General features: G+C 42.0%; 4 protein-coding genes across 11 annotated transcripts in view; 1 reads left to right on the top strand and 3 right to left on the bottom strand.

Moving 5' to 3' along the window:
* Positions 1-4,941, bottom strand: part of LOC137340239 (uncharacterized) — a 37,328-nt gene extending 32,387 nt beyond the window's left edge. The window contains exon 1 of the mRNA XM_068002661.1: positions 4,798-4,941. Within this exon, the coding sequence (XP_067858762.1) occupies positions 4,798-4,941 (144 nt within the window). The remainder of the gene's footprint in view (positions 1-4,797) is intronic.
* Positions 4,942-18,092: 13,151 nt separating this feature from the next.
* Positions 18,093-32,508, bottom strand: ccnj (cyclin J). Its single transcript, XM_068002752.1, has 5 exons — positions 32,429-32,508; positions 28,421-28,631; positions 24,590-24,889; positions 20,142-20,301; positions 18,093-20,052 (listed from the first exon to the last, which is right to left on the bottom strand). Exons 1-5 carry the CDS (start codon positions 32,495-32,497, stop codon positions 19,665-19,667), a joined length of 1,128 nt encoding a protein of 375 aa, XP_067858853.1. The 5' UTR covers positions 32,498-32,508; the 3' UTR covers positions 18,093-19,664.
* A 34,605-nt stretch (positions 32,509-67,113) lies between these two features.
* Positions 67,114-83,620, top strand: LOC137340115 (zinc finger protein 518A). 3 transcript variants are annotated; one of them, XM_068002434.1, is made up of 3 exons: positions 67,434-67,632; positions 70,251-70,306; positions 72,961-83,620. In XM_068002434.1, the coding sequence occupies exon 3, from the start codon at positions 73,124-73,126 to the stop codon at positions 78,641-78,643; it is 5,520 nt and encodes a 1,839-aa protein (XP_067858535.1). In that variant the 5' UTR covers positions 67,434-67,632; positions 70,251-70,306; positions 72,961-73,123; the 3' UTR covers positions 78,644-83,620. The 3 variants fall into 3 exon arrangements, with proteins under 3 accessions (XP_067858537.1, XP_067858535.1, XP_067858536.1); XM_068002436.1 differs by lacking the exons at positions 67,434-67,632; positions 70,251-70,306 and adding an exon at positions 67,114-67,164; XM_068002435.1 differs by lacking the exon at positions 70,251-70,306.
* A 10,291-nt stretch (positions 83,621-93,911) lies between these two features.
* On the bottom strand, positions 93,912-255,776 carry blnk (B cell linker). 6 transcript variants are annotated; one of them, XM_068002428.1, is made up of 26 exons: positions 255,557-255,776; positions 254,976-255,038; positions 214,024-214,070; positions 156,252-156,317; positions 153,410-153,466; positions 150,642-150,688; positions 149,017-149,063; positions 141,083-141,251; positions 139,246-139,391; positions 137,530-137,620; positions 133,147-133,233; positions 132,030-132,080; positions 130,429-130,454; positions 129,709-129,731; positions 127,366-127,467; positions 125,872-125,914; positions 123,901-123,943; positions 113,622-113,697; positions 104,138-104,168; positions 102,263-102,302; positions 99,208-99,295; positions 99,034-99,071; positions 97,725-97,816; positions 95,097-95,180; positions 94,853-95,008; positions 93,912-94,448 (listed from the first exon to the last, which is right to left on the bottom strand). In XM_068002428.1, exons 1-26 carry the CDS (start codon positions 255,629-255,631, stop codon positions 94,329-94,331), a joined length of 1,908 nt encoding a protein of 635 aa, XP_067858529.1. In that variant the 5' UTR covers positions 255,632-255,776; the 3' UTR covers positions 93,912-94,328. The 6 variants fall into 6 exon arrangements, with proteins under 6 accessions (XP_067858529.1, XP_067858530.1, XP_067858532.1 ...); XM_068002429.1 differs by lacking the exon at positions 153,410-153,466; XM_068002431.1 differs by lacking the exons at positions 214,024-214,070; positions 254,976-255,038; positions 255,557-255,776 and adding an exon at positions 196,012-196,245.
* Positions 255,777-255,997: the final 221 nt, after the last annotated feature.

The raw sequence follows: 255,997 nt of genomic DNA, 5'->3' as shown, positions 1-255,997 counted from the left end.
AAGGCTTTCTGAAAGTCCACGTACACCACCCCCCACTGCATTTCCCCCCTATTTATCAGTTGCTCAAAGAAATTCTCCAGTGTAAACACTCCCAGCTTCAGCAACCTCTCTTAATAACTCAAATGCCTAATTCTAGATATCAACTGAGTTGCATTGCACCTCTCTTCAATTCCTAAATGCCTTGCTCATAATACAGTGATAACAACTGTAAACTGTATTCCATAGTGGGGGGAATGGACCAGTGCGTTGTACAAACTCAATCACTTGCTGAGATTTCTGCTTTTTCTCTGGCCATGTAGTCAAGATCCTATTTGCTCCCTTTACTGCTGCTGCACATTGAGTTTGTGACTTCAGTGATCTATCCAACAGTACCCAAAAATAGTAAAATCCAGAGCTTAGAATCATAACTGAGATAGGTGGGAACAGAGCCTCAGACCACAAAGCAAAATGGCAGCCATTGTCAAACTAACTTAGGTTCACATTTGGCTAATTGGTCATAGATACCCTCTTCTAACCAGCACCAGTCAGAACTTAGACATAGTCACCTCTCCTGAAAGAAACATATGAACATACGAATTAAGAGCAGGAGTAGGCCATTCTGCTATTTGATAAGATCATGGCTGATCTGATTGTGACCTCAACCCTACTTTCCCCTCTACCTACTATAACTTTTGATACCCTTGTTAATCAGGACTCTATCTAACTCAGCCTTAAAAATATTCAATGACCCTGCCTCCACCGCTCTCTGGGGAAGGGAGTCCACAAACTCACGACCCTCAGAGAAAAATGTTTTCCTCATCTCTGTCTTAAATGGGAGACCCCTTATTTTTAAACTGTGGCCCCTAGTTCTAGTCTCTCCCACAAGGGGAAACATCCCCTCAGCATCTACCCCTTCTAGTCCCCTCAGGATCTTATATGTTTCAATAAGATCACCTCTTATTCTTCTAAACTCCAGTGTACACAGGCCCAACTTGTCCAACCTTCCCTCATAAGATAATCCCCTCATCCCAGGGATCAGTCGAGTGAACCTTCTCTGAACCGTCTCCAAAGCAATTATGTCCTTTCTTAAATAAGGAGACCAAAACTGCACACAGTATTCGAGATGTGGTCTCACCAATGCCCTGTACATCTGTAGCAAAACATCTTTACTTTTATATTCCATTCCCCTTGCAACTAACTTTTTGTGATTCATGTACTAGGACACTCAGATCCCTCTGTACCTCAGAGTTCTGCAATCTCTCTCCATTTAAAAAACATACTGCTTTTCTATTCCTCCTGCCAAAGTGGACAAGTTCACATTTTCCCACATTATACTCCATCTGCCAAATTTTTGCCCAATCACTTAACCTATCCACATCCCTTTGCAGACTCCTTGGGCATCATTTCAGCACCCGCTATCGGGTGCGTTCCTGGCGGGGGAGCTCCGAAAATCGGGGAATCCCGGAGCGGGACCGGAGCCCGGCTCCAACCCGCCCACTTCCGGGTTCCCCATTGATGCGCCGGCGTGCGCGCGCAGCCCCCGCAGGTGGGAATCCCGCATGCAATTAAAGCCAGCGGGATGCCACTTGAAAGTATTTATGTTGCTCGTTCAGGTCGTTTACAGACCTGATTGTGCTGTTTTATTAGGAGGGGTGGGATTTTACACTGAACTGAGACTGTTTCCCATAATGGGGGGAAACACTCCCAGTTCAAACGGAGGTGTTGCAGCCAGCAGCCTGTGGCAGCTGCAAAGGTGCATTCGACAGGTGGCCACTCCGTCACATTGGACAAAGTTTGACATCCATCACCCTCCTCCTAACAAGAAAATTCACCGACCTGGAACCGCAACTCCGGTGTGAGGACACACTTACCAACCTTGCGGACCCCCTCAGATGTACATCTTCTGGATGGGGGCCGCCGTAGTTGCAGTCATGACCTCCTCAGAGGGCGAACAGCATCACCAGCCACCTCTGACACGTGGAGCTCCACAACACAGTGCTGTGACACATCCACCTGTACAGTAGGAGGGAGGGCAACCGCAGAGAGAGATGCGTCACAGAGGGCACTACCCTCGCCACAGGGTCCACAGACCGAGGCTCAGCTTCCTGGACCTCTCTGAGCAGCAGTGCACACGGAGGCTCAGAGTCACTCGACATGTAGTCGTGGACATCTGCAGCCTCCTTCATGCCGAGCTGCTCCCGGTTGGCCCAAGCACCATCTTCTTACCTGTTGCTGTCAAAGTCACCACTGCCCTCAACAATTTCTCCTCCGGATCCTTCCAGGGTACCACAGGGGACATTGCCGGCGTCTCTCAGTCGTCTGCACAAAAGAGCCCTTCAAATACACCTACACCCACTCTGCAGTGACACAATGGGTGGCATCAGTTGTGGGTCTTCATAGTGATCCTCAGGAAAGGGCATTAATGCACAAACCAGACAAGATTCACAAAGACGTGGCAGTCGTGGTGCCAATATAATATGTAAAGTGAGTTGGTCGGAAATTCAATATAAGTAAAAACGATGACAAATCCTCAAACACCCTTGTGCATTCCCTTCATGCTCACGACACGTTTGCCTTCTGCTGCCTACTATGCGATGCATGCCCTGTGGCTGCAGCACAGGTAGTGGCAGGTTGAGTGAGGCTGACTGTGAAAGAGATGCACGAGAGGGTGAGTATGAGATAGAGCCATAAGATTGTATGAGGGTTGGGTTGAGTGGTAGTGGCGGGATGAGTATTGGCGAGGTGAGTAAGTGCAGGTAAGATGAGGATGAGGTTTGAGTGGGTATGAGGGGTGATGAGACAGAGTAGTGTTGGCAGTGCAGAAGGAGGTGTGGGGTGGGGGCGGTGATGTGGCAGATGGAGTGTAGGGGAATGAGTAAGTTTATTCACTTTGGCTGACCTACTGAGGTCATTGGAGCGCCTCCTGCACTGTATGCAGGTGGGCGATATGTTGGTGGTGCTGGTGACCTCCTCTGCCACCTCGAGCCAGGCCATCCTGGTGGCAGAGGCAGGCCGCTTCCTCCCGCCCGCCCGGGGGGAGATCTCTGTCCTTCCCCTCCTCCTCACCCCATCTAATGATACCTGGAGTGAGGCATCATTAAACTGGGAGCAGCCTTCCCCCTGGGCTGCTCCATGCTGTAATTTTTTCTGTTTGTTGCAGCATCTGTCAGTGGAGGACTGCCCCTTTAAATAGAGATCCTCCAGCTGATAGAGCTTACTGCGCATGCGCAGCCCGCCCGACGCGCAGATCAGCAGCGGGGAACCCGGAAGACAAGGTAAGTGGATCCAATTGGGCTGCGATAGCGTGCGGGGCTAATTTCACCGGGCGCGTTACCCACGCTCCGAATAGCCCCCCCGCAGCGAACCCGCAGCCCTGCTAACATCGAGCCCTTATGTCCTTTTCACAACTTACTTTCCCACTTACCTTTGTGTCATCCGTAAATTTCGCAACCATACATTCGGTCCCTTCATCCAAGTCATTGATATAGATTGTAAAAATCTGAGGCCCAAGCACTGATCCCTATGGCACTCCACTTGTTACATCCTTCCAACCTGAAAATGACCCATTTATGCCTCCTCTCTGTTTCCGGTTAGCTAACCAATCCTTTATCCATGCTAATACGTTACCCCCTACACCACGAGCTCTTATTTTGTGTAGTAGCCTTTGATGTGGCACCTTGTCAAAAGCCTTCTGGAAAACCAAGTACACCACATCCACAGGATCCCCTTTATCCACGTTGCTTGTTACTTCCTCAAAGATCTCTAATAAATTAGTCAAAGCCGTGTTGACTCTCCCTGATTGCATTGAGATGATCTAAGTGCCCTGCTATAACCTCCTTAATAATAGATTCTAGCATTTTCCCTATGACAGATGTTAAGCTAACTGGCCTGTAGTTTCCTGCTTTCTGTCTCCCTTCTTTCTTGAACAGAGGAGTTATTCACTATTTTCCAATCTGATGGGGCCCTTCCAGAACCTAGGGAATTTTGGAAAATTAATACCAATGCTTCTACTATCTCTGCAGCCACTTCTTTTAAGACCCTAGGATGAAGTCCGTCAGGACCTGGGGGCTTGTCAGCTTTTAGTTCTAATAATTTTTTCAAAATCCTTTCTCTGGTGATTGTAAATGTTTTAAGTTCCTCTCTCCCTTTCACCTCTTGATTCACATTTATTTCTGGCATGTTATTTGTATCCTCTACAGTGAAGACGGATGCAAAATATATGTTCAATTCATCCGCCATTTCCTTATTCTCCATTATTAATTCCCCAGACTCACTCTCTAGAGGACCAACGCTCACTTTACTTACTCTTTTCCTTTTTAAATACCTGTAGAAACTCTTACTATCTGTTTTTATATTTCTAGCTAACTTTCTCTCGTACTCTAATATCTCCCTCCTTATTATTCTTTTAGTCATTCTTCGCTGTTTTTTATATTCTGACCAATCTTCTGACCTGCCACTAATCTTCGCAGAATTGTAAGCTTTTTCTTTCAATTTGATACTATCTTTAACTTCCTTAGTTAGCCACGGATGGTACGTCCTTCCCCTAGAGTCTTTCTTTCTCACTGGAATGTACTTTTGCTGAGTGTTATGAAGTATCTCATTAAATGTCTGCCACTTCATCTCTACTGACATATCCCTTAACCTAAGTTCCCAGTTCACTTTAGCCAGCTCTGTCTTCATGCCCTCATAATTGCCCTTATTTAAGTTTAAAACACTAGTCTTTGACTTACTCTTCTCTCCCTCAAACTGAATACGAAATTACCTAGAGGCTCCTTTACAATTGAGGTCATTAATTAATCCTGTCTCATTACACATTACCAGATCTGGAATAGTCTGCTCTCTGGTTGGCTCTAGAACGTGCTGCTCTAAGAAACTGTCCCGAAAGCACTCAATGAACTTATCTTCCAGGCTACCTTTGCCAATCAGATTCTTCCAATCTGTATGTAGATTAAAATCACCCATGATTATCGCTGTTCCTTTCTCACAAGCCCCCATTATTTCTTCCTGTATACCCTGTCCTACAGTGTGGTTACTGTTAGGGGGCCTATAAACTACTCCCACAAGTGACTTCTTGCCTTTACTATTTCTTATCTCTACCCAAATTGATTCTACATCTTGGTCTTTAGAACTAAGGTCATTTCTCTGTATTATACTCATGTCATCCTTAATTAACAGAGCTATCCCTTCACCTTTTCCTAGCTTCCTAAATTCCGAAATGTCAAGTACCCTTGAATATTCAGGTTCCACCCTTTGTCATCTTGCAGCAATGTCTCTGTAATGGCTATCAGATCGTACATATTTATTTCTATTTGAGCTGTCAATTCATCTATTTTGTTACGGATGCTACTTGCATTCAGATACAAAGCCTTTACTATTTTTGCAACCTCTAGTCTTATCTGCTGGCGCACTCTTCAGTTTGCATGCTCTGTCCCTTCCTGCCACTCTTTGATTATCATTTCCCTTATTGCTACCTTGCTCTCTTGACTTGTTTTCTTTCTTTAATTGATCACATTGTCCTTTACTTGATCCCTCGCCCCCATTATTTAGTTTAAAGCCTTCTCTACCGCCCTAGTTATATGATTCACCAGAACATTGGCCCCAGCACTGTTGAGATGAAGACGGACATGAAGATGGGGCAGGCCGCAAACACAAGTTTTTTAATTGAAAATAGACTGATTTGATATTTCTGGTGACCCCTCAAATGTTTTCTTATTTACTGGCCAAAAGAAATTAAATAAATTAAATACTGATACTGAGCACATAAAGTAGAAAAGTCACCCGGTCCGGATGGGATGCATCCTAGGTTGTTGAGGAACGGAAGAGTGGAGATAGCGGAGGCTCTGGTCACAATCTTCCAATCCTCCTTAGATATGGGAGAGGTGCCAGAGGACTGGAGGATTGCAAATGTTACACCCCTTTTCAAAAACAGGGAGAGGGATAAACCCGGCAACTACAAGCCAGTCAGACTAATGTCAGTGGTGAGGAAATTCTTAGAGACAATAATCCGAAACAAAATTAATCGTCACTTGGAAAAATATGGGTTAATAAATGACAGCCAACACAGATGTGTTAAAGGCAAATCATCTTTGACTAACTTGATTGAGTTCTTTGAAGAAGTAACGGAGGGGGTTGATGAAGGTAGTGTGGTAGATGTTGTGTATGTGGACTTTCAAAAGGCATTTGATAAAATACAGCATAATAGATTTGTTAGCAAAATTGAAGCCCATTGGATTAAAAGGGCAGTGGCAGCGTGGGTACAAAATTGGATAAGAGACAGAAAGCAGACAGTAGTGGTGAATGGTTGTTTTTCAGACTGGAGGGAATGACGTATGCAGTGGTGTCCCCCAGGGGTCTGTATGGGACTGGTCTTTTTGATATATATTAATAACCTGGACTTGGGTATACAGGGCATAGTTTCAAAGCTTGCAGATGACACAAAACTCGGAAGTATAGTAAATAGTGAAGATTTTAGTAGCAGACTTCAGAAGGACATAGACAGACTGGTGAAATGGGCACACACGGAAGATACAATTTAACGCAGAGAATTGTGAAGTGATGCATTTTGGTAGGAAGAATGAGGAGAGGCAACATAAACTAAATGGTACAATTTTAAAGGGGATGCAGGAACAGAGACACTTGGGGCTGTATGTACACAAATCTTTGAAAGTGGCAGAACAAGTTGAGAAGGCTGTTAAAAAAAGCATACGAGATCCTTGGCTTCATAAACAGAGGCATAGAGTACAAAAGCAAGGAAGTTATGCTGAACATTCATAAATCACTGGTTAGGCCCCAGCTGGAGTATTGTGTCAAATTCTGGGCACCACACTTTAGGAAGGATGTCAAGGCCTTAGAGAGGGTGCAGAGAAGATTTACTAAAATGGTACCAGGGATGAGGGATGAGTTACGTGGAGAAACTAGAGAAGCTGGGTTTGTTCTCCTTACAGCAGTGAAGGTTAAGGGGAATTTTAATAGAGGTGTTCAAAATCATGAAGGGTTTTGATAAGGGTAACTGTATCCAGTGGCAGAAAGGTCGGTAACCAGAGGACACAGATTTACGGTAACTGGCAAAAGAACCAGAAGTGGCATGAGGAGAATTTGTTTTGCACAGTGAGTTGTTATGATCTGGAATGCACTGCCTGAAAGGGTGATGGAAGCAGATTCAATAATAACTTTCAAAAGGGAATTGGACTAATACTTGAAAGGGAAAAATCTGCAGGGGAATGGGACTAATTGGATAGTTCTTTCAAAGAGTCGGCACAGACATGATGGGCCAAATGGCCCCCATCTGTGCTGTATCTTTCTATGATTCTGAGAGTTCAAAAAATAAAAATACATGCAGCATGCAAACTACTGAACTTCATGCTAGCATAACTGAAAATGTGCTTTGTATTATTTCAACGAACATAATTAATTTGTCCTCAGAACTTCAATCAGAAGAAAATGGAATAAAATACATCTTTAGTATTGATAAGAAGCTAGTTAATAGAATAGGGAAGATAAACCAAGGTATGGGAAGCAGCATTATTTTAACAAGAGATTTGTAATGAAGATGCAAAATATTAGGTGATGCAGCTTTAAAACATCATCCATATAAAGCATATGTAAATACCAAGTATTCATTTGCAAGTCTCAGTAAAAATGTGTTCAGATTAAGATTAATTATTTTTTTCATACTCCTCCCTGAGAAGTGCTGTACATCATTTTTTTAAAAATGAATTGTAAATTCAACTTTTGAGTCCCTCCCCAAAACTCATGTGCATCACATACACAGCTTCCTACATATACGTACTCTTGTCGAAATATCAATTGCCTTTAATCAGCAAGTACAAATATAGCAACTAAGGTTGCCAACTTTTGCCAAGTCAAAAATGGAACAGTAGCAAAGCAAGATAAAGTTAAGGCCCAAGTTATGAGACTTGCTTTTTGTGATGAACATTTATCAAGATCCTTAATATTCTCAATAATTGTCTCACAATGCAAAGCATCAACAAAGTAAATTATGGGGGGGGGGAGCCTATTTAAAATTAAAATATTTTTGATGTCTCGTCTATCACTTCACAATTTCCAAACAAAAGCCTATCAGGTGACAATCTTAATACCATTTTGATGCTACTGCAATTCACATATTGCCATCCAATGCTTGTTCCTATAAATCTACTCATCAAACTGGGGGTCGGGGGTGACTCTTCCCCCCCCCCCAGAGTGCACAAAGGGATTTATAGATTAATATCTTGTATGGATGTTTTAAAAGATAGCTAAAACACCAAAATACAAACTGTTACACAGAAACCAGGAAATAAATAAATCAAAAATATAATGTATACATTTTGATTCGTCTCTGAACCATGTGATGACTGTGAAGGGATTGATTACTTCACCAATAATTTACACCGCTTAACATGGCGGCGGGCGATCTCTCGCCCAGAGTCACCCAACATTTAACTAATATCAGTTTGATCATACTTACACGTCGGGGATCTCTCTCTTCTTCTTCACCATGGCTTAAAGGTGTCGATGAAAGTCACTGCAACAAATTAACAAACCCTAGCTGCTAAACGTTTTAACTTTGATGCTGTTCCGTCAACAGACCAGGCCTCGATCCCTTCATACACAAAAAAATCAGTCGCAGTGATTCAGCCAACAAAATTCATCCTAGAAGTTTTTTTTTTCTCCTGCTTAATGACATGGATTCTTTTCCAGTTAAGACATCTGATACCGTGAACTCGCGTCGCCTCCCAGGTATGTGATCAAAGTTGAAGCAATATTCCCCCTCTTCCACCACACAGAAACTTCCAGAAGAAAGCTCAACAGCGCATGCGCGAGGGGAGGAGGGGGGAGATGAGTGAGTGCGCAACCTCAGTCTCCTGTTAGGGGTCGGCGAAACAAGAACAGAAACCGTCGTTGCTGCTTTTTGCTCCTAATGTGAGACTGCTCGCATTCCGGAGTGCGGTGAAATATTTTTGCGAATTGATAGCTGTTCAAATAAATAGGAAAACACTGCAGAAATCGGCAACAAAAACAGCAGTTGTTGGAAACACATAGCAGGCCAGTCAGCATCTGTGGAGAGAACAGACAAGTTGGCCTTTCGAGTCGAGACCTTCAGAACTGGAATATAAGTGGACAGGCATATTAATACAATAAGAAAAAGGGGAGGGAAAAATTATATGTACTGTTGACATGCTGCTATGGACACTCGTAAACCACAGACAACCGTAGAATATGGACACTTCATGACAATCCCAAATATTTTACATTACAAAAGATTATTTTAAAAACAGACAAACCTCGGGAGAAATCGTGAGTGGAATTATGTAGCACATCATCTCAGTGAAGTAATGGACAGAAACATTAAGATATTAAGGAAATAAAGAGTAAATAACTAAGGAATGAGGCAGCTGCTGGAAAAGTGAGAAGACTGGAGAGGGAAAGCCTCGAGGTCAAGAATGAAATTGAAACAGGTGTGAAAATTAGTATATAGCTAAGGTCTGAAGTCGAGTGTCATGAAATAAATAGCTAACCAATTTCAAGATATATTCAGTCCTTCTTGGGTGTACTTTTTCATTTAGCAATTATTTAATTTCAAATACTTTCATGACAGCAGGACAGAATTTTGGTTCTTGAATTCAAATTTAACATCTTTGTATAAACAATTAGGTTTTGACATAAATGAATTGTATAGGATCCAGCACAAACAATTTTTTAAAAATTAGTAAAGAATTACATGTTGATGCTTTATATAAATTTGTGCTCGTCAGTGCTGCTGTAAACAATGTTAATCTAAAGGGGGGAATATTTACTATTTCAACATATCTCATTTGCAGCAAATGTCCTAATAAAGGGAATATTGTGCAAAGGTGCTGGAAACCTTGGATTGTGTAAAATATTCTTTATTCAAACTAATCTTAATTAAATGGGAAATGTTGACATTCTAATTGTGAATGGGAAATGTTGACACAGGAGTATCACCAAAAATTGTGACAACCGGAAGTAAGGTTTGTGGACAGGAAATGTGCCCCTATGCAAGATTTTAATATAATGTAGATATGTCCAAATTTATGGATGGTAGAATTCCAACTCTCTCCCAGCACTCTTCTCTCCAATTCACAGCAAGAAGGTAATTTCCATAAACTCACCCCCTGTATCCTATGATAGGCTAGTGTATCACAGGACTAACAATTACCCATTTACCACAGTGCTAAACACTGCAGACCCACATGGGTTGCCCACTGCACATTCATGTCCACTCAAAGTTAAAGAACACTGTCAAACCATATAATTCAGGCTAAAAGTAGTATTTACAACACCTTATAATTACATGGAAGCAAAGGAATACATAAAATAATGAGTGTAAACAATTTTACAACACCAAGTTATAGTCCAACGATTTTATTTTTAATCCCACAAGCTTTCGGGGGCTTTCCTCTTCCTCAGGCGGTATGGAAATGACAATTTCGAATCCTTCGCATTTTAAGATCACATAACAAAGCCTGGTGATTACTGCCCGTTGCCAAGGCAATCACAGTGAGCAGACAGAAAGGTGTCATCTAAAAGGCCACTGAATATACAACCCCCCCAAAAAAAAGAGAGACAGAACGAAGACAGTCAATGACCCGTTATATTAAAAACAGATAACATTTGTTCGCTGGTGGGGTTACGTTTTTTTTGGGGGGTTGTATATTCAGTGGCCTTTTAGATGACACCTTTCTGTCTGCTCACTGTGATTGCCTTGGCAACGGGCAGTAATCACCAGGCTTTGTTATGTGATCTTAAAATGCGAAGGATTCGAAATTGTCATTTCCACACCGCCTGAGGAAGGGGAAAGCCCCCGAAAGCTTGTGGGATTAAAAATAAAATCGTTGGACTATAACTTGGTGTTGTAAAATTGTTTACAATTGTTAACCCCAGTCCATCACCGGCATCTCCACATCATAAAATAATGAGAAACACATTGCTTGACTTATTCAATACTTAATGTCCTGAAAATGATGAATACAGTGTCTTACTAGAGCTCTTTTAACAATGTTTGATGAACATAACGTGAGCACTTCAGCTCAACAGAGTCCCTCCCACTGCTGCAACATGGAACCAGCTAGGCAAGCAAGTGACTGAAGATACAGGAAAATCAGCAGTACTTATATCATTCCTAAGGCAGGCTAATACCCCAGGTCAAAGTTGTTTCCCACTGGGCATGCAATCATGTTATTGAATTATTTAAACATTGCTGGATCAAAGGACACAGGCCACAAGATTCAGGGCTATTTTATTTATTTTTGCCTTGCAGCAGACTCCCATTGCAGGGTCTGGAAACCATGGGGGAAATTAAGTTTTATCATGTTTAATAAATTATAAGTGAAGAGAATATATTTTAAAGTTTGAATTTGTTGTTCTGAGCAAACAGCTTGAAACGGTTTGAAGGCTTACAATGAAGACAGGTGTGCCACTGCCTCTGATAAAGGGAGTATTGCAGGTTTAATTTGTGACTGTGTAACCATACCATAGAATCATAGAAATTTACAGCACAAAAGGAAGTCATTCGGCTCATCGTGTCTGTGCCAGCCGAAAAAGAGCTATCCAGCCTAATCCCACTTTCCAGCTTTTGGTCCGTAGCCTTGTAGGTCATGGCACTTCAAGTGCATATCCAAGTACTTTTTAAATGCGATGAGGGTTTCTGCCTCTGCCACTCTTTCAGGCAGTGAGTTCCAGACCCCCAACAGCCTCTGGGTGAAAACATTTCTCCTCAACTCCCCTTTAATCCTTCTACCAATTACTTTAAATCTATGCCCCCTGGTTATTGACCTCTCTGCTAAGGGAAATATATCCTTCCTATCCACTCTATCTAGGCCCCTCATAATTTTATACACCTCAATTAAATCTCTCGTCAGCCTCCTCTGTTCCAAACAATCCCAGCCTATCCAATCTTTCCGCATAGCTAAAATTCTCCAGTATTGGCAACATCTTCGTAAATCTCCTCTGTGCCCTCTCTAGTGCAATCACATCTTTCCTGTAATGTGGTGACCAGAACTGTATGCAGTACTCTAGCTATGGCATAACTAGTGTTTAATACAGTTCTAGCATAACCTCCCTGCTCTTATATTCTGTGCCTTTGCTAATGAAGGAAAGTATACTGTATGCCTTCTTAACCACCGTATCTACTTGTCCTGCTACCTTCAGGGATCTGTGGATATGCACTCCAAGGTCCCTCTGTTCCTCTACGCTTCTCAGTATCCTATCATTTATTGTGTATTCCCTTGCTTTGTTTGCCCTCCCCAAATGCATTACCTCACACTTCTCCGGATTGAATTCCATTACCACTTTTCTGCCCACCTGACCAGTCCATTGATATCTTCCTGCAGTCTACAGTTTTCTTCCTCACTATCAACCACATGGCCAATTTTTGTATCATCTGCACACTTCTTAATCGTGCCCCCTACATTTAAGTCTAAATCATTGATACATCAAAAAAAGCAAGGGACCTAGTACTGAGCCTTGCGGAACCCCACAGGAAACATAAGAACATAAGAAATAGGAGCAGGAGTAGGCCAATCGGCCCCTCGAGCCTGCTCCGCCATTCAATAAGATCATGGCTGATCTGATCCTAACCTCAAATTTAAATTCATGTCCAATTTCCTGCCCGCTCCCCGTAACCCCTAATTCCCTTTACTTCTAGGAAACTGTCTATTTCTGTTTTAAATTTATTTAATGATGTAGCTTCCACAGCTTCCTGGGGCAGCAAATTCCACAGACCCACCATCCTCTGAGTGAAGAAGTTTCTCCTCATCTCAGTTTTGAAAGAGAAGCCCCTTATTCTAAGATTATGACCCCTAGTTCGAGTTTCACCCATCCTTGGGAACATCCTTACCGCATCCACCCAATCAAGCCCCTTCACAATCTTATATGTTTCAATAAGATCGCCTCTCGTTCTTCTGAACTCCAATGAGTAGAGTCCCAATCTACTCAACCTCTCCTCATATGTCCGCCCCCTCATCCCCGGGATTAACCGAGTGAACCTTCTTTGTACTGCCTCGAGGGCAAGTATGTCTTTTCTTAAGTATGGACACCAAAACTGTATGCAGTATTCCAGGTGCGGTCTCACCAATACCTTATATAACAGCAGCAATACCTCCCTGTTTTTATATTCTATCCCCCTAGCAATAAAAGCCAACATTCCGTTGGCCTTCTTGATCACCTGCTGCACCTGCATACTAACTTTTTGATTTTCTTGCACAAGGACCCCCAGATCCCTTTGTACTGCAGTACTTTCCAGTTTCTTGCCATTAAGATAATAACTTGCTCTCTGATTTTTCCTGCCAAAGTGCATAACCTCACATTTTCCATTATTGTATTGCATCTGCCAAATCTCCGCCCACTCACCCAGCCTGCCTATATCCCCTCGTAGGTTTTTTTATGTCCTTCTCACTCTCTACTTTCCCTCCCATCTTTGTATCATCTGCAAACTTTGATATGTTACACTTGGTCCCCTCCTCCAAATCGTTAATATAGATTGTAAAGAGTTGGGGACCCAGCACCGACCCCTGCGGAACACCACTGGCTACTGGTTGCCAGTCCGAGAATGAACCATTTATCCCAATTCTCTGCTTCCTGTTAGATAACCAATCCTCCACCCATGCCAGAATATTACCCCCAATCCAGTGATTCTTTATCTTGAGCAATAATCTTTTATGTGGCACCTTGTCGAATGCCTTCTGGAAGTCCAAATACACTACGTCCACTGGTTCCCCTTTATCTACCCTGTACGTTTTGTCCTCAAAGAACTCAAGCAAATTTGTCAGACATGACTTTCCCTTCGTAAAGCCATGCTGACTTTGTCCTGTTAAATTATGTTTATCCAAATGTTCCGCTACTGTCTCCTTAATAATAGACTCCAAAATTTTACCCACCACAGATGTTAGGCTAACTGGTCTATAATTTCCAGCCTTCTGCCTACTACCCTTTTTAAATAAGGGTGTTACATTAGCAGTTTTCCAATCTGCCGGGACGTTTGCCGAGTCCAGAGAATTTTGGAAAATTATTACCAAAGCATCCACAATCCCTACTGCCACTTCCCTCAAGACCCTAGGATGGAAGCCATCAGGTCCAGGGGATTTATCCGCCTTGAGTCCCATTAATTTACTGAGTACCAATTCCTTAGTGATTTTAATTGTATTTAGCTCCTCCCCCCCTAGAACCCCCTGTTTGTCCAGTGTTGGGATATTCTTAGTGTCCTCTACCGTAAAGACTGAAACAAAATATTTGTTCAGCATTTTTGCCATCTCCATGTTTCCCACCATTAATTTCCCGGTCTCATCCTCTAAGGGACCTACGTTTGCCTTAGCTACCCTTTTTCTTTTTATATAACTGTAGAAACTCTTGCTATCTGTTTTTATATTTTTTGCTAATTTATTTTCATAATCTATCTTCCCTTTCTTAATCAATCCTTTAGTTACTTTTTGCTGTCTTTTGAAGACTTCCCAATCTTCTATCCTCCCACTAAGTTTGGCTACCTTATATGTCCTTGTTTTTAGTCGGATACTATCCTTAATTTCTTTATTTAGCCACGGATGGCTGTCATTTCATTTACACCCTTTTTTCCTCAGTGGAATATATATTTTTTGAAAGTTGTAAAATAACTCCTTGAATGATCACCACTGTTCATGTACCGTCTTACCCTTGAATCTATTTTCCCAGTCCACTTTAATCAATTCCGCTCTCATACCATCATAGTCTCCTTTATTCAAGCTCAGTACGCTTGTTTGAGAACCAACCTTCTCACCCTCTAATTGGATATGGAATGTAACCATGTTATGGTCACTCATTCCAAGGGGATCCTTAACTAGGACATTATTAATTAATCCTTGCTCATTACACAGGACCAGGTCCAAAGTTGCTTGCCCCCTTGTAGGATCAGTTACATACTGCTCAAGAAATCCATCCCTAATACACTCAATAAACTCTTCCTCCAGGCTGCCCTGCCCAATTTGATTTGTCCAGTTAATATGATAGTTAAAATCCCCCATAATTATAGCTGTTCCCTTATTACATGCCCCGACTATTTCCTGATTAATACTACTTCCAGCAGAGTTGCAACTATCAGGAGGCCTATATACTACGCCCACTAGTGTTTTTTTCCCCTTATTATTCCTTATCTCTACCCAAACTGTTTCATTGTCCTGATCCTTTGTCCCAATATCAGTGATTCCTTCCTTTATTAACATAGCCACCCCACCTCCCCATCCTTCCTGCCTGTCCTTCCTGATTGTTAAATACCCTGGCATATTTAATTCCCAGTCATTGTCACCCTGCAGCCATGTTTCTGTAATGGCCACAAGATCATACCCATACGTAGTTATTTGTGCCGTTAACTCGTCCATTTTGTTACGAATGCTACGTGCATTCAGATAAATAACTTTCAAATATCTTTTGTGACACTTAGTTCCTGCTTTTTCCTTTTTTAACACTTTACCTTTTACTCCATACCTTCTGTCCCTTCCTGACACGCTTTCCTCTGTCTCCCTGCTCAGGTTCCCAACCCCCTGCCACAGTTTTGATGCTGGGTTAATCGCCTTACGCCCTCTAGTTTTTCTTTTATCTGTCGTGCCTAAAGTACACTTTCTTTCCGCTGCTCTATGCTTTTCCCTTTCACTTGTTCGTGAACAACTGTTTGTACTATTTGTATTGTAGATTTCCCCTGGGTCTTCCCCTCTCTTGCTGCTCTCAACTTTATTCCCTTCTGACTCCCCGCTCAGGTTCCCATCCCCCTGCCACTCTAGTTTAAACCTTCCCCAACAGCACTAGCAAACACCCCCGCGAGGACATTGGTCCCGTTCCTGCTCAGGTGTAACCCGTCACGCTTGTACAGGTCCCACCTTCCCCAGAACCGGTCCCAATGTCCCAGGAATCTAAATCCCTCCCTCCTACACCATCCCTGCAGCCACGCATTCATCCTGTCTATTCTCCTGTTCCTATACTCACCAGTACGTGGCACCGGTAGTAATCCTGAGATCACTACCTTTGAAGTCCTGCTTTTTAATTTATCTCCTAACTCCTTAAATTCACCTTGCAGGACCCCATCCCTTTTTTTTACCTATGTCGTTGGTACCAATATGGACCACGACTACTGGCTGTTCACTCTCCCCCTCCAGAATGCCCTGCAGCCGCTCCGTGACATCCTTGACCCTAGCACCAGGGAGGCAACATACCATCCTGGAGTCACGTTTGCGGCCGCAGAAACGACTATCTGTTCCCCTTACAATTGAATCCCCTATCACTATAGCCCTGCCACTCTTCTTCCTCCCCTCCTGTGCAGCAGAGCCACCCGTGGTGCCCCGAACCTGGCTCTTGCTGCTTTCCCCTGATAAGCCATCTCCCCCAACAGTATCTAAAGCAGAATATCTGTTTGAGAGGGAGATGGCCCCAGGAGACTCCTGCTCTACCTGCCTAGTCCTTTTACTCTGCCTGGCGGTCACCCATTTCCTTTCTGCCTGCGTAATCTTTACCTGCGGTGTGACCACCTCACTGAAGGGGCTATCCACGATAGTCTAAGCATCACGGCTGCTCCACAGTGAATCCACCCGCAGCTCCAGCTCTGAAAGACGGTTAGCCAGTAGCTGCAGCTGGACACACTTCCTGCACACATGGTCGCCAGGGACACTGGTAGCGTCCATGACTTCCCACATAGTGCAGGAGGAGGATATCACGGGTGCGAGCTGTGCTGCCATGACTTGCCTTAGACTCTTAGACTCTCCTCCCGCTCTAGGTCTCTCCTTTTATCCTGCCTCACCTGTGACGTCGCACAGTAGTTGTCTCTTGTTGCAGGTCTGCTGCTGCTTTTATCGTCTTGTCACAAAAACACCTGTCAATCATTACCCTTTGCTTCCTGCCACTGAGCCAATTTTGGATCCAACTTGCCAGTTTCCCTTGGATCCCTTAGCTTTTACTTTTCTGACCATTCTGCTACCTGAGGGACCTTGTCAAAAGCCTTGCTAAAATCCATGTAGACTACATCAAATGTGCTACCCTCATTGACCCTCTTTGTTATCACCTCAAAAAATTCAACCAAGTTAGTCAGACACGACCTTCCCTTAACAAATCTATGCTGACTGTCCTTGATTAATCTGTGCCTTTCTAAATGACAATTAATACTGTCCCTCAGAATTTTTTCCAATAATTTGCCCACCACCAAGGTTAGGCTGACTGGCTCGTAATTACTCAGTCTATCCCTTTCTCCCTTTTTAAACAACAGTACAGCATTAGCAGTCTTCCAGTATCACGCATGTAGCCAGAGAGGATTGGAAAATGATGGTCAGAGCCTCCACTATTTCCTCCCTTACTTCTCAACAGCCTGGATACATTTCATCCAGGCCTGGCAATTTATCTACTTTCAAAGATGCTAATCCCTTTAATATTTCCTCTCTTACTATGTTTATCCAATTCAATATTTCACACTCCTTCTCAACTACAGTGTCTGCATCGTCCCCCTCTTTTGTGAAGAAAGATGCAAGGTATTCATTAAGAACCATACCCACATTTTCTGCTTCCACACATGGGTTACCTTTTTAGTCTCTAATAGGCCCTACTCTTTTCTTATTTAGCCTCTTGCTCTTTATGTATTTATAAAACATCTTTGTGTTTTCCTTGCCAATATTTTATCATGCCCTCTCTTTGCTTTCCTAATTTCCTTTTTAATTCCACCCCTGCACTTTCTATACTCCTGCAGGCTTTCTGCAGTATTGAGCTCTCAGTATCTGACATAGGCTTCTCTTTTTTGCCTTATCCTACCCTGTATGCTCCTTGAGATCCAGGGGGCTCTAGATTTGGGAGTCTCACCCTTTTTCTTTGTGGGACCATATTTGCTCTGAACCCTCTATTTTCTCCTTGACTGCCACCTATATACCCTTGACATTGATTTACCTTCAAGTAGCTGTTTCCAGTCCACTTTTGTCAAATCACATCTCAACTTAGTAAAATTGGCCTTTCCCCAATTGAGAACTTTTACTCCTGGTCTACCCTATTATAATTAATGTTGGATTAACACACAGGCGTGATTGATGTGTGACCAATTGTTACAAAAGCTCAAGAATTTTAATGTATTGTAGATAGACCAGTTTGCAGCTCCACTAAAATGCACACTACATGGTTCTGCCTGACTCTTTCTAAATACCATTATAGATGCTATTATAGACTGGAAAAAACACAAAAGAAACCCATGCAATATGAAGATTCACATGGTATTTATTCATGTGTTTGTTATTTTGTTTTGGAATCAACAAATTGTACCTAGTTTTATCCCCAAATTATACAATATCTTCATTAGACTCAGACCCAAGACCTAATTTTTTAAAAAATCAGACATTTTCAACATCTTGACCACAGAAATACCAAACAAATCTAGTGGAAATAATTTTATTTTAAAACCACTGACTACTTCAGAAGTGCAGAGCACTTGGTAAAGTTCTCCACTTTGGGATTTGTTTTATGTACCTTATAAAATAGATTTATTCTGTTGACATATTAGCAGATTCTGGAAAACAACACAATGTTACACTTTCAATAAAGGATCACATTTGTGCCTCTAACTTTTGTATAAGTGCAAGGTAAGTATTGTTTACTCTTAGAGTCTTCTGCATGGAACAATATTTTTATATAAATATTGGATTAAAATAAGCAACTTTTATTAAACAGAAAAAGCATTTTTAATGCTCAAACATTTAAGTAATGTGAACTTTCAGAATTGTACAGAAAATAGGAGTTGTGAAGGTTAAATGGATGTTGATGCATTAAAAGCAAAATCAGAGCACAGTTTTTAACACAAATGTCATTTGTTTGATGACAAACTTCCAATAATCCAAAAGCAGGTCTATTTTCTTTTATATACACACAAAAAAAAAAGCAGCAACAAAAAAAAATTGGTGATTTATAAGTACCTGGAAAAGAGAAGGAGACTGCTACCGTAATCCTGGTATGCAAACAAGTATGTTTTATACATCAAATATAAATCATCCATCACATTTGAAATGGGAGGGAAAAAAAAATGGTCAATTACTTTGGAAATAAATTGAACATTGAAACTGTTCTTGCACTGCAGTAGTACATTTATCAGTCTTGACAGTTGTGCAGATACAATTAAAATGTAACTAAATGAGGTAGTTACCAATTGTTGAAAGTGGTTCCCCTCAAAGTGATAAAAAACCCACATTTATTAAAGTTAGTATTGCACAATGAGCTGCCAATTAACATTTATACCCATGGGTCAGAAATAATACCAGAAAATGCTGCAATTAAAATTGTAGTCATTGTATGGTATATAAAAGGTGTACAAGAGGGCAGCATTAATAAACTGACTGAAGTCATTGCCAATTCCTGAGGTAAAGCACCAAGCCTCCCAAGATAGCATTTTGTCCTGTTAATCTGTCAGCCTTTCATAATCTGAATTCAACCTGCTGTCAACTGAAATGTATCTGTAAGCATTTATGAGGTGTTGTTATTGCTGTAAATATTAATGCCCAATAATCCCCAACACCTACAAAATAAATTGTGTTATTGCTTCTCTTATTCTTGACATGTAGAAAAAAAATCTTAATATTTCAAAATATAAAGTTACTTTTAAGCTAGTCCTGAACTTAGTGTAGTGTTTCAACAATGGGTTCAGATTCATGCAATTACCTTTCAAAGCATGGTGCTGTTGAGGTTCAATGACCATTGACTTGGTAGCCCCGGTTATAAGGAACATTAATACAAGATTTAACTTCTATCGTTGTAGCTAATGGCATGGCAGCATTAGCTTGTATGGGTCCATGAGTTGCAAGATTAGCTTGAAGATTGGAAGGGCACGGTGGCATTGTGTATCTTGTTGCCTGACTTGTTGAAAAGGCGGATTGACAACTCTGCTGCAAGGGCTGTTGGTTAGAATACTGCACCAGAAGTGAATGTTTTGGGTGCAAATATGGTGGAGTGTGCTGCTCAATCCGGGTTTGGGAGGGAGTTACAGGATGAGTCGAGAAAGCTGTCTGTCCAATCTGCTGAACTGAATGTTCGCCTTTCTGCTTGTTGGCTTCTTTTACATCATTATCATGAGCACTACAATCAACAATGAAAAAATGGTTAGTAGAAAGCCAAGTGCAGCAACCACTATTAAAAAAGAATGATATTTCACAAATTGAACTTACATCAATAGACGTTCAATACAGGGTAACAGAGCATCCCATGCATAAGCAGTAAGACGATGCAGTCGAACGGGCCATAAAGGAGAGAGTCTAAGAACAGCTCTAGATGCTGCTATGCAAGCAGCAGCAACTATTGAAGGAGAATAATTTAGAAAGCCATAATCTGTAAAGATGAAAGCATTGACTAAGTTGAAAGCCCATACATTTAATTTATTGGTACATTAAGAATTATATAATTGACCATCACTTCAACTAATTAGATTTAGTCAGCATTTATCCAGTGCAGCAAAGCAATACCTTGAAATGTAGTACAATGTAGCAAATCTGCCTACGTGGATCTTGTAAACAATCTTACAACACCAAGTTATAGTCCAACAATTTTATTTGAAAATCACAAGCTTTCGGAGGCCAAAGCTTGTGATTTTCAAATAAAATTGTTGGACTATAACTTGGTGTTGTAAAATTGTTTACATTTGTCAACCCCAGTCCATCACCGGCATCTCCACATACGTGGATCTTTGCACTGATAGACTAGACATTTTTTTTAAAATCCTGCCTGGCAAAGGGGATCCTAGATATCACAAAAATCCATCTGTTAAAAGACTACAATGCTTTGAGTTTGGATATAGACACTTGCACTAATAAGAGTATTAGAAGATGAACTTTCCTTGTGTATGTGAGATCATCCCACAGAAGTTTCCAACTGTATATGCCTTTAGACAGCTGGAAGAGTAAAAAATACATTTTATATTTTAATTAATATATTTTGTTTCATTTTACTGGTCTGCACCTATACTGAATGTTTCATTAGGTCAATGTTCAACCACACAATTAACAATCCAACTACATTAATGAATAATATTGAATAGGAATGCTCTCCATTTTGAAGGTACAAAGACAGTAGTAATATCCAAGTAGAGCTTTAATTTTTAGATTATACTGCAGGGGTAAAAATCTTTTAAAAAATAAATTAAGCCTAGAAATGTAGTTTGAAAAGTACTGTAGAATACATAACTATTATGAAGGAACGGTGGTGCAAGGGAAGGGATAACCAAACTTACCTATAATTCTTCCCACCTTCTGTGTTTTTCTAGGTAAAACTCTGCACAAGGTAGGAATAGGTGAAACTGAAAAAAGTACCCAGATTGGTTTCATACACACTGGAGCTGATTTTCACCTGATGATCATTTTAGAAATAACTTGTACCAAAAACTGGTGCTAATCTCCCCCAAATGACATGTTAACATCACTCAAATTTTGTGGGTCAGCCATTTCCATAATTATTCAAAGATCTAGGTGCAGAAGTGACTGGGTGTGGGCAGCATACTAGTGGTGGAAGTGGAAAATAGCTTACAAGTGAGGTCAATTAAAGGAGTGTTAAAAGAGGGTGACCCAAAAAATTATGAAAGGCTTCAGAAGTCTCAAAAGACGTTTCAAACAGCAGGTTTTGCCAAGGCAGAAGGGACAGGAGATGGAGATTGGCAGAAATGAAGGGTAAGGCAGGAATCTGCAGAAAGTGATGGAGCAGCCCTGCATCTGACCCCTTATTTGATGGCTATTGAAGGGGAGGGTGTGCTGCTAGAGGTGGTCAAGACAAGGGTGGTCCTCTGCCATCCAATGGTACCGTCCCCATAGGTCAGCATCAGAGCTACCAGCTGTATATTGCACGGTGGCTGCAGATAGAGCTTTGCATCTGGCTGTCTGATAAACCCACACCCTACGAATGCAATCTCCCTAGTCGCTGCTAAGTAGACGTGTCTGGGCCTGCAGATATGGTTGGTGGCATCTTGACAGGGGCAACCAATCAGGCTTTTCTTGCCGATAATCAACCTCACACGGCTTCATTCACTCAGTACCATTGGAAACATTATGAAGTGCGATTGAGGCACTTCTGAAAAACTATCCAGCATAACAGTAAGTCACGGCTTCACGTACCTATGCCATTAGACCCAGCTTGAGAGTTGGAACCTCCACATGCACTAACCATCCACCAAGGTGAGATATGTTCACTGCTTGTCTGCAAATGCAGTGCATGAGTACTGACAAATGGGCACAGAGCACCGCTTATGCGCCCTGAGTTCCTTTCATTGGTGCTTCTCCGCTTTTTTTTTTGAGCACCTCAGATAGCAGGGATTCCTATTGGAAACCCTCTGATGCCACTAATGGTGTTGGGGCAAAAAGTTATCAGCTTTTTGTGCCAATTATGATCAGAACCTAAGTTCCAGCAGAAAAAAAATTAAGAAAACAAGCTAGAAATGGCCTAAACATGTTTATTCAATCTTTGCCCTTTAAAAACTTCTTTCTGTATACAGCTGAGCACCTGACAATCCTGAATGTCCATTTATAGCTGAGTGATTTGGAAGTAGTGTGGACCCAGCATAAAGGCTGGAAGCATTATTGCAATCACTCCCATGTCGTTTAACTATTATAATGAAGCTTCCAGGAAGACTTCCTTTGCCCACCCCTTCCGAGCACTCCAGAAGTGCAAGTTATATGCAAAAAAAGCAAGACCTGATGTTACAGATCTCCATTCCTTACAGTGCCGCGACACTTCATGAACTGGTACATACAGGGCATTCACAAGACAAAAATTGGTCCCACTGTACGCTGAAATAACATGGAAGGCTTCTTTAGCTTGTAGCCGTAGATTTTTTTTTACTGGCAAAATACAGAAATTTTAAAGTTCAAGAAATCTCCATCACTTAGCGGCTTAATTGCCTTAATCACCAGGACAATGGGTTATAAATAGGTGATCTATCCCCTTCTGGGATGTTAGTATTGTGCACCTGGACCAGAATTGGGTACTGTTGGTTTGCTTGAAAACATTTGGTTAATTTTAAACTGGGGGTCAGTTGCAACTCCAAGGATTTGCAAAGTTCTGCAATGGAGGCCATAAACATAGGTGTGGAATTAAGTGAAATTTCATATTTAAATACACACACCTAACTTCAGATTATCACATATTTTAATTGGAACATTTTCTTGCAAAGTACCCAGAATCATTAGTCTAAGAAGTTACCATAGTATCTCCAAAGCAATTCACTCCATCTTTAGTAGCAGGATAAAAAGTGACACACTGCTTCAAGCCACCATCATGGATGAGTCATAAGTGTCTAATTCAGACATTAAACTATTAAAAATAAAAACTACTGATTGAGGAATTTCATTTGATTTGCATTAACATTTTCTCCATTTTCTCCAAAATGAACAGTTGCAAATGAAATGGATGTTATTTTATTGCACAAATCCACATTCTTGAGCACATAATTGCCTCAGTCCTGGTGCTATAACAGTAATTTTACATTTTTCATAAACTAAGTTTAAATAAAATATTAGTCACAAGAATAGAAAATTGTATAAGCAAGGCTATCTAGCAGAACATGGATTTCTACAAGAAGGGACATTAATAGAATCTCTTGGAATAGTTAAATTAATACATTTTTAAATTTAAAGTCACCAGATTACAAAAAACCTTTAATCTATGCATATTCTGTGATCTTTTGAGTAAATAGTTACAGTTTTTGGTTTTGAGAAATAAATAAAATCACATCACTACACTCAAGTATAATGCTGTTGCGGAGTTGCACTGAAAACGTCCCCCCCCCCCCAAAAGAAAAACTTTATTTATAAATAGGCAGTGAAAGTGGGAATTATTGCTGCGATTGTAGTGTATGTGAAGTCTGTTTGAGCACACCTTTTAGTCCCGAACATCTTCCCTCAGACAGATCCCAGTGTACAAGTTTTATGGAATTCCATTTAGTTTTAGAACTAAATGTCACCAGTTCACTGGTACTTCAAAAACTTAAGGGCTAAAATGAATTAGTTGCAGAAATTCTAACAGTTGGACAGAGTTCATGTTGGACACAATTGCCCTCCCACTTTTACCTACTGCAGACCAGTCAGCTTTGGGACTGTTTGGATAAACTTCTTTCCTGGAAATGAGTTTCAATAGTATTTTTATTTCTCCAGCAGCTTATTTAGAGACACTGGAAAAAGGGAAAGGTGAAGACAAGCAGATTGTAATGTGGGTAAATACACTCGACTCAATATCCACCCCTCCATCACTGGCACACTTTAGCTGCGGTATGTACTGTATACAGGATGCACTGGACAACTCAGCATGCATACTTCAAATGAGAAGGACAAGAGCAGCAACATCATGGAAATACCATCACCTCCAGTTTCCCTCCAAGCCACGTACCATCCTTACTTGGACAGATATTGCCATTCTTGATCATTGCTTGGTCAAAATCTCAGAATTTCCTACCCAATAGCATTTTTAGAGACATGGAGCCCCAAGTACTACCCCCCCCCACCCCCACCGATGGTGTTGGGACTCCCCAGCAGCAGACCCCCAAGAATTCTGTAGTAATGGAGGACATGGGGAAAGAGGATGGAAGAAGTAGGTTTGTTTTAATGAAGTGGTAGATGTTTGTGTTAAATATAAATACCTTGTAAAGACACTTCTAGAAAGTAGGCTGAATATTTTTCTGTGTATAACTTGGTCTTCTCCAAGCAAACCATAGGCCATCCATCATGAAGGTCAGTTTCATGTACAGCAACGGAGAGGTAGTAATCAATAAAGTGAGCAGCAGTCGGCAGGCAGAGGTTCCACTGAAAAGATTCTAGTAACAAGAGCTCCATGTGCAACAGGTTCTGTTTGTTTAACACCAAGTTCATACTGGTCATACAACTGAGGCTGTTGAGTTGTTCAAGTTTGGGTACGCGGTCTTCTTTTTCTTCAAACTTGCCTGATTTAATAATGAAACAAAAGATGTTTATGTTAAATCATATTTACAGTAACAAAAGTTTTACCACAGTAAGCAAACAGCAGATCAGAGTTAGAATTTTAATTTGTATGATTCTTTAGTATTCAAAAGAGGTGTATTCACTTTTGAACATTATTGCTTTCAAAAGAAACAGACCACTTCTCATTCTTCAATACCGGGCGTGGTTTAGTTGCACAGAAAAGAAGTTTTATAATTTGTTGTTATTTCTATAGTAATTAAAGGCTAATGCAACAGCTTTAGGTTGCAGTTATATTTCTACTTTTGAGTCAATGCAAGTGATTTCAACTGGGCATCAACACAAAAGTAGTATTTGAAGTTGTACGAGAGGTTGATGTGTTCAATACCTTGCATTGACTCAAAAGTAGAAAGTAGGCAGAATATTTTTCTATGTATAACTTGGTCTTCTTCAAGCAATCATAGGCCATCCACCATGAAGGTCAGTTTCAAAAGTGTCAGGTCCAATCTGAATGCACTAAAGCCAATCAATGTGAAACCCCCTCCAAGAAAACACCTCACACTTTTAGGCTTGGTAGACTGCAAAGTTGAGTTTAAAACCTGCTTCAGTTTGTTAGATTCTCTGGGCACTTTATAGTAAAAAAACACACCTGACTACCACTCTTTTTAACGCTACGAGGAAATTGAAAACTCATACCCCTGCCCCAACTTGTAACAACTGCCACTGAAGTGGAGTTTTGCACGCAAGCCCTCGACTTAAATTTTTTTTTCCCCCCCCCCCCCCCCCCGAGTAAACATCCAGGTTAAAAATTGCACACGCTGAAATGAGGGAGAACAATGTTATCTCCTCAGAGGTTCTCCAGACCAGCCGTCGTAACTTTGGCAGAAACTCTGGATAAACCATGTAAATGAGGTTTTCACTGATTTTACGCCAGTTATGGCAGCCAATCAGGAGAACTCACGAGGAAATTCCTGGCTTAAGAGTTTCACTACAAATTGTAGATAATGTTCAAGTCTGTACAGTCTTCCAAGTAGCACAAATTCCTCATAAAGCAACGGTTCAGTAACCTCGCTGGATACACGTCAAACTCAAATTAGGACATCTCATCGGAATCTGAAATCAACAAACTGAAGAGCAAAGAGCTTCTTCAGTACCTTAAATCATGTTTGAGCAGTTATCCATAATGACAAGGAGAACTTTTTCCATATCTTCAACCTGCTTTATTGAGTGGGCAGATACTCCTCACAAGCCATGCTGGTTTCTTCATGTTGTAGAAAGCTGTACTTGCACCCATAAATGAAACATTCAATCCTTTTTTTTTTGGAACAGATACCAATTCCAATTTAGATATTTACAGAATCCACTTTTGTTATCAATAGTGGTTTTCACCCTAGTTCTTCCTGGTGGGATAAATTTCAAGTCAAGCATCAAAAACATTTGCCAGAATGCTTCTTGTTCTAAAAGTTCCAGAGGAATTTCAATAATTGCAAAGCACTTGCCTCTGACCTGAAGACATGATTTTTTAATGTCATTCAAACCAAAGTTGTTTATTTTTTATTAAAAATAGGTCACATGTTTTGGTTTTATGTCTGCAGCAGTAGCAACCAGTCCCATTGCTAGACTGGCCTTTAATGGTTTTGGTATTTTGAGTTGTCTTCCCTTCCCTCCCCCCCCCCCCCACCCCCTTCCAGGTAATAAATGGGCCTTCTATTGATGTGATTTCAAATGATTCAAGTTAATTGTATTACATAGCTGGTTGCCATAAATACCACTACCAACTCTTCCAACAAAGCTTGTTCCCCTCTAAATACCAGCAAAATACTCACATCATTGACTTTAGTCTACCTATGGAGCTGCTTATTTTAAAAGGGTTGTGAAAATCAGGCTGTTGATGTACACTTTCAACTTACTTTTAAATTATATATTTAGCTTTTGCATCTTGTAAAGACATAAAATTAGGTTGAAAAATAGGATCTAAGGAAGGTTTTTTTTTTCCTGTCAGCATATCTTTCAACATCCTGATTTTGCTACATAGGACACACTCCTAAAATGAGAAATTATTATTGCCAAAACGTGCAACACAATAAGCAACATCACCTTTTCAGTATGCATATTTAAAACAAATGATCCAGCATTAAAAAAGCATAGCCTTCAAAAAGGTTAATAAAGTTTATTAAACCCAAACATAAAGCAAGATGCAAATAGTCACTTACTATAGTGAAAAAACAGGAACTCCAATCAGAAATAGAGGTTCAAATGCAGAAAAAAAATTACATTAAGTCTGTCATTATAGCACACATTTTCTCTAGCATCACACTTGCTGCCTGTTGCACCCTGACTTCCATGAGCAATGCCATAGGAGGTCTGTTACTATTATGTATAATCAATTTAATATATGAAATTATGTTTTACTCAATTTTGAGATATCAACTATGAACACATCTCAAGTAACACTGCTCAAGGGGAGTCAGAGGTTACGCTGTTTTGTAACAAGGGTGTTCACACCATAAAATACACAATGTATTATCACGGACACTAATTTATGGTGACTAAGTTGTGCAGGTCCTGAATTTTGATAGGCCTAGGGGACAAAAAAAAGGACCTGGGGTTTACCTGCATGGGTAAGGTGCATCTTATGGTTTACAACATTGGAGGGGGCTCCTGGGGTTTGCTGTTTAATAGAATAACCTAATAAGAGCAAGTTGGATTGGTGTACAGATTTCAACAACTACTATTAATTTTATAACATTAGATTCCAAATAATGCAAGATAACTAAACCAACTATGCAACAGGTAATTTTTCCATGTAGCTTTTAAAATGTTACCATGCTTTATTAATAACTCCACAAAGTTATAGAAGCAGTTTATCCTGGTGTATCGCGTTTCTGAAGGTCACTCTTCCGGGGACGGTTCTGCAGCTGCTGACAGTGTCTACTACCACCCCCAAGTAATCAATCTTCAAGCACAAATTTCCAGAGTGATTGTCTGTAGAATGGTTGACTGTGGGGCTATCATAGCTGATCTATCCACACAGCTGCATTTACAAACACTCTTCCAGTAGGATCACTATCTTGTGATCAGGAGCAGGAAACCTGGCCTCTGGACAGGATAGTCCATGGCTAGCATTGAACCCATTGCTATCCTGGCAAAGATCACCTTACATACCACAGATGAGGGATTGGCCCTGAAACCTTCCTGATGCATTTATCCACATTGAAGGCAAATCTTGGGCTATAATCAGGAATTATTCATACACTTGAGTTTTGCAGGTACATTCCTGATTTAGGTAAATTTTTCCTTCAAAAAAGTTAATTGGTTCTTAATACAAATTAATTATTGTATCTACACAGCCATGAACACAGTTGTTACTGGTCAGATTTGTTTTTGGAGTTTGTAATAACAATACTGGATCTTGACAAAATTGTGCATCAGAAATGAAAACCTGTCCTGGAAAAACATATTTCACATTCAAGAAGCTAAATTATGTACAACTGTGGAAATTTATTTTTCATACTTTCACAATTCACCACACTTACTTGCCAAAAGTAAACAGGAGAGTGCCACCAGATGTAACTGCTGAACAGAAATATCATAACGGTCCATAAATAAATCTAGAAGGTAAACGGCAAGGTGACGAGCAGTGGGGCAAAGATGGAAATGATTGCTGATGATTGCAAGAAGATCTGCAAAATAACGTCTGATGTTCAGCTGAGGAGAGTGGCTTTTGTAGGGCGGTAGTCTCAGTTCCTGAGTAAAATGAAAATAGTAAATGAGAACATACCTATAAAGAATAATGGTGAAATTATAAAATGTAAAGATCTTATCAAAAAAGATAAACAGAAGCCCAGCATTTTTAAATTAGTTAATAATAACAACAACTTGCATTTATATAGTGCCTTTAATGTAGTCTAACGTCCCAAGGCACTTCACAGGAGCGTTATCAAACAAAATTTGACACTGAGCCACATAAGGAAATAGTAGGACAGGTGACCAAAAGCTTGGTCAAAGAGGTAGGTTTTAAGGAGCATCTTAGAGGAAGAGAGAGATGTAGAGAGGCTTAGAGAGGGAATTCCAGAGCTTAGGGCCTAGGTAGCTGAAGGCATGGTCACCAATGGTGGAGTGATGAAAATCAGGGATGTGCAAGAGGCCAGAATTGGAGGAGTGCAGAGATCTCAGTGGGTTGTAGGGCGGGAGGAGTTTGCAGAGATAGGAGGGGCAAGGCCATGGAGGGATTTGTAAACAAGGATGAGAATTTTAAAAAGCGAGGCATTGACGGTCCTGGAGCCACTGTAAGACAGTGAGCACGGAGGTGATGGTCAACAGGACTTGGTGCGACTTAGAATATGGGCAGCAGAGTTTTGGATGAGCTAATTGCAAGGTGGACCAGCTTTGTCATATCAACTAGGAAATTAGTATTTGAATCTTGTGTTCTAATTTTTCCTAGGGTTGATGATTTTCTAGTCTCAACCAACTGGGAATAGTTAAGGGGGAAAAAAAATCATTGTGGGAGCTGGGGAGGAAAAGAAGAAGAATGTCATGCTCTACCACTCAATCCTACTCTTTCTAAGCAGATTAAACAACAGCACCAATGACCTGTGCAGCTTCACTAAATGGATGAAGACAGTATGAGTGCAGATGACAAACCTGGAACAAAGAAAAAAATATAGACGTTCTGGTGTCACTTCCACAAGTAAAAATAATCTGCACGATGTTTATTTTTTTTTACTAAAATGCCTGGTCAGTCAAGCTGCACCAATGCTTCAAGAGGTTCTGAGCCATGACAGACCAGGAAGGCTCCATATTTGATCCATGAATTGTGCCAAGTAAACCAATGGCAGTGGTGAGGGCACTACAATTTTCCTCAGCATCTCCATAATAAATGGGGAGAAAAATGGAAGGGAAAAAAGTCAAATGGCAGCTAGGGTTCCCGCTATCCCCTGACTACTGCTGGACTGAGCGTGTGGACACTGGACAAGGATACAATCAAGTGTGACTATGATGCCCTCCATGATTGAATAGTCTGCATATACTCATTGTTTAACCATGAGTCTAGACAAAGACCACTTAAGCGAGTTACCAGGGGCTGGCAACACCTGTAGAAATATGGCTCAGCATAAGTTTCTGTCTTCAGGAGAGATGGGGAAGAGAATGAGAAAAATGCAAGGCATGGATCTTTCCTTTCAAAAGGGAGGCAGAAATTATCTGATGTTTGAGCACTTGAGAGAACAGGGAAAAAACTGAATGCACATTGCAGGATTTATATCTTGTATGCCCAGATGTGTATTATGTGCAAAGTTACTGATTATTATAGCAACCAGCACCAAATTTCTTTTAATACAAAATAAAGTCCATTAAGCCACATTAGAACAACCTGACGTGAATTCCATTAATTTGCATCAAAGGTTAAATCGAACATTCAGAGTTGGGAGGTCCAACTCTAAATTAAATAGCTTAATTATCACCATTCACTTTGCAACAGGACCTATATGGGACATCAGCTGCAAGCACTCATTAAAAGCAAATTTGCAGATAAAATGTAGACAGAGCTAGAGAATAAACCAATTAACAATACAATTCTGTATTTATTCCCAATTCTGAAGGATCCAGGCCAAAATTTAGTTTGGAAATAGGAAGAAAGTCCCAAAAACTGGTCACAACTTAAGTACAAATAATTCTTAATCAGGTTAGTATAAATAGCATATCTGTATTCCTGCTCCATCCCAAATCTGTACTATTCAGTATAACTATGGCATAAGATTTATTGTTTTTTAAAAAAATAATCTAAGGCATTAATACACAATGGGGGAAGATTTTTTGTGTGGTGGGTCTTACAAAATTGTAAACCTGCTTTTTAAAGTTAGAGTATAGTTTCACTTAGCATAGTGTGCAGAAGAAATGTTTCTCTTGATTATTAGCTTTAACCCTTAAACCACACACAGTTTTGTACACCTAAAAGACAAGTTTGTAATTTGATACTGTCCAAACATGATCCAGTTAAGTGCAGAGATGCAACATGAATACTGGGGGGAGGGGACATATTTAGTTGGATCATGTTGTGAGAACGAAACACATCTCCAGTCTAAAATAAATCAAACTCAAGATAACCACTCAACTTTGAAACAGTCTTTACATCACTTGTTGAATTTCCTTCACCACAAAATTAGACAGAAATAACCTACATCCCAACTTATTCAATATTTTATTAGATAATACATACAGTGGGATATTATTTTTGCCTCAGTAAAAACTAGGCTTGAGCCATTCATGTCAGAATGTGTCAATAGGTAGGGACTGAATTTGATCTTCTGTCTTAAAAGGAACAGGCTATGAAAACAACTGCAGGGAACAGCAGCACCAGTGCATTTTCAGATGAATCAGTACAGTAAATATTGACTTTGCTCTAGTGTAAAAAAGTAATTTTGTCTCTCAAGGGGATCAATATTACACAATAGTAGTCATACTACTCAATTATTGTGGAATGTATGGTGCTGGGTACATAATTATCATTTTCCTCAGCCCCCAAAAGGCTATCAAGTATCAAATATCTAGTTGCAATACCAATCTTATACAACAATTCAGAAACCATTTTTTAAAAAAAACTGTCCTGGCCTTATTTGTCATAAGCACAGATGCCAGAATGACATATAAAGTAAATGTAATAATTTTTGCACTTATCAAATTGTATGTACTAAAGCCCTCTCGCACATTTTTAAAACTAGATTCAGTTCTGCCATTTTTTAAAAATAAGCACAAGTTTGTTAATTGCCAAACGTATGCCAATTACATTAATTTACAAAAATTGATTGAACGTCTTAATGAATCCTTACAACTTTTTACAAATTAAATGTGAAGAATTCTGAACGTTATATAAACATCATTTACATTTATTATTCTTGAATATGTACAGGTCTGTCGTAGTTTACGTGGCCAAGTAAATCTACAGCTCAAAAGGGTCCTACACCAAAGATAGTTAATTGGTGAGCTTTTCAATTGTGTGAAATATAAAATTTACGAACAGTGTAAACAAGCCCCGAATGCAATCCAGCTGTTTTTAAACACAACTTCATCTTAATCAGCGGGGTGGTTATAGATTTACCTTTAAAGTCAGACAGTTATCTTTCTTTGGTTGACAATTCTAAAACTAGTGTTAATGAAACACAAGTTAATGAAAATACACAACACTAAAGTCTTCAAATACTAGTACGATGACAACTATTTACATCATTGTATACTGTACTGGGCTGGTTTTATTTAAAGCAAATGTACAGCATATTCTCTCGTCCAGTCATCTTAAGAACACCTCTCAACTTAAAAATGAAGCGAACCGTCTGGATCACGTAAACAGATACATCAGTTGAGAGAAGAAATCGAGTAAACATAATAAAAACGCTTTCAATTAAGGATCGTAAGAAGTCAGCCTCCTCTACACAGCTCTGGCTTGAAGGTTAAACGCAAAAACTTTGCCCCTCAGAGGTAAAACGAGCCAGCAGAGATTTTGCCTGTAGTCTAACAGCCCTGCACTTTTGTTTACATAAGGGATGTACCTTGATGCGTAGAGCCTGATGGATATCGGCAGCCACTTGTCCTTTCCACCACTGTGCCTCCAGCTCCATCGGACGCAACAACAATAAGTTAAGTTATTTGCTTCTGGAAAAGAAAAGGCACATACCTAACCAAAAACACACAATACCTCCCCTTCAGTATTTAGACTGAACAGGTCATAAACCTCTTCCGTTCTTATCAACCTGACAAATTAACGCTAACCAATTGTTTGTACTCACCAGACAAAGCTGACATCGACTGATGAGAAATGCTCGATCTCGCTAATGATCAGTTTCAATTGCGATTGCAAAAACATTCTGCACAGCGCAGCTGAAAGTTATTTTTTTGTGTGTGTGTGGCCCTGTTGGGTTGACAGCAAAGCAGATCTACGATCTCAAAACACACTTAGCGGCACTTTGGAGCCTGAAGGTAAATTACAAAGATACAACTGTAGCAGGAAGTGTTGAGTCCAGAGCAACGCGTGCCTATTCATTGGCGACACAAACACTTCCGGGACCATGTGTACCACCAACAGCCTGATTTGTAGTTTTGCATCTCCTTTGTTGTTTTTTAAAAAAACACATACACTACGGAGAACTAAATGGTTATAAAATGTATAGTCTCTATGTAAACAATTGTTTCTTAAGCCCACGTATTCTTAAAAAGTTGCCTTTCAGGTTGCACGTTGCTCAGCGTTCACTTGCCTTTCCCGTTCATTTCGAGGGCTGCCTGTGTTACTTACAAAGTTACATTTCTCAGATTCGTTTTGATTCCGAAAACCTCAATCTTTCAGAGCCAATGCAGGGAAACAAAACAGCCCGCTGCACCTCGCCATCTCACCGTCTCAAGAGTCAATGCAATACTTCTGGTCCTTCTTGGGACATTGTTGATTTATTCTTGTGTTCAAATTTCATTCCAGTAATGTAATCTGGTAATCACCGTGACACTTATAACTTCTTCAGTACAGTTTGTTGGTTCAGTAAATTTGGATGTCAGACACGAAAAAAAAGACAAAGACGGAAATATAAAAAGTTGGATCGGAGGGCAAGACGTTTGTAAATACAGAACAAAAATAAGAGCAATTACGCAGAGGAATGAAAATAAAATAAGGAGAATCAAATTGATAAGAAAACGATAAAGAAAATTTGACAATAGAACGAGAGAACGCAGAATGTATGAATGGAGTAAAAAAGCAAGAAAAAGCAATAAATAAATGAAACAAAAAATGAAGGAATTGGAGTTGAACATAACGATAGTAAATATAAAGCACTTAAGTAAATGGCAGAATTTAAAAACAAATTTGAAAATAAAAGTAAGGTGGTTACAAGGCAGTAATAAGCAGCAAGTCCAGTTTATAACTCTAATGTGAAATCGCAAGTGTGATTATTGTTTTAAAGTCACTGACCTGTATCTTTTATTTTGTTTGATGTATACGAGTTGATCTCCGTGGCATTACGAAGGATTTAAAAAATATGTCTTTCTGCGTGATGTCTCTTTATTTCCCGCTAATTCTTACTATATCACTGCGTTTCACTCTTCCTGTTTCCATCTTTTTCTGTGCATGGCATTGATATTTTCCTGGTTGTCTCTGCCTCTGTTTTTCTCACTCTCCCTTTTTTGTAAGTCGGGTTGTCCAGGTCTCTTCTTACGAGCCCTCTGTGACTATATGCTTTTCACAAATTGTTTCTCTTGTTCTCTATCTGTCTCTCTTTTTTTCTGTGTGTCTATCTTTCACTTCCAAACGTCTCATTCACTTTGTGTGGCTTTCATGCCGTTTTTCTCCCCTTCTCTCTCTATGCAAGAGGTGGGTTTTAAGGGAGACCTTATAGCTGGAGAGGCAGAGGAGTTTAGCAAGGGAATTCCAGGGTGTGGAGCCTGGACAGCTGAAAGGATGACCATCACTGGTGGGGTGAAGCTGGGAGAGACACAAAAGAGGCCGGAGTCAGATGAATCAAGAGCTACGGAAAGGGTTGTAGTGCTGGTGGAGGTTACCAAGATAGGGAGGAGTGAGGCCATGAAGGGATTTAGCTCGAGGATGAGAATTTTAAATTTGAGGTTGGGGGAGCCAGTGTAGGTCAGCAAGGACAGGGGTGATGGGGGACCAGAACTTAGTGTAGGATAGGATAACAGCAGCAGAGTTTTAGATGAGCTGAAGTTTAGAGAATGGGAGGCCTGCCAGGAGACCATTGTAATAGTCATATCTGGAGGTGACAAAGGTATGCTGAACCTTCAGAGCTTCCATTCATTGAATGTGCAGCTGCTTTGTGACAACACAACACCAAATACTACATGTGAATGTAGTATTTTCTGGTAGCTACAATTTATGTCAGTTAACCATGCCAGTGCTCTCTCCCCCAGACAGTTAAGTGTCTCGCTGGCTACTGGGGTGACAAGGTCCACCTGTTGCTGACATAGCTCATGACATATGTGTAAATGCCAACCACACCTGGTGAGGAAAGTTACAAAAAGGCATGTTACCACCTGCATTCTCTAGCGCACAAGCTTGGAGGGTAGATTGAGGTGTCTGGCCCAGACCTGGAGGGGCTTTCCAATATACATCCAGCAGAGTCCTGGTTGAACGCTGCATCCTACAGAATTTCGCTCTGCAGAAAGGCCTTTTCATTGTTGTCCCTCAGGAGGAAAGAGATTCAGCTGTGGTTTAATGCCTTGTAGAGGAGCAGCAGCATGAAGAAGAGGCAAAAAATGGACGGCTTCTCTGGTTACTAAAGTAAGCCAAATCCATACCTGCAGCAAATGAATGCATTTATATCTTTGCCCTCACACACAGATCCGAACTTCACACTGTCTTGCATACTACTGCAGTCTGCTAGCTAAAATAAATTCCCTCAAAGCTCAAATGTCTGTGTCAACAAGCAAGGGATATTGCTCAGAAACAATACACCTTCACTATCAGCAGTAGGTTTATTTTCAGCACCTCCTAGCATTACCGTGCCTGCTCTTTATGAATACCATGCTTCCATTTGGAACCCTGCATGCTGTCCTCAGGCCTAAACTGGTGCTTCTTCTAGGTATTACCTGAGGGCCAGGGGCTCAAGAGGTGGCTTAATGCAAAGTATGACCATAAATCTCTTAGGACTGAGGCAGCCCTCTTCTTGGGCAGCTGAGTCTTTGGATAGACCCGCTGCAGGCTATGTTGCTACTGAGTAGTCTGGCACATGTGTAAGATATCTGAGGGGGCTGGAGGTGGTGCATGTGCCACTAACCTGAGGGACAGCTGATCCACAACATTCATCAATTTTGATTTGTTGAACTCCTGTATCAATATCTTCTTTAAAATAAACAGCCAACCCCTCCTAATGTATTCTTTCTATCCCTGTAGAGCAATCTATAGTCCTGTATATTTACCCCCCATTCTATCATTATTTAGCTTAATCTCTGTACCCATAATGTCATAACTGCCCATGGTAGCATAGACTTTGAGATGTCCAGTTTCATTCCTAAGGCCCTGGCATTTGTGTGTCGAATTTTGAGAGTTCCCTTATCTAATACCTTGACATCAAGGCAGCATTTGACCGAGTGTGGCACCAAGGAGCCCTAGTAAAATTGAAGTCAATGGGAATCAGGGGGAAAACTCTCCAGTGGCTGGAGTCATACCTAGCACAAAGGAAGATGGTAGTGGTTGTTGGAGGCCAATCATCTCAGCCCCAGGGCATTGCTGCAGGAGTTCCTCAGGGCAGTGTCCTCGGCCCAACCATCTTCAGCTGCTTCATCAATGACCTTCCCTCCATCATAAGGTCAGAAATGGGGATGTTCGCTGATGACTGCACAGTGTTCAGTTCCATTCGCAACCCCTCAGATAATGAAGCAGTCCGAGCCTGCATGCAGCAAGACCTGGACAACATCCAGGCTTGGGCTCATAAGTGGCAAGTAACATTCGCGCCAGATAAGTGCCAGGCAATGACCATCTCCAACAAGAGAGAGTCTAACCACCTCCCCTTGACGTTCAACGGCATTACCATCGCCGAATCCCCCACCATCAACATCCTGGGGGTCACCATTGACCAGAAACTTAACTGGACCAGCCATATAAATACTGTGGCTACGAGAGCAGTTCAGAGGCTGGGTATTCTGCGGCGAGTGACTCACCTCCTGACTCCCCAAAGCCTTTCCACCATCTACAAGGCACAAGTCAGGAGTGTGATGGAATACTCTCCACTTGCCTGGATGAGTGCAGCTCCAACAACACTCAAGAAGCTCGACACCATCCAAGATAAAGCAGCCCGCTTGATTGGCACCCCATCCACCACCCTAAACATTCACTCCCTTCACCACCGGCGCACTGTGGCTGCAGTGTGTACCATCCACAGGATGCACTGCAGCAACTCGCCAAGGCTTCTTCGACAGCACCTCCCAAACCCGCGACCTCTACCACCTAGAAGGACAAGGGCAGCAGGCGCATGGGAACAACACCACCTGCACGTTCCCCTCCAAGTCACACACCATCCCGACTTGGAAATATATCGCCGTTCCTTCATTGTCGCTGAGTCAAAATCCTGGAACTCCCTTCCTAACAGCACTGTGGGAGAACCGTCACCACACGGACTGCAGCGGTTCAAGAAGGCGGCTCACCACCACCTTCTCGAGGGCAACTAGGGATGGGCAATAAATGCCGGCCTTGCCAGCGACGCCCACATCCCGTGAACGAATAAAAAAAAAGCTCGACAAGCATGTTGCTTGCCATCGTACCCAATGTTTACACCAATGCAAGATGCTCAAAAAGCATCCTTTTTTTGAAAGCAAGGCTTGTTGTGTCTAGATCTCCAGGATCAGTAGCTGAGGAGTAATGTGAGCTGGTCCTCTGGATAGCACACTACTGCTCCTCTTCTACTTTGCCACCAGCAGCTGCTCCTGCTCACTCATACGCTGTCTCTCACCCAGTGGGCTCCTTTCTGCACTAACTAAATCACCCTTGGAGTTGATGATTAGGATTTAGAGTGAGTGATGGTGTGAAGTGCTAGTGGGCCTGGTGTCACTGAGGCCTGGCTCATCTTCGTCAGGCACACCCAGAGAAAGAGAATTGGAAGAGGTGTTACAGTGATGTCCTTATGGGGAACCTTCACATATAGCTTCTAATATGAGTTATTTTGTATATAGTTTGTCACCAGTAAGTGAACAGGGGAATAAAATGAGAAGAAATAGCAGTGGAGTGTTTATTATGATCCCCAAGCTGGGGCCGGTTGTCCTACTTCTCCTATCTTCAGCCCCTTGTGTGGGATCTTTCCCAAGGATTGCAGGACTTCCTCCCCATGCACAAAGGTTCATCTTCCTGTTCAAATTCTCTCCCTCTCTTGTTATGAGCTGTCTTCACCTACAAACAGAGAAGAAGTAAGAGGTTGCAATTGTCTTGATGATGAACACTGATACTTCATGTCAGCATGCAGCCTAGACGACTTCTTCCTGTATTGCCTCAAGATACTCAATATTTTGCTCATGACATTGATGCTGGCTGGCACCTCTTGCCATTTTTGTTGAGTAACTTGCCTGGGGACCCTGTGATGATCTGTGCTGAAGAGAGCCTACCTCCTCCCTTGTTTCTTCCATCAAAATGTATTTTTAAAAAACTTTTGTGTTCATCAAAGTGAGGGATGCCCATGCCAGGAAATGAAACTTTTCCTATTTCAAGCCGTCGACATTAGCATCAAGCATTCCCAGGTCAGGTCTAGCACAGCTAGGTACAAAGTAAAGCAACTCTGCTCAATCAATGTGCATCAGCCCCACCCTCAGAAGAGCTTTCTCTGTGATATTTTCTCCATTTTCCACACCAGTCATCCAGTGGCTCTGTGTGTGATGATGCCAATTATTGCCAAATTAAGAATGATTTTGTGCTGTAGGCCCGTGCGCATAAAAATCTGAATTAAGAATGCCCACATAATTTCATGATGTGGAGATGCCGGTGATGGACTGGGGTTGACAATTGTAAACAATTTTACAACACCAAGTTATAGTCCAGCAATTTTATTTTAAATTCACAGGCTTTTGGAGGCTACCTCCTTCCTCAGGTGAACGATGTGAACATTTTTCCACATCGTTCACCTGAGGAAGGAGGTAGCCTCCGAAAGCTTGTGAATTTAAAATAAAATTGCTGGACTATAACTTGGTGTTGTAAAATTGTTTACACATAATTTCACAAAAGGACTTCACAGTTAATAGACAGGAGACTTTTATCTCATCAGTCTGGTCTGGATTTGAACTCCAAGCTGCAGCGGTGGATGGCCAATGTCCGACTCACTGCACCACCCATTTTCCCTCCTAGAAGAATATAATTTCTATTGCCTCGTCAGAGAAGTAGAGCATTCTGTGTCCTGCTGAACTGTTCACATACATGTTTCTAAACACAAAAGCCCCAAAATTCCAGGGTGGTGGTATGAGACTTCCAGCTGCCAACATTCAAATGGAGCAGCACCCTGCCACTCTGATAGTGGAACCAGAGGCCTTTAATGGGCTAAAGCAAAAAGCAAAAAAAAACCTCCCTGATGGAATGGTCAGACATCCCAAGAAGGGATCAATTACCCCTGTCGGGAACCATCTAGGTGACTTTGGAAGGCCCAGTACAGGATCTATGTCATCTCTCAGCTGGTGTAGGTCCCACTGTGCCTAAGGTGAGCGTAATGGGTGTTATTCCCAGTGTAGTATAGAAACTCCCACAGAAAGGACCTCAATGCAGTTTTTGGATGTAGGAGTGCATAGACGGAAGACTCTCCCTCTGACCAGGATTTAGGCTGGACCTTACACAAGGTGGATCTGTGTTCCATCCCAAATTCTGCCCCTCCCCCTTGTCTCGCTTCTGTCCTCACACTTCACTGGAAGTCCAGGCCCAATATTGCTCCCTTATAAACCAGTATGACTGCCCCTTTAAGCTACTGCGAACTTTAAATCGTGCAGCAGCATTTACTTTTCCATTCAGCAATGGGTGGGCTCCCAATCACAGGTGATTCCCATGCCAGGAGCTGCCTGAGATTATGTTAATGATGCTGACCCAGAAATACACAAGGCCAGTGTGCTACAGAAGAGATGGGTGCTCTTCCTGTTTACACCTGAACAGAAAAGCTAGGCAATTATGTCATGATAACATCATTGCATCACTTGTGCCTGATCATACTTATAGAATCATAGAAAGGTTACAGCAGGGAAGGAGGCCGTTTGGCCCATCGAGTCCGTGCCAGCTCTATGCAAGAGCAATCCATCTAGTCCCTCTCCCCCACCCTATCCCCGTAGCCCCGCAAATTTTTTCCTTTCAAGTACTTAACAAGTTCCCTTTTGAAGGCCACGATTGAATCCATCTCCACCACCCCACCTGGCAGTGCATTCCAGATCCTAACCACTCGCTGCGTAAAAAAGGTTTTCCTCATGTCACCTTTGGTTCTTTTGCCAATCACCTTAAATCTATGTCCTCTGGTTCTTGACCCTTCTACCAATGGGAACAGTTTCTCCCTATCTATTCTGTCTAGACCCTTCATGATTTTAAATACCTCTATCAAATCTCCTCTCAACCTTCTCTGTTCCATGGAGAACAACCCCAGCTTCTCCAGTCTATCCACGTAACTAAAGTCCCTCATCCTTGGAATCATTCTAGTAAATCTTTCTGCACCCTCTCTAAGGCCTTCACATCTTTCCTAAAGTGCAGTGCCCAAAACTGGACACAATACTCCAGTTGTGCCCGAACCAGTGTTTTATAAAGGTTCATCATGACTTCCTCGCTTTTGTACTCTATGCCTCTATTTATAAAGCCCAGGATCCTGTATGCTTTTTTAACCATTTTCTCAACCTGCCCTGCCATTTTCAACGACTTGTACACATAAACCCTCAGATCTCTCTGTTCCTGTACCCCTTTTAGAATTGTACCCTCTAGTTTATATTGCCTTTCCTCGTTCTTCCTACCGAAATGTATCACTTAGCATTTTTCTGCTTTAAATTTATGCCATTCCACCCATTCCACCAGCCTGTCTATATCCTCTTGCAGTCTATCACTATTCTCCTCACTGTTCACTACACTTCCAAGTTTTGTGTCATCTGCAAATTTGGAAATTGTGCCCTGTACACCCAAGTCCAAGTCATTAATATATATCAAGAAAAGCAGTGGTCCTAGTACCGACCCCTGGGGAACACCACTGTACACCTCCCTCCAGTCTGAAAAACAACCATTCACCAGTACTCTTTTCATCCTGTTACTTAGCCAATTTTGTATTTATGCTTCTACTGCCACCTTTATTCTATGGGCTTCAATCTTGATGACAAGCCTATTATGTGGCACTTTATCAAACACCTTTTGAAAGTCTACATACACCACATCAACTGCATTGCCCTCATCAACTCTCTGTGCTATCTCATCAAAAAACTCTATCAAGTTAGTTAAACATGATTTGCCTTTAACAAATCCGTGCTGGCTTTCCCTAATCAATCCACTCTTGTCCAAGTGACTGCTAATTCTGTCCCGGATTATACTTCCTAAAAGTTTCCCTACCACGATGTTAAACTGACTGACCTGTAGTTGCTGGGTTTATCCTTACACCCTTTTTTGAACAAGGGTGTAACATTTGCAATTCTCCAGTCCTCTGACACCACCCCTGTATCTAAGGATGTTTGGAAGATTATGGCCAGTACCGCTGCAATTTCCACCTCAGCAACCTAGGATGCATCCCATCCGGACCAGGTGACTTATCTACTTTAACTACAGCTAGCCTTTCTAGTACCTCCTGTTTATCAATTATTAGCCCATCCAGTATCTCAACTACATCTTCCTTTACTGAGGTTCTAGCAGCATCTTCTTCCTTGGTAAAGACAGATGCAAAGTACTTATTTAGTACCTCAGCCATGCCCTCTGCCTCCATGAGTAGATCTCCTTTTTGTTCCCTGATCGGCCCTACCCCTCCTCATACTACCCGTTTACTGTTTACATGCCAATAGAAGACCTTTGGATTCCCTTTCATATTTGCTGCCAGTCTATTCTCATACTCTTTCTTTGCCCCTCTTATCTCCTTTTTCACCTCCCCTCTGAATTTTCTATATTCACTTGTTCTCACTTGTGTTATCAATCTATCATCTGTCATACGCCCCTTTTTTCTACTTCATCTTAATCTCTATCTCTTTTATCATCCAGGGAACTCTGGCTTTAATTGCCATACCTTTCTCCCTCGTGGGAATGTACCTAAACCATCTCCTCTTTAAAGGCCGCCCATTGTTTAATTATAGTTTTGCCCGCCAATCTTTGATTCCAATTTACCTGGGCCAGATCAGTTCTTATCCTATTGAAATTGGTCCTTCTCCAATTGAGTATTTTTTATTTTAGAGTGGTCCATGTCCTTGTCCATAGCTATTGTAAACCTTATGATACTATGATTGCTGTTCCCTAAATGCTCCCCATTTGTAGAAAATGAAGTGCAACTATTTGGCTGTTCTCTTTCTCTTGAAAGTGCTTCTTTAAATACCATCATTTAATAAATGTTCTGTTTTTCTTTCATATAAACCCTGTATGTCATGGAATTGGCAAAGAAAACACCAAGTATTAATGCACTACCTAACTTTGTGTTTTTTTGCTAAGGTCAAATATTTAAATGTATTATTCTGCTTCACAGGGGTCTTTGAAATCAACCGGTTTCCAGGAGGAAATAGAGAATACAAAATAAAACATAAATGTTGCTGCTCCTTTAAAGCAATTGGCAATCCTAAAAATAAAACTTGTGCTGTTCCTTTTACTGTATGTGTCATGTGTGCTTTGGAATTGGCAGTAGAGTGAGATTTTTTTTCTTGACCTAGATTTGGTTTATGCAGTTGCTGATGCAGAGCTTGTAATTTGGGCACTTTACAGTGAAGATGAGAAAATGGATAATGGTTCAAATCTCAGCTCCTTTTGCCACAGCTAATCAGGATATTAGAAAACATTTGATACAAGAAGAGCAAACTAGTGTCAAATGTTAGCCAATTCTTATTGTACATATAATAGAATCATAGAATTTTATAGGATAGAAGGAGATTTTTATTCCATTGAGCCTGTGCCAGTTCCCTGAAAGAACTAACCACCATGCCCTCTTCCCCTGCCCCTTTCTCATACCCTTTACATTTTTTTCCCCAAATATTTATCCACTTTTCTTGTTAAAACTATTATGGTTTCTGCTTGCGCCACTGTTTCTGGTAGGGCATTCCATGTCCAAATGACATTTATTGGTGATGATCTTAAATTTATAAAAAAAAGACTTTACATGTATCCTTTCATGACCTCAGGACGTCCCAAAGCACTGTACAGGCAATGAAATACTTCTGAAGTGTAGTCATGTTGTAATGTAGGAAACGTGGCAGCTAATTTGCACACAAGGTCCCACAATGTGATATTGACCAGATAATCTGTTTTAGCGATGTTGGGTGAGGAATAAATATTGGCCAGGACACCAGTGAGAACTCCCCTGCTCTTCTTTTAAATTTTTACCATGGGATCTTTTATATCCATCAGAGAAGATGGACGGAGCCTTGGTTTAACATCTCATCTGAAAGATGGCACCTCTGACAATGCAGCACCCCCTCAGCACTGCACTGGGAGTATCAGCCTAGATTTTGTGCTCAAGTCTCTGCAGTGGGACTTGAACCCACAATCTTCTGACTCAGAGGTAAGAATGCTACCCACTGAGCCATGGCTGACACCTTGCCCTCTAGGTACTGACTCACCAACCAATGGAAATAGTTACCTGATCAAAACTACACATAATTTTGAACACCTCTATCAGTTCTCCTTTTAATTGGTGAAAAACTCATCCCAAACAGCCTGGCCCTGAAATTCCACAGGGTCCACCAGAATCCTGCCATAACTCTGGCAGGAGACCAGCAGAACTTCCAGGGAAACATTGGAGATCTGGTTATGTTGGGTCTCTACCATTTCTGGGAGTTTCCTCAGTCGGTTGTAAGGGTGAAACTTCTGTCCATCTTTAAAAGGAAAATGATGGGCAAGGGGTGAAGCCAGGGGACAGGGATTCCATCTCGTGCTCCTCATTCAGAGCCTGACTTTGTGTGGCAACCACGAGTGAGTGGAGACAAACTGACCGTCACATGGGTATATGAGAACTCCATTGGTGAAGTTTAGGCTGGTCAAGAGGACTGGACTCTGAAGACCTCTTAATTCTTTTTTAGAAAAGTGCAGACTAGCTCCCTTGGTCAATGGGTCAATAAGAACATTGCAGACAGTTGGGGGGGGGGAATTGTACCTCAGAACCCCCCTCCCCCCTGCCAGGGCATAATAAAGTTGGTGTTTCTGTGGAAATGAGGTATGTGGGTGCCAGAGATGCTCCTGTAATGGTCCTTCTGTCCATCTGCCCCATCCTAATGAAATTCCTTCATAATCTTTAGCGGGGCTCAATGTTAGAGGGCACTTATCTAAAAAACAAATATAACCTGTACATTAACTTTACATGGATCAGATATAGGCTCATGCTTTGCCTAGCCAGAATAGAAGATTAAGATACTTCAGATCCTTTTCTCACATTTGTGTACTCTACCTAGGCCACTATCCTTAAAAGAGTGAAGGAATAAGTGTCTTAGATGAAAGGTTACTTATTTTGTTCCAAGAAGACTTCCTGCCAATACCTTCCTGATTTATCTTTTTGTTTTTCTTTTGGATTTCACAAGTCAAATTTATACAAATTTTCAGAACTCCATGTAAGTAATCCATAAAACTTTAAAAGAAAGCATACCACCCTCTGAAAATAGCCTGGCCTTCTGAAAATCACCTTCCCACTTGTTTAAATTTTAGGGTGTGTCATGTAATGCATCACATTAAATCAGATGTTGTAATCTCTGTATTTGGTGTGTTTAGCTACAGGAGGCCACCATCATAGAATTTTACTCTCTATGGCAGTTTTTATTGGCAATGAACAAAATACATATCAGGATAATTTCCCTCTGAGATTCTTTTTCTTTCAGTTTGAGCCACAAATGGGAGCCTTTCATTTAGCCTTTCATTTGCTGCCCACGCAACAACATGCTAGAGCTTGAAAGCCAAATTATTACTATACAATTGTAACCTATAAAAGTCTCCCCTCCATCTTTGCAATTATAGTAAACTAATCCATAGGTTTCTGTTTCCTCCTGCCACAAAAAAATTAAGTGACATCCATTCAGCCATCCACTAGACTGGGAATCCCAAACTAGAGCTCATAGACATAGTATTAACAAGCCACAAACAAGGTGAAATTAGTAATTTTTTCTACAGAGATATGCAGAATGCACCACCAGCTAAAGCAGTTATAACGGTATCAATTAACATCCTTTAAAAAATAACCAGTTGAATTTTGGTTTAGGAATGGAGTTGAAGGTTTTAAGGTAAGAACATGAGGATTGAATGCTGTGTGGAATATCTTGAACTGCTGGGATCATGGAAATGACAAGCAGAAGAAAGCAACAGTTCAAGGATAAATTTAAATCTGAGATAGATAGCTTTTTGGCAATCAAAGGTATTAAGGGATATGGGCCAAAGGCAGGTATATGGAGTTAGATCACAGATCAGCCATGATCTTATCAAATGGCGGAGCAGGCACGAGGGGCTGAATGGCCTATTCCTGTTCCGATGTTCCTATATAGGATGTAAATTTGGGGAGTCGTTCAAAAGTTTTTTTTGATTTGCCTTTCGCACAGTTTCCCAAAGCACTATGGTTCTAAAATTATGCCACAGGATACGAGGGTACAAACACTTAACATATTCATCTGAAATTCCTCTCTCTGCTAGAATTTCAGACAACTGTGCTGAACATTCATATGCTAGTATTTCAACACATTATTTCAGACCTTATTATTTTTGTGAGACTTGGTTCTGGACTTCTCTTTCAGCTCCACAGGGAGATAATTTCTCATGTGGTCTGCAGCATTTTCTCTCATCTCCTCTCAACAGCACTATTTCCTTGGGATGCTAATATTCACAAATAAGTAGACAGATAAACAGGTGAGAAGGTTCTGATGAAAGGTCATCGACCTGAAATGTTAGCTCTGTTTCTCTCTCCACAGATGCTGCCTGACCTGCTGAGTGTTTCCAGCACTTTTTGTTTTTATTTCAGATTTCCAGCATCCGCAGTATTTTGCTTTTGTGAACAGGTGAGAAGGACTGGCAGAAAGCGATAATGGACTTTTCAGGTGTTATTACTGCATTTTGCTCAAGGTATTAATGGATGTAAGAACATTACCATAAAAATGTGTTCGTCATGTGCTTGGTAAGGCTTCTGAAAGCCTTGTTAATGGTAAATTTGGATAAAATCTTGCAGCTTTGCAGAGAATGGGGATAGAAACAAAAATTGAGTTCTGAACTCCAATTCAGAACAGGAGTGAGTCGTATGAAGGAAGAGTAAGATTTGAAAGTATTATCACAATTAATGTATAAAGTAGAAAAATAATTAGTGACGGATTTGAGGGGGGGGGCGCGGTTGCGGTGTTCTGATCCCCTAATTTAACAAAACCTTGCTTCCAGCCCGACCCAACTCCTGCTGTCAACTCTGATTTAAGCTGACTCCTAGTAAATGTGAAGTGCATTCAGTATGTAATTATCTATCTACTCCACATGTGCAACTGCCTCTTTTACATCTATTGCAGTTATTGCACAAGTAAAGGTGATCTTTGCAAATATTCCAACTTCCAGTTTGAATGTGTATGTTGGGAACAAAATTTCCTAGAAAGTATATAAAATTCATATTTTTTTGAAACTACTGTTGAATGTAAAAAAATTGAAACTGATGTAACTGTGGCAACAGTCATTGCCTTTTGGTTACCACTCGTTTATATGGGTAGGCTGTAAAGGTTTTCTTATGAGTGATTTTGCAATATAGCAATTTTTGCACAATTTCTGTGATAATTTTAATTTTCTTTCAAAATACACAACTGAATGTTTCCACTTCAAAGAATTGATTATCTCCAGTTCATCTATTAGTTCAAAAACAGAAGTGGACAAATATAGCAAAAGAGAGAATATGAACAAGGTCTGATACAGTTTAAACTGCCCTCTGTGTGGATTAGGTACACAAATGTACACTGTCTACATTTGGGTAAGCAAATCCTTTCCCTCAAAAATGTTTAACAATTGTTCATTGTCCAGCTTATTGCACATCCCAAGATGCCCTGAGAAGGTGGTGGTGGGCCTTCTTGAACTGCTGCAGTCCTTATGGTGATGGTACTCTCACGATGATGTTAGACAGGGAATTCTAGTACCAGTCTAGATATCCCCACTCGGGAGGAAGTAGTTAGCAAATGAGCTGTAAGGAGTGGTAACAGATGCTGCTCTCTCATGAGATTGACAATGAGCCTATTTCCTTAAGGACCCTTTCAATGCCAACACATGCGGGAGCTTCAGACCTGAACCTGGTACCTCTTGCCAATGCAAGAGAATGGCAACCGGAAGCTTCTCCCTCAGGAATAGCAGCTTCACAGAGATGACTCAGCAACAATGAAGGAATTGTGGGTGATATATATCCAAGTCAGGATGGTGTTTGACAGAGAGGAACTGGGAGGTGATGGCGTACCCATGAGATTGCCACTCTTATCCTTCCCAGTGGTAGAGGTCGTGTGGTGGACGGTGATATTGAAGTAAGCTTGGTGTGCTGCTGCAGTGCATCCTGTAGATAATACATATTGCAGCCACAGTGTTTTTTATTCGTTCATGGGATAGGCAATAAATGCTGGCGAGGCCAGCATTTATTGCCCATCCCTAATTGCCCTTGAGAAGGTGGTGGTGAGCCACCTTCTTGAACCGCTGAAGTCCGCGTGGTGAAGGTTCTCCCACAGAGATGTTAGGAAGGGAGTTCCAGGATTTTGACCCAGCGACGATGAAGGAACGGCAATATATTTCCAAGTCGGGATGGTGTGTGACTTGGAGGGGAACGTGTAGGTGGTGCTGTTCCCATGTGCCTGCTGCTCGTCCTTCTAGGTGGTAGAGGTTGCCGGTTTGGGAGGTGCTGTCGAAAAAGCCTTGGCGAGTTGCTGCAGTGCATCCTGTGGCTGGTACACACTGCAGCCACTGTGCGCCGGTGGTGAAGGGAGTGAATGTTTAGGGTGGTGAATGGGGTACCAATCAAGCGGGCTGCTTTGTCCTGGATGGTGTCGAGCTTCTTGAGTGTTGTTGGAGCTGCACTCATCCAGGCAAGTGGAGAATATTCCATCACACTCCTGATTTGTGCATTGTAGATAGTGGAAAGGCTTTGGGGAGTCAGGAGGTGAGTCACCTGCTGCAGAATACTCAGCCTCTGACCTGCTCTTGTAGCCACAGATTTATGTGGCTGGTCCAGTTAAGTTTCTGGTCAATGGTGACCCCCAGGATGTTGATGATGGGGGATTCGGCGATGGTAATGCCATTGAATGTCATGGGGAGATGGTTAAACTCTCTCTTGTTGGAGATGGTCATTGCCTGGCACTTGTCTGGTGCGAATGTTATTTGCCACTTATCTGCCCAAGCCTGGATGTTGTCCAGGTCTTGCTGCATGCGGACACGGACTGCTTCATTATCTGAGAGGTTGTGAATGGAACTGAACACTGTGCAATCATCAGCGAACATCCCTATTTCTGACCTTATGATGGAGGGAAGGTCATTGATGAAGCAGCTGAAGATGGTTGGGCCTAGGACACTGCCCTGAGGAACTCCTGCAGCAATGCCCTGGGGTTGAGATGAATGGCCTCCAACAACCACTACCATCTTCCTTTGTGCTAGGTATGACCTGAGCCACTGGAGAGTTTCCCCCCTGATTCCCATTGACTTCAATTTTACTAGGGCTCCTTGGTGCCACACTCGGTCAAATGTGTGCCACTGATGGAGAAGTTGGACACTGAGTCCAGTGGCAAACTGCTGTGTCCTGGATGTGTTGAGCTTATGATTCTAATTGTGGCTGCACTGATCCAGGTAAGTGATAATTATTCCATCATACACCTGACATTATTGTTTATACAGTTAAAGAAGCCTTTGTGTTTTTAATATCCTAGAAGATGGCTTTGAGGACAAGGAAAACCAGTCAGAGGAGCAGCCAAGCACTTCAAGCTCCACAACTCTGTCCCATCCTCATCAGTTCTGTCATAGTATCTTACATGCTCTAGTAAGAGTCCAGATATCCCCACTAGGGAGGAAGTAGTTAGCAAATGGGCTGCAAGAAGTGGTCACAGATGCTGCTCTTTCATGAGATTGACAATGAGCCTATTTCTTTAAGGACCCCTCTAATGCCAGCACATGCAGGAGCTTCAGACCTGAACCTGATCACCTTGCCAATGCAAGAGAATGGCAACCAGAAGCTGCTGCCTCAGGAACAGCAGCTTCACAGAGATGAGAGTCACCTCCATTCTCAAAGGTTCCAGAAGAATCATCCACTTTTCAATCTTGTATCACTCAGGGAGATGCTAATGGGGACTGGCAGTTTTCTGAGAAGTCATTTTTTGTGGTGGAATTGTGGCCTTATTATTGCCACAAAACCATACAAAAATAGGCAGTTTTGCAAAGGAAAATATAAGCTAATTTCTGCAGAAATGCCACTTAATTCAAAATTTATAACATTTAAAAAGGTCTTCTAGCATTATTTATTATCTTGAAACAATGTTTATAATTTTAACAAACTGGTATTTATCTTTCCCATTCTTTTGTAGCCTAGCACTTAAAGTAGTACTCTTAAATCTAATTACTGATCTGCATTCTTATGGTGCTTTTCCTCAGCATCACTTCTGACACTGCACAATAAACAGAGAGTAGATAGGTGAATATCAGGATTTTACAAACATTATTAATCATGTGACATCTAGCCAATAAAAAATTCTTGAAATGTTTATTATTGCTTATTTTGTTGCCTTAATTATTTCTCCACATTTTGTTTTTTGAAAACATTGCTAGTCAGGTGGCATTTGCAGGCATCAGTATTCCTGCCTATGTACATAGAAAACTCCTTAATCTAACACACGAGGTAAAGGGTTTTGAGAGACAGGGAAAGGGCGAACTTGAATTTATATAGTGCTTTTCATGTCTCAGGGCATCTAATAGCACTTAATTAGTTAATTTTGAAGTGTAATCATTGCTGTTTTGTCGGCAAACATGGCAGCCAATTTGTGCACAACAAGGTTCCACAATCCACATGATTGTTTTCTATCAGATTAATAGGTCTAAGTATTCTAATGGTGTCTCTTAAACCACGAACTTAGATGTTCCTGCTTGTACTTTTATTAGCTCCATATTAATATTCTTTTTTAATTTGTTACTTATTTACTCTGTACCTAACTATTTTGGTGTTAGCCCCCAAAAAGAAGTTCCAAGAGTTTTCAGGATCCCCCTCCCAAAATGTATTACTAGGTACAACTGCCACACTGACATATCCATCAAGATATACTCATTGACATTATTCTCAATTTTGTGATCTTTATAAAATTTGAATAAAATTGAAGGATACATTTTGGTATGGGGAATTCAAAAATGTTGGGACTTTTTTGGGGGGTGGGGGCTGGGGTCAAAATGATTTGGGAAAACTTATGTAGAGGGTAAATAGGTAGGGCACTTAAATATAACAATCCAATTTCAAAGTGTAGAGTAATAATTAAGACCACAAAGCAGGAAATGATAAACATTCCAGGAATGTTTCATAGGCTAGATGCCACAAGACTGTCAGCATTTTGCAAACATTGCTAATCAGTGCACTTTGCTATGAAAGAGGAGGTGTAGGCGATCAAAGCCTATTTGGTTACACAGAACTTTAAACAGCCACATTTTCAGTGCATTGTGGACAGCTTTCAATGGATCATTCCAGGCTCCATGTCACTTCTCTCCAAGGTTTTCTGATGCCATGTATTCTCAGTGGATCACACAGTGGGTAAATACCACTATTGGAGCAACTTCTTTGGCTTTATCACCCCTGTGCTGGCTGACCTACATTGGATCCCGGTCCAGCAACACCTCGATTTTAAAATTCTCATCCTTGTTTTCAAATCCATCCATGGCCTTGCCCCTCCGTATCTCTGTGTCCTCCTCCAGCCCTGCAACCCTCCGAGATTTCTGCGCTCCTCCAGTTCTGGCCTCTTGCTCATCCCCGATTTTAATCGCTCCACCATTGGCAGCCATGCCTTCTGCTGCCTCGGCCTTAAGCTCTGGAATTCCCTCCCTAAACCTCTCTGCCTCGCTACCTCTTTCTCCAACCTTGAAGACTCTCAATAAAACCTACTTTTGACCAAGGAGGTGTGCGTGATCAGAGCCCATTTCGTCACACAGAACTTTAAACAGCCAAATTTTCATTGCATTGTGGACAACTCTCAATTTTGGTCACCTGTCCTAATACCTTATGTAGCTCGGTGTCAAATTTTGTTTGATAACGCACCTGTGAAGTGCCTTGGGATGTTTTACTACAGTAAAGGTGCTATATGAATGCAAGTTGTTGTTGTTTATCCAAAAAGCCCATTTTGTGTTCAACTTTGTGGCATCAGTACATGCACCAAGGTAGTTCTCCCATTTGAGACAAAAAGTGTTCACCTCATCTATAATGTTGAAGAAATCAACTCTTGTGTCATTGTTGCTGGATTTTTAGAGGAAAGGTTTTCATAAATGTTTTGAGCTTGGGGTGTTTGTGGTGAAAATTCACAAGTTTCCAATGTCGGTCAGTTCATCTAGTTACACACTGAATTTTGGGATCTTTAGAAGTTTGTCAATCAACTGATTTTGACAGTGATCCAACACAGCACAAATTCAATGGCACACTGTGTTGTTAGATAGTGATATAGTTTTCATCTACAGTGCCTGGGTCTTTCCTAATATGATTTGAACCATTTTCATGACAGTCAATAGGATGTGTTTTTTTTTAACTTTAGCAATCTGCAATAAGATAGCATGTGAAGCTTCTAAGCTTTTTTTGGAAACTTCTGTAAATTTTGAAATGCATTTGCATTGGTCAACCATTTCTGTTGCTTTCCTTTGAAAAAATATCAATGCTCTTGTTATTGTATATTGTACTCTGCATTCCTCCAACTCTGACCTCTTACACTTCATCCATTCCCTTCGCCCCATCGTTGGCAGCTGTGCCATCAGCTGTCTCGGCTCTAAGTTTTGGAATTCCCTCTTTAAACCTCTCTGCCTCTCCACCTCTTTCCCTCCTTTAAGGTCCTCCTTAAAACCTACCTCTTTGACCAAGCTTTTGGTAATCCCTCCCACTATTTCCTTCATTGATTTGGTGTCAATTTTTGTCTGATTATATTTTTGTGAAGTGCATAGAGACAAAGGCACTATATAAATGCAAGTAGTAATTGTTGTTGTTATATATTGTACTCATGGATTCTAGGTATTACCTGAGCTTGGATAGTCTCATGTTGTTGTTGCTGAGTTCAGTGAGACATGGGACATATTTTGGTTCATCCAGGGTTTTCCCATTGATTAAACCACATGTCAGGAGGTTAGCAGAATAATGATGCTGGGAACACTTTGTGACTGTTTAGGCTGTTTCTTGATAGGGGGCTGCAGGTAATGAGTGTCTTCTGCTGCTTGATTTTCAGACATGTAATCTTTTTTAAGTGTTGGATAAAGGGAAAGCAGTAGATGTAGTGTATATGGATTTTCAGAAGGTGTTCAATAAGATGTCTCACAAGAAGCTGGTTACAAAGATTTAGATATATGGCATTTTAACAGCATGGATAGAAGGTTGGTTGATGAACAGGAAACAAAAGTTAGGATAAATGGGTATTACTTGTATTGGAGAAGGGTTGGAAGTGCTGGGTCCACTTTTGTTCTTGGTAAATATAGATGCTTTGGATTCAGGTATGGAGAACATAGTTTCAACATTTGCTAAAAACTCAAACGTAGAGGGTTTGGCAAACTGTGAAGTGGGCTGCAAAAGACTTCAGGAAGACAGACAGATGGAAGATGCAATTTAATGGTTCATGATTCCAAGCCAATAATTTTCTGAATGCATTACAGGGCGGGCAGATGTGATTAGGACGACTGTTCATGTGGAGGATAAACACCAAGATGGACTGGTATGTATGTATATATATATATATATATATATATATAGAGAGAGAGATGTTTCAAAGTGGTAGGGCAGCTTATATAGCCAGCTTGCTATGCTCCCATGGTTAGCCAATCTTTCCCCCCCTCCCCCACATAATTTGTTTGGCATTTGCAATAAACAGAGAGCAGGTCTCCTGTCTGCTTTTTGACCAAGGGACTGTTGCATATCACGAAGGGATCTTAAATGGGGAACCAATAATACAATTTTAAAAACTGTTGTGGTAACCTAATCACTTTTCCTGGGATAGGAATTCATCTTGTACAGTAGTGCAAAGTGGGTGAAAGCGAATGGGCAGCCTGTTTTACACTCTGCCCAATTTTTTTTCCCATTGATTTGATGGAAAAGAAAATCAACGGGGTGTAAAGCGGCCGACTGATTCTCTAATGTGTTAAACAACATTGCATAGTCATATTACCTGAATGCTTCTTGTGAGAGATACACAGCTGTAGTGTTCCAGCTATTTCTTGCAGCCTGCTATGTCAAAGAAGATGACTAAGAATGTACTCTTCACTCTTTGTTCCATTATTATAGAGCCCTGTCATAATTTCTCTCAACTGACTGACCAGTTGTCACCGGCAGCTCAGTTTCTATCTGTACATCCTTTCAACTGTTGCATTTCCCTTTCCTCTTTTAGCCAGCTATCATTTCTAAGATTCATTAGCTACTAATAGAATACAAATAAGCTTGATGGCTATTTACTAACTTTAAAAAAAAAGTACAGACTAATCAATAATTATGCATTGAATAAGTGCAATACTGCAATTTGGCTATGAAACTACAAAAGTGAATCATAGAATCATAGAATGGTTACAGCATAGCAGACGGCCATTCGGCCCATCGAGCCTGTGCCAGATCTTTGTAAGAGCAATCCAGTTAGTGCCATTCCCCTGCTCTTTCCCCATAGCCCTGCAAATTTTTTCCCTTCAAGTATTTATCCAATTCCTTTTTGAAAGCCATGATTGAATCTGCTTCCACCACCCTTTCAGGCAGCGCATTCCAGATAATGACTTCTTGCTGCGTAAAAAAAGTTTTTACTCATGTTGCCTTTGGTTCTTTTGCCAATCACCTTAAATTTGTGTCCTCTGATTCTCGACCCATCCGCCAATGAGAACACATTCTCTTTATTTACTTTATCTAAACCCTTCATGATCTTGAACACCTCTATCAAATCGCCTCTCAACTTTCTCTGCTTTAAGGAGAACAACCCCAGCTTCTCCAGTCTTTCCACGTAACTGAAGTCAGTCATCCCTGGAACCATTCTAGTAAATCTTGTCTGCACCCTCTCTAAGGCCTTCACATCCTTCCGAAAGTGCAGTGCCCAGAATTAGACACAATACTCCGGTTGTAGCCGAACCAGTGTTTTATAGAGGTTCAACATAATTTCCTTACTTTTGTACTCTATGCCTCTATTTATAAAGCCCAGGATCCCGTATGCTTTTTTAACCACTTTCTCGACCTGTGCTGCCACCTTCAAAGATTTGTGCACATATACCCCCAGATCTCTCTGTTCCTGCACCCCCTTTAGAATTGTACTATTTAGTTTATATTGTCTCTCCTCGTTCTTCTTGCCAAAATGTATCACTTCGCACTTATCAGCGTTAAATTTAATCTGCCACATGTTTGCCCCTTCCACCAGCCTGTCTATGTCCTCTTGAAGTCTATTACTATCCTCTTCACTGTTTACTACATTTCCAAGTTTTGTGTCATCTGCAAATTTTGAAATTGTGCCCTGTACACCCAAGTCTAAGTCATTAATATATATCAAGAAAAGCAGTGGTCCTAGTACCGACCCCTGGGGAACAACACTGTATACCTCCCTCCAGTCCAAGACAAAAACGTTCACCACTACTTTCTGCTTCCTGTCACTTAGCCAATTTGATATCCATGCTGCCACTGCCCCTTTTATTTCATGGACTTCAATTTTGCTGACAAGCCTATTATGTAGCACTTTATCAAACGCCTTTTGAAAGTCCATATACACCACATCAGCCGCATTGCCCTCATCGACCCTCTCTGTTACCTCATCAAAAAACTCAATCAAGTTAGTTAAACACAATTTGCCTAAAACAAATCCATGCTGGCTTTCTTTTATTAATCCATACTTATCAAAGTGACTATTAATTTTGTCCCGGATTATCATTTTTAAAAATTCGTTCGTGGGATGTGGCCATCGCCGGCAAGGCCAGCATTTATTGCCCATCCCTAATTGCCCTTGAGAAGGTGGTGATGAGCCGCCTTCTTGAACTGCTGCAGTCCGTGTGGTGAACCGTGTGGTGAAGGTTCTCCCACAGTGCTGTTAGGTAGGGAGTTCCAGGATTTTGACCCAGCGACTATGAAGGAACAGCGATATATTTCCAAGTCGGGATGGTGTGTGACTTGGAGGGGAATGTACAGGTGGTGTTGTTTGCATGTGCCTTCTGCCCTTGTCCTTCTAGGTGGTAGAGGTCGCAGGTTTGGGAGGTGCTGTCGAAGAAGTCTTGGCGAGTTGCTGCAGTGCATCCTGTAGACAGTACACACTGCAGTCACGGTGCGCCGGTGGTGAAGGGAGTGAACGTTTAGGGTGGCGGATGAGGTGCCAATCAAGCAGGCTGCTTTGTCCTGGATGGTGTCAAGTTTCTTGAGTGTTGTTGGAGCTGCACCCATCCAGGCAAGTGGAGAATATTCCGTCACACTCCTGACTTGTGCCTTGTAGATGGTGGAAAGGCTTGGGGAATCAAGAGGTAAGTCACTCGCCGCAGAATACCCAGCCTCTGACCTACTCTGGTAGCCACAGTATTTATGTGGCTGGTTCAGTTCAGTTTCTGGTCAATGGTGAACCCCAGGATGTTGATGGTGGGGGATTCGGCGATGGTAATGCCGTTGAATGTCAAGGGGAGGTGGTTGGACTCTCTCTTGTTGGAGATGATCATTGCCTGGCACTTATCTGGTGCGAATGTTACTTGCCACTTAACAGCCCAAACCTAAATGTTGTCCAGGTCTTGCTGCATGCAGGCACGGACTGCTTCATTAGCTGAGGGGTTGTGAATGGAACTGAGCACTGTGCAATCATCAGTAAACATCCCCATTTCTGACCTTATGATGGAGTGAAGGTCATTGATGAAGCCACTGAAAATGGTTGGGCCTAGGACACTGCCCTGAGAAACTCCTGCAGCAATGTCCTGGGGCTGAGATGATTGGCCTCCAACAACCACTACCATCGTCCTTTGTGCTAGGTATGACTCCAGCCACTGGAGAGTTTTCCCCCTGATTCCCATTGACTTCAATTTTACTTGGGCTCCTTGGTGCCACACTCGATCAAATACTGCCTCAAGGGCAGTCACTCTCACCTCACCTCTGGAATTCAGCTCTTTTGTCCATGTTTGGACCAAGGCTGTAATGAGGTCTGGAGCCGAGTGGTCCTGGCGGAACCCAAACTGAGCATCAGTGAGCAGGTTATTGTTGAGTAAGTGCCGCTTGATAGCACTGTCGACGACACCTTCTGTCACTTTGCTGATGATTGAGAGTAGACTGATGGGGCGGTAATTGGCCGGATTGGATTTGTCCTGCTTTTTGTGGACAGGACATACATGGGCAATTTTCCACATTGTGGGGTAGATGCCTGTGTTTTAGCTGTATTGGAACAACTTGGCTAGAGGCGCAGCTAGTTCTGGAGCACAAGCCTTCAGCACTACAGCCGGGATGTTGTCGGGGCCCAGAGCCTTTGCTGTATCCAGTGCACTCAGCCATTTCTTGATATCACGTGGAGTGAATCGAATTTGCTGAAGACTGGCTTCTGTGATGGTGGGGATATTGGGAGGAGGCCGAGATGGATCATCCACTCGGCACTTCTGGCTGAAGATGGTGGCAAATGCTTCAGCCTTGTCTTTTGCACTCTGCCATCATTGAGGATGGGAATGTTCACGGAGCCTCCGCCTCCCGTTAGTTGTTTAATTGTCCATCACCATTCACGACTGGATGTGGCAGGACTGTAGAGCTTTGATCTGATCTGTTGGTTGTGGAATCGCTTAGCTTTGTCTACAGCATATTGCTTCTGTTGTCTAGCATGCATGTAGTCCTGTGTAGTAGCTTCACCAGATTGGCACCTCATTTTTAGGTACGCCTGGTGCTGCTCCTGGCATGCTCTTCTACACTCTTCATTGAACCAGGGTTGATCCCCTGGCTTGTTGGTAATGGTAGAGTGAGGAATATGCCGGGCCATGAGATTACAGATTGTGCTGGAATACAATTCTGCTGCTGCTGATGGCCCACAGCGCCTCATGGATGCCCAGTTTTGAGCTGCTAGATCTGTTCTGAATCTATCCCATTTAGCACGGTGGTAATGCCACACAACACGTTGGATGGTGTCCTTAGCGTGAAGACGGGACTTCATCTCCACAAGGACTGTGTGGTGGTCACTCCTACCAATACTGTCGTGGACAGACGCATCTGTGACAGGTAGATTGGTGAGGATGAGGTCAAGTAGGTTTTTCCCTCGCGTTGGTTCACTCACTACCTGCTGCAGGCCCAGTCTGGCAGCTACGTCCTTCAGGAATCGGCCAGCTCGGTCAGTCGTGGTGCTACCGAGCCACTCTTGGTGATGGACGTTGAAGTCCCCCACCCAGAGTACATTCTGTGCCCTTGCTACCCTCATTGCTTCCTCCAAGTGGTGCTCAACATGGAGAAGGACTGATTCATCAGCTGAGGGAGGGTGGTAGGTGTTAATCAGCAGGAGGTTTCCTTGCCCATGTTTGACCTGATGGCATGAGATTTCATAGGGTCCGGAGTCAATGTTGAGGACTCCCAGGGCCACTCCCTCCTGACTGTATATCACTGTACCGCCATCTCTGGTGGGTCTGTCCTGCAGGTGGGACAGGACATTCCCAGGGATGGTTGTGGAAGATTCTGGGACATTGGCTGAAAGGTATGATTCCGTGAGTATGGCTATGTCAGGCTGTTGCTTGACTAAGCTGTGGGACAGCTCTCTCAATTTTGGCACAAGTCCCCAGATGTTAGTGAGGATGATTTTGCAGGGTCGACTGGGCTTGGTTTGCCTTTGTCGTGTCCGGTGCCTAGTGGTACAATGCCGGGTGGTCTGTCCGGTTTTATTCTTATTGTGACTTTCTGTAGCGAGATTGTACAACTGAGTGGCTTGCTAGGCCATTTCAGAGGGCGATTAAGAATCAACCACATTGCTGTAGTTTTGGAGTCGCACATTGGCAAGACCGGGTAAGGACGGCAGGTTTCCTTCCCTAAAGGACATTAGTGAATCAGATGAGTTTTTACGACAATCCGGTAGTTTCATGGCCATTTCTAAAAGCTTCTCCACCACCGAGGTTAAACTGACTGGCCTGTCGTTGCCGGTCATCAGACCATCATCAGAGCCTTCAGATTGGATTTAATATTTTGTTCACTACTTAGCATTACTACTGGAGTTTCTGCAGTCTGTCGAGACAGATAAGATAAAAATCTCCTCTGACTTGTGACTGTAAGAGTCCTTTGTGACTTGATCTTGGCCAGTCTGAACCCAGACTCTCATGGGTGTGGGGCCACAGCACAAAATTGCACAGAATTCAGCACTTAATTGACAATATCAATCAGAAAGACCATAATATGGCTGGTGTGGGAAATGTAAAAAATCATACTCATAATAGTGGTGCTCTTCTGGGTGGGAGTAAAGCCATATTATTGCACAGTGCATTTGGATTTGCAATACCTGTTGTGGGAGTGGTTGATGATGGTAATTTTGCCCAAATTGGCCATGTGTTCAGTTCTCTTAGATTTATGAGCACAATTAGGTGGGTAGCCAATACAAGTGGGAATAACATTTATTTTTGCTACCTTTATTGTCTTATTTATTTTTCTTTTTGAAACAATGGAACTACTATGTTTCCTAGTCATATTTGCTCATTCTTGCAGCAATCTATGTCAAATGTACCATCTTTTGAAAAAAACAATATTTAGATGACTAGCTGTTAACATGCTGACTTTGAGCCTTCTGGACCAGTAGAGATATGTGTTTTTTTGACATACATATTATTTCATTTCTTACAACACTTATTTCATAACACATTACCAACACATTTCATTTAGTTTGCATGTAACCTTTGCTTAATCTTGGTGGCTAACTTTATATCATTTGCAGAGGCTAAATCTTTGACTATTGTAATGCCTGTTTGAATTTTATATTCTTATTTTCTGGATTTGAGACACCTAGCAACAGATATATGATCCAAAATAATATACCTCCTTGTATGAAGATTCATATATATCCACTTACTGTTACTTTGACCAAGTCTTTATTTTTAGTACAGTTGGAAAGAAGCCTCAAGTCTATCACAAAAGGATTATCTATGCCAATACAAAAATATCACAAATTTTAAATATTTTTTTAAATTGAAATATGAAATTCTTTGTTTTTAACATCTGTAAATTATTATTTGGCATTTCTGCCTAGGTAGTTTTGACAGTATATTAAAGCTTCAGCAACCATTTTGATGTAACAATTAGTTCTGCAATGTTAACTTGTTCAGGGGATTTTGGTGTTCAACTACACATACATTTATATCCTAGAAACTGTCCTTAGCTGCTATTATATTAGTACCTGGAGGTGGGCCACAGGAAACTTCAAACAGTGAAATAATCGATGTTTTAATTTCATTTTTGATTATTGTTCCCTTAATATAGATTATTATATTTCCATAAGAAGTTTTTCTGTGATGAGCACTTCAACACATATTTCCTTTCATGTCAGCTGCCTAAATCAGAATAGTTTCTGCTACTTTGAAGAAGTCTGTGGAGAACATATTTTCCAAGACACCATCTTAAAATAAGGAACAAATAGGAACTCTGAACAGGAATCCCTTAAGTGAAAATAAAAATGAATGCCACAAGAGCACTTTTCAAAACAAAGCAATATAGCACATGTACATAGAGCATGTAGTACACTGATGGATTTAGATTTCTAGGGGGTAGGACAGCTGAAGGATGGTGAGGAAAATCTTGTTGTGGAGGCAAAAGTATAGCAGAGATAATAAATAAATATTTTACATCAGTTTTTCCAAATGATAGTGAAAGTGAGAATCTAGGTGTATTAGAGGAGGGGTTGGAATGATTGTTAGATAACTGTAGAAAATTAATTGGTTCTGAAAAAACTAGCAGAACTCAAGGTGGCTAAGTCACTGGGCTCTGATGGCATTCACCTTAAGCTATTGAACAGAGGAGATAGCAGAGACGTCAATCCTTCTTAGATATGCAAATTGTGCCAGGAATTGCAGGGCAGCTAATGTAAAATCTCTGTTAAGAAACAAGAGAATGATAAATCGTGTAACTAAAGATCAATTAGTGGAACTCCAGTTGTGGACAAACACTTAGAATTCAAAATCTGAAATAAAATTAGTGTGTATTTAGAAATGGATGCATTAATCAAGGAAAAACAGCATAGATTTTTTACAAGTGAGTTGTGCTTGACAAATTTAATAGACTTTTTTTAAAGTGATTGATTGGATAGATAAGAGGAATTCAGTAGAGGTACCTTATATGGATTTTCAGAAAGTGTTTAATAAGCGTCTCACAGGAATTACAAAAATTCAGGCGTATGGTATAATAGGAAATATAGCAGCACAGATAGAAATGTAGTTGACGGCATGAAAACAAAGGATTAGGGTTAATGGATGTTACTCACATTAGAGAAGGGTCAGAAGTGGTATACCCCAAGGGTCAATGCTAGGTTCTCTTTTGTTCTTGGTATATTCAGATGATTTAGGCATAGGGAGCACATTTTCAAAATTTGCTGATGATGCAAAAGGGGTTTGGCAAATAGTGAGGAAGACCATAAACGTCTTCATGAGGATATAAATAGTTTAGTGTAATGAGAAGATAGATAGTAGATACAATTTAATCTGGTCAAGTGTCGTAATACATTTTAGGAGGAAAAATAAGGAATGGGAGTATATATTCAATAGAAATAAGCTGACGAGTGTAGATGAACAGAGGGACCTAAGGTTCAAATTATTAATTTCTTCAAAGTGTGAGTCCTAGTAGATAAAACTATAAAACAAAAGCCAACACCATTTTAGGTTTTATAAATAGGGGCATTGAGTACAAGAGTAAACAGGTAATAAATTTGTACATGTTAGTGATTAGGCCACAGTTGGAATACTGGGCCCCATTGTAGAAAGGGCATTAAAGGCATATAGCATAAATCCACTAAGATAATGCCAGGGATAGGAAACTGTAGTTATGAGGAGAGACCTGAGGCACTGGGACTATTTCAATTGGAGCAGAGAAGGCTAAGGAGATTTAATAGAGGTTTTTTAAAATTATGAAGGGTTTTGATAGGGTAAATAGGGAAAGACTGTTGAGTCAGTGATGAGGGATCATCAATTTGAAACCATCACTGAGAGTGAATAAAGATGCTGGGAGAAATTGAGGCAGAGATCTTTATATATTTTAGGAGAAGAGGATAAACATTTGAAGCAGAAGATACAGGGCTATGGGATTAGCTTTGGATTGCCCTAGCAAAGATTTGGCACAGATGAACTGAATGGCCTCCTTCTGTGTTGTATACCTCTATGGTTTGATGGTTCTTATTGGTGATAAGACTCTTGACTCAGATCATCCTTTCTGTTGTGGGTTACAGATTCCTCAATTTATAGTACAGTTTCCCAGAGTCAGACACAACTAGAGGACCCTAGCAGTGCTCAAGGGATTCCACGCTGGTAAGAAATTTGATGTTTTGACTAGAATGTCAGAAAACACTGAGTTCAGGCTGTCGCTTTCTTCGCTAGGCAGGCATATAACCAATGCATAGATTAATTTTGCGAAGGAGCTGGAGCAAGATTCTGATTCTGAATATTTACAGATTTCCATCCAAAAGTGAGCTCTATGAACTGCACATTCATAAGTGCAATTGGTGATGCCCCTGATCATCAGTTAGGGATATAATATATGGGCTATAGATGTTAGTGACATCTTGAAAATTAATCAAGGCCCTATGTGCAGTTGTGCATGCACGTCATTTCCTTCAAGTCCACATAACAAAAGCCTGTGCAGTCAGAAAATTAGAACAGGTAAAAATTTGATGATTGGAGAATTGTTGTTGAGAATCCTTACAGTAAAACATAAATATAGAAGCTATAATTTTCAAATATTTTATTAGTTGATCTTTCTGAATGATTTGAAAGATTTTTTTAATATATCTTGAAAAATAAGGTATTTCATCTGAAATAGGCACAAATAGGTCTTGTGGAACTGTCCGACTCCCTGAATGTGTTTGGCTGTCTGGAATCTTGTTACAGATTGGAATTTTGTTACAGATTGGAATTGTATAGATGATCATTGTCTGGATGTTTTATAATGCTGAATACTTTAATAGCTGAACATTCATGGCAGGGATGACTAACCAATAACTCCCGAGCAGCATGCAGCTCATTTGTGGTTAAAATGTCTCTATGAGAGCTGCTGAATAATATAAAGGACACAATTAGCCACAATAGTAATTAGGAACTGAGAAAGAAAGAGAAGAGGAGATGAGAGAGAGAGAGAGAGAGATTCTTGGTTTGTTTTAGACTTTTAGTACTTTAAGTATTTGTTGTTTTTAATTGCTTTACAATTTATTGGGTTTTTTGGAATATACAATAAACTCTGTCTTTTATTTGAGATTAGTTATTTGTGACTATGTAATGTGTTATAACCCTGCTCGTTTCAGCTTATTGGCAAAAATGCCTTTTGCCCTAATAACCCCGAATGTCTGCTTCAAGATATTGTAGTGATCAAAATCGTATAAATTATTTTTTGATTAAAAATGTATCAACTTTGAAGTAAAAAAGACTTTTAAAATTAACCAGAATTCACCATTTTAATACAAAATTTAACATCTTCTGGGTGTGGATTCATTGTTTTCAGTCAAAAAGCCTTGACCAGGAATTATTAACTAAAAGCCAGCCAATCAAAAAATTTGTTATTCCTCGCCTATGTATCAATAAGCAGTAATGAACAGCAAGGTGAATTGGAGGGCTAAATCAGTCATTAGTGTTGCAGCTTAGTAATATACGCAGACTTTGGAGAAATCAATAGATTGAAAATAATACAATGATATGAAAATAACATAGGTATTGTAGATTAATGTCTGAAAATTACATTTAGTTACAGCAGGAACAAGAGGGAAAAATTAAAAGACCAAATAAATATTCTGGGTGATTATACAATAATATAGACAATCATATTACTGGTATTGTTTCAACAATATTGTAGCTGATATACTGTGTTAGCCTTGGCTCAGTAGTAACACTCTTGCCTCGAAGTCAGAAGGTAGAGGGTTCAAACCCCACTCTGGAGACTTGACCACATAATCTAGGCTGACACTTCAGTGCAGTAGTGAGAGTGCTGCTTTGTTGGAGATGCTGTCTTTCCGATAAGCCATTAAGCTGAGTCTGCCCTTTCAATTGGGTGTAAACGATCCCATGGCATTATTTGAAGAAGAGTAGGGGAGTTTTCCTGGTGTCCTTGCTAACATTTATTCCTCAACCAATACTTTTTTTTAAAAATCCAGTCATTTATCTCATTGTTGTTAGTGGGATATTGTGTTGTTAATGCTGTGTGCATGTAGACACCTGTGTTTGCCTACATTACAACAGTGACTACAATTCAAAGTGTATTTCATTGGTTGCAAAGCACTTCGGAATGTCTTGCAGACATGAAAGGTACTATAACTAGAAAGTTCTTTCCTTTCTTTCCTTTAATAGATACAGAAACCAAATACTATTATATTTTTGCAGTTGGTCAGGAAGATGAAGCCTCTTTGAATTACTAAATCAATTTGAAACATGTCATAATTTTATTCTCATAATTTTTTGAAAAATCAATGAGAAGGGCCAAGGCCCATAGTGCAGGAAACAACTAAGGCTGAAAAGCAAAAGAAGAAAGGGAAAGTTAATCAACAGATGGTGATGAGGTGGCATCAAACTTGGGTTTTAAAAGCCTGCAGATGCAGGGAAAAGGGAAAACTGAAGAGTTAAGAAGTTTCACTGTTATGAAGTCCTGCGAAAGAATAAATTAGAGTTGGAGACTGTATGATGAGTCTTAATTATTCAGGGAGGAAGAAGCGTATGGGAAAGTGTATTTGGAGATTAACATGATTAACAGCAATGACAGTAGTACTAATGGGAGAGACAAGAATAGTTGCATTAGAGAGAAAGAGAGATGTTGGAAACTGGAGGTGAACAAATGGTTCCCTGGTTACTGAGCATCTGGTCTGCAAAGCTCAGATGACTTATTTTCTTATATTTTGGTGCTGCTGGGTTTGCGTTTGAATTTCAGGGCCTGATGATTTTGAAAGATCAGTTCTCACCACTGCGCCTTAATATTAGCTAAATTTTAAATCTACCCAAGAGGAACAAATGCTAGGAACAGACTTTCCAAACTATCAGGCCGCCATTATTCAAACAGGCAAACCTTTTTTTTATTTGTTCATGGGATGTGGGCGTCACTGGCAAGGCCAGCATTTATCGCCTATCCCTAATTGCCCTTGAGAAGGTGGTGGTGAGCCGCCTTCTTGAACCACTGCAGTTCGTGTGCTGTTAGGTAGGGAGTTCCAGGATTTTGACCCAGCAACGATGAAGGAACGGCGATATATTTCCAAGTCGGGATGGTGTGTGACTTGGAGGGGAACGTGCAGGTGGTGTTGTTCCCATGTGCCTGTTGCCCTTGTCCTTCTAGGTGATAGAGGTCGCAGGTTTGGGAGGTGCTGCCGAAGAAGCCTTGGTGAGTTGCTGCAGTGCATCCTGTAGATGGTACTCTGCAGCCACAGTGCACCGTTGGTGAAGAGAGTGAATGTTTAGGGTGGCAGATGGGGTACCAATCAAGCGGGCTGCTTTGTCCTGGATGGTGTCGAGCTTCTTGAGTGTTGTTGGAGCTGCACTCATCCAGGCAAGTGGAGAATATTCCATCACACTCCTGACTTGTGCATTGTAGATGGTGGAAAGGCTTTGGGGAGTCAGGAGGCGAGTCATTTGCCGCAGAATACCCAGCCTCTGACCTGCTCTTGTAGCCACAGATTTATGTGGCTGGTCTAGTTAAGTTTCTGGTCAATGGTGACCCCCAGGATGTTGATGGTGGGGGATTCGGCGATGGTAATGCCGTTGAATGTCATGGGGAGATGGTTAAACTCTCTCTTGTTGGAGATGGTCATTGCCTGGCACTTGTCTGGTGCGAATGTTACTTGCCACTTATCAGCCCAAGCCTGGATGTTGTCCAGGTCTTGCTGCATGCGGGCACGGGCTACTTCATTATCTGAGAGGTTGTGAATGGAACTGAACACTGTGCAATCATCAGCGAACATCCCCATTTCTGACCTTATGATGGAGGGAAGGTCATTGATGAAGCAGCTGAAGATGGTTGGGCCTAGGACACTGCCCTGAGGAACTCTTGTAGCAATGTCCTGGGGCTGAGATGAATGGCCTCCAACAACCACTACGATCTTCCTTTGTGCTAGGTATGACTCCAGCCACTGGAGAGTTTCCCTCCTGATTCCCATTGACTTCAATTTTACTAGGGCTCCTTGGTGCCACACTCGGTCAAATGCTGCCTTGATGACAAGGGCAGTCACTTTCACCTCACCTCTGGGCTTAGATCTTTTGTCCATGTTTGGACCACGGCTGTAATGAGGTCTGGAGCCGAGTGGTCCTGGCGGAACCCAAACTGAGCATCGGCGCGCAGGTTATTGTTGAGTAAGTGCCGCTTGATAGCACTGTCGATGGCACCTTCCATCACTTTGCTGATGATTGAGAGTAGACTGATGGGACAGTAATTGGCCAGATTGGATTTGTCCCTACTGGTATCCAAAATTTAAACTGGTAAAATTTGGGAAATCAAGAGCAGCTAGGCAGGACGTCAGTTTTAGGGTACGGAAAGCTTAATGGATATTGAAAAGATTGGTGAATAACAGTATAAAAATGTAGATCAGAATGTTAACTGTATGAGACAAGATGGAATACTATTTTGAATTAAGGAAATGAAAAATTTCCTGTAGCTATTTTGGTCCGAAGTTAACAAGCAAATAGAATGGTTTTGCGTTACAATAGATTTTGTAAGATTCTTTTTTAAAGACCTTGAAATTCACATCCTAGTTAACTGCTAGAACTATCATTGCAGCGGATTTAACTGCAGCATTCTTTACTTTCGAATAAAGTTGAAAATTGATGAAGTATTTATTGTTTTATTCAAATATGCTGGTACATAGAAGAAACCTAAAATTTTGCATCAGTATAAAAAATAGCTGTATTCTTACCTCCAATTTGTTCTGATAGAAGACAAGGAATACCAGCAATGACTAGTAATATTAATAGAAGATAAATTTTATACTAAATATGAATACTGTATACTAAATATAGCACCAAAACATATTTAAAGTATGTTGATCTATGTAGAGAAGTATATATTTTTGAATAAAACATTTAAAACATTATTTTAAATAGGAAAGCAACTCAGATTAGAAAGGAAAATCACAAAAGGGATATCTTATTGATATGTAAATATATTCAGAAAGCCAATTTACTATCATAAATTACTGAGCAACTGTTCGAGACACATGCACTAAGTAATATAAAATGCTCATGTGGTTTATTTAAAGCAAATTTTGAATAATTGAAAAAAAACATGTTCTGAAGTATTCAATTAATTTTGTATTGTAATTGTTTATATGTAACCCATGGAACTCCAATGGTACACATCTTAAGGGCCCACTAAGACAAAAGATTTGATTGTCCCTGCCCTATTAGATACCTCTTTTTTCTTTTATCCATGGGTGTGAGAGAGGTGTCAGAAGAGCTTCCCCAGATACAGAAGCAGTATTCAAATCTTGGACAGATTTGGGCTTTATAGGGAGCACAAAGTTGTTAATGAAAAAAATGCGTTTGGCATGAAAAACATCTTCCATGGAAACAGCTTTGGCAATGGAGAGACCTGGCAGTTCCATTTGGGATCAGAGCAGACAGTGTTGTCAAGGTTAGGGAAGACCAAGTGTAAAGCAAATAAATAATCATTAAGAAAATCAAGATTTATTTGTCAGATATGATCGCCGATGCTACCAATGATACCAGATTCCTGCAACCTGAAAGAGCTTACTCTTGACACACATGTAAGACTTCCAAAATACGTAGTGCATCATGATTAATGGTGCAATCTCATATCTTGCAGCTCGATGCTAACGGCAGATCTGCCAACATTGGGAATATATTTGGATTTAACATTTATGATCTGCTGGAGTAAAACAGATTGCAAACCTAATTAATCGCTTAATAGGTCCTCAAATATAAGAGGCCATGCTTATTTTTAAGAATGACGTACATCAAATGGGCTACATTTTAAACCATGAAACACTTTGCTCGGAGTTTGTTGTCGAAGAATTAGAAACGGGCTCCATTTTAAAAAAAAATTATGTTTACATGAAAATCAGAGACGAGCGGGCCTTGTAACCAGTGATCCTTCACTGTGATCACATTTTAATTGCTTTCCTTATGCTGCTGTTTCAGGTTTTGCAGTGTAAGTGCGGACGGTGTACAATATTCAAACAGGAAGAGTCTTTGATAACGATTTCAACGGAAGTTGCCTGTAAGGTATCACCACCCTCCCCCACCCGGAGCTCACGCCGACCCACTCACTCACCCCGGCCGGCAGGAACCCCGTATCTCTCCACACAGCAGCAGCACAATGCCCGGATGTGACTGTCATGGCGGCTTATAGTGACCTGCACACTATTTTCAAAAATGGTAAGAGTTTTGCAAAGATAACAAAAAGCAAGTAGTCAACAGAATGGTTAAAAAGGTGACTTCATTGTCAGCGCCCGCTTCGCAACCGGTCACGGCTTGTTCCTCTAGGAAATACATGACACTGCTAAAGAGTGAAGAAAATGTCGTCTCACTTGCATTAGTCGTGGGCGGAGGACATTTTCGGACTGGAAGTAAATAGTGCTACCGATAACCGTCGGAAAGTGTAGCTACGTGAGGCTTGTAGTCGGACGGACGATGGAAGTGCTTTAGCGGTACCGCTGTATGTTAAGACGATTAATTATGAGTTTGAAGCGTTTGACTAAAAGAAAATACAAAAACCACTTTTTATTCCGTGTTAGTGTATACGTCCGCCATTTTGACGGAGGGGGATAAATAGATTTCTATTAGTGATTTTCGGCCTCGGATCAAGTCCAGTGAAATAAGTCAGGAGACTTTAATTGCAAGAAGGTACTGTTCATAGTGCTTTATTTTCCGTTGTAGACCTGTAGAGAACTTTCAAAGCAGTTACCGATGAATAGTCTCGTAGTCATGTTAGTAGATGGATCTGAAATGTACTTGTTCACCTTGAAATTGTTTGTTTAAAATTTCGCTTTTCCTCGTTGGTCGTTTGTATACGACACGTGTAAACTGTAGCTAGGGCTGATTATATACATATGTCCTAGATTAAGGTATTTTAAGATTTATGTGGCTTTAGTTTTTATGATGAATAAATGCTTTTTCACGAAATTCATTGTTAAAAGATATGTTAACATTTTTGTAACGAGGTCAATTTATTCCAGAAAATTTCATTTTGACATTATGACTTAATGAAGCATTTATGTAGTGTTAATGAATGTTTTGTCAACTATCTAGATAATAGTGATATATAAACCTGAGGATTTGGTACTTTATCACCATTGTTGGCTTATGTTAACATCTTAAAATAGTTAAATGCTGTATGTTAGAGCTTATGCCATTTTCAGTACTGTTAAATAATGAAATTGTTTTAATGGCATAAGAATTTACATATTTACTGAAATGAATGGAGAATAGAGTGGGAATTCTTTCGGAAGAGCCAATGAGGTTACAACCCCACCCCCCTTTCCAAAAAGAGGGCAGTTGTCATTGGAAATTAGACTTGATAGACTTGGATTTTTTTAAAGCAATAAAGTTTTTCTTGCAGTCGAAAACTGCTATGCAATGGCCCTGATTCAACAGCACTTCGGTTACTCTGGGTGTGAGAATTTTCATCTCTCTGTCTTGCATCCACCTTGTATAGAGGTTCCTGGAATTCCCATAGCAGCATAGCTGAGATCAAGAACTCAACAGAATAAGAGAATCAAATTTTCATTCCAAACTCCTTTATCCCAGATGTTGGTGTTTGTGTGCTGTGCCACAAAGTAGTATGTGAAGTAAGTGAAAGTAAAGTTCAGTTAGCAGCAGATATAGAAAGTACTCTGCAATGTTAACATTTTCAGGTAGTTGAAGTGACAGTTTTGAGTGCTTCAAGTTGCTTGTTGAAAAAATTGGGACTGCATGAAAATGCAGCAGTATATGACTGTGCCTCTTTAACTGAAAACTCTTGTAAATTTTTTTGAAAATAGCATTCAAATACTTTGTTCAAAGTGTCTCAATTCAGCAACATTTTTTCTAAAATGGATACCAGAAAAAAATAAGCCACAGTGACTCTACAATGCATGTAAAGAGGTACCTCATTTGTGAAGCATTTAATATTTGAGAAATACTCTAAAAACACTTGCTTAGCACGACCCTTTGGGCAGGATTTTCCACCCATTGGGTGAAATATCCAGCCTGCATATTTTATAATCTTGGAATCTGTGCTGCCTAGAAATATAAGAATTACTTGTTAAGTACATTATTCAAACCCCCTTTACACTTTCAGCGACTAAGTGACTATTAACTGCGCTGCTGTCAGTGATTGCAGCACAGTCACCTGAAGAATGTGCCACTTTTTAAAAAAAAAATGTATTTTAGTTTTAGCTGAAAAAATTCTCACTTCAGTCAGAAGCAGGATCATACCCAAAACAAGATCTGGTATGTTAGTTATCTACTCCGTTAAAGTAATATCAGTGTAAAACTGCATGTCTCGGAGTTTGAAACCATGGTTTTCTTTCCGGGGGCAAGTAGTAGGATAAGAAGAAATATCTTAAATCATAGTTATGCTTGAGGATTGTGTGAAGAAATGCTTCAGTCACATATAAAATTAATTGTATCATGTAATTGTTTTAAAACTAGTTTTGGTGTGTTACAAAAATGTAAAATATAACTATCTGTTCATTTCTAAAACTGATTTGGGTGATAGATGATTTAGATGTATTAAGGACATGTATATCACAAACTTAAGCTTGTGGAATACACTTGGCTGCTTTAGATAATTTAAAGACATGTAAAATTACTCAAGTTTCCAAAATGGGTTTCTGATTGTCTTGCAGTTTGGAAAAATGTATCTTTAGGTCCACCCGAATTTAGCTGAAGCCAAAGCTCATTTCTGGCTTTGAGTTCACTTTGCTGTGGGATTGCCCTTAATGGCTGTCTAACATCACCTTGCCAAATCCTTCCATTACTGTAGCAATAAGAGGAATCATTGCTAAGTGATGGCATGTCCCAATCTTGATGGCAATCTTTATTTGGCAAGGAGCATCCAGTAGTGCAATATTCTGTTTGTCATTTTTAGACATTGAAACTTTTTTATTATGTATGAACGATGTTAACAATTTCACCTTCCTTATTCGCCTATTTGCCTGAATATATGTAGTAATCCACAGGAAGCATGCTATTTCAGTTGAAAATGACCATAAAAATCCTTCACATGAAACAAGATTTTTCACATTTGTTTGCTCCTCAATTGGTCAAGAATTATGTGGTTAATAAAACCAGAAATTGATCAGGACCAGCATTTGAAGTTCAATATCTGTAAAGGAATGGTATTGAATTCTGAAAAACAGTGGCATTTTCAGTATTCCTGAAAATACTATTGTTGACTAAGTACTGTGCATACTCTTTTAAAACTTGGATTTCCCAGCTGACTTTGGGAGTGACCTCAGCATATGCTTCTCCTCAATCAGATGCTAGGAGGTGTGCAAGAGTTGCTGAGTTGCTTCTGGGTGAGGAGCTGGACAAGGTAGGAGTTGTTTCTGATTTCAGCTGATCGAGGTTATTGTGCCATGTTTTTATTGCTCAATCTTGATAAAAGGAGCCTTGATCTCAGCTGAGTATGAGGGTGTGGGGGAGATGTCAAGGATTACCCATTCATTTCAACTGCCCGAGGACTTAGTTCGTGGAGAAGGCTAGACAGGTACTGCTCCAGTTTGCATGCTTCCTTCGTTATCACCAGTTTCGCTCTTCAATCCACCCATGGGCATCTGAAGTTCTCAACATGGTTGTTGGGGAGATGAGGTTGCTGAAGTCTCTGTTTAGTTGGGGGAGAAAGTTCTCAGTTGGAGGGGCCAGTCTTTGTTCACGGTATGTCCTTTACCTATGTAATAATGCGTAATTAATTTTAATTCCTAACCAGTTTTAAAGCTGAGAATACACAGCAGAAGGTATGTGGGATGTATCAGTTGGAGCTAGATATCAAGAGTTTAGCAGTACTGGCTAAGGGGAGTAGGTTTAGCTATACTGGGGCTTTGGTAGTACTGTAGAGTGTTGGCAGCACTGTAGTTGAGCTGCAGTGGTCTAACTCCATGGGTGGGATCCTTTTGTCTGGCATCGCTGTGGAGAAGGGCCCTGTAGACATCTGAGAAAAAGAAGAGCCAAATGGGGAAAGAGAGGTATGAGGGGAGAGGTTCCTAGCCTTTTTGCCTGCATTTGTGAGTGAGAGAAATGGGGGACACTGGTCGTTCGGTGACACAGGAACACACAGACTGGAGGACATGGGAAATATCAGGTTAATATATTGTTGGGGAGAGAGATGTGTGGGTTGGGGGATAAGAAGTGAAGCAGACAGAGATTTACTGCTGCCACCTTCTCCATTAATTTGGTATCTTGTCCACTCCCCTCAGTTTATATATTTAGTAGTAGCTAGTACTCTCTTAATTTATTAATTCACTATTAACCTCCTTTGCTGTTCAGCATTGTTCATCAGTAAACTTTATGTCTAAGCAAGTTGCTGTTTCTGTGGTTCCTGTTTTTCTGTGCAGCTTAATTTTTCCTGCTACAATAGCATACTGTCTAACAAAACCAATAACATGCTTTATGATTTAATTTCTCCAGTTCTTTGTTTTTAATCGTCGTGCGATAATAGTGGTAGCTTCCGTTGTATGGTATAGTGCCATTGGTTTGTTCAGGAACACTGAGATAAAACTTTTCCAGATTGTACAGGTCTTGAATCCTTGTGCAGCACTATGGGAGATCATCTATTTTTTAAAAAATCCTCCCTCCCCCTTATTATATGGTTGTCATGTTTTGGTATTTTTGATCCTTTTTGGTCTTAATGGAAAGAATTTATCTTCAATGGAAGAATTTGGGAATGAGATGTTTTAAAACTGATTTTTCATAGCTTTAAAAAGCCACAAGTTGAAGCTACTGAGACATTATTATTTGTTAATGGAACAGGCATTGAAGATGTATATTAAGGCAAGACCAGCAAATTTTGTGGACTGTATGGATCACAGTCTATTAATAAGTCTATTGTCTCATCCAAGGCCCATTAATCCTGGATGGCCTCTATTCATTTTGAAAATTGCGGAAAATGTTTTCTTTAAACCTGCCCTTCCAAGGTGGGAGGAGTTAGTTTTATTAACAGTTCTAGTGAATCATTGGGGAAGAATTCAGAGGAATGGCCCTCCTATCTGCTAGGAACACAGAAAAAAGACACATACACATACACATGGGCAGGCAGTCAGATGAAAGGTCAAAGACCGGAAACATTAACTCTGTTTCTCTGTCGACAGATGCTACCTGACCTGCTGAGTATTTCCAGCATTTTCTGTTTTTATTTCAGATTTCTAGCATCTGCAGTATTTTGCTTTTGTTTGAGTCAGTCAGCTAGGTCTGGCTTAGTGAGGGTAAACTTGCTCACCTCCAGCCCAGTGCTGGTCAGAATCCAAAGGCTGGCCAGGAAAAGTTAAACAAACCTGCTGATAGGAATAGTGTGTATTTTTATTATTTTTCTTGAAGAGTTCTGTAGTTAGTTGAATCAAGGTGAGATTTGATTATGATACTCTATGTTCAATGGCTGCCTATAAAATAAAGCAGCTTAACGATTTATATCTGGCCTCATCTCACTAAAATATTTCTGCATCCTTTGGAAGGATGCGAGAAGCCCATGGGAGAACACATGCAAAAGGTACAATAGCGAGTTCAGATCACAAAGTCCTATTGTTACAGCCCCAGTTTACACTATCATATAAATTAGATGTTGAGTACTACAGGTGCATCCTTGAACTTAAGATGCATGAACCTTTTACAGGAGTGGTCAACACTACTGTACCCAAGAGAATATTCAAGGTAGACCCAAAACTTGTAACGGTGGTTTTTTAATTTGTTAGCTGTATGTCCCAGTAATGTTTAAATATGTATGTGCAGGTTATTTTTGATAGTCCAGAGCTTCTAAAATTCTGGTTCAATTATAACATTTTGTGCCATGTTTTTTGGCTACTTTGGTATATTGCAAAGAAACTGTTTGACTTACTAGGCCAGACCTAGCTGACTGAAAAACAAAAGCACTAATGTCACTATAGCACTTGTTCATGAGAATTATTTTGTGTTGCCATATACCAGAGTCTTGCTTCTGTGCAATACCTGAATTTAAAACCATTTTTTTGTACTTTACAGGATTAACATCACACTGAGGAGTAGTAATCTACTATCCAGTTTTGTCTCTGAGCTAAAATTTGAAGCTATGGCCATACTGAGCCTTGTGGCATGCACCAATCGGAGAGAAGGCATCTAACAAGTCTCTACAGCATCAGTGATTGACATTCCACAAAACTGAAATATGCAATCTAACAAGAGAAATTTTGCACAAGTTAATGAAGCAAACGCTTTTGCAGATGCAAATAGCAAGAGGTATTGCAGAAAGAAACTAAATGTGCCCACGGGGAACTTTTCACAAAAGGACAAAGGACCTGTGGCACAAAGGTTTGCACAAGTTTCATTGACCCCTTCAGTAACTGTGAATAAACAGCCTTGGCAAGAGTTGAAATTCAAACTTAAAAATGCAAAAATTATTCTTTCAAGAGTAGATGTGGAAGGGAAGATCTCTCCATACTTACTTGTAAATCAAAGTAAAACATCACTACCCAGATGCCAGACTGCAAGAAAATCCTTCAGGAAAAATAACCTAGCTCAGGTGGACCGTCGGGTTATTTCTTTTAAAGACAGTTCTGTGCAGCAGTCATTGGGTGGGACATCTAAAACTTCAGAGGGGGCAGCAAAACCTGTATTAGTAAAGATTTTGCGTTTTAGCTGTGGAAAATGTAAAGACAGAGTTGAATACAACCCAAAGCAGTTATTGAAACATTATCAGGAATTGCATGCTGCAGACTTGCCTGTATATCCCTGTGAGTTGTGCAATTTTACTGCAAATGATTTTCAGACACTGAGCCAACACCGACTGAAACATCGTACCCCTCTTCTTAAATGTGAAGTTTGCAATGATGGTAAAATGTATACCCTGCAAGAGCTGAGAAAACATTTAAATTGGAAACATGGTGTAAATGGTAATTTTCGCTGTGAAAAGTGCCGATTTTCTACTAAGGATCAGGGCACGTTTATTCAGCACATTCACCGACATGATGTGATTCAGTACAAATGTGGTAAATGTGAGCATGTGAGTTACACGAAAGGTGAGTTTCAAAGACATCTTGTTGTACACACAGGAGCTTTTCCTTTTAGCTGTCTATATTGCAACTATGGTGCAACACGTAAAGACTATATCATAAAGCACATTAATGCTGTCCATAAGGGTCTGGCAGAGGGTAACAGTTCAAAAACAGAAGTGGAGCCATGTCAAAAAGGAAAATTAAAGAATTCAATGGGTCTGAAACTTGTCCTAAAAAGATACAAAAATGGGGTGTCTCGGAAAGAGCAGTGGAGGAAAAAAAGGCAAATCCTGCATTTGGTAACTACAAAGGATAATGCTAAGAGATCTGATGATGCAACAAAAAAACTCAGCCATCTGGGACCACAATCTCTACCAGCTGTAGATACATGTTTGAACGAAGAAATAGTTAGTCCTAAAGATATCAATGTTGAGAAAGATGAAATTCAGGGACTAAAGCCAGTAGCTTCTACCAGCTCTCTGCAGAAGAGAACAGAACTAAGTGGTTCTAATCAAATATCCAGAAAGATATTCCCTCCTGGGGCCCCTGTAGTAATGTTAAAGAACAATAAGTTATCAGTGCCACCTAACTATAGTGCTCAATTTATGGGCTTCAAAGTCGTAAATGGCAAACAACATCTAGTAATAAAGCTAATACCTGCATGCAAACAAAACTTAAGTGCTTCAAATTCTCAAACCCAAGCCAGTAATGACAACTCTCTGCGTTTGCATCAGAATGCAGGAAACTCAAATACTGGGTTACCCGGTACAAACACATCGTGTGTGGATGTGCAATCTATTAGATTATCAAATATTGTTACATGTCAGCCTCGCCCAATCATGGTAACGGAACGTTCTGTGGAATCGAAGACGCAGAGTTCTGTATCGCAGAAGGTATCTCGTATAGTATCTACTGTAATAAATGGTAAATTTACTCAGGTTAAGACACTAGAGCCATTGCTTGTAGGCACGAGCTCAGCTCGAACAGGTAAACTGTTACTACCAACATCTTCATTGAATCTGGTTGAGACTGTAATAAAGAAGACTCCAACTACAGAAAAATCTTCAGTTTCAAACAGTTACCCATCTCAGACATTTGCATCTTCAGCCAACAACCGGATTGATTCAAAGGGATTGCAATGCTTAAGTGATGAGCAGACATCCAGTGAAAAAAAGATGTTTCAGTCAGATTGTAATACCTCATTACAGTCCATAAAAGGCACCCATTTGCCTTTTATTCACAATTATGCTAAGGTGAGCATTTCTACTCCAAAACAATCTGGTGTTTTCGTAGTGCAAGGAGACAATCCAAAGACAGCAATGATTTCACAACCATCAGAAGTTGTCTCTCAAAGTTCCTTTAAGACTGAATCAAGCTCTGGACAACCACACAAGATAGAAGCTAGTGGAATTCATGTGTCAAGTCTTCAACAACTACAACGTATAATTCCAAAATATGGTCTATTAAATGGAAATGTTTCAACTTCCAGTGAACCATCATCTGTAAGGATTCCTTCACAGTTGCTTGGCTGTCAAAGTCCAGGTGGCCAAGGTTTGAATGAATTTAATTCACCTATACTTCTGCAAATGCTGAAACCATCTGAAATAGTTAATAAAGGATCTGATGATGCAGAGAGCAGACTGATATCAGAAAATGTTCCTGTGTCGTCATCTTCTACAGTATGTACAAGTTCTAGTTTCCTTTCTACTACAACTGGACTGGGAGCTGAAACTCTAAACACAAGATGTGATGAACTCTGTAGTAATTCTGCGGTTGATTATAACCTTAATTCTGGTAGTAGTACAGCATTAAAAAATGCAACTACTTCAGAACAAAGCAGTATCTGTCCCACAAATGTAAAGGAACCTAACCAAGTTACTTATAATCAATGTTTCGATAATTTGAATAACCCGCCTTGTGCAGAAATAACAACTCTAGGCAAATGTGAGTCTGAACTGGAGGCTGGAGCATTAAAAAGGGACAGTGAAAAGGAGTTCAAAAATGTCTATGAAATGCTAACTGTCAGAAATTGTGCAACAGTGCAGACACAATGTGAGCTTAGGGAATGTAATAGTAATTGGTCCTCCGAATGGACTGCTGGCTTAGAGGGAAATGGTAAATTTCAAAATGCAGAAGATGATGAAACTATTTCTGCTAATAACACAGGTTCACGGAGAGAGATCCTGGATTACTGTGGATCAAATTCATTTTCAGAAAAAAGAACTAATTGCCTGAATAAACTGGATGTAGAGATGATGGACTGTTATACCAAAGATAACATTAATCATAGTATTTCTGAAGACAACTTTTTGGAAGAGCAAGTTAGTGATTCTGATGGCAAAGTATCCCCGGTAATGCCTAGAATCACATCTGTGTTCTCATTACAGACTGGAGATGGAATGAGTTGCTTGGCTCCTGAAGAAAATCAATTACTGCTTGATGCACTAAAGACCACCTCCATATTTGTAGGTGATGAAAGTCCTTGCAGTGCACCACAGTGTCCCAAAAGTAGTCCAACTAGTTCTCTAGAGGGACAGACCAGTACAAATACTGCAACAAACAAAACTGATTTGCATAATTATTCTATTAAAGAAGACTGTTGGGCTATGCAGTTGGACACTCTAAATGCTGAAAGTAATGATAGCTGTGTTTTAAATAATAAATGTATTGGTGGGAAAAATAAGCTGCAGACTACATCTCCACCTGTATCAAGCAGTTGCATGCCGCCAAATGTTGAAAAGCTGAACACACTGTTAAAGACTCATTCTGATGAAATAATCAACCAACAGTTAATAAAGGACGCAATTCGTACTTCTGCTAATGGAAGCAGTAACTCATCTATACCACCTGTGACACTTTTGGGACCTATACGTCTTGCTGGCATCGCTAAGCCGGTTTTAATCCAACCATCTCAGAAAGGTTCTGCCGTCCCCTTGCATTTAGCAAAACAATCCAGTCTGCAAGTAGTTTCTGGGGGATCAGTTCCACAGGCAGAAGTTGCTAATGGAAACTCTGCCTCCCTGACAGATAAGGGGCCTGGCTTGATACTTACTTTCAGTAATGGAACACTTGGTGCAGTTGCTAGCATTGTTTGTGGTGGTAATCCTCAGATATTGGATAGTACAAGTGCCAATATACAAGGACAAACACCAGTACCTGAGAAAATCAGCCAAAATACATGTTCATTAACGAGTAGTTCCAGAGTAGCTTGCATGAAGACCACACCAGTAAACGTTTTGTCTTCCAAAGACCCTTTGTTGCCTAAAGGTCCAGTTTCTGTGGTGTTTGATCATCATTCTTATGCAAAGCTTACGTCTGAGGCTAATAGCAACCATACAGCAGAGAACAGTTCATTAAATGTAAATGGTGACGACGCAAATTTGTTGAATGAACCATTTGAAAATGTTAAATCATCTGCACCAAATAATTCACTGTCATTTCCACTGAAACAAGGGACAGTTTTGGGTAGTGTGAGCACACTGAGAAGTACAAGTACAGACAGTGTATCAGGCCAACAAACTGTTGTGCTTCAGTGTATTATGCAGAACAAACCTACTGGAGTTAGCAGTGAAGATACTGTGGCAAGCTCTAGTTCCATGTCTGAACAAAATGGGTCTCCTCAGAAGAAGATTTTATTGCGATTTGTTAAAAGTTCTAATGGGGAGTCAGGCATGAAGGACAACCAATTTCTGAAAAATTCAGTGGTGGCATTTCACAATGATGTTGCAGGCAACTTAATTAAGCCTTTACAGCAACCAGGTCAGGCTGTATTGTTTACTGGTGGCTCTCCATGTATACTGTTACCAGTGAATAAACCTGTACCCTCAACAGCTGCAAACTACAATGTCCCTCCCCATATTAGTGCTCAGGCTTCCCTTAAGCTTCCTATTCCTCCAGCTCCCAGAAATTCATCCATTCGATCGACAGAGAAAAGAAGTACTAGTAAAGCCTGTTCACTTGTTTCACAGAGATCTGCAACAAAGTCAAACTGCAGATGGGATAACGAAAAATCAGATGAACTGTGGGAACCACGGAAGACATGTAATGAAAAGCTTGTATTCAGATACAGCAAACGACTGAAAAGAAAGTTGGAGAATTCTGATAAACCACCAAAAACAACCATCAGTAACTTTAGTGAATTTGAAGAAATGGAAGAGAGAGAACTAAACAAACCTCTTGAAGTTAGCAATATGGCAGCTACTGCTAGAACTGTGCAAACCCTGAGGCTTGTACCTTTTGATTGTAGTCAGCTTATTAGATGTCCTAGAAGAAACCAGCCTGTGATTGTGCTTAATCATCCTGATGTAGATGTGCCTGAAGTGGTTAATGTCATGAAAACCATTAAGAAGTGTAAAGGAAATGTTCTCAAGGTAGTTTTATCAAAAAGAACAATTGGTGCTTTGTTGAATCCTTCTTACAGCAGTATGCAAGTTGCTGCAAAAGGGTTCCTCATCAACCAATGCAAAAAGATCAAACCAGTGAGCCCTGTGAAAGAAAGATATGTACTGAAGTTGAAGTTGAAAAAGACAAGTAAGAACAATTATCAGATTGTGAAAACCGTTTCAAATAAAGCGATTGAGGCTAAATTCAGCTGCTGGTTTTGTGGTCGCATATTTGATAACCAGGATGATTGGGTGGGTCATGGTCAACGACATTTGATGGAAGCTACAAGGGACTGGAATACCTTGGCTTGATATTGGATTAAATGTCAGAAAAAGGCCCGAGATTGTGATAGTTTATTCGTGACCTTCATGTTTTGCGTATGTCCAGTCATTATAATGCATTGCTTCAATTGTTAATGAAAAATTACTTTTGAGGGGAACTGTTAAGAGTAGTGTCTTCTGGAACCTGAATAAGAGATAAGTATTCAAACCTGAATGTGCTATACGCTTCTATAAAATGTAAAGGTGCTTTCATGTTTTTAACTGTGTATGTACCAGTGATTCAGCATGGTGTTAGGATTTACCTAATACTATAAATAACACTAACTAACTGAATAAATGCCCTCTTTCAGAATCTCTACAGGGAATTTGGCGCTAATAACAATGTTTTATAGGTTTCCTTTGCTGTTTTCTATTTTGACCTAAAATCTTCAATAAGGAGGGGTATTATTAGTGTTTGTGGTGTAAATTTATTGTATATTGTGATAGTTAAGAATTTTGCTAAAGTGAACACAGTTCAAATAAATGTCACTTGTCCTAATTACACACCTCTTGTTTAGCACATAGTTTGTGTGTTGGACCCTAGCAAAGGAGCAAAGACAATCATTTGTACTTCTAACTGCTGTTTGCTATATGACGAGGGTAGGTAACGCAAGATGATTAAACAGATTGAAGTGTTTTTAGATTTAAAAGCAGTTGACTCTGTTTTCTGCTGTTCTGATTATCCTCTAGAAAATATTTGGTACTTTTTTAAATGATCTAATACATTTATTTGGTATTTTTCATGTACCATGCGGTGAGGTAAACGGTGCCGTTGGGATAATTCAGGTATTTGGTGTCCCTTTGACAGTAATAAATCAATCGGAGCCCCATGTCTATAAAGTGAACCAGGCTTATGTTGGGATATATCTTGAGGCACAGACTTTTCAGGAGCTCTATCACTGTAGGAAGAGAAGTCATTGTAGGTTGCTGCGATGACCCCATAAACTTCCAACTCATTTGGTGCATTCCTCAAATGGCCCTAAAGCAGGAGTGGGGGAGGAAATACTGTGCTAAAATTGTTGTACGGATTAACCAACAGGAATTTCTGTTTCAGTTCAGCCTTTTACAAATTAGATTCTTGAAACAGGTAACTAAGAAAGCCTGCTAGGGTGGATGCATTTGTCTTGGATATCATAGTAGGTACAGCACAGGAGGATGCCATTCAGCCCATTATGCCTGTGCTGGCTCTTTGAAAGAGCTATCCAATTAGTCCCATTCCCCAGCTCTTTCCTCATTGCCCTGTAATGCTCTTCCCTTCAAGTATTTATCTAATTCCCTTTTGAAAGTTAGTATTGAATCTGTTTCCACCACCCTTTCAGGAGGTGCATTCCAGATTATAATAACTCACTGCGTTTGTTTTTAAATGTTTCCTCATGTCGCCTCTGGCTCCTTTGCCGATCACCTTAAATCTGTGTCCTCTGGTTACTGATGCTTCTGCCACTTGAAACAGTTTCTCAAAACCGTTCATGACTTTGAATACCCCTATCAATCTCCTCTTAACCTTCTCTGCTGTAAGGAGAACAACCCCAGCTTCTCTGATCTCTCCACATAACTGAAGTCCCTCATCCCTGGTACCATTCTAGTAAATCTCTTCTGCACCTACCCTGTTAAGGCCTTGACATCCTTCCAAAAGTGTGGTGCCTAGAATTAAACACAATACTCCAGCTGAGACCTAACCAGTATTTTATAAAGGTTTAGCATAACTTAATTGCTATTTGTACTCTATGCTTCTATTAATAAAGCCCAGGATCCCATATGCTTTTTTAACAGCCTTCTCAACTTGTCCTGCCAACTTCAAAGGTTTGTGTGTGTGCACCCCCAGGTCTCTTTGTTCCTGCATCTCCTTTAAAATTGTACCATTTAGTTTATATTGCCTCTCCTCATTCTTCCTACCAAAATGCATTACTTCACAGTTCTCTGCGTTAAATTTCGTCTGCCATGTGTCTGCCCATTTCACCAATCTATTTATGTCCTCCTGAAGTCTTGTTACTATCCTCCACATTGTTTACTGCATTTCCAAGTTTCCTGTCATCTGCAAACTTTGAAATTATACCCACAATATCCAAGGCCAGGTCATTAATATTGATCAAAAAGAGAAATGGTCCTAATACTGACCCCTGAGGAACACCATTGTATCTTCCCTTTTTAAAAAAATTTGTTCATGGGATGTGGGCGCCGCTGGCAAGGCCAGCATTTATTGCTCATCCCTAATTGCTGCCGCCTTGAACCGCTGCAGTCCGTGTGGTGAAGACCTTTCAAAGCGGGAATATACAACTGAATGGCTTGCTAGGCCATTTCAGAGGGCAATTCAGAATCAACCACATTGCTGTGGGTCTGGAGTCACATATAGGCCAGACCGGGTAAGTACAGCAGGTTTCCTTTCCTAAAGGACATTAGTGAACCAGATGGGTTTTTACGACAATCGGGTAGTTTCATGGCCACCATTACTGATACTAGTTTTAAAAAAATTAATTAATTGAATTTAAATTCCCTAGCTGCCGTGGTGAGATTTGAACTCATGACTGGATTATTAGTCCAGGCCTCTGGATTACTAGTCCAGTAACATAACCACCATGCTACTGTACCCTCCAGTCTGAAAAACAACTGTTCACCAATACTCTGCTTTCTGTCCCCGAGCCAATTTTGTATCCTCGCTGCCACCGTCCCTTTAATCCCATGGGCTTTAATTTTGCTAACAAGTCTATTATGTGGTACTTTATCAAATGCCTTTTGAAAGTTCATTTACACATCAACCGCACTACTTTCATCAACTGTCTCCGTTACTTCATCAAAGAACTCAATTAAGTTAAACAAGCACGATTTTCCTTCAACAAATCCGTGCTGACTTTCATTTATTAGCCCATGCTTTTCCAAGTGCCAATTAATTTTGTCCTCTATTATTGTCTCAAAGTTTCCCTACCACTGACGTTAGGCTGACTGGCCTGTAATTGCCAGGTTTATCCGCCTCCTTTTCTGAACGGGTGTAACATTTGCAATTCTCCGGCACTGTCCCCATATCTAAGGAAGATTGTGGCCAGAGCCTTTGCAATTTCCACCCTTCTCTCAGTAACCTAGGATGCATCCCATCTGGACTGGGTGATTTTTCTACTTTGAGTACTGCCAATCTTTTAAGTACCTCAATATTGCTGCTACAATGGCAGCATCCTCTTTAGTGAAGACTGATGCGAAGTATTCATTTAGTACCTCAGCAATTCCCTCTGCCTCCACAAAAAGATCTTTTTTGTCTCTAATCGTCCCCTCCTTCCTTAGCCTACCTTTTTACTATTTATATGTTTATAAAAGACTTCTGGGTTCCCTTTTAAGTTAGCCGCTAATATATTTTCTCTCTTTGCCCCTCTTCCGTTTCTTAGATCTCCTCTGTACTTAATGTATTTAGCTTGTATTATGAACTTTGCATTCTTCATAGGCATCCTTTTTCTGTTTCATTTTAATCTCTATACCTTTAGTCATCCAGGGAGCTGTAGCTTTGGATGCCCTTCCTTTCCCTCTTGTAGGGATATGTCTACTCTGTATCTGAACCATCTCCTTGAAGGCCTCCCTTTGTTAAATTGGTAGGCAATACAGTAATTGTTGATACCAATCCACTTGGGCAAGATCCCTTTTTAACTCCCATCTATGCCTAGTCCTTCTCCAACTTTTGGTGGGTGGCGTGTGGCTGGAAGTTCAGCATCTGGCTGGTGCAGAGGGTTATTGCAGGGCTATGGGGAAAGAGCAGGGGAGTGGGACTAACTGGATGGCTCTTTCGAAGAACCGACATGGACTGAATGGCCTCCTCCTGTGCTGGGATTCTATGACATCCTCTTAGACATATAAATCAATGTGAGGGATGAGGTCTGGAATGTTGTAAAGATCAGGATGGATGCAGAAACCAGATGCCCTTGACTGCTCCTATCAGGCACAGAAAAATTGTGGCTGATTTGCTCATGTAACCTATATGCACTGTTTTCCACCTCTATTCAAAAAAATGGAAGATGCCAATGTTAGGGGAGGGATGAAAAAGACAGGTAGGCTTTTATGTAGTTTTATCTCTGATTTAATTTGAAGAATGGGAATTACTATGGATGCAGGTTGCTAATCTGTCTTTATATCCCCATACATTTTGAGTAGCTGCTTGCATTTGAGAGTCTGACCTTGTCACATTTCAAATGTGCATTTCTTTGTGTAGAATTTGTTTTCTTCACAATACACCACCATTGAATGATTTGTCCAAACAGTATTTTATAAGTTCAGTAGTTTTCTTCCTCCACAGACTAAATTGGCCATGAAGCACTGAAAACCTATGCAATGCCAGAATTTATACTGTTGAATGTAGTTCAACAATCTGAATTTGGTATTCCACATAGGGTTTCTACTATTCCTGCAGATGAGTGGAGGTACTAGGGGTTTGCTAGGACTCTGTGTGATATATTGAAAGGGTAGCATTACAGAAGTGTTCTATTTTTCTATTCCTTAATTGCAACACCACACCTACTTGTGAAGAAGAAAACCTGTGTTTTTATAGCAAAGTGTAAAAAAAAAGCAAATATTTGTAATTAATAGCTTGGGTTATATTTTTACATTCATGATTCTTTACTGTATTAAGCAGCTTATAAAGTAATACCTGGTTTCAAAACATCGTTTTAGTTGACTGGTAAATGCACCAAAAGGAATAGCTTAGACATGGAATATGTTTAATGTGGAAAGGTTTCTTGCTTTAGTTTTTGGTATGTGCTTCTAAATAAACCATTGCTTGCTGGAGCTGAAAATGAATTTTTTTTGTATATTGGAAATTGATTTGAGTGAATTCCAAATATTCAATGTCAAAACCTTAACACTTTTATATATTTTATAGCTATGCACTACCAATATTGGGTTATTTCTTTAAAGACCAGCTTTTACAAATGTTGTACACTATTTTTGAATACATATATGTACATTTTCTTCAGAAATAAAGTTAATTAAAAACAATTTGTAATTTTTCTTCTCACCTATGTGCCATAACAGTATATATTTATACTACATATTAGAAATATATACTTTATTAAAGTATGAAATAGATTGCATCAGTTATTTGGGTTTGCAGAAACTCAGATTACACTGAATTTCAGATTGAAATTGCTCCATTGCAAAATTTATCTTGTAATTGTACTGAAATGTGAGCTATAATTATTCATATATATTAGAACTTCTGTTAAAAATGGGCATTTGTTCTCAATACAAAACCAATATGAGAAGAAACAAAGTAATTTTCTTAACTTTTTTTAAGAATTTCTGGTCAAGCCAAGTGACTAGGAAATGCTATATCCCATGATATCTCATACTGCTTTAGCAAATTTTTCACTTGTCCATCCCTTCTATTAATTAAATATAGAAAATTCTTCTAGTTTATTTTTCCCAGTTGGCTTATAATTTGTTCCTTCAGTATACTGTCACTACTTTGCCTACTGAGATCTTGGAATGACTGGCCTGTAGTTCCTTGGGTTATTTTTGTCCTTTTTATATATTGTATCATTCCCTTTTCTCCAAGCACAATCCACATTTGAAAGGATTGCCTAAACATGCCCAACTTCGTTAGCTACTTCAAGTTTCCTGGGTATGATCCATTTGGACCCGAGGTCTTGGCTTCCTTCAATGCCTTTAGTCTGTCCCAACACCTCAGTCAGTTACATTTATTTTTCTTAGAATCTCATCAGGTAGAAATTCTCTGGCAAAATGAATAGTAAGAAGGCTGTTAAGTTTGAAATAACTTGGAAACAGTATAGAGATAAGTATGAAAACCAACATTTTTGCAGTTAAAGTAGGCGAAGGGAAGAGAGCATGCATTGTAAAGGCATCAATTTCTTTGGATGTGCAAAACATAATTGAGAAACATGTTTTCAGAAGAATTTAATAATAGTGGCACTTGTGCCTGTTGACAATACAATAGCAGCAGCAAGGCTAACCAATATCCTAAAAATGTTAACAGACAAGCCACGATCAAGCTTCTTCCTGTCGGCCGTTTGTTGTCTTGTAATTTTTTCTTGCCAGTTTTTTTCTGCCCTCTGCTGAAAGTGCTGACTCCCCTCTAGTGCGCAGTTCGTTGCGTGCATTCCACACAATTGCCATCATTCTTTAATGACCCTTGACAGCAAGTGTTGAGCTACTAAACTGAAGGCTGCATCACATCTAAGCTCAATCCTATCCTATCTAGCTGACGCCCACACATATTCACTACCGACAAAGGTAACTGGATAGAGGTTAGGAGGAGCATTTCTAGTGTATTTTCCTCTTCCTCACACAGGTGCAATGAGTAGTCTTGTGTTTTCTGTAATATCTCCTTAGGCTATGCTATTAAGACCTGGAAGGTCTCCCTTTGCCTCTTTATGAAGCCTAGCATGTCTATTAAATCTCTGCTTGTGATCAGTTCCAGGCTGTCCACTGTTTCAGCTGCTTCTCAAGTTCTGGATGTTTTGCTGTACTAAGTTTCATAACACAAAAATAAAACACATCTTTAGAGAAACTGAATAGTGGCAAAAAAAGATTCATGGCCATTGTGGCCTAGACAATGCTGTTTTTCTGGCTAACCGAGGAAGTGTAGTATTGAGAGCATACTTAAACGATATTGAAAGCAAAATATTTAAGTCTTGATGGATGCTTTGCTTAAAACAGAATGTGCTGAATCACCACCCTACAAAAAGATTCCAGTTTTATTTATTTTACTTTGAGCAACTTCATTACATATTTGAAATGATAGTCTGAGAACAGGGACATTCTGTGATTGTGAAGCTAAAATATTGAAAAGCTTAACTATTTTCTTCACAACTGAGTGCCCTAAGAGGATGTAAATGGGTTCAACTGAAGCAGAACAGGAACTGTTGTACCCTGTAAATTATTTGATCATTTCAATTTATCCCTATAACTTTGATTTCCAACCTGATAATGAGATCTTGTATTTAGTCTTGTAAAGAGGAAAGATGTTTCATGAATCTTACCCTGATGGTTGTGGGAAGCACTGAGAGTCTTTATTTAAAAAAAAATACGATTAGGTCTGTGAATGGGCAGTGTGTTCTGTCAGGCAAATGCATGATAGAACAAGTGCTTAGCTGTGGTATGGAGCTTTCATGAGTTCCAGCAGAAAGATGATTGTGTAACATCAGTTTTAATGAAAGCTACCAGGTCTCTTAAGACGAAAAATATACTGGGGATATTTTTTTCAGGTTTCAGCCATTCGAGCCTTTTAATAGTGGAATTGTTACTGGAAGGTAAATACTTTGAAAGCTGCTCCATCAAAGACACTGAATCACTGCCAAACTGTGATCATCACAGTTTAATATCTTAAGCAAAACTGAGCCACTTAATTCCATGTAAGAAATAAACTGGTTATTAGTCCAGATGTGCTGATCAGAAACTTTATAGCTGGAACTCTGAGGCTATCCAGCAGTGGTTAAGTGTTGTAGAAAAGTTATGCCAAGAGGGCAATAATATATCCAAATGCAAGAAAATAAGCCTGAGAGGACAAGCCATGTCCATCACCTGTAGAATTAAAGAAGTTCAAAAAATGTTTCCATGATGTGGAGAGAAAAAACTAAGCAGAAAGTATCAGTCTGACCATACGCAGAAAACCACAGGTGGTTGGCTGCAAGAACTCAAAATTTGACACCAGCTATGATCGAATCATTTGACTTGGAGAGAATGACCAAGGCTGATTATGTATTCGCCAATAACCCCAATAAATATCATCCCTTTGATGTACTGCAGTTCAACTTTTAGGACAGCATGTTTTTTAATAAGAGTTGGGAATGTGCTATCACATGAGATTGTTACTTAAGGATACTACCATCTGCTTTGTGGTACTTGCACATGAACAGTACTTTTGTTTCTCTGATACCCAACTGATATCAGCCACTTTCTGTCCCATAGAAGCCCCTAGACTATCTGGACTGCAGGGGTCATCTTATGCCCTAAAAGCTACTCACGTGCCTCCATCTCCCCAGAACCGATTCAGCCACTGACATACTTGCTACTCCATATATTGGACTAGCCCAGTATTGTATAGGAGAGGTTTCAGGCATCTAAACCCAAGGCATACACAGAGTGGTACTTAAAGAAATCAGTAGGGGACAGCTTCAAAATGGAGGTGTCAGCATCAAGCTAGAGACAGCGCCTTGGACACCATGTACTATAATGGACAAAAGGCTTGAAAGGTAGAAGAGATCAATTTTTGAGATGATTACTTCTATCTTTGAACCTGTAATTTGCTGGACTGACTATTTGCAGTGCAATACACTATGCAGGGAAGCTGAACCAATATGATGGCTATAATGGATGTGTATAGAGTATACCTTCTAAGGAGCCTGGTGGCCAGGGCCACGTGCACTGAGAGATGTAATCATTCATGAGGAAAGATTTCTTTAAACTCAGAAGTACACTGGTTTTGTTACAGATCAATGGGAGCCATAAAGACACGTCAGCCCCAGTACACTTGCATAATACTCATTCAAAGCAATTAAGTTGACGTAAGTCTCATCTTTGCCTTTCTCCCTTCAGTTTTATATGCTTCTGATTAGGTGTACATGCTGGTGTAATAAAAGAAAGATGGGCTTTAGTGATTGAGATACTTTTATTGTTTCCAACAATCATTATTTACAAGCCTTTTGTTTTACTATGTTCTCAGAATATAGATGATACTGGCAAGACCATATTTATTGCCTGAGAAGTAGGTGATGGGCTTTCTCCTTGAACTGCTGCAGTCCTTGAGGTGATGGTGCTCGCACAATGGTGTTAGTTAGGGAATTACTGCATGATGACCCAGCAACAATGAAAGAATAGCAGTATATGTCCAAGTCAGGGTGATATGTAACTTGGAGGCGATGGTGTTTCTATGATGCTGCTTTTGTCCTTCTCAGCAATAGAAGTCATGGCTCAGAGGTGCTGTTGAAGTAAAAGTTGGCAAATTGCTACAGGTATCTTATAAATTGTATGTGCTGCACTCATAGTATGCCAGTAGTGGATATTGAATTTAGTGGCAGGGGTGCTGATCAAGCAGACTGCTCTGTCCTGGATGGTGTTGTGCTTCTTGAGTTCTGTTGCGTCTGCACCTGTCCACACAAGTGGTGAGTATTCCATCCACGCTCTTGAGCATTGTAGATGGTGGAGAGGTGTTGAGGGGTCAGGAGGTGAGCTACTTGTTGCAGAGTACCCAGCCTCTATCTTGCTTTTGTAGCTATGGTTGGCCCAGTTAAGCCTCAGATCAATGGTGGCCCAAGATGTTGATGATGGGGGAACTCAGCAATGGGAAGATAACTGGGCTTTTTCTTGTTTGAGGTGGCCATTGCCTGGCACTTGTGTAGTGTGAATGTCATCTGCCACTTTTCAGCCCAAGCCTGGATATTATCCAAGTACTGCTGTAGGCTGGCATAGACTGCTTCATTATGGAGAGGCTATGAATGGAGCGAACAGTCCCATTCCTTTTGGCAGAGGAAAGGTCATTGATGAAGCAGCTGAAGATCAATAGACTGAGGGCATGGCCCCGAGGAACACCTGCAGTGATGTCCTAGTGTTGCAATGATTGGCCTCTGACAGCCACAACCATTTTTCTGTATGCCACGTATGACCCCAGGCACTGGAAAGTTTTCCCATTGACCTCAGTTTTGCGAGGGCTCCTTGTTGCCGTACTCAGTTGAATGCTTCTTTAATGTTGAGCGTAGCTACCCTCATGTCTCCATTCAGCTTTTGTGTTCATGTCTGGAAGCCTATGTTGTAATGAGGTCTGGAGCCGAGCGGTTCTGGCAGGTTATTGATGACGTTACATTGATTTGCTGATGGAGTGGTAATTGGCTGGGTTGTATTTGTCTTATTTTTGTGTGGATAGGACATACCTGGATATTTTCCACATCAGGTAGTTGCAAATGTCATAGCTGCATTGAAATATCTTGGCTAGGTTGTTAGCAAGTGTTGGAACATAGATCTTAATTCAGCTGGATGTCAGGGCTCATTACCTTCACTGTATCCACTCAACCGCTTCTTAATGTCATGTGGACTTAACCAAATTGGCTGGACATTGGCATCTATGATAGTGGAGATTGTGGGAGAAGGCCAACTAGGATTGTCCACTTGGCATTTTTGGCTGAAGACCCTTGTAAACACTTCTGGCTTATCTTTTGCACTTATTTGCTGCACTGCCATTGAGCTTCTTCCTCTCATTAGTTGCCTGATCTCCAAAAAAATGTTCTCCATAGGACTATAGAGCTTTTTTTCTGATCTGGCGGCTGAGGGATAAATATTGGCCAGGACACACGTGAGAACTCCCCTGCTCTTGTTCGAAATAGTGCCATGGGATCTTTTACGTCAACTGGACAGGGCAAATGGGGCCTCTGTTTAATGTTTCATCCGAAAGATGGCACCTCCGACAGTGCAGCACTCCCTAAGAATTGCACTGGAGTGTCAATCTAGAACTTGTGATCAAGACTTTGGAGTGGGACTTGAACCCACGGCCTTCTCACTCACAGGTAAGAGTGCTATCACTGAACCACGGCTTATGTAACTGAATGGTTTGCTAGGCCATTTCAGAGGCAGTTAAGAGTCAACCACATTGGTGTGGGACTGGAGTCACACATAGACCAGATGGCAGGTTTCCTTCCCTAAAGGATATTAGTGAACCAGTTGGGTTTTTACAACAATTTAACAGCTTTATGGTCACTTTTACTGATACCAGTTTTTTATTTGCAGATTCTTAAACTGAATTCGAATTCTCAAACTGGCATGGTGGGATTTGAACTCTGGGTAAATTTTAGCATACCGGCGGGAACTCAGTTGGGGGGTGTGTGGAATACGTGCATGGGAAACCCGGAAAAAATTTTGTATGCATTGTCTCGAGCAATCACAACTCAACTGAAGGCCCTTAATGTGGCTTCTGGATTTCACATCTCCAAGCTGTACGGTGGGTGCGTCCGAATGACATGCTGGGAACTGGAGTATTTAAAGGGACATTGCAACCGTGGATTTTGAGGGAGAAAGGAGAAATTTAAAGACATGAAGTAACAAAGGACAAAGCCGGCACCCCAGTTTACTGACTCTTCACTTGAGTTGCTACAGACCAGTGTGAGAAGCAGGACGAACATACTGTACCTGTGATGAGAGGAAGTGCCCTGCCTCCGCCATCAAGAAGCCCTGGCTCGAGGTGGCAGAGGAACTGAGCAGTAGGAGCACCGTCACAAAGACATGGGTGCAGTGCAGGACGTGCTTTAATGACCTAACCAGGTCAGGAAAAGTGAGTACAGTTACTGATTCACCTACACTCTGTGGTGTACATTAACCCTCTCACTCTTGCCAAGCCTACTCCATCACATCACTCCTCACACCCACTTAAATCTCATTATCAACTTGCCTTCACCTCTTGTGCAATTCCTCATTTCCCCATTTGTGAACCCACCACTCCCACTCACCCCAATCCTGATGCAATGTCATGAATCTGTCTGATACCCTTTGATGCATCTCTTTCATTGGCAGCCTCACCCAAAGCAATGCATCCATCGGTTATCACGTCTGTCCTTTCTCCCCTTGTTGAAGAGAGCGCAAACTGCATGGGAGAGCAGTAGGACTGGAGGGGACCACTACAAATCGTGGCCCTGACAGGTGGAGGCGAAGGCCTTGGAGCTCAGCCGCACGGTTGAGTGCCTGGCCGTTGGAGACAGTGAGACTGGCACCCTGCAAATGTCCGGTGACAGAACTTTAACATCCTTCACACACATCATCAAGTGGTGTTATCAATGATTTATTGACCTGTTGTACACAGGTATGCTCATTGCAAAATAAGTTCTGTGATGATTCTTAATATTGCTTTATGTTCTCTTCCAGGGCATTCAAGAATTGATGAAGTGGCACGTGACATGGATGAGGGCGATTCCTTAGACAAGCTCCATGCCTCTGAGGATGCACCGTCACATCGCATCCAGCCATGTACCAGCGCAGATACTCACACTTCGGTAGATTCTGTTAGGCAGATAGTTGGGTTGTCACCTAGTGATTCACTACTCAATAGAGCATGAGCAGACACTGGTGGCAGGGGCAGCTGTGGAGAGTCTGCATCGAGGGGCGCACTCCTCTCCAAGCTCTGCACAGCTGGACACAGATACTGAAATCCGGGGGCCATCATTGAGAGTGACTGAGGTACAGCTGCACCTTTGCGAGGTACTGGAAGATGTGCCACGCAGACTCTTCACAATAGTGGAGAGGATAGAGGAGTCCACCTCCAGCATTAGTAGAATGGTGGCGCAGGTAAGTGCGACGGAAAGAATGGCAGCCTCCATTGAGCTTCAAGCACTGCTCACAAATGAGTCCATTCAGGCCATGACAACGGCCATGCGGACTCTGGATGCTAACATGTCTGCCACCTTAAACAGGCAGATATACTTCAGCAATGGCCTTACAACGATCACAGATGTGCTCCAAGTTGTTGTCCAGCAGGGTGGTAGGAGTGATATGGCCGTGGCCCTGGAGAGGGATGATGACGAAAGGGGACTTGGAAGTGGGGACTCCACTCAAAGCGCTCCTATATCTCACCCGTTGCCCCCCACCCCGGGGCCAATAACCAGTATCTGCAATGTTGCCTCCTTTCCTGATGGCCGAGTCTGCCCCTGCACAAGTAGAGGTGGAGCTGCCTTTGACGGCGCCCTCATGGGCTCCAAAACGCAGAGGGCATAGGCTGAGAGTATCTCAGCAGTCAGGGCAGGGATCTTGTGCAAGTGGGTGGGGTGGGGGGGGCTGATGGTGGCGGTTGTTCCAGGCGGTCTGAGTAGTTCACTATCTTCAGTTTGCAGATCTCCTTATGAGAATTAGTGACTCCCTGGCATCACGAGCAGCCATGTGTGCTACTGCTCTGTCAATGGGTTGCCCATCTTTGTCGTCGTCCTCCTCCTCGTCTTCAATATTGCCGGCAGATGCGGATGCTTCACGAGCGCATGGGAGCTCCTCCACCCGTAACCCTCTGTTGAGCGATGTTGTGCAGGACGCAACACACTACTATTATTCTGCACACCCTCGCTGGTGAGTACTGAAGGGCTCCCCCAGATTGATCCAGGCACCTGAAATGCATCTTGAGCATTCCAGTGGCTTGTTCAATGACAGTCACATCACCACTAGTCTGTCATTGTACTGCTGCTGTGCCTCATAGGTGGGGTTTCTCTCAGGTGTCATGAGCCATGTCAGCAGAGGGCATTCCTTGTCTCCAAGGAGCCAGCCCTTAAGTCTGTTTTGTGCATGGAAGAGGGCCAGGATGTTGGACTTGCGCAAAATGAAGGAATCATGGCAGCTGCCGGGGAATTTGGTACACAGCTGCAGAAACCTCTTCTGGTTGCAAACCAGATGCGCATTGATATTGATATCCCTTTGTTGATGAACAGTCCTGGCTCGTGTAGATCCTCAGATTGCTACTTGTGTGAAATCAATTGTACCCTGGACCCGTGGGAAGCCAGCCAGAGTGGAAACCTGCTGCCCTCTGTCTGGCTGATGATCTCGCAGCGGAAGTTGACGTAGTCAAACGCCCTGTCAAACAAGCCATCTGAGACCTGTCGTTATACACTTATGTGCAGATGACTGAGAGATCCTGGTGATGTCACCGGTGGTGCCCTGGAATGATCTGGAGGTGAAGAAATTGAAGGTAGTGGTGACTTTGCTCGTGGCAATTAATGTGTGGCCACCAGGCCCAGCCAGGAGCAGCTCTGCATGAAGGAACGTGGCGACGTCTGCAACAACCAGGCAACTCAATCTGATCATGCGTATACACGGCTCCTGAGAGAGGTCCAAGAGGCTCAACCTTTGCCTGTACACCCTCTCACAAGGGTAGTGCCTCTTGTGACCTCGGCTCCTCCATTGGTTCTTTCTCTGCTCTCCTGCAAGTCCTTGTGGCACATCTGTCTTGTGGAGCTGCAACTCCCAGAACTGCACGCTGTGCCTGCCGCGGATGGTGATGTGCCTCCTCCTTGGATATACTGTTGAAAAGATCCATTGCTCCCCGGCCCCCCCATCCTGATATCAGTTTGAGGGGGTCCAAAATGTAGGTAAATAAGTGTGAGCATAAGAATTCAGAGTGTGAACCAAAAGATCTCAGTCTAGGCACACAGAACTCCCAGCCATAGGTTTGTCTGAGAGAACTAATTGTTCTGCTGCAAAAACTCACCTTTTATTCAGATGTGTCAATCATTGGTTTCAAGGTCCAAATGGGTGCTGGCTGCAACTTGCCTCCATTTCCATGGCGTGTTTCAGAGGCCACGGGAGACACGTGCAGGAGAAGTTAAAATGGTTTGTGTAGGTCAATATACAAAAGGTTAACAGCTTTAAGTAGTTTAAATGCCTCGATTGGCCCTTCTAAATATCGTCCCGGCGGCACCGCATGTCAGACCCACGCGTACGTGCACCCAAACACATCTTGGTCAAACCTGGAAGTAGGCGCATTGGAGCCGGGGATCCCGCTCTGCAAACGGAGGATTTTTATGACGCATCTGCCCCCAGCCCACCTGTTCTTGGGGGTTAAAATTTACCCATGTTCTCTATATTACACTATATGCATTGTATTCCAGAACATAATGAAATTATTTAGTTATTTAACAATTTAAAGTTGCTTATTCATGCATGTAATGTTTCCAGGCCTCATCCAAATTAACAACTTTATAAAGACCTTTATTGCAAATTTTGTCCTCATCAACAAGGGATGAGTGTGCCAGGAAATGGAGCACTTCCCCATTTCAGACATGCAGTGTCATCAATAGGAATTCCCATGTCCAATGTGGCACAGTTACGTGTGGAGCTCAGATATTTTAATCTCCCCAATAATAACTTCAGCAGCAACTTCAGAGGAGCACCACCCATGGTACTGGCATTATATATTTTCCATTCTCCATCTTGTCTCTGAGTGACCGTGTCAATTAGTGTCAAGTTACAGGTGGTTTTATGCTGTTGGCCTATGAACAAGAATGGAATTTAAGCTGCTCAAACTCATTTCATGAGGGCCCCTTACAACCAGCAGATAGTTTCATCCCATCAGCCTAAGCTGGTTTTGAATCCAGTGCCTAGAGATGAAAAGCCAGTGTTCAGTTCGCTGCATCATGGAGTTGCTCAGCTTTATTTTTCTTTGGTTTTGGATCCTGTATTAAATTACTTTTTTGCAACATTTAAATATTCGTATGCCTGCCATAAAATACTCTATGAAATATTAAATATGGTTAGAAATGGGAATGAGAAAAGTATTTATTAACTAAACTTTGGCAAAAAAACATTAGACTGGTTACAGTTTTTTATTTATTTTACAAAGGCTACCGTAGTTCTTCAAGGTTAAACTTAAACAGCATGTGTCATTATTCAGGGTTTTGAAAACCATGTTCTCTTATGTCATCTGAGCAGAAGACCCTGTCCAGCCTCGATAACTGTATAGTGACTTTAATAAGACGGTTCGTTGATATAAAAAAAACTATTAATTCGGACTCTAAATGAGTTAATTGCTAAAATGCTTCTGTTGTACATTAGTCAACTGCTGATGAATTATGAATAAGTAACAAACACTGATGTAACCATTACAGAATTCATCTCCCATAAGAATTTCATTGCATGGATTTATATAGCTTAAAATGTTCGTTTATGGAAATGACTTCTATTGTTGGAGACATAATCAATCTGTTCAGTTGGAAATCTTCAAACACATGAATTATGAGATTTTGACCGGATATTTCAATTTGGTAGAATCTTTGGTATTATTTTGGCTGTCAATGAGCACCAAGGGATTCTTTTGATGGTTTTCAATTATGTCAGCAACACTGGCAAACCGCTAGATAGAGAAACAAAATAGACTGTTAGCCCTTCATAATCCTTTTATGTAAACCATAACAAAAACAACTTGCATTTATATTGTACAAAAGTGTCCCACAGGGCTACACAGAGGTGTAATAAAGAAAAATGGGTGTTGAGCCAAAGGCAGAGATATTAGGAGGGGCGACCAAAAGCTTGGTCAAAGAGGTAGGTTTTGAGGAAGTTCTTAAGAGGAGAGGGAGGTGGAGAGGCAGAGGTGCTTAGGGAGGGAATTCCAGAGCATGGGGCCTATGTGTTTTCATACAGGATCATGAATTGAGAGCTAAACCTGTACCTTATGGATGAGTATACTTTTGTATTATTATGGTACTTCACAAAATGATGCATTGATATTGAGAAGCGAAAATACAGTAATTCACTCACCTCTTCACCAGTCTTCTCTCTGCCTAATGCGTACTCTTTTATTAATTCAATGTAACGTACAGGAATATTGTAGACCTTTCTTTTGTTTAACACAACTAATGTATATGGCTGCTTTGAGTCCTGCCCAGAGCTTTTTCTTATGAGAAAGGATCCATCCTGTTTTTTATTTAAAAAAAATATATATTTAGCTATAAAAAATGATTGAAATAGTGTAAAACTGCCGAGTAGAAATTCACTCTTGTACCTTATTTATTTTGTTTAAAGCCTCTTCTGCAGTTTTTCGGTCACAATGATTTGCAAACCATGCTTTGCCATCAACACTTGGATCCTTCAGGTGATGAAAAAAAAAAGCTGAATATCAAATGGTTCTAAGACAATTCATTGTCCATTGACAAAGATATATAATATACAATTTTTATAACTTTTTTCTCTAACAGCAAAACCTGTAGAAAGATGGAAACTAGGTAAGATTTCTTCTGAGCCTAATATAGCAACAACTTCCATATATATTGTACTTTGGGCTTTTTTTTTTAGAACATTAAAAGTGCTTTTCAGAATAAGTGTATGGAAAATAGATGAATAGTGCTAGAAAAAGAGAGATTAAGAGGAGTGATCAAAAGCTTGGTTGAAGAGAGAGGTTTTGATAAGGTCATTAAAAGAGGAGAGAGAAGTGGAGAGGTTTAACCAAAGAATGTCACAGTGAAGGACCCAGGTGGCTGAAGGCTTTGTTACTGATGGGCAGGTGAATGAAAGATTCAGAGATACAGGTCAGAAAAATCGGCACAAGAAGCTGAAGTCAGAGGAACGGAGTGCTCAGAACAGGAGGAGGTTGCAGCGATGGGCCATGTAAAGAGGATGAGGATTTAATCCAGAGAAATTAGGTGATGCCTTGTGGGAGGAAGAGGAGGAAATATACACACGAAATGGTAAAATTTTAAAGGAAGAGAAGAGACGAGACTTAGGGGTTCAGATACAAAAATCTTTAGAAATAGTGACAAATTGATGAAGTTGTGAAAAAAGCATATGGGATCCATAGTTAGAATATTGTGTATAGTTTTGGGTGCCTTACTTTAGGAATGATGTCAAGACCATTGAGAGGGCGCAACAGAGATTCACTAAAATGATATCCGAGATGAGAGGCTTTAATTTATGTAGGGATACTAGTCAAAGTGGTGCACTTTTCATTAAAAGAGAAAGTTAAGAGGCGATCTGATAGAAGTTTTCAAAATTATGAGCGGTTTTAATAATGTAAATATGGACAAACTATTTCCACTGGTGGTTGAGTCGGTATCATGAGGGCATAAATTTAATATCATCAAAGAATGAAGAGAAAGGTGAAAAGCATTTTTTTCATTATGCAGATAAATTCTAGGACAAAGAATGCCCTACCAGAAACAAAGATGGAAACAGAATCCATAATAATTTTAAAAGGGAGGTGGATAAATATTAAGTAAAATTTAAAAGGGTATAGTGAACAGGCAGGGAAATGTGACTAAGTGAATATCTCTGAGAACCAGCACAGGTAGAATTGGATGAACAGCCTCTTGCTGTGCTGTAAAATTCTATGATTCTATGGCATTGGCGAAGGACAAAAGTGAAGAGTGAGTGCAACTTGGTGTGGGACATGATGCATGCAGGAGAATTTTAGACAAGTTAGAATTTATGGAGAATGGGAGGCTACAGAGCACTGGAGTAGTCAAGCCTGGAGGTGACAAAGGCACATGTGAAGGTTTCAATGGTGGAGTGGCAGAGGTGGGTAATGTTGCAGAGTGGAAGTAGGCAGTCTGAGTGATGGGAGGACATGTGATCTGAGACACAGCACAGGGTCGAATAGGATACAGACGGTGACTAGGGAGGGGGAATGGAATTAGTGGCAAGAGATAGATATATGGGGGTAGAGTTTATGCTCGACTATGCTAGTAATATCAGCACAATCCAAGCAAAATCGGCCAAACCAGTGCAAAAGTTCAGGGAATTTTAAACCCAAGTGAGTTGCGGCCAAAACCACTTATGTTCGTGCTTTCTGCGATATTTTACGTTGGTTTAAGATTCAATTAGTATGGGTCAGGCCCCGCCCACAATACTGGCCATGCCCCCAGGTCAACATTGCGAGATTTCACTGGTTTGGGGAGGCTCGTCAAATTGCGCTAATTTTCTTAGGTGCACAGGCATTAGTAGGCACGTTTTAAAAGTTTATTAAGAAACTGACTAGTGTACACCAATGAAACTAGTGAATGGTTCAGTATAGTTTTTTTTAAAAAAGACATTTTCAGTGACTTTAAATCAGGTTACTCACAGGTGAAGGACTGGACACTTATTAAAAATGCTTATTTTTGTTGATAAATGCATTTTCAGCTGTATAATCAAACTGCACCAGGTTACCACTCTTAAATACATCAAGGAATACTTTTTAATGGAAAGAAAAAAAAAGAAACTGTTCCGTTACGCTACCTGATTGCACTGGTTCATTGAAGATTTTACTTTTGTTATTATGCAAATGAATTTTATCGGAAACGTGAACTGTAAACTAACCGGCGCAATTTCATTATTGCGCCCAAAGCGGAAACCCTACCCCATGGAATATATTTCAATGGATGATGGCTAGTGTTGTAACAGCAGACACGTTTTTGTGGTATGATTGAATGGTAGCCTACAAACATCAGATATGCAGAAGCAATTATCTACGGTTAGATGTTGTGAAAGGAATTAATGTTGAAGTGGTAGAAGATGGAAATGGAAGGGAGACAGACGTGGTTTATGTCTGACTAACTGAGCTGAATGCCCTCTCTTTATTTAATGTCTGATGCTTTTTTTTTTGCATTTAAAAATTGGATTTATGAAAATGATAAACATTAGTTTAATAAAATTTTACCTGTTCCAAACTTGAATTAGAACTGGGAGGGAGTGTGGGAACACCAGGTCGTGATGGAGTCCCATTAGGTCTGCTGGGAAGTTCTGGGAAGTCTGAAAGAATCATGGTTAGAAAATCATTAGTCAAAACTTGGTTACTTTGCACAACGAATATTAAAATTGATGTTCCTCAGGTGCAGGGCAGAATCCAGTTACATCATGTCTCTACCCCCATTATGCTGACCCAGGATTTCCTGGTACTTCTCTACGATGCAAAACTGGGCTTGTGCCGCTAATTTAATGATGTGGGAGGGGGCATTCCCAGCCTCCTGCTTTCATTTTCCGTGGAATCTGTTCGTTGGGTACCCCAGCCCTCAGGCACCCATGAAAACCTAGTACTATCAACTTCCCTCGGACTCCTGCTAACTGGAGGGTCTGCGGCTGTCCTGGGGACAGGCTGAAGATTTGGAGCGAAGTTAAGATTTAATAATTCTCCTCCACTCCCCCGCCCCCACCCGGACAATTTGTAGCACTCTGGGGCCTTCTGTTTGCCAATCTCCAGCTTGAAGCTGAACTCTAAACTTGTTCTGTTTTTTTAGGTGCACAGCCCAGCTAGCAGAAGAAGAATCAGAGTTTTAAGGTTTGTAATGATTCTCCTTAGTTTCTGGTGCTGTTATCAATTATTCCTAACATTACTATTTATGATGGCTTCAGATGTCAAAGTATTACATTATTCTAATATTGAAATAGAGAATCTCAGCTGTAAAGAATATAGAACTATACAATAACAGAAGTATGTTATAATGCTGAGGTTGAAAATCAGAACAGGTTTGCTGACTACAAATGAGTGCACAGTATTCAGATTGTGCAACCGACTACCATGGTCTTTTTAGAAGGACACAATAGGACTCTTAACTCGACAATCTTTTAAGTTGTCAGCACAGATAAAGGTTAGACTTTCCACCTTTTGACAATGAATGAGTGAATTTGATAGAAAACAATTACATTTTAACATTAATTAGGAACTGCAATATTAACCATATGGTGCAATTAAATGATAGAAATGGAAGCAGCAGTTATGACTGTCAGTCATAACTGCTGCTTCCATTTCTATCATTTAATTGCACCATATGGTTAATATTGCAGTTCCTAATTAATGTTAAAATGTAATTGTTTTCTATCAAACGAACCACCAATTTCACGTTGGAACTCTTAATGACTTTTTCTGACTTAATTGTATTGAGCAGCTTTTTTTTTCAAAAGGATATGGAGACTTACCCCCATTCTTACATGGGTATTTTATTTTAATGAAGGTATACTTGATAACTTACTTGGTTGGTTTGTAGTTGGCAATCTCAAAACTGCTGGTCTGGGAACAGAAACTGAATGTTAATATTGATTTTCTTTTCAATTGCTGTTTAGAGTTTAATATACAGAATCCATTTTTCTCCTGCCTAAATTTTTAAAAAGACTGTAGACAAGTAATGAATAATTAAGAATATTACTTGGGGCCAAAGCGTGGCGCTGGCAGAACAGGAGCTTCAGCTGTTGGGTTTGAGATTCGCGGTCTATCAGGGATTCTGGGCTTTTCACCTGAAAAAAACATTTGGAAATGTCACTGAGATCTGAAGAAATGTGAGATAGCCTGGTTAGGATGTAAATGTATCAACTCGATTTAAAAACTGAGGAAAATATTTGGTTGGAGAACAACATTTCGGTTACCATCATGGCAGCACAAATTGGATATCGGTCATTAGCATTAGTGGAAAGAGAAAAACAGCCTAAGGAAATATATTAACTATTTATCCAGTGCCCAACACACTCAATATGCTAAAACTGAATTAGGCTTTGCAACTCATCTTCAACTGTACTTTCAGATGAAGCATTAGCCTGGAAATTACTGTCACCAATTAATTTGTACAGATGCTTAATGTGCTCAGATTGAGTTTCTTTCACTGCTATTTTAAAGGAGGTGTTAAACTGTTTATCTTACATGGGTTAATGCCTCAGTTAACAGCAGATGGAGGAATTTGATGAGCTTTTTACACATTTGTACAATATCACAGATGGGAATTCAAAGGCATACTTTTCTGAAAGTGAGTGCAGTTGGATTAAAAGTATAAAAATTGGCCAAAGGACAGAGTACAAAGGTGTAATGATAAACTTGTACATCGTAATGGTTAGGCCACAGACTACTGTGCCCATTATAGAGAACATTAAAGGTGTAAAAAGTGCACAGGTAGATTGATACCAAGGATAAAAAACTACAGCTATGAGAAAATATTGGAACTATTTTCATTGGATTAGAGGAAACTAAGAGGAGAGTTATTGAAGGTTTTTAAAATAATGAAGGGTTTTGATAGGGTAATGAGGAGGATGAGGTAATACATTTTGGAAGGAAAAAATCGAGGAATGGGAGCATACACTCAATGGAAAGACACTGAAGGGTGTGGATGAGCAGAGACACCTGGGGGTTATAGAATCATAGAAGTTACAACATGGAAACAAGCCCTTCGGCCCAACATGTCCATGTCGCCCAGTTTATACCACTAAGCTAGTCCCAATTGCCTGCACTTGGCCCATATCCCTCGATACCCATCTTCCCCATGTAACTGTCCAAATGCTTTTTAAAAGACAAAATTGTACCCGCCTCTACTACTGCCTCTGGCAGCTCGTTCCAGACACTCACCACCCTTTGAGTGAAAAAATTGCCCCTCTGGATCCTTTTGTATCTCTCCCCTCTCACCTTAAATCTGTGCCCCCTCGTTATAGACTCCCCTACCTTTGGGAAAAGATTTTGACTATCGACCTTATCTATGCCCCTCATTATTTTATAGACTTCTATAAGATCACCCCTTAACCTCCTACTCTCCAGGGAATAAAGTCCCAGTCTGTCTAACCTCTCCCTGTAAGTCAAACCATCAAGTCCCGGTAGCATCCTAGTAAATCTTTTCTGCACTCTTTCTAGTTTAATAATATCCTTTCTATAATAGGGTGACCAGAACTGTACACAGTACTCCAAGTGTGGCCTCACCAATGCCCTGTACAACTTCAACAAGACATCCCAACTCCTGCATTCAATGTTCTGACCAATGAAACCAAGCATGCTGAATGCCTTCTTCACCACCCTATCCACCTGTGACTCCACTTTCAAGGAGCTATGAATCTGTACTCCTAGATCTCTTTGTTCTATAACTCTCCCCAACGCCCTACCATTAACGGAGTAGGTCCTGGCCCGATTCGATCTACCAAAATGCATCACCTCACATTTATCTAAATTAAACTCCATCTGCCATTCATCGGCCCACTGGCCCAATTTATCAAGATCCCGTTGCAATCCTAGATAACCTTCTTCACTGTCCACAATGCGACCAATCTTGGTGTCATCTGCAAACTTACTAACCATGCCTCCTAAATTCTCATCCAAATCATTAATATAAATAACAAATAACAGCGGACCCAGCACCGATCCCTGAGGCACACCGCTGGACACAGGCATCCAGTTTGAAAAACAACCCTCGACAACCACCCTCTGTCTTCTGTCGTCAAGCCAATTTTGTATCCAATTGGCTACCTCACCTTGGATCCCATGAGATTTAACCTTATGTAACAACCTACCATGCGGTACCTTGTCAAATGCTTTGCTGAAGTCCATGTAGACCACGTCTACTGCACAGCCCTCATCTATCTTCTTGGTTACCCCTTCAAAAAACTCAATCAAATTCAGATACATAATTCCTTGAAAGTGCCAATGAAGGTAGATGAAGCCAATAAAAAAGGCCAACAACATTTGGGTTTTATAAATAGGAGCATAGAGTACAAGAATAAAGAAGTAATAATCAATTTGCACAAGGCATTGGCAAAGCCACAGTTAGAGAACTGCATGCAGTTTTCAATGCCCTATTATTGAAAGCACGTTCAAGCCATAGAACATGAAGCATAGATTCATCAGGATGAGAAATAATGTTTAGGAGAAGAGACTTGAGATAATGGGACTGTATCCACCGAAGCAGAGAAAGTTAAGATTTTAACAGTATGAAGGGTTTTTATAGGGTGAATAGGGAAAGACTTTTTTTCTGGTTGAGGAGTTAGTGATGAGCGGTCCAACTTAAAATGGTCACTTAAAAAGTGGGAAGAGAGGTTAGGAGAAATTTCTTCACGCAGAGAATTGTTGAAGTATGAAATGCTTTGCCACAGCGAGTAGAGTTGGAGACCATTGCACCTTTTAAGGTAAAATTAGATAAGTTTTGAAACAAAGGAAGATACAGGATTATAGGGAGAGTGTTGGGTGGTGGGATTAGCTTTTGATTGCTCTAGCAAAGAGCTGGCACAATGGTTTCTGTGTGTGGTAAACCTCTACAGTTCTGTGACGATTTCTAGATTATCGTTTTCTAGAGTAATTTGACATCTGTCTCGGTTTTATGAGAGCCTAGTGTCGAGGTACATTTTCATAATAAGGAATTATTCCAGCAGATGGTTAAAGTGGAAGCATGAAGAAGTCTTACATTTTCTATACACAATACCAGTTTGCTTTTAGATAGGTATTTAAAATGGTCCTACCTTCAGAAAACGATTGTTCCCTTGGAGGCTCACCTAATCTCTGCATCAAATGAAGAAATTGAATGTAAAATCAGAAACACATAAAGGAAAGAGTGAAACAAACTATATTCAAAGCGAAGGTACAGTGAAATGTATATTGTGAAACTCAATGAAATGAACAGTTTTTGATAGCTAGCAATACGTACTAAACTGGTCTGTGCACTCAACCGATCTGTTACTGAACTCTTAGCAAAAGTGTGATTTGAATCATGTGCTCCTATAGCCTGAAGATTAATAACCTACAAAGTGTACATAGGTCTTCCCCTGTAAAACACCATGTTTACTTCAAAATCTGATTAGGAGAGGAATGTGCATTATTGGATGTAACACCAGTTCGCTACCGTACATCCAACATGCACTGCACACTCCACTTTAAATGATAGAACTCTAATTTTAAATAGGGCCACTTTAAACAGAGGAATCCCTATCCATATTGTTACAGGACATTAATTTTTGTGAACAACTCAGACGGTGGGAGTAAATATGAAGCTAATCACACCTTTGATAGCTCAGCACAGCTCTTACTCGTTCTTGCATTACAAGCATATAAAAAAATCATTTTGATCCATGCAACACACATGCGCCTTGCTACGCTAATGCAACATATTTTTAGCTATCTGAAATATTTTCATCACTTAAAGTTGGCAAGCCTAGAGCAAAGTTAAAGGTAGAATTTGCAATATCTAAAATGTCAGTTCAATGACCAAAATTGATAACAGTTACAGATCAAAAGATAGTGTAGTCTTCAGATGTGTTGTTATAGAAACAGCAACTATAATATTACTAAAAGCCAAGATCTTTTTTAAAAAAAACTCCTAAATACAGACAGACTGCTTTCTTGCACCTTCTCTTTTATAGAGCTGTGAAAAGCCAGATGATACAGCTTGGTGTCAAGTTGCATTGATGAAGTGGGAATCTATGCACTTGGATGAGTGGCTGACTGGCCCATAAGAAGTTGTGAAAACCTGACTTCTTTCCATTGAAATCAATGTAAAGGAAAATCTGGTAGGGTGTATAACAGGCGGACAATCCGCTATTGCCTGTTTTTTGCCACCACCGGAAGTCAAAATCAATCCTTAGATCTTTTATACAAGGTGCCATTGCTAATAAGATATGGGATTCTGCACTATCAGCAAGACTGTTTCTTTCCACCACTGCAACATCAGCTGCCACTGTTTTTATTTCACTCTCATTCCTGTTCAAACCCTTGCACTTGCTTTTGTTATCTACAGATCCGACTTTGCCAATGCTGTCCTTGGCAGTCTCCTGAGTTTGTTCACATGCCAACTGCAACTCATCCAAAACTCCTGTTCCACATTATGACCTGTTAGCTTGTCATTCCTGTCCTCACCGACCTGCATTTGGCTCCCTGTCTCCTAAAGCAGCAAATTCAAATTCCTTGTCCATATTTACAAATCACTTCATGACTTCACTCCTACCCACCTCTTCAACCTTTTTCACTCCTACATCCGGACCCATGCTCTTTGGTCCTCTGATTCTGATCCTGTGCATACACACCTTACTCTGCCGCAGTACTGGTGGCAGAGCTTTCAGCTCTCTTGGCCCTATTCTTTGGAACTCTCTCCCTGAACCCTTGGGCCTTGCTGCTCCTCTCCTTGAAACTTATCTTTTCGACCATTCTTTTTGTCACCTCTCCCAACTCTTCCATCACCACTCAATACCTATTTTGCCTCTGGAAGCATCTTGATATATTTCTAGTGAACAATTTCTATTGATGGTTAAGAGAAAAAGAGCAGTCAGAGCACAAAAAAAATAGTTCCTGAAACCAAAATGTAAAATCAGCCTATGGGTGCAACAAATGCTTGTTTTTCTTACCGGTTTTGGAAGTGGCCTGTTTGTTGGTTTCCTGCAAAATTCAAGACAAGCAAAGCTTAAGACCAATTGCCAGACATTCTTCTGTTGAACCTTATTCTTCAGTGTATGTTAATTTTTGATTAGTTGTAGAATTTCACCAAAAGTAATTTGCCTACATGACAATGGAAAACCTGATGCCATGTTTTCAGCAGGAAGCAGCACTCCCTCGAGGGGAAATTGCAGGTACACAACCTGTGATTGTCCACCCATTAAAATGACAGAATGAAACATCGCGAGCTGCCTGCCAGCGCTTTCCCGTGATGTGCTCCCTGTGTGTGTGGCGACGTGCTGAGACTACAGTATCAGCACTTGTGACTGTATTTCAAAAGTAATTCATTTGTTCGTTGTTAAGCATTTTGGGACGTTCTGAGGATGTAACAAGGCACCATGGGGTTGCAACTCCCCTCCCGGCATATAGGGGTGCCAAGTACATTTCGTGTTTTCAGCAGGCAGTGGAAACCTCTCTGGATTTTCCGAGGTCATGTTGTGTGGGAGCCCAGGGAACTGCTACAATTGTACATGCAGGATATCCCAACAGAAGAGGCCTGCGTGACTGTTGGGCTGTGTGGGTGGTGATAGGACAGGTTTGAGCACTTGTTTCCCTCTCTCTGCTCCCCCCCGCCCCCCCCCCCTCCCCCATGCCTGCCTCTGATTAATTGCACTGCCATAAACGTCTCCTCAATATAGGAGAGCTTAGAGAGGAGGAAAAACTACAAATAAGTGAAAAGGAAACATTTTGTTTTCTGAAATTGCAACTTTTCTAATAATCTTGACGCTTACCTTTCCACCTTTTTTTATTTTTTGATCTTTCGTTAACTCATTAGAAATGGGATCAAATCTCACTGGTAGCAATTACAAGGATACAAACATAATTAAATCTTACAAATTCACAAAAATTTGCAAGCTTAAAATCTAGATATTGTGACTGGAAATGATCTATTTTCTAAGTACAGTACTGGTTCCTAATGCTATCTATCTAAATCTTTTGATTAAGAAGTAAATCACAGTAGCAACTGATTGCAATAAAAAATAAAAATGAGAATAATTCATACCAGTTTAAGCCATCACAGTTCCTATGCCTGAATTATCCCATTCATGGACATCCTTCTGTATATATACAGCAGACTGCAGTATATTGCCACTTGCTGTAATCAGAATAATTACAACTACTCTATATTCTCCACGTGTTAATCAAGCTGTAATGTTAACTAAAATGCCATCAGGGTACTGATCTAATTAGAACCATAGAAGTTTACACTACATTGGAAAGCCATGTTGGAACACCTCTGTGGGCCACATTTACATCACTCCATTGTACTGAAGGCCCGAATCTTGCTAGCATCCCATACGTTCAGGGCAGAAGCAATGGGAATTTGGTGAACTATACCAATTTGCCAGCCCCGCCTGCTTTTGTGAAGTTTGGCTTCCATGGGATGGATAGAACCACCACCCTCCCCTGCCCCCAAAGGAAATTCCTATGTAGTGGGATTATCCATCTGGGTAATAGTGATCATAATATAATTAGATTTAAAGTAATTATGGAAAGGGACAAAGAAAAATCAAAGGTGAAAATATCCAACTGGAAGAGAGCCAATTTTAGTGATTTTGAGAAGGGATCGAGCACAAGTGGACTGGAAACGAAGATTGGCCAAGAAAATCGTAAGTGAGCCTTCGAGGCGGAGGTAGTTCAGGTATAAACCAAGCATATTCCCATAAGGAGGAAAGGGCATCCAAAGCTAGAGCTCCCAGGATGACAAAGGAAATAGAGGTTATAATAAAACAAAAAAAGGTTTATGGCACGTCAGGTAAAGAATACAGTAGAAAACCCGGCAGAATACAGAGAGTGCAGGGGGAATTGAAAAAGGATATAAGAAAGGCAAAGAGAGTATGAGAAAAGATTAGTGGGTAACATAAAAGAGAACCCAAAAATCTTTTATAAACATATAAAACATAACAGGATAGTTAAAGGAATGGTGGGGCCAATAAGGGACAAAAAAAAATCATCTTGTGGAGGCAGAGGGCATGACTAAGGTACTGAATGAGTACTTTGAATCTGTCTTTACAAAAGAAGAGGATGAGGGAGTAGAGATATTGGATAGGATAAAAATAGATAGAAAGGAGGTGCTAAGTAGCTTGGCATCACTCAAATTAACAAGTCACCTGGTCCAGATGGGATGCATCCTAGGTTGCTGAGAGAAGCAAGGGTGGAGATAGCAGAAGCTCTGACCACAATCTTTCAGTCCTCCTTGGATATGGGATTGGTGCCAGAGGACTGGAGGATTGCAAATGTTACACCCCTATTCAAAAAATGGGGAGAGGGATAAACCCGGCAATTACAGGCCAGTTAGTCTAAAGTCAGTAGTGGGAAAACTACTAGAGACCATTGTCAAGGACAAAATTAATTCTCACTTGGAGAAGCATGGGTTAATAAGGGACAGCCAGCATGGATTTATTAAAGGCAAACTGTAACTGACTAATCTGAGTTCTTTGATGAAGTAACAGAGGGTTGATGAAGGTACTGCAATAGATGTATATATGGACTTTCAAAAGGTCCACATAACAGACTCATTTGGAAAATAGAAGCACATGGGATTAAAGGGACGGTGTTAACTTGGGTACATAATTGGCTAAGGGATAGGGGGCAGAGAGTAGTGGTGAATGGATGTTTTTCTGATTGGAGAGAAGTATGCAGTGGGATATTAGGGCCATTGCTTTTCATATATATATAAATAAATAAATGACCTGGATTTGGGAGTACAATTTCGAAGTTTGTGGATGATCTAAAACTTGGCAACGTAATAAATAGTGAGGAGGATAGTAGCAGACTTCAGATAGGATGGTGAAGTGGGTAGACAGATGGCAAATGCAATTTAATGCGGATAAGTGGGAAGTGAAGCACTTTGAGAGGAACAACATGGAGAGGCAGTAAAGTTCTAAATGGTACTATTTTGAGGGGGAGGGGGAGGGGTGGAAGAGCAGAGACACCTGGGGATACTTATTCACATATCTTTGAAGGTGGCAGGGCAAGTTGATAAGGTGGTTAAGAAAGCGTATGGGATACTTGTATTTGTACATAGGGGCACTGAATACAAAAACAAGGAAGTCATGCTAAATCTTTACAAATCACTGGTTAGGCCTCAGCTGGAGTATTGTATACAATTCTGGGCACCACACTTTAGGAAGGATGTCAAGGCCTTGGAGAGGTTACAGAGGAGGTTTACTGGGATGATACCAGGGATGAGGGACTTCAGTTATGTGGAGAGATTGGAGAAGCTGGGATTGTTCTCTTTAGAGCAGAGAAGGTTAAGGAGAGACCTAATGGAGGTATTCAAAATTATGAGGGGTTTTGATAGGGCAAATAGGGAGAAACTGTTTCCTCTGGTAAGTGGGTCGGTGACTGAAGGCCATATATTTAAAATAATTGGCTAAAGAACTAGAGGGGAAATGAGGAGAATTTTTTTCACAGAGGATTGTTAAGATCTAGAACACACTATGTGAGGGTGGTGGAAGCAGATTCCATAGGAACTTTCAATAGGCAATTGGACGTGTACTAGAAGAGGGCTAATTTGCAGGGTTATGGTTAAAAAGCTGGGGTGTGGGGCTAAATTTGGCAGCTCTTTCAAAGAGCCTCCTGTGCTGTAACAGTCTATGATTCTAGTGATCTTCAGTGTAGAGGCCTAGTGTTACTGGGTCCCGCCCCAATTCCTGCCCCCTGCTTGTCATCTCCTGTCTTTTATTTTGCTTCAGGCCCCAAGGAAATTCAGGGTCACAGATGTTATGAGTTTGCTACAACTGACATTAGACTAACTAACCCAGTTTATCCTCTCTCTGCTTGAACAGGGGGTTACATTGGCTACCTTGGCATAATTTTCATATCTAAGAAGGATTGAAGATTTGTGGTCAGAGTCTGCCATTACTTCTTTAACTTCCTTCAACAGCCCAGCTAAAATTAACTAGAATTGTATTTCTGCATTTTTTGCATTGAATCTGATCGAAAGGACAGTTAAACTAGAGTTTAAAAACTCCAACTTTTATACTCGTACATCTTCACACATGTTCCATAATTATGAAGCTAAATGAACCTGACGCTAGGGAGATACCTGCTGCTGATTCTCTCTATCATCTCAAACTCTAAATTTATGTTTTCTTAGAAATTAAAATTGAGAATTACTGCCAATTTAACTAAAAATATTCTTTTCCCTTTTTTTAAATAGCTAAAACATTGATTTTGATCACTAATGTGTCTAAATCTTTTTATCAATGCTGATAAACTACAAAAAAAAACAAGCTAAGAAATTCTTTCTTCCCCTTTATCCAGCACTTTCAGTGGAATGTTCTGGCACACATGCTGCTCATTTATCCATGTAGGTAAGTCACTTTCTCCACTTGACTCCACTTCTTTCTGTGCTCTGGATTGTACTTTTGCCTTGGAGAACAGGTTTGCGGCTCTCACAGATTCCAATACAGACAACAGCAGCATCGTGGCCATGCCTGACAGTGTTGGCCACGTTACCACCAAAAGAAAATAATCAAGGCAAAGCAGAAAGGAAAGGCACAGTCAAAGAAAGAGAGACCGGTAAGACAGAAGGCACAAGTCATCGAAGACTCCATTGTCCAGCACACCAACACCACGCTGTGCAGAGGTGAGGCTTTGTTCCGTGTAGTGATGTGTTTTCCAGGAGCCAAAGTTAATGACCTTCATGACAGAGTGAATGACCTCATGAAAGGTGAGAAAGATGGAACCATAGTTGCATTACATGTGGGAACAAATGATGTGATGGATAAAAAGTCCTTTCTGTTGCAGGACAACTACAGGAAGTTGGCTCATGCACTAAAGGATGAGGGGGCAAAGGTGGTCATCTCCAGCCGCCTTCTAGTGCTACATAGTTCTGCAGAAAGGAACAGCTGAATCATCGGACTTAACCTGTGGTTCGAGGACCTATGTATCGAGGCCCGTATCTTCAATAATTCAATAGAGTCAGAGTTTGTTCCATGAGACTGGAAGCTAGCTCATGTAGTTCCTATTTTTAGGAAAGGGGGACAAATCAGAGCTAGGGAACAACAGGCCTATCAGCCTGATACCCATTATTGGGAAGATGCTAGAAGGGATCATAAGAGATGCCCTTTACGATCACTGGAAAAAGGGAAGGGGCCATTAAAAATTCACAGCGTGGCTTCTGAAAAAATAGGTCGTACCTAACAAATTTGATAGTTTTTTGAGGCAGTCACTCGGGTAGTGGATGAGAGTTATCTGGTAGACATTGTCTACTGGGACTTTCAGAAAGGCTTTGATAAGGTATCTCACACTAGGTTACTCCACTAGATAGAATCTTGTGGTATTAGTAGGAATTTGAAATGCTAGATTAGGAATTGGCTTCAACCCCGCAGCCAAAAAGTTGCAGTTAACAAATGTGGTTCAGCTTGGAGACATGTTACTAGTGGTGTCTCCCGGGGATCGGTCCTGGGCCCACTACTCTTCCAGGTCTTTATTAACGACCTGGATAGCAGTGTTGGGAGTATGGTAAGTAAGTTTGCAGATGACTCCAAAATCTGTGCAAGGGTTAACTCAGTAGAGCAGTGCAATCAAATCCAAAACTATTTAGATGTGCTGGGGATGGGCCACACAGTGGCAAATGGGGTTTAATTTAGATAAATGTACTGTCATGCATGTTGGTAGGGCCACACTTATAATTTGCAGGGAACAATACTGAAAGGGGTTGAGAGAAAAAAAAAATCTTGATATTGTGCGCAGGTCACTAAAGGTTCATGACCAATGTAGAGAAAATGCAGCTAAAGCTAACAGGGTATTGGGTTGTATTAATAGACCCATTCAGTATAAATCAAAGGACACCATTTTGACACTATACAGGTAGCTGGTCAGGCCGCATCTCGAGTACTGTGACCAGTTTTTGGTCCCCCCGGACATGGTAGGTGATATAGTGGCTTTGAAAAAGGTTCAGAGGAGAGCTACAAGAATGATTCCTAGCATAAAGAACTGCAGCTACTTAGATAGACTCAAGGACCTTGGTCTATTTACATTATTATAGACTTCTATCAGGTAGAGGTCTATAAAATAATTAAAGGGCTGGATAGTGTCCCTATTGATAGATTATTCCAGTTTAACAGGTTGGGGAGGACCAGGGGATATGAGTTTAAACTATGTGAGTAGGAATAGACTGGATGTTAGGTAGTTCTTTCTCCAGAGAATTGAGAGCCTCTGGAATACACTGCTGGCTGGTGTGGTGGGTGCTGACTCTCTGCATGGCTTCAAGAGGGAGCTGGACCGGTTTCTGACAGGCACAGATTGCATCATATAGAAGGTGAATGTCTTTATAGATAACACTTGGTCCATGTGATCTCCTGGACAAGATTCGATTGCCTGAGGGGGTCAGAGAGGTATTTTCCCGAGTTTTTTTCCCTTATTGGCCCTGAGTTTTTTTTCTCTAGTTTTGCCTCTCCCAGGAGATTACAAAGCTGCAGGGGTGGGTGGAAGGTTGGGGCAGGGAAAAGTGTTTAGCCATGATGGTCCAGCCATCATGGTGTGGGGCAGGCTTGATGGACCAGCTAGCCTTTTCCTGCCTGTCAATTTAGTATGTTTGTATGTATCACTTCTGTCGTGATTTCCTAAATATATCCATATAAATGGTGTCTTACCAGTACTAATTGACTTAATTCTTTACGTTGTGCAGGATTTTTATGTTGAAATTGTTGGTGTCCATTCAAACAAACAGTGTGAGTATTGACACGACTGTGACAGCCAATGAGTTGGAGGCGGCATGGAACTTACGACAGGACTTACAGCAAACAGTGTCTCTATGCACTACAGCAAACAGTCTCTTTATTAAGCAAACAAAGTCTATTTAAAGAGAGTCTCTGCACACTACAGCAAACAGAACTCATGACCAAAACTACAGTCTCCCGATAAAAGCAGGATTATTTCTCCAGCAAAATGCAGTGAGTGGAGGATAGTTACATAATAGAAAATGTGTGCATAAAATCAACCCCAGTCACTTACTCCGGGCGTGATTGACGGTGAAATTACCCAATCATCTCCATTCTGGCCGGAACTTGTGTTGTCACTATATGCAGCCTTAAACAAATTGTATAAACAACTTAAAGGACTGGAAACAACCCTGAGTTGCACAGTATCTGCATGCAAACAAGTGTGATCATACTAACTGGACAGCCACAATGCTCATCTGACTGTGTTCAGCCGTCTTTTATCCTGTGATGCAAAGACATTGTTGTTTTGCAGTTGCTAAAAGGCTGACTGCAGCAATAACTCCAAAATATAGTGGTTAAATTTACAACAAGATTCTTAATTTGTTTGCAACTCAGTGTATTTCTATGGCAGTTGTAGTGAAATTTGCCTCTGGCCTAATTTAATCCATTTAACTCTGATGAGATGGAGGTAAAAGAATCGTTTTATTTGGGATTCAAAATGACATAGGAACTTAAGAAATAGGAGCCACGTGGCCCCTTGAGCCTGCTCCACCATTCAATCAGATCATGGCCGATCTTTGACCTCAACTCCACTTTCCTGCCCAATCCCCATATCTCTTGATTCCCCTAGAGTCCAGAAATCTGTCTCTCAGCCTTGAATATATTCAATGACTCAGCATCCACAGCCCTCTGGGGTAGAGAATTCCAAAGATTCACAACCCTCTGTGAAGAAATTCCTCCTCATCTCAGTCTTAAATGGCCGACCCCTTATCCTGTGACTATGCTCCCTAGTTCTAGACACTCCAGCCATGGGAAACAACCTCTCAGCGTCTACCCTGTTAAGCCCCCTCAGAATCTTATATGCTTCAATTAGATCACCTCTCATTCTTCTAAACTCGAGAGTATAGGCCATTCTACTCAACCTCTCCTCATAGGACAGCCCTCTCATCCCAGGAATTAATCTAGTGAAACCTCGTTGCACCACCTCTAAGGCAAGTATATCCTTCCTTAGACAAGGAGACCTAAACAGTACACAGTACTCCAGGTGAGGTCTCACCAAAACTCTGTACAATTGTAGAAAGACTTCCTTACTTTTGTACTCCAACCCCCTTGCAATAAAGGCCAACATTCCATTTGCTTTCCTAATTGCTTGCTGTACCTGCATGCTAATTTTTTGTGTTTCTTGTACCAGGACACCCAAGTCTCTCTGAACACCAATGTTTAATAGTTTCTCACCATTTAAAAAATATTCTGTTTTTCTATTCTTCCTACCAAAGTGAATAACCTCACATTTCCCCACTTGGATACATTACGCTCGGCCCTTTCATCTAAGTCATTAATGTAGATTGTAAATAGCTGAGGCCCAAGCACCGAACCTTGCGGCACCCCACAAGTTATGGCCTGTCAGCCTGAAAATGACCTGTTTATCCCTACTCTCTGTTTTCAGTCTAACCAATCCTCTGTCCATGCTAATATATTACCCCCAATAGCCCTTATCTTGTGTAACATCCTTTTATGTGGTACCTTATCGAATGCCTTTGGAAAATCCAAATATACTACATCCACTGGTTCCCCTTTATCTACCCTGCTAGTTACGTCCTCAAAAAAACTCTCAAAGGTGTGTGACACATGATTTCCCTTTCATAAAACCATGTTGACTCTGCCTAATCATATTATGATGTTCTAAGTGCCCTGTTACCACTTCCTTAATAATGGATTCCAGCATTTTCCTGATGACTGATGTCAGACTAACTGGCCTGTAGCTCTGTTTTCTTTCTCCCTCCTTTCTTGAATAGCGGGGTCACAGTTGCTACCTTCCAATCTGCTGGGACCGTTCTAGAATCTAGGGCATTTTGGAAGATCATAACCAATGCATCCACTATCTCTGCAGCCACCTCTTTTAGAGCCCCGGATGTAGGACATTTAGGTCCAGGGGATTTATCAGCTTTTAGTTTCTCGAGTACTTTTTTTCTACTATGAGTTACTTTACTTTAAGTTCCTCACTCTTATTGGACCCTTGGTTCCCCACTATTTCTGGTATGTTTCTTGTATCTGTCTTCACAGTAGAAGACACAAAATATTTAACGGATCTGCCATTTCCTGATTCCCTATTATAATTTCTCCTGTCTTGGCTGCTAAGGGACCAAAATTTACTTTTGCTACACTCTTCCTTTTATATACTTGTAGAAGCTCTTACAATCCTTTTTAATATTTCATGCTAGTTTACTTTCATATTCTATTTTCTCTCTCAATTTTTTTGGTCGTCCTTTGCTGGTTTCTAAAACTCTCCCAATTCTTCGGCGTACAACTATTGGCAACATTATAGGCCTCATCTTTTAATCTAATACTATCCTTAACTTCTTTAGTTAGCTACAGGCAGATCACTTTTCCCATGGAGTTTTTATTTCAATGGAATGTATATTTGTTGAGAATATTGAAATATTTCTTTAAATGTTTGTCATAACAGTTGAAAAGCAATGGCAATCAAAAGTTGTTAACTTACAGTTCCCTTTGTAATGGAATTGGGATTTCTGGTAAGGCAAATGTCCTGGAATCCTGTAAATTACCAGTAGAATTACCTAGGTAGTTAAAGTAGAAAAACAAAATAATTGTTTTGACTTCTAACACAAGCATTTTCTGTTATCAAAGTGCAGATGATTAGGTTAACTACTAATGGTTGCAAGGTTTGCTATGTGTTTTTAGAGAAGTAAGGTGGGACGAGTAAAGTGTGAATCCCTCTCTTTTCTCCAATACTACAATCTTCCATGGACAGCCTGCTCCCAAAATTCTATCAGTGCCATGCTTGAAACAATTGTAAACAATTTTACAACACCAAGTTATAGTCCAGCAATTTTATTTTAAATTCACAAGCTTTCGGAGGCTTCCCCCTTCCTCAGGTGAACGATGTGAAATGAAGTCCTCGAAATGAAATCGCATTTATAATTCACAGAACAATGCTTGGTGAGTACAGACAGTTTTTTCAACTGCCCGTTGCCAAGGCAATCAGTGTGCAGACAGACAGGTGTTACCTGCCAGGTCTCACAGAATATACAAATCACCAAAAAAAAACAAAAAACCAACAAACAAAAAAAAACGGAGATAGAGAGGTAGAAACATAGAAAAGACAGCAACTGACCCGTTATATTAAAAACAGATAACATTTGTTCGCTGGTGGGGTAACGTGTAGCGTGACATGAACCCAAGATCCCGGTTGAGGCCGTCCTCATGGGTGCGGAACTTGGCTATCAATTTCTGCTCGACGATTTTGCGTTGTCGTGTGTCTCGAAGGCCGCCTTGGAGAACGCTTACCCGAAGGTCGGTGGATGAATGTCCATGACTGCTGAAGTGTTCCCCGACTGGGAGGGAACCCTCCTGTTTGGCGATTGTTGCGCGGTGTCCGTTCATCCGTTGTCGCAGCGTCTGCATGGTCTCGCCAATGTACCATGCTCTGGGGCATCCTTTCCTGCAACGTATGAGGTAGACAACGTTGGCCGAGTCACAGGAGTATGAACCATGCACCTGGTGGGTGGTGTCCTCTCGTGTGATGGTGGTATCTGTGTCGATGATCTGGCATGTCTTGCAGAGGTTACCGTGGCAGGGTTGTGTGGTGTCGTGGACGCTGTTCTCTTGAAAGCTAGGTAATTTGCTGCGAACGATGGTCTGTTTGAGGTTGGGTGGCTGTTTAAAGGCGAGTAGTGGAGGTGTGGGGATGGCCATAGCGAGGTGTTTGTCCTCATTGATGACATGTTGAAGGCTGCGGAGAACATGGCGTAGTTTCTCCGCTCCGGGGAAGTACTGGACGACAAAGGGTACTCTGTTGGTTGCATCCCGTGTTAGTCTCCTGAGGAGGTCTATGCGATTTTTTGCTGTGGCCCGTCGGAACTGTCGATCGATGAGTCGAGCGTCATATCCCGTTCTTACTAGGGCGTCTTTCAGCGTCTGTAGGTGTCCATCGCGTTCCTCCTCGTCTGAGCAGACCCTGTGTATTCGCAGGGCCTGTCCATAGGGGATGGCCTCTTTGACGTGGTTAGGGTGGAAGCTGGAAAAGTGGAGCATCGTGAGGTTGTCCGTGGGCTTGCGGTAGAGTGAGGTGCTGAGGTTCCCGTCTTTGATGGAGATTCGTGTGTCCAAGAAAGAAACTGATTCTGAGGAGTAGTCCATGGTGAGCTTGATGGTGGGATGGAACTTGTTGATGTTATCGTGTAGTCTCTTTAGTGATTCCTTGCCGTGGGTCCATAGAAAGAAAATATCGTCGATGTATCTGGTGTATAGTGTTGGTTGGAGGTCTTGTGCAGTGAAGAAGTCCTGCTCGAACTTGTGCATGAAAATGTTGGCGTATTGGGGTGCGAATTTGGTCCCCATGGATGTTCCGTGTGTTTGGGTAAAGAACTGGTTATCGAAGGTGAAGACATTGTGATCCAGGATGAAACGGATGAGTTGTAGGATGGCGTCTGGAGATTGGCTGTTGTTGGTGTTGAGTATTGATGCTGTCGCAGCGATGCCGTCATCGTGGGGGATACTGGTGTAGAGTGCCGAGACGTCCATCGTGGTGAGAAGTGTTCCTGGTTCAACTGGTCCGTGGGTACTGAGTTTTTGTAGGAAGTCTGTAGTGTCGCGACAGAAGCTGGGGGTTCCCTGTACGATGGGTTTCAGGATGCCCTCGATGTATCCAGAGAGGTTCTCACACAGGGTTCCGTTGCCTGATACGATGGGACGTCCGGGTGTGTTGGCTTTGTGTATCTTTGGGAGGCAGTAGAAGTCTCCCACGCGGGGAGTACGTGGGATGAGAGTGCGTAGGATGTTTTGAAGGTCTGGATCGAAGGTCTTGATCAGTTTGTTGAGCTGGTGGGTGTGTTCTTTGGTCGGGTCTGCGGGTAACCGTCTGTAGTGTTCCTGGTTGTCCAGTTGTCGGTATGCTTCTTTGCAATAGTCCGTTCTGTTCTGTATGACAATGGCTCCTCCTTTGTCCGCTGGTTTGATGACGATGTTGCGGTTGGTCTTGAGAGCGTTGATGGCGTTGCGTTGTGCTCGGGTGACATTCTGGACTGTCTTCTGAGTGCGGCTGATGAATCTGGCATTGACGCATTTCCTGATAGCTTGAGCATACATGTCAAGCTATCAGGAAATGCGTCTCATCCCACGTACTCCCCGCGTGGGAGACTTCTACTGCCTCCCAAAGATACACAAAGCCAACACACCCGGACGTCCCATCGTATCAGGCAACGGAACCCTGTGTGAGAACCTCTCTGGATACATCGAGGGCATCCTGAAACCCATCGTACAGGGAACCCCCAGCTTCTGTCGCGACACTACAGACTTCCTACAAAAACTCAGTACCCACGGACCAGTTGAACCAGGAACACTTCTCACCACGATGGACGTCTCGGCACTCTACACCAGTATCCCCCACGATGACGGCATCGCTGCGACAGCATCAATACTCAACACCAACAACAGCCAATCTCCAGACGCCATCCTACAACTCATCCGTTTCATCCTGGATCACAATGTCTTCACCTTCGATAACCAGTTCTTTACCCAAACACACGGAACAGCCATGGGGACCAAATTCGCACCCCAATACGCCAACATTTTCATGCACAAGTTCGAGCAGGACTTCTTCACTGCACAAGACCTCCAACCAACACTATACACCAGATACATCGACGATATTTTCTTTCTATGGACCCACGGCAAGGAATCACTAAAGAGACTACACGATAACATCAACAAGTTCCATCCCACCATCAAGCTCACCATGGACTACTCCTCAGAATCAGTTTCTTTCTTGGACACACGAATCTCCATCAAAGACGGGAACCTCAGCACCTCACTCTACCGCAAGCCCACGGACAACCTCACGATGCTCCACTTTTCCAGCTTCCACCCTAACCATGTCAAAGAGGCCATCCCCTATGGACAGGCCCTGCGAATACACAGGGTCTGCTCAGACGAGGAGGAACGCGATGGACACCTACAGACGCTGAAAGACGCCCTAGTAAGAACGGGATATGACGCTCGACTCATCGATCGACAGTTCCGACGGGCCACAGCAAAAAATCGCATAGACCTCCTCAGGAGACTAACACGGGATGCAACCAACAGAGTACCCTTTGTCGTCCAGTACTTCCCCGGAGCGGAGAAACTACGCCATGTTCTCCGCAGCCTTCAACATGTCATCAATGAGGACAAACACCTCGCTATGGCCATCCCCACACCTCCACTACTCGCCTTTAAACAGCCACCCAACCTCAAACAGACCATCGTTCGCAGCAAATTACCTAGCTTTCAAGAGAACAGCGTCCACGACACCACACAACCCTGCCACGGTAACCTCTGCAAGACATGCCAGATCATCGACACAGATACCACCATCACACGAGAGGACACCACCCACCAGGTGCATGGTTCATACTCCTGTGACTCGGCCAACGTTGTCTACCTCATACGTTGCAGGAAAGGATGCCCCAGAGCATGGTACATTGGCGAAACCATGCAGACGCTGCGACAACGGATGAACGGACACCGCGCAACAATCGCCAAACAGGAGGGTTCCCTCCCAGTCGGGGAACACTTCAGCAGTCATGGACATTCATCCACCGACCTTCGGGTAAGCGTTCTCCAAGGCGGCCTTCGAGACACACGACAACGCAAAATCGTCGAGCAGAAATTGATAGCCAAGTTCCGCACCCATGAGGACGGCCTCAACCGGGATCTTGGGTTCATGTCACGCTACACGTTACCCCACCAGCGAACAAATGTTATCTGTTTTTAATATAACGGGTCAGTTGCTGTCTTTTCTATGTTTCTACCTCTCTATCTCCGTTTTTTTTTGTTTGTTGGTTTTTTGTTTTTTTTTGGTGATTTGTATATTCTGTGAGACCTGGCAGGTAACACCTGTCTGTCTGCACACTGATTGCCTTGGCAACGGGCAGTTGAAAAAACTGTCTGTACTCACCAAGCATTGTTCTGTGAATTATAAATGCGATTTCATTTCGAGGACTTCATTTCACATCGTTCACCTGAGGAAGGGGGAAGCCTCCGAAAGCTTGTGAATTTAAAATAAAATTGCTGGACTATAACTTGGTGTTGTAAAATTGTTTACAATTGTCAACCCCAGTCCATCACCGGCATCTCCACATCATGCTTGAAACAGTCACTGACAACTCAATATTAGCGGCCTGGGAATGACTGCCCTTTAAATTCTACCCAACCCCACCCTCATTGGAAAGTGCCTGGCTTCTCCACAGCCACACAACCAATCAGATTTGCATCCCACTGTCATGTTACGTCATCATGCAGAGGCCCAGAGTTTTCTTGTGGGGCCCGGAGATACTCTCCTGCTCTTCCTGACTCCACTAAGTGATGTTTTTGACTTACCTTAGAGGAGCGCCTCGTCTTCTCTGTCAGGTTTTACCGAGCAGGGCACTCATGGCAGGTGCCCCACTTAGTATTTAATTGGCCTATTAGGGTCCCATGGCTGTCATAGAATCCCGATTAGCATATATTAATGAGGCTCCCTCCTGAGTCAGGCAATCACCTAGGCTTTTAAAAAAGAGCTCCAGTTAAGCCGGCAGTGGGTGGGAATCGAGCAGGAATAGGGTGGAAGGACTTTGCGCAGCATCATTCTCATTGGGCAGGGTGAGTTAGAAAGAGCCTACTGTTTTATAATAAAGAAGTGAATGTACTTGGTTAACTCATTACACTTCACAACTGAAGACTGCATAAGCTAGATTTGTACAGCAGAGTTCAATTTATGTACAAACAGGAACAACTGAACTCAAACGCTGTATATTTGGAATATGGAAATTTATTTGAAAGCTGAACTGAGCTTAGTGCTGTAGATACCTTTTTATGAGAGAGTCTGATTTAAAGTCGATGTGACTGAACATTTCCAACTGAACAGGGGCACTTTTATGCTACCATACCTTGTTCTTGCTACAGGATGAGACTGAGTTAAATACCCTCAGCTTTGATTGATTTACACAGATTGTATCAGGATGAAAAGTTGCAACAGGCCTCAATTAAGGTTCGATCCGAATTAATTTTACATTATTCATACATATGTTCCAATCTGAAATATAGAGTAAATTTGATTGAAAACCAATTACTGTAACAAGAAGTTTTCATATTTTATGATGTTTGTCATTAAAATCATGACTATTTAGCTTTATGCAACAGCCTAAATAAAGCTAAGCGATTCCACAACCAACGGATCAAATCAAAGCTCTGCAGTCCTGCCACATCCAGTCGTGAATGGTGGTGGACAATTAAACAATTAATGGAAGGAGGAGGCTCTGTAAATATCCCCATCCTCAATGATGGCGGAGTCCAGCATGTGAGTGCAAAAGACAAGGCTGAAGCCTTGCAACCAGCTTCAGCCAGAAGTGCTAAGTGGATGATCTATCTCTGCCTCCTCCCGATATCCCCACCATCACAGAAGCCAATCTTCAGCTAATTCGATTCACTCCATGTGATATCAAGAAACGGCTGAGTGCACTGGATACAGCAAAGGCTATGGGCTCCGACAACAACATCCCGGCTGTAGTGCTGAAGACTTGTGCTCCAGAACTAGCCGCGCCTCTAGCCAAACTGTTCCAGTACAGCTACAACACTGGCATCTACCTGACAATGTGGAAAATTGCCCAGGTATGTCCTGTCCACAAAAAGCAGGACAAATCCAATCTGGCCAATTACCATCCCATCCGTCTACTCTTAATCATCAGCAAAGTGACGGATGGTATCGTCGACAGTCCTATCGAGCAGCACTTACTCACCAATAACCTGCTCACCGATGCTCAGTTTGGGTTCCGCCAGGACCACTCGGCTCCAGACCTCATTACAGCCTTGGTCTAAACGTGGACAAAAGAGCTGAATTCCAGAGGTGAGGTGAGAGTGACTGCCCTTGACATCAAGGCAGTATTTGACCAAGTATGGCACCAAGGAGCCCTAGTAAAATTGAAGTCAATGGGAATCAGGGGGGAAAACTCTCCAGTGGCTGGAGTCCTACCTAGCACAAAGGAAGATGGTAGTGGTTGTTGGAGGCCAATCATCTCAGCCTCAGGACATTGCTGCAGGAGTTCCTCAGGGCAGTGTCCTAGGCCCAACCATCTTCAGCTGCTTCATCAATGACCTTCCCTCCATCATAAGATCAGAAATGGGGATGTTCGCTGATTGCACAGTTTTCAGTTCCATTCGCAGCTCCTCAGATAATGAAGCAGTTCGTGCCTGCATGCAGGAAGACCTGGACAACATCCAGGCTTGGGCTGATAAGTGGTAAGTAACATTCGTACCAGGCAATGACCATCTCTAACAAGAGAGAATCTAACCACCTCCCCTTGACATTCAACAGCATTACCATCGACGAATCTCCCACCATCAACATCCTGGGGGTCACCATTGACCAGAACCTTAACTGGACCAGCCATATAAATACTGTGGCTGCAAGAGCAGTCAGAGGCTGGGTATTCTGCGGCGAGTGACTCACCTCTTGACTCCCCAAAGCCTTTCCACCATCTGCAAGGCACAAGTCAGGAGTGTGATTGAATACTCCACTTGCCTGGATGAGTGCAGCTCCAACAACACTCAAGAAGCTCGACACCATCCAGGACAAAGCAGCCCGCTTCATTCACCGGCGCACTGTGGCTGCAGTGTGTACCATCCACAGGATGCACTGCAGCAACTCGCCAAGGTTTCTTCGACAGCACCTCCTAAACCCGTGACCTCTACCACCTAGAAGGATAAGGGCAGCAGGCACGTGGGAACAACACCACCTGCACGTTCTCCTCCAAGTCACACACCATCCCAACTTAGAGATATATCACCATTCCTTCATCATCGCTGGGTCAAAATCCTAGAACTCCCTTCCTAACAGCACAGTGGGAGAACCTTCACCACACGGACTGCAGCGGTTCAAGAAGGCGGCTCATCACCACCTTCTCAAGGGCAATTAAGAATAGGCAATAAATTGGGGATGGGCAACAAATGCTGGCCTTGCCAGCGACGCCCACATCCCATGAACGAATTTTTAAAAAATGCAATAGCTTACTATTTCTGGGTGAAAGAACCTTTTGGAAGTTTGTTCACAAAAGTGAGAAAAAGTAAGAACTGAACAGCTGTGAGCAAAAATAAAAAGAGCTTAGGGGAAAGGTCTAAACAGGCTCTCCCCTCTGAAACATTTCAGCCTCACTGTTACCCAGAATATCTCCTGGTGTCTTTCTCCCTCTGTCCCCAACAGTTATTTTGAAATATGTTGCATTCTCCTCCAGAAATCATACCCTACCTTTGACACTGCAAGATAAGGTGTGGCTTGGTTAATTTAACTGATCTGAATATCAATATGAAGGCTTATTTATATAAACAAAAAAATGACTTTTCTCCTTGCATTTCAATAGGAAACATTTCCTGATTGTATGTACCCCAAAACCTTCACTGTAAGATTATATCACTCATAAGCTCCCTTCTTATCCATATTATAAGGATTTCTGTTTTATACTTAAAACAGCCAAACATGTCGGTCTGTGCTCCTACATCCTTATCAAAATCTTCTAAGTTGCACTATTCCCTATGTATTTTGCTGGATATACATAACCTTGAGAGAATATAGAAACAATTAAACTGTTTCCATAATTCTCTTTTTCTTTGTGTTTTCACTTGTGCATACAGACATTTGCTTTTCTAGAAAAGCTACAGTTTCACTATAATATTTATAATTTACTGTCTCCCTCACGTAAGAAAGTGTAGAATGAGTAAAGACTGTTTGACCTAACAGGCCTGTCCCTACCACCCACCCCATCCGTTTAATCTTCAGACGGAAAGTTCTGCATAAATATTCCCAATTTCCTAAGATAATCAAGCACAACTCCAGAATATTCAACCATCTTCACTTTCCCATTTGTCAGTTCTAGCCTAAAGCTGTCCACAGATAGCATTTCTGCCCCTTCCCTGCTCCCCCATCTCTAGCTGCACATGCAGTATTTGATTATTTATTATATCTCTATAACCACTACTTTTCTTTTCAGCTCTTGCTTCATTTTTCTTTTCTGTTAGTTTCTTTCCCTTTTACTTTTCTCTCCTAGGTCGGTGCCTCTTTTTTTCTTTGCTGCTGTTTCTCTCTTCTGTTCTCGCTCCCTCTCTTATTCAATGAGCTGGATTTTGCTGTGAAAATAACGGTGAGGCTAGCAGCGCTCACTGTTATTTATGCACAAATTGGATAGCAACTACCAGCGAGTGCACAGGCGCAGTTTAACGTGAAAATCTGGAAGTTGCTGTCCCGAGATGTGCTGCCCCTCTGTAAGCTGTGTGAGTATAGCATCTCGCCGACTGGCTCCCCATTCAAATGTATTGAACCACGTGAAGTTCCTGTACTGACTTCATAGATATGGACTAAACTCACCAGAAAAAGTTAGGGCATGTCCATTCCAGTCCACATGCCCTTTTAATGGTATGGTAAGTCTTAATTACTGCTAAACGACCACTGTGGCACTGAAAATTAACTTTTCCAAGTGTGGAGTCTCATTCCTTCAGCTTTTAATTATTGTTGGAGATTTAAAAAAATTAATACATTTTTTAAAAAAACTTTTTATTTTGCTTTCAGTTCCTGATGTGACATTGAATTCGCTATTCTAACTTACACTTCCTGGTTCAGACTACGTTGTTTATTAACGATTCTACAATCTGGTTAAGGAGACACACAGTTGCTTGCCCTGTTCACACAGATCCCAGATGCCCTGTTTGGCTTTCCCGCTGATAGTAACTTGCCGTACAAAACCGCATGGAAAGTTAATGGGCAAGTGCCAGTCTAACGAATGGCCGCGCACAGCAGGATCTGGCCCTGTTCCTTTTTCTTCTTCTCTTAAGTTCCCACTGCACAGGGCCCTGAAATTGCTAGTGCACAGTGCAACATAGGGGTGCTCCTGCTTGTCTGGGTGTAACTTTGTTGGGAGAGCTGCAGAATCTACAGCAAAATGACATAAATGACATTCATGCTGTTTTTCTGGGGTTTCCGTGTCTCTAATTTCCGTGCTGAAGTTAAGGTGGACGAACGGGAGAACTCCATGGAAATTCATCCCACGGAAATTCACCCCCTTAATGACTAATGAGACTTTAAGAACTTTAATGGCGCTTTTTTTTGCAGCTTCCATGAACACCGCTTGTTCTCAATTCCGATAGTTTCACCAGGTCCTGTAAATTATGAGAACCCTGACACCAGTAGATTCACAGGGGGTGAATCTTCACAGGGGTCCTCCAGCTCATCTGCCATAACTGCTGGAAGAACCACACAAACCCCAGAAAACCAGCGCAAGGGAAATTCTACCCCAGAGTACTTGTCCTGTGTGTTATAAACTTACATGCAATCTGGAATTGATCAAAATACACACAGTAGATTATGTAATTTCAGACAGTTTTAGCAAAAATCCAATGGACTTGCTGCTCATATGATGTACTGTTGTTCTCTTGCTGAAGCCTCATCACTTTCTACATGCTCCACTGTACTTCGTATCATCTGCCTTTCTACTTAAAATGCTGTTAGGTGGCGCTGTCTCTATGATATGACTCAGAAAAACCATTAGTATTTGAGGCAGGCTATCAAGATGACACCTACAGGATATCATCATTATATACTCTGGAGCAGAACCCTGTCCTCACCCATATACACACACACATGATCCCACATTGTCACCCAGAACCCAATCAAACTTTAGGAATCTGAACATATTAAATCTGAACTAATCAGGCAATATTTAAAGTAAGCTATTACAAGGAATAGAATGACTACTAACTTGGTTCAGGGTCACATACTTCATAGTCGTCACCGTCATCCTCCTATAATGAAATTAAATGATCACATTTATTTTCTTCCTGATATTTTAATGCAAATAAAATTCAAAAAATTGGTATATACATAGGGGGAATCTTGGTACATATAATTCCTACTGGTGATAGCACATGCATGTTGCCAGTAGTAATTAATCATCAGGGCCTGAATTTTATATTGTATATATTGTGGGATCAGCAGCACCAAACACTGGGTAGCGTTTCAATCAGGAAATTGCGCCCAAAATGCACTTGAAATTGCGCTGGTTAGGTTAGGCTTCAAGTTTCTGCTAAAATTCATTTGGATAATCATAAACGTAAAATCTTCCTCGAACCAGCACAATTGGGCAGGGTAATAGAACAAAATTTTTTCTTTTTTTCTCTATCAAGAAGTATTCCTTAATGTACTTAAGAGTGGTAACTTGGTGTAGTTTTATTAATACAACTGAAAATAGGTTTATCAGCAAAAATAAGCACCAGAAGTGGTGACATGAGTAGTTATCACACTGACAGAAATGGGAAAAACCCTGCAAATGATTATAAATTATATCATACAATGCAACAGGAAAGAAAGAGACTCATAATAACAGAGGGGACAGAAAGGAAAACAGGGAGGGGGGATGGAGGGAAATAACAAGGGAAGAAATAGAGGGAAAGTCTATTATAGTAAGAAAAATACATGCTGCAATACAAAGTTGTAGCAGGGATCTAGATTTTTTTCATATTTCCTATTGTTTCCAGTTTGTGTGTGAAAATTGAAGAAAAATTGGAACATTCTCGACATGTAACCATCTAGTTCCTTAATCAACAGATCCAGTTAATTAAAATGCTGCCGATAATACTTAGAAAAAAAATCAAGATTAAACTGTCTGAGATAGAATCTTACAGCGCAGAAGGAGGCCATTCGGCCTGTCATGCCTGTGCCGGCTCTTTGAAAGAGCTGTCCAATTTAGACCCGTACTCCAGCTTTTTCCCCATAACCCTGCAAATTAGTCCTCTTCAAGTACATGTCCATTTGCCTTTTGAAAGTTCCCATGGAACCTGCTTCCCCTACCACCCTTTCAGATAGTGCATTCCTGATCTTAACAATCCTCTGTTTAAAAAAAAATTCTCATTTCCCCTCTAGTTCTTTTGCCAATTATTTTAAATATATGACCGCTGGTCACCGACCCACTTGCCAGAGGAAACAGTTTCTCCCTATTTGCTCTATCAAAACCCCTCATTATTTTGAATACCTCTATCAGGTCTCCCTTTAACCTTCACTGCTCTAAGGAGCACATTCCCAGCTTCTCCAATTTCTCCACATGACTGAAGTCCTCGATCCCTGGTATCATCCTGGTACTCCCTGTACCCAAGTCCATGTCATTTATATATAACAAGGAAAGCAATGGTCCTAATATCGATCCCTGAGGGGACCCCACTGCATACTTCTCTCCAGTCAGAAAACATCCATTCACCACTACTCTGCCTCCTATGCCTTAACCAATTACGTACCCGAGTTACCATCGTCCCTTTAATCCCATGTGCTTCCATTTTCCAAATGAGTCTGTTATGTGGTACTTTATCAAACGCCTTTTGAAAGTCCATACATACAACATCTCAATCACGAATGAGTACTGGTAAACCACAAAAATAATGATTTTCTGCCCTGTGTAATCAGACTATTGTGGAGCACAACTTTTGGTTCTTAAAGGATTGCATCTAATATATAAAATAAGGAACTCCCTGTTCTTCACCAACACTGGTACATACACACACAAATATTGCTAGCAAACTTCCGTGGACTTGAGCTGAACTATTATATTTTTTGAAAACGTTTGGCACCATTGCTTCATCTTTGATTTTGACATGCATCATGGGCTGTCCTGTACACATGATAAAGCTGCTTCAGTCTCGAGAAGAAAAAAAAAGCCCTTTATTAAAACATTGAAACTTACAGGCTTAGAAATGGATGGTTTTCTGTTCATGGGATATTCATTTCTGGAAAAAAAACCACACACGTTGAGGAATATATAAATCTTCAAAGTAAAAGCTTTGACAAACTGCAATCAAGGCATAAGATGGGATTGATATTCATGGTGTTCCAACTGGATATAAATGGCACACTTTGAAACATCTATAATTGAGCGTTGAAGGAAAAAGCACCATTTTTTTCAACATTAGATGCTGGTGTCTATACAGATGTCTATTTTGCCTGAAGTTTTTATGATGACTTTTATGCTTTTCAGGATTGATGTTGATGCTGGGAATGGAACGCTTTCTATGTTTGGCATCCAATGTCACCATTATACACTTCCAGGTCAAATATAGGGAATGAGACTCCTTTTACACTACCCAAATATTTTGCCACAATTCCAACAACAAAACAACACTTTCTATTGCACGAGTACGATATTTCCTTATCGTTGATTCTTGTGAACCTAGAAATTACTGTTGGTGAGATCAGTGCACAACTGCATTCATATGAAATCCCTTTGTCCACCCATTTAAAATGAGTTAATATTTGCTTTAAAATAGCAGACAAAGGAATATCATTAAAAAAAAACAAGCCAACATCAGCAACAGTAATTTCTAGGCTGTGGTCTCTCCTGAATGAGTGTCAGTTTGATACCACTGAGGACAAATTAAGAACAGTTTTATATTTTGGATTCATGCCTGTAGAATCTGGGGTAAAAATAAATTATTACCTATTTAGGTTGGATTCAAATCAGTGACCGGAATATCTCAATTGTACTGGTCCTCCATTTTACTTATTCTGACAACTTGATAATTATTCTTTGTTGCCATCATTTTGTGATTTTCCATCTTTTTCTTCTTAAAGAAACAAATTAGCTCCTTCTTCTTTCAACCTATTCAATCAACAGTTGCAGAGCAATTCACTATGTCCTAAACTGTCAACTTATCTACTGAGGGAAGTGGATAAGCTCAGGTAAATAAAATTCAAGAGAAAATTCTAGAAAATTTTTCCCTGGCCCACGAAAGCAATGAAGGAAAATTTAAGGGATTCAAACATTCTGCGCTGAGATCGCCCCATAATACACCTCCTGTAGCTATAAAGCTGCTGCATCGGTGGCCCTCGTGCTTGTTAATTTAGGCCAGCCTGTTGTCCTCGCACCTCCCCTAGAAACGTCATCATGCTACCCCTCTTTCCACCCCTCTTTCCACCACCCCCCCAACTCCCATTTGAGAACCTCTGCCTTAGCCCATCTATTTTATTTGTACAGGTTTCTGAATGCCAACAGTATTTCCCATGCTGGTTATCTGTCTACATGTTTCCTGCGATTAGCAATTTTTTAACAACTACCTAGCTGCGTATTATTTACTGGTTCATTGGTTGAAGATGGTTTGCTCGATCTAAGTGTGTTTGTTTGTTGTTTCCACATAAGGCGTCTAAGTAAACATATAACTGCAGAATAAAAATAACAGGATACCTGGGTACTTCTGGTACACTCATCTTTTTTGGTAAAGAGCGAGGAAGTAACGATGGGCTTCCTGTTCCTGTGGATCCAGGTTTAGGAAGTTGTGGCTTGGCCCTTTAGGCAGTAATAAAGAATTTGTCTAATTAGGATCTGCAGATAAACACGAGCACAGAGAATCTTCTAAAACTGTTGAGATTAAAAAGCATACAATTGAAATCCATACAGAAAAGTATGTGTGGGGCCCAATTTTCACGGGGGACCTGTGACATGGGTCTCTGCCCCTTATGTAGATTCAAGATTTCTGGGGCTTCCCAAAAAAGGTGAGCCTGTACCTGCAATAGGCACAGGCCAAATGTTCTCATAGAAATTAAGAGGGAAGAGACAGTCCCATCACTCCCGCCTCATATTCCTGTAGCATTGATGGTAGAGTGCCCCTTTGGAGAAGGGATCAGAAGAAACATGGGCCTTGTCCCCCAGCCCCTCAGATCAGAGGATTGGAGAGGGGCAGGCAACAGCCTGCAGTTAAGTCCCTTTGTTTGTTCGTGGGTATATTGGGCCAGAGATCGCTAACAGCACTTAAAAAGGCTCAACCATGGCACTGCTGCAGGCCTTACCTACCTCGCTTCCCTGCTGCAAGGTTCTGGGTGGGTGCGAGTGCGTTACAATCTGTGTCTTATCAATTTTTCCAGAGGAAACAATGCAGCATCAAAGACTGATGTCTGTCACCTTCTTTCTAGCAACAGTCTAGCAAGATATCTCAGATTCTGACCAGATTGAGTCGGTGACCTGCTTGCTTGAGTGTCAATCAACTGGTGTAATTAATAGATAGATTTCAAAGTCAGGCACAAAGGAAATATCTCTCTTCCAGATTGTAGAGAATTTAAAACTAAGAAAGATTGTTAGCAAAAAGCCACAGTAAAATTTTGGATCTAAGGTCCAGTAATATGTTCAGTACTTATTAGAAAGGGTTCTTGCGTGCTATAGAAGACACAGTATAATTGTTGTCAAGTGTGGGAGAAAAATATTTCAAGTAGCCACCTGGGGGCGCTCTTACACAATGCAGCTTAGAGAAAAGTTAGAGTTGCGACTCAGAACTTTGTTAAAGGGACTGACGTCACCATTTTTTGTGATTAGGTGGACAACTTACCCATAGTATGTGGTATATAACTGGATGAAAGAGAAAAATGGCTACACTTACAATACTAAAGAAACACTTACTGGTCTGCAGTTCATTTGATACTAAAAAGACGGAGGAGATTCACTCAGTACTACTTTTAAAAGTAAATTATCGAGTAAAAATCAGTAATATTTTTCCATTTTGTTAATTTGTTGAATGATTTGGTTTAAACAATGAGTGCTGATAATCCCGCAAGTGGAACAGGCTGCGAGAAGGCTGATCTTATAATGGAACCAGCCTAACATCAGTAAAAATAATCTTTAGCCCTCGAGGTTTAATGATCGTATTATTACAATAGTGCCAGCTAATTCATCTCGATTAATGGCGGGGACGGAAAATCTTCCAAGTCATTCTCCCAATACAATATCAGCACTGTTTAAAAGCAAATATTCAAAAAGATTGAACAGAAATAGATATGAAATAGTTGAAGCTAATCATGAGTTTTAATAACAGCCCTGAAATTCCTGAGGCCTTTGGTCGACTGGCCCTTAGCCTCAGCTGCAAGTTTCCTGGGGAAGTCCTGTTTGGGGCAAAAGCTCCAACTGCCCCAAACATGGTCCCATATGTGACAGGGGACGTGGCCAGCCTGGGGTTTCCTCGGCCCCAGTCTGGGTTCCCCCGGGTAGCTGGTTCGCTGGGAGAAATGAGACCAATCAGCCTAGCCTGACATACGTGTGGGGACCAACTGGGGGGGTCAATGCCTGAGCCGTTGCCTGGACCCTCAAAGAAAAGCTGCTATGTTTGTGGATGAATTGATCCCTTGCACATGGGACAGATGTGCCCAATAAAATTTTTCCTTGTGGTGGTGACGCCAGCACATAAACGAATGGCTGACCAGCACCACCTTCCCCCCCGCCCCCGCCCCTGTTCTGGCGGGTTCCCGAGATTCACCCATAATGGCATCAGCACCTGCCAGTTTCATACTAATAAAGGGACCCTCCCCCATCCCTGGATATTTCAGCAGGGTTAGTAGTAGAGATCCCCGATGGACTGATCCTAGTGCTCGTAATGGGATCAAAGGCTTGTGGATTTTTGGGGCCAGTGTTTTTTTTAAATGGTACTGATGAAAAGATAATACAGCATTGGGTTACCCATTAAATATATCAAACTCCACCCTCCACTCAGTAAATACTTGCTTTCTTGGACCATTCCTTTTACATTAATCAAATGTGACGCACCTGTGCACTGGTGATGACGTTTCCTGAAGGAAAAACGAAAAGTACTTTCAAATCACAATGTTATGACTGTGATTAAAGTAATATTTCATCAGTATGCATGCTTAATTTACATAATACAAAAAGATTGGATTATGATTAATGCAAATTGGTGTGTATCGCTTTCAATAAGATGATTAAGGGGCAGGAGAAGAGCACCACTCCAGTACACCCAGTGTCCAGCACACCCAGAGAAGCTGGAGGGAAGGGAACTCAGAATGGCCCTTCAAGCAGGTGGCCCTTTTAAAAAGCCCACAGTTATTTAAGGTGAGCGTTTAGAGTCTTCTCTGAGTCTTTGGTGGTAATTTTGTTTTTGATTTTTGTTTCTTGTCAGCATTTAGGTTTTTATAAACCAAAGTAGTTGTTAATTATTTTTTTTACCTCCAGCTCTTTTTACAGGCACCAGTGGGTTTGCCAGTGGGGATCCTCCGAGCTGAAGCGTTTGAAGAAAGATGATGACCTGGGGAGGTCAGGCACCCACACTCCTGCATTTGCAGAGTAATGACCGCTGCCTAATGAATTCAGGCGGAATTAGCACCAGTTCGAAACCATTTAGAAAGGTATATCAAAGGTATTAAATAAAAGTCAAATTTTCAGGAACTTGCATCTTCCCTACAGTTTAAAACAACGTGCCTAATATAAGTTTAACCTGAAATGTTTAAATCTGAAGTATGAAAAACTTACCTCTGCATCTGGAACTTCATACACATCTGTGCGTGGGAGAGATAAAGAGATACACACACATTAAAAGAAAATAAATGGGAAATGCATTGACATGTTTCCATGCAAAAATAAATGTTTTGGTGATTTTATTTATTGTCAGAATGGTATATCAGGTTTTGCATTTATGAATCTAATTACCCAATTCAAATTCTGATTCATGTCAACTAGCAGGAATGGAGTTGGGGAGTACAAAATTAATTGATCCTTAAGTTATAGAAAGAAAAATAAAAGTCATAAAGTTATTTTTGAGCCAATATGTGCTTTCAACTATTTCCCTGCAGACTGTGAATGGGATGGGTAGGAAGATGGTGCATCCTAAACATTAGGGTGGATTTTAATCTTTATTGGTTCTGGGCAATTGGTGTTCCCCAGGCACAGAGAAGAAGAAAATGGAGCAGAGATGTCAGGGACCCTTTTCCAGGGTTTGCTGAGCGTCTCCAAGATACATGACTAGGTTTGTGTCTGTAATAGGCGCAGGCCCAGTGTGAGGATTTTAAGGAGATGGGATTTTAATGGGTGTTCTTGACCTCTTGCCTCATGTTTCTTCTGGTGCATGGGCCTGTGCCAGACTTTCATGGACCAGAGGTTCTGTGGTTGACCTGGGGGTAGGACAAAGGCTTTGCAGATAGGTAAGAAATTTCCTTTGAATTGCTCCCCCACCAGCAGCATTTAAAGGCCTCAAGGCCTTCTGGCTACTGCTCTTCAGCAGCAACTAGAAGGTCCTAAGGGGTGGCAGCTAGGAGTGCAACTACAGGCCTCTTGGGTCTGCTGCTGCACTTGTGTTTCCAGCCACCAGGGGGTGGGCCTGCACCATCTGCTCCTGCAAATGACCTGGGGCAGGAAAATGGTGGGATCATGATCCTTCAAATGTGCAGCACACCTAAGGTGCACTGTACCTGCCAGGCACACATAGAAAAAAATGGACCCTTTGTGTCTCAGACAGGAATGTCTATCCATGTGTGTTTTTCATGCAACAATTCTAGGATGTGCTCAATTCAAATATCATGAAGACCATAACTAAACTAGTAACTATACCACTGCAGAAACTAGTAACTATACTACTGCTGAAAGAATATTTTCCAATTCTATCTTTGGCATAGTGCTTCTATTGCACCAACTGAAACTTCCAATTAACACTCGTGAAGCTGTTACACTGAAGACTGGTTAATTTGGGATACAATTGAATGTTCAGCAAAGATTCTCATAATAAGCAACCATCATTAGGCACCAATTTGGTTATAATTACATATATAGAAATAATTTTTGGCACAACATTAAACAAGGTAATAATTATACTTCATTCCATTTAACACTTAATAGTTTGTTTTTGCATTGTGTATTATTGTTTATATATCTCAAAAGAATTTATTAAAAATATGATAGGTAATTAAAAGGCAATTATTCAGTTCAGGGATTAATATTTTGTAAACTGAGAACATAGCTCAAGCAGTTTCTGAATGCTAGCAGAACCCCGATATTGAATGACATCCTTAAACTCACCATCAGCTATTATGTACATTGAAGATTTCATTCTAAAAATGTTTGTCTTCTACTTTTCTTACCTTGTTCATGATGGCTTTCTGTCTGCAACTGTGCCGCAGAGGCAGCATGACCTAGGTGAAAAAGTTATAAAGTGACATTTGACCCAAAACTTGTACAGTTCACATAATAGACGCTGCAGCATTATGTCTTTTCCCAGGAACAGATTACCAGTATCAGTATACATACAGTTTAAGATCTTAGTATGGGCGTGCTGTATTTTTCTTACTCAAGCAGAATCTGAATTATTTAATTTTTAATTTTAACTTATTTCACTGACCGATGCTCTGGTAAAACTTCCCACTCACCATTGTCATTCACTTATGACACGTATTTAAACATAATCCACAATGCACACTTATAAATAAGGCAGGCATGATGATATTTCAGAACTCTTGAACATTTTGGATTCACTGAATCACGCTTTGCAGTTAATGTCAATTATGATGCATGCAATAAGCTTTTTAAATATTTCTGATGGTAAAACTATTTAATTATTGGGCTGGATTGTTTATCCCCCCCTTCCCTGCTGATTTGTTGGCAGATCTGCAGTGGGAGGGGGCAGGAAATGGCTGAGGAATGTGTTCTCACCTTGCTGTGTGTCTCCCCCGTTTCCCACTCCCTGGGCCCCGGTGGCAGACAATACGCCTGTCCGTATGTGGGCAGGCCAGGTGGAATTAAATGAAAATTAGGGAAATATATTCTCCAAAGCATTTTCCTCCCTTTATGTCACTGCTAAATTGAATGCACGTTAGTTCATGCTGCTCCAAAGGCAGTGAAGGAGGACCAGAGAATTTTATATTTTTTGGTTGCAGGGAACTGTACAATGGCTGTCAGAGTGATGGATTGCACTGGCCCAAAAGATTGGTGCAAATTTTAAAAAATTTGTGATCATTTCCTAGGTAGCACGGACCCTACAGCCTAGGCCTGTTGCAACAAAACTCTACCCTCATTTTGGTGGGAATCCCTGGCAGGGGACCGGGATCCTGTCTCCAATCTTCAAATGCTCCTGAGGCTGGACCTTCAGCGCTTTTGGTATATGAATTGCTCTGTTACTAAAATCCTTTACCAAAGTTGCTGTATTTTCGCACTAGATCTCATAATTTAGAATCGATTCCTGGTAAGAAAATATTTGAATACCTGGACCATCAAAATATCCTGCTTTGGGACTTGAGGATAAGCCTGATGGTTTGTTGGATGGTTTGGCTGCTCTGTTCACCACTGGAGCTGATAAAACATGAATCACTTTGTGAGTAGAGATGTAGTTAAGGTTGTTGTTTTTATATTCAATGGAAAGCTTTCTATTAAAATGTACCATAATTCTACTGCATATAGCAGTAGGTTTTACAAATTTGCATTCCCAGTGCAGACATTGGGAATTCGGGCGTGGATGTGAGTGAGAGCCGCCGGATTTTCCGTCTATTAATTTTAATGGACCAAAAATCCAGAAGAGCCCGCAGACCTCCATGCCCCAATCCCCAATATATTCTCCTGTCAAAGAAAGAGAGATAAAACTTAGAATCATAGAAAGGTTACAGCACGGAAGGAGGCCATTTGGCCCATCTAGTCTGTGCCGGCTCTATGCCAGAGCAATCCAGCTAGTCCCACTCCCTCGCCTTTTCCCTGTAACCCTTCAAATTTTTTCCTTTCAAGTACTTATCCAGTTCCCTTTTGAAGGCCATGATTGAATCTGCCTCCACCCTTGTGTGTGCATTCCAGATCCTAACCACTCGCTGTGTGAAAAAAGTTTTTCCTCATGTCACCTTTGGTTCTTTTGCCAATCACCTTAAATCTATGTCCTCTGGTCCTTCACCCTTCCGCCAATGGGAAACGTTTCTCTCTATCTACTCTGTCCAGACCCTATTTGATTTTGAATACCTCTATCAAATCTCCTCGCAACCGTCTCTGTTCCAAGGAGAACAACCCCAGCTTCTCCAGTCTATCCAAGTAACTAAAGTCCCTCATCCCTGGAATCATTCTAAGGCCTTCACATCTTTCCTGAAGTGCAGTGCCCAGAACTGGACACAGTTGTGGCCGAACCAGTGTTTTATAAAGCTTCATCATGAATTCCAGACTTTTGTACTTTATGCCTCTATTTATAAAGCCTAGGATCCCGTATGCTTTTTTAAACCGCTTTCTCAACCTGCCCTGCCACCTTCAACGAATTGTGCACATATACCCCCAGATCTCTCTGTTCCTGTACCCCTTTTAGAGTTGTGCCCTCTAGTTTATATTGCCTCTCCTCGTTCTTTCCACTGAAATGTATCACTTCGCATTTTTTGCGTTAAATTTCATCTGCCACGTGTCCGCCCATGCCACCAGCCTGTATATATCCTCTTGAAGTCTATCACTATCCTCCTCACTGTTTACTACCCTTCCAAGTTTTGTGTCATCTGCAAATTTTGAAATTGTGCCCTGTGAACCCAAGTCCAAGTCATTAATATATATCAAGAAAAGCAGTGGTCCAGCATCGATCCCTAAGGAACACCACTGTAAACCTCCCTCCAGTCCGAAAAACAACCGTTCACCACTACTCTCTGTTTCCTGTCCCTTAGCCAATTCTGTATCCATGTTGCTACTGCCCCCTTTATTCCATGTGCCACAATCTTGATGATAAGCCTACTGTGCGGTACTTTATCAAGTGCCTTTTGAAAGTCCATATTCACCACATTAACTGCATTGCCCTCATCTACTCTCTCTGTTACCTCATCAAAAAACTCTATCAGGTTAGTTAACATAGGATCTTCCACATCCTCAGCATTACCCACAGCACTTTACAGCCAATGAGGACTACTGTCATATTGTTTTGTAGGCAAACATGGCAGCCAATGAGATAATGACCAATTAATCTGTTTTTTTGGAGGTGGTGATTGAGAGATAAACATTCTCCTGGACACTGGGAGAACTTCCTGCCCTTCTTTGAACAGTGCCATGGGATCTTTTATGCCCACCTGAACAAGTAGACGCAACCTTGGTTTAGTGACTTTTCTGAAAGACAGCACCTCTGACATTGCAGCACTCCCTCAGTACTGCACTGAAATGTCAGTTTATACTATGTGCTCAAGTCCTGGAGTTGGATTTTAAATCCATACATTTCTGACTCAGAGGCAAGACTTACAGCATTGAGTCAAGCCAATACTTGGAGTGCAAATTCATAAAATCTATCTTTTTAATATGCACTATTTTAGATTTAAAAAATAGGCCCCAATCCAGGCTTGTATTATTTGTGAAAAATGACATTACTTTGAATAATAATTTTTAATCAAAATTCTTCAGTTATAGTTATGACTATTTTGCAACAAGAAATATTATTAAACATTATTAAATACAATTTGCTACTTTGAAAGAATGTATTTAACACAAAAATTGAACTGTAAAAATTTGTAAATTCTATGTGTTGCACAAATTCTTATTTCATAGGAACATTGGAATTGCTAGACGAAAAAAGACCAAGGTCCATCTAGATCGTCTTCTACCCTCCTGGTAGTCACATGATACAATGATCATGGAGTTGTTGACTAATTATAGCATTCAATCGCTATGAATTAGCCTACAACAGATCCAGACATGAGGCGAGGAAAACCACAGTGGTGGAAAGCTTTGTGAAACATAAGTCCAAAGTGACTTGTTCCTCCTAAGCACGCTACACTTATCATACATCATCTCTCAAATTACTCATATACTTTATCCCAAAATATTATTTTCTGAAAGAAATCTATCTGATTTGCATTTGAATGAATCAATATAATCTGCTTCCATCATCTCCCCAGGGACACTATTCCATAGATTAACCACTCACTCACATTCACAGATTAGTTTTGAATTTACACCCTCTTCAAGTGCAGGCTGTGTCTTCTGGTCCTACTATTCTGGACAAGGTGAAACAGCTGATCATTGTCTACACTATCTAGTCCCTTTGGAATCCTAAAAACATGAAGCAAATCACCCCTCAATCTTGTCTTTTCCAGTAAGGATATGGCCAATTTGCATAATTGCTCTTCATAATACAATCCCTTTATTCACTCAATCATTCTCGTTACTCTCTTCGGTATCATTTTAATAGATGCAATATGCTTTTTGTACTGTAGTGACCAGAACTGTACAAGGTATTCTAAGTGCGGTCATACCAATAATTTATAGAGTGGCAGGATTACCTCAATACTTAGGCTCAATATTCAACTAATGCATCCCAACATCTGATTTTCCTAGCCCCCTTTGCCCTGGCACTGGGCAGAGCAGTACACCTGAAGTGTGCTACACCTGTCCAAGCTGAGCTGTGGCTGATTTTAGTGTCCCTGTGCAGGCCTGGCCTACCACAGGAAAACAGGGGAGTAAAATGAAGCAGGCCTGTCTGTCAAAGTTGGGTGTTTTGGCCCTAAGGTGGCTGAAAGATCTGAAGATTGGTGGGTCCCTTGACTTAACTGAAACCTGCTCTTTGACTTATTGCTGGGACCCCCTCAAACCTTTCAATCAAGGGTGGGGGTCCTAATACAAGATTCTTGGGGCACCCTTACATCTGCACATTCCATGGACATTGTAGCAGGGAATAGAGGCAGGAGGATTGGAACACTTCCTTCTGCCTCATTAGCTCAGTGATGCTGGGCCAGGAAAGCCTGTAAGTCCCGGGGCAATGTAAAGGGAACAGATACCTGAAGTATTGGGTTTCTGCCCCCTTTATCCTGACTGTTGCAATTTTTCCCCAATCTCTAACCTTGCTCAAAGCTTTTGAATTTGTACTTGCTCATCTAGTCCTATGCTTACTTCAACTTTTCATTACTTTAGAGACGGGATCATGTCCCCATTCAGTCGCATGTATGTTAATTATGGAATTTATTCCATGTAATGAGATAGCAACCATTTATCATTTTTTTGGTTACATACGTTATGTCAATTATTATACCACTGAAATGATCAGTGTGAGAAAAATCATTTCAGAATTTATACAATTATATCCTGTTAGGTAGAAATTCCACTGGACAAATACCTCAAATTAGTTTAAATGCAGCAATGAAAAATATAGTTAATTAGTCTGCCAATTGCCTTCGGTTTTGCTTTATAAGGTTTACAAGTTATTTTTGTTCCTTGCCACCTCCCATTCTGGGTCTCCCATACCATCCACTAAACCCTGCTAAGAGGATGGGCAGGTGACATTCTCTCAGGTTTCCACCAGTGTCCACTTTGTAACCACCCATTAGAAAATGAAGCCTTCGCTCTCTGAGAAAGTGTCTGCTTTTATGCAGAACTGGCCTGACAAGGGCTGTGACCAGATTCGTGCTGTGTGACAAATCACATGCACCAATCTGCATCCCAACATCCCATGAGCATGTTACTGCTGTTGAAACACTCAGGTTTACTTTTTTTTAATATAATAATTACACTGTTGAAAAATATTCTGTAATTATAAATTTGCTTCTTTTCAGCTTCCTGTACACTGCTACAATGAATTGGGACTTGGACCAGACTGTCCCCTGAAGTCAAATTAGCTGTCAACTTGTCAGCTGCAAGAACTGCTTCAGAACTTACGTTTTAACACTGCTGGAGGAGCACTATTCTCTGTGGGGTCAATGTATGCATCATCAGGTTCATTATTCTCCACCGGAACAATGTAATCATCCTGGAATTAAATACAACAGTCCAATAATCTAGGAATATAAGAATGTAACAATGCAAGGAGACCAATCAGCTCACTCACTTCTTTTACAGGATCTGAACATAATTTTTTTACTCCAAACCCAAGTTTCTGTACTTTTTGCTGCTTCAAGAATTGAGGCAATTTCCTTCAAGCAAGCTTTATTTAATACATAAAGTGGCAGTCTATGCAACAAGTCATCGGCTGTAAGCATGACTTATTCCTAATGCTCATGTCTAACACGTGGATTTCTAAGTTTGTAATCGTGTCCCAGTATTCTGCATATACCTCTGTACTATTTGTACACACATAGTTATTTTATAAACCTGGAGCATTTTTCCCCCTTAATCTTTTTTTTCTAATGGGAATTTTAGGTTTTGCTTCTTTAATCTCTCCATGATTCAATAATGTCAAATTTGGAATCATCTTCGCTGCCGTTCTCTGAATCCTTTCCAATACCTTGAGCACAATGACCACACCTGACACAATACTTTGCATGTGGTATCACAAGTGCTTTATAATATGCCAACAATAATTCCTTGAGTTTAGTCTATAGATTTACTTCACATTTCAATAATTTATTTGCATTTCCAACAGTGACAATACCTCAAAGTTTATTCTACGATTACACCTTTGCAGGGTGAAAATCCAAGATCCATAGGGCAGGCACCATCAAGGTTGGAAAGAGTTAAAAAGAAACACAAAACGAATCAGGAGGTGGTGTTTAGGTGGGGTTTTAAAAGCCTGACAATTGTAAACCTGGGTGTATTGGATCACCTGGGTGCAGTGAATAAGACTATCACACAGTCTCCTAATCCAGTTTATTCCCGGGGGAAACCTCTTGGGGCAGATTTTCCAGTTCCTGCACAGAGAATAGAGGAAAAGCAGTTGGGAAAGATCACATATCTGTAAATGAGCCTGCTCAATCTTCCGTTCATTTAGATCAATGAGTGTGTTGGAGGGTACATTTGGAGCTTTGAAGGAACAAAAAAGGATCAATATCAATAAATTAGAGAGGAAAAGAAAACAAATGAAGGAGTATGAGCATACTGGAGGCTTTGGTGAGACAGAGATTACATATCAAGTAAAAGACTCTTGTATTCTGTCCAGGATTGATGTGAGGTGTTAGAAGAGTTTTCTAACAGATATGAGAGCAATATTCTATTCTTGGATGATCTTGGGTATTTAGATTTATGGAGGGGAAAAGAAGTGTTTGGCGTGAAAGAGGCAGGTGTGGTAATTGAAGAGCTATGGGTTTTCTATTCCAGACTAGAGATGATAGTGAAGTCAAATAAATCGATAAATGAAGAAGGATCAAGGTTGAAGCCAAAGGTAAGTGGTAGTAATGGTTGGTTAGACTAGCTAGACCTTGAAAAAACAATGACACTGACATTCCAAGGTGGAATCCGGTGGATCTGTGGATTCCCCCTTTGTAAGTGGGCTGATGCTGGTAACGTAGCCTTCCTGCAAGTTGCAGTGACGCAGGTGCATCCAAAATCCAGTCTCACAATCACTCATTACGTGACCCCTCGCCACTAGTGCAACCTTGCAATTTTAGGGCTATGGTCTATTTAAAAGGATGACCCACCCCTTTTTGATTATGACCTTACCTCAGCATCTTCCCTTTCTTCCTTTTTCCCAGCTTCCTGTGGCTGTAGGGGCATCTTTCGTTTGGTTGGAATTGGTGAGGATCGTGGTAGCATCATTGGAGGCGGCTTTGAGAAAGGGATTACCGGCCGGTTTCCTGGTCGGTTGTCTATGAAAATGATAAGGAGTCTTACTTTTTTAGATCCAGAAACAGCCACCGTCCCAGTATTGAACTAGTCAGTTTGTTTTTAAAGATTCTTAGGGGGTAATAAATCAAGTTAAAGTTTGATAGAAATCTATACTAAATTATTTTGAGTGGATCTACAAAGGAGAAAATATGCTTACTTATTGGTAAATCACATTCCTGTTGAACTTTGTTTAATGGGTAACTACTATCCCTGATGTTCTTCCAATGGTTTTTATATCTAATTTTGCAAGGAAAATCAAATGACACAGGAATAATAAAACCAATGGCAGAATGCTGCACTGACACAATGGGATGGATTTACCTCCACTGGTGGTTTAGTGACAAGGAATCCGTCTACCATTGTAAGACTGCTGCTAACTCACTCAAGATTACTGGACTAATCTTCAATAGTTATGTGGGATAAGAGGGCACTGATAATACTGCTGCCTATTGATTTACCACCACTGGGAAGGAGGGGAATTTAGTGGTGTTGTAGAATTTAAAGCTGATTAAAGAGACATTTTTTGGCAGGGCACAGCAGAACAGGGCAACAATGAGTTAGGAAGGAGCAGTATTGGGGTGGGGGGGGGGGGGGGGTCAGCAGCAGGAAGGGCTCATTGACTTATTGATGTTTTGATGGATGTCCATCTAGCAGAAATAAGGTCCAGAAGAAAAGATCTCCTGGGGAATGAGGGCAGGAAATGGTCCGGGTGTTAAGAAGGGAGGTGGCAGTAAGTGCAACATCCACATAGTGCACGGACACATTTATTGGCCAAGGTAAGTGAAGGTCCATAACTCTTGCCCCATCTTCACCAACTCCATCATAGCATCTTATCTGCCCCTGCACCAGCCCAGATACACCCATTTGAGAAAAAGTAGTTAGTGAGTTAGAAGGACTTTCACTAGGTGAAGCACTGAGCACTAGTGAGTAGCTGGACTAGGGAATTGAAGAGGGGGAGTGTCACACTTTGCACCATGAAGGATGCAATAAACGACGGCCCTTAACTGAGGAGCCGATGAACTCAGCTGTTAGGGACCCAGTCATCATAAGCACAGTTAGTTGGGGCATAGATCTCATGTGCCCAAGTTTGGATTCTACTAATAAGTTGCTGCAAGTAATTTTGACACAGAAGCTGATGAGATCATTAATCAAATACAATGTTTGGTTATAGAAAGATGCCTACTCACCTTAAGACTCAAATTTAATAATGACTGCAATTATTGTGAAGTGCAGTTTGGCGTTTGTAACCAAAAAGGTGAAAGTCATTGTCCAGAGAGGACTGCGAGGGAAAGAGTTGTCTGATTTAAGGAACCTACTAAAGACCAAAGGAGTTCCATTCCTCTTGGTGATACTTTTACTAAGAAGGTGGTGAGAGTACAAATTGGAGTCAAGCTGTTACTGTGATGAAAGCATGCCTGAGCGTATCAAGGCCAACAGAACTGGTTAGTAATGAGACCAGTCTTAAAGAAATGAACCATTCTAGAGATGCTCACCCAATAAATTGAAATTTTAACTTTCTGAATGATTTTGTAATTATTCTGACTTTTATGAAGTTATTGAGTACTAGAACGGTACTTATCCCAAAAACTTAGCTCATGGGAAAATCATGCCAATAAGTGACAATAACAGGCAATAGAACATTAAATCTTAAAACAGAGCAGCCATACGTTACCTGCATATTCACCCTTAGAAATAAGCAAAGATCGGGCAATTATGTTGTTGTTTTTATTTTCACTAGGAGGTGGCTCATAATTTGCATCATCATCGCCATCATCTTGTGGAGCTTCATAAGTGTCGGAGCCATCAGAATGCTCATCTGGGTTTTCATAATCACTGATGTCCTGCACACAAGGATAATCATTAATCATAGCGCAACAGTTTTATTATTTGAATTAATATTGTATACTAATTTCTATTGCATTTTGTTATAAATCAGAATAAAAGAAAATATTTACTTAGTCAAAATAGAGTCACACCCTCATCAAACGTTAACATTCCATTAGTTGGTGTAACAGGCTAATTCATTTAATAATTAAAACTTATCAAGTTATTATAAGACTAGTGTATATATTCTATCAGTATGGAAGTTTCAGATGTGACTTTCATTCCAGGCAGTACCTACTCTGGGCAGTCAATTACATCTACAGGTCGATGCGTCCCAAAACCTGCATTAAGGTGGAATCTACGCAATTAATGATGCCTGACCGCTAATTACTTTTTCCCCATTTGATTTTAACTTCTATTCTTCTCAGTTTATCCTTATTATTTTCATGTTGCTCTAGGTAACTTATTGTAAGTAGGCCTTTTCTAGCCCCAGTATTCTTTGGGCTGAATAAGTCTCCTTTCAACAACCTGTAACTTTGGGTTGAAGAGGGAATTTATTCTCATCTCTCCGCACACGTGAATGACATACACTAGCACTAAGGAAGTTTCCAGACTAATTGTATTAGATAGGTTTTGCGCCCACTCAGTACACTTTTACACTCATGACTGATGCATCACAGAGTTCCATTTGCACACATGTAGAAGTAGGAGGTTATAATTAGTCAGTTGATCCATTTTTTCCATAACAAGAAAGAACGCCTGAAGAAGTATGCAGAGGCTATGGAAATGTGGTCAAGTTTCTATGTGCAGGTGCATCATTGTCATTTGTGGATGATTTGACAGTTTACATTTAACCTTCACTAATATGGACAATGTGGTTTGTAATCTAATTCAGGCTTTGTGGAGGTGGTGTTGGGCTGCTCCTATGTACCTTTTCCATCTAAATGTTTTAATTCGCTCCTTTTATGGGTAACTTTGATTTGTTGTACAATGAGAAAGTTAATTGCCCTTCCCTACCTCTCCAACACATACAGTCCGCTCTTCTGAATCGTGCCTTCCTTGCATCCTTCTCCCTCCACTTCACCTTCAGCGGCAGCACCTTCAGCTGTCTCGATCCTACACTGTGATACTCTCTCTCTAAACCCTGGAGTCTTGCTACCTCTCTGCTCTCCTTTAAAACCCACCTCTTCGACTATACCATCAATCATTACTCTTAACTTTTCTTCCACCACTAAATGGCAACAACTTTCACATCAAGTATTTCACTATACTGAAGGCGCTAAAAAAATGCAAGTTGTTTTTAATGTCAAGGGAAAACATTTGTTTGGCGTTTCATGTGCTGATATTGCAATCTTATTAGAAAATATACTGGAAATTAAAATGTTGCTTTCAGCTATTAGAAAAAAAGCATAATTATTTCTAAGATAAAATGTGCTAATTGTCAAAATAGAAGGCAATGGAATTTCATAGGAATGTGTTAGTTTGTAACATTGCACAGTGCAATTCGAACTTCTATGTGTTTCAGCAGGATAATGATCTGGTACCTAGATCCACGATCTAGGGTTCTGTATTCAGAAAGAAAAGCTAATTGACTGGGAATCTCCACAGTTCATAGATGAATGTTATTGGCTTTGCAAAACCAATAATAGAATAGCATCTGTGCACTGTTTACCTGCATTTACATTACTAAAACCATCTCTCTTATGCTAGCAACAGAATCAAAGGGCTCGATTTTGAAACTAAAGTGCTGGTGCGTTGGGGGCGAAGAAAATCGGAAGTTCCAGGAGCGGGCAGAAATCCTGGCTCCAACACGCCTAAGAACGCACATGACCTAGAGTTATCTGGGTGCGTGCGCTGTTCCCGAACCCGGAAGTCCCGCCGGCAATTAAAGCTGGTGGGACGATATTTAAAGCAGTAATTTAAGTACTTAAAGTACTTGAAATGTACATAAATCTAATTAGGAATGAAGGCAAGTGCTTTCAACGCTGCCTCAACATGTTTCCCATGTTGTGTGAAACACGGCCTTGGGAAGTCGTCGGGTTTCAGCCGGCAGCCATTTGGACATTTAAATCCCTGTTTGACAGATGGGGATAAAAGGTGAGTTATTGCAGCAGGGCACTCAATTCTCTCAGACAAACTTTTGGCTGGGAGACCTTTGTGTTTAGACTGAAAATTCTTGGTTTCCACTCAGAATTGTTCTGTTTTCACATATTTACCAACTTTTCCGACCCTCTCAAACTGACAATATTAGGATGGGGGGTGCGATGGCGGCATTCACCAATACATCCGAGGACGAGGAACATCACCATCCTCCCGAGGCACAGCATGCACTTCCGCCACTTGGAGTTCCACAACACAGTGCTGCGCCACAGGCACCTGAACAAGAGCACAGAGGGGAACAACAGAGGGAGCGACATCGCAGGAGGCACTACCCTCATCAGAGGGTCTACAGACCGAGGCTGAGCTTCCTGGACCTCTCTGGGGAGCAGTGCATACGGAGGCTGAGAGTGAGTCGCCAGGTGGTCTCCTTCATGCCGAGCTGCACTTGGCTGGGCCTGGTGGCATCTCATTACCCGTCGCGGTTAAAGTAACCACTGCCCTAAATTTCTTCGCTTCCAGATCATTCCAAGGTGCCACTGGTGACATCGCCAGGGTCTCTCAGGTCACACAAGTGCATAAGGCAGGTCACTGATGGTATGTTTAGCAGGGCTTCACAATACGTCAACTTCCCCTTGAATGACCTCAGCCAGACGTAGAGGGCAGTGGGATTCCACTCTGTGGCTGGTTTCCCATGTGTACAGGGTGCAATCCGAGCACCTCCACATGAGCCAGGACTGTTCATCAACAGAAAGGGTACCACTCCATCAACGCTCAGCTCATTTGCGACCACTGCAAAGGTTTTCTTCACATGTGTCAGATTCCCTGGCAGCTTCCACGATTCGTTCATTCTGAGGGAATCCAACATCCCGGACTTCTTCCACGCACCAACCTTAAGGGCTGGCTCCTCGGGGACAAGGAATACCCCCTGCACACGTGTCTCATGACACCACTGAAGAACCCCATCAGCGAGCAACAGCGTTGATACAATGACAGCCACATCGCCACCAGATCTATAATTGAACATGTGATAGGACTGCTGAAGATGCGATTTCGTGCCTCGATTGTTCTGGGGGATCTCTTCAATATGCACCAGCGAGAGTGGGTCACATTATAGTGGTTTGTTGTGTCCTGCACAACGTGGTGCAACAGAGAGGGGTACTGGTTCCACATCTGCTATCCACACTGAGGAGGAGCAGGAGCAGCAGCAGCAGGAGGAGGGTGAACCCATGGGCAGAGCAGCGCCTCACTTGGCTGCTCGTGAGGCCAGGGAATCACTCATATATGAATGGTTCTCATAAGATCAGAAAGTGAGAAGAGTCCAGTCCTCACATCACCTGGAAAGAGCAGCGACAACACCAGCAACCCCCACCCCCCGACCCCCTGCACAGTACAGTCCTGCAACAACACACACACCCAATGTAAAGTCACCCATTGGATCAAGTGTTGTCGTTCATGATGAAGCACGTGAAAGGGGCCTATCACAAAAGCCATTCAAGAATGGGCAAGACGTGGCAGTACTGGTGAGAATGATAACATTTAAAGTGACTTTAACAAAAACCAAATATAAATGAAAAACATGACAGTCTGTCAGACACCCTTGTGCATATACCAGTTCATCATAAATTCTTACAGGAGAAAATCTCCCTGCTGTAAATACTGGTATTATTTGGGAGTATCCAACATGGTGGAAACGCCATGATATTAATCTTAAGTATATGACTTTAAACATTTTGAAAGTCACGGCTATCCCTAAATCTGAGATGGGTTTACGGCTGCCCATGAGAAACAATCCAGCACTTTTAAACATGCTGCACTGAATTTTTAAATCAAAGCCTTTATGTTGCCATTTTCTTGCTTGTAGCTGCCTATAATGCAGTAAATTACACCAAATACTGTGTAAGCAACATGAGAGGAAGTGTTTATCAACTTTCATAAATGATATCTAATGTAAACAAAAAAACAATTTTCTTTTACTGCGTACAGATACATATATCGCCGTTCCTTCATTGTCGCTAGGTCAGAATGTTGGAATTCCCATCTAACTCAATTGTGGGAGAACCATCACCACATGGACTACAGCTGTTCAAAAATAAGGCCGACCACTATCTTCTCAGGGCAACTAGGGATGGGCAATAAATGCAGCCTTGCCGGCATTGTCCACAATCCAAGAACATATAAAAGAAAATGTAGAAACACAATGCAACATATGCAATGACACGCAACGGAATAACTATTACTCTACTCAACATCACTTTGAGAAATAAGATCTTCTTCATTCATGGTCACATTTTCTAGTCCACTGTTCTCTACAGCACATCCAATATTCACTAGCAAACTAGTTCTTCTACAACCAAGTAAACATACCCAGAGGCAAGGTTAAGATTCTATCCATAATTGTGAAAAAGACTAATGGGGCCTGATTTTAGCAGGCCTGCGGGTTTCCGGCGGGTTGGGTTTTGGGTGCGTGGCCTCCGCGCCCGGTGAAATTAGTGGGTTGCCCGCGCGATCGTAGCAGGCAATCCACTAATTGGAGCCACTTACCTGCTCCTCCGGGGTCCGCGCTGCTGGTCTGCGTGTCGGGCGGGCTGCGCATGCGCAGTATGATCTGTCAGCTGGAGGCTCTCTAGTTAAAGGGGCAGTCCTCCACTGACAGATGCTGCAACCAATGGAACAAATTACAGCATGGAGCAGCCCAGGGGGAAGGCTGCTCCCAGTTTAATGATGCCTCACCCCAGGTATCATCAGATGGGGTGAGGAGGAGGGGGAGGATAGAGATCTTCCACCCGGCGGGCGGGAGGAAGCGGCCTGCCTCTGCCACCAAGAAGGCCTGGCTCAAGGTGGCAGAGGGGGTCACCTGCGCTACCAACATATCGCCCATCTGCATACAGTGCAGGAGGCGCTCCAATGACCGCAGTAGGTCAGCCACAGTGAGAACACGTAGTCTTTCCCCTGCACTCCGTCTGCCACAACACTGCCCCCACCCCACATCTCCTTCGGCACCGCCAACACTACTCTGTCACATCACCCCTCATACCCACTCAAACCCCATCCTCATCTTACCTGCACCTACTCACCTCGCCAGTACTCACCCCGCCACTAACACGCAACCCAATCCTCATACAATCTCATGGCTCTATCCCATACTCACCCTCTCGTGCAGCTCCCTCACGGCCAGCCTCACTCAACCTGCCACGACCTGTGCTGCAGCCACAGGGCATGCATCACATATGTGCAGTAGGCAGCGTAGGGCAAACATGTCGTGAGCATGAAGGGGATGCACAAGGGTGTCTGAGGGTTTGCCATGGGTGTTACCTATATTGAATTTCTGAGCAACAAACATCACACATTATATTGGCACCACCACTGCCATGTCTCCGCGAATCCTGTCTGTTGTATCCAATAATGCCCGCTCCTGGGTATCACTATGAGGACCCACCACTGATGCCACCCATTGTGTTACTGCAGAGTAGGTGCAGGTGTATTTGCAGGGCTCTTCCGCGCAGACGACTGAGAGACATCGGCGGTGTACCCGGCTGCACCCTGGAAGGATGCGGTGGAGAAGTTGTGGAGGGCAGTGGTGACTTTGGCAGCGACAGGTAAGCAGATGGTGCTGGTGCCAGCCAGGAGCAGCTCGGCATGAAAGAGCCTGCAGATCTCCACGACTACATGTCGAGTGAATCTGTGCCTCTGTGTGCACTGCTGCTCGGAGAGGTCCGGGGAGCTGCGCCTCGGTCTGTGGACCCTGTGGCGAGGGTAGTGCCCTCTGCGACGCATCTCTCTCTGCGGTTGCCCTCCCTCCTGCTGTGCAGGTGGGCGTGCAACAGCACCGTGTTGGGGGGCTCCACGTCTCTGCGCCGGACGGCGTGGACTGCGAGGCTGCTGGGGCTGGTCATGCTGTTCGTCCTCCGAGGGTGTCCACGCACCACCCATCTGGCAGGTGTTGGTCTGAGGGGTTGTGCAGGGTAGGTGGGTGGTTCCTCGGACTGGGGCTGCGGTTTCGCGTCGGTCTGTCCTCTGGCTTGGCGGGGGGTGATGGGGGGCAGGGGTTGCCCTATGTGACGCGGTGGCCTCCTGCGTGGGTGAGGGCTCTCCCCCCACCACCCCCGTGGAGTGCACCTTGGCAGCTGCCACAGGCTGCTGGCTGCAACACGCCTGGTTGGAGGGAGACTGTTTCCCCCAGTGTGTGAAACACTCTGCGTTGAAGGTAAAATCCCACACTTCCTGTTTTGACAGCTGATTCAGCTCATTTAATGACCTCAACAAGCAAGGTAAGTACACTCAAGTGGAACCCCGCTGGCTTTAATTGCCTGCGGGATTCCCACCAGCGGGAGCCGCGCACGCAGCCCCGCACGTCATCGGGGAACCCGGAAGTGGTCGGGATCGTGGCGCGATCTGGTCACGTGACTGGATATCGGGATTTTCGGGGCCCCCCCGCTGGAAACCCACAGGAAACCCGACGGTAAAATCGAGCCCATGATCTCTAATGCTGAAGTTATGCCATATTTATTAGAATCGTGTTTAGTTTTTGTTTGTCTATAATAAACTATGTAGGTAATTTTATTTAACAAAGGGCAAAGGTAAATCTACCACTATTAATTTCTTATCTTTCAACAGCAAAATCTAGTAATACATCAAACACGACATCATGCTTTGAGTTAATGTACAGAATTATTTATATTATATTATAACCTTTTGTAAGAATGTTTCCAAAGAGTACCTTTTACCAAAAGCACGGAACACAATGTTACATAACCTTCTTGGACTATTGATTCTTGATTATATTGTTTTTCTGCGGTTCGTAGCAGTAAAACAAAACAGGTCCAGTTAACCAAGGTGGCCTAGATAAGTGAGCAGAGTACTCTGGCCAAAATAAAACTAATTACATAAAGCGAGCAATGTAAAATGGGACTTCAGCACTTTAGTATCAGTGAAGCATGGCTTTGCTATATAAAACCTACTACACAGTCACCATGAAGATTTACAGGAGAAAAAAATCAACTCCAATGCAAACACCTCAGAAATGGATATTTACTGTGCAGCATCCCATTCCTAACCAAACGGATCTGATGGATTCTATTTCTCGACATTCATGTATTTAGCCCCATCTCATTTGTAATCTAACACTTGGTGACATCAAATCATTTGAGAAGGCATTTCTAAATGTCAAGAATTTGTCAACATTCCAGTAAACTGCTTTAGGGCATGCAAGTTTATATGCTAGCTTGTTAATGTTTACCTTCAAATTGTACAAGATGTTTAATAAAAGCCATTAAACTGAACATAGAAGTTTGCTAAAGATTGACATTTTTTTGGCTGTATTTCCTTAGCAGCGACCAAACTGCTAGCAAGTAACGTTTAGATCTTGTTTTTTTAACTAGTAAAATTGACCCAGTTGTGGTTTTCTTCAACATGTTGAGAAACCACAGACCCCATACAGCCTTACTTTCTGGGCAACACTAGAGGGCGTTGAGTGATTAAAAACTGTACCACACCATAATTTTAAAAAGAAATTTAGAATTAAGAAAAATCTCTTTGAAGGAATATTTGAAACAAAATAATCTCTTCTTTAAATATATTCCCTACTACAATCTTTACAACATTAGCAAGTCATTTGAAAATGCTGATACCTCTCAGTAATTATAGCTTTAACAACATTACAATCCAATGGTTTTAAACACTTACAAATTCATTGTCAGACCATCGTCCGCCATCTGGTCCTTCAGCACCTTCTAATTAAAAGAATAGGAAAAAGAACGGAGAACTGAATGGGTTAGGATCTAATTTTGTGAGGGTGTGTATATAAATATATATATAAAATAAATGTTTATATAGCTTAATTTGGAATGACGTGTGAAATAAAACAGTCGCTGGCAAGATTTCGGAGCTAAGATTTGGATTCTGGAGAAGGCATATAGAGTGGGGTTAATCTTTCTGATGATCCACCGGGAAAAGGAAAATCCCTGGTCAGAAAGTTACATTTTTAACCATTTGAATTACAAGTAAAGATAATGGCAAAATGCAGCTGGTTGGTCCTTGCGCAGTAGTAAGTAATTAAATAAAGTATGATCGGATCGAAAATAATTGACCCTTCTGGCCCACTCCTGCTTGTATGGGAGGTCCCATGGGGCTTGTAAGAGGTGAAGCTTCATCATGCGGGTTACATGCTTTAGATGCAGGAGGCAGCAGAGCCGGGTGGGGTGACTCCCACCTTTAGGAGTTTCCACATGCTTGGCCTTCAGAGGGCTTCAGTGTACAGTTGGTAGTGGTACGTCTCACAAGACCAGGTTTAGTGGCCAGTCAATGGGTAGAAATGGGCACCACTTGGAGATCCAGACTAGGATCATAGCCCGGATCCCTGAAGATTGAAGGCCTGAATTTATCTTTATTTATTTATTTAACTGTGGTCCCCTTACAATGGGAGCTCTAGAGGAACTGTAAAGTTTTTCCTATGGTGGTGGGGGGGAGGGTAATCTGGTATCACCCCCTTGTAATAATTGCTAGGATCATTGGCCTATGCACTTTCAGTGCCAATTTCTTTAGGCTTAGACTATGACAGGTGCTTTATAATATTATTACATGGCCTGGTTTTTGATCAACACATCAATCTTTTCATTCCTGATGGATGACTGCAATTCCAAAGTAATATGCGGCAAGATAACTTTGTGCTGAATATAGCAAGTTTCTTTAATTCCACTTTATAATACTCCACATTAAAAACTTGCACGTGTTTTACAGGTGTTTAAGAAAGTATAACATATTTGGAAAATTGCAGTTTAATTTGCAGCCAAACAGTTAAACTACACTTGGTTTCAATTGAGATACTGTAATTAACATTGATTTCTGTTCACAATAAACTCATCAGGAAGTAGAATCCATTGCAAATCAGCCAACATTCTTCCAAAAGCAATGTTAAGATGTCCTGCAATTTAAGGTTGGAGGATCACTCCTTCTGTGTGTGTGTCTGTGTACGTTCATCAGGACCTGTCAAGTGTCACTCATTTGGAATGAAACTCACTTATATTTTAATGTGTTTCACCCAAAAATAAACATAGCTCCATATGTTCAATCAGTCTCATCATTTTTGTCATAAATCTCATTCCCAACAGTTCCCTGATCTTGAGAGATGTGGTACGTATCCAGGCAGATATTCTTGCTATGACCACGGACATTGGTCCTGAATGTTGCTGGAATTTATCTGAACAAAAATAATGAACTATTTTCAGTTCTCTGTTAACTGTACACTATGTGAAAACACATCCTCTACTCCGTTTTTAGTTGACGTCAATGTGCTTTATACACAATTTTACCTGAGTAATCTCTCTGAGGAACGGTGGGTGGCGCAGGTTTTGTGAATCTGCAAATATTAAAAGAAAAATGGATGCAGGTGTGATCAAGACAAAATGCTAACGTCTGGGAGTGTGAAACTTCAAATTGTTAGTGGTTTCAGTACAACATGCACAGGGGTTCATCCAGAACTAAGAGCCACTCCAAGTTAGTGCATGCATGCTAGAAGCATTACGGTATTTGGTTCACTATCAAAGTTCATGCCAATGAAGTTACCTCTTTGAAAAGCACCTGGTAGGTAAATAAAAATAACCACTTTTATTAGAGTCGCAGATTATAGAGTTATATATACATGTTCTTACAAATCTTTGGTGTGCCCATCAAGAGAATTTGGGGTAGATTTTAACTCCAGACATGGAACAGGCAGGCAGGGGTGGTCCTTTATACGTCATAGGAACCTGATTTGCATACAGTAATGTGGCTCCTGCCTGATTCAGGCAGACACCTGGGCCACCCAGCAGAAGGTCCCACTAAATATGGCAGCGGACGTCCCAAAGCGCTTCATGGCCAATAAAGTACTTTTAAAGTATAGTTACTGTTATAGTATAGGAAAACATTGTAGCCATATTGCATAGAGCAAGATCCCACAAATGGCAATGAAATAAATGACCAATTAAACTGTTTCAGTGGTGTTGGTTGAGCAATAAATATTGGTCAGGATCGGGAGAACTTCTCTGCTCTTCCTTGGATGGTGCTATGGGATCTTTTACCTCCACCTGAGGGGGCAGACGGGACATTGGTTTAACGTTTCATCCGAAAGACAGCACCTCCGACATTGCAGCAGTCCCTCAGTACTGCACTGGAGTGTCAGCTGAGATTACGTGCTCAAGTCCTGGAGTGGGGTTTGAGCCTACAACCTTCTGGCAGAGGCAAGATTCCTCCCACTAACCCAAAGCTAACCTAATTTTAGAATATACAAACAAATCTTATAGGTAACAACTTGACAGGCACTAACACACTAGTAAATAATGTTAGATTATTTTGTAAATTTGATATCTTTGGTAATGCTTCAAACTATATGGCCTGCATGTCTTATTGTAAGAGTATCCTGAAGTAATTTAAATAGCTGAAACATTTATAATGGTGCTACAGCTTTAAATATTATTCTTCAGCAAATAATATAGCATTGTCCATTCAGGATTAGAAACACTGGCTATCACATGCCTGAAACCAAATGAATGGTTGTTGCTAAGCAAAATGTTCTTGTCCTATTAATCTACTGTAATAGTCAGAATTAAATGAACCTGTTTTCATTTCAACAGAGGTCTCAATGTATTAAACCTGAAGAGAATACCTCAATTGCCTGTTCTTGTGCCTATAATAGTATACTCACCCACTATTGCCAATAAAATATACATAGTATTTTTGGTAAACATTTAGCTGTTGTATTAACTCTGAATATAACCGCACTGTTAGGTTCTCCAGGGTTAGTTTTTTCTGATTGTACAAAGGAATGATCACCCAACTAGTAAGAGCCAAAAACACCTAGGAATTTGTAATCATTAAATCATGAGTGATCTCATGAAATGAAGCAAAAGATTTGTCACAAATGTTGGGAAAACAGGGAGAGCAAGTGCTCTTTGCACTTAACGTAAAAGGACAGTCTCACAAAACCACCATTTTATTGAACTCCAAAGAGTCTGTCTGAATGTACCACATTTCCTTGAATAACAGCTTGTCTTACTATCAACCTGGCCTGCTCAGAACTAAATACAAAGCGTCTCTTCTCATAATCTTTTCTCTTTACATACACTGACTAACCTGCTGTATATTTCCAACATTTTCTGTTTTTATTTAAGATTTCCAGTGCAGTTTCTTATTTTTATTTTTATTTCACCTCATCTTAAAATAGCACTGCCACCAATCCTCCATTCTTACATAACAGGGCTTGCAAACAACTAGTCATACATTAAATTTTCTTTTACAGCCGTTGGCATACAACAGTAGAGCACTGACTCAAAAAGAAAATTCAAATCTGAACACCAACTAGTATATGGAATGACGAGTTTTGGCTACATCCCTGGATAAAGCACTATGCACCACAAAGCACTTCACCTCAGAGAGGGAAAAAAAGCCAAAAGGGTCATTTCCCATCTTGCAAAAGTGCACCTGCAGTTCACCAATGGGAAGGTGGCAATGATGCCACCATGGATACACTTGTGCTTCAGACAATGCCATCCTCCTGGCTGTGGGGCAAAGTGTGACAGCAGGAAATAGTGCTGGGGAACTGAAAACCAAGAAGATCAATGTGAACAAAATATATAAACAGTTCTTATTTCTAAAATGTACAGTCTACTTAACTGTAAAACTCACCTTCATACTTATTTTTGACCCTAAAATATCATAAAGTATGTATAGTTTTGATTCCTTCTTATTAGCAATAGTCCAGTTTCAATAAAACACAATGAAAACCTATATTCAAGGAATTATGATACTTTGCTATATTTAGATGGAGTGGTGTATAAATCTTTTGCTTTGTTCCCAAATGTGCAACTTGACACAATTTTGAATGTATGGGTATGAGAAATTATGGGCCCCAAGATATTTAACTGCTGTGATTATTCCATATTCTACAATATGCATTAGTACTAATAAAGTTAAAGACAAACAAGCAGAATAAATATTGTCTGTTATAAACACTGGTTTAAAAAGATTCTAGATACTTTAGCACACAAGTTATTATTAATAGCACACTGGAGAGAGAAAACAGGCTTTCTTTGTTCATTCATACCGATCCCAAGTATTTTTCCCAGTTTTGCGCATCAGGGCCACATGTTCATTTTGGAACCTATGAGTTAGAGGAAAGGCTTACAGCTTAGCAAATGAGGGTTTTATTAGCATAACCCCAAAACACAACTTAAATAGGAATACATTTTCCACATAATAACCAGTTAAATAACCATTAAGAAAATTGTCTGCTCTCACCAATTCAGCCATTGGAAGTATTCTTAATATTCAGTTAACTTTCCCCAAACCTTCAGCAAGACTTGGAAATACGCTGTATATAATCATTTTAAAAAACAAGAATCATACTGCTATTCATAAATTAGCCAGATTGGAACAAACAAAACTCATTTGGATGAAAGACATGAGATGCATTCAATATAAAAGGAATTAAAGGATTAAGGCCTGAAAGACCAACAGTGACATTTTCATCTTCCAAAATTATGTCCGCGATCACCAGGGCTAGATTTCACAACCAGAACACGCAACTGAGGCTGGAGAAAAATGATGATAAACGGATCATATTATGATTGGTTTAGTCATATAGAATTAAAAATTACTTTGCTATTTGTAAATCCGATGACAGTGATAATCAGTTATGATATTTGGGCTCTGTATGTCCATGATAAAAAAATAATTCAGTATTTCCATCAACACTCCCCACCCCAGAAAAGGTACATCCTACCAGATTCATAATTAACATAAATTTGCACAAATAACAATTCCTAAGGAGAAGAATGTCATTACATAATTCTGCAGGTGTCAAATTCTCTGCATTTATAAGATAATCTGTATTATGTAGATGCTCTCCCTGGCGGCTGAGTGACTTTATCCAGTGAGTAGCTGAACCATAATGATCAAGAAGGTTCCCAGGTTCAATACCCAATTTATGCTGTTTTGGCATTAGTGCTCCAGGATTAGGGAAGAACAATAGAAAACAGGACCAAGTTTCCCTCTCTCGATTGTTATCCTTCTGGAAGTGCAGATGTGCAGATGTTGGGCGACGATATGGCTATGGTGACGTCTGGCTATGGTGCCCCCCCCCCACCATGAGTAAACAGCATATAAACACTCACCATCAAGGCTCACACATGAATAATTGCTGCTTGGGTGAGGTACCCAAAAGTCTATTTCCTGGGCATAAAACAGAAGAAAAAAAGGCAGAGATCTGTTGTGCCAAGCAAGTCTCTGCCCTGTTTACACATTTCTGTAATGTGTAAACAGGGCAGGGTGGAGTGCTTTCAACTGAAACAGGCAGAAACATTCAACTACAATGCTAGTGAGGTGAGAATGATGTCAAAACAGCGTCTCATTTCCTGGGGCCCAAATGGTATAAGGCCCAGTGAAAGTGGGTCTTAGAAACTGTGTCCAGCCCCTCAGAATGGGGAATCTGTGAAGAGGCTGCCTCCCACCTACACATATGTAAGTTTGTTATATCAGCGCCAGCAATGAGGATCAATGGGGTTGGACACACCATCTGACAGCTGTTTTTGGAAGACAGTGAGAAGGTCTCAAAACCGGCTGCCATTACTGCTGCTGCAGGCCTCTCAGCGCTGCAGCAGCCATCACGTTTCCTGCCCTAATTGTGGCCACAAGCCCATTCCAAGGGGTGTTCCTGCACCAGGGGCACATGCAGGACACAATAACGACTGCAACCCATAATTACGGCTGGTTTCGGGTCCAAACGAGTGAAGCCCATTTCAGGTGCACTCTGCATCACTTGCATTTAGTCAGAGGAGGAGAGGAAAATCTGCTGCATAATATCAGAAACAGGGATTCTTCAAAAGGAATGCATCTGTTCAATAAGCTGTAACCATAATAAAACACAGTAGCAATTAAACAACACAGCAACAATTACACAAACACGGCAAGAATTATCCAAATAGCCCTTTGAGAATTTAAGAACTTTTTAGCTGTTGAAAGGATATGCATGCTTTTCTATAAAACTATGTACGGCAAAATATATGAATGCAGCAGATAGACAATACCGTATAAACACATGATACATGATCCTTGCAGTAAACAGTTTCACTTTCAAACATTCCGACTATATAAAAAACTACTGCAGTCCTAATGGATAATGCAATGCATAAACAAAAACAACAACAACTTGCATTTATATAGCGCCTTTAATGTAGTAAAACGTCCCAAGGCGCTTAACAGGAGCCTAATCAGACAAAAATTGACAATTGACAAATCGCCAAAGAAGGCGATGTTAGGACAGGTGAGCAAAAGCTTGGTCAAAGAGGTAGGTTTTAAGGAGCATCTTAAGGGAGGAGAGAGAGGTAGAGAGGCGATGAGTTCTAAGGAGGGAGTTGTAAAGCTTAGGTCCTAGCCAGCTGAAGCCTCAGCTGCCAGTGGTGGGGTGAAGGAAATCAGGGATGCACAAAAGGCCAGAGTTGGAGGGACACACAGTACAGCAAAACAATAATAAATAAATTGACAGCAAATATCTAGCATATGAAATAATTTGGAATTTTACTTTATATATTTGCTTTCTTAATCATGAAGGTCATAACTCCATTAAATTACACTGTTTTAGATCTGCTTTGGTATTGAACAGGGATTAATTTATTTGAAAGATAAAAGGGACGTGACCCTTACGAGCAGCAGCTGACTGCTATACGATTGAATGGATTCAAAGTGATTGGGCAGGGGGGAGAATGTTGAGGCATTTACAGAGAAATGAAACTGAAATAAGGAAGGTTGACCTGCAAGTTTTTTTTAGCAAAAAGAAATAATCTAAAGTTACAGTTTTCTTGTGGTCTTAATGGAGAACTGTAGCTAAAATCTGATCAGCAGATGGGATTATGAATGCTGTGATTACCTAGGCCTAAATATAAACTTACTTTTTAATTTTGCCGATAATCCCACCATCATTCTTTTTGATGTCATGAACTATCTTTTGAATTTGCCTGTGAAAATGAAAAAAAAATCTATTAGAATAGACAGCGCCTTGTTATCTTACATTAGTACTGTAATATTTATACAGAGGCAGTTCAGTGAAAGGAAAAAATTATGTTCTCTAACGCATTGCCGCTGATGATCCTGATCAGTGTAGTACAAAGCCATACTGCCCAACAGGGCGGTCTGGACGAGTCCCTTTCCCACATTTATATTGAGCGTGAGAGGTTGCAGCCTCTGTTTCAATATTTGAAGGGGCTGCTCCTCAAGTTCTGGCTGCACTTCAGTCCCACGTTCCTGATCTTTGGCCACCCGGTGAGGAGGGGGGCTGGCAAGTCGAAGGTTCTCCTCGTGGGTCTGCTCCTGGGCCTGACCAAAATGGCCATCTACAGGTCCAGGTTAGACCCGGCCTGTGGGGGCGGTCGCTCCGACTGTCTGCCTCTCTTCCGTGGCATTCTCTGCACCCGGATGGCCCTGGAGAAGAAGCACGCGGCGTCTGCTGGTACACTTGAGGCCTTCCGCGACCGGTGGACATCACGGGGACTGTTGTGCATAATTGACACTCAGAATAAGATTATTATTTGATTGGCTTTTGGTGGTTGAGATAATTGGGATGACATTGGTTGCCTCAGTGTTGTCGGCGAAGAGACACGTTTGTACATAACCACACCCCCCCCCCACTTTTTTAAGGGGCTTAAACTAAAAAAAACTGTCCAACAGGGCTCAGGAGTAATTCGTTAAGTTAAGGGAAGGAACAGGAGTACTACAATTGGAATCAGCATGCCTAATTGAGGGTGGGGAAAATATGAGCCCTTGTTCCTGCTCCTCATCACTACCAAGTGACATCTCCTGTAAACCGTGGATGTTGGGTGAGAGTGGAATTAGACTTGGTTGTGATGGTCCAGTACCCCTTCAACCATAACTAAACAATAGCTACTTGAGTGGAGTACCAGAGGCTGCTACTGCCTGTGGAATTGTAACCGAGCCAGATTCAGAGCCTTGGAAATAAGGGCAAAAAAAGGGAAGAAAACTGAAAAAATACAAGAAATGCAGTAAATCAGTTCAAATTTGAAACCGTATTTAAAAAAAAAATCAGGTTACAAACTTTAAATACTAAATTATTACATCCAAAACACTGAGAAATTATGGAAGAACCAAGTAAAAAGGTCTTCATCAAGCTGATGACTTAGCCACCAAAAAAAGGCCGTTGTTACGGAAACTACCCTGAGCACAATCTGTTGGATGTAAAAGCAGTGGAAGAAATGGGTTGCCTAATGTGTCGCTAGGTACAGAAGAGGTGAAGGAGAAGAAGAAGTAAAAAGGTATTTTCATAGTTTGTAATTGTTTTTTTCACAACATAGGTTCAGGCCATTTAGTTTCCTCCTTCGAGAACAACCCCCATTGTCTTCCCAATTCAGAATGATTTCAGTGTCCTGGCCTCAATCCGGTAATCAACTCCAGCTTTTGAGGATCCTCAACGTAAATAAATGTTTCCTGATGTATTTCCCAGGTTTGCCCTTCACAACACTGAACCCTGTGCATTCTTGTCCTGCTACCCCACAAATGCCAACCATCAGCTTTTTAAACTGACATCAATGTTTTTACCCACACGTCAGCTTGCCAACATTTTAGAAGAAAAAGCACCATTTTGTCACTGGAATTGAAGGCTGTCAGTATCAACCAGTTAGAGTGGTCAGTTGGTGGGAGTCAAGGCTGTTAGAATCAATCAATCAAACAATCAATCAAACATTACTTTCTCTAATTGTTAGTTGTGCACAAACTTAAGGAACAAATGTTTTCAATGAGTGTGAGCTGTCACATGTTGGTAAAAATAACAGCAATAATTATACTCTGAATGGAAGTAGGTATGGTGCTGTGGAAGAACAGAGGGATTTGAGGGTTTAGGTTCACAGGACATTAAAGGCAGCACCTCAGGTTGATTAGGATGTAAAAAAAGCTAAAGAATTCCAGGCTTTATTTCAAGTGGTATAGAATATAAAGGCCAAGGGATAATTATGAGCCTATATAAAACCTTAATAAGACCTCAGTTAGAGTACTTTGTGCAGTATTGGGCTCCACACAATACATAGGATATTGAGGCCTTAGAGAAGTCGCAACACCGATTCACTAGGATGCTGCCTGGTATGAGAAATACATAGAAAGACTTGAAAAATTAAGACAACTGGTAACACACACATCTGAGCCAGAAGATTGTGGGTTCAAGTCCCACTCCAGCGACTTGAGGACAAAATCTAGGCTGACACTCCAGCGCACTACTGAGGGAGTGCTGCACCGTCGGAAGTGCTGTCTTTTGGATGAGACGTTGAACCAAGGCCCGGTCTGTCCTCTCAGGTGAACATAAAAGATCCCATGGCACTATTTCAAAGAAGAGCAGGGGAGTCCTTCTCGGTATCCTGGCCAATATTTATTCCTCAACCAACATCACTAAAACCGATTATCTGGTCATTATCACATTGCTGTTTGAGGGATCTTACTGTGTGCAAATTGGCTACTGCATTTCCTACATCACAACCGTGACTACACTTCAAAAGTAATTCATTGGCTGTGAAGTGCTTTGGGACATCCTGAGGTCGTGAAAGGCACTATATAAATGCAAGTCTTTCTTTCTTTCTTTCTTTCTATGAGAACAAAGCAGATTATGGAGTGATATAACAGAAGTGTTTAAAAATTATGAAGGGATGGGGTAGATAGAAACAGACTATTTCCAGTAATTGAGGGCTTAAGAATGAGAGGCCACAGATACAAGATTAATTGTAAGAGATTTAGAACTGAGGGCAGAAGAAACTCCTTTACACAGGGTGTTGTGAGACTGTGGAATTCACTTCCAGGATTAGTAGTTGAGGCAGAAATTATGTCAACATTCAAAAAATAGATTGGATAAATGGATGAAGGAATAGGGGTTGAAGGGATAAGGAACAAGTTTGATAAATGTGATTGGAACTATTTGCTCACATGGGTGAACACCAACATGGTATTTCTTTGGGGAAAACACTAAATAAATAAACCAGTAACTCTAATTCTCAGAAACCATCAGCTTTCATAAATACACAGAAGTCACAATGCAGAAACAGGCCCAAGTCTGGAGGTAGTCAGTCAGGCCCCCCTGAAAGCACAAATTTCAGGGCCCCATCCAACCACCCCTCCCCATTCCTGCAAACCAGAGGGTGGATTTTAACTTTCAACCAGCGAAGCATGCCAGACACCCGCCCGCCCGCCCGCCCACTCCTAATGGCAGAAGGCCCGAGCCACTTTGAGGCTCGGGCCTCACTTCCATGTCGCTAGTGATCTCCATGCCCCGAACTGAGCATCCTGATGTAGCTTGCCGGCTCGGATGCTGTGCCAGACCACAGATAGTCCTGGGAGTGGGAGGTGAAATGGAGGGGAGGGATGAGCTGGGCCCGCAGCAGTCCTGCTCCTTCTGGATCCACAAAAAAATAACTTGGAAAAAGTTTTGGGACGTTTTTACAATGGCCAGCAGCGGTACCTTTAAGGACTGATGGTTAGTCTGCTCAATGTCAGGACACATGGGCAGAGCATGTGCAGCAAATGCTCTGCCCCTATCTCCCTTAAAATTGCAATCAAGGTCCTAACTACATCATAGAACCGTGATTTGCATAATGCAGCTGGATTGGCGGCATTAACAGGACGGTAAGTCTACCGATCCCATTTTGACGTTGTTACCGCCCTGTTAATGCTGATTTTAGCTAGTTAAAATTGGTCTCCATGTTCTTTGCGCATTTTAGTTTTTTCTTAATGATTGCAGCTTGCAATAGTTTTATTAACAGGACAAAAAAATAAACCTTTTTGATAGGGTTAAAAAAACAATAGGGATCAGAAATTACTATTCCTGATAACAGATGAAAGATTAACCTATTTGAAGGACCTTCCTCTGTCTGCTATTTTAATGGAAGGCATTGGCCCATTTAATTTAAATACATCAACCCCTCTATTACAACAGCAGACGGAGGAATGTCAAAAAAATGTATGAAATACTCGTCTGCTATTATTACCAACAGTAATTTCTGTCGTCACGTGTCAGAAAATGGTTTTAATGCACAACAGGTTGATCAGCATCTTAAAGAGAAAAAGATAGGTACATCTTTGAGAATGACCCTTCATCAGAATTCAGTTCTGCAGTTTTGTTTCGATAATATTGACATACCCTTACAACCTCCTGAAGCTACAGTATTTAAAAATTAAGACTTTTTTTTTACAAAAATAGTTAAAGCAGCATAGCCTCGATTCTTGTAATCCCGAGCCTACCTGTAGGCTGCCATGTGGTCTGGACATGGACAGATGAGATTGTTTTGTTTTGTGCATGTAGAATAAAGATTTCAGTTGATAAATGAACCCGATGGGCTGGATTCTCACCTGTATTTGGCCGTAACACATTATCTGGAAATTGCACAGAATGGACAATCTGGCAGAGTGGATTGCACAACCGTAATGGGACCCACCAGATTTTCCCTCATTTTAAATGAATATAAAGAAAATCAGGTGGACTCTTGTTATCGCCTTGCAGGCCCACCCTCTCTCTTTGCCCCCTGGACTCCATTCAGGTGATAATTCACACCCAGTCAGTACAGATGAAAATCCACCCCATGTATCTGGAATCAGTTTCACTGTATATTGTAAAGTCTAATCCGAGTCCCTGCAACTACTTTTATTTTGAAATTTAAAATATCTGTAACCTTTCAACGAGAAATTATTTTCTGCTTAAAAGGCAGAATTACAGTAGGCCCAAAAATGTCAGCGAATGCCTCAATTAAAGCATCAAAATCAACATTTTCTGGGGATCCCCCAGGTCCCACTAGAAAGTAAATCTCACGCGTTCAGCACTATTTCCCATTCAAAGTTCAAAATCCACTGCTGATCTAAACTACTTTTGTGTACTTTAGGATTTTATTCGTGCAATAAAAATGATGCAACGTTAGGTGTACCTGCAGCTTAAACTGTGACAAGCCTAACTCCTCATTTTTATATATCATTAAGCCTATATTTAGGGCTGTTTTTTTCTGTCAGCTTTTTGAAGCTGCCTCTCAGCTTTTGCCAGTTTTACAACTTGACGTGAATACTACCCAAGGTAGTGGATTCATGTCTCAACCCATAATCTAGGCCACGTTTGGCGGGGGGAGGTTTGTGGGAAGGGGGGGGTAGTAGGGAGTTGGGAGTTGTAAGGAGTGGTGGGTTGTGGGGTGAGGAGGGCGGAGTTGTGGGGGGAGAGGGTTTGTAGGGAGGGGGCGCTATGGGAAGGGGGCTGAGGGGAGGGGGTGTTGTGGGGAGGAGGGGATTGTGGGGAGGGGGTTTGTGAGGAGGGGGGAGTTGATTGCTGGGAAGGAGGGTGGAGGGAGGTTGTAGAGCTGGAGGAGGTTACCAAGTTTGGGAGGGGCAAGGCCTTGAAGGTATTTACACACAAGGATGCAAACTTTAAATTTGAGACACTGGGGAACTGGGAGGTCAGAGAGGACAGGGATGAATGGACAGCAGAGTTAGAATACAGGCAGCACAGTTTTGAATGAGCTGGACTTTACAGAGGGTGGAGGATGGGAGGCCATCAAGAGGAGCATCGGAATAGTTGAGTCTGGTGGTGACAAAGGCACGGATGAGGGTTTCAATTGTAGATGGGCTAAGAAGAGCAGGGACATTTCCTGGTCTCCTGGCCAACATTCATCCCTCAACCAACAGATTAACTGGTCATTTATCTTGTCTGTGGGACCTTACATGCAAATTGGCTGCCTCATTTGTCTATGAAACAACACCTGTAATTCATTGGCTGTGAAGTGCTATAAGACATCCTGAGGATGTGATGGGCGCTACATAAATGTAAATTTTCCTTTCTTATATTGTTTAGTCTCATATGCAGCTCTATAAGGCCCACCCTGAGACTTCATTTTATGTGTTTGCATAGTCCTAGCTTATCAATTTGTTCCTCAAAGTTCGTCCCTCTGATATCGGTGATTGTTCTCCACTGTGCTGCTTTTAGGGTCTGGATATCCCCCTAATGTTGTGGCAATCAGAACTGCACAAAGTATTCAAGGTTGAGCCTGACCAAAGCATTGTAAGCTTCTGCATAATCTTAGGGGATTTGAACTCTGCTGATTTGCCAATATAACCCATCATTCCATTTCTTTTCACTTGCAGCCTCATACTGTTAGACATGGTGAGTAACAAACATTGCACGCCAATCCCTTTCAATTTGTCTCTTGGCAAGTTTTCCCCCACCATGGAATAACATGGCCCCAATTTTAGCTTCCAAAATATAATGTCCTGATTTGTCCACATTGAACTTCATTTGCAATTGATCATTCTTGGTGAAAAATGCAAAACAAACTGCAGGTTGTGAAAATCTGAACTGGTGAAGGGTCTATCCCTGAAACATTAACTCATCTGTCCTCTACACCGATGTTGACTGAACTGCTGAGTGTTTCCAGCATTTTCTGTTTTTATTTCATCCACGCTGCAAACCCTATTGAGCAATCTTTGGTTACTTCATTTTGATTCTACTGTCTCTTTCTCTTCCCTCTCCCTTCTCTCAACCCCTGCAAGCTTGGCATGTTCTAGGTAAATATTAAGTGAAAATATACATCACTGCAATATTTGTTGGATGTATTCTATGGTGTTCCTTCAAATAGCTAATAATTAGACCTAGTGGTTTTGGCTCACATATAACTATAGGCCATTAATACAGTTGTCTTGTTTCGGTTTGTACTTTTGTACATGCACATTGGATGTCTAGCTCCTATCTATAAGCTGAAATTTTACACCAATGTTGATAAACTTCAGTTCCAACATCCCTGAAAAACTCATGAACAGAAATTTTAGCACTGTATTAGCAATTTAACACCTGACAGCGAGTTTAGCAGTGACCACCACAACTTTATATTAGTTGGGGGGGTTCTTGTCTGCATGCATAGGTATGTGTCCATATACACATGTATTATAGATTAGTGTATCCCTGAGCTCTTTTTCAAACCCCAGGGAATGGTGAGGTAATGGTCAAGCAGTTTTGGCGGGGGGGGGGGGTCAAGGTATTATACGATATACAAGGAGGCAATTAACTCCATCATCAGTAATCCGCTCAATTACAGAAGACACTCAATTATAGAAGACAATATCTTCAGATCAGGTTGAGTTTTTTACATTAACTATTAACCCCAGTGATATTGCTGGAGACTGGTGTGAAAGCCCCGAAGACTATCCTCAAAGGATCGTATGGTATACCCAGACTACAGAGAGTCATTTAGAACATGGAAAAAGAGCTAAACCGTATTCAAACTTGCATATTATCGATTCTTTAGAAGTTGTTCGTTGTTCCTAATTTAGGATCTGATGGGGGATTTTCAATTCTTCTTTTAGCCCAAGTGGAAATGATAAGAATTGAACATTTTCCATCGTCCTCATTGGTTTCACAACATTGCACTTTCAGATTCACTTTTTTGCAGAAGTTTTAAAAAAATTTAAATTTGCAGTGAACAGAGGAAACAACACATTTCTTAATGAATTGAATAAATACATTTTAATTCTATAGAGCTATTGTGGCACATTAGTTTTGTAACTAGATTGGTTCAGTGTATCCAGGGGCAGCATAAGTGTAGGGAAAGTGAATCTTTGGCACAGAGGATCTCTGTGTTGAGGAGCAGTTGGCCACACTGAACAGCATGACAGGGGATTATACTGTCCAGAATGTGGTCACGCAAGAGGCAGTGCTGGACAGTTCAGGACACGGGGATAATATATAGAGAGAGAAGTGGAAGACCATTCGTAGGTTCAGCTGAGGGAGACCAGATTCACAAGTGCTGAGAACTGGAACTATCCAATAGATACACAGACCATAATGTTCCGTGTGGGTTCTACTGGTTTCTTGCACTAACTCTGGCAAGAGACCAGCAGAAGCCCCAAAGTAACGATGGTTACGCTGGGTTGCCAACAGCTTTTGTGGGTTCTGCTGGTTTCCCATCAGAGTTACAGTAGAAGACAGTGAGAGACCCTATGTAATTTCAGGGTCATAGTGTTGGGCAGGTTTGAGGTGGACATTGACAGCGACTCAGAGAAGAATGGTCCTGAACAACACAGTGGCACCATGGAGTAAGGGATTACCCTGGGGGGGGGGGGGGGGTGAGTGGCAGGTAGAGTAAAGAATAGGAGAGCAGTAGTAGTGGAAAATTCTATAGTAAGGGAAATCAACAGCTTTTTTATAATACACTTGGGACTGGAAATCCCAAATAGTATATTGTCTCCCTGGATATAAGGTAAAGGACATTACGGAATGAGTGGAAAAACTTCTGGGAAGGGAAGGAGAGCAGCCAAAGGTCGTGGTTCATGTTTGAACTAATGACCTAGATAGAGATACATTTGAGGTCTTGCAGATGGTGTTTAAAGAGTTCGACATTATTCTAATGCTTTCCTGGCCGGTCTCCCATCCTCCACCCTCCATAAACTTCAGTTCATTCAAAACACTGCTGCCCGCATCCTCACCCATACCAAGTCCTGCTCTTCCATCACTCCTGTGCTCGTTGACCTACATTGGCTCCCGATGCCCCAACGCCTCCAATTTAAAATTGTAATCCTTGTGTTAAAATCCTTTCATGGCCTTGACCCTCCCTATACTTATAACCGTCTTCAGTCCTACAACCCTCCCAGAACTCCGTGTTCTTCCAGCTCTGGCCTCTTGTGCAACCCCCCCCCCCCCCCCTCTTCATTCCATCATTGGTGGCTGTACCTTCAGCCGTCTAGGCCCTAAGCTCTACAATTCCCTCCCTAAACCTCTCAGCCTCTCCACTTCTCCTCCTTTAAGACCTTTCTTAAAACCTACTTCTTTGACCAAGCTTTTAGTCACCCCTCCTAATATCGCCTTCTTTGGCTCAGTGTCAATTTTTGTCTGATTATGCTCCTGTGAAGTGTCTTGGGGACATTTTCTACATTAAAGGTGCTATATATATTAAAGGTAGTTATTGTAGGAGACACTCGATTGAAAATTTAGATCTGAAGGATAGTAATCCCTAGATTGCTTCCTGTATCTGTGTTAGATTATGAAAGTCAATGAGTAGCTGCACTGAGAAAGACAAGCCCACGTGTTGAGACATGGATTAGGGGAAGAAACAATATGAAGACTGATAGGGTCGAATAGCCACCCAATGTCAGACAAGTCGAGACATGTCCTTGCCTAGCAATTGACTTCCTATTGTGTAGATGGTGTCACTTGAGACCACATCTAATCTCGTTAACTGTTAAAATACCTTAGGCGCCTTTGAACTTAGTACTTGGTGAAAAACAATCAGAGCCATCAAGTAAAAGGGAAGTGGACAAAGACAGAGAGATTTGCATAAGATCAAGCCTTGGAAAAATATACATAAGATAATTAGTTTTGAACTTGCTACTTGGTGAATGACAAATGGAGACAGCCAGTCTAGGAAACAAAGATGAATCAAGTACAGGGAAATCACACTTCACTCTAGACAGGACACAGTAATCTGTGTGAGATCGTGATGTGGAGATGCCGGTGATGGACTGGGGTTGACAATTGTAAACAATTTTACAACACCAAGTTATAGTCCAGCAATTTTATTTTAAATTCACAAGCTTTCGGAGGCTACCTCCTTCCTCAGGTGAACGATGTGAAAAAAAGGAGAAAATCTCCGAAAGCTTGTGAATTTAAAATAAAATTGCTGGACTATAACTTGGTGTTGTAAAATTGTTTACAAAAAAAAAAAAAAAATCGTTCACATCGTTCACCTGAGGAAGGAGGTAGCCTCCGAAAGCTTGTGAATTTAAAATAAAATTGCTGGACTATAACTTGGTGTTGTAAAATTGTTTACAATTGTGTGAGATCAAGCTTTGATGGGAGAAATGTCACACATGGTTTGAGTGAACAAAACCACAACAATCTTTGTGGGGTAATGGCCATATCAAAGCCAGTTGGCTTTAACTGGTGTTTGAAATACATGATGTGGAGATGCCGGTGATGGACTGGGGTTGACAATTGTAAACAATTTTACAACACCAAGTTATAGTCCAGCAATTTTATTTTAAATTCACAAGCTTTCGGAGGCTACCTCCTTCCTCAGGTGAACGTTTGAAATACAGACAGAGACACTCAGTCTATGTGTATTAGATGGGTTTTGGTGGGCATGTCCAGAGTGTGTGGTGGGGTAGCATAAAGGAATCATGTTCTGGCTGCCAGTGGTGTACAATACTGAAGCTGCGCTCTCCACCGTACTGTGTCCAGAAGCAGGCTGGAATTAAAGAAGGCATATCTACGTTTGATTGTACCCTGATTGTTGAAGCGGCTTTCAATAAAGGATAGACTTTCTTTTAATTAGAAGATGTCTACCGTATTCTGCTTACTACAAGTATTCATTAACATAGAAGACTACCACATTCATTAACACGGCATTCGTTCTAAAAACATAAGCAGAACTCAAGGTGGTAAGTCCCTGGGCCCAGATGCATGCATCCTAGGCTGTTGAAAGAAGTCAGAGAGGAATTAGCAGTCACTTAACTCTCCTTAAATATGTAAATTGTGCCATGAGACTGGAGAATAGCCAATGTTCAATCTTTGTTCAATCAACTGTGGGCAAATTTTTAGAATCCATAATTTGAAATGCACGGGTTAACTAAGGACACCCAGCATGGATTTGTCAAAGGCAAGTCATGTTTAACATTTAATAGTTTATTTTGAAGAGGTGACTCATTCGACAAAACTAATGCAGTGAATGTAGTATATATGGATTTTCAGAAGGCATTCAATAAGGCTTCACAGAAGGTTTGTTAGAAAAATTCAGGCATGTGATATAAGTGGAAATGTAACAACATGGATAGAATATTGGTTTGTGGGCTGATAACAAAGAGTTAGGGTAAATGAATGTTGCTTGAATTGGAGAAGGTTTGGAAGTGATGTACCCTAAGGGTCAGTGCCTGGTTCACTTTTGATCTCAGTACATATAGATGATTTGGACTTGGACATAGGGAGTACAATTTTGAAACTTGCTGACAATCTAAAATTAATGAGTTTGGCAGACAGCAAGGAAAACCGTTAAAGGTTTCAGGATGACAATGACAGGTTAGCAGAATGTGCAGAGGGGTGGCAGATTCAATTTAATGTGGAGAAGTTTGAGGTAATACATTTTGGGATGAAAAACTAGGAATGGAAGAACATACTAAATGGAAAGACACTTAAGGTATGGAGGAACAGAGATCTACAGGTTCAAATCCGGGACAGAAAGGGTGCAGGGTTCTTCAGGATTCATGAAAAACGGGGGTGGACGCTGATAATATAGTCATGTGGAACCATTCATGCGGGCACTTGGGGTGTCTCCCGATTTTCCATATGACCAGTCCGCCCTGGTTCGAGTACGTAATTCCCTGAAAATGCAGGTAGATAAAGCCATAAAAAAGACCAACAGCATTTTGAGTTTTATAAATAGTTGCACGGAGTACAAAAGTAAAGAAGTAATGAAAAATTTGTACAAAACATTGGTCAGGCCATAGGGTATGATACATGGCTTTGAGTGCCTCAATATATAAAGGACATTAAAACCACAGATGATAGAAAACTATAGTTAGGAGGAGAGACTTGGCGAGACTGGGATTATTTTCACTGGAACAGAGAAAGCTAAAAGGAGATTTAATAGAGATTTTAAAAATTATGAAGGGTTTTGAAAGTGAGTAGGGAAAGACTATTTCCTTTGTTCGGAGAGTCAGTGATCTTTTGATTTTGAAAAGTTTGGACCTATTCTTTACTAACTTTTCAAGAATCGTGAATAAATTCGGTGCCTGGCTAGTTGAATCCAGCAGTTCTTTGTCAGCAAATAAAAAATATTAATTACACAGAAGATAAATGCAAATTTCAATTTCTGCAACCAACGTCGGAGCAGAGAAGACTAAGAGGAGATTTGATGAAGGTTTTTAAAATTATGAAGGATTTTGATAGGGTGAATAGGGAAAACTTATGGCACAGAACTTCCTCAGATGGCGTAACCAGCAAGTTATGCCGAAATCGATGCTGAAATTTATGCTGATCTTGCCATTGGCAACTCACTCTGAAATTTCCTGAGACCGTCATTAGCATTGGAAGGTAAAAACTGGCGTAAAACAAACAGAAATCAACATAAACGATACTGGAAAGCACGGAACTCACACCATATTCCTTCTTTTATGTATGAAAATTAAAAGTCTGAAGCCATCAAACCATCCGTTATGCACATTAGACACACATGTTTCAGAAAATGCAATCGTGGAAGCCGTTCAATTTTTAATGTCACTCATTAAAGTGGATTCAAAGATCCAGAAAATACAGTATAGGTCTCAGTGACGAGAAATTTTTTAAAATTGCTTAAAAAATCACCATAAAACATCGGAGATAGAACTTTGAATCTTGCTGGGCCTAAAATTTTAGGTGTCAAATTCAATAGCTAGAAGGGTATGATTGCCATTAAGACTATCTCGCAATTGATTGACATGAGGTGGTGTGGCTTAATTGGGATTGGATTTTTCAGCTTTTCCTTTTATACCTCAACATGGAATATCCTGCTGCTCTTACCTAGAAGACCAAATATTGACAAAGCTTGTTCTTGACAGAGACTGTGTGTTGTGATGGATACTATCGGACCTTAGGTCTAAAAGTTCACCACTTTTTTTAACTAAATAGACCATTTAATTATTTCAAATACAAGTCAGGAAGGAAAAGTTCAACAAAACAGTTGGCATTTAAAACTTCACAAATAAATACACTGTCGGTATTTTACTTGCCATTTTTATAGTGCCTTTATGATGAGAGAACTTCTGAAAAACTAGTTTTGAACTTTGAGCAGCATAAGTATTTTCAGTTCACAAACGGCACTGGGCTGGAATTTGCTGAAAAAAATGTGCAAATTGGCCAGCATCTTGTGGTGAGGAAGAGATACCCCGTGAATTGCGAATCGCCACAAGTTGCTGGCCGATTTGCGCCACTTGACCGTTAGCTTCGCGAAAACGGCATCAAGCCCTTAACCTCCCTGTGAGTTTCATGAAGCTGCTGCATTTGCACATTAATTGACCATTAACCTCGCCACAGAAAGTTAAGTCTAGTAATTAATAGCTTAAGTACCCTTTTAATGATGTGATAATTGTTAATAACTGCCAATCAACCTCTCTTGCGCAGAAAGTGAACAATTAAAAGTGTGCAGTCTCATTCCTTCAGGTAGTGAATTGTTGGAGATTTTAAAAATGACAAATTTTAAAATTTTACATTTGTTTTCTCTCTTTTCCTTTCTGTTTCTTTTTTCTCTCACTCTCTTTTAATCCAATCTTTCTTTCCCTCTCTTTATAAGAACATAAGAACATAAGAAATAGGAGCAGGAGTAGGTCATACGGCCCTTCGAGCCTGCTCCGCCATATTTCTCTTTCTGTACCTGATCTGACATTAAATTCACCCACTCTAATTCACCCTCCTTCTCAGTCCTTCCTCTGTTTATTTCTCAATTGTTAAATCTCATTAGTTAAGGAGATACACTGTTTGTCCCGTTGATCCCAGATGCCACGTTGCCTTCGCTGCGCCGTTATCAGTTCCAACTTCCAGCAACATACAGGGCAAAATGTTTTTGAGCTGAAGGGTGCAGGAAAAAGTCTTACTAACTGGGAGATGCCCTGCTCCAGCAAATTCCAGCCCAATTATCCTAATAACAAAGCTGATCCACCCCTCACCAAAACTGATTCCATGTCGTGTCTTGCAGTTACAATAGCTTTAGGTACAATGCTGAGGGCCATGAGATCAAATAAAATTTTATGTGGGTCATGGTCCCATTTAATGGGTTTTGCTGTAGGTTCTGGCATCAATGTCACACATCTTGCACATACACTGGAATTCCAATCTGTGCACAAATCTGATTTAAAGGCATAGGGGGTCATTTTGACTTTGGGCGATAGCGTAAAACGATAAATATCGATTCAGCCACCCGTTATACACCTCTCCTGATTGCCATTTCCATTGACTTCAATGGTTCAATAACTATGTACAGATTCACCACACTTAAGCATTGGGTGTTTTTACAAACCTAAGCCGCATTACAAAGGTTAATACCATTAACTAACACAGATTTAGTTATTAACTGTTTAAAAAAGAATGGAACTTTTAGATTGTTATATCATTTCACATTGTCACATGTGCACTTACTTAGTTTTATAACCGTTTGCAATTACAAATGATTCACATAGCCAGAATTCACTCTGCACTTCAAACTAGAAGAACAAAAGGATCTTTGAAAGCTGTTCACTGCCAATGGTTCACAAATAGAATCAGCAGTTATTATGGCTTAATTTGTTAGTGAACTTCTTCTTTTCTGCTATTCTTACTTAATCCACTAACAAAATTACTACCTAGCCCCAAAGTTTCCACCTATATATATATCTGCTAAATACTTCAACTTTTATGACTCATTTCTTATCAAGAACCTGAACTCTCACCTTATTCTCTGATTCTGAGCAAGTTTACTAAACGTTTCCATCTTCTCTGCTCAGGAAAACATAATTAACCTTCGCCGATTATCTTCATCTGTGTATCAGAAGGCAGCTGCTATCAGAAGGTCAGTCAAAGAAGAAGCCCACAGATGTGTTGTATCAGACGTCTTTCAGTTTGTGTGGGCGACAAGTGACATCTCATAGCCAGAAACTTTTAGAAAGTTTTCTTAACATTGTCTCAATACTACCTCGCGTTCCCTGTAGTCATATGATCATTAGCTATATGCTTGAAGGACTTCACCAGTATTTAGTCAGTCACAGATCACGGAACTCAAGCCATGCCTTGTTCACTGATACATTTAATTATTATAGCCAATAATCCTTAGCACAGATATCGTATCTTAAATGAATATTTGGATCTTTGGCTTCTACTAGTTTTAACTTTATATTTTCTCTTTGGTTCATGTCCATGACACCGAAATATGACTTGTGATTTGGTCTGCCCGAAATTCAATTAAGACAAAGCTGCATTCCAAATGCTTGTCATTCATTGTATCATGAAATCAAAATTCCACCTCTATCCATGCACTTCTCTTGAAATATCCTGATCATATGGGAATTCTGCCTTTCAACCCCACTATTCATGCACTTGAACTGGAGTGTCTTACAGGGATATTAAAACGGTGACTCTTTCTTACAAGTCTGCCATAATTTTCACAATAATATTTTTCAAATACTTAAAAATATTTGCTTTAGAAGTGTGACTTTCTAAAAGTACCACTGGAGATCACTATGGCTGTGAGTAATAATGTTAATATACTGAGTAAAAGCAACTTTAATGGTTAGGTTATAGAGCTTCAATAATTTCCACAAAATGCATTTTTAAAACATTTATAATTTGTATTTGTTGGTGAGTAGTCCTAGGATAATCAAGGTGAGGGATGTCAGTTGTGAGGAATGAAAAAAACTCTACTTTTTGCACCCAATATTAGGCATTCCCAGATCATGTAAAATATACTCAGATGCAAAACTCCTATAAATTGCCTAAAGAATATGCCATAATTTTAATCCCCGAGGAACGCCTCCTGTTGCATCAGTGTAATAATGGCATTTTCCATCTTCAGGAGGACATAGACAGACTGGTGAAATGGGCAGACACGTGGTAGATGAAATTTAACACAGAGAAGTGTGAAGTGATATATTTTGGTAGGAAGAATGAGGAGAGGCAATAATGGTAGAAATTTAAAGGGGGTGCAGGAACAGAGAGACTTGGGGGTGCACATACACAATTCTTTGAAGGTGGCAGGACAAGTGGAGAAGGCTGTTAAAAAAGTATATGGGGTCATGGGCTTTATTAATAGAGGTATAGAGTACAAAAGCAAGGAAGTTATGCTAAAACTTTATAAAACACTGGTTAGGCCTCAACTGGAGTATTGTGTTCAATTCTGGGCACCACGCTCCAGGAAGGATGTCAAGGCCTTAGAGAGTGTGCAGAAGAGATTTACTAGAATGGTACCAGGGATGATGGACTTCAGTTATGTGGGGAGACTGAAGAAGCTGGGGTTGTTCTTCTTAGAATAGAGAAGGTTAAGGGGAGATTTGATAGAGGTGTTCAAAATCATGAATGGTTTTGACAGAGTAAATAAGGAGAAACTGTTTCCAGTGGCAGAAGGGTTGATAACCAGAAGACAGATTTAAGGTGATTGGCATAAGAGCCAGAGGCGACACAAGGAAACATTTTTTTACGCGGCGAGTTGTAATGATCTGGAATACACTGCCTGAAAAGGTGGTGGAAGCAGATTCAATAGTAACTTTCAAAAGGGAATTGGATAAACATTTGAAGGGAAAAAATTTACAGGGCTACGGGGAAAGAGCAGGGGAATGGGACGAAATGGTTAGCTCTTTCAAGAGCCAGCATTGGCATGATGGGCTGAATAGCCTCCTCCTGTGCTGTACCTACTATAATACTATGATGCAATAGATAAGGACAATACAATGTAAACAGCAGTGAGATAAGTTGAACATCTCCACTAATGTGACTGACAAGATGGCTCACAAGTATAATGCTGCAAATGGATTATGAGCAGACTCACTAATGTAGAAACTGCTGGCCATGACAGATACTATTTATACCACAGATATAAAATATAAAAATAATATTTTAATGATAATATGAGTGTACCCAAGAACTATAGAGATATTTCTCATAAGTGGCATAAAATAGTGTCATCTATTTTCTTGCAAACACTTTATCACTGAATATCAACATCACTCCTCAGTGAATGCTTAAACAATCCAGCCATTATTGGCTACAACCTGGACCGTTTAGATTTAGAACAATACAAACTTTAAAAAATATAGGCCAATTGAGAGATTGCAGAAAAAACAAATGTAAAGGTCAGTTGAATGAACACAGGTGTGTTTAGACTCAAAGTAATTTATCATAAAACTCCCTGGAGTACAGGCCTTACCATGGAAAGAAATACTTCTGCTTTCTGTTTTTAGATCAACCATTGATTCACAACATAAATGAAAAACATATCACATACATCACACTTGGTCAAACTTGGTCATGCCCAAGTAGTAACAGATGCAGATGTAAAATATAGATAAAAGTAAATCAATGGCCTTAGTCAAAGAGGAGTCCTGCGGTGCATTTTAAGTAGGTAAGTATTTCATAAACTGTATTACAAGTAGTGAAGCACTTCTGGATCAGAATATTTGCCAGATGACACTATTCAAGAACAGAGTGGCAGCATCAGCCAGCAAGTAGATTTGGTTTCACGTTCAGATCTAAAGATCCAAAACTAAACCTGTCAGGTACTTCATGTCTCCTTGGACCAACAACAAATATTGAAGTTTCTCTCCACCACAACTGCTGGCAAACACAAAATACATCCTTCCACAACACTGCCTGGGAAAACAGATGTAAAAATTACTCTTTGGGCTAGATTTTCCTCTGAGATGGGTCAGGGCAGGAATTCCGCTCTCTGCCTTGACTCCACCATGAACCATTTTCCTGAGTTAGTTATGCAGGGTGGGCTCTTGGCCGGACACCCACCACAAAGAAGGAACCCATCACTGTTGCTCAGGGAAATACAGCAGGATACCCGTGGGACACTGGCAGTACCAGAAGGAAGAGCCAGGTTTAAAGGGGGCTGAAGTGCCCAGAAGATCTGAAACAAAATTCTACTTTAGGTCTTGGACTAAGATGAGACCTAAGAAAGGTTAATGAATGGGGCCTGAGGAGAGGGATGTGTGCCCACTACTGGGATCTCTCCCTCCAAAAGGGCCTTCAGCGGGCATAAACTGGTCATAAACAGAGAACCTTCCTCCTTACTGTTACAGTGAAGTTCTTCATGGAGGTAACTGAACTTCTCCACTTAGTCTAAGTGATAGCTTGTCATCTAAGTGATGGACAGTTAGTCTAAGATATTGATAATCTGAAATTACCGGGCTACACTGAAATTTTGTTGCTGTTTAAGTGAAGAAGTGCATGATTAAGAATTGTTATGCCAATCCATTACATACTGTTTCATTCCAACAAAATAAAAACATATATATCTCTGTCTCTCTATCCATATAGATAGCCCATGTTGTTACCCACAATGAGTCAATGAGGATTTATTGTTTTATAACAATAGGGGTATATATATATATATATATATATAGCCAGTTTTAAAGGTGAGAATATGGTACTTAGCTGCACTGGAGATGGTCCTGGGTTTTGGCAGATTGTGGTGGAGAGGGTTCTACTAAACCCCAGGTTTCCCCTTCACAGTGATGTCAGACCAAAGAAACCTTCACAGTGATGTCAGACCAAAGGAACCTCAATTGCTGCCAAACCCCAGCAGCCCTGCACTGCCGCTCCTTCTCACATTTTAACTCCAGGCCCTAGTACCCCAGCCCCTCCAGACCTGAGGCCCCAATCCTTTACATACTACAGTTTTCCCAGTTTCTCTCTCTCTCACCCATACAGGTTCCAACAGCTTCCAGACATCTTTGTTTCCCTTCCCTAGCAACCCCTCGCAGACCTCTGTTCTCCGACCTGGGCTCCATTCAGCTCCCATTGGCCTCCTTTGACCTGCAACTGCTTCTCCAGTGTCCTGGTTTTTCTTATCTAGTTCCACCAGGATGGCAGACTCTGATTCTACCATCCATCACCCTGCGCAGCCAGGGTCATATAACCTGGGTGCACTCAGCAATGAGCAGCATAATAGGCTGTTGAAAATAATTCCCTGACCTCTGATTCCCACTCTTGCAATGTAGCCTAGTTAAATGAACCCTAATTCAAAACCTGTCAGCTGCATTCGTTTCTATCGTAATAAATACACTCTAACTTCAGATGGGGCACATGTGAAAGGACAATTGAAATTTCATAAGGTGCTGCGGCTTAGATCCAATCACAATTTATATGCATTTCACATATTATGCATCCAAGCTTTATGTCCTAGTGAAATATTGATATTAAAAAAGACATAAACAGCTGTGACTATTGGAGAAGAAACGACGAGGGAAAATTTAGAATTGATTGTGAAAATCCTGAAATAAAATTTATTGTTTTCTTACCAATGGAAGAAAAATCGTTATAAAATAAAATTAGGTAAGATAAAGTAAAAGTCGTCAACCGTGGTGAAATAAATTTAAAGATGTCCATGTAAATGTCAAGGAAGATCAACTGGCATTATATATAAAAAAATAAAAAGCATTAATAAATAGACGTTTCTGCAGTAGTCATGCAGCTGATGCTGCAGTTATCCTGCAGGAATCATTGGACACCAGCATCTGCTTTGACTGCTCCGAGTTGACAGCTCTGAGTTATACTGCCCTGCTTGCACTGATCTCCACTCACAGGAAAGCAGAGCTCTGCATGCATGTAATTAATAGCAGGCACAGGGCTCTGACCACTTGCCTTCTACGGCCAATAGAACTTTTAATGTTAGAAAAGAGAAACATAGGCCCTGATTTTAAAAGGGGGGGAGGTCGGGGGTGCACGTGTGAGTCGCCATCTAGGGAGTCAGGGGACATCATTACCTTAACTTTCATCAGAGTCCTGCCCGTATCCGGCTAGAAGCACCACCTGGCTGACGAGTGGGAGTGGAAGATTGCAGGAGGGAGGCCAGAGCTTTGAACCCACGGGATCAGTTCCCGACAGTCAGGAAAGTGGTTGTGGGGGGGAGCGGGTGGAAGGCGAGGGGCAGGGGAAGTTCGAGGTAAGGGAGGCCCGGGGCTTCCTCGCGGGCGCCTGGAGGAGCACTCGTGCTCCTTGTCGCCCACAAGGAAAGCTAAATTAAAAATTGAAACCTTACCTGCGTGGGCCTCTTCTGGCCCACGATCTCTCTCCCGACAGGTCTAGCCTGATGGGGAAACCGTCACTGTTCCCCTGCTCAGGCCTCTGACTAAAATTAACATCATCGGGACCCACTCTGCATATTTTAAGAGGATCCGACGGGTGTCGTGGTCACCTGATCAAAAGAGCAGGTTAATATCGTGACCCGATGGGAAGGCAGCAGGATCACCGGGGGGAGGTCATTCCTCTCATTTTAACTGCCCCACCCCCCCAACCCCCAACTGATTTCTGCCAGCCGGTGTGAGTTAAAATCAGGGCCATAGGCTCACAGCTGTCTTTAAAGAGTTCAATTTGGTTATGAATTTAAGTTTTAAAAAAGTTTGGCCACATGCAGGTTGTAGCTGCAATGCAAGCGGTGCAAAGATGTTGCATATCAAAAATTATTGGCCTGTGGCCAACCTTTTTCTTCTTGCATGGGAAAGAAATTCTGTCGTTAAGGATAAATTCTGTGGAGATTTCCTCACAGAGGAAAAAAATCTGTGGAACTGCAGAATACTAGGGGCCCTGGCAATTGGCCTTTAGGAGCAGCTAAACTCTGCAAAACAGAAAACAAGATTTCAGGTAGCTAATTTGTAACTTATTTCCCTAAAACATCATAAACTGAGACAATCACACAAGCACTATATTAACAAATAACCTTTAAGTACCCAACATCTGTTATGCCAACTGTGCTTACCTATTAACATCTGAAGTTAAAGTCAATCGAAACGGCAGCAACTACACTTATATCACATCACGTGCCTCATGCGCATATACCTGTAATCTCATCTCAATGGCAAAATTCTGAGTTGTTACAAACATTATTCATCGAATCATACAGCACAGAAGGATGCCATTTGGCCCATTGTGCCTGTGCCAGCTCACTGAAAGAGCTAGGAATTAGTCCCACTCCCCTACTCTTACCCCATAGCTCTGTAAATTTTTCCTTTCTAAGTAGCGATCCAATTCCCTTTTGAAAGTTACTATTGAATCTGCTTCCACTGCCCTTTCAAGCAGTGCATTCCAGATCATATTAACTTTAAAAAAAAATTCTCCGCATCTCACCCCTGGCTTTTTTGCCAATTATTTTACATCTGTGTCCTCTGGTTACCAACTCTCCTGTCGCTGGAAACAATTTCTCCTTATCTACTCTATCAAAACCCCTCATAATTTTAAACACCTCTATTAAATCTCCCCTTCTCTCATACAATTAGCACAGAAACAGGCCAATCAGCCCATCAAGTCTGCAATAGTGTTGTTCTCCATATAAGCTATCTAGCCTGCTCTCTTGCCTAAATCTCCATACACCTGAATATTCTATTTTGCCAATAAGCTGTTTAATTCCCTATTAAAATAATTTATGGGCTCTGCTACCACAATGCTTTGTGCCATAGAATTGCACGTTTCAACGACCCTCTGTATAGAGAAATTTCTTTACGCTTCCTTTTATTTCCTCTTGTAATTACCTTCGCCGAGCCGTGAAAACAATCTGTCACTTTTTACCTTCTCATGACCCTGCATTATCCTGAAGATCTCTATCAGCTCAGCCCTTAACCTTCTCAGCTCTAATGCAAAGAAACCCTAACTTCTCAAGTCTCTTCGTAACTATAACCCATCATCTCTGGTAGCATCCTACTAAACCTATGCATTCACTTTGTATTTGTCTTCCTGATAATGGGGTGACCAAGACTGTAAGCAATACTCCAACTGCCACAGGTGTACAGTGGTGTTTCTCAGGGATCGGTACCAGGACCACTACTTTTCTTGATATATATTAATGACTTGGACTTGGGTGTACAGGGCACAATTTCAAAATTTGCAGATGACACAAAACTTGGAAGTGTAGTAAACAGTGAGGAGGGTAGTAATAGACATCAAGGGGACATAGACAGGCTGGTGGAATTGGCAGACACGTGGCAGATGAAATTTAATGCAGAGAAGTGCTAAATGATACATTTTGGTAGGAAGAACAAGGAGAGGCAATATAAACTAAAGGATACAATTCTAAAGGGGGTGCAGGAACAGAGAGACCTAGGGATATATGTGCACAGGTCATTGAAGGTGGCAGGGCAGGTTGGGAAAGCAGTTAAAAAGGCATATTGGATGCTGGGTATTATAAATAGAGGTATTGATTACAAAAGCAAGAAGGTTATGATGAACTTTTATAAAACACTGGTTCGGCCGCCACTGGAGTATTGTGTCCAATTCTGGGCACCGCACTTTAGGAAGGATGTGAAGGCCTTAGAGAGGGTGCAGAAAAGATTTACTAGAATAGTTTCAGGGATGCGGGACATCAATTACGTGGATAGACTGGAGAAGCTGGGGTTGTTCTCCTTAGAGCAGAGAAGGTTGAGAGGAGATTTGATAGAAGTGTTCAAAATCATGAAGGATCTAAACAGAGTAGGTAGAACGAAATTGTTCCCATTGGCGGAAGGGTCGAGAACCAGAGGACATAGATTTAAGGTGATTGGCAAAAGAGCCAGAGGCAACATGAGGAAAAACTTTTTTATGCAGCAAGTGGATATGATCTGGAATGCACTGCCTGAAAGGGTGGTGGAGGCTGATTCAATCGTGGCTTTCAAAAAGGAATTGGATAAGTACTTGAAGGGAAAAAATGTGCAGGGGTATGGGGAAAGGGCGGGGGAGTGGAACTAGCTGGATTGCTCTTGCAGAGAGCTGGCATGGGCTTGACAGGCCGAATGGCCTCCTTCTGTGCTGTAACCATTCTATGATTCTATGCACTGCAGCTTAAGGTGTTATGAGTTCAATATTAGCTCCTTTGCTTTTATATTCTAGGAACAAAACCACGGATTCAGTCTTCCCTTTTTATGGCCTTATCTACTTGCACTGCCATATTTAATGACTTGTGTATCTCACACTAAGGTTCCTCTGCTCTTCTATTCCCTTCAAAATCTTACTATTTAGTATGTATTCCCTTTACTTACTCTAATTTCCCAAATGAATTACTTCACATTTTTCTGTATTGAACTGCATCTGCTCCCTATTTGCACATCCTGCCAGTCTCTCGGGACTTCACCTCCTCTGCTTTCTGAATAGCAAAGTTCTGAAGGGCACAGGAAGCAACCACAATTCAAGAGACCTGCTCAGGTGTGTACTGGAATGCCCCTCCAGATCTATCAAGACAGGGAAGCCATGCCATCAGAATCCCTATAGTCCTCTTGATGACCACGCTAGCAGTTAAATGGACCTCGTTGTAGTGATATTCTGTTGGTAAGTTTGGAAGTCAAAGTGTGATCATGAGCCATGGAAGCAAAGGGTTTGCCTTGTCTCCCAGAACCCAATCCAACACTTCACTGTAATCCCTGGGTAGAACTGGGACTTGCAGGATTTGTTGTAATTGGTCACAGACTATTTGAAGTGAGGAAGTGGAATCACTTTCCGTCCAAGAAATTCAATGGGTCTACAGTAGGCGACCACAAGCCAATGTGGATGCCATCTGTTGCCCTCTGAATTCTGAGGAATCCATCAACACGATAGAACTGCATAACCCTGTCATGCTACTGCCTAGCAGTCAACCCAAAATGGATGAATTCCCCAGCTCTCCTGAAGATGGAATCGGTGACATGTAATATGAAGATCTAGACCGCACTTTGGCTAAATTTGGAGAAGTCCTATCTTGCAGCTTGAAAGGAGCTAGTGGCATAAATTTGACAGTTGTATTGATTTTGACAGCCATTGGCAGACCTGTTCAGTTACTTGACCTGGGCTGCATCGTGGAGAACGTGGCATAGTTCATCCAGTTCTTCCTTAGTGATTGAAGTTGACAAAGGTGTAATGCTTCACTCAGTCCCTTATAAGAGCTCCGGGGCTCTATAGACTCCCTGTGGAGGTAATAGCGGGTTGTCCTCATCCTCTTTTGATGCTGCCACGCTCTCCTTTGCTCTCTTCTGTTCTGCTCCTCCTCCTTCACCTCCTCTTCCACCAAGATCGCAAAGAAGAGAATCCCTATAGAGAAACCTATGCTACTCTATAATGTCCCTTACTGTGGGTCGGAGTGGAAAAAGTGCTAGTGATCGCAGACTCCCTTAGTCAGGCAGTGTGAATCGCAGCTCAGCAGCTCCACAAAGCAAAGAAAAACTTCCCAAAATATACAGGCACGTCTGAGATATGGACAAAAGTTGTCCAGGGAATGAACACCTTTAAATGGATCACTTCTGCCGGGCAGATCTGCTCCTGATAAGGTTACACCCCTTTTAACTCCTCATAAATGACACCGACAGCAATGATTTCTAATGGGGCTGGAAATGACGGGGATTCCAATGCCTATTGCCATCCATCTCATTTGCATGTGTACACTAGTAAAGGGGCAGGTGGACGAAGCAATCTCTCCAATGTGAACTGGAGATTTCAGCAGAATGAAAACTAGGCCTAAACCCAGCAGAAACAGGTCCCACCCTAAAATACAACCTTCAAAATTGAGATGCACTCACATAACACCCCTTTCGTCATTTGGATGAGATGTTAAACCAAGACCTCATTTGCCTTCTCACGTGGACATAAAAGGACCAATGGCACTATTCGAAAAATAGCAGGGAAATTCTGCCTGGTGTCCTGGTGAATATTTGTCCCTCAAGCAATGTCACTAAAAAACAGATGATCTGGTCATTTATCTTATTGCTGTTTGTGGGACCTTGCTGTGTGCAAAACAAAGACATATAGCAATGCGTACTATTCAAAGCCTAACGAATATAAACCAGACTCTGAATGCTTTACCTTTTGACCCTTTTGTGTATTTCATGCATTCCTGGTTTTATGCTGAAGTACCAGAACTAGCTCTCACTGCTTAGGAACATTTAAGGAACCAGGAGTTCCATTTTCTAATTTTGTGATGACACAACCACAAAAATTGGGACTGTTCAACAGCATTATCCATGTTCTGCATCCAAGATTTGTGGCCTGTCCAAAACCCTGGGAAAAGTCTGATAGGCCTCTTTAATGAGAGTAAGTGTGTAAAAGGCCCTACATGCAATGTTCCAGCTTAGATAAATTGTTCAGAGTCAACCTGATATGTCAGACCATTCCAAAATAATTTTCTTTGGCTTCAAATGCAGAATCACAGTAAACAGTGGCTAATACACCAAGAAGTGTCAAATATTAAAATTTCCTGGGGGTCATGCCTCCAGAACCCCATTTAGGAGGATGCACTTTAGGAAGACTCTAGGCCAGTTTAGGGTTAAATGTTCATCTGATGTACGTTGCTCGCATTAAATATTGATGGCAGATAGTATTCTGGTACATGACCTGCAAACGAACTTTCCTTGTATGTCTGACTCTCCTTTATCTTATCTATAGCCACCTGAAGAAAACTGCCTTTGACATAATGTAGCCATAATTTTCTTCCACTGAAGTTTTTGAGCTTTGAGTAGGTTAAAACAATTGTTCCATTAATGTCCCTTTCTCTGTGTGCATGCAAACACTATTACACTGGCATCTGTTGCAGTGTAAATCTCATAGAATGGAAGTTCATATTAATGATTGGAAGTTCATAATTAGCATTTCCACCAAAGCATGAAGAATATTTTATCTACCCCAAATGAAAATTGTACATAGAAACCTGTTTATTACAATGGATAATTGCTTTATTGGTGCAAATCTGTCATCAATTTGGAGTTATAGTTCCAGAATGTCACCAGCTTATTTAGAATTAATAGGCTCGATTTTAGGAGGGAGGCGGGTTGGCAGCGGGGGGTCGACTGGGCATGTGGGTAATGCGCCCAGTGAATTCTGGGTGCTCCGCACGTGATCGCAGCCTAATTGAAGCCACTTACCTTGGCTTCTGGGTTTCGCGCTGGAAAGCTGTGCAGCGGGCGGACTGCGCAGCCGCATCATAGGCTGTCGGCTGGAGGAACCCGATTTAAAGGGGCAGTCCTCCACTGACTGATGCTGCAGAAAGGAGCCAAGATTACAGCATGGAGCAGCCCAGAGGGAAGGTTCTCCCAGATTTAATGATGCATCACTCGAGGTCCTACTGGATGGGGTGAGGAGGAGGAGGACAGAGATCTTCTCCCCGGCGGACGGGAGGAAGTGGCCTGCCTCTGCCACCACGAAGGCCTGGCTCGAGGTGGCAGAGGAGGTCACCAGCACCACCAACATATCACGCACCTGCATACAGTGCAGGAGGCGCTGCAATGACCTAAGTAGGTCAGCCAAAGTGAGTACACTTACTCATTCCCCTACACTCGGTCCCCCACCCCACACCTCCTTCTGCACCGCCAACACTATTCTATCACATCACTCCTCACGCCCACTCAAAGCTTATCCTCATCTTACCTGCACTTACTCACCTCTCCAGTACTCATCCCACCACTACCACTCAACCCAATCCTCATACAGTCTCATGGCTCCGGCTCATACTCACCCTTTGATGCATCTCTTTCACGGTCAGCCTCACCCAACCTGCCACTACCTGTGCTGCAGCCACAGGGCATGCATCATGTATGTGTAGTAGGAAGCGTAAGGCAAACGTGTCGTGAGCATGAAGGGGATGCACAAAGGTGTTTGAGGGTTTGTCATGATTTTTACTTATATTTGATTTCTGATCAACTCACATTACATATTATATTGTCACCACTACTGCCGCGTCTTTGCAAATCTTGTCTGGTTTGTGCAATAATGCCCTTTCCTGAGGATCACCATGAAGACCCACAACTGATGCCACCCATTGTGTCACTGCAGAGTTGGTGTAGGTGTATTTGCAGGGCTCTTTTGTGCAGATGACTGAGAGATGTCGGCGATGTCCCCGGTGGCACCCTGGAAGGATGCGGGGGAGAAGTTGTTGAGGGCAATGGTGACTTTGACAGCGACAGGTAAGAAGATGATGCTCGGGCCAGCCGGGAGCAGCTCGGCATGAAAGAGGCTGCAGATGTCCACGACCACATGTCGAGTGACTCTGAGCCTCTGTGTGCACTGCTGCTCAGAGAGGTCCAGGAAGCTGAGCCTCGGTCTGTAGACCCTGTGGCGAGGGTAGTGCCCTCTGCGATGCATCTCTCTCTGCAGTTGCCCTCCCTCCTGCTGTGCAGGTGGATGTGTCACAGCACTGTAGTATGGAGCTCCACGTGTCAGAGGTGGACGGCGTAGCTGGCGAGGCTGTTGATGCTGCTCGTCCTCCGAGGAGGTCATGACTGCAGCTATGGCAGCCCCCAACCGGAAGATGTATGTTTGAGGGGGTCCGCAATGTAGGTAAATGTGTCTGCACACCGGGGTTGAGGTTGCAAGTTTTTGAATTTTATTGTTAGGAGGAGGGTGGCGGAGGCCAAACTTTGTCCAAAGTGACAGAGCGGCCTCCTGCAATGAGTGAGGGTCTCCCCCCCCACCACCTGTCAAATGGACCTTTGCAGCTGCCACAGGCTGATGGCTGCAACACGTCCATTTGAACTGGGAGTGTTTCCCCCAGTACGGGAAACACGCTCAATTTGGATGAAAATCCCACCCCTCCTAAAATATCCTACAAATCAAGTCTGCAAACGACCTGAACTATCTAATTAATTGGTTTAAGTGGGATCCCGCCAGCTTTAATTGCCGGTGGGAGTCCCGCATGCGGGGGCTGCGCGCACATCTAAGCGCGTCACTAGGGAACCCGGAAGTGGGCGGGTTGGAGCCGGGCTCCGGACCCGCCCCGGGAATCCCCGATTTTCGGAGCCACGAACCCACCGTCTCGGACGTCCAAAAATTGAACCCAATGCCTCTGTACTGCTTTAGATCAGAAACTCAAAAATATGGGGTCCAAATATCGGTTGTGTTGTGCTACAGTTTAACAACTAGAACTGGGATGTGAATGAATAATTAGACCCTTTGCTTTTGCAGGACCATATTGGAGTCTATTCACACTGTGTATGGTACAGTTGGTCTACTTAGTGTTGTAAAACCAAATGGCAAACCTCCACTCCCCAATCTACTTAAAAAAACTGGATGGCAGACTTGCGCCTGTAAGAAGGGTGAACGTATGTGCGCAATGACATTCCGGGATTGGAGAAAACCAGAGCAAGCATTAGCTAGCAGTGTAAGTGAGATTGTACTGTTTAATTTCACCTCATATGTGGCAACACTGTTGAACTGGTAACTATAACAGTGGCGCCGAACAGCATTTATTCCATTTGTAACAAAACGTTAAACAAGTTATTGAAGGTTTTCTTTCCAGAGTGATGCACTTCTGTATACTATTCTCAAGTAATTGCATTACACCACATCTGTATACTATTCTGTATACTATTCTCAAGTAGTTGCATTACACCACATCTGTGACGATTCACATCTTATTCACTCTCCCAATTATTCTTTTCTTCCTTACTTTCCAGCTTAAGTCATGACAAATTTATATCCCTCTTCACTCCCACTGTAACTGTCACTGGGTTTTAGTTTTCAGGAAAAACAATCTAATTCAAAATACTAAAAAAAAATCCTGATATCCAATGTAGCAAAAAGGAATTGAACTTTTTCAGTCATCTTGAAGCAATGGCCTCAGTCACAGGCCTATATTCAGGGCTGATTTCAGTTGTATGTTGCATTTTGGAGCTGGGTCAGCTTTTCTGGGGCTGTTTATCAACTTTTCCGAATGTCTGCACTTCTTCCCCACGTTATAGTGTGCTGTGTGCATCAAAGGCTGAGTAAGCCTAAGGCCTCAGCACCTGATAAATTTTCACGTACTATTATTGTAGTATTTTTCACTTGCTTATTCTGAATTCAATAAATAACTAGGGCCTGAGTGAGATAAAAAGGCAGAATAAAGCAGTTTAATTAAGCATTTAAGTATATTGTTTTAAATCTATTGTCGTCAAGGACAGTTCTGGACAACAGCTTTATAAACGATCAATTGTACAATTGCACACAACATTTCCTGAGTAACAGGCTAAAATGTCTAGCCCATCTCAACATAACTTGACTAGGCTCCAAGCAGACGTACTGATTTGAGTTGCATTGGTTACAAGAAATTGCTGATTGTTCACTTTGTCAGGAAACGTAAACCTAGCAATGAATTTTGAGCCAAGACAAATTTCCAACCGGACTTAAAAAGAATTGTGTCAAGAAACATAAATCTGACAATTAATTTGCAGCCAAGACAAGTATTCACCTGGATTCAAATCAAATTGTAAGGTTGAAACAGCTGTTTTGCTCGTCCCTAACGGTTTGTAGTCATTAAGATGTCTAGCCTAATTACTGTGCTTGTCTGTTCAATACCCAATAATAGCTGGTGGATAAACCTGCAAAGCATATCCTCTATTATTTCTCAGCCAGTTCATTGGGTGCAATTAGGAAACTATCCCTTTTGGGGGGTACAGTGTCTTATCTTTAGTGTTTAAGTAGACATTGCATCCATCATATTCTGTAGATGTTGTCTATCAATCTAATCAGAAAGGATGTCATCAGATGCTGTGAAAATAACCCTTCATCTCTTCACACACTGATAAAATGATATATGGATGCAAATGGTTGAGACGGTAGCTGGACAATGAATAAGAATAAAAGCACAGCCTCAGCTTTCAAAAACAATGGGTGGAAGTGTACAATCACAATTACAGTTTTGTTGCTTTTCTTTTCGAATTTATGAGATACATTTCAAAAGTACGCTTTGTTTCAGCTTTTGTTTAAGCTAATTGACTGACATATTGTACATTAATGATTCCTCCATCGATGTACACATTACAACATTAGCAATGTATACCTAAGAAATAGAAATGATATAATAATGGAAACTGTTATAAATAGGTCAAGTGATTTTGCTGGAGCAAGTGATTTATTAAATTGCTCACAAACTTGCATTTTCACTAACTCCAGGTCCTTTTATGCAAAATGACTGCAAATCTGCTGCATGTAACAGATACCAAATTTGCAGAATTTCTTGCCATACCATGCTGGCACTCAGTCTCTCTTCTGTGACCTTTGACCCCACACATTGTCATTAACTTCATTTTTCATGTGAGTTTTCATATAAATATTCACTTAGTCAAACAGATTCTTTTCCATATACATTATATATTTCTAAAACAAGATTGTTTGCTTTTTATGTTAAACCTTTTCTCCCTCTCCCTCCTGCTGTGACATTACTGAAGAATAATGTTTTAAAGAAAATAAAACTTTATCCTACAGTAAATAACAGCTCTTCTCCTGCAACTGTGGAAAGGTATATTTTGCTCTTTTAGAAAAGAGAGGTTTATTTACATGATAATACATCCCAAACAAAAGGGAACTGGCGATAGAAACACAAATACAGGCAAAATGGCGTTGGGGTCCTGACAACGGCATTTGACCCCGATTTGTACATATTGATGAGGATGCTGCCTGTTTTTGGTGAAAGCTCTGACCACTTAAATCCGCCTGAAAATTGGAATGGCGCGGACCTCTAGCAGTAAGTCGGCAATTCAGTTTGTTTTGCAGTTTTGGACTAGCTCCTGCCCCACATTTAGGCGTAAATGGGGCAGTTGCAAGAAGAAAATTGGCCCCCTGATGTTAACACTCTGACACAACCTGACTCCCAGTCATGAACTTATCCAACCTGACCCCACCGCCCCCACTCTCCACCCCACCGCCTCCCCCACCCCACCAATGTTGGCCTTCCTGATCTGAACTCCACTGTTTGCCCTACCCACCCAACGTCAGCTAATTGAATGAACTTACAAGGTACACCATTAATGGAACACTGTAATATGGAAAGGGGTGACACATATGAGGAATAAAGTTATAGATGACAGCACATGATAAATGACTTCTAGTAGAATTATGTCATGCAATGTAGTAGTTTAAATTATCAAATTAAAAAAAAGGCGCACAATTTTAAAAGACAATAGATAATGTGTCAGATTAACACTGAGAGGTATTGATACTTCATTGGAATTGGACATATGGAGGTTACTTTCAACTGCACTGCCTGGGTGATAATGTAACGGAACAGATTGCCCGCTCATTATAGAACTCGTCCGATTTTCATCCCACTGATTTCAATGAATGAAGATCCTGTGAGTTCTATAACGGTCAGAGGATTCACATTGCCGCACAGGCCACAATGTTGAAAATTATCCCCAAAGTATTTGTGGAGTAAGGGCATGTTTTAAAATCAGAAAAATTGTGCTTTGGGTCTATTCAAATGACGTTTTCCCCTGATAAACAATTTGATTATTTTTGTTGAAAATCAGTAATTTATTTTTGCAGCATTAAAGCTTGTCAGATGCTCCCTCAATGTTTCCCATGGTATAACTGAGCCATACAGACCAGAAAATATCAGTTTCAATTCCCTGTCTGGACTGAGTTAACTGAGCCCAGCCCAGGTGGCAGTAAAGATACTTGCTTTGGCCTGAACTTCCTGTGCAGGAGGGTGAAATCAGTTAGTGCTACCACTCCTAATTGCTATCTTGTAACTTCTGCATATTTATACATGGCACCACTTTTCGAATAAGGAACAAGCAGGGGCAGAGGGCTCATCACCGTGATAACGGGAGACGTGGGTTTGTGGACAATATTTCTAGTTGCTAATCTCACCCTGTTGTTGATCCCAATGTCACCACTGTTGGATTGTGCAGCCACTACCTGTGTGCTGAGGGAGAGGAGAAAGAGGAGAAGGGATAAACAAAAGAACCCTCTACCTGGACTACTTTAACCTGGAGTAGCAGCTTAATAACATTGTTGGAGAGCTGGGAGCAGGTTGTCCCTTCAGCCTCTCACTGAGCGTTGGAGGAGCGATGTAAAAAATAACTTTTTTTTAAGTAAAACAGAGCCTCAGTTTAAAAAAAAAGTCTTTCCAGATATAATTTGATCGAGAATAGTGATTTTTATGTCAATTAAAAATTGAGATTGTCTCTAATGAATAATTAAAAACAAAACTGACCAATACGACATCAGATATATTGCTACAAACAATGGCAGTGAGAACAGATAATTATTAGTTCGTCCCTTATTTTCTCATGGGCTCACCACTCCCTCCCTCTCTCTCCAATGAACCGTTCAAAAGAAAGAACCACATTTGCACCAAAAGCCTGTGACGATGACGACAACAACAACTTGCATTTATGTAGTACCCAAAACGGCTGTTAATGTAATTCTTGTATGCCAGTATGATATAGATCAAAAGGAATGCATATTTAATTTGGCCAAAAATTTGGTTAGCTTTTGTGTTGAAAAGTTGTTTGGGGACTTTCATTTTGTTCTAATTCTGAACATTAGATGCAAAGTGTGTTACAGACTGAAAATAACATTACAGAAGAGGAAACAAAGGAGCATGCAAATAGTTTAAAATAGCTTATCACCTGTGAATGTGACAACTATAAACATCTGAAAATTACCTGATATAAAAATTTCGATACATCACTAACACTTACATTTTAGTAAATGGCTTTTGGGTGAAAAAATTCTTACCGGCAATATCGAGCTAAACCCCATTTAATATTGTATACATTGTAAATGTAGCAAATTTCTATGGGTTAGGTATTTAGGAGTATTGGAACAGGAGTATGCCAGTCAGTCCCATGAGCCTGTTCCACCATTCAATTAGATCATGGCTGATCTGTACCTCAATCCCATTTACCCATCTTTGATCCATATCCTTTGTTACCCTTACTGAACAAAAATCTATCGATCTCAGTCTTGAAAGCTTCAATTGACCCAGCACCCACAGCCTTTTGGAGGACAAATTTCTACTACAATTTGTGTGAAGAAGTGCTTCCTGATTTCACTCCTGAATGGCCTGGCTCCAATTTTAAAATTATGCTCCCTTGTTCTGAATTGCCCCACCAGAGGAAATAGTTTCTCTTTGTCTACCCTGTCAAATCCTTTTATAATTTTAAACACCTCAATTAGATTACCCCTTAATCTTTTACAGTCAAGGGAATACAAGCCAAGTTTATACAACCTGGTCTCATAATTTAACCCTTTAACCTCCGGTATCATTCTGGTGAATCTGCACTGCACCCCCTCCAAGGCCAATATATCCTTCATGAGGTGCAGTGGGGTTTGACTAAAACTCTGTACAACTGAAGCATAACTTCTGCCCCTTTGTATTCCAGTCCCCTTGAGATAAAGGCCAACATTCCATTAGCCTCCTTGTACCTGTCCACCAGCTTTTAGTACCAGATTTGTGTACATGGACACCCAAATCTCTTTGCTCCTCCACAGTTTCTAGTTTCTCACCATTTAGAAAATACTCCGATTTGTCTATCCGAAGTGGATAACCTCACACTTCCCCACACTGAACTCCATTTGCCACAGTTTTGCCCACACACTTAATCTGTCAACGTCCCTTTGTAACCTCCTGCTCCCATCTGCACTACTTACTGTGCCTCCTAAATTAGTGTCAACTGCATACATGTATTTCCTCACACACTTATTCTCCTTACAGGAAGCTTCCTTTTAGTTACTATGATTAGATTTTCACTTTGACACATGGAGCCGAAGTTTATATTTTAATACAAAAACTAAGTTTATAAGGATTTTCTAAACACAAAAGCAAATTTCCAATAGGCTTATCAAAGATTAGGTGGTATCCTGCACAAAGATCACTACATTTAAGAGTAGATTTTTTGCAGGGTCACACTGTTGCACATCATCTGTGAAGTAATATTTGCATTTTGTGACACAATGGCCTGCAATTTGCTCCAAAAATAACAGACAGCCAAACAGAGCTCACTGTTATTTAAGGGCAAATGGAAGAGCAACTTCCGCGAGTGTGCATGCGCAGCTAAACGCAGAAATCCGGAAATTGCTCTATGAGGTTCCCTGCTCGTCTGAAAGCTGGAAAGACAGCTCGCCGGTGAAAGAAATGGACCAGCATGAAGTTGCTGAACTGCCCAGCTGGAAACAAACTAACCTACACAGAAAAACGTACGCTGGGTTTTTTAGGTCTAAACTAACTTTTAACGGTGTGGTAAGTCTTAATGACTGCCAAACAACATCTCTGGCACTGAAAATTAACTTTTAAAAATGTGGAGTCTCATTACTTACGATTTTATTTGTTGTTGGACATAAAAAAAATTGCAATTTTAATTTTTTAACTTTTTATTTCTGTCTCTTTTATTCCTGTCTTTTAATTCAATATTTCTTATGCTCTCTTTATTTTGCTTTCTCTAATTGATTTTACATTGAATTTACTGTTGTAGTTTGCACTTCCTAGTTCTGTGTCTGCGCGGCTTGTCAAGGATGCTTCAATCTGATTGGTTGAGGGGACAGAGCAAGCCTTTCCCTGTTCACATAGCTCACAGATTCCCAGGAGAGGACGCTGCACTTTTTGCAGCTCACTATTTGAGGAAGTTCCCGCACTAAAGCCCGTGGATCATTTATGGGTAAGTTTAAATCTAATGAGTGGCGGGTACCATTCGTTCGCTGCTCAGAGCAAATTCTGGGCCATACAGATGATCATGTGTATTCTGGCAATGGGTGTATGAGCCAAATAACAATTCAAATTTAATGATTATGGAGATGCCCCACAGAGGTCTTTCACTGTAGATAAGACAGCTCCACTGAAATCAGAATATTCATCTCAAATACTGGTACCAGAATGCTTAAGGCTCTGCAAGTGTCTACATGTGTAGTGGCAGATAAAATTATAAGACAATTTTTTGATCCAAATGAAACTGTGAATTGACCTCATAGACTCTGGGTGAGGCCTAAGGCCTGCCTTTCAGAATATCAATCAAATACAGCTGATCTACAAAGACGGCTTGCAGTTCACTAACACCAAGAACAATGTAATTTTCATGTTAGAAACAAACTCACATGTTCAAACAGTGGGCATATTAACCTATGAAGAACTAAATGAACCTCCCAATTGGTATTAGTGAGGCCCAGCAATTGTGGTAGCAGCGTTGTTAACCACAATAAGCAAACTATTAATTCTCAAGCAACAGAAAGAGTGTACCTAATTAGGAGAGAACAGCATTCTGTTCCATGTAGCTGATGTTATCTCAGTTTCTTGGCACCAAGAGGCAGAAAAAGGATTCTTGACCCCCATTAGTTCCATCACTGACAAGTAGTCAGGTCCTTAGCACCATGTGACACCTGGATTTCCTTGGCTACAATTGGTGATAATGTTTGTTCAGTGATGTCTGACTGGCATGACTTGATCTGCTTGTCTATCTTGTTCTGTAAACACATCGCAGCTGTTCCTTACAAGTGTACTGTGTGAACCTAAGACAAATTTGGCACTGTGTTTCCTAGATTTAGCGACAAGTACTTTACGCAATGATTAGGAGTGTCCATGATTGTGAAAGGACGATTGCATTTTGCACAGTAAAGCCGTCGGAAGATGTTGGTGCCGACTCAATTATGGAGGCACTTTACTTTTGATACAGGCAGTTGTATTGCATGGCTCGGTTCTGAAGAGTGTACTGTACAACACAGGCAGCCTGGGCACATTCTCTGTATGATTATAATGTGTGCCATAGCCCTTTCTATGCTAAAACCCGCTTGTTTTTGGCTATTTGCTTATATGCCCATCTAACGAGAATAGGATTGGTCACTGATGTTACAATACAACCTAAAGAGCATAGCTTAGCTTTTTTTTTGTATACTTGTTTTGAAAAGGCTTAGTATGACATTCTCTAGAGATGCATCATCTGGTGCCGACACCTTAGTTTTATGGGAAACTTGAAATGGAAAGGACAAAAACCTTGACAAACCGGATTAAAGAATGTGACAGCTGACTAGCTGATCAGCTGACTAATCTAAACTACTCCTGTAGGGAGACTGGAGACTTTGTTCCAGATTTTGGCAATGAGAGGCTTGAAGCAAGAAACAAAGAACCTTTTAGCTGGGCAAAATTCAACAGTTGTAATATGAGAGTAGGAGGCCGTGTGCAACACGACCTATCTGCTACATCACGATGATATTTTCATTGTGCACTCAGCCATCAAGGCAGGTTATACTCCTACAACACATGGAGGATGTAGAATGGAGAACTTAGTTCTTATATTTTAACATGTAAAAAAGACATTTCCCATAAATTACACTGAAATTCAAACATTTAATTAGAATTCTGCCTAAAATATTATAACAACAAAGGCAAGTTAGCAGGATTCCCCCTTAACTCGAAGTTTAAAAACATATTCTGGCACTCGTTTTATCAGGAGGGTTAATTAGTGCGAGAATTAAACCACACATTAGCACAGAACCATCAGCTACATTTCATTGGTTTTCTTCAGCACATCCTCCTTGGGTTCAATCTTTGGATAGGTGTTGTCTCCTTTACGCATTGTCAGGAGTGATTTATATCAACTTCAGATCATTTCTTCAACTCTTACTTTAAACCTTAGTTGCTCTGCTGGCATTTTCTTTCTTGAAGCTCACCTATGGGGGGTGATTTTAAACCCCAAGAATGGGTGGGTTGGGGCGGGTGGGAGTTGAAATTAGTTGTTTTTTGGGTCGTGACCGCAACCCGGCTTTATTTTTGGGTTTAACATCGGCGCGGAAAAGTACAGGCTTCCCACTGGGAATGCCAAGTCCAAAAATCTGTGACCCAAAAAAACAACTATTTTCAACTCCCACCCGCCCCCAACCCACCCGTTCTTGGGGTTTAAAATCACCCCATGGTCTCTCTAGGTATTTTGTGCTTTGTTTTGTACTGAACAGCCCCAATCTTCATCCTTAAGCCACTGCACAATTTTGTTTGTGCATTTACAGCCTTTAAATCGCTCTTTTCCAAAATATTACAAGTTTTTGTATTAAGGCAGTAAAATATAAACCACTTTTGGGCTTGAAGGCGCGCGCGGTATTTGTGCTTTTTATCTAAAGTAAAAATCCAGAAATTTAACTGCAAAAAAAGTCTTCTATAAAGCACGGAGAAATATTAATCCCAATAATTGGACTGATTTGTGATAGGGAGGATGACAAAGATGAAACAATATTCCTAGATTCTCACTAAAATAACAAACATTTTCCATTCAGGAGCTTTGCAAATATGTACCCCCAGCTTGGGCAGTGTGAGCACTCTTTAGCCTCGAGGCATAGCGCTCCCAATCTCTTGCTTTTCCTTTTCAGAGGCCGGACCTAATGCTTCTGCAGGAAATGAACAATGTTGTTATTAGCTATAGCAACACTCTTCAGCTGCAGGTAACTGTGGTGGATTTGGCTGTGGGTTGGATAGCCTGATGTGGCCCTGATAACTATATTATAGCCCTGCAGAACATGCCTTTATGCCTGCTTAAAGCTCACACTGACTATTAAACGCAACATCCATGCTACATTTTGTAGAATAAAACAATAGACATACAGACAATCACACAAACCCTCCAAAACAAGTACCAGTTTGTAGATCCTCCCCGAACTAAACCAATCTCATACACCCATGAGAAACTACTTCACAATAATAATTGTAACGTGTCCAACTTAACTATAATTCTGCTAAAACAATGTGCATATACCAGTATGTTTACCACAGTAGTGTCTGTTTAGGCCCTTTCACCCCTTCATATCTAATGTCCCCTCCACTCAATAGCTGCACACCATCTCCTATTACTTAAATACATTTCCAGTATTAATGCTATCACAACATAATATTTTTAATAAATTAACTTGATCAATCTTCATTAATGCAATATGAGCTTCTAGAACTCTTTTATTATATTTTGCCTTTTTTTCTCAAATGAAACATACTCTGCAGAAACAGGGAATATTCCACTGTTTGTGCAGTCAACCATCTATTGTTTTGAGTCACCATGGATAATGCTTACACAATTTTGCTTTACAGTCTAGGAGCTCAGTACTGTACAAATGTTGTTTAATGCAACAAACATACGCCTGGAATTTCTATGGGGATTCTCCTGATCACCCGCTATAACTTCGGCAGGAGATCGGCAGAATCCCGGGAGTAATTTCTACTGTTTCTCTGGAGTTTCCATCAATCTTCCATGGAACTTAAGGCAGAAGATCAGGGAACCCATGTGGAAATTCTACCTGTTATTGTTTCTCACAGAGTTTAACGCAAGGTCATTTCAGACAGGATTTTTCACCTTTGCATTGTGACAACTGCACTCTTAAAAGTTTTGTTTTATTCTAATGAAACTACAATAGATACTGAAAGATAGGCTCAAACTTCCACCATCCTCTCCCCAGCCCCCCTCCCCCCCCCAATAACACAGGGGTACAAAGTGCCAAATCATGTTGTTCTTGAATTTTCAGACTCCTTCCAGCACTAGAACTACGAAGACCCTCATGCTCAGTTACAAGCTGCGTCTGCACCTGTGCCCCAAAAGGAGAAAACTGCATCTTGGAGTATGTAATGCTGGTTTACATTGCCCCCAAATTTTCTCTTTCTACCCATAGATACAGTTTCACAGGCCCCAGCCCACTTTCCAATACCTTGCCCAAGTGACTTATTCTTCATGAGTTATTGCTGAAAGGCTATTTGATTGCTGGAGGCATAAGAACCAAGCCCAATTATGTTCTCACTCAACAATCCATACTTTTTAGCAGAGGTCACTTGACTGTGATCAGTACTGACTTTTTCTCCATCCCTACTCCAATGGTCGCTACTGCTGCCCCTACTAGCTCTGCACATGGTTGATCAAACACAGGACCTTTTACACTTGCTTGGTTTGGTTTTGGACTGCACAGTGCATTTACCGTGGAAGCCACCAAGGTATCACCTGGAGCAAAACTGTGGTATTCAAATATTTTCAGGATTCAGAATTTCCCATATTCTTAAAGCTGAATCCCAATTCTGATAATGTACCTAATCTGTGAATTTCCCTGAGATGCCAGAGAATATGAAAGCAAGCACCTAGTAATCTACTAGTGATTAGATCAATACCTTGCTATCCATCAACCCTTCAAACTGCATAGATTGAGAAGAATACAAGAGAACATGGATGAACACTGACCATTAGGGGGTAAAAACTCACTCTGCCGCTCCTAGCACACACTGAGAGCACATATCAAAAAATTGCACTCTCCCAGCCCATCAGTATTTTCAGGAAATTTAGGAAAATTCAGGAATGTGGTCCTGCCAAGTGCCAGGAGTGGTGCAGCATAGCTTTTACTCCTAGGTTGTTAAGAACTTCCCTTCACTATCATGCCAAGAACCCAAAGGTCTAACTAAACTGTTTGAAGGAGGGGAGGAGAAAGGAGGGGATTTTTTTTCTCATTGATGTTTCAATTAAGGAATGAATTGAACTTTGATCAAACCTAATTCAAAGAGGAAATCTAGCCAGACACATCTGTCGCTGTGCCTTCATATTACTCGAGCGCACCTTTGAAGAGGGCGCATTTCATTTATTGATTTTAGAAAAAACACAAATCGGTAGTCAACAGCAGCATTTGATTTCAGGAGTTAGGATCCCCAAACCCCTCAGTTAGCCAGAGATTGGATATCCTCGCCCCACTAGACCACCAAGAAGGAATTTTTAAAAAAAGATGCCTTGCTTTCGTTTCCAGTCAGCACCAGGGAAACGTCTAGCAGAACAATGGCAATAATTATGGTTCAATCCTATGCATATGTATAAGTATAGTTAGATCCTATGTGTAAGTATAGTTAGATCCTATGTGTAAGTATAGTTAGATCCTATGTGTAAGTATAATCAGATCCTATCTGTAAGTATAGTTAGATCCTATGTGTAAGTATAGTTAGATCCTATGTGTAAGTATAATCAGATCCTATCTGTAAGTATAGTTAGATCCTATGTGTAAGTATAGTTAGATCCTATGTGTAAGTATAGTTAGATCCTATGCATTTGTATAAGTATAGTTAGATCCTATGCATTCCCACACACCTCTGTTTGAAGGATGGGCATTTAAAATCAGTGGTCCAAATTCAGGTGCTCGGCAAAATTCAGATTATTTGTGGCTCTCCATTGAGATTAGCACTGATCCCCAAAATTTATATTTGACTATATAAGTATTAAAAGGTTGTAACAGATTATACAGTACTCAACACTTTGCTTCACAAATGTCTATCAATTTACTCACAGAAATTCAGAAACAATGCATACCTTACACCTTTCATCTTACTGATCTACTTTGCACCTGGCTGTTGACGACTATTTCTGCACTTTCTGGTAACACTTTATAGCCTCTGGCTCTCCGCGTCGGCTGACAGATGAAACCACTTGTAAAAAGCCAGTAGAGAAAGGAAGTTGGAAAATCATTTTTAGTATACCATCACCCAGGGCATTCTTTCAGTATCGTTTCAGAGGAAACTATCAAGACTTTTGAAGGTTTCACTCAGTTAAAGCCAAAACAGTACTGCATCCACAATTAGTGCTGAGGCTGTGAATGAAACTTCCTTGTTTAAGTTAATGATTACAGGTAAAGTGAGATTTAGACTGACAGTTGTGGGTGTGTCGTTAAAGAAATATTCCAGGAAGGCTCACTGTAAATATATTTGTGACACTTCCCCTATCACCTGGCACTTCTTTAGATCTTACGGCCATGAAAATCTGGGGTATCTGGTACATGACGGCAACAGGTGGATTCTGGGGTGAGACCCTGTTACACTGGGTCTCCGCCCCGTTTGTCCTGTGCCAGGGGTTTCCTCAGGCAGAAGGGGCGGGCGCTTCCTGAATCCACCCCCTTTCCAGGTGATGTCAACAAAGAGGTGGGATGGGGCGGGGGTTGGGGGGGGGGGGATGGATGATACCATCCACTGGAGTTCTCCCCAGTCCTGCCTCTGGTGTCTCATGTGGTGGAAGTTGGGCCCATCAAAGTGGGAGAGGCCATTTTCCTTATAGCAGCCGGTCACAATACTATAATGAGCAAAGGGGAATAGGGGTCTGCCCAACACCCTTCCACCTAGGGAGCAGCTCAGCTGCATTGATACGTGCCAGGGCACCCACTTATTCTGACGGGGTTCGACGTGTAACTAATTAGCACAGATGAGGTTCCATTCCCCCACCGTTAATGTCGCAGAGCGGAATCGTGGATTTTTGGCCATTAGGGGCGGGAAATCCATCAGGATGCCTGTGAGCATTGCGGCTTATCCTTACTTTTCCAGTCCGTTGGAGCGCAAAAATCACTTGGAATGATAAGGAGTTCTGGCTGCTGAGTCCAGGCAGCGGTGTGAGCGCCGACTGCAAACAGAAGTTTATTATAAAAGTATATGGCCCTCATCGTGAGCCGTTGTGTTACGCTCAAGGGAGAATGGCACAATTGTTGGAGGCAGTGAAGCATTTTTTGAAGTAATTATGTGTGAAGAGCTAGAAAGCAACAAAAATCACTGGAAATCTGAAATAAACGCAGAAATTGCTGGAAACACTCATTATATCAGGCAGCATCTGTGGGGAGAGAAACCGAGTTAATGGCCTCGATTTTAACCCAACCCCTCGAGTGGGAGAGGATTGGGGAGGGAGGGGGGTTAAAATATCAGGATCGAGCAACCTGACCCGATTCCCGCCCGTTTAAATTTTTACAAACGAAAATCAGGCCATCGACGAGGCCCCCGCAAAAGATAGGCGGGATCCTGATTAACATTCAAAAGTTAAACTTAATAGTGAGTGAGGGGGAGGCTCGAGCTGTGGGATTCCTGGCAGTGGATCCGAGGTGGGAGGCACCGACTGGCCAAGGTAAGTGCTGAAGATCAGCTCCTTTTAGCACTCCTTGTGGGCCAGGAAGAGCAGGGCCCCGATATTACCAGGGAGGTGGGTTGGCAGTGGGGGGGTCGACAGGGTGCATGGGTAACCCGCCCAGTGAAATCCGTCCGTTCTCCACGCGATCGCGGGTAAATTTAAACCACTTACCTTGGTTTCCGGGTTTCCCGTCAGAAACCTGCATAGCGGGCGGACTGCGCACCCGCATCACAGGCTGTCAGCTGGAGGATCCCTATTTAAAGGGGCAGTCCTCCAATGGCTGATCCTGCAGCAAACAACCAAAAGAGCACCATGGAGCAGCCCAGGGGAAAGGCTGCTCCCAGGTTTAATGATGCCTCACTCCAGGTCTTACTGGATGGGGTGTGGAGGAGGAGAGAGATATTCTACCTGGCGGACGGAAGGAAATGGCCTGCCTCTGCCACCAAGAAGGCCTGGTTCGAGGTCACCAGCAGCAGCAACATGGATCCAGTGCAGGAAGCACTTCAATGACCTAACTAGGTCATGATGTGGAGATGCCGGTGATGGACTGGGGTGTGCAAATGTAAGGAATCTTACAACACCAGGTTATAGTCCAACAGTTTTATTTGAAAAGCTTGTGATTTTCAAATAAAACTGTTGGACTATAACCTGGTGTTGTAAGATTCCTAACTAGGTCAGCCAAACAAAGTGAGCACACTTACTGATTCTCCTACACTCCATCTTCCACATTACCGCCCCCACCCCACAACTCCTTCTGCACTGCCAACACTACTCTATCACATCGCTCCTCATACCCACTCAAAACTCATCCTCAACTTACCTGCACTTACTCACCTCCCCAGTGATCATCCCACCACTACCACTCAACCCAATCCTCATACAATCTTATGACTCTGTCTCATACTCATCCTCTGATGCATCTCTTTCACGGTCAGCCTCACCCAACGTGCTACTATCTTTGCTGTAGCCACAGGGGATGCATCATGTATGAGTAGTAGGAAGCGTAAGGCAAAGGTTTCGTGAGCACAAAGGGGATGCTCAAGGGCGTTTGACGGTTTGTCATGTTTTTTATTTATATTTGATTTTGGTTCAACTCACATTAAATATTATATTATCACCACTACTGCCACGTCTTGGCCATTTTTGACTGGCTTGTGCAATAAGTCCCTTTCATGAGGTTCTCCATGAACACCCACACTTCATGCCACCCATTGGGTCACCCTCCAGTGGGTGTATGTGTAGTTGCACGACTATTTTGTGTAGGTGCCTGTGGCGCAGCACTGTGTTGTGGAGCTCCACGTGGCGGAGGTGGACGGCGTGCCTGGCGAGGCTGGTGATGTTGCTCGTCCTCGGATGAAGTGATGAATGCAGCTAAGGCGCCCCCCCATCCTGATGGTGTGAGTTTGAGGGGCTCCGCAAAGTAGGCAAATGTGTTTGCACAGCAAAGATTAGGGTATAAATTAATAATTTTGAGTGGAAAGACAAAGGTGTTGCAGCCAAAACTTTGTCTGAAGTGACAGAGTGCCCTGCTGCAATATATGAGGTATTCCCCCCAACTGTCAAATAATCCTTTGCATCTCCCACTGGCTGCTGACTGAAACATGTCTGCTCCAACAGGGAGTGTTTCCTACAGCATAGGAAACACGCTAAGGATCCATGAAAATTGCACCCCTGCCAAAATTGCCTGTCACTGAGCGCTGTCAATACCTCAACTAGGTAAGTAAGTATTTAAATTGTCATCCCGCCGGCTTTAATTGCCGGTGGGAGTCCCGCATGCGGGAGCTGCGCGCGCACCCGAATGCGTCACTGGGGAACCTGGAAGTGGGCGGGTTGGAGCCAGGCTCCAGACCCGCTCCAGGATTCCCCGATTTTACAAGCCCCCCCCCGCCCTCCCCTCCGCCCCCAATGCACCCGCTTGGCCATCCTAAAATCAACCCCCAGGAGTGCTCCACCCAGGCCTCCAAGGAAGCCTTACACCTTCCCCAGCCCCGATCATGGCCCTGAAGTCCTGGCTTTCCTCTCTTCACCACCCCCGCACCCCCACCACCACCCCCCAGCGCTGATCGTGGCCTGGAGCCTTCAGCCACTACTGACTGCCAGGGATTGTCACCACCGGTCACCGGCTGCGGTCTCCTGCCACTTGTTTGCGCTTCTGCCCACCTGCCAAGCTGTCAATTTGGCCAGGTGTCGGGCGGGAGTCTCCAGAAGATTATTTAAATGAGGCCCTGCCGTTAAGACCGGCATTTTAACGGATTTTTTGTTCTTAACCTCTGGGGATTGGGATTCCTGGGCCTTTTACTTCATGCCACATGAGAGGAGGCAAGAAGGCCCAAACAGCAGGTAAGTGTGGACTCGGCGGAGCAGGAGTGCTTCTACCAGGCCCAACAAGCCTACCTGCAGCGACCACCCCCACGATCACCGACACCCCCCCAACGTTCTCCGACCCCCTCTCACGATCTCCGACCCCCTCTCACGATCTCCGACCCCCTCTCACGATCTCCGATCCCCCCGTCACGATCTCCAATCCCCCCGTCACGATCTCCGCTCTCTGTGATGATCCCACCCTGACCTCCCTGATGACTGAGCCCCCGATGACTGACCCCCTGATGACCTCTGATGACTGACCACCCCTTATGTCTGAGCCCCCGATGACCCCTGGTGACTGACCATCCCTGGATTGAGCCTCCCGATGATTGAGACCCTGATAACTGACCCCACCCAACGACCCCTGATGACTGACCACCCCTGATGACTGAGCCCCCGATGACTGAGCCCCTCGATGACCCCCGACCCTCCCCATCCCCCAATGACGCTTTAGCTGCTCGCATCCTCGTCCTTCCTCTTCTCCTGTCTGACTTAGGCCAGCCTGTCAATCAGGCTGGCCTGTTGGGCGGGAAACCGTTAAAATAAACAAAAGACATCCTTCCGGGTTTCCCATCAGGAATTCCACCCCCCCCGGCCCACTTCCTGGCTCCCTGATAAAATCATGCCCAAAGAGTTTTCAACACACCCTACAAAAAGACAATTGTAAACAATTTTACAACACCAAGTTATAGTCCAGCAATTTTATTTTAAATTCACAAGCTTTCGGAGGCTTCCTCCTTCCTCAGGTGAACGAAATGAAATCCTCGAAATGAAATCGCATTTATAATTCACAGAACAATGCTTGGTGATTACAGACAGTTTTTTCAACTGCCCGTCGCCAAGGCAATCAGTGTGCAGACAGACAGGTGTTACCTGCAAGGTCTCAGAATATACAAATCACCAAAAAAAAAACAACAAACAAAAAAAAACAGAGATAGAGAGGTAGAAACATAGAAAAGACAGCAATGTCTTTTCTATGTTTCTACCTCTCTATCTCTGTTTTTTTTTGTTTGTTGTTTTTTTTTTGGTGATTTGTATATTCTGAGACCTTGCAGGTAACACCTGTCTGTCTGCACACTGATTGCCTTGGCGACGGGCAGTTGAAAAAACTGTCTGTAATCACCAAGCATTGTTCTGTGAATTATAAATGCGATTTCATTTCGAGGATTTCATTTCGTTCACCTGAGGAAGGAGGAAGCCTCCGAAAGCTTGTGAATTTAAAATAAAATTGCTGGACTATAACTTGGTGTTGTAAAATTGTTTACAATTGTCAACCCCAGTCCATCACCGGCATCTCCACATCATGGCTACAAAAAGACAGGCATAGCTGGACCCATGCAGGTTCCCGTAACAACACTTTTATTTCATTCCCCTGAACCGCAGATTTTGTGATGCATCTGTGGATGTTTATTCACTGAAATGAGGGCTGGAGGGAAGGGACTCCTGGGGACTGAGAACCAAAAGCTCTGTACGAGGTGGTACAAACATCATGAAAGAAGGTTGCTGAGACAGTCAGTGCAAACTCCCAGCATCACAATCACTGCCACACAGAACAGGAACAGGTTCAATGACCTCACAAGCACCGTTCCACATTCACACGCTATAAAAATAATAAGAGGCATGACTCAACTCCTGGAAACAATAATGTGCCTTGTCAACTCCATACCACTGTGTAAACTCACATTGCAAGACATAATGGCTAGTCTTGAAGGAGAGGTGTTTAAAGGGAGTCTGTACCTGCAGGCATTCTAACCAAGGTTTGGATACAGACACCTGGGTGTACAGAAGTGTAATTACCAACCAGATTCCTTCATCACTGTGTTCTGTTGTTATAAAGGCAAATGTTGCACACAACTAGCAAAAAAAAGTACAACTGGAGGAGCTACAGACAGTTTTTGAAGTTTGAGTGCACATGAGGAAGCTTTGCAACTCATTGGAAAGCACACAGGATAGGTTGTGGGAGATGGGGACATAGGAGGCAAAGTGCCAAGAGCAGGTTGGTAAAGGCTGGATAAGGAGGAGCACAGTTAGTTTTAGCTTCATGTGGCATGTCAAAGTATTTAAATGGACAATGATTCAGCCACTATTTCTTTAAAGAGATGTGACTATTTATGTAGCTAACAAAGCTTTTGTATTTTTAAAATCCTTGGGGATGGCTAAGAGAAAGAGGAGAACTGGTCAGAGGAGCACTTCAGGCTGCACAACTCCTGCCTCACCCGCACCAACTCCTTAATGGCAACTTGCACGTTCTCGCACCAGCCCAGAGATATCCACTCGGGAGGAAGTAGTTAGTGAGTCGGATGGGTTTTCACTGGGTGAAGCACTAAGCATTGGTATACGAGGCTGTAGGAGATGGAGAGAGGGAACAAGCTGGGAATTGAGATCTTATGGGCCCAAACTCAAAATGAGCAATTATTCTGGAGCACAGATCTCATGTTCAGACAGTGAGGACAGGTTCCACACATACGATTGAGATGATGGAGAAGCAGAAGAAATCCACTATATGCATCTGTAACACAATGTATGAAGTTTGTCATACCATGCAGAACACCCTGGAGAGTGCGGAAGTCTAGGAGATATCTGCAGCAATGAGGAGCCAGAGACAGGGACTAAGGACACTGGTGGCTTCCAGAGTGGCAGCTACTACTGCCTCAGCAGATGCAACACTTGCATGGGGCTTTCAAGACTTGATTGGAGCTATTCAATCTGTGCTCACCCTGACCAATAGTGCATCAGAGCCTTTACAAAGCACAAGTGGACAGTAACGAACATTAATAAATGGCACTACCTCTCATGAGAGTGACAATAAGCCCACTTCCTTAAGGCACCCACCAAAGCCAGCATATGAGAAAGCTTCAGTACCCCTTGACATTGTAAGAGAGAGGCAACGGAAGCAGAACCCTCAAGGACAGCAGCTTAGCTGAGATGAGAGTCAGCTCAGTCTTCAAGGGTTGCAGGGGAATCTTTCCAGCCACCCACTCCTCAACCTCATATCACTCAGGAAGCACCTCACAGAATGAGATATAATAGGAACATGGAGTAGATATAGCCCATTATGAGGTAGCTGACCCTGAAATTAAATGTGGTTAGGGTGTGATCAGGGTGGGCGGCTATTGGTACTGGTGAGTTTTTCAGAGCAAAATTATGGTGGCCGTTTTTTGGGCTGGGACTGTGGTGGTAAGTCACACCAGTCCATTTTAATCCTTTTAGTGCTGCCAAACCACCCAGAAATAGGTTGTTTAGCAAAAGAAAATCCAGGCCTACACATACACAATGAAGGAGCACAAAGTGACATTTTTAGGGTAAGGATAGATCCTCATTGAACATGTGAGAGACGTTGCTAAGGTATCTCTAATAAAGCAAAACACCACATCAGGGTTTCAGTAAATAACCTAGGCTGACTTTCCAGTGCAGTACTGAGAAAGTGTGGGTTGTTAGAGATTAAATTTTATCTGATGTCCTGCCTGCTTTTGGATGGATGTTAAAGATTGAATGGCACTATTGAAGAGAAATAGGGAGTTCTCCCAGTGTCCTCATCAACATTCCTCCCTCAATCAATACCAACAAAAAAAATATTAACTGGTTATTCATCTGATTGCTGTTTGTGGGATCTTGCTATGTGCAAAATGGCTGTCGTGCTTGTCTACAAAACAACAATCACTGAAGATCATATGATTAGACATTCATATGCCTACTAGGAATTCATTTTTGGTTGGTATATCCACATTCTCTTTGTCCTTTAATGCTGCCTTTTCCCACTCACTCATCCACTCACTCACTCATCCTCACTCATTCACCCTCACTCACTCTCACTCAACCTCACTCACCCTCACTCTCACTCACCCTCATACATTCACTCTCATTTAGTCACTCTCACCCTCACTCACTCATCCTCTCTCACTCATCCTCATTCATTCACCCTCACTCATTCACTCTCACTCACTCACTCATTAATGAATTCTAGTATTGCCAACCAAGCACACTCTGCAAAAATTTGGGATGCTTTTATGTATTTCAAGTGGAGTCAGTAAGCAGGAAGTTCTTGTTGATCTCCGGGCACTGGATATCACCAGAGAAGGGTCACCTAAAATGGAAGGTGTTCACATGCAGGGAAGGGGCTAAAATAGGCTTATGTCTGACAAGTAGGCATTATTTTTACTATTTTTTTTAGAATACCTAGATTAGGGAAATACTTTGAATTCACAGTATCCCCCACATGCTCCCTTTTCTTTAAACAAAACTTCAACAATTGTGTTATTGGTTTCCTAACAGCTTTCCTCTTCAGAAAAAAATGCTGCTTCCTTACATTCAGAGTAATTACAGCGTCACAACGAGAAGCAATCAAAAGCTGAACTTCCACATGTTGTACTCTGGCCCAATGCCTGATAAAGAGAAACCATTAGCATCTGGATTGAATACAAGTCTCGACCTGTACAAACAAAGCAAAGTAAGCCAGTAGCCAGTGTTCAGTCTACAAGTTCAATTTTTTTTTGAAAGAAATGGTTACTGAATTAAAAAAAACACAACAAGCTGACAACAGAATGGGTGCTTAGGAGTGTGGCAGTACTTAGGAGTTGTGACAGCATTCTGGAGGGACAAGGAGTCCGGAGGACTGGGGGGGGGGGGAGGTCAGCAGCATTTGGAAGGGTTCTGGCAGGCCTTAGCTGACTGGCAACATTTGGGTGGGTGGGAGGAGAAATAGAGCATCAGGCAGCACCTGGGGGAGATGGGACTGGTAACAGTCAGGGAAAGAGTGGGGTAGATAAGCACAAGAGTTCAAGCTCAGGAGATCAGTAGTTATTTGAGTCAATCTGATTTTTTTTGTCCTACAGATATGCAATGTTTTTGAGGTGTCATTCCTCTGAGAGGTACAGTGATCTGGGTGCATGTTAAGTTGTAAACCTTTCAGATACACTAAAGATTTCCTGTGGTTTTGCCCACATATAATCCAAGACTTGAAGCATGGTTTCATCCTCCTGTGGTAGATGTTAGGTATTTGCTTGAGGTGCAAAGACTTAATTTATTCTTCCCGCCTGCCTCCCCAAGTCTTGTATCTCAGGTATTTACAGGATTTGAACAGATAGTTTTGCTCTTGCAGATGAATTCGTATGAGGGGGCGTGGGGGTGGGGGTGGGAGAGGATTTTAACACCCGAACAGGAGCTACATTGGGAGGCTCAGTCCATTTAAACAACTGGGCCTTATTAAAATCCTATCAGCTGACTGCCTGCCTGAAACGGGCATCCAGAGGCAGCTTGCCAGCTTTGGGCCTACGAAGATCGGACGGCCCAGAGACGCCAGGCTGGTAGTCAGGTAAGTTGCGGGTGGGGAGTTCGGTAAGGTTTCGCGGGTGGGATGGGGGGGGTGGGGGGTAACCTGGCCGGCAGCAGCCCAAACTTTCTTTGGCCTGGTGAAGCACTCCTGCAAATATAAGTTTTATACTTTACATGGTGTCCGCCGGGTGTCCACCAGGTTTTATTGAGCAGGGTGTCTGTGGCCAAGTGACCTACTCAGTCTGCAGTTACAATAGCACCGGGGTCCTTTCTAAGTGGTAGGCCCTCGATTTGCATATATTTACGAGGCTCCCGTGTGAATTAGGTGGACAAATGTAACCCCCACTATTTAAAAAAGGAGGGAGAGAAAAAACAGAAACTACAGACCGGTTAGCCTAACATCAATAGTGGGGAAAATGCTAGAATCTATTATAAAGGATGTGATAACAGAACACTTGGAAGGCATTAATGGGATTGGACAAAGTCAGCATAGGTTTATGAAAGGGAAATCATGCTTAACAAATCTACTGGAGTTTTTTGAGGAGGTAACTAGTAGAATAGATAGGGGAGAACCAGTGGATGTGCTGTACTTGGATTTTCAGAAGGCTTTTGATAAGGTCCCACACAAGAGGTTAGTGTGCAAAATTAAAGCACATGGGATTGGGGGTAATATATTGGCATGGATTGAGAATTGGTTGACAGACAGGAAACAGAGAGTAGGAATAAATGGGTCTTTTTCTGGGTGGCAGGCAGTGACTAATGGGGTACCGCAGGGATCAGTGCTTGGGCCCCAGCTATTCACAATATATATCAATGATTTGGATGAGGGAACTGAATGTAACATTTCCAAGTTTGCAGATGACACAAAGCTGGGGTGGAATGTGAGCTGTGAGGTGGATGCAAAGAGGCTCCAATGTGATTTAGATTAGTTGGGTGAGTGGGCAAGAACTTGGCAGATGCAATATAACGTGGATAAATGTGAGGTTATCCACTTTGGTTGTAAAAACAGAAAGACAGATTATTATCTGAATGGTGATAGATTGGGAAAAGGGGAGGTGCAATGAGACCTGGGTGTCCTTGTACACCAGTCACTGAAAGCAAGCATTCAGATGCAGCAAGCAGTTAGGAAGGCGAATGGTATGTTGGCGTTCATTGCAAGAGGATTTGAGTACAGGAACAGGGATGTCTTACTGCAGTTGTACAGGGCCTTGGTGCGACCACATCTGCAGTACTGTGTGCAGTTTTGGTCTCCTTATCTGAGGAAGGATGTCCTTGCCATGGAAGGAGTGCAACAAAGGTTTACCAGACTGATTCTTGGGATGGCAGGACTGATGTATGAGGAGAGATTGGGTCGACTAGGCCTATATTCACTAGAGGTTAGAAGAATGAAAGGTGATTTCATCGAAACATATAAAATTCTAACAGGACTAGTTGGACTAGATGCAGGGAGGATGTTCCCGATGGATGGGGAATCCATAACCACGGGTCACAGTCTCAGGATATGGGGTATGCCATTTAGAACCGAGATGAGGAGAGGTGAACCTGTGGAATTCTCTACCACAGAAGGCAGTGGAGGCCAAGTCATTAGATGTATTCAAGAAGGAGATAGATATATTTCTTATTGGTAAAGGGATCAAGGGATATGGGGGAACAGGGTACTGAGTTAGACGATCAGCCATCTCACTCTCCAACCAGTATTCAGTTCTGGGTACTGGTGGGGGAGAGGGTTCCTCTGGGGAGTGCAGCCAGAGCCAAGTCCAAAGCACCATGTACAGGGGGGGAGGAGAAAGGTCGAGACAGCAATTGTGATAGGGGATTCTATAGTTAGGGGAGCAGACAAGCGTTTCTGCGGCCGCAAAAATGATTCCAGGATGATATGTTGCCTCCCTGGTGCCAGGGTCATGGATGTCACTGAATGGCTGCAGGACATTCTGAAGGGGGAGGGTGAACAGCCAGAAGTCATGGTACATACGACGTAGGTAAAAAGAGGGATGAGGTCCTGCAAGCAGAATATAAGGAGTTAGGAAATAAGTTAAAAAGCAGGACCTCGAGGGTAGTAATCTCAGGATTACTCCCAGTGCCACGTGCTAGTGAGTATAGGAATAGGAGAATAGATCAGATGAATGCGTGGCTGGAGTGTTGGTGCAGGAGGGAGGAATTTAGATTCCAGAGGAATTGGGACTGATTCTGGGGAAGGTGGGACCTGTACAAGCCGGACGGGTTGCACAGCAACAAATCCAGGTCTAATATCCTTGCGGGGGTGTTTGCTACTGCTGTTGGGGAGGGTTTAAACTAGAGTGGCGGGGGATGGGAACCTGAGTCAGAAGGGAGTAAAGTTGAAAGCAGCAAGAGAGGGGAGGACCGAGGGGAAATTTACAAAACAAATAGTACAAATAGTTGTTCAAGAACAAGTGAAAGGGAAAAGTGTAGAGCAGCAGAAAGAGAGTGAACTTTAGGCACTAAAGATAAAGTGAAAACTAGAAAGTGTAAAGCGATTAACCCAGCATCAGAACTGAAGGTCAGGCTAGTGAAGAGTTCTATATACAAACGCACTGAGTATAAGGAATAAATTAAATGAACTACAGGCACAAATTCAAATTGGAGGGTATGACATGATAGCTATTACTGAGACATGGCTGCAGGATGGTCAGGATTGGGAACTAAATATACCAGGTTATAAGGTCTACAGGAGAGATAGGGAAAATGGAAGAGGGGGAGGAGTAGGCTTAGTGATTAGAGATGAAATCACTTCAATGATAAAGGAGGATATAACGAGGGGTAAGCAGCCAACAGAGACCTTGTGGGTTGAATTGAGAAATAGGAAAGGATCTAAGACTATAGTGGGAGTTGTGTATAGGACCCCTGGCAGCAGCTCTGAAGTGCTAGATTGTATAAATGCAGAGATTAGACAAGCATGTAAGAAAGGCATAGTGGTCTTAATGGGGGACTTTAACCTTCACATAGATTGGGAAAAGCAGACTAGCAACTGTCAGAACGGTAGTGAATTTCTTGAGTGTGTTCGGGATAGCTTTCTACAGCAGTATGTCCAAGAGGCAACAAGGGGGCAAGCCATACTAGATTTAGTAATGAGTATCCTAGAGGCAACAAGGGGACAAGCCATATTAGATTTAGTAATGAGTAATGAACCAGATTTAGTTAACAGCTCAACTGTGCGTGAACATCTATCCAATAGCGATCATAACATGATCGAGTTCAAGGTAGTGTTTGAAAGGGAAAAAAATGAATCAGCTGCTAAGATTCTAGACTTGGGTAAGGCCGACTTCAATGGGATGAGACAGAGACTGTCCACAGTAAATTGGGCAAATCTGTAAAATGACTGATGATCAGTGGGAAATGTTTAAAGACACATTTAATGTGATACAGAACCGGTTTATACCCCTGAGGGGCAAGAACTCTACTTACCAAAAAAAACAGCCATGGACAAACTAAAGAGGTAACGGACAGTATAAGACATAAGGAAAGGGCATACAAAAAGGCAAAAAATGGCACAGATCCTGGCAAATGGGAAAGATACAAAGATCAACAAAGGGTCACAAAACAGATAGTAAGAGCTACAAAAAGAGAGTATGAAAAGAAACTTGCAAGGGTATCAAATCCAATACGAAGAACTTTTATAGTTACATTAGGAAAAAAAGGGTGGTCAGGAGCAGTATTGGCCCCTTCAAAACTTAAAGTGGGGATATTGTCATTGACAATGGGGAAATGGCGGACATGTTGAACAATTACTTTGCTTCAGTATTTACAGTAGAAAAATAGGATAGCATGCTGGAAATCCCAAGAAAACTAATATTGAATCGGGGACAGGGACACAATATAATTAACATACGTAAAACAACAGTAATGAAGAAAATAATAGCACTAAAGAGTGACAAATCCCCAGATGGTTTCCATCCCAGGGTTTTGAAGAAAGTAGGTGAGCACATTGCAGAAGCCCTAACTATAATCTTTCAAAGTTCTCTAGATTCAGGAACTGTCCCTCTGGATTGGAAAACTGCACGTCACTCCGCTTTTTAAGAAAGGAGAGAGAGGGAAACCATGGAATTATAGATCAGTTAGCCTAACATCTGTTGTGGGGAAAATTCTGGAGTCTATATTTAAGGATAGGGTGACTGAACACCTAGAGAATTTTCAGTTAATCAGAGAAAGCCAGCATGGATTTGTGAAAGGTAGGACGTGCTTGACAAACCTGATTGAATTTTTTGAAGAGGTGACTAATATAGTGGACGGGGGAATGTCAATGGATGTTATTTATATGGACTTCCAGAAGGCATTTGATAAAATCCCACATAAGAGACTGTTAGCTAAGATAGAAGCCCATGGAATCGAGGGAAAAGTACGGACTTGGTTAGGAAGTTGGCTGAGCGAAAGGCGACAGAGAGTAGGGATAATGGGTAGGTACTCACATTGGCAGGATGTGACTAATGGAGTCCCGCAGGGATCTGTCTTGGGGCCTCAATTATTCACAATATTTATTAACGACTTAGATGAAGGCATAGAAAGTCTCATATCTAAGTTTGCCGATGACACAAAGATTGGTGGCATTGTAAGCAGTGTAGATGAAAACATAAAATTACAAAGGGATATTGATAAATTAGGTGAATGGGCAAAACTGTGGCAAATGGAATTAAATGTAGGCAAATGTGAGGTCATCCACTTTAGATCCAAAAAGGATAGAACAGGGTACTTTCTAAATGGTAAAAAGGGACTTAGGGGTTCAGGTACATAGATCATTGAAGTGTCATGAACAGGTGCAGAAAATAATCAAAAAGGTTAATGGAATGCCTTTATATCAAGAGGACTAGAGTTCAAGGGGGCAGAAGTTATGCTGCAGCTATACAAAATCCTGGTTAGACCGCACCTGGAATACTGTGAGCAGTTCTGGGCACCGCACCTTCGGAAGGACATACTGGCCTTGGAGGGAGTGCAGCGCAGGTTTACTAGAATGATACCCAGACTTCAAGGGTTAAGTTACAAGGAGAGATTACACAAATTGGGGTTGTATTCTCTAGAGTTTCGAAGGATAAGGGGTGATCTGATCGAAGTTTATAAGATATTAAGGGGAATAGATAGGGTGGATAGAGAGAAACTATTTCCGCTGGTTGGGGATTCTAGGAGTAGGGGTCACAGTCTAAAAATTAGAGCCAGACCTTTCAGGAGTGAGATTAGAAAACATTTCCACACACAAAGGATGGTAGAAGTTTGGAACTCTCTTCCGCAAACGCCAATTGATACTAGCTCAATTGCTAAATTTAAATCTGAGATAGATAGCTTTTTGGCGACCAGAGGTATTAAGGGATATGGGCCAAAGGCAGGTATATGGAGTTAGATCACAGATCAGCCATGATCTTATCAAATGGCGGAGCAGGCACGAGGGGCTGAATGGCCTACTCCTGTTCCTATATTCCTATGTTCCTATGATCATTTTGAATGGCGGAGCAGGCCCGAAGGGCCGAATGGCCTACTCTTGCTCCTATTTTCTATGATTCTATGACACCTCAGCCGCCCAAGAAAACAGCGGTGTTAAAATGGCCGCGGTGGGAGGGGGCGGGGGGGGGGGGGCGCGGAAAACGTCCGATAAGTTTACTCCTTGGATTTTAATTCTTGTTCCGCCCAGTGTCCAGCAGGCGGAAGAAGTTAAAATTCCCCCCTATCGTCTCTGTTGAAGCAGTGCACCAGGGAGATATTTCCCACTGGCGAGTATACAGTGACCAGGACCTTGAACAGGTGATCATTCGCCATGGTCGGATCCTGATTGACTGACTCTGGCCACAACAAGTTCTAAGCGTTTTCCTCTAGCCATATGCCCCAGGGTGCACACTGTTGACTAGAAATTCGGGCACATGCCCAGTATGGTGAGGTCCGAGGTGCCCCTGATATTGGGCCTCGGATCTCATTGTAATTGAGCCGGTGTGGTGCAATAGCCCACCGGTAAAGACTAGAGTCCCAATTTCTAGGCTATTGTTCCTCCGAAGATGGATTACTGTTTGTTCCTTGATCCCTTGGTTCCACTAGCAGCATATATGTCAACCTAGAAAACTATCAAAAACTAACCAACAGCTTTAAAAAAAGCTGATGCTTCCCCAAAAAGCTGAACCAGTGAAGAATAGTTCTGACATGTAAAAACAAAGGGCTTTGTAACTTGAGCCATACGCAACATTGGAAAAAAAATGAAAGTAATTGAAAGCCTGAAGGGGAAATCCAAACATCGAAAACACAAAATGGTGCATTTTTAAAGGGGTCCAGGTGCATTTAAAATTTTTACATTAAAAGTGATACATTCTGGTGCATTTTAAGCACTTCTATACTTCACAATTAATAGATTTTTAATCTAAAAAAAAGAAAATCAAAGTGACATTTGGATTTTCAACTGACCAGCTAGCCTATCACTTACCCAACAGTCACTCTCTCACATCCATCCCTCACTACCCTAGCCCTCTATCTCCTTTCAGCGCAGTTCACAGAGGCTGTACACTCCATCTAACTCCTTACCCTTTCACAGAGACATCCTCTTCTCCTCCATTGCTCCCAGTTCATACTGGCATTCTCCTCCCTCTCCTTCATCAATTCCATCTGTCACTTTTCTCTCCCTTCAACCCAGTTAAGCTCTCACTCTTCCAGTCTGCCAGTGCAAGTTGGCGCTCTAGAGTTCATGTTGGCACTCTCCCTCCCCACTCTCTCTCAGTCAATGCTAGCACTCTTCTTTCTCCCACCCTAAAATGTTGCTTTTCCCTTCACCCCCTCCCAGCATTGCCCTTTCCCCATCCCCTTTATTGCCAATCATGCCTTCCTTCATTGTTATCTATTTCCCCCTGCAATTGCCATTCACTTCCCCCTTTCATTACCATCCTCCTTTGAATGCCACCTTCCTCCTTCAATTGTCATCCATTTGCCCCATTCTATTGCCATCCATTCGTGCTAATCCTATCAGAGTCCAGCTCCTAATATACTGGGCTGGGTCACTCCTCTCCACGCCCTAATGGAATGGCGGAGATTCCCGGGTCTCTGTATACTATAGGCCCAGCCCATGCTGTATTTTATCAGCAAATGCTAATACACTGACCAGACCCCCAAAGTGCTGTCAGCTTGAAATGCTTGGCATCAGCAGCTGCTACTTCATTCACTGTAACCCTGCTGATTGGTACTCTGCAAAAATTACTCGGCCTTACCACCTCTCGCCCTTCCTTCAAAAGCCTCATAAAGCCTTGCTCTTTGACTATGCTTTCAGTCCACCGTTAACTCTTCCTGTCTACTTCACAGTTTCCTCTTTATGTTCTTGTAAAGTGACATTTCTCTACATGAAAGTTAATTTTTTAAAATTCGCTTATGGGATGTGGGCGTCGCTGGCGAGGCCGGCATTTATTGTCCATCCCTAATTGCCCTTGAGAAGGTGGTGGTGAGACGCCTTCTCGAACCGCTGCAGTCCGTGTGGTGAAGGTTCTCCCACAGTGCTGTCAGGAAGGGAGTTCCAGGATTTTGACCCAGCGACGATGAAGGAACGGCGATATATTTCCAAGTCGGGATGGTAAGTGACTTGGAGGGGAAAGTGCAGGTGGTGTTGTTCCCATGTACCTGCCGCCCTTGTCCTTCTAGGTGGTAGAGGTCGCGAGTTTGGGAGATGCTGTCGTAGAAGCCTTGGCGAGTTGCTGCAGTGCATCCTGTGGATGGTACACACTGCAGCCGATGGTGAAGGGAGTGAATGTTTAGGGTGGTGGATGGGGTGCCAATCAAGCGGGCCGCTTTGTCCTGGATGGAGTCGAGCTTCTTGAATGTTGTTGGAGCTGCACTCATCCAAGCAAGTGGAGAGTATTCCAACACACTCCTGACTTGTGCCTTGTAGATGGTGGAAAGGCTTTGGGGAGTCAGGAGGTGAGTCACTCACTGCAGAATCCCCAGCCTCTGACCTGCTCTTGTAGCCACAGTATTTATGTGGCTGGTCCAGTTAAGTTTCTGGTCAATGGTGACCCCCAGGATGTTGATGGTGGGGGATTCGGCGATGGTAATGCCGTTGAATGTCAAAGGGAGGTGGTTAGACTCTCTCTTGTTGGAGATGGTCATTGCCTGGCACTTCTCTGGCGTGAATGTTACTTGCCACTTATGAGTCCAAGCCTGGATGTTGTCCAGGTCTTGCTGCATGCAGGCTCGGACTGCTTCATTATTTGAGGGGTTGCGAATGGAACTGTGCAATCATCAGCGAACATCCCCATTTCTGACCTTATGATGGAGGGAAGGTCATTGATGAAGCAGCTGAAGATGGTTGAGCCTTGGACACTGCCCTGAGGAACTCCTGCAGCAATGCCCTGGGGTGAGATGATTGGCCTCCAACAACCACTACCATCTCCCTTTGTGCTAGGTATGACTCCAGCAATTGGAGAGTTTTCCCCCTGATTCCCATTGACTTCAATTTTACTAGGGCTCCTTGGTGCCACACTCGATCAAATGCTGCCTTGATGTCAAGGGCAGTCACTCTCACCTCACCTCTGGAATTCAGCTCTTTTGTCTATGTTTGGACCAAGACTATAGTGAGGTCTGGAGCCCAGTGGTCCTGGCGGAACCCAAACTGAGGATCGGTGAGCAGGTTATTGGTGAGTAAGTGCCGCTTGATAGCACTGTCGATGACACCTTCCATCACTTTGCTGATGATTGAGATTAGACTGATGGGGCGGTAATTGGCTGGATGAAAGTTAATTAAAGAAAATGCAAGAATATGTGCCATTAAAAAGCACCTTCAATCATTTGCACAGTCAGGACATATAAAGTATTAACAAAGAGAAAAATTCCACTCACGGGTAGTCTATTACATTGAATCGGTTCTGAAGAATATCTGATGAATTCTGTAAAAAGGAAAAAGGCATTTATTTATATTTGCTTGTCCGTTAATGCTCTGTAAAACATTACATACAACATAGCAATTTACATTCTCATAAAAACCAAAGATAATTAGTAACAACAGCACATTACATAAAGGATTAAAAGGTTTATTGTTACTACAAAAAGGATGCATTCTTTTCTGGCCAAATTTTAAACCTTCCTACCAGTAAAGTGGTGATTGACACTATAGGTGCATCTTACAGATGAAGAACTGTATTGTTTTAAAGGTAAATCTATCGTGTTTTGGTAGCCTCCCTGATGGTTAGATTACTCCGTGCACTCCTTAATGTGGAACCGAGGAATACAACAACCACTTGCATTTATATAGCGCTTTAATGTAGAAAGCCATCCCAATGAGCTTCAAAGAGGCATAATAAAACAAAATTATTACACGATAGATTGAGAAAGGTCTCTGGTTCCATTGCCAGTCTGTGCTGAGCTAGCTGATCTCAGCTTGTGCGGGGGTGGGGGGGGGTTTACAAGTGGCCTCACTGATTCTGGGCAGAGACAGAAAAATCCTGAGTTCATTGCTGGTTGCTACCTAGTGGCGTTTGCTGAAAAATACACATGTGGATGTTGGGGGAACAGCTATGCTGTCTCCCCATTTTCCCCCATACTGGACGAATAGCCTCAAACCCATGAAGGGAAGGGTGAAAAAAACAGTTCTGATTTACGCAGAAGGCGGTGAATGTATGGAATGGACTGCCAAGGGAGGCAGTGGTGGCTGATCGTATCAGCAGATTCAAGAGGGGGCTAGATAAGTAGCTGGAGAAAAATTTGACGGAGGGATACAAGCGGAATCATGGGATATGATATTTGATACACAATTGTAATTCTCCAGTCCTCTACACCACCCCCATATCTAAGGAGGATTGGAAGATTATGGCCAGCACCTCTGCAATTTCCACCTTTACTTCCCTTAGCAACCCAAAACGCATCCCATCTGGATGGACCACATTCTGAACCTGAACATGCCGATGTTTCTATGCAACAGTCACTATCTAGACTTAGACATGGAGAAACAGCATTTGGGAAAGATACTGGAGGGCAACCAACATCTATGGATTAGTTATCGAAAAGAAAAAGGAGCAATTTAAAGTAAAAATACTTAATTGGAGGAGGGCCAATTTCAGTGGGTTGAGAACGGATCTGGCCCGAGTAAATTGGAATTGAAGATTGGCAGGCAAAACTGTAATCGAACAATGGGTGGCCTTTAAAGAGAACATGGTTTAGGTACAGTCTAAGTACATTCCTATGAGGGGGAAAGGTAGAGCAACCAAAGCCAGCGCCCCCTGGATGACGAAAGAGATAGAGAGTAAGATGAAGCAGAAAAAGGGGGTGTATGACAGATGTCAAATTGATAATACAATTGAGAACCAGGCTGAATATAGAAAGTTCAGAGGAGAAGTGAAAAAGGAAATAAGAGGGGCAAAGAGAGAGTATGAGAATAGATTGGCGGCTAACATAAAAGGGAATCCAAAAGTCTTCTAAACGTGTAATAAGAGGAGGGGTGGGGCCGACTAGAGACCAAAAAGGAGATCTACGCATGGAGGCAGAGGACATGGCTGAGGCACTAAATGAATCTGTCTTTACTAAGGAAGAAGATGCTGCCAAAGTCACGGTAAAAGAGGAGGTACTTGAGATACTGGATGGGCTAAAAATTGATAAAGAGGAGGCACTAGAAAGGCTGGTTGTACTTAAAGTAGTTAAGTCACCCGGTCCGGATGGGATGCATCCTAGGTTGCTAAGGGAAGTAAGGGTGGAAATTGCAGAGGTTCTGACCATAATCTTCCAATCCTCCTTAGATATGGGGGTGGTGCCAGAGGACTAGAGAATTACAATTGTTACACCGTTGTTCAAAAAAGGGTGTAAGAATAAACCCGGCAAATACAGGCCAGTCAGTGTAACCTCGATGGTGGAGAAGCTTTTAGAAACGATAATCCGGGACAAAATTAATAGTCACTTGGACAAGTATGGATTAATAAAGGAAAGCCAGCATGGATTTGTTAAAGGCAAATCGTGTTTAACTAACGTGATTGAATTTTTTGATGAGGTAACCGAGAGGGATTGATGTTGTGTATATGGACATTCAAACGGTGTTTGATAAAGTGCCGCATAATAGACTTGTCAGCAAAACTGAAGCTGATGGAATAAAAGAGCATAGATATAAAAGTGGTTAAGTGACAGGAAACAGAGAGTAGTGGTGAATGGTTATTTTTTGGACTCGAGGGAGGTGTGCAGTGGTTTTCTGCAAGGGTCAGTACTAGGACTACTGCTTTTTTTGATATATATTAATGACTTGGACTTAAGTGTACAAAGCACAATTTCAAAATTTGCAGATGATACAAAACTTGGAAGTGAAGTAAACAGTGAGGAGGATAGTAATAGACTTCAAGAGGACATAGACAGACTGGTGGAATGGGTGGACACATGGCAGATGAAATTTAATGCAGTGAAGTGTGAACTGATACATTTTGGCAAGAAGAAAGAGGAGAGGCAATATAAACTAAATGGTACAATTTGACAGGGAATGCAGGAACACAGAGATCTGGGGGGTATATGTACACAAATCTTCAAAGGTGGCAGAACAGGTTGAGAAAGTGGTTAAAAAAGCATACAGGATTCTGGGCTTTATAAATAGATAAATGATCTTATCGGGGGTGCGGTGAGGGGGGGAAGGGGAATTCCTGTTGGGAAACCCAGAAGTACGGGTTTTCCGGACATCCGTAGAATTTTAACATAAGGACGTTTTTTTTTGTACGTTTCCCACCTGACAGGTCAGCCTGATTGACAGGCTGGCCTCAGTCGAACGGCAGAAGTGGAAGGAAGTGTACATGTACAGGTAAGTGTTAGGTGGGGGGAGGGTCATCGGGGGGTCATCGTGGATCAATAACTGGGATGAGGGGGTGGGGGGGGTCAGTCATTGGGGGGGGGTCGGCGGTCACCATGGGAATCAGGGGTCAGTCATCAGGGGTCATCGGTGGGGGTCAGTCAGGGTGAGGGAAAAAATTTGCAGGGCTACGGGGAAGGAGTAGGGTAATGAGACGAACTGGATTACTCATACAAAGAGCCGGCACGGGCTTTATGGGCTGAATAGCCTCCTTCTGTGCTGTAACCATTCTATGATTCTATGATAACCCAATATGAGTTAGTGCCTTCAGGATAGGGAGGAATAGTTCCACATAAGAAATTACCATTTTTAATGTATTTGAACAATTTATAAGAAATGCTTGGAGTTTTTCTTAAATTGACTCCAAAATTACAGCAGACTGGTTAAAAATGGCTGACTCACCTCCTGACTCCTCAAAGCCTTTCCACCATCTACAAGGCACAAGTCAGGAGTGTGAGGGAATACTCTCCACTTGCCTGGATGAGTGCAGCTCCAATATCACTCAAGAAGCTTGACACCATCCAGGACAAAGCAGCCCGCTTGATTGGCACCCCATCCACCACCCTAAACATTCATTTCCTTCACCACCGCTGCACCTTGGTTGAAGTGTGTACCATCTACAAGATGCACTGCAGCAACTCGCCAAGGCTTCTTCAACAGCACCTCTCAAACCCGCGACCTCTACCAGCTACTAGGACAAGGGCAGCAGGCACATGGGAACAACACCACCTGCACATTCCCCTCCAAATCACACACCATCCCGTTCCTTCATCATCGCTGGGTCAAAATCCTGGAATTCCCTACCTAACAGCACTGTGGGAGAACCTTCACCACATGGACTGCAGCGGTTCAAAAAGGCGGCTCACCACCACCTTCTCTAGTGCAATTAGGGATGGGCAATAAATGCCGGCCTTGCCAGCGCGCCCACATCCCAGAACAAATTTTTTTAACAATTGCACTGTGGAGGCAGTGTCATTTTAACTGACTGAAATTAGGAAGGTCATAATTGACTTAAATTGTTAACTAAAGTAAAATTAGAAGTATTTTATTTTTTATAAAGACTAAAGCTAAAATAAAATTTGAGACTAAACTAAATGTAAATTATTTCTGGTCAATCGTCTACAACTTTGGGAACAGATAATGGAAATTGAAATGGACAAATAAAGCACTAATTTACTGTTTCTCAATATTTCTTGTGGCCTTGAGTTTCGTGAGAAGTGAAACAATATCTTTTGAGACACAAATTTTGAACAAATTCCTGAAAAAACTTGAATGATAGATTTTTTCCCAAGTCTATAAGTAAGACTCATACTTGATGCTCAGAGATGAGATAAAAACCAACATAAAAATTATTTTTGAGACTAAAACACTAGGAAGGCTCTTCCTAGTTTACGTTTTGCACCCACAGTTACACAGTGTAACATTAATGCTATGTGGTATGAAACTTAGCCCTGGATTGAGATAACATCTACAAAATGTTTAAAGAAATACTCCAGGCTGCACATTCGAATGTAAATAAACACAAATACATGAAGTTAAGAGAGATGTAAGAATCAACAGAATTCTTACTGTGAGTAGAACAAAATCTGTTGTGTCCCCCAGATATTTGGCTCCCAAAATATATCTCTCACAAAATATACTTTAATGATATGCCACCCATAGATCAAACTTACAGCTGATAACATCAAAAGTTTAACTCCTCTGAGTTATTCCTCTCAAAACAACCTCATGATGTGTCAACTCTCGCAATCACTTTCCGCACATCTGTTGCATCTCAGTCCTGGATAACTTTAATCAGACAATTTAGATCTCCCCCCTCCCCCACAGCCTAATTACAATAACAAAAATAAACTTTTTTCCAAACACTGTGGAAGTTAAATCGGATAACCTCCGAAACTGGGCGCGGGGGATGCGGTAGAGTATTGAACATTGGAAGATAAGAACAGGAGTAGGCCACTTAGCCCCTCAAGCCTGTTCCGCCATTCAATAAGATCATGATTGATCTGTGACCTAACTCCATATACCCGCCTTAGCCTCATATCCCTTAACAAAAATCTATCAATCTCAGATTTAAAATTAAAAATTGAGCTCGCATCAACTGCCGTTTGCAGAAGAGCGTTCCAAACTTCTACCATCCTCTGGATGTGGAAGTGTTCCCTAACTTCACTCCTGCAAGTCCTGGCTCTAATTTTTAGACTATGTCCCCTATTCCTAGCATTCAAGTATAGATGACCTCCAAAAACAGGTGCAAATACAAAATATTGGTGCAAATACATCAGCAGCCAGAAGCATTAATCCAGTGACTAACCTGTAACTCCTGCGTGATCCCTTTAAACAGCGCTGGTGGGAGGGCTCTCCATGCTGTTTACAACCTGTTCAGCTGTGTGAGGTTAAGATAGTGCGTTGGCTGGAGTGATGAGTTCCAAAACCGCATCTGTCTCTTTAAATCAGCGTTTCACACTGACCTAATGCATATTCTCCCTACTTTACATGCTGCCGGCGTTCGTTATCTGCGCATGTGCAAATGCCTTTACCAAGATGGCGCCCAGCACATATCACGCTAGATGTGTGTGCGCGCATTCCGGACGCCATTTTGGGTCCTTAGGAGGCTGCGTCATGCCTACAAAATGGGCGCTACGCGGCCCAAATTATAGCCCTATGTCTTACAGCGTAGCAAAAATATTGAAGCGAGAAATGAAAAAAAATGTAAGGAAACTGCTACATTCTTTCTTAAAAATACAAACTATAGTAGAATGCATGTAAGAGTCTCCTATTGGCTTTCAGAATTGTCACGTAATGAAATCACAGAGATGAAATGGCAAGTTGCAGAGATACACTAATGTCTCTATTATTAAATAAGATACAATGGGACGATTTTCAATTGCTGGCTGTCTAGTTCTTGGCTGAAAAATGGGCAGCTAGCAGTTGAAAATCGTACGTCATTCAGCCGCCCCATTGATGTCCATTGCCCCTCTGTAAATGGGCAAGCAGCCTGCCCGCCTGTTTCCGGCGGGTGGTTGCTGAAGTATGCAAATTGGGGTCCTATGTCGGTTGTAGGGTTCCAATTGCAATTTTCAGGCACATGTGGGTGGCGCCTCGCCTGTTTGTACCTGGTATTTGAGAGGCCTAACAAGTGGTCCCCTTAAAGGGACCGCTGAGGGTTGCTCTAAAATGTCCCAGGAAGATGAGGAATGCCCACTTCAAAGTAATTCACTGTATGTGTAGTACTTGAAACATTTCAGATATGATAACGATGCTATATAAATGCATTTTTTTCTTTGTAAGGGCACTAATGATATCTAGCAACACATCAACAATGCTGAAATGGAGAATTTTATGGGGGGCGGGGGAGAGATTTCAACATCTGCACATCATTTAAATTACTATGACACTAATTACAGGCAGCATTATTTCTGTTTTTCAATACAATGCTTGCATATGCTGATCTCATTTTTTGGACTGGCAAAAAAAAACTAGGGCCGATTTTCATTCTGCCCGTCCAGTGGAAAATGGCTGTAGTGAATTACCCTCTCCAATCCCGCAGCTGTCCTGTGGTTTGCAATTTTAACCTGCTCTTTTGAGCAGGCGAGTGGGTCACCCATCAGAAAGCAGGAGGGTACTTCTTTAATTATGCAGGTCAGGCTCTGATGACATCATTGGGGCTTGACTGCAATTTTACACAGGGTCTGTGCAGGGAGGCTGTCATGGCTTCCCTATCAGGACAACCTGGAGATAAGTAGATCCGGGACTAGAAAAGGTCCAGAAAGGTAAGTAATTTAAAAACAAATTCTGGTTTCTTCTGGGCCTAGAGAAACAGGAGTGCTCCTCCGAGCCCACAAGGAAACCTTGGGCCTTGTATATTGAAAAGATTTTCAATACATAGCAACTGTCAACATGCATTAGCCAAAGTCAACAAATTTGTTACTTCATTGTTAGTAATGCTCCCTCTCTTCTTTCCTTCATCCCTCCATTGGTGGCCATGCCTTTAGCTCTCTAGGCCCTAAGCTCTGGAATTCTCTCCCTAAACTTCTCTACCTCTCTCTTCCTTGAAGAAGCTCCTTAAAACCTACCTCTTTGACCAAGCTTTTGGTCACCTGTCTTAACATCTCCTTACGTTGCTCGGTGTCAAACTTTATTTGATAACGCTCCTATGAAGTGCCTTGGGATGTTTTACTACCTTAAAGGCGCTATATAAATGCAAGTTGTTGTAATATTTTAAATGACTCATTGACCTGGCTCACTAGTGTTACAACAGCCCAGTGCATTAATGTGTTACACATGAAGTTGTAAGCAAATGTTTGGTTCCATAATTCCTCAAAGGGTTAATTTCCAATCATAGGGCTACAGAACATCAGAGGCGAAGTTGACCCAAATTAGTCTCACATACCTTCAAAGGGAAGGGGGAATAATACAAGTTATTGTACCATAAATGTATTCAAACAGAACGTGATTGTTGCCATTAACCAGAACAACTTTTTCCCTCTTAATGGCTGATTGGAGTGGCATTGGCATAAATTGGAGATAGTATTGTCTGTCTGTTCTCTTGGTTATGAAATGGTCATACAAGGCAGAGATAGAGGTGGCAGAGGAAGAGGCAGAGAATAAAATGGTCTGTTTAGAGCAAAAATAAATCCATGGACCAGACATCAGCAGGCAGCATAAGTAACTTGCATAAATATGCCTAATTTGCAATACCACTCCTTTGGCAGTAGCACAGCTTAACATGCTTACCAGTTAACACCACTGCGATGTCCCTTTGGTCTCATTGCCTGCCAATACCTTGTCCAGGCTCGCACATAAAGAATGGCTACTCGTTCCCTTGAAATTTTACAAAAATGCCAGCCAGCACATTCAGGAGTTGAGGGGGAGAAATTGGGGAAACACAATGCTCTTCACAAAGTTACTTGGGGGGAGAATGGGGAAGGTAATTTCGGAAGTCGAGAAAGGCCTGTGTGAAGAGTTTTCTTTTTAAAAACTCTGTGATTATCACCACAATCAACTGTTTTGTGCTGAGATTAACCACTTCCTCAATGAATCTGGATCTGTAATCCTTCCATGTCCTTCTTCTCACTATTTACAGCCCATTGCCAATACTTGAAAGAAAAACAGAGTAATTTTAAAATCCAGTTGACAAGCATTGCTCCTATATGATGTTGAATTACTTTTAGCTGAATGATATCACATTAATCCTATTTACATGACGTTGCTCACTGCTGAAGGAACAATGCATTTTACAATGTAACATTTTAGTTATTTGCCTTTATTCCAGTTAATATGTATCAGAATGTTTTGTCAAGTTTTTGAAACATTTAGCAGATTCTCTGATTAGGGTATTTGCACTGCAGTTGGCAAATAAGTTTAAAAAATGCTGGTGTAGTCTCATAAGGTTTGTTAAAGAATTCCCTGCTTTGCAGTATTGTAATGTGTTACAGCACCACCTTTGGGATATACCACAGACAGCAATATGCCCCTTTCCCTCACTATTTTTGTTTTAGTCTTAACGGCATAGAAAGTTTTAGCAGATATGCACCCTACACATCTGGGAGTAAATTCGACTGTGCCATAGTTAAAAACGGGGGATAGCGAATTGATTGACACATCTCTCCCGATTCACATTTCCATTCACTTCAATAAAAATCGGGAGAGATGCACAACGGGCTGCTGATTCGTTGGCACCTGTTTTACACTATCGCACAAAGTCCAAATCACCCTCCAGATGTTTTTTAACATACTTCACTAATTCTGAAACAAAAATTGATAGGAAGGAAATATCACTGCAAGTTTTCATCCTATTCTCTTGTTTGACAATGTCATGTTAACAGCTTGATTGTCTCTTATTACATTTTGGCAGGAAGAACGAAGAGATGCAATATAACTAAATGCTACAATCCTAAAGGGGATGCGGGAAGAGAGACCCGGGGGTATATGTGCACGAATCTTTGAAGGTGGCAGGACAGGTTGAGAAAGCAGTTAAAAAAGCATACGGGATCCTGGGCTTTATAAATACGTGGAGTACGTGAACCTTTATAAAACATTGGTTCGGCCATAACTGGAGTATTGTGTCCAATTCTGGGCACTGCAATTTAGGAAGGATGTGAAGGCCTTAGAGAGTGCAGACAAGATTTACTAGAATGGTTCCAGGGATGAGGGACTTCAGATACGTGGATAGATTGGAGAAGCTGGGGTTGTTCTCCTTAGAGCAGAGAAGGTTGAGAGGAGATTTGATAGAAGTGTTCAAAATCATGAAGGGTTTAGATAAAGTAAATAAAGAGCAACTGTTCCCATTGGTGGAAGGGTCGAGAACCAGAGGACACAGATTTAAGGTGATCGGCAAAATAACCAAAGGCGACATGAGGAAAAACCTTTTTACACAGCGAGCAGTTATAATCTGGAAAGCGCTGCCTGAAAGAGTGCTGGAAGCAGATTCAATCGTGGCTTTCAAAAAGGAATTGGATAAATACTTGTAGGAAAAAAAATTTGCTGGGCTACGGGGAAAGAGCAGGGGAATGGGACATGGGACTAATTGGATTGCTCTTACAAAGAGCCGGCATTGGCTTGATGGGCTGAATGGCCTCCTTCTGTGCTGTAACTATTCTATAATTCTATGATGATATCAGTTTAAATTCATAACATATAATTTGCAACAACTCTGATTACTTGAATCAGTGAAATTATTTTCTGCTCATCTGTTATAAATCAGAAAACGTTGCATTATTTGAACTTTTATGAAATAGTGGGGCTGATTTTTCCTGACCTTTGCCCCCAGGAATCGCCCATTCGCCAGGTGCATGATATGTATGGTGCTTACATATTGTTAACTGAACACTAGATGGCCCTGCGATGGGAGTAAACACATTGTAGAAGTTACACGCTAAGGTCTTCTCTTATATTGGTTTGTTATTCTTTGACGGACTGTTCTAGAGGGTCTGGAAATAAAAGCATCTAGTCATTACCACACCAATTTGAATGTTTATTCAGACATAACAGTGGCTACGAGGATAAGACTGAACATTGGTGATCATCTTAATATAATAAGATATCCAATCAAGGTCTCCTGGACAGACTCATGGAAGAGTATAAGTCCTTATTCAGTCCAAAAACAATTTGAGTGCTTTTTTGGACGTAACAGGCAAAGGGGCTGGAGACCTGTTGCATCGGGTGTCTGTCCCCTTTGTTTCCCAGGATTCCTGGGGTTTTTCAAGGGGGAGGGGACAGAGCTGGGCCTGTGCAGGCACAGGCTTATCACTGAGGCAGGAGAGAGTGTGCCTGGTCTCCCACCTTTTTTTCATGAAGTTATGACTGGGGCTGTGTCGATAAGGGGCACACTCAAGAAGCTGGCAGAGGAATTATGCCTAGCAGCCTGTCGAAGAGGACCCCCCAAGGTAAATCTGAATGACCCATCAGATCTTTTTACTCCCAGATAGCAGAGTCTGGAGGCCTTAAGGCCGGCAGCCAGGGACACAGCCACAGGCCTGAGAAGTCCGCAGCTGCACTGCTTTTTCCTGCCCGTTGTCCTGGCACTAGGCCCTGCCAGAAGGCAGGCCTGCGCAGGGAGTGCTCCTGAGCCACATTCTGGGTGCACTGCTCCTGTCCAGTGCTGGGGCAGAAAGGGTCAGGGAAATCAGCCTGAATCTATCCAGTGCTGACTGGATCGATGAATCTGATTTTGAATTGTTGAAAGAAAAAGAGTAAATTAATGAAATATTTATGAAAACCCCGTTGGCAGGCATTGCTCGTATATGATGTTGAATTACATTTAGTTGAATGATATCACTTTTTACATGATGTCACTTGCTTTTGAAGTAAGTGCTGGTCCATTTTCCAACGTAAAATTTCAGAATTATTCACCTTTCATCCACGTGGTGGCAGCAATTCTTATTTTTATGTGGAAGTTGTATCAGAACAGAGCTATATGTTTATTCATCAGCCATTTGCCACCATTCATTGCATTTGGAATTAATATGACAACATTATTGAACAGAGAAACGGTTGAGTAATGTTGTATTTTCATGGCTAATGACTGCTCCACTGACAGCAGCAAACTGGGAACATAAATAAGGCAGTACTGCTTTTTTCCCAGGCCCCTCTGGCACCAGCATCATCCCTGTTAGTAACATAAACAGGAGTTAGGTGCTAGAGGCAGTCATGATCTTTGGCTGCCAGAAGACTGAGTAGCTGAGGAACTGACGCCAATTCCATACAGGCCACTGAAGGCGGTTTTCCATTCATTGCTCTGTACAGATCTTCCTCTAGGAAAGATCCAGCGACCAGCCACATTCGCAAATCGTCGGGGGAGAATTTCCGGGGAGTTCTCTCGATCTCTCTCCGTAACTTTGGCCAACTACACTGTTTCTCAGGGATTTAGCCGATCTTCCGCTGAAGTTACAGCGGGACAGCAGGAGAATCGCTGTGGAAATTCCAGGTCCAGGTGCATGACTTTAAAAGAGCTGCAAATATGAAAGCCTGCACATACACAGTTCTCCTACAGGAGAGCCCATGTAGAAACCGTCCTGCAAGATAAACTGGGAAGTCTCTCCAGCAGAGTGCTCCACGCACTACACCCCCCCATCACCCACATACAAACAAACCCTTCCAATCAGTACTCAACTCTTCCAATCAGATGCTTCCTCTCACTCTCACACGATACCATTGTTGCAAGCCGCATATCCACAACTCCAGGAAATAGTATTATAGAACTGCTTCCCATGCTCGCTATTTCGTGATTCGAAGAAGTATTAAATTTAAAAGGTGTGATTTTTTTTCCACTGCGGGTTACTGGAAGGGATTTTAGCAGTAACTAGACTTGAAGCTGTCTGATAACAGTAAACCTCCACTAGCAACTCAGGATGTATTTGCCCCACAGGGACACAACCAAGCGCCTGCCCTCAGTGGTAGCACTGCTTACATTTTTTGGGGTTGGGTCGGCCCAACTAACTGAATATAAAACAAAATTAAAGTAGCAAAATGAAATCAGAACAGTAAAATGAGGTGAAATCAAAACAGAAATTCCATGTAGAGCGCACCTGTCACAGAAAGCATCCCACCATGGAATAAAAGGGGTCAGTAGCAGCATGGATACAAAATTGGCTAAGTAACTGGAAACACAGAGTAGTGGTGAATGGTTGTTTTTTGGACTGGAGGGAGGTGTACAGTGGTGTTCCCCAGGGGTCGGTGCTTGGACCACTGCTTTTCTCGATATATATTAATGATTTGGACTTGGGTGTACAGGGCACAATCTCAAAATTTGCAGATGACACAAAACTTGGAAGTGTAGTGGACGGTGAGGAGGATAGTTATAGACTGCAAGAGGACATAGACAGGCTGGTGGAATGGGCGGACACGTGGCCGATGAAATTTAATGCAGAAAAATGCAAAGTGATACATTTTGGTACGAAGAACGAGGAGAGGCAATATAAACTAGAGGACACAATTCTAAAAGGGGTACAGGAACAGAGATCTGGGGGTATATGTGCACAAATTGTTGAAGGTGGCAGGGCAGGTTGGGAAAGTGGTTTAAAAAAACATTTGGGATCCTGGGCTTTATAAATAGAGGCATAGAGTACAAAAGCAAGAAGGTCATTAACATTTATAAAACACTGATTCAGCTACAATTGGAGTATTGTGTCCAGTTCTGGGCACCGCACTTGAGAGGAAAGATGTGAAGGCCTTAGAGAGGGTGCAGAAAAGATTTATTAGAATGATTCCAGGGATGAGGGACTTTAGTTACGTGGATTGACTGGAGAAGCTGGGGTTGTTCTCCTTGGAACAGAGAAGGTTGAGAGGGGATTTGAGGTATTCAAAATCATGAAGGGTCTAGACAGAGTAGATAGAGAGAAACTGTTCCCATTGGCAGAAGTGTCAAGAACCAAGAGGACATAGATTTAAGGTGATTGGCAAAAGAACCAAAGGTGACATGAGGAAAAACTTTTTTTACACCTGTGAGTGGTTAGGATCTGGAATCCGCTACCAGAGGGGGATGGTGGAGGCAGATTCAGTCATGGCTTTCAAAAGGGAACTGGAAAGGAAAAAATTCGCAAGGCTACGGGGATAGGGCGGGGGAGTGGGACTAGCTGGATTGCTCTTGCATAGAGCCGGCACGGACTCGATGGGCTGAATGGCCTCCTTCCGTGCTGTAGCCTTTCTATGATTCTAACTGGTAGACACCTGGGAGATAGAGAGTGAATTGGTGAAGGAAATCGTTGGTTGGGGGAGGGGGGGTGGAGCAGTTTTTTGAAATCATAAGGGTAAGGGTAGTATTATTGGAAGTAGGCACGACGTTCTGGATGGTATGATAGATGAGGGAGTGGTCCAAGATAGCCATTTCAATTAACAGGATCTCGGAAATGATCTCTGCAAGGAAGTCACTATTTGACGTAGAAGGATGGTACATGTCTATGATTTTAAATAAAAGGTGGGATGTTTGAAAGAGGTGTGGTTGTGCTCAATTGAGAAGCAAATGGTTGAAGAGTAGGGGCGGAGCTAGTATCTCTACAAATATTAACATAGAGAATTTAAAATACCAAATACGATAGTCATGTCTAAATTTCAGTACTGTACATCTGGAGACAACCTGTTACTATCAGAGGGGGAAATAAAAAAAACATGCCCCCACCAGGTATGTATGTTCAGGGCACTCATCAGCCTTGTCCCCTCACAATCCATTCCATAAACCAGGAAGTGAAAGGTACAACATTTTAAATCATATGTAAAAAATTACAGACAGCGAAATAAAGAGAGGGTAAGAAATAATTCAATTTTATAAAAGACAGAAGGGAAAAGTAAAAAAAATTAGTTTTTTAATTTAAAAAAATGTTAATGACCAAAAACTATTAAAATAAGGAATAATGAGACTTCACATTTTTAAAAATGTGAATTTTTTTACTTGTTTTGCAGTCATTAAAGACTCACTGCGCTGTTAAAACTTAGTTTAGACCTGATATTTTTAAGTGTACCTGTTTTGAGGCGTAGTTACTTTCCAGCTGGGCAGATAAGCAAGTTTCCACTTTTTCAATGATTTCTCTGATTGCAGCGTGCGATGTCCCTTTAATTCAAAGCTGTCATATCGTTGGTGAACCACTAGGAACAAGTTCACGATTCCCACGTTTCACTGCACATGGGCAAATGCAGGAACTTGTTCCTTCAATTCGCCACTAACAATGGAGAGCCCTGTTGAGCTCTCCGTTATTTCGGGAGCGATTTCTGCCCCACTATTATGAGGGGAGGCTTAGTATTTAAAAGTTACTGAACTAGTTTCACAATCAGATAGTGGGAGTTTGGATCCATTAATTATCTGGCAATTAAATCTACCAGGCATCGTGATGATAAGTTTCATTAGTTCTTGGTTAAACCTCTGGATCACAGAAGAAGAATATTCTACTTTTTGGGTGAAGTAAAAATTGATAGTCATTCTACTGCAGAACTACTGCTTCTGGCAGCAGATCACAGAACAGCTCTCACTGCCAGGGGCTATGGAAAGCCGACAACTTGGATGGCTGAGCCTTCTCTGCTAAAGACCACCACATTAACCAGCAAATAACTAAATAAAAAATATATAACGACAACTTCATTCATTTATATAACGCCTTTTATGTAGAAAAACATCATATGGCTCTTCACAGAAGTGTAATGAGCCAAAAAAGGCGATATTAGCAATAAAAGCTTTATCAATGATATGGGTTTTAAGGAAGGTCTTAAAGGAGAGGAAGGTGGAGAGGTAGAGGTTTAGAGAGAGCACAGGGCCTGGATGGCTGAAGGCATGATTGTTAATGGCAGGGTGAGGTGAGGGGAAATGCACAAGTGGCTGCAGGGTTGTAGGGCTGGAGAAGGTCACAGAGATGGGGAGGGGCAAGGCCCCAAAATGAGTATGAGTGTGAATTTGAAGCAAAGATGAGCACCCTCAGAGGGTAAACTCTATATGGGCAGGAAAGTAACCCTTCATATCAATTATTGGCCCAGAACTTGCTGTAACCGGTCAACGAATGGCGCCCACAGTTAGTTAAACTTGCTCTTGCCCATTTAATCTCCATGATATTTTGCGCTCCAAGTTGCTGGAAGTGCGGGATCGAAATGGCACGGCGCCCTCTACAGGGCATCTGGGACGAGTGAACACGGCAAGCAACTGTGTATCTCCTTAACCAATCAGATTGAAGGATTCTGAAATGAACCAGGAAGTGCAAATTAGAGTGGGTGGGGGTTATATTGGATAACCCCCAAAACCGGGTGCGGGGGATGTGGTGCGGGATTAACCTACGCCTGGTCGTTGAGATTCAGTCAGCACGTAACATTCGTGCTGCCTGGTGATTTGCCCGATTGCTGCGTCCAGCCAGCGCTACCTGTGCTGTTCAGTACCTGCTCACCAGCAGGGGGCCCAGATATCAGGAGTGGCTGGCACCATTTAAAGACAGCCTGCACCTCTTAAAGGGAAGGTGCACTGTGGCTGCAGGAAGTCAATTGGAGAGTGAATCTGTGCTGCAATATAGTGAAGCCTGGTGATGATGGGAAGTCTGGAATTTTTAATAGGCAACAACTGGGCTGCTCAACGTTGGCGGGACTCTGATATTTACAAAATATAAGATACGGGTCCACACGGAGTCTGAACGGAGATCAGACGTTGCACACGTAAAACACAGATGCAGATCCCATCCCTATGTTTACACACTGATGAATTATGTTAAAACATTGAATAAAGGTTGCACACCACTAAATCCCACATCCTCCAATCTGCACGCCAGACCTCACCAATCAGCCGATCTGAGTTTGTATTGGGCCTGCGAGAGAGTACCAAGGTTCTCTGATGATGCAAGAGGTGGACAGAAGGAGAGGCATCCTATATCCGCAGGGGGGCGGGCAAGAGGCTCTCCAGACATATGCTCCCGAGGCAATGGGAGGCAGTTGGGTATAAAGTCAATGTTGGGTGCAGAGCACCACGGACATGGATGTAGTGCAGGAAGAAGTTCAATGCTTTCACACGAGTGGTCAAGGTGAGTCAGGTCAAATGGCATCTCCTACCTACTGCACCACTAGCTACATCCAATGCTCCACGCTCTACACCCTCATACAAACAAACTCTTTCAATCAGTACTCAACTCTTCCAATCAGATGCTTCCTCTCACCCTCACACATTACCAATGTTGCAAGCCGCACACCCACAACTTACAGGTCACACACCCTGGGCAGCTATTTAACCATGACAGGCACATCACCCAAACATCTTGCAGGAGAAGATGGCGCATAACAGGAGGCAGCAAGTGGCAGTGGCTCCATGGAACATGAACCTGCTGTCCTCTCTCAGGATGACTGCATTCCTGTCCTACCCCTGCCACTCCGACAGTGCCCTTGCTGTTGCCTGTCAGCTAGCCAGCCCACTGCCTGAAACTTTATTATAGGAACATAGGATGATATGATCAGGAGTAGGCCATTTAGCCCCTCGAGCCTGTTCCACCATTCAGTGAGATCATGGTTGATTTAGCCCCATTTCCCTTAATACCTTTTGGTTAACAAAAATCTGTCAATCTCAGATTTAAAATTAATAATTGAGCTAGCATCGACTGCCGTTTGTGGAACAGCGTTCCAAACTTCTACCACCCTTTGCATGTAGGAGTCTTTCCTAACTTCGCACCTGCAAGTCCTGGCTCTAATTTTTAGATTATGTCCCCTATTCCTAATATTCAAGGAAAGGAGACCTCCAAAAACAGATACAAATGCATCAGCAACCACAAGCAATAATCCAGCAACTAACCTGTAACTCCTGCATGATCCCTTTAAATAGCGCTGGTCGGGGGGTCCTCCATGCTGTTTATGACCTGTTCAGCTCTGCGAGGTTAAGAGAGTGCGTTGGCTGGAATGATGAGTTCCAAAAGTGCATGTGTCCCTTTAGATCAGCATTGCACACCGATCTAACGCATATTCTCCCTACTTTACATGCTGCCGGCGTTCGTTATCTGCGCGTGCGCGAATGCCTTTACCAATATGGCATCCACCACACATCACGCTAGAAGTGTGCGCGCACATTCCAGACGCCATTTTGGGTCCATAGGAGTCCACGTTGCGCTTCCACGATGGATGCTACACGGCCCAATTTAGAATCCAGTGAATTCAATGTCAAAACAGGTACAGAAAGAGAAATAAAGAGGGAAAGAAAGATTGGATTAAGAGAGTGTCAGAAAGAAAAAGTGAAATTTAAAATTTAAAAAAAAAATATTTGTAAAGGAATCTCCAACAACAATTAAAACCTGAAGGAATGAGACTCCACACTTGTAATATGTGGTCGGAAGCTCATCTCAGAATCAAATGGACATCAGTCCGTCAAAAATAGAGGAGACAATAAGAGGGAGTCCAAAGTTAAAGTCAGAGCTCCCGTGGTGGGATAAGGTTGACGTAGATAGGGTGGACCAGCTTGGAGTTTTGACGAACTGATGTCTAGGTTCGGAGACAGGTGTTGAGAGCAAGCCAATAGACTGCCTCCAATTCCACGTGCTCTCATTTTTGTTAAGTCTTTTATGTGGAACCTTATCGCATGCTATCGGCATGATCTGATTAAAAACTCCCAATGAACTCCGCTGTCTGCTGAAGGAGTGAGGCCTCCACATTGAGCAGCCTTCCACCTCATTGACTCTGAAAACACACCATGCCAGGTCAATCCAGCAAATGACTTGTGGGCCCCTTCAAATATGTGGCCCCATGAACGGGCACTGCAAGATCATGCAGAGGGCTGTAGCCGTTTCTCTGTGAGACTGAATTTGACAAATCCACAGCGTTGACTATTTTACACAGTATGAGCTGTAAGGTTGGTTTATTGAGGGTGCATTTCATTTAGTGAGAACAGGTGAGGGTGCCGTAATTGGAAGTGACGTCACTAGCGGAGCCATAGCTTTTTAGCATGCGCTGAGAGTGACGTCATCGGGTGGCCTGGCGCATGCACAGGAGGATGTCACACGTCGATCGAAACCTGGAAGTACCCACACTGTCACTAATCGCTCTGGGAGAGAGCTGCGGTGACTGATGGGACGTTGTGAGCGGGCCATGGATTGTTTTCAGGTTTATTGGGTAGAAAGTGGGGGGGGGGGAGGGGGTCACCTAATACATTACAAAGTGAATAGTGACACTGCGTCCGATGACATCACTTGCCGCGCATCCGCCGGGCTTTCTGAGAAATCAACTCACTGCCGTTCATGCTCAAGCATGATCCAGGTCTAACGGGGCGGGGGGTGGGGGGCGCAGGGAGGAGAGTGTGATCCATCTCTCCATCTTTACCGCATTCTCCCTCTCGTACCCCCCCACTTAGACCTGGATCACATTCTCATCCCTCCCACTCTGCTCCCTCTGGGCTCTCCCCTTCCCCCCACTACTTTTGCTTCCCCTTTCGCCCTACTCCTGCCTTTCCCCCCTGCTTCTCCCCTCCCCCTGTTTCCGCTCCCTGTTTCTCCCCTACCCCCTGCTCCTGCTCCCCCTTCCCCCTGCTGCTCCCCTTCCCTCTGGCCCCTGTGCCCCCTTCCGCCCTGCTCCTGCCCTTCCCCCCCCCCCCCCCGATTCTCCCCTCCCCCTATTTTTGCTCCCTGCTTCTGCCCTCTCCCCAACTCTCCCCTTCGCCATTACTTCTGCTTCCCCTTCCTCCTGCTTCTGCTTCTCCCTTTCCCCCCGCGCTGCTTCTGCTCCCCCTCCCCCATTGCTTCTTCCCTTCCCCCTGCTTCTGCTTCTCCCATTCTTCTTCCCTTCCTTTCCGCTTTGCCCTGCTTCTCCCCTTCCTCCGCGGAGGCTCTGCTCTCCTCCCCCCTTATAACTACCTGCATCGGCTGCATTTTTGTTACTTGGCCGACAGTCTGCGAATTTAGTGAACGGCAGCGATGGCAGTTGGTGAACTACAATGCACATGCACGACCCAACACGCTCTGGGCCCGAGTGCTAGTCCCTGGCACTAGTCACATCGAACTTTCTGTGGTGAGTTTAGTTTGTATCTAGCGTGCAAGTACAGGAACTTCACGCCGCTGAATGCATTGGAATGGTGAGTCAGACAGCGAGATACTATTTTCGCAAAGCTAATGGCGAAGCTGCGTAATCTTGGCCAACAACTTTCGGATTTTTGTGTTTAACTGCGCATCTGACCCCGCCTGAAGTTGCTGTGTGCTTTGCGCATAAGTAACAGTGTTGTTAGCCTCACCGTCATTTTGACAGCAAATTCTGGGCCATTAAGCTAAAAGCAGTTATAAAGGTTTGCCTCTCGACTTTTAGAATTGTGACGAAAGGTTCATAGATCATGGCCTGTAGCCCACACTAGAGTGCAAAGCATATGACAATAGTGGACAGCCAATAATATGCAATTCTCGTGTTTCAAAAGGAATTCATTTGCAAATGTTTATGATGTAGTTTCCTTTTATTACCACTAATCCATTTTTTATATTTTTTATTAACAATTAAATTTAATCTTAGAACAATCTTTCTAATATTTAATCCAATATTATTACAAAGACTAACAGTTTGTAGAATTTTCTGGTGTCTGTCTATGGTTGGGACTATATTCCTTATTTGTCAAAGTAACAGAGGTATTTAGCAATTTCAGTCACTTCAATAGCATTCCTGGGCAGGGCACAAAACTTTGCTGCTCTTGTTAACAATGATAGGAACTATAGCAGTTTTAATGAGTGGGGAAAAAAACCAGGTAGCAAAGCTAATCAATAACCTCCCTGATAAACACTGAATAAATAACTCTTCATTCAATGAGGAAGTGATGCTTTAAAAAAAACTTCAGAGTAGAGGAAGTCATATCCAAAGTAACTGCAATCTACGAGAAAAAAATCCCCCATGTTAAACAAATTCTGCTGATCAATGCTGGAGACAGATCTTTCAATTTAAAAACTGCAAAGAAGGTGAAACCCATCTCACTTAAAAAGCCAGAAAACATCACAGTTTGAATGTTATTCAGCATGAAGTCAAGAATATGGAACTATGTTATAATTAAGGAAGTGAATGCCTCTGAATTTGAAGGGTTACAAGCCATTTTAAACACAGGCAATGGATACTTTTGTTGTTAAACATATGCTATTTTGCAGTATGTGAATTAAATGGCCCCGATTTTAATTCTAGGTCAGTTTTGGGCGGGTGAGTTCTGATTTAACTTTGAAACTCATTCGCTGCAACCAAAAAGAGCCTCCCAGTATTTTAACCCCCAGGCCTCATTATAATCTCACCGGCAGGTTTGCCATTGAATAGGCTGACCCAACCGAAAACCTGCCCTCTCACGAGGAGCAACTTCCGGTGGGTCAGCCAGAGGCCGATTTAAAGCAGGCGTGCCCCACCTCTTAAAGAACCAACAGAGAGACTGGCACCACGGCTGGGTCAAAGAGTGTGGTAGTGTGGTCTGCTTGTGGTGAAGCACCCAGCAGGTAATGGTGGCAGTGACTGCCCCGGAGACAGCTCGTCGGAGGGCGAGCTTCTCTCCCAGCTGCGGAGGACAGAGATGAGGACTTCAGGGGCCCATCAATGAGAAGAAAATTATTTGCCTCACACAAGTAGCTCTACGAGGTATTGGAAGTCCTGCCAAGGAGTTTCAGCATCATGGCTGAAAGTATGGAGGTGTCTGCTTCCAGCCTGAGTGTTGTCATCTTGCATGGCATCCATGCACTGCAGTCTACCTTGGAGAGTGTGGCCACCTGCAGGGATGCTGCAGGCAGGTCCTCACAACAGGAGGCAATGTTCATATGCTTTGCAGCTTTGGTGGAAGCTTAAATGGCTGCCATGCAGATTTTGGGCTCAAACCTGTGATCCGCCTCAGATAGACAGAGGTCCACTTTCGAGAGATTAGTGGAGCAAGTGGATATGGGCTTTCAAGGAGTCACACATCTTCTGCATTCTGCCCCCTTGCAGATCAGTGGAATGATGAGGTCCAGCCCCATGCGAGTGGCAGTGGGAGTGGCACGTATTGCTCTCTCTCAGGATGTCAGCGCATCTGCTCCCTCACCACTCCCTCAATCAATACCCTATACGGTGCCAGAAAGCCAGCTGGGCCAGACTGCCTTGGCAGAAGCTGAAGTACAGAAGTCTGCAGCCAGGCTCTGGTAGGCTCAAGCACCCAGGAATCTCCGACCATGGTCATCTCAAGGGTCCCCACGTGACCTGCAGGCGCCTTCCACCAGCACTGCTAAAGCCAATGGGGAAGCACCTCGTAGAGGTGGTCGAGTTGGGAAATTTTCTGTTAAGCAAAGCATGTTGGGTTGAGCACTTGGGTGTCAAAAGTTTTTCGATCAATCTTCTGTTGTAAATAAATTCATCACATTTTTCACATTTGGGAGTTTGGTGTACGCTCTTTTCATTGTAGCTAGACAGTCAGAACGCATTGTCAGACTATCACTGACATAGAGGTTGGCTGAATGATTTTACTGCTCAGTTGTGCAGAATGAAAGGAGCGGGGGGTGGGGGGAACAAGGTCTGTTATTGTAGAAGGGATTGTTGTCACTTTTTAGCTGAGTGGATTAAGCAGGTCAACGAAGATCAACTGCTCCCGGGCCCCTCTGGCTGCCAGGCATTATACTGACCCTCCTTCTTCTGGTTTTCTCTCATCTTCACCCAATTCTTTCTTGTCGGTTAATGCCTCTTGTTGCTGTGCCTTTTCCAACTCCAATTCTAGTTGCATTGCCATGTTGTGTAGAAGGTAGCACATTACTAATGAAATGACCCACTTTGTCTGGGGCATAATACAGAGAAACCCCAGACCGATCAAGGCATCAGAACCTTAGCTCCAAGGTGCCAATGGTGTGTCAAAGATGTTCCTGGTGGTCCCATGGCTACTGTTGTACCTGTGTTACTCAGGCATGGTTGGGTTGCAGAGGGGTGTCATCAGCCGGGTGTGGAGGGGGATATCCCCTGTCCCCTTGCAGCCATCCTCTGACATTCCTGGAGGGGTGGAACAGTCGGGGGACAGATGAGTGTCTCAGGATGAAAACACTGACAGCTGCCAGTGAAACTGACACAGACGTGCATGATCCTTAGGCAGTGATCACACATCAGTTGCTCATTGATGGAATGATAGCCCTTTCTGCTGTGAAAAGCTCCTGTCTCATCTTGTGGGTGTCCTGATAGTTACATGCGGGCAGTCAATGATGCCCTGTGCACGAGGTATGCCAGCCATTGCTGCAAATCCCAGAGCGCTCTCATTCTGGTTGCTGGCGTCCATTGGGAAGTAGTTGGCTCTAGTTAAGAGGGTGTTTGTGACCTGTTTAATGCAGCTGTACACTGCAGACTGGGAGGAGCATGTGAAGTCTCCTGTAGCAGCCTGGAAGGAAGTTGAGGGAACAAATTCAGGGCATAGTGACTTTCACAGCCACTGGCAAAGCATGGCCCCCTGGTCCAGCAGGCAGCAGGTCCTGCCACAGGAGGCTGCAGAGATCAGCAACAGCCTGCCTGACAAAGCGCAGCCTCCTGACACGCTGCTCCATGAAGTGACTCTTGGCCTATAGACCCTGTGGGCTGGGTCAGGCCTTCCATGAGCAGCCCCCTTATCTGTTGTGCTCTAACCGACCCAGCCGCTGCTCGTCCCAAAAATGTTCCACCGAGCACTCTTACCGCCATTTTCTGTCCATTTTGTACATGTACGATGCCTTGTGTTGTGGCTTTCTCTACCTGCAGTGATTCAATAGCCCACCTTTTCAGTAGGAGTTTCTTGCAAGGGAGGGAGGGGGGGAGGAGGGGGGGGAAGAAAAAAAAAACACGTGCTTGTGTGGGTCCAGTCTCTGGATGCTCTAATGATTCGCTGTGGGGGTAAAATTCAGCTTTTACAGGGGCAAAGCGGGCAACAGCGGATCGGCCGCCCATTGTACGCCACGCCCATTATGCACCCCGCCCATGGACTTCAATTGAAATGAAAATCATGCCTGGTGTGTAACGGGCGGCCAATTCACCACTGCCTGTTTTGCGCCCCTGCCAGAGTTGAATTTTACCCCTGTGTGATCATTTATCCTGGTAGTCTTGTGGATGTGCATCTGTCCATTATATTGAATGATCTAGTGTGGTCGTACCCATAACTTCAAAGTCTGATCAAAGACTTTTATGGGTTTCAATCCAAATCTGCAGACCGAAACAAATATGAATATCCTTAAACTGAAATTATTTTTGATATAATTATACTGATGCTCAACAACTTCCTTAACTATATTTAAAATAAATAAAATTTTGCATATGCAGAGTATTAGATCTTAAAAGGGAACAGGATTTTAGTAGAAGTGTTATGTGATTAAGTCATCACATTGCAACATGTTAACCGATGTTCTGCTCACTCTGATATTTCCAGAAGTTACATCAATACTGAACTGAAAAGGCTAAATAAGCAATGGGCCACTATGAAGCCACGGATTTTTATTGCAAACTTAGTGGACAAATTAAACGATATATGCCAACCCAGAAAACAAGCAAAAGCTGACAGTTTAAAAATAGCCATGAATATAAGCCTATTGATACATGGAAGGGAGTTTTAACTCCCTCTGCCTGGTGGAAACTGGGCGGAATGGGAATTAAAATCGAGTGGCTCTTTTTCCGGCTCCGATACGCCCTGCAGTGATTTTAATGCCGAGCGGTTGAGGCAAGTGGACTCTTCATTATCATACACTAATCGGGGTCCTATCACTCAGATTAATTTCAGAAGTCAATGGGGAGATGTGAAACGGGCTTCTGACTCTCACCTGTTTTACTCTATCGCACAAAGTCAAGATCTACCTCTTTGAGTGCTAACGTAATGCAATTTGCAAGAGTGCTATCATTTTAAAGGAAGAACTTGCATTTTATATAGCACCTTTCACAACCTCACAACATTCCAAAGCGCTACACAGCCAATGAAATACTTTTAAAGTGTAGCCACTGTTGTAATGTGACACAGCAGCCTATTTGCACACAGCAAGGTCATCCAAACAGGAATAAGGCAAATAACCTTTCTATTGACTTCAATGGAAAATAAAATTGAGTGGGATGTAAAACAGGCGGTCGATCTGACCCTGTCAGTTTCCCACTGGACGGATTAGGTTCTAGTTACCCCCGGAGATTATGAATTCAGCTAGTTTTTATTCCTTGTATATTGTGACTGAATTAAAGAAAACATTTTTGTCACAGTCGTGTCTAAGTCTTTTGTTGTTCAAGGAAACTTCTTCCCCTTTGCCTATTCAGTGATTGTTGATAACCTTCCTGCTGTCTTCTACTGCACTAAGTTCAGAAGCTTTAATATTATGCCAACAACAAACACTTGCATTTATATAGCACCTTTAATGTAGTAAAATGTCCCAAGGCTTCACAGGAGTGTTATCAAACAAAATTTAATACCGAACTGTATAAGGAGATATTAGGACAGGTGACCAAAAACTTGGTCAAAGAAGTAGGTTTTAAGGAGCTCTTAAAGGAAGAGAGAGTGGTAGAGAGGCAGAAAGGTTTAGGGAGGGAATTCTAGAGCTCAGGGCCTAGGTAGCTGAAGGTATGGCCGCCAATGGTGGAGCAATGAAAATCGAGGATGTGCAAGAGGCCAGAATTGGAGGAGTGCAGAGATCTTGGAGGGTTGTAGGGCCAGAGGAGATCACAGAGATAGGGAGTGGTGAGGCCATGGAGCGATTTGAAAACAAGGATGAGAATTTTAAAATTGAGGTGTTGCCGGACTGGTAGCCAATGCAGATCAATAGGTTTCACTTGTTGGGATTTAGAGCCAAAAATAAAACTTTGTCAGTTAAACGATACTATGAACATTTTTAATGAGATATTAGAAAAGTTTGCTTTTTTCTTTGTGTCTTTTAACTTTAGTCAAAGTTATATACGCTACTTTCTGCACTTTGCCACAGTATTCTTCTTGTGTTGAATTTGTTTCAGGGTTCAATGTAACCCAATATTATATTTTAAAAAAGGAATAACTTTACTAAGGTTCAAAGTAACTTTACATTCAGCAACTCCTGCTGATTATTAGGGTAAAAATTCCAGTGGCCCAATGGCACTGCCAGAAGTGGGGCAGACCAGAACTTCCACCATCACTCTGGCCTCCCCATGACCCCATCCCAAACCCTGGGAAAGGAATCATTAACATTAAAGGGGTGGGCATCCGCCCTACTAAGGTGCTCAACAAAGGTGCCCACTCAGAGCAGGAAGCGGTATCTCAGAATGGCACCCTACCACTCCTAACAGTAGCTATACTGTTGGACATAGTATTAATTAAGAAATAATTGGAGCTTGTAACAAAGGTAATGCAATAATCGTGGGGGACTTTAATCTTCATATAGACTGGACAAATCAAATTGGCAAAGGCAGTCTGGAGGGCGAGTTCATGGAATGCATTCGAGACAGTTTCCTAGAACAATACATCATGGAACCAACCAAAGAACAGGCTACTTTAGATCTTCTATTGTGTAATGAGACTGGGTTAATTAGTAATCTCACAGTAAAGAATCCTCTGGGGAAGAGTGATCATAATATGATAGAATTTCATATTGAATTTGACAGTGATGTACTTAAGTCCGAAACCAGAGTCTTAAACTTAAATAAAGCCAATTACAAAGGTATGAGGGGCAAGTTGGTTAAAGTAGATTGGGAAAATGGATTACTAGGTATGACGGTAGATAAGCAATGGAAAACACTTAGAGAAATATTTCAATATTTTCAACGAATATACATTCCATTGAGAAATTAAACCTCCACGGGAAAAGTGATTCATCCGTGGCTAACTAAAGAAGTTAAGGATAGTATTAGGTCAAAAGAAGAGGCCTATAATGTTGCAAAGAAGAGTAGTCAGCCTGAGGATTGGGAGAGTTTTAGAAACCAGCAAAGGATGACCAAAAAATTGATAAAAAGGGAGAAAATAGAATATGAATGTAAACTAGCAAGAAATATAAAAACAGATTGTAAGAACTTCTACAAGTATGTAAAAAGGAAGAGAGTAGTGAAAGTAAATGCTGGTCCCTTAGAGGCTGAGACAAGAGAAATTATAATGGGGAATCAGGAAACGGCAGGTGTGTTAAACAAATATTTTGTATCTGTCTTCGCAGTAGAAGACATAAAAAGCATGCTAGAAATAATGGGGAACCATGGGGCTAATGAGAGTGAGGAACTTAAAGTAAATAATATCAGTAGAGAAAAAGTACTGGAGAAATTAATGGGACTAAAAGCTGATAAATCCCCTGGACCTGATGGTCTATGTCCTAGGGTTCAAAAAGAAGTGGCTGCAGAGATAGTGAATGCATTGGTTATGGCCGTCCAAAATTCCCTAGATTCTAGAATGGTCCCAGTGGATTGGAAGGTAGCAAATGTAACTCCGATATTCAAGAAAGGAGCGAGAGAGAAAACAGGGAACTACAGTTAGTCTGAAATCAGTCGTCGGGAAAATGCTGGAATCCATTATTAAGGAAGTGGCAACAGGGCACTTAGAACATCGTGATATAATTAGGCCGAGTCAACATGAAAGGGAGATCGTGTTTGACAAATTTATTAGAGTTTTTTGAGGATGTAACTAGCAGGGTCGATAAAGGGGAACCAGTGGATGTCATATATTAGGATTTTCAAAAGGCATTTGAGAAGTGCCACATAAAAGGTTGTTACGCAAGATTAGGGCTCATGGTTTGGGGGTAATATATTAGCACGGATAGAGGATTGGTTTATGGACAAAAAACACGGAGTAGGGGTAAACGGGTCATTTTCAGGTTGGCACGCTGTAAATAATGGAGTGCTGCAAGGATCAGTGCTTGGGCCTCAGCTATTTACAATCTATATTAATGGCTTGGATGAAGAGATCGAGTGTAATGTATCCAAGTTTGCTGATGATGCAAAGCTAGGTGGGAAAGTAAGCTGTGAGGAGGACACAGAGTCTGCATAGGGATATAGACAGGTTAGGTAATGGGCAAGAAGGTGGCAGATGGAGTATAATGTGGGGAAATTTGAAGTTATTCACTTTGGTAGGAAGAATAGAAAAACAGAATATTTATTAAATGGTGAGAAACTGTTAAATGTTGGTGTTCAGAGGGATTTGGGTGTCCTCGTACAAGAAACACAAAAAGTTAGCATGCAGGTACAGCAAGCCAATTAAGAAGGCAGATGGCATGTTGGCCTTCATCAATGACCTTCCCTCCATCATAAGGTCAGAAATGGGGATGTTCGCTGATAATTGCACAGTGTTCAGTTCCATTCACAACCCCTCAAATAATGAAGCAGTCCGAGCCCGCATGCAGCAAGACCTGAACAACATCCAGGCTTGGGCTCATAAGTGGCAGGTAACATTCGTGCCAGACAAGTGCCAGGCAATGACCATCTCCAACAAGAGAGAGTCTAACTACCTCCCCTTGACATTCAACGGCATTACCATCGCGAATCCCCCACCATCAACATCCTGAGGGTCACCATTGACCAGAAACTTAACTGGACCAGCCATATAAATACTGTGGCTACAAGAGCACATCAGAGGCTGGGTATTCTGCGGCGAGTGACTCACCTCCTGACTCCCCAAAGCCTTTCCACCATCTACAAGGCACAAGTCAGGAGTGTGATGGAATACTCTCCACTTGCTTGGATGAGTGCAGCTCCAATAACACTCAAGAAGCTTGACACCATCCAGGACAAAGCAGCCCGCTTGATTAGCACCCCATCCACCACCCTAAACATTTACTCTCTTCACCGGCGCACCGTGGCTGCAGTGTGTACCATCCACAGGATGCACTGCAGCAACTCGCCAAGGCTTCTTCAACAGCACCACCCAAACCCGCGACCTCTACCACCTAGAAGGACAAGAGCAGCTGCTACATGGGAACAACACCACCTGCACGTTCCCCTCCAAGTCACACACCATCCTGACTTGGAAATATATCGCCGTTCCTTCATCGTCGCTGGGTCAAAATCCTGGAACTCCCTTCCTAACAGCACTGTGGGAGAACCGTTACCACACGGACTGCAGCGGTTCAAGGCGGCGGCTCACCACCACCTTCTCAAGGGCAATTAGGGATGGGCAATAAATGCCGGCCTCGCCAGTGACGCCCACATCCCATGAACGAAAAAAAATTGTTGGCCTTTATTGCAAGTGGATTGGAGTACAAGAGTAAGGAAGTCCTACAACAACAGTACAGGGCTTTGGTGAGACCTCACCTGGAGTACTGTGTACAGTTTTGGTCTCCTTATCTAAGGAAGGATATACTTGCCTTAGAGGTGGTGCAACGAAGGTTCACTAGATTGATTCCTGGGATGAGAGGGCTGTCCTATGAGAAGAGATTGAGTAGAATAGGCCTATACTCTCTGGAGTTTAAAAGAATGAGGTGATTTAATTGAAACATATAAGCTTGAGAGGCTGTTTCCCCGGCTGGAGAGTCCAGAACTAAGGGCCGTATCCAGGATAAAGGGTCAGCCATTTAAGACTGAGAGGAGGAATTTCTTCACTCAGAGGGTTGTGAATCTTTGGAATTCTCTACTCCAGAGGGCTGTGGATGCTGAGTCGTTGAATATGTTCAAGGCTGCGATAGATAAATTTTTGGATTCGTGGGGAAACAAGAGATATGAGGATCGGGCAGGAAAGTGGAGTTGAGGTCGAAGATTGAATGACGAAGCAGACTCAAGGGGCCGTATGGCCTATTCCTGCTCCTATTTCTTATGTTCCTATGTTATGAGAGGGGGAAAGCACTGGCCAATCGGACCAAAATCTTAAAAGACTTCCAAATGCCTGAAGAACATTATTAGGACTACATCCTGGTACTGATCCTCAATCTTCCTCTCTCCTGATTGCAGTGGGCAAACTGAATAAGTACATTATGCAGCTATGTATGTAGCAGTATTTACAACATTAAGAAGAGAACTAGTACTAAAGTAATGCAATATTTTGCCAGAGGAAACCAAAAGTTTCATTTCTATCCTTAGCAAATCTGAAAAATATTATCAGTCATCGTTTCCCAGAGAGAGCACTTATTTGACAACTGAGAAGCAACACTGGATTAGCCTCGTTTCAAAAAAGGCTCAAATTTTCAAGTTGCAGATTTTATTTATCTTAATTCAACTTAAGTTACAAACTAAAGCCCCGATTTTAACCTAATCCACCCAGGTGGTTTCGGGTCAGACTTCAATGGAAAGTAAAATCAGACGAGGTGTAAAACTGGCGTCTGACCCGATCTCGCCAGGCGGGTTAGGTTAGAATCGGGTCTTAATTTATAACAAAAGTAACTGAGTGCTCAAAGATTTCCCTATCTGCCAGCTCGCTATATTTTTTCAAGATTGTTAATTAAACATTTCCACAAACTTTGCAAGTAGGACTATTATGCAATTAGTAAACACCACACAAAAAGAAAACATCAGCCCCTGGAAAATGCTAGCAATGATTATCACACTTGACAACCAACTATGAGAGGAGCAAACAGGCTTCAGATAGGGTGGAGCTGATTGTTGTGTCAGCCCAGCACAAGTACGGTTTGCACATGCCTGACTTGAAGTTTGCTGAAACTGCTGTATTCCCAGGTTCAGCTTATTTGCATGAGTCGTGTGAGTACAAGGTGTGATTCACACCTCCTGTTTGCCACTTTCCCAATTGGGGGCAGGAATTTCTGTGCTGCTTGAAGAAGCAATAGTGCTTTTTTAAATGTATTTTGCTTCTGATATCCTGAAAGGAGCATAGAAAAATGACGATGAGAAGTTGTGGTAGTAGCAAAACGCCACGGTTTGAGAAAGAGGTCATAGAAATCCTGATGTGGCAAGTGCAGCACAGGAGAGATGTCCTCTTTCTCCTCAATAGCCGTTAGGTCAATCAAAGGATGGGTGAGGGGATTTGGCTGATCACCAAGAGGTTGCTGATCATGCCAAAGATTAGGTGGTACAGCACAACACAAACAGACTGTTAGGAAGGACGAGCACCATGGTAGAGGTATTAAAATCAGAGACATATGACAGATCACATTTTGGATAAAATATGGTGGCACTTGATTTGCAGCATATGCAGAGAATGGCTCAGGGAAATGTATGTGCAGTTGACAGGAGTGGTATGGCTGGCAGTTAGGTAGGTTGCTGTGCAAACATAGGTGATGGTGATTTATTTTTCCAGGGCATAGGAAAGATGGAGAGAAGGACGTTCATGTCAAGAGTGGATGGGGTAATTTATGAGGATGTGTAGATGGACAGCTCTTGCAGCTGGCAATGGTCCTTATGAAGCTAAATGTTTTGGCTGCTCAGGCTCTTGATGTCCTCTTGGTGATGCTCAGTGCTCAGCTGTTCTTGCTGGCCCATGTTGATTCCTTGTTGAAGAGTTAAGTTATGGAGCATGCAGCAAGCACTTGGCGGGTCTGCACTGGAGGATGCCCCCCAGATCTGTCAAGGCTTCAGAATCTTTCATCCACCATGCCTTTAGTGCACTTGATGATGGCTCTGGTGGATGAATGCACCTTTTTGTATCTGCCCTCGGCAGCTGTACTGGACTGCCGTAGAGGCATTGTGAGCCACAGTTGGAGATGATAGACCATGGGTCAAATAAGGGGAAATAGTGGATTGCCTTAAAATGAAGGCATCCTGCCTCCTGCCAGGCAGTTACCTGCATGATTATGTACAAATGGTTGCACATTATCTGTACATTGATGCATTGATAGCCCTTTTGGCTCATGAAAACACTGTTATTGTGTGTAGCAATTCATATGGCTACACATGTGCCATCAATGGTGCTCTGCACTTGCAGAAATTCAGCCATCTGGACAAACGCTTGTGCTGACCTGTGCTGTTGCTTGTTGCCAATAGTGAAAGTGATGAGGTTGCTTGCTCTTGCAAACAATGTATCAACCACCTGCTTAATGCATCCAAGAACTGCTGACTGATGTTGCTGAAGTCTTTTGTGCCAGCCTGGAAAGAGCTGGAGGAAAAAAGTTCAGGGTTGAAGTGACCTTGACAGTCACTGGCAAACTTATGCCCGCCTTAGAGTTTGGCTGGAGCTTATCTCAAAGCTTGCAACACAACTCTAGTCACTGGGTAGTGGGCTGGCAGATAGGGAAATCTTTGAGCACTTAGTTACTTTTGTTATAAATTAAGACCCTGAAGAATCTCAGCCTTCGCATGCTGCCAAAAAAAAATGCAGCTGGAAGAAAAAGGGATAATGGGTCAGAGTCCTCCTCGTGTAATGTAACCTGACTCTCCTTGTATCCATGCATTCTTTACAGGAACATAGGAAGATGGGAACTGGAGTAGGCCACTTAGCCCCTCGAACCTGTTCCACCATTCAATGAGATCATGGCTGATGTGACCTAACTCCATATACCCGCCTTAGCCCCATATCCCTGAGTACCTTAGGTTAACAAAAATTGAACAATCTTAGATTTAAAATTAACAATTGAGGTAGCATCAACTGCCGTTTGCGGAAGAGAGTTCCAAACTTCTACCACCCTTTGTGTGTAGAAGTGTTTCCTAACTTCACTCCTGAAAGTCCTGGCTCTAATTTTTAGGCTATATCCCCTAGACCTAGACTCCCCAACCAGTGGAAATAATTTCTCTATCTACCCCATCAGTTCCCCTTAATATCTTGAAAACTTTGAACAAATCACTCCTTAGTCTTCTAAATTCCAGGGAATACAACCCTAGTTTGTGTAATCTCGCCTCTAATTTAACTCTTAGAGTCAAGGTATCATTCTAGTAAATCTACGCTGCACTCCCTCCACGGCCAAGATATCCTTCCTAAGGTGCAGTACCCAGACATGAACACAATACTCCAGATGTGGTCTAACCAGGGCTTTGTATAGCTGTAGCATAACTTCTACCCCCTTGTATTCTAGTCCTCCAGATATAAAGGCCAGCACTCCATTAGCCTGTTAGATTATTTTCTGAACCTGTTCATGACTTTTAATGATCTATGTACATGGACCCTTAAGTCTCTTTGGACCTCCACTGTTTTGAGCTTTTCACCATTTAGAAAGTACACTATTCTTTTTAGGTCCAAAGTGGTTGACCTCACACTCTTTTTAGGTCCAAAGTGCTTGACCTCACCACATACATTAAAATCCATTTGCCACAGTTTTGCCCATTCACTTAATCTACTAATACATCTCTGTAATTTTATGCTTCTATCTACACTGCTTACAATGCTGCCTATCTTTGTGTCATCGGCAAACTTGGATATGTGGCTCTCCATCCCGTGAGACACCACTAGTCACATACTGCCAATTTGAGTACCTGCCCATTATCCCCACTCTGTCTCCTGCCGCTCAGCCAATTTCCTAACCAGGTCAATAATTTGCCCTCAATTCCATGAGCTTCAACTTTAGCTAACAGTCTGAGAGACTTTATCGAATGCCTTCTGGAAGTCCATATAAATAACAGCACTAGACATTCCTCTGTCCACTACTTTAGTCACCTCTTCCAAAAAATTCAATCGGTTCGTCAGGCATGACCTACCCTTTACAAATCCACACTGGCGCTCTCTGATCAGCTGAAAATTTTCAAGGTGTTCAGTCACTTGATCCTTAATTAAAGACTCTAGTAATTTCCTGACAACAGATGTCAGGCTAATTGGTCTCTAATTCCCTAGTTTCCCCCTCTCACCTTTCTTAAATAGCAGAGTGACATGTGCAATTTTCCATCTAAAGGAACAGTTCCTGAATCGAGAGAACTTTGGAAGATTATAGTTAGGGCTCTTGCAATGTTCTTACCTATTTCCTTTAAAACCCTGGGATGGGAAGCATCTGGTCCTGGGGATTTGTCACTCTTCAGTGCCATTATTTTCTTCATTATTTTTAATTTGCTTACGTTAATTATGGTGAGTCCCCATCCCTGATTCAAAATTAATTTCCTTGGGGTGTCCGGCATGCTATCCTCTTCCTCTACTGTAAATACAGCCACAAAGTAATTATTTAACATGTCCGCCCTTTCCTTATTTTCATTTACAATATCACCATTATCAGTTTTTAAGGGGCCCACATTGCTCTTGATCACCCTCTTTTTCCTAATATAATTGTAAAAATGTTTTGTGTTGATTTTGATATCCCTTGCAAGTTTCTTTTCATACTCCCTTTTTGTATCTATCTGTTTTGCCACCTTTAGCTGTTCTTTGTATCTCTCCCAGTTGTCAGGATCTGTGCTATTTTTTGCATTTTTGTCTGCTTTTTCTTTTAGTTTTATATTATCCATTACTTCTTTTGTCGTCCATGGCTGTTTTTTTTTGGCAAGTAGAGCTCTTGCCCCTTAGGGGTATAAACTGGTTCTGTATCATGTTAAATTCTTTTTTGAACATCTCCCACTGATCTTCTGTTGTTTTATCCATTAACAGGTTTGCCCAGTTTACTGTGGACTGTCTCTGTCTCATCCCGTTGAAGTCGGCTTTATCTAAATTTAGAATCTTAGTAGCAGTTACAGGTTTTAACCTTTCAAACACAATGTTGAACTCGATCATATTATGATTACTATTAGATAAATGTTCATGCGCCGTTAGGCTGTTAACTAAATCTGGCTCATTACTCATTATTAAATCCAATATGGCCTGCCCCCTTGTTGGTTCTAGGACATATTGTTGCAGAAAGCTGCCCTGAACACACACAAGAAATTTGCTACCTTTCTGACATGAGCTTGTCTGCTGATCCCAATCTATATGAAAGTTAAAATCCCCCATTAAAACCACTCTGCCTTTGCTACGTGCTTGTCTAATCTCTGCAATTATACATTCTGCCACTTCACAGCTGCTCCAGGGGCCTATACACAACTCCCACTACAGTCTTAAATCCTTTTCTATTTCTTAATTCTACCCATAAAGTCTCCACTGCCTGCCTACCTCTCAATATATCCTCTCTTATCATTGGAGAAATTTCATTTTTAATCACTAAGGCTACTCCTCCCCCTCTACCAGTTTCCCTATCCTTCCTGTAGACTTTATAACCTGGTATATTCAGTTCCCAGTCCTGACTGTCTTGCAGCGATATCTCAGTAATGGCTACCATGTTGTACCCTCTAAGTTGAATTTGTGCCTGCAAGTCATACAATTTGTTCCTTATACTCCGTGCGTTTGTATAAAGAACGCTTATTTGGGTCACAAACCCTAATGTGTCCTTCTGCTCTAACTGTCCAGATACTCCTCCCCCACCCTTATGTTTCAGAGTGTCTCCAACTCTCACTCTAGCTCAATGACTCTGAACTGGAGAGATTCAAGGCAGAGATGTCTACTGCAGATGTGTTCACTTGGGACATTCTCGATGTCCACAAGCTCCCACACACTGCAGTCCAGACACACAACCTGCGCTGCCAAATCTTAGTCTATGTTTATTTATAGATAATTACTTTTTAATCTGTTTTGGTATTTTTTGCTTTTTTAAAAAATGTAAATTTAGTACCTGATTCCCATTCTCACCAAATTCTCAAGTTCTCACTCGGTTCGCCATCCACTCCGTTCACGATGGGCTCTGTGCCTCATCCCATTCTTCTTCCAAGTAACACAAATAAAGTGGGATTTCATAGGGACACCATCTGTGTAAATGGGGCAAGGTGGGAGTAATGACAACTAACCCCAAAACGGCCCTACAAAGAGAACAAGAATCCAAAAAGCTCAGCACAAGCCTAAGAAAGATAATTCAATTTGCAGGAATGGATGCACAGCTGCTAGCTGCCTCACATGCTCCTGCCACAGTGGTAGCACCGAGAAGAAGCACAACACATTCAGACTGTTAGGAAGGAGAAGCACCATGATAGGAGGCACTAAAATCAGAGACATATTACATTTTGGATAATAAAATATGGTGGCACTTGATTTGCAGCATATGCAGAGAGTTTCATTTGTATGGCTCAAGGAAACCTTTAACAAACTTTTGTCCTGAAGCTGCAGCCTAACAACTGCAAGTGCCAAATTTATATCAGTGAGATTAGGAAGTTGCACTGTACCAACATAATGGCATGAAAAAAATGAGGAAGGTGTAATGAATATACTTCCATATCATTCATCACCTCCCTCGACCCCTCCACTGTCTCTGATTTGTCATACTGCTTGTCCGATGAGCAAAAATTTCCTCCAACTAAATATTGGGAAGACCGAAGCCATCGTCTTTTTCATAACTTTGGCATCCTACTTGACCCCGAGATGAGCTTCCGACCGCATATCCGCTCCATCAGCAAGAGTGCCTACTTCCACCTCCGTAACATCGCCCGCCTCTACCCCGCCTCAGCTCATCTGCTGTTGAAACCTCATCCGTGCCTTTGTTACCTCTAGACTTGACTATTCCAATGTTCTCCTGGCTGGTCTCCCATCTCCCACCCTCCATAAACTTGAGCTTGTCCAAAACTCTGCTGCCCTAACTCGCACCAAATCCCGTTCACCCATCGCCCCTGTGGTCGCTGACCTACATTGGCTCCCGGCCCAGGAATGCCTCAATTTTAAAATTCTCATCCTTGTTTTAAATCCCTCCATGGCCTTGCCCCTCCCTATTTCTGTAACCTCCTCCAGCCCTTCAACCCTCCAAGATCTCTGTGCTCCTCCAATTCCTGCCTCTTACGCATTCCCTATTTTAATCGCTCTACTATTGGCAGCTGTGCCTTCAGCTGCCTAGGCCCTAAACCTCTCTGCCCCTCTATCCTCCTTTAAGACGCTCCTTAAAACCTACGTTTTTGACCAAGCATTTGGTCACATGTCCTAATATCTCCTTATTTGGCTTGGTGTCAAATTTTGTTTGAAAATCGCTCCTGTGAAGCGCCTTGGGATGTTTTACTACATTAAAGGCGCAATATAAATGCAAGTTGTTGTTTTTGTTATTTTAAGTAATCATACTACGCCCCCTCTCCCCAGGCCCATCAGGAATGCATGGGATGCGCCAAAGGTGTGGGATCCTGGCATTATTGGTCTTTGCCTCTTTTTCCAGTTTGTAACACTCCATGAACAGGTGTGCATGGGGCATTACCAACATGAAAATTGACCCCTGTAGGTCTTGGATGGGCCATTATCTTTCTTCTCAAAAATGTCACAGAGTGAGGTGCAATGAATGACAGAAATCTTGATTCCTTAACTTCACTAACTTTGAAAAAACCTTGCTCTCAGTAAAACATCCTTCATTTTGGAATTTTGACATTGCTATAGAATGCATGTGAAGACTAAGCTGGTGTAAAATCTCCCTACTACAGCACAGAGGAGTTATGTAAAGGTCTACAAAGTCCTCATGGAACTCTTCCCAATTACAATTAAAACATGCCAAGATGATGTGCTTTCCAACCTCTTCCTCCCTCCATCTTATTCACATTGACTATTGACTGGATTTTGGAAAACAGTTCCAATGGAATGCAGATGGTTTATTAAAGATTGATGGACAAAGGCAACACAATCTTGACTGTGCAGAAAATCTCAGCCTTTTGCATGAGTCTGCAGAAGAACTTCAAGAAAGAACTTGGACCATCTATCTTTAACTACTTCGTCAGTGACCTTCCCTTTGTCATAACTTAGAAGTGTGGCTGTTCGCTGACCATTCTACGATGTTCATCTCCATTCATAACTCTTCTGATATTGAAGCAGGCCAGTTTACATCAGGACCTTGACAACAACCAAGCTTGGGATAAAAAGTGGTAGATAGCACTGGTGTGATATCATTGTTGGGAAATGAGCATTTCTGATAAGAAAAGCCCAACCATCTAACTCTAACCTGCAACAGTATCATATGGCCGAGTCCCCAGAATTAACATCCTAGCTCTCATCATTGAGCGGAAGCTTAACTGGGCTAGCCATATGAAGAAGAGCAGTGTTACAAGAGCCGGGTACTCTATAATGAGTAGCTTACTTCCTGACCCCTCAAAGCCTTTCCACCATTTACAATACTCAAGTCGAGGATGTAATGAGATACTCTCCACTTGCCTGGATGGGTGCAACAACATTCAAGAAGTTTGACGCCATCCAGGCCACTAAACTCAGTATCAACCCATCCACCACCGGCACACTATGGCTGCAGTTTACACTATTTACAGGATGCACTGCAGCAACTCTCCAAACTCACTTCAACAGCTCCTCCCTGCCCCACAACCTCTACCACTGAGAAAGATCAGAGCAGCAGCATCACCGGAACACCATCACCTCCAAGTCACACACCATCCTGACTTGGATTTACACCACCATTCTTTTATCGTCATTGTGTCAAAATCTTAGAAATTCCTACCCTATCACCATCATGGGAATATCATCACTACAAGGACTGTTAACAGTTTAAAGTGATGGACAACCACCACCTTCTCAGGGCAACTAGTGATGGGCAATAAATGTGGCCCGGCCAACATTCCGCATCCCAAGAACAAATTGTTAAAAATGATTTGGTAAAAAAGATTGAATTAGGAATCAACAATAAGAAAACTAAAATCATGGGGATATAGACTGCCAGTAAAATACCAATACAAGTTGAGAACTCACAATTAGAAGATGTGGTTAATTTTAATGTATCTGGGAAGTGAACTGCAAGCTGATGGAGATACATATAGTAAGGTAAGATCTTGCCTTGAAAAACAAGAGTTGATGGAGGTCTGAAAGACTGATACCGGAGGTTAAAATTAGAATTCACACTGGTGTTGCAATTAGCGTGGTGCAGGATGCTGGAGGATCTGAAAGAAGTTGAAGAAATTTCAAAGATTTGAAAGCAAATATACATGGAAAATTTTGAAGATGTGATGGCAAGTGTGAAGAAAAATAAACAACTTTTTTTAAGACCAATTTAATACCTGTGTCACATTTTGGGATTTCTGACTATAGCCCCACATTTAACAGGGCGGAAATTGGGTGGGCGGGGGCTGAGATGGGAGGTACACCGTTCTGCTCTCCAAGAGTTTCCTGCCCAAGATCGCGGAGAAGCAACAGCTCGCCGACGGGCGGGAGCGAGATGTTGTTCAGCAGGAGGCAGCCGCTGGGGACTGAAGGAACGATGCCTGCCATTCAGATAAGTCACGGGGAAGGGGTTTCGGGAGGACCTTGCGCTCGGGGAGGGTGGGGGGAGAACCTGGGGCAGGAGAGGCCTAAACTTTCCTTGTTGAGGCCAGAGAAACATCCTGCTCCTTCTGGCCCCACAAGGAAAGTAAACAAAAAGTTGAAAGACTTAATTGTTTGGGCCTCTTGTGGTCCAGGCTCCTCTTCCCGCTAGGTTGACCTGGCAGGAAAACCCCAACAGCTTCCCCGCTCAGGCCCATGGTTAAAATAGCATTTGGGCCCTGATGATGTCATCAGAACCTGATCAACATATTTAAAGAAGTACCCCGCCGGTTTCCCAGGTGACCTCCTCGCCTGCTTAGAAGCGCAGGTTAAAATTGAAGCCTATGGGAAGAGAGCGGGTCAGTTGCCCAGCCGATTTTAACTGCATGCCCGCCCTGTTAAAATTGCTCCTTATGTTACCATTGGAAAGACCTTTGTATAAAATATGTTTAATATGCTACTATTGAGTTAAACTTAGCTCTCAAGGGGTTAAACTCTCAAGCCAGCAGGGCTGGGAGATGTAGATTAGAATTAAATCAGGTTGGTTTTCCCAACTAGACGCAGACCTGACAGGAAATAAAACAAAAGATAAATATATTGCCCATTGTATAGGATAGCGTAGCGTGTTTTTGTTGCTTTGTGTTGTTACGGGAACCACTGTCGAAGTTTTAAAAAAAGTCTGGAGCTGCTATTTTTGTTCAGTCACTTGTATGCTGCAAAATAAACCAGCTTCTTGATTCATCATCAGCCTTGTCTTACTTAAGTGTTCATCAGTTGTGCTCACCGAAAAACTGTGCCATTGAACCCATGAGACTGTCTATCGGCAGACCCAATATTTATAATTGCTGGTAATTGTTAGATAATTATTTTTAAATGGTGCAGTTGTTTTGCCATTGATTAGCTGAAAAGGCAGTTCAGGATACCTTGGCCATTTCTCCCACAGAAAAGATATAAGCAGTTTTTAACATGTATCCTGAGCAAAAGATGTCTGAGAGGTGTTAGCTTTTCAGAACAGTCCCATACTGAGTGGTAGATGCATAGGCAGATGATTGGTGTTTAAAATGTGGATTGGGCAGTTGCTTTGCACAGAATCGAGGCAATGACCAATTCGATAGCAATGTCTGGCCATTCAGGAAGTCATTTCGCACCTTGGTGTTGAGAAGCTCTTTTGATCTCTGCTAGTCTTTGAAGAAAGGCTTTTAAAAAATCTGGACAAAGACACCAGAAAGGTGGGCAGCAGCAGGCTGCAAGTGGGGAATCTCTGCCCTGCTGAAGTAGATCCCATGCTTTTACATTAGGTAAAGGACCCACCGGAGTGGGCCAGCGCTCGTAAGCTCTTTATTTTTATAACACTATGTGGACAGAAGTTATGTTGATTGTACCGAGTATCTCTCATCATACTTAGTGCTCTGTATGATTTTTCTGTAACCGAAGCAAGCAGCTGACAAATCAAATCAAGCGTTGTCTTGCCTATGTTAACTTGGTCTGTCTTCAGGGAGACTGAAAAAGTACATGTGCATAAGACATGAAGATCTAGCTCAGAACACAAGAGGGTTTCATTATTATGCTCCTGGGCCCCGCTATTACGCCAGTAGATATAGGGCAGTGTGCATCACCTTCTGCAAAAAGCAGACAAGCAGATTGCTTAAGGGAGGGATTGACACCACTGAACCCGAGTAGATATCTGCGGCAGACCTGAATTTGTAACTATAGGTTACGAGCAGAAATGTTAGCGAAACATTTAATGACAACATATTGCACAATGATCCATTAAGCTCAGATCTATGTACCAGGAAATTGTAAAACTGCCACGTAATATAATTTTATTTGAAACAACTAACTAAAGCACAGTTTTGACATGATTCGAGAAGTTTGAGGTAATTTTAGCAAAAAGTTGATACTCGCGTTTACTTTTTTCGCTAAAATTAGCAGACAGGAAATTGAGCCTCTTTATGTGACCAACCTGCACCTTCTGTTCCAATACTTCTTTATTTAGACAACAGGCACATTTCATAAGTCTTTGTGAATCAATATTATTTTCTTGAGGTCAGTTCACACTTGATGAACCTTCACCTCGTGCTATTTCATAATTTGTTCTTGTTTCTATGATTCCATCACAAGTGGTCAGATTCATTTCAAGGTCAGATGTTAACTTTACACTATATGGAGTGAGTTAATGCCATTCTAAAATTAGTGGAACTGAGTGTAATCTCAGATTATACAGCTAATATGGATCAAGAAATGGAAAAAAATTGAGTGTCTTGACACTGGTGTAATATGAGTTTGTACCAGTCTCTAATTTCAGCCATGCTATTGTGGGGGGGGGGGGCAGCCGACCGGCCCGGGGGGGGCACCGGGTGGGTTGGGAGGGGGGGAGGGTTGGGGGTGAGGGGAATAAAGAGAAGCTATTAAGGCAGTTTGACAAAGCATGTTCACATTTATTTACAGCAATTTGATTAGTTCTACTTGTCAGTTTAAGATTGATAGCTTTGGGGAAAAAAAGAGCAATTTGATTGCTTCTTAATCATTCCTGATTGGTACTTGTTGACTGGGGGGAGGGGCAAGGGGCATTGGCCTTCTAAACTCCTGGTGTGCTCTGTGCAGTCTTGCTATCAATTGTGAAAAATATCCTGTTGCGTTTTGCGTTTCAGGTCGATGATCCCTCGACAGAACTGACGTTAACCCAATGTTTCTCCCTCCACGGATGCTGCCCGACTTGCTGAGTGTTTCCAGCATTTTCTGTTATTGTTAAAGTTGAAATTCTGTCCCCTTTAAGTCCTCAGCTTAGTGAGAAAACAATATGGCAACCAATCAAAACAATTTTCAAAGAAGAGTGATTTCATGGATTTCCCTTCTTTTATTAGAAATTGTTTACTGAGTGTGAATTTTTGATTGCTAGTCTTCATTCCCATTCAGTGGTGCATTCCATCTCTGTTGGTGTTTGAAAATGATATTTTAGCTGAGGAGGTGATGTGCCCAGTACCAAGTGTGACTCTTTGAGGTATGACGTGTGATACGAGGGGCACATATTAAGACTCCACCTAGCACAGTTAGAACATCCATAATAGGGAAAATATCGGTTCAACTTTATGAAAAGAAGTTCAGTACTATGCATTCACTTACCAAAAACATTGCACCAGATATTCGCTGCCTTTCCACTACATTGGCAGGATCATATAAATTATTCTGTATATAAATGAGGAACAAGGAAACGTTTAGCTTGAAAAATTAGCCGATCAAAGGTTAAAAAAATCAGTTTATTTAATTCTTACAAAGACTGGCACTGTTGCAAACCTTTATAATTAAGGCAAGAGTTTGCATAATCAACAGATTTGCTTTAGTTTAGCATTGAGTTGAATGACAGTCTTGTTATGGTCAGGATTTCAGCAGAAGTCTTACCTCATTCTGTAATCACACTACAAATGACAGCCTTGTCCATACTCCCTAACTTAATTAATTTTTTTTTACAGGACAACTACGCAGCCTTTCAGTACTTCCTGGATTCACTGGGATACTTTATATTTATGAAAGTTTTACTCCGTTTACTCGCATTTATCTTGCCATAACTTTGTAAACTGACTGGAACAAATATTCTGCATTAGCAACTTTTAAGTGAAATCATACCGGTGTTTTAACAGTTACTTACATACGTCTCTATGAAATTCGTAATTTTGTCTTTAAAGAGCGTGAAAGTTCTGTCTTACCTGTCGGAGGAATTCTGCTAGATCCCAAGTCCTCCAGTTTTCACACTCGTCTCGAGTTGGGAGCCTTGTGGCCATTGTACACCACAGAGATCTGAGAAACCCCTGTCTTGGGATTTGATGTGTCCTTTATGCTTTTAGTTCTGGTCACTGATCCTTCTACTCGCTTTCCCAGCACAGGGCGGAAGTTTTCAAGATTTTAAGTTCACAGTGTGTGTAAAGATCCTTCCCCACGCCTATTTTACCACTGCGCAATCGGCAAATATTTTGCTACATTAGTAGGGCAGAAATGACGGCCAATGATAGCGGCAGATATTACACTTGGCTGCTTATGAATTCAGTGAAAATAGATATTAATGACAGTAACAGTCAGCAGTAGTTTACAGTGCGATTGGAGCTCATCATTCCGCTTGTTCTATATTACAGCTCTAACTATTGATACAA

This window comes from Heptranchias perlo, chromosome 21 (genome assembly GCF_035084215.1).
Source record: "Heptranchias perlo isolate sHepPer1 chromosome 21, sHepPer1.hap1, whole genome shotgun sequence".
In the NCBI taxonomy this organism is placed as follows: Eukaryota; Metazoa; Chordata; class Chondrichthyes; order Hexanchiformes; family Hexanchidae; genus Heptranchias; species Heptranchias perlo.
This window is presented reverse-complemented; position numbering and strand designations above follow the sequence as displayed.

Coding starts and splice junctions, on each gene's coding strand:
- LOC137340115 (XM_068002436.1), top strand. CDS start 73,124: ATGCAATCTAACAAGAGAAATTTTGCACAAGTTAATGAAGCAAACGCT.
- ccnj (XM_068002752.1), bottom strand. CDS start 32,497: ATGGAGCTGGAGGCACAGTGGTGGAAAGGACAAGTGGCTGCCGATATC. Junction 28,632..32,428: donor ATCAGGCTCTACGCATCAAG/GTACATCCCTTA, acceptor CATTTTACTCAG/GAACTGAGACTACCGCCCTA. Junction 24,890..28,420: donor CTCCTGTTTACTTTTGGCAA/GTAAGTGTGGTG, acceptor TTATTAAATCAG/GCAAGTTTGAAGAAAAAGAA.
- blnk (XM_068002428.1), bottom strand. CDS start 255,631: ATGGCCACAAGGCTCCCAACTCGAGACGAGTGTGAAAACTGGAGGACT. Junction 149,064..150,641: donor TCCTCAGAGAGATTACTCAG/GTAAAATTGTGT, acceptor TCTTTTAATTAG/AAGGTGCTGAAGGACCAGAT. Junction 104,169..113,621: donor ATTCCATTACAAAGGGAACT/GTAAGTTAACAA, acceptor TGAATTTTGCAG/GAAACCAACAAACAGGCCAC.